The following is a 288,358-nucleotide window of genomic DNA, read 5'->3' as shown; positions in this document are numbered from 1 at the left end:
TAGCCTGGTCTATGTTGTGGACAGCACAGACAGCCAGCGGTTGGAAGAGTCAAAGAAAGAATTGGAGCTTCTTTTGAGGAATGAGAGGATTAAGAACGTGCCTGTGGTTGTGCTAGCAAACAAACAGGATCTTCCTGGAGCTCTGAGTGCTGAGGAAATAACCAGGAGGCTGAACGTGAAAAAGCACTGCCACGACCGAAACTGGTACGTACAACCCTGTTGTGCAATTACAGGTGAGGGCTTATCAGAAGGGTTTCGTAAAGTGACGTCCTTTGCAAAATCCTGCATGAAATCTAAACAAGAAGCTTTTGCTCTTTTCAAGCAAGATTAACATACTCTATTCTGCTGCAAGGGAGAACAGCCATGCAAAGCTGACTGGGACAGAAAGTCAGTCATTTAATGGAATATCTGGTGCTGCTTTTCGGACTTTTCTAAGATAGAACATATTTATCCCAAGCCAGTTTACTGTTTTCAGAGATACTATTTTGCTGCATTGTAATGAATAAATGCAATTCCCAACTTCATTGATGATGAAACGGCATAAAACTGGACTGGAATGTTCTTGAAATTTTAAATATTTGGTACCCATAATAAGAGTGGTATAACTGCCAAAGAAAACTATGCAACAGTTGACTGGAGAAAGTTTGAATGCAGTCAGAGTTCCCGCACCCGCATGTTTTTAGCCTTGTTTCAAAGTGTATATAGTTAACCTATTCTGCTTCCCAGTCAAACTCTTCCCTTAAATAAATCCTTAATATATTCACTTTCATATATATGAAAGGGTTATATTGGGAAGGGATAGCCTTCAAGTGTGAAGGGTGGATGAAGAGTAGTGATGTGAGGTGAGAATATTCTCCAGAGAATATTCTCCACAAACTGTAAATTCTAATGTAAGAACCAGTTTTACAACCCACATTAAAAAAAATCTAGTAAATAATAAGTCAAGCTGTGATATTGCCAGTGTAATGAATAATGATTTTTTTAAATCTAGTTAAATTACTGGGTATTGTGTCATTCACCATTGGCAGTTCTGAAATGTGAGCTACAGAAAACTTGTAAAAAAAACCAAAACACCATTCATTTAATTTGATGAACATTTGAATTCGTATGTATTTCAGCTATATGTAATAGCCTTTTTTCTGTTTTAGTGTGACCTTATTCTTAGCAATTCTATACCCTTTGCCATACAGTGTGGTGTTTTTTTTTTTAATACAGAAAGTAGCTTTGATGCTTTATACACTTAAAGTACCTAGGCCTATACAATTATGTGTAACAGCAGGTGAGGTAGCCTTGATTTAAACAGTTGACGTTTCTATATTTTTATTTAGTGCCAGTAACTGTTTTTTGCAGTGCCATTAAATGGTACAAGGTGCCATTTTCCAGAGATTGACAGATGATCAGTGTGGAACTGAAAGCTCTGTTACCAGTGGGAATGAAGATGGTGACTTATCCTCTTAAGATGTTTGAGAAGTCAATATAAATTTATAAACATTTGAGACTTGTTACTTAATGCCTATTTTTAAAATAAATTTCTTTCTTGTGCCAATTTATCAGTTATAATTTAAATATGTTGTGTGTTGCCTTACTTGTCTAAGCAGATAGTGATTTGCATTTCTGATGTTATGTAACTTGTCATTACTGATTATTTGTGTTTTATTTTCTGGAAATAGCATTTATTTTAAACTTTACATTGATTTTATTAGTGTTGCACTGAAAATACTGTACCATGCTGATATGCTTATTAAAGAACATACTCATGTAGCAGACCTGAGGGGTTTTTTATATTCCTTTTACTTTAAAAGCTACATTTCATACATGCATAACATCATTAGAATTCAAAGCTGATGGTAAATATACGGTTAGTGGCAGGCTTAGTGATTAACGTGAGTCAATTTCAAGTTTGGTGCAAAAATACAAATCAAAGAATGTGAATTACCCCATTGAATAAAAGTATCTGTACAGTTTTTGGTTGCCATCTGAACAAGTTTACCCATGAATAAACATATATATTAACTAATTATATAATTTTCAATGCATTAAAATAAATATTCTCCTATTTTAAATGAAAATTCTCTAATATTCTCATTATTCTCGAGAATTTAACATCACTAATGACGAGTACAGTGGTACCTCGGGTTACAGACACTTCAGGTTACAGATGCTTCAGGTTACAGACTCCGCTAACCCAGAAATAATACCTCGGGTTGAGAACTTTACCTCAGGATAAGAACAGAAATCACACAACGGTGGCGGGAGGCCCCATTAGCTAAAGTGGTGCCTCAGGTTAAGAACAGTTTCAGGTTAAGAACAGGCCTCCAGAACGAATTAAGTTCTTAACCCGAGGTACCACTGTATACATTATTTGCCTACTAGACCTATCACTCCCAGTCACAGTGAACTGGGAGTGAAGGACAATAGATTTGGGACTCTAGCAGCCTCCTCCTTGCCCATCCCACCTCATATATGAATCTAGATAATGTTCAAAAGGGCTTACAAAAATGTTGCCTCATTGACAGTTGTAAGAATGCCCCATTCACCTGTTATTAGAGATGGAGAGAAATATTGAAGTATATTAATTACTCATGCTCCTTGATATGTATCGCTGGAAAACAGCCTGCTCTGTCTTAAAATTATATTTATCTTTATGAAACATGTATGGCTTCAATGCATCTTATTAACAATCTGTATTTCAAGTTTCCCCACTGATGTCAACGGTTCTAGGCTGTGCCTTTAAGGTTGAAATCTTAACTCACTGCTTCATATTTTCCCCTCTAAGATTATGGAATATAGCCACGTTTTAAGGCATTATGGATGAATATAACAAAAGCAAGCATGCTGGATGGGTGAAGGTAAATCACAACAAATTTAAAATAAAATAAAATGTTAGAGGCAGGTTGAGAAAGCAATACGCATTGCCTAGAACTATAGAATTTCCCCCCGTTTATTTAATTTTAAATTGGATTCTAGATTACCTACATATTTATAGACATATTCTGTACATGTAAGCCTATTGATTTCATCCTTTGTTGATTGCCATCCTTTGAGACAACATGTACATAATAAACATTTTTTTAAAAAAAAACCACTGAGGTCTAAATCCCCAAATGTACAATGCAATTAAGCAAGACTTGACTTTAGTCATTTTCTGATTCAGAGCACAATTAAGAGTAACTGAAGCCTTCCTGAAGCTATAAAATAAACAGCTTCTGATGAAAACAATTTAATTGGTTTTTTTTCTTGCTCTTTGAAAACATACAATCATGGGCTTTTTATCACAAGCTCATAAAAACTGAATTACAATTATTGTTGTGAATTTGGCTGTGAGTTGGTCTTTCACTATGAGTTTACCTTTTGTGGCATCTGATTGGAAACAAAGATTTGACAAGAGAAGTGGGCAAAAGGTGCTGAATTATATTTCTAGCTGAATTATATTTCTATAATGGTTTGGGGTTAGACTAAATTATTTGAGGGGGGGTCCCCTTAAACTCTGTGATTTTATAGCTGTACGACAATATTCTGCAGAAAAAGGGGGCAGCTAACATGGTCAAACCAGTTTGTTAGGTAAATAGACAGGCCTGAAACTGACATCTAGAAGCTTACTCCACTTTCAGTTTTGATACATGCAACATAAGTGACTCTTTAAATTTTATAATTAAGTGTTTTAATTATACAAGCAACATAAGTGGCTCTTTAAATTTTATAATTAAGTGTTTTAAAGTGTTTTAAATTTGTTGTTAGTTGCCCTGAGCCCGGTTTTTGAACCGGGAAGGGCGGGGTATAAATAAAAATGTATTATTATTATTATTTATTAAAGAGGAGCTCACTTTTCTCTGCAGGCACTTCCAGACTGCCGCAAGTTTGTGGGTGGGATTCAAGAGTGCACAATTAATGCAATTTCAGCACTGTTGTGCAACAAACCCATTTCCCTGCCCTCTAGCCCCAAATTAGAATTGTGTTAAGAAACAAATCTGAAATGATGCCAAGTAAAAAGTCAACATCTTATAATCTCCACACAAACTTTGTGCAAACAAATGAGGGTGAATAAACAGGTCATTTCACGGATTATCAGTTCCCTTGGCTGGGATAAATCCTGCTTGTTTGCAACAGAACCCTCTTCCAAACTGGTGAATCTGCTGCATCCATATTTAGAAGAAGGGATCCATTCCAAGTAGCAGACTTTCGAAAACTGGGGGAAAAACATTTCTTAAGAAAGTAGTCCACAGAAACTAGATTTTGAGAGTCGATTTTCAAACTCTTGTGTAATTTGTATCATGTATATATGTTTGTTCTCTTAAATGGATTGGGAATATTTGCACATCCCGTTAGAACAGTTTTATTACTTGGAGAGTCATGAAATGGTTTGTTGGAAGCTTTTGTTTCAGGTCCTTGAGTTAATCACACTGGGTTCAATCCAGTCCGCTGTATATTTGGTATTCTTACACAGAAGGTTCCCCACAGGGCATAAAAAGGCCTACGTTTCTTCTCTTCAACCTGGCCGCCTGCCCCGCACTCCCGCCAAGAGAATAAATCTGGGAAGTACACAGAAGTTTGGGCCCAGAGAGAGGCAGAGTTGGAATTCCTCATTCAAGGGGGCCAATCCCTCTCATCTCATACTGGACTGGGAAAGCTGCCAGCAGATGCTAGGAGGAAGAGATTAACTGAAAGCTCAGGAATTTTAACTCTTGGTGGGAAGCCAAGGCAGAGGGGTGAAAGGAATTCTGATGTGACACATGTTGTAAACAAAAATCTGCCCTTTTTCCCCTTATGGGGTATCCAAGAGCCCATATAGAGTCCTTACGTGGGTTCCCTGTTGGTAGGAGAAAATAACAGAGGCCAACCAGAGAATAGGTAAAGGTAAAGGTACCCCTGCCCGTACGGGCCAGTCTTGACAGACTCTGGGGTTGTGCGCCCATCTCACTTAAGAGGCCAGGGGCCAGCGCTGTCCGGAGACACTTCCGGGTCACGTGGCCAGCGTGACATCGCTGCTCTGGCCAGAGCCAGAGCCAGAGCCGCACACGGAAACGCCGTTTACCTTCCCGCTGGTAAGCGGTCCCTATTTATCTACTTGCACCCGGAGGTGCTTTCGAACTGCTAGGTTGGTAGGCGCTGGGACCGAGCAGCGGGAGCGCACCCCGCCGCAGGGATTCGAACCGCCGACCTTTCGATCGGCAAGTCCTAGGCGCTGAGGCTTTAACCCACAGCGCCACCTGCGTCCCTTCCAGAGAATATTGAGAAGCAAAGCAGCTTACTAGCCTGATCTTTATTGATCTGTTGCAACAGGGTCCTCACTCACCACACGCAGGAGGGAGGAGGAACCCAGAACCAAGGCGTGCCTGCCCTTATATAGACATTTTAAATTCCCTGCCCTGGAGCTCAAGACCACCCCTCCATATATCATACATACATACATACATACCTACATACATACATCACAGAAGGGGTGTAACCCAAGACCACCACCCCCACAAACATCATACCTACATCACAGAAAAGGTGGTCTAAAACAGAAATTTGAATGTTGTTTATCTCCTCTGCCAGGTTACCTGTTTAATGGTCACTTGACTGAATTGCCTGGGGAGCCTGGCCAGTCTTTTGTAATGATAAATACTTCGTTCCTGAGCCAGGTCACAGGGTCACACCCTATTCATATCTTAAATGTGCCCTTAAGACAGGATTTGTGAAGGAAAAGACAATGAGGAGGATTTTCCATTTTCCTTTGACCTTGCAGAGAAAACATTTGGTCAGTTTGGGAATCAAAAATGGTTTCAGGTTGGTCTTCTTGTGCTGATCTATGTACGTGCTTGGTTGGTACACTTATGAACATTTAACATATATTTAAGACCTCAAAATTCCTATCACACACAGCACCTCCCCAAACCCGAAACAAAAACCCTGCCCAGAGAGGGCAATGGCAGTGTTCTGTTGAAGCAAGGAGGACCTCGCATTTTAGCACAAAACTTCATTTCATTTCATCGAAACAGAACAAAACCAACTTCCTTTGATGCATTCATTTTGTCCATAGCTTATTAAAGACAACAACACTATACTGTTGTTGAAGTTAAAAGGCCATTGTTCCTTGATTCCCAAAACCTCCACCCCGCCCTGTCGCTCCAACTGGTGCACAGTAACACAGTGGCTCGCTTGGAAACATCTTTGTGGAATGAGTCACATCTGTCCTGTAGCAGCAAGCTCTGGAATACAATGTCAATGTTTGCTGAGCAGTTTGTGCACATCCTAGGAAAAGGAGCACATAAAAGAGTACTGAACACTCCCAGCTCCAGCGCCACTGCCTAGGGATGGCCAATATGGTGCTCTTCATTCGACATTAAGACTGCAACTCCCATCATCCACAACCATAACCGATGGTAGAGCTTGATACACTGGCAGGTCTCTGGGTGATACACAGTAAATCAGCAAAAGTTTCTAACTCTTCGTTGTTTAATCATGACAGCGAAAATACTTTTTACACCCTACGTTACACTGCTGAAACAAAGGTAGTGTGATGGCCTGGAAATCAGATTCAGAGGCTGAACCTGAGGAATCCCAGCCTGCACAGGAGTCCCCGCTTCCAGGACCAGCTGAGCCGGGGTTGGGGCTTGAGCCTGAAGGGTCCTCACCTGTGCTGGATCCTCAGGAGCAGACACCAGCTGAGTCTGCTCTGACTCCTGAGGTGATGGAGGACCCATTGCCTGCAGGTGCTCCACTCTTAGCCCCGTCAGGGGAAGGTGAGGTTGCCTCTAGGTCTGGTAACCCTCCAGCCTCTCCTGAGCTGCAGAGGCTCAGGGCAGAGAGGTGGAGGGAACAAAGTTCTCGCAGGAGGAGTGCTTGCCTCCGGGCTAGGAGAGGCAAGTCACCTGTGGACCGGGACCACCCTATGCCTTGGGGCAGATAAAAGTCAGCCTGCCCAGTCCCAGGTTGCGGGAGCAACATTGTTGGTAACTGGTACCTGTCTGCACCCTGTCCTGCTCTTCTGCCAGAGTTCCTGACCTCGCCTGACTCCCTGTCTTGGACCCCGCTTCAGCTTTGACAGACAGCCTCCATACTGCACCCTCGACCTCGGACTGGACTCGGACTTCGCCGCACTGTAACCCCCCGGGACCAGCACAGGTAGCTTTGAGGAAAACCTGGAGTAGATCTTCCTATGAAAGGGAATACGAGCACAGGTCCAGTACAGTACTGAAAACAAAATCGTGGGCTGCAAATGCCTCATAGATACCTGGTTCCTTAATCCTACATGTGTTATCTCCTAAAAAATAAAATAAAAAAAAGCATGGACATTTTTGTATTTTATGACAAATACATATCATCTAGCTTCCTGATATATATTTTTTTAAATGTCTGAAAATGTACAGTAAAAGCTTAAGATATCACATAGGGCTTAAGGGTTTCCTGCATGTAGTAGGCACTGTATAATTGTCTCTGGGAGCACACGGAGCTATTGTCGCCAGCCTCACAACCTGGCCAGGACTTCATGGAAGCAGGCTGTATGAATCAGCACCTCTGCAGGGACAATCTTTATGCAGGACCTTTAAAAAACGTCATGGCCAGAATGGGAACTGGGGCAGTTGCTGATAAAACACTGTGTGGAAGTGCCTGATCATACAAATGACTTCAGGTAATGTCAGTCTGTGATCTTTGTGAATAGGCATAGGTGCTCCTGAGACTTAGACAGAAGTGGGCGCAGTCAGGAACTGGAACACATGAACTTTAGAACTTCCCTCTCTTGCTATCAATGCTCCTACATCTCTAGATCCTATCGTTAACATGCCTCTAATTGTCCTTGCTTTCTAATCAGCCTAATGCATTACAAGTCAGATCAAATTATTCAAATGAGCTAAGTTTTCACAAGGTCAGCCCCAGGCCAGTTAAGGTTAAGATATACAGCCAGAGAATAAATTTTAAAAATGGTATTTATCCTTAGTGCAATCTGCACTGGAACTGAAAGTGGAAAAGAGTTAAGATAAGTGAAAGTCAATCAAAAGGTCCATCTTTAAAAAAAATCAAGGGGGAAGGCAGCCTTCTCTCAAGTTAAGTAAGGCACCGTCACTTCCTTTGGATCTTCACCTGACCCCAAAGAAACAGGCATTGCAAAGTTGCATTAGAAAAAAGCTGACACAAATGGGACCTGCAACAAAATGTTCCAGTAGAAGAGTGTTCCAACCAGCCTTGCCCTTTTCCAGGAACTCCATTCCATTTCCTCCCCACCCACCCAGCAGTCAAAATTCCCTGGCCAGCTGATCATGCATAACCCTTACTAGGCTCTTTTGGGTCTGTATCTACTCCTCACCCCCAGCACCCTTTGGTATTTATGTTCCTGAAGATTTTTATGTACTCCTGCAAACCTTGGGGTTTTCCCAAACCTGCTTACGCCTTCCTCTTGGGCATGGATGGTGCCATTTTGGCTACACAAGGATCCTCATTCAAGGAATGAGTTCCTTATTAGCATAGGATACCACAAGGAGGCACTCTGTTGTAGTTAAGAGCTTTTCAAAAGTGAGCCATCTGTTGGTTTGTTACACCCGTTGCAATTAGAGGTACAGAAGGAGCCAGTGTGAAATGCTGTAACTTCATGTAAAACTAAGATTTAGCTAGGATCTTGCAAAACAAACACTGATAAATTGTCTCTATTAATCCAGACAGGCTTGATTCTTTCAAAACAAACAGCAAAGTTCATTGGTTATTTAGGAAAGCCTTTTTGTAGGTTCTAGTTTGAACATTTTGCATTTTCTTATGTAGCATTGATACATACCACTTAAACCTTCAATTTTAAATATATGTAAATAATCACAGATTTCAATTCTGATTCAATTATTTGAGGGCTGTCACGTATTTACGGTAACTTACAGCATTTTATACATGGCCCTTTAGTCAAAAAGACTCTCAGAGCAGCTTGTTGTTTGACCTACAATGTTTTGTCCCCTATGGGGATTGTTCTGAACTGGACCCTTCTCAGCTGCTAAGACACCTTTCTTCTTCTAAATTTAAGCACCAACTGTCTGGTTTCATCCCAGTTTAAGTGGAGTTTAATTAATCCAAAGCCATCCTCACATCGGCTCATTGAGACTACAGAGTTGTACCTGTCTAGCTGGCCCTTTGCGTGAAACCGGTAGCATTTCAGGGAACGCTACCTTGGAGGTCCTGGCTTTCAGTATTCTACCTGGCAACCTAAATTTTGCTCCGATTACCTCACATCTGCCATTGATGCCAGAATGCACCATGACAACTGACTCCTCTCCAGCACTATCTACCAAGCTATTTAGGCGACATCTGCAGCCTTCATGCCACACAGATAATTCACCATGTGGTCTGCAGAGCGAATTTGGAGTGATCCGTGTGGTGTTGTTGTTTTAGTCGTGACCCCATGGACCAGAGCACGCCAGGCACTCCTGTCTTCCACTGCCTCCTGCAGTTTGGTCAGACTCATGTTTGTGACTTCGAGAACACTGTCCAACCATCTCATCCTCTGTCGTCCCCTTCTCCTTGTGCCCTCAATCTTTCCCAACCTCAGGGTCTTTTCCAGGGAGTCTTCTCTTCTCATGAGGTGGCCAAAGTATTGGAGCCTGAGCTTCAGGATCTGTCCTTCCAGTGAGCACTCAGGGCTGATTCCTTAAGAATGGATAGATTTGATCTTCTTGCAGTCCATGGGACTCTCAAGAGTCTCCTCCAGCAAGTAGTCCCAATTGTTATAAACACAACCGCTAAAGGAAGGCTGTTTTTAGTGGTATCTCAGACACTGGCTAAGTCTACCATGTGTGTAGGCCCTCAATCCCAGATATGTGAAGTGTGCAGCCAGGAAACTAATTATCTGCCAACCATGGGTGTATTTCAAATCAATATAAATAGAGAGCTGAGGTTTTGTCCCCCCCCCCAAAAAAAAAGGCCTGCCCCCCCCCCAAGTCCTGGCTACACCCAGGCTGCCAACTTTTTCTCTCTTTCTGCCTTTGGACAGTGAAAAGACCTACAGTTCCATGGGGAAGAAAGGAGCATGTAGCCCGGCAGCAGACCACACAGCTGCCAGCAGCTGAAATGCCTCCTTTTACAGGAAGGTGAATGCAACTGTTCTCCCAGGCTGTTGATCAAGCTCCTGCAATTTGTTAATGGGCGCTTGCACGGCTGGATTTTCTTCCATGCTGTTTTATATTGTTTACAACATGCATATTATATTTATGGAGATTTTACACTTTTACACTGCTCCAGCGGCTCCATCCCTGAGATAGCAGTCATATTTTTTTTTTACATAAGTAAACCTTACATAAATAAGCAAACTGCTTAGAGGTTTCTTACTATCAAGCAGTATATAGTTTTTGTTAAATAAATAAAGCAAGCTCACTTGGGAATCTTTATGGCTTGAAAGATAGGGTGGCGGCAATAAAAAAAAGCAAATTGAATCAATTTGTGGGTCCTCGGTGGTGTAGAAGAGGCTCTCTTCCTGCAGAGCTGTTGTGGAAATACACTCCCCCCCCCCCCCCAAGAAAAATACGCCTACACAATCTGTTGTAGGATGGAACAAGAAATGGACAGGAGAGTATAAAGGAAAGAAGCAGGAGGAGTAGATAGAGCCCAGCTTAGAAGCAGTGCCCCATGAAACCCCCCCAGGCAGGGCTGTGGTTTGTGGCCCACAGAGCTTGCAGTGTAAGAATGAAAGGAGGCAGTAGGGGATGTAGGAAGCAATAAGCAGGCACAGTGTACCAGCAAATCATTCTTAAGTTCGGGGGGGGGGGGGGGCGGGGGGCGGGGACATTATTCACTGAGCTGAACATTGCTGTAACATTGGTGGAGTTCCAGAAAAAATTGCGAGATAAAAGAACTCCCATAAATTCTCAGCAATTGTTCCTAACTTTGAAAGAGACTTCCTTAACTAGGGCAAACTTGAAAAGAACAGTATTTACACAAACCATTAGTTTTTGCCTACTCTGGTTACTATTGCTGAAATTACATGTGCACAGCAAACAGGCTGTCTCCTTATCAATTCTTCTGTCTCAGCTTGCATTGGAGGCAAAATTCCAATCTTATCTGTGCCATGGCAGCCTGTGGCCAAAGAAATAACTTATTGTTGCATATGAAGTTCAAAACAAGCTGCACAATATAGAAAAGTGGAAATGTTTATTGGACAGATCATTGCAGAATTTCTGTTATTTTATTCTGTCAACGAGGTACTGCCTAGTTGTGCAACTTGGGGACTGCACTGAGTAACAAGTCTATAAGAGTCAATTAAAATAACAAAGAAACAGAACCAAGCATAAGAAGATATTTGAATAAAAATCCCAAGCACAGGTCCATTACTGAGCTTGGCTGTCAGGATTTAAGCCTGCTTCTCAACTCTGAACTGGGTGTGCATGTTAATCTGCGAGATGCCTGGCAGTGATTAAGACTGGGTGTCACCAGCCAGCTCTGGTCAAAGGAAAGTCAACAAAGAGGCTTCTTTTCACCTTTTACCAGAGCAGGTCTCCGTCTCCCATGAAAGTTTCTGGAGCTAGCTATTCAATGGTCTAAGCAATTAGAAAAACTTCTGCTGAGCCAGATTCACAGGCAAGCAATTGACTGGAAAACTTCCTGGGATGATGTGTCTGGGGGGCACATACCAAATTATGAATATTGTAAATTTTCCTCCTTTAATGTTAAATGACAAGAATATGTTCAAACTAATTGGCTTCCATTTCCCATTTTCCCATGTGAATATTCTAAGCTTGTCTTCAAACTACAGGGACTCTATACATGCGTGTTTACAGAAGTGAGTGTGGGTGTGTTTTGAATTAAGCTTATTGCAAAGCAGGTATGCACAGAATTACAACCTAAATTATTTCTTAATTTAGCAATGGCTTCAATAATCATTTCTATGGAACATAGGTAGGGGATATAAGCTTCTGATCATTACAGAACTGGGAAATATGAGATCTTGGATCCAGCACAAAGTCCTTAGCAATATACCCATTATGGTCTGCACTGATATTCCCAGGTAACAGGCAAGCAACAGGAACATATTTTAACAAACTTTATTGAATGTTGTAAGATAGTGACTATACATAATACCAGTAAATAACAATACAAATATATAATATGAGAAGATAGGGTGGTATTCAACTAAGTTTTACTCAGTGTTTTACTCAGAGTAAACTACCAAGATTGTTTCGGGGTATTTAGCAGAGATCTTTAAAACTAAATTGAAAGTTGCTTGATTTATTCAACGGTGGCTATCTAGTCTTTTATATATTGTATGTGTTTGGCAATGTATTTGGATGACTTTGTAGGATTTTATTGTTTAAACCTATGTGAACAAAGGCCAATAATAATAATAATACTCAGAGTAGTTGCATTGAAATGAATGGACTTAGTCATGTTCATTAACTTTTGCGGGTCTACTCTAAGTAAAAAACATATTTGAATTCCATGCATAAAGATCAGCTTTTATCAGTTGAAATGAAAATGTTTTAACTTACTCTTAAGAAAAAGATGTGAAGGTCCAGAAGAAAATGCAGGAAAAAGTTATCCTTGTTTTTTCAAAGGAACAACCCCCACCCCAAATTAATGCAATAGAAAACTTTAAAATTTGGTGAAACGTTGAAAAGATGCCTGTTCAAACTGTGTAGCATGTGGAATTTTATATAAGAGAAGCTAAAACATATGGGGATGATAATTCCTGCATATGATGTATATAAACAATATAGAACACTCAGATCCAAGAAGCATTTTTCGACCAGGCTGAAATGTGCTGAGGTCTTCATTAAAGTAGTGCAGAAGCTTCACTGGTTGCAAAATATTGTTTTTCTTCTTCTCGCGATTGTTTCTGTGATGTTTCGTCTTGCTGTAATACAGGATGCGCCCCTGGCTCTTTGAGTTTTCTGCTACATGTGACAGTGCAATCAAGGCATGGTGTTTTCTTTGCAATCATGATAAAGGAAGTATACAATGGTATATACTAGTTACCTTCCCTAACAAGAGGGAAATTTGTTCTCTCTTCCATGAGGACCAAAAGCTCTGGTTGGATACAAATCCATCTTATTTAGCAGCAGATGCCTTTTGTACATGACCAACACAGACACACTCTTGGCTGTTCATTAGCCAACACGAATTAAGGCACCTTTCCTTTCAACTAACATTATCTCTACCAGTAAAGTGATGAGTCGCTTGCATTTTTTAAGGTTAGGATATTTTATCCAAGGCTACATACAGAATACTTTTTTGCATTCAGTACTTTTACACTGATGCTTATGGTAAATATCAATCTGACTTAGAATCAGTATTCAATTTTGGACATAAAATTCAACTTTGTCCTGTAAGTCAGACCCTAAATGCCTCACAGCTCGAAACTTCCACTCTAGTATACAAACCCCTCATCTAGCCAGGTTCACAATTTCATTCACTTGTTTTATGTAACCCTTCCCCTCAGAAAACAAAACCTTTTAAGTCTGTTTGGTCTCTGTGGGATTCTCCAGCCCATGCCTTCTCCACAGGTTTATTCTTCCATTGGAACTACTCAGGACCCAAAAAAGAACATTAACGCCTTGCTTCTCTTTCAGGTACAGGCAATGACCAATTTACATGTTTGATATGCGTGTGATGGTGACTGCTCATGTACACATCAGAGGGACACAAAAGTGGCCAGAAAGGGGGCAGAACGGGCTTATGCGTGTTCCACCATCATGCACGATAACCTGGAAAACAACCAGAATCAGAGGATGCCTGTATTTGTTCTGCTTTCACCATTTTGAAAAGGTTCAAGGAGAACCCAGGTTGCTGGCTCAGGCACTGCACCATGCAGGGATCAGAGTGACCTGCTAACCCTTGCTTCCCTTCACTCTCCCATCATAAGCTTTTTCCTGTCTTAAGCCAATGGGAACTGGACTCCAGACTTTCTACTACAGGAACTGTTGGTTTTGGTTGTTGTTTTTTTAATGAACAAGTACAGCTACCTGCTATTTTTGTTGAAAAAGTAATCTAGTTTTGTAAGTTAGCAACAGAAGCTAATTCTGACTGGCACCAACTGGCTAGCACCCATTCCACCACCAAGATGTATTTTCTCTTCCCAATGCTCATTTCCTGATTCATTCCAAAAGCAGAGCATTGAATGGAATGGAACACATACTATGGTTTTACATGCAGTTAACAATTATGCAAGAGCAGCAGGTGGGGAGACAGTATGAATGTCACACTAGATACTTAAGAATTTTCAGCAGGAGAGAGTTCCCACCAATATTCAAAAAACCAAAGTAGAAAAGATTGCATCTCCTGTTTTGCTTTTTTTGTGTGTGTGTGCAAAATTATTAAAGTTCTTGCCCTAGATCAGTGGTTCCCAATTAGCTAATTATGGAGGACCCCCTATTTTTTAAAAGCCAAGCCACAGCCCCCTCTACTTTTGAAAGTTTTGATAACTCAGTGGTAGTTACCTCTGCAAAGCAATTTTTTGAACAAAATATGGGGTAGCCCCTAATCAGCAAAGGATTTTAGGTGTATTAAAAAAACAGGCTAGGGCTGAGCAATAGAGGTTTTCAACATCATGATATATCATCAGCTAAACATTACAATATTCCGATATATCACGATGTAGGCATGAGGGAAGAAGCAGATCAGATGAGTGGGGGGAGGAGAGGAAATGGAGTCACCTTGCATACATGGCTTGAGTGGGAGGGGATGGGGGGTACAGCTAGCGACAATGCACTCCCACTGTGGCTGCTGCTGCTTTCCTGTTGACTGTGAGAAGCTGCTCAGCCTTGGTGCCAAGGTGAAGGTTGTGCCACGGTACCTTGAAGTGAATTCGGTGCCTTGAAGTGAGGTCGGCTGCCCTGGTCGCCCTCAGCTCAGAAACGTCGTGCGATATCCATGGGGCCTTGAAATCAGCTGCCCTGCTCTTCCTCATGAGAGGAGCGATATATATTGCTGCGTATTGCTGGTCAGAATCGTTATTGCGGTATGACTTCAAAACCGATTTTGGCCAACATGTGGAAAAAGTGCACAGCACTAAAACAGACCATAACACCTGCAATATTACCATGCAAAATGACAAAAAATAAGTTGTTTTTTTTGGGGGGGGAAAGGGATGGAGCTGCGGACCCCCGAGTGCATCCCGCAGACCCCCAATAACTGGGAACCATAGTCTTAAGATAATTTTATCACGTGCACAATTTCTGCATAGGAAGGCCCCGTGCCCTCAGAGAAAAACCCAAGTCGAGAATAATACAATTATCACAACTGTTAACAAGAGTTCCTAAGTTTATTACAACCCTGGCAACTGCCAATGGAACCGCAGAGGACAGCAAAACGGGGACGGCGCCCGTGTCGCTTCTGTATTCGGTTCTCCCAGCAGGCGCAATAAAACCGCGCCGGTTCGTCTTTTCAAACGTTCAGATTAGGACGCGCCCGATTTCACGTCCTCTTCTTTCTTGGCAGTGGGCGAGGCTGAGTCCGCCTCTGCTCCGCAAGGGACCTTTCTGGCAGGAGCCGCCGGAGACGGGAAGAAGCGTTACCGTGCCTCCTCCCGGGACATGCCTGACCCCCGCGGCTTACCTGCTGACTCTGGCGACTCAAGTTTCCCAAAAAAGATACACACACACACACACAGGCTGCGATCCTACGCCGCGTTTTCCTGAGGGTTAACCTCGCACCACTGAACTCAACGCGACTTAGTGCGCAACTACTGAACCAGGGCTTTCCGCGAGCTTCTCCGGCTCTTCTCCGATACGACGCTGGGTGGGGGAGGAAAGAAACGAAGGAAGGGAGAAATCTGCCGAAAACAACCCAGGCGTGCCCTACTCCGGGGACGGCGCTCGCGAAGCCGCCTCACAGCCCCCAAAATGGCTGCCAGGGCCTCGCGCCTGGGCGTGTGCGCGCGTGAGGGGGCGGGGAAAGAGCCGCTTCCCCCCTGGCGGTTGGGGAAGGAAATGCGCTGCGAAACACGAGCTCGCGCCGTTCGCTCCCCTCACGGCCCCGCCTTCTTCTCCTCTCTTCCTCCTCCCCCCTCCCCCTCGAAAGCGTATTTTCCTCACACCCACCTCCACTCTTTCCAGTGTGCTGGCGAGCCTCCCCTTTGCCCATCAAGGAGAGCCAGCCAATCAGGGCAGCGCTTGTCGGAGGGGGATGGTGCCGGGAGGAGGGGTAGAGAGCGAGAGGGAGAGCGAGCGCGCGCGAGGGAGGGAGGGAGAGGTGGGCGTGGCCGTTGCCGTCCGTCTGAGAGCGAGGCTGTTGCCTCCTCCCCTGCCCCATGCCCGTCCCCTCCCCTCCCTCCCCCCTATCTTTCTCTCTCTCTCGCTCTCTCTTCCCTTCGCTACCGGCACATTCCGCCGCCCTGGGAAGGCCTAAGCCAGCGGGGAGCGACTTGAGGAGGAGGAGGAGGCCGCCCGGTTCGGCCCGCCAGCCCGCCACCAAGCCAGGCCAGCCAGGGAGACCCGCCGCGGCGCAGAAGGGAAGGCGAGCGAGCGAGCGAGGCGAAGGGGCGGAAGCGGCGCCGGGAAGAAGGGGCCCGGCTGGGTCCGGCCTGGGTGTCGACGGAGAAAGAGGAGGGAGGAGAGGCAAGAGGAGAGGCCGCGCTCCCTACCTCCCGCCATGGCCGACAACGAGAAGCTGGACAACCAACGGCTGAAGAACTTTAAGAACAAAGGCCGAGACCTGGAGGTAGCTCTTCTCCCTCCTTAGCCCGGGCCTAGCAGCCCGCTTCGCGCGAAGGGAGGGGCCGGCTGGGCCGGCAAGCGAGGTCGGGGATCAGTTCGGACAAGGCCTCCGCCGCAGAGGCGGTTGGCTGTGGCGTCTCTGCTAATCTCCCGTGGCGGGGCCTGCCTATCTCGAGGCGAGGCCGGAGCCGGACTCGGCCGCTCCGTCAGCGGAGAGACAGGGCAGGCCGGCCGGCGGGTGGGTGGGTGGGTGGGTGGGGTTGGCTGGCTTTTCCTCACGAGGGGACGCGTCGCCACTCCGTACCCGCGGGCTTTGGGAGGGCCCAGGCCTGGCCGCTTCTGCTCGCCGTGGCGAGGATGCTTCGCGAGCGGGGGCGCGTTGGAGGAGAGAGCGGGGCAGGCCTTTTCTGCCTCTCCTTTTCCGTCCTGGGCCTCGGACTTTCCCGGCAGGCGGGTGGGAAGGGGCAGGAGCTGGGGCCAGGGTTAGCAGAGCGGGAAATGGGAGGGGGGCAGCAGCCCTGCTGGAGCGGATGGAGGCGCCCCTCTCTACCCACCCACTCAGCTGCCTGACATGGAAACGGCCTGTCAGATGACATGTTTTCTCTTCTGTTTTCTCTCTCCGCTTCCCATGACACGCGTTTTCTCCGTAGGAACCAGACTTTGTGAGCTACACACCACGGCAAAAATAGCTTTTAGGGCGCTACATGTTTTATATATTTATATACACAGTGTGGTTGAGGCTAATTACATCGAGTACTGCCAGGTAACACGGTAGTATGTTTTATATATTTATATGTGTGTGTGTGTGTGTGTGTGTGTGTATATGTGTGTGTGTGTGTATATATATATATATACACACACACACACACACACACACACACACAAACTACCTTGTTACCTGGCAGTACTCGATGTAATTAGCCTCCTTAGCCGCACTGTCACAGTGCAAACAGGCAGAATACGCATGCAGCGTTTTAAAATATGTAAAACCCAGCCCCAAGTTGACCATATTAAAACCAAATTTTAATCAGCATTTCTTCAAAGTTAGCGACTGCTCCCAGAACCATTCACCTGTGTTCAGCAGAAACATGTTCACATGCATTTTATTTAAATGCTAGTTTAAACTTAAAGCAGTTAAATGGGAAATATTTCCAAGTATTTTTCACCAAGTTGACAGACTGTCTTCCCTGTGTTTAAAAATAAAATAAGAGTATGACTTCAAGTGTCTCGTCAAAGATCTGGCTTTGGATATAGTCAGCTGTGGAGAGCAAAAGCATGTAAACATAATTACCCCTCTTTTCAGTAGTGTAGAATATCAATACAGGTTGGAGCAGCTCAGGATTCTGTCCCAAGTTATACACAACCTTGTATAACAATGGTGGTCAGTCTGGTTGGTTAGCTGATTCCACAAGGCATGTCTGAGAGCCAGCGTGGTATAGTCTCTCAGCCTCACTCACCTCACAGTTTGTTGTGGGGATGGAAGGGAAAGGAGATTGTTAGCCGCTTTGAGACTCCTTAGGGTAGTGATAAAGCGGGATATCAAATCCAAACTCTTCTTCTTCTGAGCATGTGCCAATCTAGAGCCAAATGAATACATATGTAACCCCACCCCCTGGTGTGCCATGAGATAGTTTGTGCCCCTAGATGCTGAGCTATGGAACATGCAGTCACACAGTTCTGGTGAGCAGATACCCGCCAATTACATTGTCTGTGTCACAGATTGGCCACCCATGGCACTTAACATGTATTTGTTAAGTGCATGAAAGCAATATGTCCCAGTTTATATCTCTCTTGCCCCCAGAATTGCTGGCAGGTAAACAGTCCTTTAGCCTCAATCTCATCTTTAAATTGAGAAGATAGTCACAGTATAGCTATTATTCTTAAAACTACCATCCTATATATATACACTTGTCTGGAGTAAATCCCATTGAATTCAGTGGGACTTCTGAGTAAATATATATAAGATGTCACTTCATGTTTCATTTAGAGAGGCCTAAAAATCACAATTTTTCCTTACGTGAAAGTGGTTAATTGTGTGAGGTTGATGCATTTTTTTCAAGAGCCTTGATCTCTCTGAAAAAAACTGTAGTTCCAAGAAGAATCCATGACTTGTATACTGCTGCCCTCTGCTTTTCATTTTTTCATAGAAATATTGTGGATTTCTGAATAATCAGTTGGGAAAATACCCTGAATTTTTGTCCTTTACTAATTTACCTGCATACTTGCCAGCAGCTAGCATAACTTTTGAATTCTTCATAAATGTCATGTATTCTAGGCAGCAACTGCTGAACATTTTGCATCTGTTTTGTGATATGCTTATTTAAAGCTTTCATTCAAAACATGAAAAATACTGGAATTAGTCTGTCAGCTGTTGACATGGTAACTATACAGCTTTTTAAAAAGAGGGCTTTCCCACTTTGCTTTTCTGTAGAGTAGGATTGTACAGCACTCTATGGGGTGTGGAACTGAATATTTCATGGTAGCCCTAGGTTCCACTTCCCTGCTCTCCTGAAAACAGACCTTCTGCCTGAATCCTGTGCTCCCAGGACAAAGGGATCCCCTGTATTGAATCAAATTCCTTAGTCATCCAAAATCCATCTGTCTTTGTGACCATGATCTGGATTTACTTACTGTTCTGCTGTTTCTGAATCGGCATATTTAACATAAGCCTTTATAACACTGCATTTTACACTGGATCACTTTTAATTCTAATAAGCTTTACAGTTCAATCCCACGTGTGTTTATTACTTAGAATTAATTCTCATTGTATTGTGCTGGGCTTGATCTCCAATAAATTTGTTTAGAATTGCAATCCTAGTTTCCAAGGTGCAGTTGGAAAATCCAACATATGATTTAATTTTCAGGAGTTTGTAAAGCATCCATTTTTTTCAGAGATAAATTTTGAAGTAGTATTTTTACAGATAACATTTGATCATTGTGAGATAAAGTAATGAAAAGGACAGGGGGAAACATGATTTATGCCAGTGTACGAGATACCTTCTGTCATTTTGAAATTAGTGTCTCTGAGGCTCTGATCGCCAAAGTATTCATGCACTCTGATCCAATTATTTGCTGTGGGTGCAGGATATTTGATGTGCATTTAGAGTCCCCCTTCAAAAAACTGCATATCTTCCTTGAAAAAGCCTAGGATGCTCAGATCTACATTCTCTGGATTTCTTGGGGTAATTGAGCACACATAGAGTTATGTCACAGTAATAAGCCCATTAGGTTATACAAGATAACATATATCAGGGGAGCAAATCAATAACACAGTTCCACACTACTTAACGGTTAGTGGACTATGAGTAAACCTATTTTGTAAAGTCCAAACACAGGTTTTTAAACTAGCTTTGTGTTTTAAACAATTAGATGTGTTGTGGAGTTGAACAACCAGCTTGCTGTCTTTTTTTTTTAACTATTGGAGTAGTGGGGTTTGGGGTTAATGGAGGCAGGTCCAATTAAGTTAGCTGATGGTACCAAACTGGAATGGGTAGCTAATGTGGCAGAAGACAGAATGTGGATTCAAGATGACCATAACAGATTGGAGAACTGGGACCGAACTAACAAAATGAATTTCAGTTGGGATGAATGTAAGGTTCTACACTTAAGCAGGAAGAACCAGCTGCATAAATATAAGATGGGGACATCTGGCTTACCGGTAGTACATGTGAAAAAGACTGGTCTTACTAGATCACATGCTTAGCTAATGCTATTCTAGACTGCATCAACAGAGTATAATATCCTTATCAAGGAAAGTACTGCTTTAATCTGTCTTGATCAGACCACACCTGGAGTACTGTTGTCCCGTTCTGGGCACCACAACTTAAGGATATTGACAAACTGGAAGGTGATGTGCAGAGGAGAGCAACCAAGATGATCAAGGGTCTGGAAACCATGCTTTATGAGGAATGGTTTGAAGGAATTGGTTATATTTGGCCTGGAAAAGAAGAGACTGAGAGGAGATACGATAGCCATCTTAAGATAACTAAAGGCTGTCACATGGAGGATGGAGCAACCTTGTTTTCTCTTGCTCTGGAGGGTAGGACCCGCACCAATGGCTTCAAGTTCCAAGAAAGGAATTTCTGAGTAAACATTAGGAAGAACACTGACAGTAAGAGCTGTTTGACAGTGGTATGGACAGTGGAACTCCCTCAGGGGCTTGTGAACGCTTCTCCCATGGAGGTTTTTAAGCAGAGGTTGGATGGCCATGTCACTGATGCTTTAGCTGAGATTCCTGCATTGCAGGGGGTTGGGCTAGATGACCTTTGGGGTACAACTCTACAAATCGGTGTTTCTCTGACATTGACCTATAGTAAACCTTTGCTATAGTGCTCTCCTAATGCTTGTCATAGATGCATTTTGTAGTGTGATTTGAATTTTTTCAAGAGTCATTATGCTCAATGGTTCCTTCAGAAGTTGCTCTGCCCTGCTGTCATCAGCAAATCCTACTTTTATAATGTTGCAATTCTGTATTGATGCTGAAGCTCGGGGACATTACATTCTGAATGTTACACCTCTGAAATCTTCTAGTTTGTAGTTGGAGTGTGGGAAGATTTAGGACCTTCCTGAAATACTTTGCTACATAGTTCGAGTGCATATTGAGTGAGATGCATCACAGGATCCTCTACAATATTTCAGAGGATGATGACCCACATTTCTGATTACATGCCGTCATTGCGAGAGATCCTGAAACATAATCTCAGATCATGCACTGTTCTTATTGCTACATCTAAAAATACCGTCACCTAAAGGAACGTTTCCTGACCTGTGGACCCCCAAGAGCATAGCCTGGGGGGCAGCTGCCCCCCAAATAAGTAAAAATCAATACAAATCTGAGGTTCTGTCCCCCTAACAGAAATCTTGGCTACACCCATGCCTCCCTATCCTACTGGTAGAAAAGTAGTTATTTAAATGTTTTATTTATAATTTTTATAATTTATACAAAATACAATTACATAAAATGATAATGAAATATTGTTGAAGCTGAAAAACATAGAATCATGGAGCTGGAAGGGACCTCAAGGGTCATCTTTCTAGTGCATCCCCCTGCAATGTAGGAAACTCGGCTGAAGCATCCATGACAGATGGCCATCCAACCTCTGCTTAGAAACCTGCAAGGAAGGAGAGTCCAGAACCTCCCGAGGGAGATCCATGTTCTATGTATTATAAAAAGTAAACAACACTTATTTGACACGGGGGGGGGGGGGAACCTACAGATACAGTCCAAAAGGCGTACAGGGAGTTATGTGAAAATGGGAGAATTTTAAAAAGCAAGTGGTCCTCACTGACCTGGTGCAAAAAGATATTGTTGTCCAGAGGAGCCTTGGCTGCCCAGATAAAACACTATAGCCCCACAAACCCTTACCTCACTGAACTCAGTGTGGCTTTCTTTTGTGTAGACACTTAGTTATTTACTAGATGCAAATCAGCAGCACCAGACAACCCCGTTCAGCTAGGTGCTGGGGTGGATTGCACCCTATGCCGTGCAGAGCCAGGCCCAGGCTGCCACTGGTGGTAGCAACCTGCAGCTCTGACTCACACTGGCCTACCCATTGCCACCCCACCCCGCACTTATCTGACCTGGGAGTTCTGGATCATGGGCTCTACTGATCAAAACGAGAACCTCAACGATCGCCCTTTCCCACAGGAAACAAACCAGGACTGCTCTAAGAAAACACACATGGCAAAAAGAAGTGTTAGGCCCTCGTGGGCTGCCACCCCTATCCGCTTGCGATTGGCCAAGTGGATAGCCAACCAATCAGGAATATATATATATTTTTTACTGATTTCTTTTCTTCACTTCCCTCTGTGGCCCCCTAGCCTTGTGCTGTGGTGTCCCATTTACGCAATTTTCACCTGTGGTGCCCTTGGAATATCCTGGTGTTCCCATATGGCCCCCAGTTGGGAAACACTGACCTAAAGCAATCTCTTGGTTTACTTGTGCAGTTGGTGAGACCTGATCAGAGGGTTCCTAGATCTGTGCAGATAGCAGAAATTCATTCTTGATCCTGGAAGTGGAGTCACTTCTGCATTAAAATCAGATTTTGTACTTCAGAGGATACATATTGGCTTCGTGATATTAAGATTGCCTTTGGACTAGCAGCTCCAGTTTTTTAAACTGGATTTTCAGAAATATAAGTACAAACTGGAGAAGGTGGCAGGAGCAACTCAAAGCCATATTGCCAATCTTTATGGATGTGAGGCAAGATGTGAGATGAGCAGTACTGGACAGAGTCTCTAGCAATTCAGTGGACCATGGTATTGTTTTAAGTGGTCCCTGAGACCATAATAATATAGGAGAAAATTGAAGGACTGTGGTATCTTTAAGATTCATGCCACCTGCTGAAGAGGCAATTCACTTTGCTTTAAATTTAAACAAAGAACTAACTTGTCTCTGCTGCAATGGAGATGTCAAAGAATACAGGGCCAAAGCAGTTTAGCGCCTTAAAGTTCAGCACCAACACTTCAGATAGTGCTTGGAAACATACTTGGAGCCAATGTTGGTTTTTCAGTACCAGTGTTATGTGTTCTCAACTCCCAGTCACCAGCCTAGCTGTCGCATTCTGAATTAGTTGTAGTTTCCGAGTACGTATAATGAGTACAACAAACTTTAAGAACCAATGCTACAGGGGGTGCTTTAGTGATTTTCTGGTGTCCCTATTAATTTTGCTTGTGCAGTGGCTCTCAACATATTCTCAGATTTTATAAGCTACATTTTCATTCATGCTTGAACTATTGACCCTGTCTGAGTTTAATCAGATATTTTGTTGGCTCTATGTATGCCGATGGGTGTGTATTAGAAACGCCTTCCTATAGGAAATCCTTGGTGTGAAACCTCTGGCTGTCAATGTCAGTTTTGGACAATAGAACATGAATGGACGTGCCTGAAATACTTACTTTAAATATTGAGCAACAGTACTGTTGGTTAAGGGACGCAGGTGGCGCTGTGGGTTAAAGCCTCAGCGCCTAGGACTTGCCGATCGAAAGGTCGGCGGTTCGAATCCCTGCGGCGGGGTGCGCTCCCGCTGCTCGGTCCCAGCGCCTGCCAACCTAGCAGTTCGAAAGCACCTCCGGGTGCAAGTAGATAAATAGGGACCGCTTACCAGCGGGAAGGTAAACGGCGTTTCCGTGTGCGGCTCTGGCTCGCCAGAGCAGCGATGTCACGCTGGCCACGTGACCCGGAAGTGTCTCCGGACAGCGCTGGCCCCTGGCCTCTTAAGTGAGATGGGCGCACAACCCCAGAGTCTGTCAAGACTGGCCCGTACGGGCAGGGGTACCTTTACCTTTATCTTTACTGTTGGTTAGGTGTTGGACAGGGTTGTATTTTTAGATGTTTTCCTTCTCTATAATCTTTCTATCCATTGCTTATTTTTGTCACTGCTTTTAAAGTACTTTTTAAATTTGGCACAGATCTACGCTGATTTTTGAAAGCCATAGTATTGGTATGAAAATATGCTTCTTTAAAGCAATTGTCAATCTTCTATTTAGATCAATTGAAAGCTTTCCTAAAAATATTGGGACGGGGTGATACAGCTTCCTTAGCTGTTTCACCCCGTTCTTTAAAGTACCACAGTGATGGTAGACAAGGAACAGTGTAGGCAAGTTCCCTGAGCTAAGTAGCACCAGCAGAACGCACTCCACAATTCTCTAACTTTGAGAATTATGGGATGCATGTATACTCAGTCTGCTCAGGGACCTGGCTGAGTTTGGCTTTCCTAGTGAATATAGATGTAGATGCCAGCTGAAGAAAATAAGGGGGTGTGTGATTAGGTTTGAGAGGCTATGTCTCCTAATGTTTTAGAAATCACCCCCACTTCCTGTAATGTACAGGGATGTTTAAGGAAGGAAAGGAAAAGAGTGGTTTTCCTTTCTTGTTTTGGCCCCTCAAATGGCTCAGGTTTGACACCCAGCACTAGAGCTGATCCTTCTGGTGTTTTTATGTAGCACAGCAGAAGAAGGTCCAGGAGGCTTAGAAAACAACAAATATTGATTTTTTTTCTTCCCTTCTGTTCACACCCATGACCTGATCATGCTATCCTTTTTTTCAGGCCAGGTGGGCTACTGTTATTTATTTTGTTGCAGGTTTCACTGGTCTGTATACAATTAGTAAAAATGTCAACTGCCTAACAGTTAGTGTTTCTTTTCTGCAAGTACTCAAGTATACATAGTAACAGTGCCTTTTTTTCTAGAAGAAAAGCACTGCTAACATTAGGTAGTATTCAGATAGAGAGACTAAATCTGTATCTTCTGTATCAGATTTACTTTCATGAGAGAATGAGATTCGGCAATAGCTAGGTTACTTCATTTTGCCATAGTGGATGAGGGTATGATCTAAAAGCATCACCCATCTCCTTGGCTGAAGCTAAGCAGGTCTGTGTCTGGTCAGTGTCTAGATGGGTGATCCCTGCTTTGGGTTCTATGATGGAAGAAAAGTAAGATATAACTAAGAAAAATAAACATGAGAGCTATAAAAGAAAAACCATGTATTAAAATATGACCCCAGGCTTCCCCTTAACTAGTTACATTGGTTTCAGTAGTTGAATACTGTACCTACTTTTCTTTCATCAAATTTCTAATGCTAAATATTCATTTTTAAGGCTTGAGGCAGCCAATTCAGACAACCACAACAAAGGGTATGCAGTTTTCATGCTTCGAATAGTTAACCTATAATTTCATGTGGGGAATTGTTTGAACCCCACATTGACATTTAGGTCTCAAGACACTGTAGTTTGTGCCTTACTAAACAGTGGAAACTAGATGTAACTTTCTTGTGTAACTTTACAGACTATGAGAAGACAACGAAATGAAGTTGTTGTGGAATTAAGAAAGGTAAGATTTAATGCTATTTATCACCTAATTCAGTGTGGGCTTGATCCAATCCACTGCAGGTGCAGCAGTCCCCATAAAGCAGTGGTTCCCAAACTCTTTTCTCAGGGCCAGACTTTTAGAATAAAAATTGGTTCGTGCCACACCAAAAAAAATTATTGATAATAAATACATTGGAAAACAAAAAGAAACAACTCTGAGCAGTGATTGATTTTGAAAAAAATACCTATCCATATTCTGCAAATAAAAAAAATTACTAGACTATACTATTTAAATGTTCCTTTGACTGTCCTTGAATCTTCCCACCACACTTGCCATCCTCATCTGCCACACCAGTGTGGCGCACCATACCCTTTGTGAACCACTGCCATAAAGAATATAGAAATGTGCTCTGTTCCCTTTCCCTTTCCCCATGTTAAAAAATCCTCTGCCACCTCTGATCAGTCAAGGAACATGAGCCACAGAAGCTCTGCCATTTTAGACTGGATCAAGCCCATAATTTCTAGCAATTATCTCCTGAATTGCATTGTTCTAAAGTAATGTAACAGTCATGCCTTTTTATTGACAGCATTAAGAAATTGCGCAGTTTCTCTTTTCACTTAGTATGTTAGCATGATTTGACTCTCCCCCCCCCATGAATTCTGAAGTTCTTTTTTACCTTCAAGTGAATATATGACAAATAGCTTTAAGTTACAGGTGAGATTTTGACATTTACAGTAAAATCATTGCATTGATTAAGTCTGACTTTCTGTTGTGCCCTCCATTTTGTGTGCCCCTCAATTTTCAAGCAAGAAAAATGTTGCTGGAAGCTTGTAGGGATGCTAACCAGGAGACTGGTTTCTTTTCCAAAGCAGGATGCTACATGTGTGGTTTAGTAGCTTGGTAATGAACCTGATTAGTCTTATGTGTGATGTATTTGCTTCTGCTCATCATACTGTTGGCTGGAAGTGTGAAATAGGCAAACATCCTGACATTTCTTCTATAATCATTGAAGAAATGCTAATCTGTAGACTGGATGGGAAAGCTCCCTTATATTTTAGAAAGCATGGGAGAGCACTCATATATTAGAAGATCCTATAGTATGCCTATCCATAGAGGAAAACATGAAACTTTCTAATCTTTCTAAAAGCTGCCTAAACTAATGGCCATTACTGCATCTTTTAGTGGATTCCATTGGCTAATTATGAACTGTGTGAAGTACTATTTTTTAATTGCCCTAAATCTAATGCCAGTCAATTTTGTTTGGTGACTTCAGTTTATCATACAAAAGCATCTTGCATGAAGATTATGTTCCGGGGATGGCACATATATGAAAAAACTCGTATACCCAAATCACCCCAGCATAACCACTCTTGCTTACCATGCTCTGGGATGCTTTCGCGCTATCTTGCAGGGCTATCTGAGTTCCTGCAAGATTTTGTGAGAGCGTTTCAGAGCCCCAGTAAGCACGTCCGAGAGATAAAAAGCTCTTTCCATATCACATGCAAAAGGAAATTTTAAGCTCTCCATCGTGCATGCAATTTGCAGGATTTCAACTAGCCAGCTTTCAGCCATGCAATATTGAAATTGCACAAGTTAATTGCACGCAAGATGCGGTTGTGCTGTGCAAGGATGAAAACCTCCAGGCCTTGCTTTTCAGCCCTTGAAACTCTCCTAGTCCATATCCCTTGACCTGCTTTGTGTCCTTTTTGAATGCTTTTGTGTGACTGCAGTGTGTCCATAAGCTTCAGTTATACCTCTTGCTTGAGGGTGGTTGTAGAAATCTCTGGTTTCTGCACGTTTGGAATGTAGCCTGCTGTTGATTTGCCCTCTTTTGACTCTGCCTGCACTCAACACTGACATGCCACCCTCAGAAAGTTTCCTGTAAGGCAGTGCAGTTTTTAGAATGAAATAGGTTATCTGTGCTCTGGGTGAAAACTAGTGTTAGTCATACTTGCAGATTCCCATTGAAATCAGTTGACTTAGGTTTTAATGGTTCTCACTGAGTATGGCTAACATACAAAGTTCATAAATTTACAAACTTATGTTTCTTATTTGTTGATGGAAAACTCCAGATGCTTCATTCCTGAAATACTACTTTTCCCTGTCATTAGAAGTTTCCCAGCTATGGTCAATGTTTTAATTGGTAACTAGCTGCAGTGCTAAACTGCTTAAATTTTATTCGTCTCACCTCTGTTTGATTTCTCTTGAAGCATTCAGCTCTACTAATACTGCTGTTTAAATATGTGTTATTGTTTTCTATGTATAATTATGGATTTCTTTAAGCTTTGCACATTATAAAGTAATTATTTACCCAAGTTATTTCCTTGCTGTACAATTGACTTTTTTGTTTTGGTGTGTATCACTGATAATACTTATTTTCCTTATGTAGATACAAATTGCACTGAAGTTTAATTGGGCATGTGTAGCAAGGAAAATCCTTTTCAAAAATAATTGGGGTTATTTGTATTAAATTTATTAGGAGAATTTTGACTCTCACTTTGACTGCAGAAAAAGTTTTAAAATACGTTTGGGATGATACGTGCTCAGAATTTAGAGGCGGTCTACAGAGCTTCCGATGTTCGGGGATAGCTATTTGCTCTGCATACTCCTTTCTCTCTCATTGCTGCTGTTCCTTGACGATTGCCATGTAAGGCACATTTCTGCACAGACAACTTGCTTTTTGCTTGCATCACTCTGCTCCTCCCAAAAAGTCTGAAACTTTGGAGTGGGAAAAGAACAATATCAAGTAAATGCATATATAGGTATTAATGTAAGATCCATAATCCAATAGTAGAATGCCAGTTTCCTTGGCATATCTATAAGAATTTTGTTTGAGAGTAAATAGGTTGGCAACTATATATATAATTGGCCAAAAAAAATTGATTGGTTTTAGGCATTTTATTTATTTAGGTTGCTACCCAACAAACTCCTTGCATTAGTGTCAGGATTTCCTTTTACCCACCGCCCCATGCCTTCTCCAGATCTTCTCAAAAGATTTAGTTATATGCTGGGAGATGTGAGGGGGAAGTTCCTTTATGCAGCCAGACCTTTCACTAATGGAACTACTTTGTTGGGTACTGTTCTAAGTTAGCTTTTATGCTGCTTTTCAGAATTCTAGATATTTCTAAAGTGACTTACAGTAACCTTTCAACTGCATAGTTCTTTTTCATCCATGGCTGCCATTCCTCAACTGCTCCATGTAAAACTCCATGAATAGACCACTCTTATGTTCCGTTATTCTGTTCCTCCCCAAAAAGGTTATGTACTTGATCATTTAAAACTTTGGAACATGCAAGCTTTAGAATTACACAAAATTGTTACCAATATGAACATAAAATTTGGTTGGCAAATTATCAATAGTGAATGTAAATGTGTACTGTGTCAGGTTATGTAAATCATGTAACACATTTACTTTTTCTATACTGTAATATGAATTAAAAGCCTCTTATGGTATTTTTTACCGTTAATATTTTTTATTGCTTTGTACACTGCATTTTTCTTACATTACATATTTGCATTTTTAAAATTTTACAAATATTTAGAATACACTTTTAAAGCATTGGGGAAAGCAGATATCTGAATGTAATTTGTATTTTGTATTTAAAAGAACAAAAGAGATGAGCATCTGTTAAAGAGACGAAACGTACCTCATGAAGATATCTGTGAAGATTCTGATATAGATGGTGACTTCAGAGTGGTAAGAACTAATTGGTGATTAAATATTATATACGTATGTCTTTTTGAATGCATTTCTAATGCTTTGATATTTGTTTCAGCAAAACACGTCTCTAGAGGCAATAGTGCAGGTAAGTATCTTAACCACTTCTGTTTTTAAAATTCACTTATATTGTGAAAGTCCTGATTTTTAAATATATTTATTTCTTAGAATGCTTCAAGTGACAACCAAGGTATCCAGTTAAGTGCAGTGCAGGCTGCAAGGTAAGAGAATAATTTACTCAGATATGCTTTCTTCTATGGTAGTACAGTTTGTTAATGGAATCGGTAGCTGTACTGTGTTATGACTGAAAATGTTGGTTCTCTTAATGTGCTCTTAATGTGAACACTACTTTGATAATCTGTATTTGACATATTATAAAATGATTTGGAGCACAAGTTGATCAACAATTGAATTCCATTTTCCGCATGCAAATATTGATGAAATCAATATTTCACAAAATGCCAGAAGTAACTGGGCATAAAATTATATATATATTAAGGGAAATTGTTTGAGGGTATTTTTTTAAAATAGTGCACTTTTGATAGATGATAAAAGTTGGATGGTTGGTCAGATGTTTTGTTAGTTTGCCAAATATAACTTTCAAGAAGGTTATATAACATGTAATTGAATGACTCATGAAATAAGTGTTCTCCCTCTTTAACTTTTATCCTGGAATGCCAGGGCCATCTTAACAGTTAAATTAAGAGAGGAATTAAAAAAAGCCAAAGAAAGTAACCAGCTTTGGCTGGACAGGGACTATTTTGCCACAGCAGTCCATGCTCTTACAACTTCCATGAAGTTACAAGACTGCCTTGAAGACAAACTGGAAGCTTCAATAAGTGTAGAATGCAGCTGCCAGAATTTTAATGGGTACGGCCAGATAGAGTCGCTTAATGCCAATTTTCAGGGTTATATTGGCTGCTTATCTGCTTTTGAGCCCAGTTCAAGGTATTGGGTCACATACCTGAAGAAGTAGTTGCCAGAGGGGCTCTTCTCCTTGTTCCATTTTCAGGGAAAGTGAACAAACCTGCACCTGATACGTAAAATACCCTTCATTTAAAAGTGCTTCTGGTGCCAACATTGCTATCATGATGGTATTACCGTATTTTTCGCCCTATAAGACGCACTTTTTCCCCTCCAAAAATGAAGGAGAAATGTGTGTGCGTCCTATGGGGCGAATGCAGGCTTTCCCTGAAGCCTGCAGAGCGAGGGGGGTCGGTGCGCACCGACCCCTCTCGCTCTCCAGGCTTCAGGAAGCTATCCACTAGCCGTGGGAAACCCAGCTCTCCCAAGGCTAGCGGAGACCTTGCCGGCACCCAGAAGCTTGGGGCGCGCTGAGCTCCACACGCCCCAAGCTTCGGGATTAGCGCAGCGCTCCGCTAGCCCTGGGAGAGCCGCGCAGCTCTCCCACAGCTAGCGGAGACCTTGCCGGCACCCAGAAGCTTGGGGCGCACTGAGCTCCGCTCGCCCCAAGCTTCGGGATTAGCGCAGCGCTCCACTAGCCCTGGGAGAGCCGAGCGGCTCTCCCAGGGCTAGCAGAGACCTTGCCGGCACCCAGAAGCTTGGGGCGTACTGAACTCCGCTCACCCCAAGCTTCGGGATTAGCGCAGCGCTCCACTAGCCCTGGGAGAGCCGCGCAGCTCTCCCACAGCTAGCGGAGACCTTGCCGGCACCCAGAAGCTTGGGGCGTACTGAACTCCGCTCACCCCAAGCTTCGGGATTAGCGCAGCGCTCCGCTAGCCCTGGGAGAGCCGCGCGGCTCTCCCACGGCTTGCGGAGACCTTGCCGGCACCCAGAAGCTTGGGGCGCGCTGAGCTCAGTACGCCCCAAGCTTTGGGATTAGCGTAGCACTCCGCTAGCCCTGGGAGAGCCGCGTGGCTCTCCCAAGGCTAGCGGAGACCTTGCCGGCACCCAGAAGCTTGGGGCATTCTGAGCTCCGCACGCCCCAAGCTTCGGGATTAGCGCAGCGCTCCGCTAGCCCTGGGAGAGCCGCGCAGCTCTCCCACAGCTAGCGGAGACCTTGCCGGCACCCAGAAGCTTGGGGCGCGCTGAGCTCAGCACGCCCCAAGCTTCGGGCTTAGCGCAGCGCACCTGGGGGGGAAATAAAATTTTTTTCCTTTATTCCCCCCCCCCCCAAAAAAAACTAGGTGCATCCTATGGGGCGAAAAATACGGTAGATCAAGACTGATTTATTTGATGGGGTATTTTAAGAATTTCTAAATGAGTGATTATCCCAGGGTTATATTTATTCATAGCTTGGTTTCCTTGAGATGTTCTTGAATTCCCAACACCCATCATCCCCAATCATTGACTAGGCTGGATGGAGTTGATGGGACTTTATAGTCCAGCAATATCTGGATGGCACCATGTTGGCTACCCATGGTTTCAATATTTTGATGTCATAGTTTTAACTGCCTTCATAATTTTTTGCCTTTTTTGATTTATTTTCTGGACTCAGACCCAGTACCTGGATAGATAAAGTGTGGTCTATAAACATTTCATTAATATATTAAAATATTTAATGTCAGTTTTTAAAGGCAGCTCTCCCATATATCAGTGGCAACAGCTTGACCTGTTCTATCTTCATGCATTATCTAATGTATCATGGGTATGAACCTGACTGCTTCAAGATTAGGGGAAAAACAGTTCTCACTCCTTCTCTTGCTAACACATGGCTTGATAATGAAATAAACAGCAGTAGACTGTCACATGTGTAGTGTCATTCTTTGGCCTCATGAAATACTTGACCAGCCAGTTGTCCAGCTCTAAACTCTTCTCTCCAAGATATACAAGAAACCTTTGTTCTGTTTAAGGCAGGGGTGGTGCTTCAGGACTAGAGCCACCCTATACCCTTTTGCTCAAGATGCTTGGCACCTCACACTTCCGCTCACACATGTACCTCTTTATTTTATTTATAAAATTTATATACCATCATTCACAGGGTGGTTTACAATATAAAAACACAAGAATGCATAATGCAATAACAAATGAAAACAATAACCCACACCCTTCCCCCAGTTTAAAGGCCATAGATTGTTTAATTAGCCAAAGGCCTTGGAGAAGAGAAGTGATTTTGCCTGGCGCCTAAAGATTTGTAACAAAGGTACCAGGGAAACCTCCCTGGGGAAGAGCATTCCACATTTCTGCAGCCACCCATTCTCTCCATCCTGACAAGAACTTTACCCACTAAAAAGGAGAGAACCAGTCTTATTCAATTCTTTCAATCACCATCAATCTCTGTGTATGATGTTTTGTAGCAGGATAGTGAGCATCTTTTTGTACTGTGTAGCACTCTGGCCCAGGTGTCTTCTCTTTTAAAAAGAGGCAAATGGGCACATTTGCTTGCCTTTGATCTCCTTTCAGTTTAATTTTGATTTAATTTAAGACATTTTGGACTTCAAAATATATTTTACAAATGTCAAGAGGGTGGGGAAATAAGATAATGCATTCAGAATTACTGGTTTAAATTTAAATTGTATTTGATTGTTACTTATGAAATATCAGAATAATTACTACCATATTTTTTAATTTTTATGTTAAGATAGGAAATGGAGTATGCTGTGAAATCCCTGTTAGCTGCTCTTCATGTTTTTAGCTATAATAATCAATTGGAGCCATTTGAACTTTGCCCGAAAGTTTGATATTCTACTTTCCAAATATTTCTGAATAGAAAACTACTCTCCAGTGATCGCAACCCGCCTATTGATGACTTAATAAAATCTGGAATATTACCCATATTAGTGCACTGCCTTGAAAGAGATGACAAGTGAGTATGTGCCTTTAAAGGAACAGTTGTTTTCTCAAGCAGTTGATCAAAAGTATTGTAATAAACTGTTGTTTGTTTTTTATTATATTCTTAGTCCATCTTTACAGTTTGAAGCAGCATGGGCACTGACGAATATTGCATCCGGAACTTCTGAACAAACGCAAGCTGTCGTTCAATCCAGTAAGTTAATCAGTACTTAACTCCTGCAAAAATGCCTTGCTGATTGAGTAGAACTATGCACATGTTATATTTCTTATTTGGGTATTCATTCACATGTGCCAATGAGTTGGTTCTTTGATGCTGTAGCCAGGATGATTGAATTCTAAATGCTAATCAATGAATCATACACTGAAAAGGAAGATGTGCACATAATCTCTCACTAAATTGAAATTAAATTTGGATAGCACTGAAGGTGTTCCCGCTTTGTGATCAGAAATATGGGATTTAGTAAGCAACGAATTGATTTGGAGCTTGTGACCATAGTTTAGCATTACAATAACAAGCCTAGTTCCCGCCTTCCTTCTGGCACCACTATGAAGAGGCATCCATAAACTCTCTCTTCCTTTTTAGAACAACTTCAGCTTGTGACATCTGAACCTAGACAAACTGTGATTAGTGGGAAACAAGCCAACCAAGCTTTTAAACTATCTTATTTTCACTAATTGTAGCTAAGATTAACTGCTGTTTAGTGTTTGGACATTGTTTTGAATATGTGGAATTGCCTTTAAAATATATAATCTGAAGAATATCTCTGGAACTATCCACTGCTGATATATAACTGTTTTCAGTGTTTCTTGATCAGTATAAAAGACTTTTTATATTTTTTTTAAAAGAGTTACTTCTCTAGTTTTCTTTTATAATGGGTTGGATCCAGACTTGCCCTTACCAGAGTGAAAGGACTTCTTCAGTTCTCAGAGGGGATGAAGAACCAATGCGGGTTTCCTGCTGGAAAGGTGGTTTTCACCAATTTCCCTGCCGCCTCGGCAGATCCCAGTGACACCTCTCATGCTATTCCACAAGCTATCCCAACACTTCATAGCTGTTCAAGAGGCTGCAGGAAGTAGGAAAGATTGTCAGCAGTGTTCACAGGAGTTCTGGATCCAACCCAATGGCTGCTTAAAGATAAAAAAAATAGAAAATTGAAAATGTGCTGTCAGTGGGTTTTAGTGCCTTACATCCTTAGAAGTACCGTATTTTTTGCTCTATAAGACTCACTTTTTCCCTCCTAAAAAGTAAGGGGAAATGTGTGAGCGTCTTATGGAGCGAATGCAGGCTGTGCAGCTATCCCAGAAGCCAGAACAGCAAGAGGGATTGCTGCTTTCGCTGTGCAGAGATCCCTCTTGCTGTTCTGGCTTCTGGGATTCAGAATATTTTTTTTCTTGTTTTCCTCCTCCAAAAACTAGGTACGTCTTATGGTCTGATGCATCTTATAGAGCGAAAAATACGGTATTTCACAGGAGAAGGATACTCTTTGTAGAGCTTTGCAAAACTGAAGTGGCAATGACGGAGGCTTTATGCTACCTTCAGCCACAATGCAAAAGGAACATAAATAAGTGTGTGGTAATTCCACTTTTACACATCATTGTTCCGACTGCATACTGAGTGTGCTACATCTCATTGGGGAGATATGTTAAGTTCCAGACACAGTTGTGCATCTTGCCTGTTGGACAAAATTTGAAAGATTTATTTTGAACATTATAGTGCTTTGGAGGAAGAACTGGAGGTTCAGAAAGGCACTTCTTTTTTCTCAAGAGTTTCAGTTCCATGCACTAAGTCCCTGAAATTATGTATCAGTTGAGTGATAACTACACAAATTGTGACTATGCCTCATTTGCAATCTGAATATCTGTGAATCAGGAATGGCTGTTTATATATTGCATGGTTTAAAGTTTAAATCTTAGATCTTAGCCAAAGGGCTATGGAAACTTAAAAAAATGAGTCATAATGATATTTTTCCTTATTTTGCAGATGCTGTCCCACTTTTTTTGAGGTTGCTGCATTCGCCCCATCAAAATGTTTGTGAGCAGGCAGTATGGGCTTTAGGCAATATCATAGGTTTGTTGCATTTCTGTGTAGAAACTCCACTACTATGACAATGAGAACTGCTTAGAATTTTACTACTGAATGAAAGCTATTTTTCTCCAGCGATGCCTTGTACACAGTTCTGTGTGTTTGTGCGGGGGAGTGTTTTCCCAAAGCATATTTTAGTTAGGCACATGAAGGTTCAGACAAGTAAATCACATGGAAGGATATTACATGAGTTATTCAGGTCATGGTGCACTTATTGTCGGTATTCATCACACAGCAAGCAAAGCCCCCAAGTTGGTGGAATATCTGATACCTGTGCATAGCATATGCATTTCTAGTTCTCTGTATCAAGCTACATCCTTTAAACTACAACAGTTAAGAATCAGAAGTTTATAGCTTTTCTGCTGCTGAGCAGCAGCAATCCCCTCCCCCCAACAAAGCTCACAAGACAAAACTCCAGCCCAAGAGTCTGTTCAGCAGCCTCTGGTTTTTTGGCTGGAGTCAGTCAGCCCCTCCCCCAGGCCAGGTGGGAAAAGGCCTTCAAGACAGGGGGCAGGTCTTCTAGGACACTCAGCCAAGAAGGCTATGACTTTGTACTTGACTTTATGCATGTCCAAAAATGGGCAGGACAGGTTAAAGAAGCTATTATGCCAGCTTAATATATCTAGTCGTAGTGTATCCTGTGCATAGGTGCCAACATGATTTTCTAGACCTAGTGCATTATATATGGATTGGGCCCTCTGCAGCAAAAGAGGGCATATATTTGCATACCTTTTATGTCATACACCAATTTGTATTCTATTTTGGAGAACTCGCAAATAAATCAGGGGCCTCACTGGTGAAACATTTTCCCACAATTGCACTTCCATATTTCAAAAGGCTTAACCTCTTGAATGTCTACTTACAACATAGCTGTTAGTGACAAAAAAATAGTCCTGCTCCCCCCCCCCCCACCTCCCCAAACCATGCAAAGTATTCAAGTTTCCTGAATTTACTGTTGGCTTTTCATTGATTGGAAATACTACATTTCAGTGGACAACCTAGCATGGTATTTGGAGTATGTGGAGGGGAGAGTTCAGATGACGCATAAGATTTATGGCAGCCAAGATGCCCATACTTGGAAAAATTGAAGATTAAATTGTTAAAAAGCAGGCAGGGTATTCTAAGAGCATTTGTTGTAGTTATTTCTGTCTCATAATAGCTACAGCCATGTTAACAGAACATTGATAAGCACCCTTTTCTCTTTTTTGTAACAAAAAGGGATTTATAATGTTCATGCTTAGGGGTGGAGTGCGGAATCTCTCTCTCCCCCCCCCCCCCCCGCCAAAAAAAATCTGATTTACAGCTACACTAAAGTACTGGTTTTCTTAGTTATTTTCTCTCAGCAGCAACTGTTTTGCTTCTACTAGGTAAGAAGAAGAAGAAAGTTTGAAAATGAACATTCAGTTTCTTCTACAATTTTTTGGAGAAAGGACTTCCTGGGTTATTTAGGGGTCTTCTCTAAAATGTGTATTACTCTAAATTTCTCCATAGCACTTGTCAATCATAACTCTGACTTTACACATTGGCTAAAAATACTGAAATGTAGAAGCATTCTCATTTCTCACTATTTCAAATACTGCCCCAACAACACTATTCAAATGCCTGAAGGGCTGTTACAGAAAAAGGCAAGGGCTTGTTTTCTGCTTTCCCAAAAGGGGCAGGTTATAGAAGGTAGATTTTGGCTGAACCTTAGAAAAGAATTTCAACAGCAGTTTAAAAATGGATTCAGTTTTTGGGAGTGGCGTCTCTCTGTCCAGAGGTTTTCAAACAGATGCTAGACAGCCATCCTTTGTAGATTTTCTGCATCAAGGAGGAGGCTGGACTTAGATGACTTGCAAGCACCCTTTCCAACTCTTAATTGTACAAATCAACCATTCTAACAAACTGAGTCTATACCTGGAAGTTGCTTATTTCAGACTGTTCACATACAGAGAGAGCTATCCTAATGGGGAAAAGCAATTTTGATAGACCAGTGTTGATATTTCTTCTACCCACAAGCTCCTCCATGTTTATACAGGTGATGGACCCCAGTGTAGAGATTATGTCATTAGTCTTGGAGTGGTGAAGCCTCTGCTGTCATTCATCAGCCCATCTATTCCCATAACTTTCTTAAGAAATGTTACTTGGGTAATGGTCAACTTGTGTCGCCACAAAGACCCGCCTCCACCAATGGAAACGATCCAGGAGGTAAAACTACTTCTTTGTTGAAATTTTATCACTGTGAGCTTTCCTGCAGAATTTTGAATACCTTTTTCTCTTTCTCCTAGATCCTCCCAGCACTCTGTGTTTTAATTCATCACACAGATGTAAATGTGAGTATCTCAATATTGCACGGCCTGTTTACTTATCACAGCCTTGCCAGGTTACCCCTGAAAGCAATTTGTGCCTCTTTGGCTATATTGGTGGATACTTGTCAGTCTTATTAACGAAGCAAAAGTCTCTCAAAGGAGTAAAACATATTTCAGAAGTCAGTGCTCCCACAAAACTGAGGGGCAGTTTACAAATACAGACAACCTGCAGTTTACATGGGGGCTATGGTCCCGGTAACAGCAGAACAGTTACCGGTATGTGAACTGGCACAAATTTCATCTCCCACAGGGGTTGGTGAGACTTGCACAGACTTCCCACTGGTTCTCTATTTAACATATATCCATAGGCAAGCACTAAGTTGGTGGTGGACGGGATTATTCCCTTAAGATAAGAATACCTACCAGAACTGTCATTCTGGATCAGCTGAGTGGGACAATTCTATCCTTTTTGGAAGGGCTTAGCGTTTGAGGCACTTATCTGTTGTTCAGCCGTTCTCTGTATGCAACACCCATTCAGTTCAGGAATAAACCTGCAGAACCTGCTTCTCTGTACGTTCTCTTCTTCTCTGGGTTGGGACTTAACCTGCAACAAAATCAGAAGCCACTCTGCCAATACATAGGAGAGGCCAGAGGCCTTTTGATATAATGTATATGCTTGCTGGTGGAGTTGGCAGCATAACTTTTTTTAAGATTCAGCAGGAAATGTTTTTGAAAGCAAGTATGAAACAAAAATTTCCAAGGGATTTTGTCAGAAACCCTCTGTGATTTATTTTGTGGTATGTTGCAGAAACTTAAAATACTAAGTAGGCTGAGAACATCACTGTTTTCAATGGGAGATGCTTCTGTTTATATATGACTCATTGTGTCTTGCAGAACTTCCTTTGTATTACTCTAATGTGTCTTTGTTGATTTTTGAACAGATATTGGTAGATACAGTCTGGGCCCTCTCCTACTTAACAGATTCAGGCAATGAACAGATTCAGATGGTGATAGACTCGGGGATAGTTCCTCATTTGGTTCCTCTTCTCAGCCATCAGGAAGTTAAAGTGCAAGTGAGTCTTTTACCATTTCTCCTTTATTTGAAGCATTTTTGCTGACAGCATTGCATTAGAAATTTACAGTATGAAGCACATTGTATTCTTACTGTGTTCAGTCACTGTGTTTGTCAAGCTCAGAAATGTAAAAAAAAAATTCTGACTTGAATGTTTCTCATATTTTGTGGAATGTGGAATCGTGTTTTTGCCTTGAATAAACATTTTAAAAGCTGCTGTCCCCATAGGACAAAATAGATTCAAAAAATAAAAGGACAGTAGCTTTCTTTAGTTTCTGTTGAGTGCAAGCTTTTATTAACTAGCAGGTTTAATGCTCATTGTAAAAGAGAGGTGTTCTTTAATATTTCATTTTATCAGACTTAGGAATATGGGATATGCTAACAAATTAGAGTCAAAATGGTTGAAAATGGGTGCTAGGTCCTTCCACTTTAATTTTCCAGCTCTGGATACAAACTGCAAGTCGTTGTAGATTGGTTCAGATATAATGCAGTATATGGAGAGGTGGGACTAAGTTCTTTTTTGTACTGTGATTTGTAACCTTCCTTTTAGCAAGCCATTGCTTGTCATTCAATCTGACAAAACAAATCAGGCTTTGGACAAACCATTGTTTCTCAATTCAGATGCAATGGCCAACTGATTTGCTGAAAGCCAGGAAGTTACTAAGTGTGTGACCCTAAGGTTTATTTGTGTAATACCAGCTCAACCCATTACCATTATCACCATCAAATTTGGCTCATGAAAAAGATGAATCTGCTGCTCAACACAGTAGCTGTTTCAGAAATCCTAATTTCTCAAATCTTTCATTGTCAGATTTGTAAAGTTACAAGTTTTTATTTTTGCTGGGGGGTGGGGGAGAACCATGTCTTCTACCTGATTTAAGTGGTACAGTTGATCTATTAAAGCTGTGTTGTGCAATCCTATACATACTTACTCAGAAGTAAATGAATAGGATTTCAACCTCAGTCAAATCATGTAGTCTTAATACTATAATGCTTGATTTTAAAACATGCTGCTCAAGCCATCAGGTTTTAACTTTTGAAATGTTTTCTTTCAGACTGCTGCACTCAGAGCTGTAGGAAATATTGTTACTGGTACTGATGAACAGACCCAGGTAGTTCTGAATTGTGAAGCTCTTTCACACTTCCCTGCCCTATTGACTCACCCCAAAGAAAAAATTAATAAGGTATGAAAATGGGCATGTCGCTGCATGCATGAAAATTGATACCAGGGGACTGTGTGGCATATCTATCAAACAAAAGTACAGGATAATCGTCAATCTCTTTACTTGAACTTTTGTAGAAATTGTAATGTAGCAATTCCTTTGCAAGGAGCATATTTATTTGTTTGTGGTGCATCGGATATAACCCTTTCTAGTCCAGCATTGTTCTTGGTTATGGTTATTTTTTTTTTTTTTAAACGGGATTTTTATTGTACCCTGGCCTAAGATCAGTTATAATGAAGAGCAGGACCTAAAATAAATATTACAAATAATATCCTAGCAATTGGTGGCCTTTAAATATACGGTGGCTCATCAAAAATTGGTCAGTGGTTCTCCAGCCTGTCTTTTGCATACACCTGAATTATAAACTGACTCTTGGAAATGATGAAATGGAGGTAATAGGGAATAGGGAATAGTAAGGGGTGTGTACATTAGGGAAGGGGGGGCAAATTTTAGTCTGAAGTAAAAGGGGTTGGTTGTGTAAAAGTTATATAGTGATGTAAACTGTGGGCACTGATAAAGAAGCTGTTGATTTCGCAGTGCATCTGAGGCCTTGTTGCTAAATCATCTGGGTTTACTGCAACATTGCCAGTGATTAGAGCCCAAAATAAGCTCGCAGTTTGCATCTAGACATTTTAAACCTCTAACAGGTTCCTTTTGTTAGGCAAAAGGAATGTGATCTGATCCAAGAGTTCAGTTTAATGACACCTAAAACATATGATTTAGATTAGGAAATCATCATTTTTCCCATACTCGAAGAATAAGCAAGATTTAAATGGGAAACAAAAATTACACATTCTTTGGGTTCTACATTTATCAAAAAATAACTGCACTAGTAGCAACTTCATTTATACTTCTATAGGTAGTTTTTTTTAAAAAAAATAGTAAGTTTTATAGGCCACTTAACCACAGAACTCTCTAATATATAAAGTACATGATAAATACAGGTAAAATCCACCAAACTGTTAAACAAGTATAGATAAAATTGTCAACATATAGATAAACATAGTGCTACAGCTGGTACCTGTTATACTACAAAGTGTTCCATCTAATACTGATCTTCTAAACTGCAGTAGTGTTAAAGCCAATTTTTAAAAATGCATGCCATCCTTGGGTATTGTTACTTGAAACTGAATCCCAGTAAGAGACACTCCCTCTGAAGGAGCAGGCTCTTCAATTCCAAGCTGTCACTGTTGGACCACGTAGCTTCAGTGCCAAGAAGCCACTATGCCCCACTCCAACTAGTTTTCTAGCTACAGCTATTCCTGGAGTGAAACAACTTGTCCTCCATTATCTGTGCTCTAATAAACTTCTGTATAAACTATTCCAATGCAGGCTGCATCATGCTGCTTTTGAAGACAGTCCAGTAGCTGTAGCTGATGCAGAATTCCGCTGCCTGGGTGTGGTTAATCAAATTTAAATAGTTCTCAGTATTGCGCCATTAAAAGAAGTCTAGCTCTACAGAGATGGATGAATACTTTCGTTATTCAAAGTATTTCTTGTCGATATTTTTAAAATCACAGTTTTGTTGTTGCAGGAAGCTGTTTGGTTCCTATCTAACATCACTGCAGGAAATCAGCAGCAAGTCCAGGCGGTGATAGATGCTAACCTTGTGCCAATGATAATACACCTTTTAGATAAGGTTAGACAAAACCAATCTTTTGCTAAGCTTTTGTATTGTTCTATGTGTGTGTTGTACTGAAACAGCCGTGGAACGTAAAATGTGCTGGTTGGGTACCTATGCTGGTTGGGTATGTATGCTTGATGGAGGGTTCTAGGCCACTCTTCGCAGTAAGCTGGTTTTTCCAGCTAGACAGGTGCCTGCCCCCAAGAGACTCACAGTCTGAGTAATTCAAAGTAATTAAAGCAGCAGAGGCCTCCAGGTTGGATAGGAGGTGCTCAACTTTTCTTCCTATGCCCACCAATCCTCCCCTGAAGATCTCCACCCATCCATCACTTTTTCCTCTGCTGGGCTTTTTCCAGTCATAGAGATTTTCTTCAGTACTTTCCTCTTCTCCCTGTACTTCCATTTGATAGGCAGCAGGTAAGCTGTGCCTAGGTCCTTGTTTCAGATGAAAGGTCAGGTATTGTAGCATCTCTTCAGTCCTTGGTGCGTACACCCAACTTCATCAGCAACAGCCAGCATGGCCAACCATCAGGGATTTTGGAAGCTGCAGTCCAAAAACATCTGAAGGGTCCCAGCTCTTCCTGCTGGGGCTGACTTACACCTCAGATGCTGGCGTCCTAAAGCCAATTGTCTTAGCTTTGGGATATGGAGGCTCTGCTCATCCACTGTTTTTCTTCTGTGGTCACAAGACTGGTGCCTGAATCAGCTCATGTTACTTGCCTGAGTGTACTCCCTGTGTAGACAATAAAGATATTCCTCCAACTGTCTTCTCTTTAGGGTGACTTTGGTACACAGAAAGAAGCTGCTTGGGCTATAAGCAACCTGACAATCAGTGGAAGAAAAGATCAAGTAAGTAACCTAGTTTGACTGACTGACTGTTTTAAAACAGTAAAGGAACGTACAAAACAGGAAGCACAATTCAACCAAATGATAACATTTAGAAGTGTTACTTATTTCAGTGGGAGAGTTTTTAAGCAAACACTTAATTCTTCCCTTGACATCAATGGGACTTGAAAGTGTGTAACTTTCACTGGATTATGCTAGATCAAAGCCACAGATGGGTCCTCTTGCAAGAACCACCATTGTGCTCATTATTTGATACTTGCCTTTAAAATATCAGTTCATCCACTTAGAACCAATTCTGATCAATTTCGCACAGACCAGTGTAGAACTTTTCTGTTTGCAACCTCTACTTAAAAACCTCCAGTGATAGAGTCCACCACCTTCCAAAATAGTCCATTCCGCTGTCGAACAGCTCTTACCACCAGAAAGTTATTCCTGATGTTTAGTTGGAATCTCCTTTCTTGTAACCTGAAGCCATTGATATGGGTCCTATCCTTTGGATTTCTCTTGAGTGCGCACATGCATATAAAATGCCCCAGACGGGAGAGCTGCATTGTAAGCCTTGAATGTAGGGCTAGCAGTGCTGTTCTTTCTCAACTGGTGGAGGGTGGGGAGAGGAAGAAATCAATATTTTATGAGCATTTCTATTCTCAAGAGAAGCTTGTTTCACAGTAGATGCTCCTGCAATAGGGTTTGCCTGCCCTTCTCACTAAAGTCTCTTGCACCCCTCTGAAATATGTTTTTGAGGGACAGAGACCTTCCAGAATAGTATGGGATGTGGTGATGTGAAATCTGGAGTAATAGGGGAGAGTGCAGCAAAAATGAAGCGAAGTCGAGTTTTGCTTCTGTAATGCACCTTTGGATCCAAGGTTTGGTTTGGTTTATTTTGCTATCACTTGGTGTTCCTTGCAGATTTAAAAACGTAAATCAGTAGCCTCACAGGTGAGTCTTGCATGATGCTCTATTCTAAAAGCCAAGCCCCCTCGATATCTGGAGCTAGAATCCACCAATTTACAATAGTTTATTATGTCCAAATTCATCAAATACATATTTAATATGAGTTCACAAAAATATATTTGTTTGGTTTTAAAGTCAAAACCAATTATGAGTTATTAGATGACATAATGCTTTTTGAGTATAGTGAGAATCCTTTTACTTGAATTTCTGTAGTTTTGAAAATGTTTTAATTAACTCTCCTTTTTCTCCATACTCTTAACTTAGTATATTTATTATTATTTCATAATTTGTTTATGGCTTAATCATATAAACCTCCAAGCAGTTTATGTAAGTTGTATTGATCCTAATTGGCTTAATGTCTGTTTCTATTCCTTTTTTTAGGTGGCGTACCTAATTCAACAAAATGTAATTCCTCCCTTTTGCAACTTGTTAACAGTAAAAGATGCTCAGGTTGTACAAGTAGTGCTGGATGGGCTAAGTAATATATTAAAAATGGCTGAAGAGGAGGCAGAAACCATAGCCAACCTTATTGAAGAATGTGGAGGTACGATTAAAAATTTGCCTTTGTATACCAAGGTCTTAGATTTGATAAAGTGATCCTTCAGTTTTTTGTTTTTGTTTCTTTGTCACAGATCTTGAAATATTTTCATAGTTTCTATGGAGAAATATGATTTGTGGACATACTGGTTACCAGTGTGTTTTGAAAAAAACATTTGTTTTCATTTTTACATCTAGTCTGGGGTTCCTTCAACTTTTTTGTGTTAAACTTTACAGGGCTGGAAAAAATTGAACAACTACAAAATCATGAAAATGAAGACATCTACAAACTGGCCTATGAGATCATTGATCAGTTCTTCTCTTCAGATGATGTAAGTACATAATTCTGAAACTGAGTATTTTGAAGTAAAGTACTGAATGTTAAAAATCTGGTAGTGGACTTTGTTGGATTGGAATTACTATTTTTTTGTTAGTTTTCCAATATACCCCCAGTAATAGCCAAATTAGAACAATAACAATTAATTCCCAAATTATATAATTATGAAAATGTCAATCAACTTCCAATTAATACATTTTAGTTAAAGTGGCTCCCCGCATGGTGGTTTGGATGCATTTCCGATCTTATATCACTGCATTCCATAATCTTAATCAATGTCAGTTACATTTCAGTTATAATAATAATCCCTCAGTCAACAGATACATAATTAATGATTTCCATTCGTGATGTTACAATATATAAATATATAAAGCTTCAAGTGAGGAACTCAAACTTTATCTTTATTCTGCCCTGCATGTGAAAACTATTATGTCCATGGAGATTCCTTCTGTCCGTATATGGTGTTGTCTCTTTCACTTCCCAGCTGTTGTTTTTTCCCATTGTGGCTTGGGGTGGAACTGAATCTCAAAGTTTCTCAGAGGTCTTACCTCTCCGTCCCTTGCTTCAATGTCTCGGAACTGGCGACAGTCTGCTGGAAACCATTCTGTCTCACTAGTGAAACATTTTGCAGATCTTCGCCATTTTCCCCTCAGCCTAGGAAAAGGTGGGCAATTTTCGAACGTGCTGATGATTTAATACTCCTTTCCAACTCCCAGAATCTCTGCAGTGTTCTTATCACAACCCCCAAATTCTTTTCCTTCCAGCAAGAGATTTATGGCCCATTTAAACTTTATCTTAGATTACATTCCATCAGTAGCACACAAAAATCTCAGTCTTTTTCCTTGTCTGTTGTTTTTAAACAGAGTTGAGGGGAATTAATCTGTCTTAATCATGGGTAGACAAACTAAGGCCGGGGGGCCAGATCCAGCCCAATCGCCTTTAAATCCGACCTGCGGATGGTCCAGGATGAGTAGAAAGTGCCCTTTTATTTAAAATTCATCTCTGGGTTATTTGTGGGGCATAGGAATTCCTTCATTCCCCCCCCCCAAAAAAAAAAAATAGTTCGGCCCTCCACAAGGTCTGAGGGACAGTGCACCATCCCCCTGCTGAAAAAATTTGCTGACCCCCTGGTCTTAAAAATTCCAACATAGTCATACTTGAGCTTCCCCTCCCCCTCCGTTCATTTCAGATCAATCTGTTTCCATTTTTGCTTGTTAATATCACTATTACTCCAACGTCCCTTGCTCACTTGTAAATATCTTTTTATCTTATATTCTCGAGAGGGTTGCTGAATCATAAATATATAAAAGCTTAGAATAAACAAACTGTGGGGTTCCCTCTCCTCAACCAGCTCTCACGCCGAAGAAAATCTTATCTCAATTCAAACCTTTGACCCATGTAGCTGGTATATTCCACAGTATGTTGTTGCAACCTTTTTCCATCACATGCGAGTACAATTAAAGATCCAATTCAATGGAGAACCTCTCTTCTTAATGGCGGCATAGGAGGGTTTTCGCCAGGCAAAGTGCTTTTGCACTCAGCGCATTCCATGCCAGAGCAAGAGCCAAGTACCGAGACGAACTGCAAGTGACGCCCGTTCCCCCCATCCCTGGGGTGAATTTGCAATGATGATTTGCCCTCTGTCATTCTTGTTTTTCATTTGCCGATGATCACCTGCTATTGTGGGGGCTGCCTCCATTGAGGCAGGTGGGACTGGAAGCCTGGAAGATTCTTATTTCTGGTCTTTGTGGTTCATTTACAGATAGATGAAGATCCAAGCCTTGTTCCAGAGGCAATACAAGGTGGAACATTTGGTTTCAATTCATCTGCCAATGTACCTGCAGAAGGGTTCCAGTTCTAGAGTGGTATTTTGGAAGTTAGGTACAATGCAGCACTGAATAAAATAAGGTTTGATCCATCAAGCTTGGCTCATGGGATCCGCTGCTGCATTAAATCGGGGAAGAAAATGGTGAAGATTTCATTTGGAATCACAGAAAAGCCCGAATGAAGTCAAGATGGCGAGTGGGTGCGAGTGAGAGTGAGTGGCAAAATGTAATGAAAAACTTCACACTGAATGCTTATATAGGTTGTTCAAAGGAAAAGGGCTACAGGTCAAAGATCTTCAGTGCCTGAGGAGGAACATTGACTTAATTAGCGCAATTGTGGGGGGAAAATGCAGTACTATTCCATCATCAAGCCATGTAAGCATAAAGGAGAATAGGATGCCCATATAAGTCCAAGGAGAATGAGCCCAGGTCTTGCTAATGAAGCACCGTGTGAATGGACAACATTGAGTGAATGTCTGGACTCAGTGCTGTGGGGCCACGTGTGTGTTTCAAATCTGGGGCTCTTTGCTCATGAAGCAGACTCCTAGTCTTGGAGTGGGGTGTGTACGAGAGTATGGTTGTGATGCTGTATGTGAACGCATGCAAGCTTGATTTGCCTTCAGGGGGCTGATAATAACCCTAGTCAATCATCAAAAGGAGTGTATAAGTGTTAACACTGGACACAAAAACAGAGACCGGTTTAGCAGCAGACTATGGTTTTACTCCTGCAGCCTGTGTTTTGTTTTATTCCCCACCCCTTTGATTTTAGTTATTTTCTTTCCTGTATGGCTTATTACTAGTTGCTTGTAAAGTCAGAAAACTTTGAGGAAGGCTTCCCTGTGCATTTGCACCAGATGACTGTTCATTGTTTACAAAAAAAAAAAAAGCTTTCCATATCATCAAAACTAATTTGTGTAGATTTTTTTGCATGAAACTCATACAAACGTTTCCCTCTTCCAACTATTGTGTTGCAGTACACAAATTGCCATATAATACTAGAAAACAATAAAAAAAATAAGTTTAACACCATCCTTTTCATTTTCAGAGACGACATAAAGCTATTTTTGCATGTGGTAATTTACAGCATAGCTCATTTTTAGATTTTATTGAGTCCTGTAACCAGCTGTTTCTGTTGTGGTAGGATACTGTGCTGTGTTTCAATGTTATTTGTTTTCAAACTTTGTTTTCTATGAAAATGATATGGAAACCTCAAAATAAAATTTGGTGCATATGTACTGCTGAAAAGATTGGAGATGTGAATAGATGTACAAATCAAGTCATGGTTTGAACACCGTTAATAATACCACCTAATCTGTCCAATTGTTCTAGACTTTTTATCTTTAGATGTAGGCAGCCATGAACAATCTATTTTGAGCCACTTTAGAGAGAACTTTGTATTCTTAACTTGCATACCAAATGCAAGTGGTTTTTATAATTGGAATAATACCTCAGTTTTGAGGTTCTGCACACTAAATTAAAAGTGACATTGCAAATATGTACAAAAGGAGAACTCTTTATAAGGTGGCTCATTGTAGGAAATGCTGTGCCTTCCCCTTTGAGCACAAGTGTTGCATGAACAACAGTTTGCTATAAGAAAACATACCAGGTTAGCCACCATTAGCATCTATATCTACCTTGTGGTTGTTTTTTTTAAATCAGCTGGTAATTCTGAAACGCAGTAGAATGGATAAAGATTATTTTGTGATCATAACTCTTTGTTGGACTAGAGTATTTTTGCAGCATTCCTTGTCATCAGAAACATGGTTAAAAGTTTAAAACTAGATGCAGCAGAAAACTAGCTTGTGAAATTTATCCAAGTAGAATGCAGGCTAGGCTGTCTTGGGGAAAATAAACATTAAAACTTACAACAATGTTACATTGGTGTATGCATTTTTGTCTATACAAATATTTACAGAACCTGCTTTTGTGTGCCATTATTTGATTAAGCAAGTAGAACAAAATTATAATGCTTATTTGATAACCCCTTTCACCCTTTCTGAAATCATGCCTCTTAGCCTTCATCAATTGTAGGTTGCCACACACAAATTGACTACATTTGAATGTAGATCCTCTGTCCCATTCACTCAGCAGCATAGTTTCAATATGTTCTTTTCCTCTTTAGGCCTGAGACCATGCTTTCCACAAATTATTTAAAACAAGGGAAAAACATCTGCCATGAAATACCCTCCTTTCTACTCCTTTATTACTGAATCAATTGTAAAAATGCAGTCACATACATAGCCGTTGTCCCAGAACTTTCACAACTATCCCTTCCCACAGAATTCAATATACTGTAATCTACTTTAGCAGAATTGTTTTCCTATTAATAAGAAACTACTGAAATTGTTTGGGTTTCAAAGTGTTATTTCTACCAGAAGATAACAAATAGTAATTCTCATTTGACATGTCTTTCTCTAAGCTTCAGTTTTTCTTAAAACTATTCTTTGTGGAATGACCAGGTGTGAAATTGTATACGTTGCTGCTGCTGCTTGTGTTTAATGCATAGTAGGCAGGTTCCAGAAATAATTTATTGGTATTGTTCAAACATAATGCCAACACATGTGCCTGTGCATGGCAATTCCCTCTCCTTTTTTCAGTTTTAGGTAAATCACAGTCACTTTGGGTGGCGAGCTATGGTTTTTAAAGTCAGGAAAAGAGGGAGGGGAATTGGGACAGGAGCAGAGGGGAAGTGCATGAGTCCTGCTAATCTTCATGTACGAACTCCTTGGATACTGGGCAACTTAAGAAAAGATGGGAAACACTGCTAAGTTAGTTTCAGGCACTAGCAATTTTTGAAAGCAGAGAAAAAAGGGTTTGGGGGGGCGGGTGGAAATACCGCCACCCTTTTATAAATGTTTCTAGTTATACACAGATAAGCACAAATAACACTGTTCATCAAAATACCCATTTCAAAAACCAGTACAGTTCTGAAGTTGGGTATGATCAGTACCGTCCTGAATGCATTGAAGCTACATGTCACAAGTTCTGGATTTTAAGATACTGAATTGCAGAGAATTGTTTCCACTGCAAATTGTGGAGCATCCTGTTCATCTTAGTGGTGTTCTGTATTAAAGGAACAATTATGGTAGAAAGTATGCAAGGAGGCTAAAATAGCCAGGAGCAAATGTTGTGAAGAAAGTAAAAGATAGCAACAAACTTCAATTGGGAATATTGGTTGAAGGCTTGAGCACATAAGCAACCATGGATAAATGCTTTGCAAGAAATACAGAGGTTGAAAACAACAACATCAAGAATAGCTTGGTATATTCCTATTATGGCTTGGAAATGCTCTACACTAGTGAAGCTTTGGAATGTGTAGTTATCTAAAAGAACTTGTAGACCAGTCAATTGTTCCTATTCTAAGTTTTACATACAAGCTATAATATTTGAGAGGTAAGGATTTTTATTAAGGGTTTAGGAAAGAACTAGAATTTTTTTTGTTTTAAACTATACAGTAATATTGCTTCATCATGGAATTTACACATGGTTCTGTGGAAGTATGCATAGTAAGGTAAAGGTAAAGGTACCCCTGCCCGTATGGGCCAGTTGTGTCCGACTCTAGGGTTGTGCGCCCATCTCACTTAAGAGGCCGGGGGCCAGCGCTGTCCGGAGACACTTCCAGGTCACATGGCCAGCGTGACGAAGCTGCTCTGCACAGTAGCCACAATCTAATCTAAAAATGTAATTTGCATGTTAAACTGGCATGTGCATATCTAGAGTTTGGTTGCCATTTTAAATGGCTAAGTCCTTGCACATCTAGACTTGTTCAGCTGAAGCAACTGCACTAAATATATAAAAAACATTTTAAAATGTCCAAACTTTTTCAGCATTTTATAAAACAGGCCTATTTGGGGAATTTTGCATTTAGTTGTCCTTTGTCATTTTCACTAGAGATTTTCCCCAACCACCACCACACTTGTTTTAAGGCATGGGTGAATGTGTGGTTTTCCACATGTCTGACTACAGCTATCATCCTTGACCAGTGGTTATGCTACCTGTGCTTTTTAAGACTAGGATTCCAACATCAAGTGGCCCATGGGTTCCTTATCCCCTGTTTTTGAAGATGGTTTCTAATATGGAGGTCCTGAATATTGTTTCCCCCTTACATATATATATATTTCAGGTTTGAGAACAGATTGTGCTGAAACATTAAGGCATCCTAGTAGCAAGGTGAAGTGGTGGACCTTTCAGTGTACAGTAAGCCGCAAATAAAAAGCAATGTTATTTTATCATTCATTTCTGGGGTTACAGTTTGATTTCTATACGGAAATAAATGTTTTATGCAGGTTTTTCCTAGGTTAAACTAAGGATAATCCTTTAGTGAGAGGAAGGGGGATGACAGCTTCGAAAGAAATAAGGCAGTCACTCTTTTAACCTTTAGTATCACTCGTCATCTTTGAGTGCTCCTTTATTCGCACTAGCTCCATCTTTCTCAAGGAAATCGACAGGTAGTTTGCAACTATTTTCTTGTCGCCCTTTGCCGCTGGCGTTCATTCTCTCGCTGTGGTGGTATGTAGCTTCCCTAATAAAATGGGCTTGGGTGCTTCACCCTAGAAACAGAGTGTCTGCATGCGATTCGTCCTCCTTCGCGGTCCCCTGGCGTATGGCGCCCCGCGCGCTGGACACGGGCTCTCCCTCTTCACCGTTGCCCTTCTGCTCCCCTGAGCTGTGCCCATGCTCGGCTTGCTGCTGCTGCTGCCGCCGCCTCAGCTCCTCCCGGAAGATGGGCGGCAGCTGGTTGACGTACTCGCGCCACTGCACTTTGCCCGCGTGGCTGCGCTTCGGAACCGAGGGGAGGAATTCGTCGTGCAGCGGCGCCGCCGCCGCCGCCGGCAGGGAAGTGGCGGACGTGCCGTGGAAGGACTTGGCCCCGCCGACGTCCCACGACGAGTGCATCGGCTCCAGCCGGGCCGGCGACACGCAGCTGAATCCGGTGGCGGTGGAAGCCAAAGTGCACGACAGGAAAGCCAAGAAGAGGCTCTGCCCGGGGCTGGCCGACAAGCCTTGCAGCTCCGGCTGGGTTAGCAGCCGCTCGCGGATCAGCGCCAAGAGGCACGAGCCCAGCGCCGCCGTGCACGCGATCAGCATGGCGGTGACGCAGTGCAGGAGGGGCGCCAGCGAGCGGCACAGGCGCGCGCCGACGAAGTCCAGCGCCAGAGCCAGCGAGCCCGTCAGCACGCTGAAGAAGCAGCAGCAGGCGATGGCCAGCATGATCGGGCCCCCCGACGGGCCCAGCAGCGGCGTGCCCGGAGCCGGGTTGTCCTGCCGTATCGCCCACGACGCCCCCAGCACAATCGCCCTCCGCTTCTTGTCTTCCACCAGCACCCAGATGGGGTAGGCGGCTGCCGTGCCCAGCACCGCCAGCGCCATGCTCTGAGCCAGCGCCGCCGCCAGGCTCCCTTTGCGCCGGAGCCGGTTTCGCCTCAGCAGCATGAGCCGGACGATCTTCGACTCCCCGAGGCTGGCGGTCGCCTTCTCCATGGCGACAAACTTAGGAAACCGCGCCGAGGAGACGAAACTTCGGGAGCCGCGCCTAAGGCGGCCCGTGTCCTCAGGGGGCGGCTCCTGCCCTCGCTTGGCTCTGAGGGAACCGAGACCCGTTCGTCTCGTAAGGAGGGTCGTTGGCAGTTGGGGAGGGGGAGGGGGCGCGAGGCGCAAAAATGGCGCCCCGCTTTTCCCGCCTGATTTTTCTGAGGGCTCGAGCGATTCGTTAAAAGGTAAAACGCATGCCGTGGAGGTGTTTAAAATTAGGCACTGCGTATATATGGGATAACTTTTCCCCCCCTCAACGTCGTGTCGGAATCCGGAGTCATCCCGTTAGAAGAAATGAAGTAGTTTTTCACACAGCGCATACTTAAAGCTATAGGATTTGTTCTCAAAAAAGCTGTGGTGAAGGCCACCAGCTTTCAAAGGGGATTGGCTAAATTCATTAAAGATAAGGCTGTCAATAGCTACTAGTAGTCATCACGACTATGTGTTGCCTCCAGTGCCAGAGGCAGTTTTGGGGGTTTCTCTTCTTTTTAAAATTCAGTTTTTCGGCCTAAAATAGCTCCCGGGGCAGTTTATAACTAAAAACAAACTCAGGGCTGCCCTCGAACTTCAAATCTGAAAAGACACCATGCAAAACAAAAATGTATTGGGAGGGAGGAGAAAATGAGCAAACTCAGTTTTCCAGGACTCTCTTTCTTCCAGAACCTTTTTCCACTGCCAGAGTTCAATCAGGAACATGTTGAGAACATGTTCCAACACACATGTGCAGATTGTCCTACCATCCTTGACTAATGGTAGCTCACACATATAGGATGAAAAACTTAACTGCTTTCTAGGGACAGAATGTGATTTCTTGTCAGACATCAGATTTGGCATCCTGCCTTTTAGTAATTAAATACAGTTTAGAAATTTTTGTTCTTATATGCACATTACAGTTTTAAAAACAATAAACCATGAGAGCCACAATTAAAGATGAGACAATGTACTGACAACTACCAGAGTTAATTAGAAGGGGAAACTCCTTAAATTCCAGTAAGGACACCAGTGTCAAACACTCAGAAAATGAGTACTGTAGTATCCTATTGTAAATTTACAAAAGCAGATGTATTAAGTTACAGATTTTGTCACACATTAGTAAGTGCACTCTAACAGTACTGGGAGCCCTGTGCAATGTGGACAGTGGTGCTTATTCAAGACTATCTTTTAACACTCCCCGCCCCCCCCCCAATGGATTAAATAAAATGCTTTCTTTCACTGACAATGTATCATTCAAGTTTTCAATTCTCAGCTTACATCACACTATGTTTTCTGTATCTGTTTGTCTTAGCTGGTTCTTGGCAGTCTCAAATGTACTTTGTTTAAAATCATTTAAACCCACACCCCTTCAGCAGAAAGAGATTCAAACTTGTGATCATTCTTCAGCAGACATTGAACTATACAAGGTAAGGCTTTCTTTATTAAAGATCGCACCGTAGTTCTGTTTTAACAACTAGGGACACTGCATGTTGTAAATCACCCTGTGTTACTCAGATGAAGGGTGCTATAGACATTTAATTAATAAAAATAATACAAGCAGTGCACTTTTAGCTGGCCTGAACTTTGCAAGCAGCTCAGTTTGATAACTACGTTGTGCAATAACTAGTCCACAGCAAATGATAATAGCTAATACAAGGCTAATTCTATATTTGCTGAACTATAAAATTATAATCAAATGAATATACTTCCAGCCATGGCATGGTTTTACTTTTGTTTTTATTGGTAGCATTGCTATCCTGCTGCCCCAAGGTGAGCCGGATATTGAATACTTTACACATTAAAAGTGTATACATGGAAAAATATAACCGCACATGACTACCATATTTAGTATGACATAAAATGGAATGTGGAAAACAGTAATAAAAAGTTTAATCTGCTGTGTTCTCTCTTGTTAAGGTTTATTACAGAATGCTGAGGGAGCAGTTAATGTAACATTCTTCGATACTGTTGATAGGCCAAGTGGCTAATGGTACAAGCAGTAACTTGTGCCATTGCATTTTGGTCAGGTCTACCTCCCTGCAAAGCAAAAATCTGCTCCAGACCTTTGCACTCAAACTGTTACTAACTTTCAAAGAAGTGTGCTTAAGGCTCTGGTATTATTTTCACCAGTATTGCTGGAATCCAGGTTGGCACCTTTTTACAAATGCCAATTTGGATTCCAGCACAACAAGACCCTCATACCATGATCTAAAGTATTTAAACAAAACAAAAAGCAAGGGTTACACGTTTTCTGCACACAAGCTATCTGCCCCTGGATTATCCATGATTCATATGGATAACAAAACGTGAAACCACTGATTCCAATGATTGCAGTGGCTTTTAAAAATGCCACCATGATAATGGAAATTTGGCACCTGTGACTAGATTATTCATTTAAGGAATTTATGTAAAGTGGATGTACATACATGTCTAAAAATTAATAAGAATGGCTCCATTCCTGATTTTCTGTGAAATACATTCACTTTCATTCTGCTTGGCTTAAGTGGAACTATGGTGATGAGTCTGCTCACAGAAAACAAATTTAATGCATTTGGTTTCAAATAAAGTCACCTAAGGGGGAAAAAAACTGTTGGAAGCAACACAGATTAGAGGGAGGGAAGGCTTGTATTGTCAAAGCTTGCCTATTTAATTTAGGGAGGAAGGGAATGGGATTTTATCTTTCCAGACACAATTCCAGACATTTCCCAGATGTTTACACAAGAGGCTGTAAAATATAAATTTAATTTTATCAGGATAGACAGGTGTTTACGTCTTCTGGAAAGATAAGCATAACATTATTTATGACACAGTGGCAAATTTATATCATTATTTGCTTTTTCAAGCTTACTTTACCAGACATATCTCAGTATGTTTGCATTTTTACTTCAGCATGACTCAATAAATTATAAATACTCTAGTTCATAGAGAAAATATACATGAGCTCTTTCACTTATGAAGTCTTGAGGATTATCTGTGGAACAGATGGTAGATCACAATGTCAATCACTCAGTTCTATATAACATATCCACTTCATTGTTGAGATCAGTTTTTTCTAGTGTCCGAAAGAGGGAGCGCTTTGCATTCTTTTCTTTGGCTTTCTATCCAGGACAGTCTAGTGCAGATGTTGAACAGGGTTGCTTGTTTAGAAATCAGAGAATCTCCGCTGCCACCTGAAGAAAAGTGAAAAAGTGGTGAGAGTATGGTACTGACCTGGTTCAGGCATTCATTTCCAGACTTGCTAATTTAGCAGGCAGGACAAGCAGACGACACATGCTCCCCCTCCTTTTCTTTCTCGGGACTTAACATCCAAAATGGGGAGCTGTGTTTTAATGTCAGTTTACTAACCAGGACCTTAAATTATAGTTTGAAGTTTAAGGTCCTGGTTAGTAAACTGAAATTAAACCACAATTCCCTTTTCGGGGGCAGAACAACTAACTGTGATTCTATTAAACTATAGTCTCACACAGCTACATATCTTGTTAGGGTTTTTGGTCTAAACAACACAGCCACAGGATTCGGGATTTAATTCAGTACTGTCTGAGAAAAATGTCACTTTTGAAACCAACTCTATGCTACCTCCATACCTCTAGAAAGGTGTAAATCATTCTCAGTAAAAGCTAATGGGAAATTGAACTAGTTAGCTTTAAAATAGTAAGACCAAATCATGTTATATAGCCCATATGACATAATATTTCTTTGTTTTACGCGTAATGATATCACTATCTGCCAGTGGTCATTTGAAGCACTTTCCTTCCAGGCATTAGTTTGACACAGTTTGGCTGCAGGATTGTCCTCTCTTAACAGTGGCCAAAGTATGACTTCTGACACTTTGTGTTGGAGAAGTAGGTAAGCATTTTCTATTGACAAATGTACATTTTGAAAATGTGTGAGATTGGATTATAAACCAGCTAGCCCACTATATTAGATTAGCCCAGGTCATTAGTGAGACTTATCTACTTAGTCAAATCTTTTATCAGGTCAGGGTTTGTCTATTTGAAGATAACAAAAGTTATCTGTATCTTTGGGATCATATGACATCAGTATGCTGTTAATGCTCAGTTAACATATCTTTAACAAGGTGCTTGGAAACTTAGAATCATAAATCATAGAATTGTAGTTGGAAAGGATCCCAAGGGTCATTTAGTTCAACCTCCTGCAATGCAGGAATCTCAACTAGATAATTCATGACTGATGGCTTTCCAGCCTCTGCTTAAAAACCCCCAAGGAAGAAGAGTCCACAACTTCTTGTGGAAGTCTGTTCCACTGTCAAACAGCTCTTATTGTCAGAAAGTTCTTTCTGATGTTCAGTTGGAATCTCTGTTCTTGTAACTTGAATCCATTGGTTCATGCCCCACCCTGCAGAGCAGGAGGAAATAAGCATGCTCCATCCTCAGCATGACAGCCTTTCAGATATTTGAAGATTTCTATCATATCTCCTCTCAGTCTCCTCATTTCCAGGCTAAACAAACCCAGCTTCCTCAACCATTCCTCATAAGGCTTGGTTTCCAGACCATCATCTTGGTTGCCCTCATCTACACACATTCCTGCTTGTCAATATCCTTCTTAAATTGTGGCAACCAGAACTGGACACAGTACTCCAGGTGTGATCTGGCTAAGGTAGAATAGAGAGGTGCTTTGTCTTCCCTTGATCTGGACACTAAACTTCTGTTGATGCAGCCTAGAATAGCATTAGCTTTTTTTTTGCTGGTGCATCACACTGTTGACTCACGTTAAAGTTGTGGTCTGTCAAGACCTCTAGATCCTTTTCACATGTAGGTGTTCCGCATCTTATGGTTGTGCAACTGGTTCTTCCTAAGTGCTGAACCTTACATTTCTCCGTATTGAAATTCATTCTGTTAGTTTGGGCCTAGTTCTCCAATCTGTTAAGGTAATCCTGAATCTCGATTCTGTCTTCTGTGGCATTAGCTACCCCTCCTAGTTTTGGTGTCATCTGCAGACTGGATGAGCATTTCCTTAATTCTGTCATCCAAATTGTTTATAACACATTGAACAGCAGTGGACCCTGGACAGAACCCTACAGCACCCCACTTGTCACTTTTTTCCAGGATGGCGAGAAACTGTTAGCACTGTTTTAGTGCAAATGTTGAAGAGTGCTCACTTGCCTAAGAGCTTGTCCTTATTTTCCTACGTCGCTTATCTGGTGGAGATAAACCACAAGCCTGGATCCAGGTGTAGTGGTAAACTAACCCATGGCTTAGCAACTGGTAGTGTGGGAACAGTGGCTGAAATCTATGCTTTGGTAACCCACAGATAAGCTAGTTACAAGTAGGTAGCCGTGTTGGTCTGCCGTAGTCAAAACAAAATAAAAAAATTCCTTCCAGTAGCACCTTAGAGACCAAGTAAGTTTGTTATTGGTATGAGCTTTCGTGTGCATGCACACTTCTTCAGATAGTTTGACTTAGCATTATGAGCAAACACAGAGCCTGTGAACTTGCTAACTAATTAGTTGTGAATTAGCAAGCTAAGCCTATACTAGCATAGGGCTCATTTCTTGGTTATGTCGGACAATTCTGGAAGACTGAGATTCTACACTGACAACTGGTTGCATATGTGAATTTCTATATTTGTAGACAGATGGCACAAGTGCTTCTTTTCCCCTAAAGGTAAAGGTAAAGGTACCCCTGCCCGTACGGGCCAGTCTTGACAGACTCTGGGGTTGTGCGCCCATCTCACTCAAGAGGCCAGGGGCCAGCGCTGTCCGGAGACACTTCCGGGTCACGTGGCCAGCGTGACAAAGCTGCATCTGGCGAGCCAGAGCCGCACACGGAAACGCCGTTTACCTTCCCGCTGGTAAGCGGTCCCTATTTATCTACTTGCACCCGGAGGTGCTTTCGAACTGCTAGGTTGGCAGGCGCTGGGACCGAGCAGCGGGAGCGCACCCCGCCGCAGGGATTCGAACCGCCGACCTTTCGATCGGCAAGTCCTAGGCGCTGAGGCTTTAACCCACAGCGCCACCTGCGTCCTCTTTTCCCCTAATCAGGAGCTTTTGCTTTTAGGCACACCCAGACAAAGTTAGCTATTTTAAAATCTTAGTGCAATAATTCAGTTATTAGCACATACCTACTACTGAAATTGGGACGCGGGTGGCGCTGTGGGTTAAACCACAGAGCCTAGGACTTGCTGATCAGAAAGTCGGCGGTTCGAATCCCCGCGACGGTCCCTGCTCCCGTTCCTCGGTCCCTGCTTCTGCCAACCTAGCAGTTCGAAAGCACGTCAAGTGCAAGTAGATAAATAGGTACCGCTCTGGCGGGAAGGGAAACGGCGTTTCCGTGCACTGCTCTGGTTTGCCAGAAGCGGCTTAGTCATGCTGGCCACATGACCCGGAAGCTGTACGCTGGCTCCTTCAGCCAATAAAGCGAGATGAGCGCCGCAACCCCAGAGTCGGTCACGACTGCACCTAATGCTCAGGGGTCCCTTTACCTTTTTTACTACTGAAATCAATGGGGCCTAGCCCAGTTTAATTTGGGGTGGCTTGAGCCTGCATGGTTAGGTTGCCAATATTATGTTGACTTTCCCCCCTCTTAAAATCACATCATTTTAAAAAGTATGCCTGACTGGTAATGTTTTAACTTTTAATTTCTCCCTTTTAAAAAAAATAATCCACCGTTTATGGAAGAGAAATCCAAAGTTTCTTAGCGGGGGTGTGGATAAGAAAGAAACAGGGGCAAAAATACACAGAATATGTTCTAAAGCGCAGCCCGCTCCAGCAGCCGTTAACGGCTGACCTGAGGGAACTGTTGTACCGCGTTCATAAAATTCTCCTCCCTCGTCCGGCCGTTTACTTTTGAACTGATCCTTCCGAAGCGGTTGATTGGCTCGAGACTACCGGCTTGTCCAGGCGCGTGCGCAGTAGCGGGCTGCCGTGGCTGCTTCCCTTTCCTCCTTTCCGGCGATTCTGATTGGAGGAGGAGGGGAAGAAGGGTTTAGCAGCCCCCGGCGGGGATCCATTCAGGGGAAGCTGAGAGGAATTTGCGGGGAGCGAGGGATCTGCTGCCGCAGGTGGAGGTGAGCCTGTAATGCTGGATACGTGTATTACTTTGAAGGAGAATAAAAATGAGGGGGGGGGGGTAGGCTTTTATGGGCGTACTAGGTCGTTGCCATCGTGACTGCCCCGTCCCCGAAGTGTTTTGGGAGAAATTAAGGGAGTGGCGGAGAGAGCCTTGAAAAGTGCTCCGTTTCTGTAGGTAAAAAGAAGAGCAACAGTAAAGATAACTCCTTTTGGGAGGGGGAAAACAGTGTAACCACCAAGAACTTCGTGGCGTTTTCGTTAGTACCACTCTGCTCTGGCATTTGGATGCATATCGGAACAATACAGCTGTCCTAAGACCCTGAAAACTCAAAGGCAAGTATCGTTTGTAGTCAACTTCTTGCTATACTGATTTATCCCATAAGTTGTAAATGCCCCTTCTGGTGGCTGTTCTTGGGTCACGATCCTCCAGCTATTTGTATCTAAACAATACCATTACTCAAGAGTGGGGCTACTTGGCAAATAAATGACCGGAGGGGTCCAGATCTAAAGCATATACAGCTTGCCCTTATTTAAACTTCCTTAAATTTCAATCCCTTTATATTAATTTGTGATTAAGAATGTAAAATGTTAGTGGTTCACAGTGACTTGCATTAATAAATATTGAAAAACTCTCAGACTTTGTTTGCAAACTTGCGTTTAAAAAGAAACAAGTACCAGGGAACTGATCTTTCCTTTCCATCTTAAGCTCAGTTCAGATTCGATTTTGTATTTCTTCCATAAAGTATTTCACTTCTGTTCACCTACCTACTTTCCTACATTTGAACTTGTGGATGCTTGACACATGCCAGAATAATAAAAGCTTGAGTTAAATAAGCTTGCCTGTCTTTCAGTGACTTAAACCATTTTAAGCAGATACAGTGGTACCTCGGGTAACATACACTTCAGGTTAAATACACTTCAGGTTATAGACTCTGCTAACCCAGAAATAGTACCTCGGATTAAGAACTTTGCTTCAGGATGAGAACAGAAATCATGCTCCAGCGGCGTGGCGGCAACGGGAGGCCCCATTAGCTAAAGTAGTGCTTCAGGTTAAGAACAGTTTCAGATTAAGAACGGACCTCCGGAACGAATTAAGTACTTAACCCGAGGTACCACTGTATCTCATAATAATAATAACAACAATTTATTATTTATACCCCGCCCATCTGGCTGGGTTTCCCCAGCCACTCTGGGCAGCTTCCAATAAAACACTAAAATACAATAACCCATTAAACATTAAAAGCTTCCCTAAAGAGGGCTGCCTTCAGATGTCTTCTAAAAGTTTGGTAGTTATTTTATAGAATCATAAGAGTTGGAAGGGACCCCGAGGATCATTTATTCCATTCCCCTGCAATTCAAGAATATCCAGCTGTCTCTTACAGGCATTAAACCTGCAACCTTGGTACTGTCAGCCCCATGCAACCAACTGAACTTTTCACCTATATTGTGTTTGGTTTATAGTTACATTGTGTTTGGTTTATAGTCACATTTCTTGGTAAACTGGCATCAGTTTACCAAGAGCTTGCAGGGCAGCAGCTGAAGAAGGAGCAAAAAGGGTTTTCTTCTGTGTGTGTTTCTTTGTGGCTGATTAGCTGCTCTCCCTGTGCAAAGGTCAGAGGGGGCAAGGTTTCTGTTGAGGCAGGTGATTAGCTGTGGGAGGAGCTTATCAGAGCTTGCAGGGCAGTTTGATCCATCTTTTAGATTTAGGGGAGCTAGTCTCAAACGTTTGTTGGGGGAGACCTAGGTTTTTTTTTTGGGGGGGAGTTATTTGTCCTGTCTTCACGCTTTTTATGATGGAGGACCGCTGTAGCCACCCCCCAACGACACATTCTCAAGATGGAGGGTGAGGGAACAGCTGCAGTCGCCTGCGGTTCCTGCGCAATGTTTGCCATCTTGCCAAAGGTTGCAGGCAGCTTTACCTGCAGCAATTGCATGTTGATTGCCCTCTTAGAAGACAAAGTCCAGCAACTGGAGGAACGTGTAGCTACGCTCCAAAGAATTAGAAAGCTGGAGCTCTTCTTGGAAGCAACAGAGCACACCGTCTCCACCAAGGAGGAGACAGGGGACTCCCCTGAGAAGGAGGCTAGTTCACCAACACAGGAGCCAGATATATGGAGAAACGTGACTCAAAGAAGTAGGAGGCCCAGGGTTCGCTCTGCTTGTTTAGAAATACACAATCGCTTTGAGGTCCTCTCCCCTAGCATGGAAGACGAAGAGCAGACTCCATTTGAGGATCTCTCCCTCACTACAGTCGATCAGGTATATGAAGACGAGCAGCAAAGTCAGTCCTCAGGGAATGTGCGGGCGACCTTGGAACGGACAGCTCACGGAAGAACCCCGACCAGACCTAAGAGGAGGCGTGTAGTGGTGATAGGGGATTCCCTACTGAGGGGAACAGAAGCAGTGATCTGTGGGCCTGACAAGATGTCTCGGGAAGTGTGCTGTCTCCCCGGGGCTAAGATCCAAGATGTAACTGAACGACTGCAAGGAATCATAAAACCCACTGACAAATACCCCTTCCTCTTGGTTCATGTGGGAACCAATGACACTGCAAGCAATAGCCTCCAGAAGATCAAAAGAGACTATGAGGCTCTGGGCAGGAAATTGAAGCAATTAAATGCACAAATTGTCATCTCATCTGTCCTCCCAGTTGAACGACGTGGCCCAGGGAGAGAGGGAAAAATAGTGGAAGTGAACAGCTGGCTTCACAAATGGTGTAAACAGGAACGGTTTGGATTCTTAGATCACGGACTGCAGTTTCTTGAAGATGGACTTCTGGCAAGCGATGGGCTGCACCTCACAACGGTTGGGAGGAATGTTTTTGCCAAAAATCTCAGAAACCTCATCAGGAGGGCTTTAAACTGACTAATGTGGGGGTGGGAGACAGTGCTCCTGAAGGTAGGAGTCTATCAATTGATGAAGATGATCATCCAAATGTTATAGACCAAATGGAGAAAACAGCATGCAGACCTAGTGGTGGGAGGAAAAAAATCCTTAAATAAGAGACACGGGGGAATGATTAATGGACTTCAATGTCTGTACACTAATGCGCAAAGCATGGGAAATAAACAAGATGAGCTTGAGCTCTTGGTACAGCAAACTAAATATGACATAATAGGCATCACTGAAACCTGGTGGTATAAGTCCCATGACTGGAATGTAATAATGGAGGGATACAATCTATTTCAGAGAAACAGACCAGACAAGAAAGGAGGAGGAGTGGCGTTATATGTCAGGGATGTGTATACCTGTGAAGAGATCCAAGATTTAGAACCTCAAAGCCAAAGTGAGAGCATTTGGGTCAAAATTAAGGGAGAGAAGAATAACAGTGACCTCATTGTGGGAGTTTACTATAGATCCCCAAGCCAAACGGAGGACATAGATGATGCCTTCCTGGAACAGATGGCCAAGCATGCAAAAGGAAGGGAGATAGTAGTAATGGGGGACTTCAATTACCCGGATATTTGTTGGATGTCAAACTCAGCCAAGAGCATAAGGTCAAACAGATTCCTCACTGGCCTTGCAGACAACTTCATTGTCCAGAAAGTGGGAGAAGCAACAAGAGGAACAGCCATTTTAGATCTGGTCCTAACCAATGTTGATGACCTGGTTAGTGGGGTAGAAGTGGAAGGATCATTAGGCGTGAGTGATCATGCTCTTCTGAAGTTTACTATACAGCGGAAAGGAGCAGCCAAGCATACTAGGACTCAATTTATTGACTTTAAGAAAGCCGACTTCATAAAACTTAGGGAAGTGCTGGGTGAGATCCCATGGACAGTAATACTAAAAGGAAAGGGAGCTCATGATGGCTGGGAGTTTGTTAAGAGGGAGATAGTAAAAGCACAACTTCAGGCAATACCAATGAGACGGAAACATGGAAGGTGCCTAAAGAATCCAGGGTGGCTATCTTAAGAACTTTTAACTGAGTTAAGATTAAAAAAGGATGTGTACAAAAGATGGAAAAGGGGGGAAACCACCAAAGAGGAATTCAAACAAATAGCCAGCACGTGTAGACACAAAGTCAGAAAAGCTAAAGCACAGAATGAACTCAGGCTTGCTAGAGAGGTTAAAAGCAACAAAAAAGGCATTTATGGGTATGTTCGTAGCAAAAGGAAGAACAAAGAAACCGTGGGGTCACTCAGAGGAGAAGATGGTGAAATGCAAACAGGGGACACAGAAAGGGCTGAACTCCTCAATGCCTTCTTTGCCTCAGTCTTCTCCGATAAAGAAAACAATGCCTGACCTGAAGAATTTGGAGCAAATGATTCAGCAGAGGAAACACAGCCCAGAATAACTAAGGAGATAGTACAAGAATACTTGGCTAGTCTAGATGTATTCAAGTCTCCAGGGCCAGATGAACTGCATCCAAGAGTATTAAAAGAACTGGCAGATGTGATCTCAGAACCACTGGCAGTCATCTTTGAGAATTCCTGGAGAACAGGCGAAGTCCCGGCAGACTGGAGGAGGGCAAATGTTGTCCCTATTTTCAAAAAGGGGAAAAGAGAGGACCCAAATAATTACCGCCCAGTCAGTCTGACATCAATACAAGGGAAGATTCTGGAGCAGATCATTAAGCAAACAGTCTGTGAGCACCTAGAAAGGAATGCTGTGATCACCAATAGTCAGCATGGATTTCTGAAAAATAAGTCATGTCAGACTAACCTGATCTCGTTTTTTGACAGAATTACAAGCCTGGTAGATGAAGGGAACGCAGTGGATGTAGCCTACCTTGATTTCAGCAAGGCATTTGACAAGGTGCCCCATGATATTCTTGTAAAGAAGCTGGTAAAATGCGGTCTTGACTATGCTACCACTCAGTGGATTTGTAACTGGTTGACTGACCGAACCCAAAGGGTGCTCATCAACGGTTCCTCTTCATCCTGGAGAAGAGTGACTAGTGGGGTGCCACAGGGTTCTGTCTTGGGCCCGGTCTTATTCAACATCTTTATCAAGGACTTGGATGATGGACTCAAGGGCATCCTGATCAAATTTGCAGATAACACCAAACTGGGAGGGGTGGCTAACACCCCAGAGGACAGGATCACACTTCAAAACGACCTTGACAGATTAGAGAACTGGGCCAAAACAAACAAGATGAATTTTAACAGGGAGAAATGTAAAGTATTGCACTTGGGCAAAAAAACCGAGAGGCACAAATACAAGATGGTTGACACCTGGCTTGAGAGCAGTACATGTGAAAAGGATCTAGGAGTCTTGGTTGACCACAAACTTAACATGAGCCAACAGTGTGACGTGGCAGCTAAAAAAGCCAATGCAATTCTGGGCTGCATCAATAGGAGTATAGCATCTAGATCAAGGGAAGTAATAGTGCCACTGTATTCTGCTCTGGTCAGACCTCACCTGGAGTACTGTGTCCAGTTTTGGGCACCACAGTTCAAGAAGGACACTGACAAACTGGAACGTGTCCAGAGGAGGGCAACCAAAATGGTCAAAGGCTTGGAAATGATGCCTTATGAGGAACAGCTAAGGGAGCTGGGCATGTTTAGCCTGGAGAAGAGGAGGTTAAGAGGTGATATGATAGCCATGTTCAAATATATAAAAGGATGTCACATAGAGGAGGGAGAAAGGTTGTTTTCTGCTGCTCCAGGGAAGCGGACACGGAGCAATGGCTCCAAACTACAAGAAAGAAGATTCCCCCTAAACATTAGGAAGAACTTCCTGACAGTAAGAGCTGTTTGACAGTGGAATTTGCTGCCAAGGAGTGTGGTGGAGTCTCCTTCTTTGGAGGTCTTTAAGCAGAGGCTTGACAACCTTATGTCAGGAGTGCTCTGATGGTGTTTCCTGCTTGGCAGGGGGTTGGACTCGATGGCCCTTGTGGTCTCTTCCAACTCTATGATTCTATTCTATGATTTCCTAGATGGGTATCTGATAAGGGAACTATAATTTTTATACTTTTAAATTCAAATGACCATAGTAACAATTAACTAGGTATTTTTTTACACCTCTATGGCAATTCCTATGTGTTTCCAGGTGGGTTTCACAGGAGAATTCTCAGAAGCATAGGAAGGGCCTTCTGTGAAATATAGGCACAATATTAGATTTTTTTAGAAACATAAAACGGGACAAAGAAAAATCTGCTAGAAAAAAGATTGGCTCCAATCCCAGTGTCAGTATAATAAGAACATTGGAAACTACCTTATACCATGCTAGAGCATTAGTCCATTGGTAAAGGTAAAGGACCCCTGGACAACCAGTCAAATTCGACTATGGACTGCAGTGCTCATCTGCGCTTTCAGGTCGAGGGAGCCGGCATTTGTCCGCAACTTTCTGGGTCATGTGGCCAGCATGACTAAACTGCTTCTGGCGCAATGGGACACCATGATGAGTACCAGAACGCACAGAAAACCGTTTACCTTCCTGCAGCAGCAGTACCTATTTATCTACTTGTGCCAGTATGCTTTTGAACTGCTAGTTTGGCAGGAGCTGGGACAAAGCAATGGGAGTTCACCCCATCGCACGCGTTCCACTGTGATCAGAAAGCCCAAGAGGCTAAGTGGTTTAGTATTGTCTACACTGACTGGCAGTACCTTGTCAGGATTTCAAACGAGGCTTTTGCTGTTTAAACCTGGGAGCTTTTGCTTGGAAGAAATGTGCTCCACCACTGAGCCACGCCCCTTTCCTAATTTATGAAGAAATTGTACTATAGTCATTGGAAGACTACTTACGTATTATTTTGTGTGATGTGCAACAAAGTATCCATGCAATACATAGCATTTTCTTTTTAAAATAAGTTTCACTGATGCTGGAGTTATAGGTCATTGTGAAAGAAGTTCTTTGTTTTATTTGCTGAGAAACATCAGTGATGAGGCAATAAAATTTTGTAAGCAGGAGTGCATTTTTCCTTTCATATAATTACTAGTCATCAGAGTGGTAGAGAACTAAGGAATGGAGGTAAAGGTTTCCCTGCTGAGAACAAACTTTTTTGCCTTATTCTTAGACAGGTTCAGCCCATTGTGAATAAATTATAATTATAGGATTTCTGCATCACTACTTCAGCTCAGAAAATATGCCTTACTGCTTGTTATCACCCCTGAATGTCCAGCTTGGAAAACATAATTGCCAAATTCTTCACTTTTTATTCCAGATAAATAGAGAACTGTTATTTCTAGAATATACCAAACCCAGGGCTGACAAATACTACTTCACTATATCTTCTCGGTGAGTATTGAAAATTGTACTTTGCTGTTTGTTTTATTTATTATATTTTTCTGTAGTATCTAATGGAATTTTCTCAAAATACTCTGGGTTTTGTTTACATTTTTAAGGTACATTACTACTGTTTCCTTAGCCATGCAACCAGTGTAGATTGATTAAAACTGAGTCATATCAAGTCAGTTACTTAAATCAGAAAAAAATGCAAATTTAAAGCATCGATTTCAGTTGTGTCCTGCCGATACTACATCATATATTTCCTAAACAATAGCTGTGTTCACATGAATGACAAACCAAATTTTATGACCCGTGGCTTATTGTGAATGAGCAGCATGTTGGTACGCTCTGCCTGATTACTCCTGTTTTGCTCTTCCCCTTGCATATGTGGGATATGCAATGCAGGGACTCTAGTTTGTGGCTCCCCAACAAGCCATCATTTGCAAACCTTAAGCCAAATTGTTGGGGAGATGTAAATCATAGAACTGTAGAGTTGGAAAAGACATAGAGGGTCATCTAGTCCAACCCTCTGCATTGCAGGAATCTCAACTAAAGCACCCATGACAGATGGCCAAAATCTACAGCTGTCCCTCTTTGAAGCATAGTGTGACACTTCTTTGAAGCATAGTGTGGACAAAGGCAACTGTGTGTAAGAGAGCACAGTCATGAAAAGAACAACGGAAATAGCCTTTCTGGGGTGCTTTTCCACTGATGCTTAGTGGTCATGACAAGACACAAGACAGAATTTACCTAACCAGCCCCACTGGTGGAAGTCCTGTGCAAGGACTTCCACTTGTACCATGGAGCTCTACCCAGCTCTCTTCCCCCACTGTATGTCCCCTGAAATTTGCCTCCAGGAGGAGGTTTGGGAGAACCTTCAGAACAGTGCTCAGGTGGAAGTGGGGTGTTCGTGCATACGGAACAATTGGAAGAGTGCAGTGTTGAATTCTGCCTGCCGGATTCAGAAAATCCATGGTTGTATTCAACTAACGTTGACTCTTTTGACGTCCGTTGACTCATCCATGGAACTTCACGTACGTAGTTCCAGAGTGTTCTAAGGTCTGTGAAAGAAACAATATGCTTGACTGCATATAGATGCTGGTGAAGCATCATATTAAACAGAAGTCAAAAAGCTTTTTGTGACTATTTAAAGTCATTTTCTGACTATTGAAACTGAGGACGCAACCAATGTGTTCACCCGTATGGTAATTGCTCACCAATGGAATGGTTCAATGGATTCAAACTGAAGGAATACTATTGTTATAGCTGTGCGTTAGCAGCTGAAAGAAATGTACTGGGAGGAGACGTAACAAGCAGCAACTCTTTGTTCAGAGCTACAATGGGGCAATCAGAATTTGTGGGGAGCACATAGGAATGCAGAAGAGGATCCAGGACTTATATCCTACTGCCCAGTATGTTCATAGCTGTACCCTTCAAGTGAACTTGGTGATAAAACCAACAGCTTTACAAATCAAATAAATGATTTTCAGACCTTTTTTTGGTTTCCTGGCATCCTTTGCCAGCAGCACAAAAAGGAATGCAGTTTTGGAGGGTGTTGCAAGAAGAAGAATCCCCAGATTATTTTGGACATGCTGGAACTTTAACTTCTTAACAACGAATGTAGTATTTGGGTAGAGACTGACACTAATTTAATATTTTTGGAAGAAACATTTTGATAACAGCACAATCAGGTGCAAGTTCCTGTACCTTTTGTACCTTTTTTTTTTTTCAGAAAGATGACTCATGTGGATATCCACTTCAGTTAACGCCAGAGAACAGCTTGACTTTGTCAGATTTTATGAGCATCATCACGTCAAGTCAAAAGATTCCATTAAAAGCTTGTTCTCTGAGTTAATTCTGGCAATCTCAGCTTCCCAGAAGCAAAACAAAGGAGAATCTGGATCAAGACACCTTGGACATCATTGCACAAGCAAAATAATATCTGTATTTACTGATCATTTGGTGTAACACCTGTACAAGGGTGTTGTTTCTAGTACATAACTTGAGTTTCCTGCAACAGGCGCTTAATGAAGCTATTGAAGCCTGGACCATTACTGTGGGATGCAGGCTGGGCTTTCTATCTTGTGCAAGAGGCAAGAATTCTGCAGTCACAAAACTGTGTTTACATTCCTGCACAAGCTTTCAGAGAGCAAGCTGGAGACAACATTGCAGCAAATTATCCCATTGCCAAGATTCCTGATCACCGCTCAGATGACAATGGTAAATGTGCAATGGAGTTTCTCAGCAGTGAGGATTAAGCATTTCCTCTGGAACACCAGGAAAGAAGACAGACTCAGTGCTCCCTTGACTGTTTTGTTTCCTATTATTCAGTCTGCTGCACTGAGTACACTTGGACCACTCCATCACTCTTGATTCAGAAAGACAGCAGAACTACTTGCACTTGAAGGGGAGGGTGCTGTTGCATCTCGAGTCACTGCTCTAGGTTTGCCTCCTTACAAATTGGTGGCATATACGGGTCAGTAGCTCCTGCAGAGATACAAGAGGTGGGCTCCTCTAAGAGTGAGCAATCTTTATCCTAACATTCTCTAAAAGGAAGTCTTATTTGGGTCTGGGCGAACTATGTCTTCAGTTTTAATACAGATCAGATGCGGGAAAGTTATTTAAAACATACTGTTTCCTTTAAAGCTTGCAGCTTATCACCTTTTTATTATCCGTCCCTTCTAATCAGTTTAGTTGGGCATACAGCATCTCATCTTTATTTTATCCTTATAATTGAGCTAGGTAGGTTAGGCTGGGAATTGGTGACCAGCACAAGGCCACCCACTCAGCTTCATGGCTGAGTAGGGATTTGAACATGAGTAGGCAGCCCTAGTCTGACAAGAAAAGTCCTGCAATGATGAACAAGTGCATTTATGGCTTAATGTTGCTGATGACATAAATGAACCTCAAAATACTCTTTAGTTTACCTGTGATAATACATCCATTGCTTAAGAGGAAATGATTTCTAAGTGTCTTTTTGCATAGCTGATGTATACTTTTATTTAAGAACAGAAATGTACTTGAATAAAAAATATATAGAAAACCTATGACATTAGCCCCATATAAACTGTATATATGAGTGGTGGTTGGAGAAGGAACTGGCAAACCACTCCAGTATTTTGCCAAGAAAACTCCATGGACATAGATAAGGAGAAGCTTTGAGAAGAAAGTGAGTTTCCAAGGCATGCTCTGGCTCATGGGGTCACGGAGAGTTGAACATGACTAAGATGACTAAACAATGAGTGGTGGCATAATTTGGATATATACTTTATAGGTCATAAGCAGCATTGATTTCTTTGATCATATGGTCCATGTATGATGGTTTGACAGAAATGCATTTCTTGCTTCATTAGAGGGTTGTGCTAGTTATAGCTTGGCAACACATCATTTTATAGACTAAGTGGGAATCCGTAATATATAACTGATTAGTTTTTGGCCCATTCCACATTTTTAAAAAAAGAAAAAAACAATTTCTATATTAATTTCTTGAACTATGTTGAAAAACATGCAATAAAAACTGTAGCTTAATTAAACCAACAGAATGACTTAATTCTAATATACTTTACATATATATATATAATTTTAAAAACATTTCCCTCTTTATTTTTAGGAAATGCATCATTTTGAAGAGGAACTAACTTGTTCCATTTGCTATAGTATATTTGATGACCCTCGTGTACTGCCATGTTCACATACTTTTTGTAGAAACTGTTTGGAAAGTGTTCTTCAGTTATCAGGCAACTTTTCCATATGGAGACCCTTAAGACTTCCACTGAAGTGTCCCAACTGTAGAAGCATTGTGGAAATTCCACCGACTGGCACAGAATCTTTGCCTGTCAACTTTGTATTAAAGGCTATAATTGAAAAGTATCAGCAAGAGGACCATCCAGATGTTGCTACGTGTAGTGAACATTATAGACAACCTCTAAATGTTTATTGTCTTCAAGACAAAAAACTAGTATGTGGCCATTGTCTTACAATAGGAAAACACCATGGCCATCCCATAGACGACCTTCAAAGTGCCTACATGAAAGAAAAGGAAACTCCTGGCAAACTCCTTGAACAGCTGACAGATAAACACTGGAGTGAAGTGTGTTTACTTATTGAAAACCTGGAAGAACATAAAGCTCAATGTGAGAGCATTGTCCAGGAGGATAAAAAAACTGTGTTGCAATATTTCAAGAGACTCAGTGATTTACTTGATCATAAAAAACAAGCTTTGCTTGCAGCTTTGGAAGAAGTGAACATGCAAATTGAGACAGAATATGAACCTCTAATTGAAAATATGAAAGGCATACGGGAAGAACAACTTGAATTGATGTCACTGAATACAGCCATTCAGGAGGAGGAATCTCCCCTCTTATTTCTGGAGAAGGTTGATGATATTCGCCAGCGTGTTAAAGCTTTGAAGGAAAAGCCGTTACCAGATATAAAGCCTGTTGAAATCTACCCGCGAATAGGGCAGGTGCTGAAAGATGTGTGGTCCAAAAGTGAAATTAGTCAGGTCAACAAGATTCTCATTCCCAAAATAAAGCTAATTTCAAAAGAAAAAATATGTAGCCATGGCTGTGAAAAGAAGAACCCACGTAAAGAATTCTTCAGGTCCTTAAAGCCTCTGGCAGTTATACTCACTTCCCTAGTTGTGGCTACTATTATCTTTAGCCAACATCCCTTTCCATTTGTAAAGGAAGTAGCATTCCCCTTTGTTATGGAGTCCTTGGAAACATTCTATCAAGATTTTAGTAAGAGGTTTCAGATGGTGGTGGGAACCCTGTGGTATACCTCTAATTTTCTACTTGAATGCCTATACAGAATATTTCCTCCTTCCATGTGAATGTTTCAAGTAGCAACCTGTGCTATATTAAGGACCTCATGGATTATTTTAATTTTTAAAAACAGATTCTTATAGCCTGTTGTTAAACTTAGAATGGTAGCCATTAAGATCAGATGATTGAGCCTATTGGCTGATTTACCAGCAACAATTTATAGTAAGGGGATGGAAATTTTATTAAAATGAAACCAATGCATGGGAATTTCTGGTCTCAGAATATGTTCACAGACTGATATAAGTAAAGATTAAAGTGTAAATAATAAAAAAGAAGTAAAGATTAAAGGGTCCTGTAAAGGCAGTTTGGGAGCTATAGTAGACTTTCCCTTGAATTAGCATCCTCTGCTGTCACATCTTTGTGACCTTCAATTCTCATTTGTCATTACTTACACTTTTACAGATTTTATAAACGCTATTTCCAAAGTATTATTTAGTGCAAAAAGAGCTGGAATGAATGTCATAATATTTTATTGACACATTAATCTTAAGTACCCTATAACCTTCCACTAATTTTCTTAGTTGCCCCATCAGTGTTTAATGTTTTAAGTACCAAAGATTTCAAAATGCATTTCCCCCTGAAAAACAAAGTTAATTGTTAACTAGTATGAAAAATAAAGGTAAAAGGTAAAGATACCCCTGCCCGTACGGGCCAGTCTTGCCAGACTCCGGGGTTGCGCGCCCATCTTGCTTAAGAGGCCGGGAGCCAGCGCTGTCCGCAGACACTTCCAGGTCACATGGCCAGCGTGACAAGCTGCATCTGGTGAGCCAGCGCAGCACACGGAACGCCGTTTACCTTCCCACTGGTAAGCGGTCCCTATTTATCTACTTGCACCCGGGGGTGCTTTGGAACTGCTAGGTTGGCAGGCGCTGGGCCCGAACGACGGGAGCGTACCCCGCCGCGGGGATTCAAACCGTCGACCATACAATCAGCAAGTCCTAGGCGCTGAGGTTTTACCCACAGCGCCACCCACGCAGTATGAAAAATAGCTGCCAATAATTCCCAAAGCGACAAAACAGCATGTCTGGGAACATTAGAAGGTGTTTGCTTTACAGCTGTTGTAGGAAATCACAAAACCCTACAAACCAGAACTGTACCTGTATATGTAGTTTGGTGATTATGTTAGGGATATACGCAGAAGGCAATAGTATGCTGTAATTGAAACGAGTTTTAATGCTGGCATAAGATTTGGTGGATTCAATGTTTCTGTATGTTCACTGTACATTTTTGTATAAATGAATTACACAGTTTATCAAATTAGAGATGTAGACTTAAACTTTTCAACAGGCTAGGTTGCTTATCTCATGTTGTTGTTGTTGTTTAATCGTTTAGTCGTGTCCGACTCTTCGTGACCCCATGGACCAGAGCACGCCAGGCACTCCTGTCTTCCACTGCCTCCCGCAGTTTGGTCAGACTCATGTTTGTAGCTTCGAGAACACTGTCCAACCATCTCATCCTCTGTCGTCCCGTTCTCCTTGTGCACTCCATCTTTCCCAACATCAGGGTCTTTTCCAAGGAGTCTTCTCTTCTCATGAGGTGGCCAAAGTATTGGAGCCTCAGCTTCAGGATCTGTCCTTCCAGTGAGCACTCAGGGCTGATTTCCTTAAGAATGGATAGGTTTGATCTTCTTGCAGTCCATGGGACTCTCAAGAGTCTCCTCCAGCACCATAATTCAAAGGCATCAATTCTTCGGCGATCAGCCTTCTTTATGGTCCAGCTCTCACTTCCATGCATCACTACTGGGAAAACCATGGCTTTAATTATACGGACCTTTGTTGGCAAGGTGCTTATCTCATAATACACTACAATTCTTAATACTTCTGCTCAGAAATAGGTATCTTACTTTTTATGAAGCTTACTTCAGAGTGGGGTAAGGGTCTATTAGAAATCTCACAGGATTTCTACCTTTATGGCTCAACAGAGGTTTGAACTTGAGTCAGTTCTAAGAAGGGCGCTGGAACATTTTTCTTATAAATACCTTAGAAGTGCCTCCTGGAGAGATTCAAGAGTAGACATAACTCCCTGCAGGCGACAGCCCCATCTAAGTTCCAAGATGTCATGTCACTCTAAATGTGTGTTACAGGACATGAATGTTCCTTTGGACAAGTACATCACTGTTCTGGTGAATATGTGTGTCCCACACTGATCATCTGAAGTTTTCAGCACAGACCTGGATGTGGATTGTATGTTTAAATAGGCACTGCTGCATTTGGTAATAAGCTATTCCATATCTATGGGGTGTTAGGCAAGGGGTAGTACTTCTGGTGGGGGACGTCATGCTCCTGGAGTAGTTTGCTGCTCTCTGCACTGTCCCTGCATGCAAAGACAGGCTGCAGTGGATTGAGCGGGTGAGACCAATAGTGGGTCCAACGGTCAAGAAGGGTTTTTTGAGTTTTTTTGCATGTTGCTGTAGAGGGAGAATTGAGGGGCAAATGTGGCTCCTCAACCTGGGAAGGCAGCCCACCTGGGAGAAGGAAAACTAAACCCCTGCCTTGCAGAATACCGTATTGGCCTGAATATAAGCCTCACTTTCCCCCCAAATTCTAACCGTGAAAAAAAGTGCAGCTTAAATTCACCTTACAAAAACTGGCTTTTATGATACTTATATTCAGATATTGTCTCTCCCCCCCCAACCTTGAATTTTAAAGGTGCAGCTTATATTCAGGCCAATACGGTATCTGTGGGAGAAGGAACAACTCCTGCATCCACGTTGGTGCCAAATGTATTGCTCTACTTTCCTTTGGACCACATCACAAGAGCCAGATGGGAACTGAAAACTAAACTACTTAGTACTTAGTAGTTTAGTACATCATTTGCCAATCTTACCACTTACCATGTTTAGGACTTGGATATCTTGCCTAGTGGAGCAGTCCCTATGGGATTTATATTTTGGTTGTTCACCCACCACAGCCTTATGTAACTTGCACCTGTAATTTATTTCCTAAGAATTGTGGGGCTTTTTATTACGTATTCAGCTTCATGCTTTTAAAATGTAAAAAAAAAAAAAAAAGTATTGAAGCTATTTTTCCAGGTTTTCGGATTGCAGAATTTGTATTTTTCCATGTACTAATATCTTAATCTGCATTACAGCGAACAACTTTTGCTGACAGTTGTCACATCTCTATCACAAACCTACTTCTGAAGGTATTTTAAATAAAATTTGAAAAACTTAACTTTGCTGCCCTTGTGTACTATTCACATTATGGGGTGTGTGTGGAGGTGTTAAGGATTAAATTTTCCAGAAAGGATTCAGTCTTTTCAAAATCAGTTGTGCACATATAATGTAGTCAGGAAACATTCCACTTGGGAGACAGGCCTGTAAATTTCAGGTTCCCATAGACCAATGATCATATCCTTATCACTGGGTTGCAAAGGGTATACTTAGAGTAAAATGAACAAGTAGGAATCTATAAATGTTCTTGCCACTGGACATATATTGGTTACTTTGGGAATAAATCTCATTGAAATCAGTAGCACTTAATTGTACCATATGGGCTTGTATCTCAGATCTTTTAAGGTAAGAAAAAAATACATTCAGCAGAGGCTTAAATGTAATTAATACATCTCCCAGGAGGTGGAGGGTTGTCAATTATTCAGTGTCAACCAGGAGAACTGCACCACCTAGCTACAGCCTTGCACTACATGTGGTTTGCTGCATCTGCCTTCTTTCAAGAGTCATGTCTCCTTTCCCTGAGCCTCACCCATACGGCACAAGACCAGGGAAGAAAACATCTAGTGTTCAAAACAAAGTATCTTTTTATGGAACCTGTTTTGGTGGAGTTCATCCCATTCCCAACCAGAGGCAGAAAGGGTGGTGGTGTTAAGATATCCTCCAGCACCTCAACAATGGATTCTCATTGAGATTGAAGCCTGCAAGTAAATACACCTCATGGACCTGCAGGGTGTCATTAACAAAAGTCTTTGTTTCCGGCCTGCTCACTGACCAGCATGGTTATAGTGGAGGACCAAAAATTTTGAACTGCTTGCATACCTTCAGTTAACATTTTTATTAAAAAAAAGAAACTAGAAATCTCATCTTCATGTTTCAGATGTAGCCTCTGTACCCAGATAAACCTTCAGTTGCTCCAGGAGCAAATTGGTTTGGGTAGTGCAAAAGGGCTACACATTTATTTTGCTTTGGCAGAAGCTCCTTTTCCACTCTGTGTTAGATGAGGAAGCTAAGTGCAGGAAGGTATACCAGGAGAAAGGCCATCTCTCCTCAGGGATGCTCTTTCTGTCACACAACAAAAACGAGGCTTGAAATGGTGCCTCTGTTCCATAAGAGAAATAAGCTGAAGTAAAATTTAAACGGCATTTTAACTTTCAATTTGAGAAATACACCTAGTGTTGCTGGAAGCCCTCCTATCAACTAAGGCCAGCATTTCTCCAGAAGCAGACTGCTGCAGCACAAGAAACGCTGGAGAATACAAGCAACTTTGCAACCTTACAATGGTAAGGAGTTGAGGGCTTCTGCAACTGTATGTATATGTAATATGAACCTATAGTTTCCACACATTTCAGTTTTCTTTAGAAGTTGGTATATATGCAGGAATACAAGGAAATCACACCTCAGTCAATTTATGATTTTATTTTAACAAATAAAAACATTAAATGCTTTAAAAACAATTATAGGCTTTACCTCAAAAATAAAGTGTACTGGCATGGAATGGTGATTGCTAAGCACCACAGAGCAATGTACATCAAGTTGCAGTTTAGAACTTCCTTTTCTTTCTTTCTTTCAACATGCTAGTAGCTTTGAAAAAATTGCTAACGCATTTAAAAACAAACTGGGGAAAAATGTGTTTTAGGAAATGTTCATTAGAAAAGTCTACTGGTTAAATAGAAGTCATTTCTGTATTCAGGAGCACCCTACGGAACCAAGTTCAGCAAGTCCTTTCAATGCAATCACTTTGGGATTTGTTGCAACACTTTTTGTGGTATTGTAAGTCTTGTAAATCCCAATTAGTCTATCTGCAATTTCAAACATGTTGTTTCTCAGAGAGATGATGATGAATTGTGCATTTTTTGTTTGTTCCTAGAAATTGAAACATATTTTCAATTAGGATTTGTAATGATCCTGGCAAAAGTACCACAATAGTTTCCCAGTTTTTTTCAAGCAGTAGTGCTAGTAATTAACAACCACCAAGACTAGTTCAATCTCATCCATTAGAAATATATATATATAATTAAAAATTGTCCAGTAGCACCTTAGAGACCAACTAAGGTTCTTGGTATGAGCTTTCGTGTGTATGCATACTTCAGATACACTGAAACAGAAGTCACCAGACCTTTATATATAGTGAGAAGGTGGAGAGGGGTATTACTCAGAAGGGTGGTGGGAATGGGTGATTGGCTGATAGGTGTGGTAAACCTGTTGACGACTGTTAATGAGTGCAATTGGTCTTAGAGGAAAAAGCAAGGGATGAGATGGCCAAAAATAGCTTTATCATGTACAATGAGAAAAGAATCCAATGTCTCTATTCAGACCAGGTCTCTCCATGGTTTTAAGTTTGGTAATAAGTTGTAATTCAACAACTTCTCTTTCTGAAATTCTTTTGCAATATGACAGCTACTTTGAGATCTTGTATAGAATGTCCTGGGAGACTGAAGTGTTCTCCTACTGGTTTCTCTGTCTTGTGATTCCTGATGTCAGATTTATGTCCAGTAGGAGAACACTTCAGTCTCCCAGGACATTCTATATAAGATCTCAAAGACCAATTGCAGTTGTTAACAGTCGTCAACAGGTTTACCTGTTTGTGAAAAAAGCTGTTCTGGAGTAAAGGCAAGCGCAAACTGGGGAAGGCTCCAAGCAACTAAGATGTAAATTCAAAGACTTAATGACATTTTCCTTATTTTTGTGGACAGTACTGGTACTTAACCCTTTCCTTTTGGGTAACTTCACTTCAGTCAGAGAAACACTGTTCTTCACTGACATGCACCAGAAGCAGACATACCCAAGACCTTTTCTAATTATTTTACACAAAACTAGCATTAATTTGATACTACACAAAATGTAAAACTTGGATAATGGCTTCTGTACTACTTACGTATATGTAAAATGCTACGATGGATACATTTTTAAAATCAAGGGCTGCATCAATTTCATCCATGAAGTAAAGAGGAGTTGGTTTGTAATGATGTAAAGCAAACACCAAAGCCAGCGAGCTAAGTGTCTTCTCGCCACCTGACAAGTTGAAAATCTTCTTCCAGCTTTTCTTTGGTGGACGAACACTGAAAGAAAGAGGAATATATTTATGAGCTTACAATTTACAATCTCCACAACCAAGCTTTTAAGCAGTGCTAAGCAGGTTAGAAGTATATGCTATATACATTATCTTAGCAATTTTACAACAGTGCTGTTTGGTAGAGTGCTATTATGCCACTTAAGTATTTTGAATTAGGATCTGTTGGCTGCTCTATATACAAAAAACAAGTTTAGTGAATTTTGTCTTAGTTCAGTGGAGGGGGCTACAATCCTTCTAATGCTACTAAACTATAATTTAGCATTGCATGTGAGTCAGCCAAGTTTGGTTAATTCTGCAGTCAACATTTAATGAGCATAAATATACCACATATAAGTGGTAAAAGGACCATCAAAATACCTTCAAGATATTTACAGAAAATACCTACCTGAACATGATTCCTTCAGAGAAAGGATCCAGACTATCTACAAGCTCCAGTTCAGCATCTCCTCCCAATGTAAGCATTTGATAGTTTTCCTTTAGTTTATTTGTTATTACATTAAATCCTGCCATAAATTCATGAAGCCTTTGTTTTCTAAGATCTTCTTCAGCTTCCCTAAATTTGTCTCTCATATTGGTTATTTCATCCAACTCTGCCACACGTTTCAAGTACAGTTCCTCCTAAAAATTGAAAATAAGACAAATGTGCATATTCGATATGACTCCTAAGTATTTCTGTTAAGGATCAGATAGATTTAAGTACAAAATTCTATTTATCCAGAATTTTAATATACAAAAGGTAAGTTTCTGTTGCCATTGTGAACAGTGTTAGAAACTGAGATATGAAAGCTAGGAGCTAAATGGCACCTTAAACATAGGTTATGGGTGCAATAACGAAACGTCTAGGCTCACTTTTTTAATAACAAGAATACAAAGCTGAAAATGAACTGCAGTTAAAATATTAAGTTCATTTTTCACATGGTCTAGTCCTTCTCTGGCCTACCCCACCCCCTAATATTCTTAAGAGGGTCTCTCTTCAGAGGGTCCAGTCTTCAGATTGTAGTTGGAAGTGGGGAGGCAGAAAAAGGTCCTCCTTTCCTTCCACTCTGCAGTTTTAATCTGAAATCTCAGGCACAGTACTGCACCCAGAACTCAGAAACTGCTCATGCTAATGAAATTCCCTGTCACAAATGTGTCTAGAACAATGGGAGTTTCAAACATTGATTATGAAGTAACTGACTTGTATGTTTGGCACCTGTGCAAAGGAAGGACATAAGAAGGCTGTCTTAGCATTCCCCTTCCATCAATTAATGCTCCATACAAAAAGTGAGAAAGAAGAGACTTTCTGAGAAGGTATCTAGAAGTTGGGCTATACCAGGCATAGGCAAACTCAGCCCTCCAGATGTTTTTGGGACTACAATTCCCATCATCCCTGACCACTGGTCCTGTTAGCTAGGAATCATGGGAGTTGTAGGCCAAAAAAACATCTGGACGGCCGAGTTTGCCTATGCCTGGGCTATACACACAGGTCCTGCTTACCAAACACAATGCACTCTCTTGGAAATCGTAGGTAAGCATTCACATAACAAGCCCACAATTTCCTTTGGAAATATTTCTGGTATGGGATTCATCCAATCTCTTCCTGCTAAAGCATGCAAGCTGAAGTGAGCACTTGTAAGGAATCTATAAACTTTATAATTTCCTCAGGAAGTAATGCCACTTAGCTCTTTATAAGGAGAGGTTCTCTCAATGACAAACAAGAAATACTAGTAGAACAAGCATTTCAGGTAACAGTCTTGCCACAGATCTGTAACTGCTTGTACGAATTCAAGATACTGGTTTTAAAAAAGTATGATTACCTTTTTGTTATATTCAGCAATGGCACCCAAGTTTGGTTTCATTTCATGACATTGTGCTTCTAAAAGAGCTATCTGATTGGTTACAATATCCGGGTTTCTTATAGCCTCAAGTTCTTCCTGGCTGAGCACTGCAAGTTCTTCTACTTGTTCATCTTCCAGAGAATGTAGTGATATTTTTGATATCTAAAATACATTTTAAGTAATTAATGAACAAGTCATATTCACATTTCTACACCTACACTTTAAGGGACTTTCTTGTACCTTAACTGTATGTTAATAGAACAAGTTTGCATTCTTACGTCACACACCCATCTAGAAATTGTGCATTTTTATTTGATATTTTAAGATTTATATATGCAGTCACTTTAAAGGTCTTCTGATGAAAAAGCAGCCTATTGGTAAGAAATAACTAAACAACTTTATGATTTAACAAACTTGATTTAGGCACTATCTGAGTGTGATCCAAATAAGAATAATGATCCATTTCAAGCTAGAAAACAAGACAAAAAAATCTTGGATAGTATGGAGTTTTAACTATATCAAACAGACATTGTAGCAATGCAAGGCATGTGCTCCCTATTTTACAGGACACTGCAGAAATTAAATTGTTTCTTTAAAAAAGTAAGCCAGGCTCATGCTTTGCAGACAGCAAAGTGGCTCTAGATAATAAAGAGACTGGGTGGGATATGAAAATAGTATACTCTTCCATGAGGCATAGTCTGTGACTTTTATAGTTTTTTCAGGATCTTGGTAGTTTGCTGTATGATAGATAACATGCAATATAAAAAACAAAAAATCAAAGAACCCATTCCTGCTATATTACAGGATTGGGAAAAGCAGTAAAAAAAAGTTTTTCCCCAAAACATAATATTATTTCTTAAAATAGTAAGGTATTATAAAGTGTTTACCTCTTTTTGCCAATATTTAATCTTTGATTGATGCTCCGCAATGTGACTGTCTAGCTGTTCAATTTTAAGCCTAATATTAAGAGCCTCTTTTTGAAGCAAATGCTCTTCATCTTGGATAGCTTTAATTTTCTGAAGCATAGAGTGGTGTTCCGCTTGAATCTCTGGCAAAGACTCCTAAATAAAGATCATAGGTGGAAGTTTATTTTTTATTATTCAGTTACCGGAAAGGGTTTACATTTCTAGAGCTCCAATTTGTTCTAGATGCTAATGTCTCTTTAAAATGTGAAAAAACACAGGTAATACCCATCGTCAAAATAATTGTCCAACATAACCGTTTGGAAGGTCAAATGCTGCAGGGAATGTTTTAGCATAGTGGCAGCAGGTGTTAACAAAGGGGCAGGGAGGGAGGGGGCCTCTCTGTGCAGCCTTGTGTTGAGTAGCATCAACTCAGTGACATGTGGAACACCAGCTTTTCTCACCACCTCTGAGCTGTGCAAAGGAGTGGTAGTACACTAATGCCTGGAGAATGAGGGAAAAGTCAGCTTTTTTTGTACACCCCTTACAAACACGTTTTTCTACACCGAAGTGATGCATATAGAATTATTACCTGGAACAGGAAGAGTAATGCTTTTAAGTGTTAATAGTAAATTCTCTGGAGTGAACAGCGCCTCATTTTTATGCAATATGAGCGTACCATTAAAATGATATAAATAAATTGAGCAACTGAATCATATTTTCTCTTAAATACAATTTTTGCTGGTGTTGAAGACTTGTAGTGGATTTTATTACCACATGCATTAAAACTCTACTTGTACATCACATACATTTTTAGTGTTAATACACTGTTCTGCATCTTTTAAAACACACCCTATTTAAATAATGTAAGTTAGTATCATACATACTTCAGCTTCTTTGCTGTCATTCATAACTTTAGCAGCTTTTTCTTCTAGTGTATTCAGCTGTTCTGTTAAGTCTTGGAGGGCTTTTTTATTCTCTTCAATTTCCTTCTCAGTGTGGAGAACAGCATCTTCTGATTTATTTAGGTTTCTATCAAATACAATACAATAATAAAGTAGGTAAGAAGCCTCTACTCTACTGACATTAAAACCTTGAGTATAAATCAAATTTAAAAATGGAATATAAAACAAAATATTGACATAAGAAGACTGTGATATGATGGCCATCTTTAATTATTCAAAGGGATGTAACATTTCCATTTCGAAAATCTGTTTTCATTATGAAAAATACACACCACAGATTTTAAATTTCTATAGAATGAAAGGACTGGAAATATAACTAACTTGCAACTTCTGTGCATTTAACTTGTGCAATTGCAGCGTTACGTGCTTGGCAGCTGGTCAGCTGAAATTGCACAAACTGAACACATGGAAGGCAGAGAATTAAAAGCTCTTTCTGCACAGGGTTCTCATGGCAGAGCTTCCCAGCTCTCAGACTTGCTTATCAGGCTCTGGGAAGAAGCTTCTCAAAGCCTGGTAAGCAAGGCAGAGAACGTAAAAGCTCGCTGCCTTGCGTGGGGTGCAAGGCCTGCTCAGTGTGCCTGCTTCAGAAAGGTAGGGATGGTCATGTGGGGCTGGTTCCAAAGTTGTTCTGACTATATGCAATTTCTGTACTCACCTACGTTTTCCTACTTTTCTATCATTTCCTGTGATACTTATTTCCTACCCTATTGTCCATGGATTTCCTGGCACACTATTTCAGTGGCTACATATAGTGGTACCTCAGATTAAGAATTTAATTCCTTCTGGAGGTCCGTTCTTAACCGGAGGCACCACTTTAGCTATAGGGGCCTCCCGCTGCCGCCAGAGAAAAATTTCTGTTCTCATCCTGAAGCAAAGTTCTTAACCCGAGGTACTATTTCTGGGTTAGCGGAGTCTGTAACCTGAGGTACCACTGTGTATGATAACACACAACACAAGCACAGAATCTATTAGCACACAAATTAACATTTTAAGAATAGAAGCCTTTAATTTAAAAAGAATCAGCTACTATGTTGCAAATTCATTACTTGATAATTTTGCTGCTTGTTTTCTTTAAACACTATAATGAAATGAGTGTCCTGTTTATTTTTTATGTTGGTTCCGAAGGATATAAAATCATTTCCATACCTATCTGCTGTCTTGATTGCCACCTGAGCTTTAGTAATAGCAGAAGAACATTGATCTATTTCCTTGTTTATCTTATCAAGATTGTCTTGATGACCTTTAAGCTTATTATTATTTATGTCAATTATGAGATTATGCAATCTCTTTATTTCTGTTTCCAATTTACCAGCCTTTACAGCAACCCTGTCATAATCTGTAAGACAAAAAAAGACCCAAAAAAACCCACAACTTGATTAATATTTCTAGTGCTAAATATATAAACAGTATGGTATGAGCAAACTACGTGTTCAAATGTTTATATGTTTACAAGATTTATTATTGTGCAAAATAAATGTATACTTAGCTATAATACAATGAGTGCATTACTTCAATTGTAATTTCCTAAACAGCATTTGTTAAATTATTTGCTTTGTAGATTGAATAGTTTTCTTACAAGGAAAATTATCTATAACTACTAGCATCAGGCTTGTTGACTAACTGGAAAGGATAGCTTTACTGAATAGAAATACAATAGACTCCAAATTATTGAATCTCTTATTTGATTTCTAGCAGATAGGAGTGAGGGGCACAAAGAGGTAGGTTCAGAAAAGTGAAGTTTTATATAGTGAGCAGACTAAAAGCTGGATCTGCGTATACAGGTTCCCTCCCCCCACAAATGTGCCCATGGGCCAAAAAAGTGGGTGACCCCTAAAACACATCAATTATGATTCACCCTTAATTATATTTTACTGCAATGTTGACATACCTTCTTTGAAACAATGACATTTTCTCTCCATTTCTTTCTGCTTGATTTTGTCTGGAGCTGCAGCAATTACATTTCTTTCAAGTTCTTTAATCTGGATTTTTAAGTGAGCCTCTTGCTCTGACAAACTCTAAAGAACACAATTATTAATTACTATTAATTTCATTTGTGACACTATTCCTTATGAGGTATCTAGCAGTGATTTACAACACAAGAAAAACATATATAAAACATTTGCATACATAAAAATAGCTAAAACAGCCCACACCAACTAACAATTATTTCAGGGGGTTTTTTAGACTGAATGACTAACTCCAAGAAAGATCCTAACCTTGGACTTGGGAGACAGACCTTAACAAATAACTCTTAGATGAGAGCCTGTGCTGGCTCAGAATATAGGCAAAAGACCCCCCAAGATAATTGTTGCCCACAGGCTTACCAGAAAACATTAGGTGCATTAAGAACATTTTAATATGGTGTACAACTTGCCTTTTGCCTTTTCTTTTTGGAGACAATTTCTCTTCCCTATCTTAAACTAGTTTGTCTGGCCTGCCTTTTCTAAAATCTGTGGGGGGGTTTTTTAACATTCTCTCTGGCTCAAACACTCTTTTCAAAATAACTGCTCATAACATTCTTCCATACAATGCAGGAACAAGTATCAACAGCCAAAGCTAAACAGCCCACTTTTCTATTGCCTGTGTTTTGAACAAGTTTTAAAATACCTGAAATCCTTCATATAAGATAGTATATTTAAAGGATAATCTCCATCAGAAGACATGACTGGTGTATCCAGAGCTAAGAGAAAAAGCAGTAAGGTATCTTTAGCCGAACTTATGATTACCTGAATGTTTGCACTGTACTTTCCTAACGTGTTCCTCATTTCTCGGATGCTCTGGTGCAATTTTGATATTGCTTCTTCAAGTTGCACTTTTTGTTCCTGAAACTGTGTTGCTTTTTGGAGATCCTTTTGCAGCTGAGATTCCATTTTATTTACCTAGGGGCAAGTTATAAAATGTAAAAAAAGTAATGTATATAACATGCAAATAAACCAGGGATGGGGAACCTATGCCCCTCCAGATGTTATTGGACTTCAGCTGTCAACAGCCTCAGCTAGTGAATGAACGTGGATGATGAGAGGGTTGTGTTTCAACATCTGGAGAGCCAACTGTTCTCAATACCAGACTAAAAAAGCCCCCAATTCATCAAAATATATTTCAGTGTTTATATGTCTAGACTTAATATAAGAAAAGCAGAGCTTTCAGAACCAACATAGCCCCTGCTAAAGGTTGGCTGGGGGTGTTACTATAGAAGTGCATCTCTGCTACCAAGCAAGCACACCAGTCCCAGAGGTCGCAGGGGCCAAAATAGGGCATTCCATGAGCGATGTTCGATCTGCCAGATTGAAAAGTTCCTTCATTCCCCATCATATCCACAGATTGTGCCCCTGACCACCCGCCACCCTGGCACTAGATGGGTATTTTCTGTCCCACTGATTTCACTTGGCAGGTAACCAGTAAAAGATTCTTCCCACTCCTCATTAGGAATCCAGAAGGTGTTAGAGAAAGCATACTAACCTCATCTTCTGATGTTTCAACTACAACAGAGGATCCCATTCTACCCTTCATTACTTTTCCTCCACCGCCAGTCATTGTACCTATGGAAGGACCAAGAACAAATTAGCAATTCTTTATTTCCCATTCAAATAAAACTTTAACCACAACTTAAAAAAATTTAAATACCTGATTGTTCTATGATTTGTCCTTGTAAAGTTACAACTCTCCATCTCTTGTTTTTCTGGAACGCAACCCTTGTAGCCTGGTCCAGGTTATTAGCTACCAAAGTGTCACGTAATGCAAAATAAAAAGCATTGCGAACCTTCTCATCTTTAACTTTTACCATATCGAACAAACGAGGAATGTTTTCAGGAGTCTGGATTTTTCCCATGCTTTTCTCCCATACTGTCATCTGGAAGGATTAAAACCACCACAAAACCAGTAAACTAACCATCAAGAACTGCACAGGTCCTTGATATACCTCTTTAGTTTACTTACATAGATCTTTGTTCATATTTTAATTGTTTTCAAATACTTTATTACAACAGTGCAATCATATACAGGCTTATTCAAATAAAGCTCCCTGAGCTCCATAGGGTTTACTCTCTAATACGTGTTTGAACCTGAAGCACCATTTTTCCCTTACGTAAATCTATGTTATGCAGATATATAACTCCTAGTATGTATTTACTCATATTAAAAACTGAGACTTTGTTATGTTTATTACAAACATGAGCTGTCACTAGTAAGACTATTTTAACAGGCTATAATAAGATACTATTTATACAAGTATCCTTACAGTATTTGTACCAATCATATATAAAACAGTTTTACTATTATAAGCCATTTTAAAATCTAAAAAAGGACACTGTAAAAACCAGCTGAACATAGTAATGTAAAAACAAATCTATATGCAACTTCGACTTATTCAACTTAAAAAGTTATCTATTAAAAAAAGTTATTACAAACCTTGTCAAGCCCTATAAATGTTGCCACTCCAATGTTTTCCTTCTTCAAAAATTTAACACATTCTTGAGCGGTATCCATGGTGTCGACTACAATGTGATCTAACGCTCCACATGATGATGAAATTGCAACATCATACTTCTCATCTATGGCTCCCAAGTCACCCTAGTAGCAATAAAAGAAAGCACTTAGGTTAGTAAAATGAGTACCAGACATCCAGTCTTAAGCATAATTGCATGTAAGTCCCATTGGTTTTAATGGATCTCATCCCTTAACATAAAGGAACTTCTCACGTTGTCGTTTTAATGTCCTTTCACACTGCTCCCATGATTTAGGGTAGAATTTAAGCAGAACTCTCTCCTGAAAGCTATGGGGAAAAAGATGTTAACTAAGATATGATGGCTCAGAACAAATGCAATGGGGTACTATCTCAAAAGGCAGTTGCTCAAATTTGCATACTGTTCTGGCTAATCTCTTCTTAAAGTAGCTACACTTGGGCAGAATGCATAATGGGTTCACAGGGCACTTTGGCAATCAGCTTCCAGACTGAAGAGACAATGAAATATTACTGTATTGGCCCGAATATAAGCCACACTTTAATTTTTCACGATTGGAATTTGGAGAAAAAATGTGCAGCTTATATTTGCGACCTTATGCCACTGGCAAAGCGGTACAGCTCCCCCACCCCACCCAGAGAGCAACGCAGCCCGGGAGCATGGAGCAACAGCGCTCAGCCCTCCTGCCGCTTCCAACCCTCCCCCGAGCTGTCGGGGGGAAGGCCGCCGGCAAAGCGGCATGACTGCCCCCCAGGAAGCAGCCTGGGAGTGTGAGGGAATGGTACCCGTAGTCAGGTATTGTCTTTTTCCCCTCTCTCCTCCCCATGAATTTTATGTTGGAAGTCATTCTGCAAAGAAACAGTAAAGATGTTTGTACCTTTAAGAACTGTTTCTGTGAGCTTTGGGCAGATTGGGTACAGCTGGTCATGACTACAAAAGGAGGAAAAGTTGCAGTTTGAACTTTGCCTGCAAGGAAAAAGACCCACAAGCTTTGCTGTTTTGTAATAAAACCTTTATTTGTTTGGTTTTACACCGGTCTCGAGGTGTCATAGTTTCTGTCATCTGCCACCAGAGGAAAAAACCCCTCTAACATTTTAAAGGTGCAGCTTATTTGCAGCTGTGGCTTATATTCGGGCCAATACTGTAATGTAGGTGAATACAGACAAAAAGGTAGCTTGGTTACATCCAGAGATGCCAGACAAATGCTGCTGCCCAGTATTTTTGCATGTTTCCTTGAAGACTCAGAGAGGCTGAGTAACCTTTTATTTAATTTGGAAATCAAATTTTGTCTTGGAGAGATGATTTGTGCATGCAGTCCTCTCAAAAGCTGCCTCAGCGTCTTGGGTTTACCAAGTACGACAACTTCCCCTGCTAAATATTCTCACTAACCAAGTTAGCCTACTCAGATAAAGAGAAGTACCACTGTGAATCTATCTGAAGGTTAGCTTTACATTGCCAGTGCAAGATCAGGTTGGGTAAACCTTGTAGCCCAAAGCAGAAACAGATCTTGGAGGAAGAAGGTACCTCCCATAATTAAGTCTGCATATTCACCAAGCTCAAACAGGCCATACATTATTAATATATAAGGTGATTGAAGAGAAAAAACTCCTACTTCCCTAACTATAGATCTAAGAGAAGCTGAGTGGAATGACAAACTGCCAGAAAACTTTGGTCCTATTTATGTAAACCTTCATGGCCCTTCAGGCAGCTAGAGTCCTAGGCCTGCTCCAAAGGGTGGCAAGGATCTGGACAGCTGGTTGCGACAACCAATTATTGTTGTCTATGGAACCTTGATAGGACTGGGTATGAAAGCTGGGTCTGTCCTCAACACTACCCTATTCTTATGAAAAACACACAAATGTTTTACAGTGGAGACTGGAGAAAGCATTCAGCTCAGATACCCTGCAGGAAGAGGTGATAGGTACTTGGAAATGGATTTTAAACACTCTTAGGGGCACTGTCATAAATGATTCAAAGGCGGTCTCTGGAGAGCTGAGAAAACCCTGTACAGTGGTACCTTGGTTCTCAAACTTAATCCATTCCGGAAGTCCGTTCCAAAACCAAGGCGCGCTTTACCATAGAAAGCAATGCAAAACGAATTCATCTGGTCCAGACTTTTAAAAGCAATCTCTAAAACAGCAATTTAACATGAATTTTACTATCTAACGAGACCACTGAGCCATAAAATGAAAGCAATAATCAATGTACTGTACTATAAAATAATTAAGACAGTATTGTAGACGATAAAAATTAAAATTACTTTTTTTCTCTTACCTGAGCTGCTGATAGTCATTGTTTGGATGGGGGGCTTTTATCCATTTCTGCAGTCACACAATCAATCAATCAATCAATCAATAGCTGAACTGAGTTCCACACAGTCACAAAAACAAATTAACCCAAAAAGCCTCAAAAACAAAAATACAAAATAAATAGCAAAAACAAAAGCACCAAACTTAACCCATTCCGGAAGTCCATTTGACTTCTGAAATGTTCGAAAACCAAGGCGCAGCTTCTGATTGCTTCAGGCGCCCCGGAAACAATAGCCGACAGCCACATCTGATGCTCGGCTTCCAAAAAACATTTGAAAACCGGAACACTTCCGGGTTTTCAGTTTTGAGAACCAAGGTACCAGTGTACAGCTCTGCATTTCAGCATAGCTCTATGAAGGAAATGTTTCAGCGACAGATATGAAATTGTAGATGAGGCCAACTAAAAAGGGATAGAAGATATAGTTGCTATGTATGTGTCTTTTGAGAGTGTTTACAAAAATCTTCCTGAAGGAAGAGAATGTCCCTAACTTTTGCTATCCAGAAATTGATCCCATTAGAACACCATACAATTCCATTAGAAGAACACCATGCAATAAAACACCTGAAGGAGACAAATTGCTAAGCTGTACTAAAGGGAAGAGGGGATGTCTGCAAACAACACATATGCTGCAACAGGTGAATGAGAAATACAATAAAACGCACAACAAAGGCTGGCCTGAGAAGAATGGGAGCTTGAGAATGATGTGACTACTTCAAACAAGGCAGAATGCAAACTAAATTATGGGAGCTGCCTACTTCCCTCTAGTTCTATTCCTACCTTCAACCACAAAGTGGAGACATTACCCAATCTGACAACCTTTCACTGGCAATGGGAAAAAGAACAATACAGAAATGGCCAGAAAAATAAGAACTTACTAGTCTTCCATAAATTCCAGGGATTTTCCCAGACTTCATCTGTTGAAGTAAAACTTCAAGAACTCTTCCTCGACTTTTATTTATTGCCAATGAGCTTCTTGCTTCTTCTACTTTCTGACGCAGATCTTGAACATAATTCTTGATGTTTGCTTCATCTTTTACAAGTTTATTAAGATCATTCTCTTTCTTAAACGAAAAAGGCATTAAATTATTTTGTTTTTGAAAATTCCAGAAGTAGTTCATTACAGAATTGAGATTTTCTAAAGAAGTGGTATTCTTCTAGTAACAAACTCCACTATAGAGGAACTAAGCTGGGGTTCCCAGACTTTCTGAGTTAACAGGCGCATTTGAACTTTTAATGTCTAGATGACACCATAATTATCACTTCTAGATGTCCTGGTGCAGGAGTTCCCTTATTCAGCTAGATCATGAAATATATCATTAAATAAAACTTTTTCACACTCAATATCTGTTTCCACGTTTTTGGCCTGTATGAATATTTTAACAGTTCAATAGCAACTCTTTTCCACCTCCGTATCTTCCTGTTAGCATCACATACCACCTTGGAAAGTGGATACAAAGGATGTGTCAACAGCATACAAGGATTTTGTAGTTAGATGAAGAAACTGAATAGGCCTCAAAGAGATTTACAAAAATATTTTATTTGAAGAAAAAACTGGTGACATCCCAACCTATTAACACCCACTGTAGAAATTGCACTGAGATGAGCATCTAAACCCTACTCAAACTCTAGGATTAATGCCCATGTAAAAGGCATTTAATTGAAGCCATATCTTAAGGGACAGAACTAAATGGAGAAGGTGAGTGAATTATAACTTGGGTGCAGGCCCTCAAGATGGAACCTATGAACTGCCTATCCAGCCTAGTGGGAGAAGTTATCCTATTCAATGAGTGTCCTCCACTCCACTCTATCAAACTAGTTTAATGTTAACAAGCGCAGGGTACTGATGCATGCTGCTCAACAATCCCCAATTCCTTCACTTGTGTTGTTACTGCATTGGAGTGGGGGAATAAGCCAGAAGCTGGCTTCATGTTACGTGTGAAACAGCACTTGTAGTTTGTTTTCCCCTAACAAACCATGTGTGCTGGTTTGCACAGAATGCAAAACTACCCTCTGGCTTGTTTCCTTCCTAGAGTAGCAACAGCAGAAGCGTGGGGGTGGGGGTGGGGCTCCATCTAAGAAAGTACCGTATTTTTCGCTCTATAACACACACCCGACCATAACATGCACGTAGTTTTTAGAGGAGGAAAATCCGTAGGCATGCCACCCGTAGGCATTCCCTCCATAACACGCACAGACATTTCCCCTTACTTTCTAGGAGGAAAAAAGTGAGTGTTATGGTGCAAAAAATACGGTAATTGTAGAGGAACTATGCAGGGTGTCTTTACAGGTTTTAATACTATTGATAGTAATAGTTCAGACAGTCTTAACACCAAACATTTCTGGGAAAAGTAGTAACACTTAAATTGCAATATGAAGTTAAGCATTTCAGGAATATAAACAAATCTTCAGTAACGTCTAACCTTCTTTAGATCATGCTCAGCTTGAGGCAGTTTTGACTCCAGTTCTTTGATAGTGGCTAACCTTTCTTTAAGTGTTCCTGAAGCAGTCTGAAGAGCTTCTTCTGCTGTTTTAAACTGAGATACTGCAGTATTATGGTGACTAAGGTAGAGATCAAGTTCTGACTGTGCCACCTCCAAATTTGAACGTGCTTCATTAACTGTTTTGCTGAATTCCATGAGTTCTTTTTCTTTGTCCTATGAAAATGAAATTTGTAAAGGTCATATTAAAAAAACCAAAGTGGTAATGCACAGATCCTGGCAATTCTGCCAGAATAGTTTTTCTCAGCTGCAATGCCACTCCTGAAAAGTCGAGATAAGCCAGCGACCCCCCCAAAAATCAGCTTCAGTGAAATGCTGATTGTCTCCTCCCCATCTAGAACTACCTATCTATCAGCAGTCATTCCACCTTGGTGAATGTTGAAGTCGTCGGTGTGTGTAAAATGTATTTTCCTATTGGTTTTGCAGATCGATTCAATTCAGTTTTTAGTACTGCTTTTGTAAATAACCACAATATTTTCAAATATTTAAGTAAGAAGCCCTCTCCATTGGTTCAGCTGGGACTGTTTAGCTCCTTTCATCCCCAAACCATCTCCTACAATGAGCATTTTGGGCTAATGGTCTGAAAGTCTATATCTGAATTTGCTTTCTTTTTCACTCACACCTTATTGTTTCATCCCTTTTGCACCTGGTCTAGATTGGAAGGCATTATTTTAAACTGTAAACCACTTTGACAAAAATGCAAAATATAAAATACACTGCATAAATGACACAGATTAACTCAGATAGTTTCAGTTTATAGATACGTAGCAAGGGATTTAATCCAGCCATACAAATAAATGATCATGCAGCCCTTGCTTTGCTCACCCATAATCAATACTGTTCTTCCTTTTGCTAACAAGCACTACATTTCCCTTACTGGAGAATAAAAATAGCATTATGCACAAAGACGCACAAGCAGATCTGGTTATCTGAAAAACCAACCAGACAGACAGCCAGATTATGTCAACTGCCATTTTCCTCTATATTCTGGTGTTAATACAAGAAAGCGAAAATCAACCTCATATGCATGCATGTATGCATGGTTCATAGCTCCGTATTAGTTAAGCAAGAGATAAAAGCAGTGTTGAATCCACTTAGCATAGTGCAGCCAATGAATGTCCTTAGTAAGAAACACTGGCCTTCAAAAGGGGAAATGCTATAAGACAGTAATAATGCTCATATTTATTTCCAGGATGTTTAGTACAGTGCAATGGCAATGCCACGAGTGTAAGCAGGTGTCAGCTGCTTGCAGGGAAGTAATTGCTACTCGGCTGGCTGCTTAGTTTATTCTGCAATATACTTCTGTTCTGACCGAGAAGAGATAAAGAGAGCCTATTACTTGGTTAATTATGCTGATTTGCTTCTAGACTCCAGGGGAGATAGCTGAATGCATCAAGGGTACAAACCTCTTTTTCATTCTGCAATCCTTGAGTTTCCTGCTTAAGACTGTCCATAACTTCTTTTAGTTTTTCCTCTACCCTTTTCTTTTCTTTTTCTAGAACCTCTCTCTTAGCTGTTGCTTCACCAATAGCAGATTCACTACGGGCAGGAACACTTCTCAAGTCTTCAACCTATGAAAAAGGTAATGTTATTTTTTTCAGTTTGGGGAACAGTCTCTCCAACAGGGAAACCGGTTTCACCAAACAAACTGCACTTCACTGGCAGATCTATTAAGCACAATTGTTCATAGCACAGGTGGCTTAGAAGAATTATTTCATATTTATTTATTTCATAAAATTTATACACTGCTTGATCATAAAAACTCAAAGCTGTTTACAAAAGATAAAACTATAAAATTAGGAAAAAAATCACAACATATTAAAACAGATAAGAGCTACAGGAGTTAAAATAGTATAACAGATTAAAATTCGTATCAGCATTTCTAAGTATCTGGGAAGGCTTGTCTAAACAATTATGTTATTATCAGGCACCAAAAATACAGTGAAGGTGTCTGCTTGATATCTATAGGCAGCAAGTTTCAAAGTATAGGTGCTGCCACACTAAACAATTGGGTTTTTACAAATGCAGAATAGGTATTACGTAGCACCTTGTAGTAGCACCAATTAAATATATTTGTTACACTTTATAAATTTAGATTGACAATAACAACATGAAGGTGTAACATGAAAAGTATCCTATTATTTTTCAGGAAGATTCAGGCAATAAGATACACACTAAAGCCTCTTTTGCAATTTTTTCCTTGACACATTTGCTCATGACGAATTCATTTCCTTTCTTACTCAGGAAAAGATCACTTACCAATAACTGGTTCACTAGAGACCAATTTCAGCTACTTTGGGAGTTATCCAACTAACACATTCCATCTGCACAATAATTTCTGCTTGTGTGAAAGATCTCCACCCCCCTTCCTGCACACACCCTCACCATCCCCCAAATCTGCTCTGGAGGCTTGGTGGAACCCCTAGAACAGATTTTAGGGGGCAAGGAAGGAAAGTTCAGTTACACTTGCAAAAATCCTTGTGCTGGCAGAACACATTAGTCAGATACCAACAAGAGAGCTGCCAGAATTGTATAACCTTTTGCAAAGCACCTGCACTTATGTGGTAGCCCATGTCTATTGCAAAATATGCCTGTCTAAGTAGAAAAGTACAGGCTACAGAGGCAGCAATCATCATAAGCTTCTGTGGTTCAAAAATGTGGGGGCACACTGACCCCATATGAAGAAAACTGCATTGGGTAGGCACAGCCATTCTGGAATAACTGGCCAGTATCACCCTGCCATGAGGCAAAGAATGTGGAAAAGTGGCTTCCTTATAGAGGCAACCCAGATTGTGGAATTCCTCATCCTAGGAGATCCACCTGGCTGTTCTTCCTCCCCCCCCCCCCACTTTAGTGTGTTGTTTTATTTTGTTTTTGCCTTCAGACCTTATTGGTTAGGCAGACATTATAGTTGGCTAGATGACAAGGTGTGTCATTTTTGGATTGGTAATATGCACCTATCTTTCAACTTTTTGTCCTACGATAATGGTTGTTAAAAGGGTTTCGTGTTTAATCTGTTTTGGGTGTTATATACAAGCAAGGCAGATATAAACTTTTCAATAAATAAAGTTAAAAATGATTTTATTGCACAAGAGATTATACAGGAATCCCTCCACTTACACAAGGGTTACATTCCAGGGCCCTGTGCCCATAAGTGAAATTGTGTAAAGTGGGGAACACTGTCTCGATGCCTATTTTCCACTGCTCTCCAGCTCCCCCTATCCCAATTCTCTCTCCAATCCAGACCAAAATATAGAGTTCATGCTCTGGGGCTGGCTGGAGGACACAAGGGAAAGCGGCTGCTGCACTACCTCACTTGGCACTGTGCTACCTCACTTGGCAGTGCAGTTGCTGTTGGGAGCTGTGTGAATGAACTGGTGGAGTCAATCCAGCACTCCCACCAGTGTGCTTTGTGCACCCCCAATCTCCCTGCTGCACCCCTCCCAGTAAGCAGCAGTAATTCCACTAGGAAGCATCCCACTGAAATATAAAAGTCTTACTTCAGAGTATAAAATATTTTAGGCTTGGGCTCCAGATTTTATTCTTAAATTTTTAATAGCACATTGAGAAAACGCTTTCAGATAGATAGCATAATGAAGCAAACACTGACCTTTTGAAGTCAGTTTTCAATGGTATTTTGCCTAAACATATCAGAATGAAGTTTACAGGCGTACCTTTTCTTTATCCTTCTGAAGCTGCTTCTCTAGTTTTTTTGACTTGCTTTTTGCATGTTTTAGTTTTTCCCTTACTTGAACATCCTCCAAATCGAGCTGTTTAAATGTATTTTTATTTTCTTCTATGAATGCTGTGATTTTATTCAGTTTTCTAGAAAAAGAGGAAACATACCAATTACCTTTTCAATCAGTTAAAGACGGTATGATCATACTAAGCTAGTTTTTTTTTTAAAAAAAAAACTTTTACAAAGTATATATATATATATATATATATATATATGGGGTGTTAGGGGATGGGTAGTATCTCTGGTGGACACATTGTGCTCCTTCTGGGGAGGTCACCTCAGTGGTCTGACTCCTGGAGGTACACTCCACTGTCTCCTGAGACAGATGGATGACAACAACAAAGGAAGCAAAGTGTCATGCTCATTGCACAAAATGCACCAAAACAGCAACATGAATGCAAATTTCAAATATTGTTAACGCCTGCAAAGTAATAGAATTATTAATGTTTACTTTTCAATTTCTTTCAGAGCTTTATTCTTATCTTTCTTTTCTTCTGACAGTTTACTGCTTTTCTCATTAACTTCTTTAGTATCTTCATGTATTTCTTCTTTCTGGGTCTCCAGTCCAGTTATCTGCTTCTGCAACTCATAACTTTAAAAAAGAAAGATAGGTTTCACACGTCTGATAATGCAGACAATTGTTCTCATCGTAATAAAGATACTAAAATAGTTGGGAGAGATCCAACATTGTGCCAGCACACACAGCAACTTCTTTGTCCTCTTCACCCATTGAAAATCCCTTCCAAGGCAGATTTTCTCTTGGCCCTCCATGTTGGATGAAGAACTTCAACTCACAACTCCACTTCTGCCAAAGGCTTCAATTTTTAGATCAAATCATAGGTAAGGAAAGTTACAGGGTACAGAAATCAGCTAGTACATGAGAAGTTAACTACATGGCGAAGCATGAGCTAAGACACTGATCCAACAAGTGACACTCCCTCTGCACCTGAGTGGGTTGGCTCTCCACAGTTTGTTTGTGCTGGCAGAGCAGAGGGTATTGATGTAGTTGGGGTGGGCCACTCTTCCAACAACTCACTTGGTCATTCCCCTGATCCAGATCTCCACCACACAAGCTGAAGAATACCTCCCCAGGATCAGACATTTCTTGGGGTCCTAATTCCACCTCCATCGTTCTGCTAGGACCCTCCCCAGAGTCCTCTAGTTTTAACGCTCCAATCTCCTTCCTCTCCTCCTCTGGAACTGACCAAACACTCTAGGACATTCACAGGACTCATGACAGCAAAAAGTTTGCTATGCAAGCACTGTATCACCTATTCGCATTTATCAACCAAAAAATTAGCAATATTAAGGAGGAGGATTTATTTCCCCAAAATTTAGAGCAACTGAAGTTAGTCAAGGTGAATACTCTTTTTAAGAGTATTTTACACCACTAAAAGCCCACAATACAGTCACTACTCATATTGTGGAAAACTCCCATGTAGCGCCAGAGTTTTATACAAAGAAATTCCAGACTAAATGATAGAACTTGTGAGACCTAGATAGAGCCTTGAACGAAGACCCATCACACCCAAGTGCTAGCCAAAGTGTACCAAGGTGGTAGAATAGGTATTTAAGAGGAAGATGGAGCCAAGTCAGTATTCCACCCAACTTGTTTGTGCTTCAGCTGCTCTGGCATTAGCAGTGCCACAACACTTGTTGTCATGCACAGGTTCTCACTGCTCAAGGTATTCAAATATACATTTTAATTACCGGTAAATAATAAGAGCCTCACCCCAGTTTTCCAAAGTAGCAACTACCACCAATCCTTCTAAATTAATTCGCTGAAGAGATGACCTGGCAACATACATTTTAAATCTTTCATGTCCCCAGTAAATAAATCACTTTGGGATGTCTATGCCATACTATTCCCCTCAAATAAAATGTATTTAAGAGTAGCAGCATACCAATTGAATCTAAAAGCAATGTGTTAAATCAAGACTTAAGTTAGGTACAGTTATGTTCCACTTATTTCAGTGGGGACTAAATGCAACTACCTTTAGAGCCAACACATTGTATTTACTATGACGTAGAGCAGGGGTTGTCAACCTGGTCCCTACCGCCCACTAGTGGGTGTTTCAGGATTCTAGGTGGGTGGTAGGGGGTTCTATGGCACAAGCCGAATCCTCCTTCCATTGAGAACTGGTGGGCGGTAAGGAAATTTTACCATCAAGAAAGATGCATTAGTGGGTGGTAGGTATAAAAAGGTTGACTACCCCTGCTGTGGAGAAACAGCAGCACAACTAGCCCAAATCTTCCACTTCCCTCTGATCTAATTTGAGGGTGTAAAGAACACACATTAAATCATATCAAATGATGCTACTTACATGTAGTACTGACAAATCTTATTCTTTTCTCTGAACATTTTGTTTTCCAGAGAAAGAAATTCAAGTGCTTTGTTCCGTTCTCCTTCCAAGGCATCTTTCTCTTTTTCCACCATTTTAACTCTGTTCAACTAGACAGAATATTTCATAAATAATGGTTGGTTTAATGCTCGGATATGCACACCATAAAAACACTTTATATGAAACAGGAAAGACGAGAGCTTTACAGCACGTAACACACTATGGGCACAAACCAGTAGAATGACAGGAATTGTGTTTTTCTACTGCAATCACCCAGCTCACTCTGGTCCAGGAAATATCAGTTCCCTCCCTCCCACAGTATATGCAAAATGTAATCCTGAAACTTGCAAAGGCTTATCAAAAAGATAATGCTAAATACTATCCTATATATATTATTTCAAATCCTCAGAGAAAGCATTATTGCTTACATAGTGGAAGCAGTACCAACCACATACAAGAGGGTGGGTGTTAGGAGATTTGAGAGGAACCTTAACAAGGTTTCCAAAAGTATACAATATCTTTAGAGTAAAAACCCAACTCTCCCAAAAGCCCCATGACAATCGAACATACTCAGTGGCCCTAGAAATCCAACTTTAAAATGCACAAACGGGAAACTAGAGGTAAGGAGGAGTGAAGTGGAGTATCTGGGAAGACACATCTAGATATATAAAAAAATACATAGAAAGAACCATGTCATTGTCTCAATTGGCTACTTCTTGGGTTCACATTGAGACGTCATTTGTGCGGCCTTTTCTGACTCAATACCCCAAAGGGGAGGGGGAGAAAACAGGGAATAGATAGTTACAGATAGGTAGCCGTGTTGGTCTGCCATAGTCAAAACAAAATAAAATAATTCCTTCCAGTAGCACCTTAAAGACCAACTAAGTTAGTTCTTGGTATGAGATAGGGAATAGATAGGTAAGTCCCAAGAAAAAACTGACAGTGCTCTGCCAGCACAGACTCTAGAACACAGTCAGGACTAGAATTGGTTCTCTCTCATGCAAGAACACTTTCCTCCACTGTAGGAAAAGCTGTATTTTTAAATGACCCCAAGGATGGAAGATTGACTAGGCTATCGGAATCAATGGGCAATCCAGAATTTTAATGTAGCTTGAATTGTGTCTCTCGTTCTTCCCACAAAGAAACACAGCCTAATGAGGACTGAGCACATTCAGTGGCCACAGAATACTGAATGCTGGTGAGTAAGAGCTGAAGAGGGGAGTAAAATGGAATGGATGGAATCCTGAAGAGCAGCACTCCACACAATACTTATTTTATTCTATACTTTAAAAACAACAATTAGTAATCCAAAGTCTTACCTTCTCACCCCTCTGTTCATTTAATATTTCAACTTTTCGACATAATATTTGAATGGGCTCTTTTAATCGTTCTGATCCTATTATGTCTTCTAAATATTCAAGCATGCCTTCATCATGTACATTCTGCCCTTTTGGTTTCATCATTGCTATTTGTTCAACTTCCCCCTAAAAGATGATTCGGTAACAATTTTGTAAGACCTCTATTCAAAACCACAAATGTAGTTGCTCCTAGCTACAAGTGTGACAACAATAAGGAATTGGTTCAATTAATATGTTTGTAATTTGAGATCTTAAATAGGGAAAATTCACAAAACTCTGAGTTAATGGCATTTTCACTGAAGCATGTGATTTTTTTCTGCAGGCTGAGATCCCTATTTATTTTTATCCAACCCACAGGTGCCTCAGGCAGCAAACAATATATACCTACAATTACAGTATCATAACAGAGGTATAATAAATTATGAGGAGGCAACCCATACAACTGTTTTAGATTTCACATAAACTGAATTTCTTCTACAAGGGTGGACAACTGACCAGGCTTTTCCATTTGGCCCTCATTTGCACAAAACACTAGAAGCGAAGTAGACGGCACAGCTGAGCTTTAACAAAGTGGACCAAAACATTTAGCTTTCACATGTACTCCTATGGCTGAGGCCTTTGACAGAATTTAGTTTCACTTTAAAGAAAAATCAGGACTTACCATTATGTTTAAACCAGGGGTAATGGTTTAAAGCAAACTGGTTAATTTTATAATGTTGTGTGTCATGAAACTGACTTGTTAAACTAACTGAAATTTATTTTAGGGCAGAAACCCTACTTCAAACATAAATTATAAGGCAAGATTCACAAAAAATGAAATTTGGAGAGGGGAATAACTGGGACTCTGCTTAGGCTTGTCTACACAGCACTAAACCATGTTTCAGCTTTGCATGCAAATACAGCCAATTTGTGTAACCAGTACCCCACACAGGGGTGGTAATGTTAAGGCCTGTACAGTGGTGCCCCGCAAGACGAATGCCTCGCAAGACGGAAAACTCGCTAGACGAAAGAGTTTTCCGTTTTGGAGGTGCTTCGCAAAACGAATTTCCTATGGGCTTGCTTCGCAAGACGAAAATGTCTTGCGAGTTCCTGCGTTTTCCCCCCTCCCCCCCTTTTTCTAAGCCGCTAATCCGCTAATAGCGCTAATCCGTCAAGGGCTTGCTTTGCAAGATGAAAAAACCGCTAGACGAAGAGACTCGCGGAATGGATTATTTTCGTCTTGCGGGGCACCACTGTACTTGTACACATCTCTCAAAGACAGGCTCACAATGGACTACTTCAGGTCAAATGAGTACAAAGGTGGTGAGAGAGAAATAAATAAATAAATAAATAAATAAGGTCAATCTATGGCTTTGGAGAATAGACTTTATTGTCTAGCCTATGGATCAGAAAGAGTGTTTGCTTTAATACAAATATTTAATCACTCTTGGAAACCATAATATCTCGCCAACATGTAGGGAACACTGAGCATGCTATTTGTTTATGCACACCTATATTCACGACTATCTACATGTTAAAAAAATATTATTATCAAGTACATATAATATTCGTAAGATATTATGCAATAGTTTCTAATCTGCCTTTTAAAAAAGGCAGTAATAATTTGAATTACTGCAATTACATTTAGGTTATGGAGGGGAATGTCAACAAGGTATGTACTTTTCAGTGATAGGCACCGAACAGGAAGACTCACGCCAAGTAAGTTTTTGATACTATAAGGTTTAAGGAAAGATTGCATATTGATTGATTATATACATAAAATAACGCCAATTACTTTAGAACCTGAGCCAGTTATCTGTCATGGGCCCCTTGGCTCTAAGCAGGACCTGGCATGAATAGGCAGCCCAGACTCAAGAGGAGGAAGCTGCAGCAAATGGGGACTGGAAAGGGGCCCACAAGGATTAAGGGAAAAAAGAGGTCCTTTCCTTCTCTTTCTAGATGTCAGAGAGAAGAAAGCATATCTGCCAACCCCCTCTCCTAATGTGGAGTGCAGAACCTAATGTCGAGGGAAAAGACTTCAACCAGTCAGAGGGTGCGGGCTGAACAGGAGGAGCGCTGGATCTGGAGAAAGTAGGTGGTCTTGTCACCATCCCTTTCTGGGTGGGATCAGATGCACCTGCCTAGTTGAAGAATGCATGTTATGCACAACAGATTCTGAGAGTGAGTATCTCACAGCCAATCTCCTACTGTCTTGTCTTTAATAGCTTGGCAGGAGAGATGTGCCAACTGTTGGGACATCTTTGTAGTTTCTGTTCAGTTATGAACTTTTCACCTTTCTTATGTACCACAAAATGACTTCTGGCTCTTGTGCTTGCTGTTGAGCCTATATTACTATTAACCCGAATAAATATATTTTCCTTCCATTCGTTCTGTTTGAAGATGGGAGCCTGAAAATATCTGGCTAACAAAGATAAAGTGGGCAAACTGTTTAATGCCTAAGGCCATGCTAAACCTTTATCATCACTGGTCAGGCCACATGTAACAGCCACTCCTTACACAACAGTAACAGTTTGCAATTTGATATTACTCTAGTTCAGTCTGATGTTAGACTAGAATTAGTAACTATTACAATGGTTGGTTAAAAAATAATTGGGTAAGTAATTTCAGCAATGAAACTGGGCATATGCAACGAAAGTGGAACAAAAAAGAAAGAAAAAGGAAGTGAAGTGCAAGTTGAACCAAGTTGCATATTTTAGTCTGTCCAAAGGCTAGTACAATTCCAGGAGAGAAGATTCTGTTCTATAACCTTTTAGTACTGAAAATCAGTCAACCCATCTAGGAACTGTAGTTCAGAATTCTCAGAGAACAGCAAAATAGCAGTGGACATCATTTCTCCATCAGCTTCATTCACATGCCAAGGAAGGGTGGATAAAGTCTTTTAGCTTTTAAAATTCATTGTAACATAGTGTTTTAAACTTGGAGCTTTATTTTTTTTAAAAGGCCATCTGAACATAGCATGAACATATGAACTACACTTACAATATATTGAGCTTGTATCAAACAGAGGTTCTCTTATATAAAAATAAAAATGGTAGAATATCCACCTTTTTAAAAAGGAAAAATATTCTAAATATAGCCCAACAGCACACTTACGTTTATTATTGTGGGGTTGAACTGAGACACTAAGCTTCAGGAAAAATCATCTAATAACTCATCAGAATCAAGAGTCTACCTGGGAAATGACAAAAGTACCTGAGCTCTACAACCTGTTCTCTACTGAAACCATGAGTATTAGCTATTACCAACCAACAAGTTTTATAAAAATTGAAAGACACTGAATCCAGCACTTTTTTAAATAAAATTCTGGGCACTTGAATACAAAGTATAGTCAAAGAAAAGATCCAGATTTTAAAATAAAATACACTTACGTATGCAATTCATTTCCAGCCACTCTCTCAGTGCAGCTCAAGTCATACACAAACAGTAATTTATTTATTAAAACATATGATGTACAATTTTCTAAAATAATAAATACACTATTATTTATGCAATACATAAATGTGGGCCCAACTTAGCTGAAAATCAGTATTTTAATTATTATATAAAGAAATCCGTATGGATTTTAGATATGTTATATTAGAAGTGCAAACAGAAAACCCTGATAAAAATTATCCACACTTGGGACTTTCACTTGACATTATTTTAATATTTCATTAAGTGTTAAATAGCCTTTTTTCACTACTCTTCTGACAAGGACTTGTTGATTTCAGCTGGCAAAGCTATTTGCATTTTTGCATTATAAAAACAAATTACTGCATACATAACACTGTTATAATCACCTCAAACATTGATATAATCATTAAAATAAAGAACTGCCATTTACACAATGGATTTTACTAATATGGATACTACTTCTAGTTTTTTAAAAATAAAATTATGTTTTATTAAAAAAGGAAACAATGACTAAAGAATAATTTAATAAACCATACATGACTGTATTTTTGCATGGATTTTATTTTTTAACTTCTATACTTTATTTTGATTTGGTATACGTGTGTGTGCATGTACGCGCGCGCGCGCACACACACACACACACACACAAACAACAACAACAGAGTGAGCAAAGAAATCCTTAATACTCACTTTCACTATTTTTAAAATACAGAGAGAAAGGGAGGGGGGAACCATGACACAACCCTCAGATTCAACAGAAAAACGCTTCTCTGGGTAACCAATACACACCAAATAAGTTTTACTGAAATATTACTGAATACTGCTTTTTAACATTCTGGATATTATGTTCTATGAAATGCAAATCAAACAGGTTTGTTTTTAAAATCATTATTTTTGCTATTTTATTAGTCACTTTACTCAAGTGATTCAAAGAAACTTACAGATACAATAAAAATACTAAAACCAGTTACAATATATTTTAAAATGTGTAGAGACTCCACAGTGCAGTATTTTCGGCTGCAAACCTATACCCAGTTTCCTCAGAATAAGCCTCAACTGAATTAAGTAGGACTTGCTTTTGAGTAGCCATGTATAGAATTGCACTGTTAAAAATATATTTGCTTTCACTGGGAGAGACTTAAGAAAGTGCTCAATACTTTCATTGAAAAAAGCATGTTAGTATGACTTGACTATGCTTAAACTGCACAAGCTCCAATATGCCTTTATAGTAGAGAAGGAAACAATGAAAGCAACCACTATCCCACATAAATGATTAAGAGATCTGTTGATAGACTTGTAAGAGCTATCCATTACAGTCTCTGTACTACATGTTCAAAAAATAAATGAAAGTGTAATAGTTGACAGGAACAATATTTTACTGCTTGTGTAATTTTTTTAAATGAGGCATACAAGCTACTTGTAAATTGTCAGGAAAACTCAAGTTTTTGTTGTTGCTGCAATTATTGAACTGTGGCAGATTTTTCTTAAGTTTTGTTTGGTTTCAGTAATAGATGTTAGCATACATCATACAAAATAAAAACTCACCACATGCAAAACCAAAAATCCTCTACTTTTAAATTATACCATAAACATGCAATATTTTTGAAATTGATCTGAGTACACCCTGACATACTTCAGAATTTTATCTTTTACCAGTTTTAAGAAATTAGGTTGTTGTTAAAAGCTGCATTGTGTACATAGTAAATTCAATTTGTGATGTGCAGATTTAGGAACCTGTGTGATTTTAAAGCAAGAATAATGGCAAATTTTTAACAAAAATCATAGCAGAGTAATACTACAAATAACTGGTATAAGTATACATTGAAGCTAAACTTATAAAATTGTGTGGTGGTGTTTAGCAAATACATTTGAACCTCATCCAGTTAAATGTTAAGCATTTTTTTTAGGTGTCACTGATTTTTATGGGGGAAAGTTTAACTAACTATAAGAACCAGGGAATTAAAATGATGAATTTGGTCGAATCATGCAACTTTAAAGTTGTTCTTTCTATTAAAATGCAGACAAGTAAATTTCCCCCCCAAAGGTTTCAAACCTAAGATGATTTTCAAGAAAAAATGCATTTAAAATGTAATCAAAATATTTTAAAATTATTTTTTGAATTTACTACACATTTTAAAATTGATTATTTGTAGCTGAGCAAGGATGTTACAGAATAACTGCTAACTTAACATTTTTCCTTCAAGTATCATGGATAGTAGACAACTAAAATAAAATATAACTTTAGTTATAAGATTATCGTTTAATATAAACTGGGAAAGAAAAGATGAATATAATACAAGTATCTTAAAACAAACCTAAAATTATAATAAAACTGACAGTTGCATCCAAGACTCACTGAAGTAAATGAAACCAAGTTACCTATAAGCTAGAGTCCGGAACCCTCTCCATATAGATCATCTGACACAGTATCAAACAGTTTGTGTATAAAGCTGCTATTCTATGTGAAGTAAGAACCACGAGAAAAAACAACTAGCTGCTGAGGTCAAGAACTATAATTACATCTTTACATTCACATATTTTGGCTGGGATAATAATAATAATAATAATAATAATAATAATAATAATAAATTTTATTTATATCCCGCCCTCCCCAGCCGAAGCTGGGCTCAGGGCGGCTAACAACAATCAAAATAATCCAACGATTCTAAAAACATTTCATTATAAAAATTAATTAAAATCAAATTGATGGCAACCATTAAGCAAAATTCTGTGCAGATTGCCAGAGGAGGGGGGTCAGGCTGCGCCCTGACCAAAGGCCTGGTGGAACAGCTCTGTCTTGCAGGCCCTGCGGAAAGATGTCAAGTCCCGCAGGGCCCTAGTCTCTTGTGACAGAGCGTTCCACCAGATTGGAGCCACGGCCGAGAAGGCCCTGGCTCTAGTTGAGGCCAGCCTAACCTCTCTGTGGCCTGGGATCTTCAAGATGTTTTCATTTGCAGACCGTAAGTTTCTCTGTGGGACATACCAGGAGATCCAAAGGATTGCTTGCAGATTTTTTTTCAGGCACACCTAAACTCTGATATACTTCACACCCGCTGAACATGGAGGGGGCAGTTAACAGTGAGCTTCAACATTAAGTGAAGAGCTGCACATGGTAGAAGAATAGGCAATCCTTCTCTCAGTGGAAGCCCTTTCCACTTATGCATGGGGATCTCTGGATTCCAGCTAAAATTTATTATGAGTCCAAAACTGGTAGCCAAAGACTAGCAAGTCATAGCAGATGCCATACCCACAGGGGTCATCTTGTGCATTAAACTTATGCTGCTTGTTTAAGAACAGGTATTCATAGAGTCATTTCTGTGGCTCACCACTTGTGCAACATGGTCAGCCTCCACCCTTTACTGCCCCATACAAAAAAGTCCCTTGGGGTCCTCTGGAGCATCAGTCCACAGCTGGGAAAGCAAGTTAGCTAGAAAGTAAAGTTAGTGATACCCACCCCACATGCAGGAACAGAAACCTCCATTGATCTCTCTTGGGTTCTGTCATCTGCAATGAATGTTCATGTAGAACCAGCCCAATTTAGTTTGCTGCCTGAAGTGGAGTCCAAATGGGCTAAGTATCCTGATAGGCCAACACATTAAAAACAGTCCCTTTTTATATCTCTACCTACCAACCACACATGAAAATTAGTTTTGCATGAGATGGACAAATACTATTCGACTATAAACCCATCCTTCTGAGCCACATTGCCATTTAGTACCATTTAACCTGCAAGTAAAGGTTCTTGCTCAGTTTCTTCGAAGGTATACAGAATGGCACTGAGGGGAAAAATCCATAGTTTAAAATAAAAAATACTAACCAATTCTTTGGTATATTGTGCACCATTAACTTCTTGTTACCACACTACTACAGAGAGGCACAAAATTTTGAGAAAAGAGTAAGTTATTAGTTATATGCTTCATATAACTTTTTTCTAAGAGATAGGCCCTGCAATCCTATGACCCCTGAAGAAGAATCCCAGAGACTATAGCAGTGGTGTCCAAACTTTTTTCAAAGAGGGCCAGATTTGATGAAGTGAAGGGCCGTGAGGGCGGACCAAAGGGCCAACCACAGTTGTTGACCTTTTTTTAGATTGCTGAGCCACTGAAATGGACTTTGGACATGCCTGGGCTATAGGCGCCATTGAAACTCCTACACTAAGTGAGAGGTACAACCTCAGAGAGGGAGCTCTGACTGGAAACTTGTGGCCTTGCCCTACCAATGTTAGAGCTCCAACATCAGTAAAGCAGAAAAGGGGGAGTGCCAGAGATAGAGGGAAGGGAAGGCATGGATGTAAAGTCTTCCTAGTCCCTGACATGCCCCCAAATCAGGAAGAAAACTACACTAGACCTAGAGTTAGTGTTGTCAATTTTGTTTCAACTGTTTCCAATACAGTGGTACCTCTGGTTGCGTACTTAATTCATTCCGGAGGTCCGTTCTTAACCTAAAACTGTTCTTAACCTGAAGCACCACTTTAGCTAATGGGGCCTCCCACTGCTGCCGCGCCACCTCTGCACGATTTCTGTTCTCATCCTGAAGCAAAGTTCTTAACCCGAGGTACTATTTCTGGGTTAGCGGAGTCCGTAACCTGAAGCGTATGTAACCCGAGGTACCACTGTAGAAGAAAACTGTAAAAAAGCCAAAATCCAACACAAAACTGAAGATGTATAAGCACAAGAGCGCTGCTCTGCTCTTACTTCTGCCCTGGCAGTGTGAGACCTGAGAGGGTGAGCAGGGCACTGGGTAAACAAGCTTGACTGCCTTCCGTTCTGCCAAACCACTACCTAAATATTTATTAATAATGGTACTATCTTCCAGATAAATATATTAGTTCTACATAGAGGTTAAAATAAGTTAGCCTATAGTTAGGTCCTTAGTGTGTAGATTGGTCTAATAAGTATCTAAACTACAAATGGAAACTTGATTTAAGATTAGGAATTTTCTTAATTAAATTGTCTAGATTTAAATCCAAACCACTTGCCTTCAAATGTTCTAGAAATTACTATACAAAAAGCTTCAGAAAATTAACTTAGTTTAGATTTGCATTTAAGTTATATCCCATTTTTGAACTTGAGAGATAGAAGGAAAGAAACTAGAACAGAAATAGTACATATTATCGCTTACCAAATCAAATATAAGCAACATTTCAATTACTCAGTTGCCCAATGAAAACAATAATACCATTCAAGGATGTAGCTTGCCAACCAATCTTACAGGTTATCATAAGTTATAAAGGTATGGGTGCTTAGAAAATAAGGCCTCTTTATATAATACAAATGATTCAAAGAGCTGGAATAGGGTAATAAATCTGTACATTATTTAACCTGGGGCATTAAAAAATAGGGTCTTTTAGCATATTATGTAACTAATTGTGAAAACAAGTATTTATTATTTTTTGAAGGAAGTAACTATTATTAATCTTATAAAATGTGCATGTTGATGACACTCATTCATTGATTTTAACAATTCTGAGAAGCATACCTTCCCATTATGACGCATTCCCATTATGACACAATGAATAAGTAACCAATTAAATGAAGTACATTAAAAAAAAAGAATGCTAAATGAAAGTTGTGCAAATATTGGAAGAATGAGCATTCATTTATCCAGCTACTCTAATTCCACACAAGGTTACGGTTTCTTATTCTTAACTATAAAACCAGTCTGATTTCTTCAAAGTTCAATGAAATTAAAATCTGATCCTGTCTGAATATGGTAAAAAAGGAAGCAACAAACAAATCTAAACAAATTCTTGTATCCAGTGCTAGAAATCCCCCAGGTGCCAGATGTGTCTGTGACTGGCGCAAATCCAATTACAACTATAGAGAGATCTCTGGATGCCAGGTTGGCGACTGACATTACCTTCTGGCTTCAGCTTTCTTAAGCAGGTAAGCAGAAGAGCTTATTTACTGCATTTATATCCCACCTTTTTCTTCAAGCAGTACATGGTTCACCCTCCTCTAAAATTAATCCCTACAACGACCCTGGGAGGTAGGCTAAGAGGCTGTGACTGGCCCAAGGTCACCCAGTGAGCTTCATGACCGAGTGGGGATTTGAACCCTGATCTCTCAGGTCCTAGTCAAACACTCTAACCACTCTACCACACTGGCTTTCTTCAGTACTTCTGCTATGGGGCAGATATATAAATTAAACAGGTGAATAAATACAAGGAAAGCAAAAGGTCCCTTAGAAAAGGATCTGAAATATTTTCTTTCAACCTTGAATTTGTTTTATTCTGGGTTGTTTTATTTGATGTTCTAATGTGCTGTAAACCACACTGAGAAATTTTCTTTAGAAGAGAAAGCAGTATAGAAATGAAATTAATAATAACAAACTTCACGGGGGGTGGGGTGGAGGATGGCACCTAGACTTTCTGTTGTGGCAATCGTAACCAAGGTTTAAGGTGCCATCTAGCGATTAGCTTATATGAGTTTTTAACACTGCTTGTATCCATACATATATGAGACCAAACCCTTTAAGCATACAGTACATGTTTACATCAGAGTGCTTGTAGGCAAAGCCATTCTTCAAATGGCACACAGGCCACACAACATATATGTCAAAGAACATTCCCAACGCTTGCTGGCATTGTACAGAAGACCAACCCTTCCCCTGCAACCTTTATAACTTCTGGTGCTTGCCCTTCTATAGTATCCTGACATTTTCTGAATGAATTCCAAATAAAATCTGTACTTTGTACTTTTCTTAAAATTCCATGCTATCACAATAAGTTATCATTGAAGAAAAAGGTTTTGTGTCAGTACTTGTACATTTAACTGAACTTAAATTTTACTTATACTTTATATTACTATATATATAATTGTAACAAAAAGCTAGGTTTCTTACAAAAGTCTTTCCCTGGTGATTAGTGTGGGAATTCAGCCATAATCATGAAACAGAAAGTGGAAATTAGAAAATATCAAGTTACACCAATTTTCTCCCAGAAGAGGAATTGTTTGTGTCACATATGAAACTTTTATTTAAGTAGCATGAGTAGTGAATATTTGTTGTTAAATCCAGTTATAAATGGTCCCATCATGCAATATTGTGAAAATTTAAACTATTTGTAAATGATGAAATTTGATCTTTCAGAGTGCATGATTTGGTTAATTTTGTATCTATTCATGCAATAGATGTCAAAGGAATGTCAAGATGTCAAAGGAAAATGGCAATGTTCATTTCAACCATATACTGTAGTTAATATCTATACATTTCAGTACTGAATTAACATGGCATGTAGGACAGAAAGAAACAACAATGTTGCTTAATCCCTGCTACGCTTAAGCAGCACAATAATATTGGGGTTAAGATTATCTTCACTACACCAATATTTACGTGCTGCTAGGGCGGAACAAGTATAACAATTGTTCTACTCACTTGTCTGCCTACAACGCAAAAAAAAAAAACCCATAATACCAGAAAAGATTATTTTCCTTAAAATTCTAAAGCAGCATATAATGACTTGCATATTTACTATGACATACAAATCATGATGTGCTGCTAGAGTACTGTAAGGTTTCTGGAACACAAGACTTACTCCGATATACCTAAACTAATGCGGTTAGAAAAACAATAATTTAGTAACAATATTATTCAAAGAATTACCTGTAAAATCAAGAACCTATTATGATCTAGGTCAATTCCATGACTTCGAAGTAGAAACCCAACATCTTTAAATGTTGATTTCTTCCCACTGATATGGTACACAGAAGAATTATCTTTGTAGGCTGTTCTGGAGACATAGAAATTGCTGTTGGGAATGACTTCATAATCATCCCCTTCCTGTTTTGAAGGAAAACAAACCCAGAAAAACAATTGTTAGTTTTAAGCCACAGGTCTACCTAAGATTTCAAAATTAAATAATTTATTTTCAAAAATCTGTTATACCCTAGCTAACTCTGACATTAAAACTCGTAATAAATCTTATAACATATGCACTTTATTAGTCATGCCAGCATTTTTGTTGTCAGATAATGTCTTGGAAACACAGAACTTCTCCATTTTTTCTAAATTTAGTAGGATATGATTTCAACAACTTAATGTGCAGACTAATATTTACTTCTGAAAAAACATGCAATCACAACAGTTTTGTGGGATAATCCAAAATATCTGTGAATAGAATTGTAGCCTTAGTCTTTTGCCTACCACCATATTGTAGAACAGATACCCTTCTCCTATCTTCTTCCTGTCAACTTGCAAAGCAGTTTCCTATCAGTTCAAAGAAGTTTCTCCCAGTTTTCAGCAAAGAAAACCTTCAGTACCCAAGGTTAACCATTTTAAAGAGGCAGTTTTAAAACACTGGGAATACAGCATCTTTTTTATTAAAAAAAATATCCTAAAAATATACACAAATTATTAAGCATGGACTTAAGCAGATCTTTGACAAGCCACACATACAATGTTTTAATCCATATTCAAAAAATGCAAAAATATTTTTCTATGAAATTTTATCCCACAAAATATTTTTTTAAATTGTTTGTCCTCCTAGCCTAATTCCTTGAGAGCTTAAATTTGTTCCAATGAAAATCCACAGAAAAATTACTTATGGAAAAGTGATTTATTATTTAAAAAAGCATAAATGGAAGATTAGATATGACTGTATGTGGCTGGCTTTAATGGAGTATTATTTCTATTTTAGATGTGTATTAATTTAGAAGGATAGTGTTTCAATATATATTTTAAAATATTATTTTTCAGCTCATTACACCACCAATGCTGACAATTAAAAAAAACACCACACACAGCCACAACAGCATCCCCAGTTGTGTACAAAGAATCCCCCTCCTGGTTTTACTATTTGGACAGTTAACCTGGTAATGTTTTATTGAGCTAATTGGGGTTATTTTTTAAAATGCACATGGATGTGCATTTTTGTCCAATATTAACATATTACCCACACACAAATTTGAAAAGTAAGAGAAATGATTTGAATTTAGTTTAACACTAACCCTTGTATAAGGGTCTAGTGACTTCTGTTGCAGTGTATCTGAAGAAGTGTGCATGCACACAAAAGCTTATACCCAGAACGAACTTAGTTGGTTCTCTAAGGTGCTACTGGACATTTTTTTAAATTTTTAAATTTATTTCACTTGTGAAAGGGGAAATATAAAAAATTTGCAAATCATGTAATTTTAAACAGATATGTAGTGTCTACAGGTTTGTAATTTATAATAAACCATACCAAAAATTAATTTAAAATTTTATTTTAAGTCAGTGTATGTTGATATTGGAAGGATGATGACTTTAAGGTGGTCTTTCAGAGTACATTTATAGTTTACATATACACCACACACAACCCTGTATCTAGCCTGAAACATATAAAACCTTTTCAGTTCTACAGCAGTTCCTGTAATATGCTTATCTAGCTTAAACATACTTTAAACTGAAAGCAGAATAAGCTTTACATTGCCGTAAGTAATATGTGCAGACAAGAATACTTTTCAAGTTAAATATACTTATGAAGCAGAAATGGAACTCCACTGCTGCAGTCCTATGCACACTTATTTGGGACTAAGCCCCAATACACAGTGGCACCTACTTCTGAGTAAACATGCACAGAATTGGATTTTAAGTATATCAAATACCTTTCAGAACTCTAACACAGAGAGCTAGAAAGCACAATGTTTCAATAAAATGATATAGGACATTATATGATAAACCTTCCCCAACTTTAACAAAAGTAAAACATACCTTGTCAATGATCTTTTGAAAATGAACTTCTACTGTGCAACTTTGAATATCACTATGCTCATCAGAATTATGGATCAGAACTGAAAGTTTTTTGGATCTTATTTTTTGTGCTCGATAACCAAAAACAAAGAGCATAGAATCAATCACATTGGACTTTCCACTGCCATTTGGTCCAATAATGCAAGAAAAACGCTGCATAATAGAAAAAAGAAAGCACTCCACTTTAATAACCACTAGCAATTATGCTTCTTTGCGTTGTAGACAGTTTAAAATATCATTACACCTAGTGCAGGAAATTGTGAACTACTGGAAAGCTTAGTTTTTACAGCCAACGGTAAAAAGTACAACCTATTCAAAGACACCTCCTATTAGCTCAAATTTCTGAAGTTTTATCCTGTGAACTCTGCAAAATGAGCTGCATTCAGCAAGCAAAATGTTACAAAGAAACATGTTTATAATTAGCTACTTGAAGGGTATCGATATGTTTTCAAATTAACATGATCTCATATTGTATAAGTGAATTATTGATAATTATTCATAACAGAAAAAGATGCATCCTTTTCTAGCTGAATTCCACAGAAAGCAAGATCTTGAAAACAGAAGTACAGACAATAGTAATTCACATTCTTTCATTTAAAGTGCCCCCATGTTACTTAGCAATCTGTAATTTTCACTTTATTATGACCAGCTAAGTCAAAAGAGGCTTACCTCAACTTAGAAGTCACTTAAAAAAGAAAGATACCTTATGAAACGGTCCTAGAATTTTCTCCCCAGCATAAGATTTGAAGTTCTGGTTTACAATGTGAGTTATCATGAGACGAGGAGCTCCAGCTTCATTGGTCATTGCTGGAGGTGGGGGAGGAGAGATGCTACTCAAAATCTCTTCTAAACTGCGATTGTCAACTACTCCGTCTGAGACTGCTAGAAATTTCCAAACAAAAGCAGAAAGACACACAAACTTAATGACTACATACACCTACAAATATTTCATCTCTGTAGTAAAAACAGAAGAATCCCCCCTTCCAGTAACACCGTTACTATACAAGAATCAACACATTTCTATCCACAGGCTGAATTACTAGGAAAAGGATCTAGAACGTTGCTTCCATTTACAAGCGAACTTATTCTACCACTAGAACTGTACTTTAAAGCCACTACATTTTCAAAGTAATATGCTGGCACTAAGAGTCTTTCATCCATACAAATCCAAAGAAAACAACTTTTTCTACAGACTTGCATTTTCAGGCATGCTCAGAGCTTACGTACACTGTAAAGGAGGTGGTTTGAGGATCTCTGCACAATGCCCTGCAAGCTGTAATGACAGCAACAGCACTATTCCTCAAAGACAGGAAGTTTGTCACACACAGAGAAAACTGGCCACTTAGATTTCAAGAAGACGTAGAACAAATTTTTAACTCATTGAGGCAACGTTTTCTTTGAATAATTTGTTGGTGTCACTTTTCAGTTATTAACCCATTCACCAATAAAATCCTAAATGTCTGATGACCAATGTACTGTATTATGTGGCCTACTGCTTCGTTTCAATGCAGACATTCTCAATACAAGATGCAAAGCTCAAGCATGTTTAAAATATACACAGTACTTGCCTAAGGACACACAAGATGCAAACAACTACTCTCACACCACCTCAAAATTTTATCTGTTTAAATCATTTCTTGCTTTTCTGGCACAATATAAGGAGTACAGGCTAAACACTAGGAATAAGAAGACAGATACTGCCTCTAACACCACATTAACCTGAAACATTTATAACTAATGTGGAAAACATCACAGAGTTAAAGGCAAAATTGGACTTGTCCTAGCTTCTAAGCAGGACACCTCCACGGCCAAGTTTATGAGCCAAATATATAAAGATGAAGAGAAACTGACCTTGCTGAGGTACTTCAGGGGTGTGCATATTGGCTTCTTTTTCAGGTTCCCCATCACTGAAGGAGTCATCCAAGGGTTCATTGCCTTTGTGATGGGCTGCTGTAGATATTTTAGCTCTTTTTCTTGGCATGATTTCAGTTAGCTGTTCCGATTCCAAACAACCAAACTACAGAAGCCCTGTTATCGTCTTTGTTAATGCAAATGAAAAAAATCCCAATGACCTAAATATTACATTAAAAAATGATAAAGTTGTGTGTCCAGTGTCTAATATTAATCTAAAATGTGGGTTAATTTTGCAATTTGGCAAGCTATTATGGCAAGTATGTAGTACCTCTCCTCCCATTCTCCACTGTAAGTGACAATTTACAACTGTCATATTAACTCAATATATTAAAAAGTTAACTAATTTAATAGAAAACAAAAATATTGCCTATTTTATTAACCAGAATTAACAGGTGTAATCTCCTTAAATGCAGAAATCACTTTACAATAAAGAGGTGTAATCTCCAGCCCTTTATTTGAATTATTTTTAAAGGATTCTGTTCAGGTTCAAGACTCAAGAATTAGTCTAGTATTGCTTAAATAATTTAATAGAGTCCTTAACAAGATGTGTTCTCATTCTTTTATTCCAATGAAGATAACTGTAAAACTTGAAATGAGGACAACCTTTTTTTACTGGTACCTGACTAGAGAGTAATTCAAGAAAGCCCATATTTAAGTATATAGCATAAGGGGGGGGGGGACGACTGAAAGGGGAGATGTTAATTTGCTTCTCATAATCAAGGTTTATTAAAATCATGTTCAAAAGACCTCTTCAAATAACTGACATTAAATAAAAAATCTCAGCCCATGCATATAGGATGCGGACTGTTTTGTATTAATTTTACCCACACCCAATAATTAAATAGGCTTATTAACGTTCTCTTTAAGCCAATAGCATACTCAGGAAAGATACTGTAATAGTTACACTTCACTGACATTTATAGCCTCCAGGAGTCCAAAGGAATCCGACTGAAAGAAGTGACGTTGGCTTTCAAACGTTAATAGGTTTGCAAAGCAACGGCTGTTTTAATTTATGCACGTTATCTCACAAGTATTGTGGGAAATTAAGCGCCCTAATAAATGAATCGGGCTTTTTACCCTTCATAAATCCATCACCTCCTCCCCGCACCCCACCCCTTCGTAGCTTGCTTCCAATCAAGGGGGTCTAATTAGTGGTGCTTTACTAAAAGCACTTACAGACCTACTACTGCCAAATATCACTCATCAGGTCAGGGCCGCGAAATGAAAATTAAAAAAAAAAACTTGGCTGTGAACCGAACGCAGAAGTTTTAAAAAATAAATAGTTTGGCATGCATGCTCTTTAAGAATGCATTGGAATCATCCAGCCTTCCCTCCCCTTAGACTCCGATGCGTACGTGCCTTTTTACCGAGAGCAACCAGTTGAAGTCATTTTTTTCGCGGGAGGGGGGAAGGGGAAATATCTACTTCACCACTCCAACGGCTAAGAATTAAATCCTTCAGGCGACTATAAAAATCACGGGGGGGGGGGAAGAATCTATTTTTAAAAGAAAATTATGATTATAAATCGTCTCTGACAGCCTATACCAAAATCAGCAAAAAAAAAAAAAATCAAAAAAATGCAAGGAGCGAATGGAAGGGGACTAACTTGCTTGTACCGATAGCAACGGAAATCGCCAGCAAATATAGCTTTTCACCCCACCCCCACGGAGGCGGGTAGGGGGGAAAGCGGGGGAGAAGGAAAAAGCGGCCGGTTTGGGGAGGGGAGGGAGATAGAGAAGGCTGCCGCCTTTTTCTTCATAGAATAGTTTGTGGGCGTTTTGCTTTTAATATTTAAGAAAAAAAAATTTTTTTAAAGCGAACAAGTTTCCCAAGTACCAGTAAGCACCAGCCAAGTCCATGAACCTTACTGAAAGTTTCACCCTCCATTCTAACCGCAGGGAGGGAAGCTTCTCAAAACTCTCTTCCCGCAAAAACCTAAAAGCAAGAACAGTTCCTCCCCCCAAAAAGGTCTTCTTACCAGGCAGAGTCAGAGTACTTCGTCCCCATCCACGGCCCAGAACAGGCAACCTGGAGCGAGGGCCGACGGCGCTCCCAACGTAGCTGCGGCGCGAGCTGCAGAAAGCTCCCTTTTCCTGCCTGCAGCCTTGGCGGCTTCTACACTCGAAAATGGCGCCCAAACGGCAAACTCGTAACGAAATTCGTTAGAAACGCGCAAAGCACGCTGGGGAATGAAAAAAGGGGCCGGCTTCCCACAGGTTTGAAAGGAGGGGAAAAAAAACGAAGAGAGGAAAAAGGAGGGGGGGAAAACCCTCTCGCGCCGCCATCTTGTTTTCCGTTAGTTAGCGGAAAGGGGGGGGGGTTGAATGTTGTCACGTCATGCTTTCCTCAGCATTCCTCCCCTCCAAAATATAGAGAAGTATATACAGTATACCGTATATGTGTGCGTGCGTAGAGAATGCTTTTGAACATAGGATTAAAATATAAAATATCCAGATGTAACGAAAAGGGGAAAGGAGCCGAGCCCCTCCCGCGAATAATCGGACAGGCGGAATCGGTCACCTAGCAACAAGATCCAATAGAGCATACAGTAACAGCGGAGGAATAACGAGAAACTGATTTTTAGACGTATATAGATATAGATATATTAAAATATTGAAGCATTTAATACAAATTTGACAGGTCAGCCCCCTGACGTCACGGCCGGCGTCACACGCTCTGGGAGGGTCTGAGGTGGGAAGGAGAGTGTAACGAAACCTCGCGGGCGGGGGGTGGGGGGGAGTGAGAAATCTCGCGGGAAGTCGCTATAGAGACCGAACGGCTTCCCGCTCACGGTTGGCATCAACAGTGCTGAGGAGGGAGGGAGTACTTTTGGCCAGAAAGGCGAACTTCTGAGGGCTCTTGGAGCGGGAATACCTGACTGGCAAGCGGGCGCGGAGACAAGGAGCAGAGACTTCAGCGCTGCGAGTTCCTCTCAGAGGTACGGCGCTGTGCGCTTGGACTAGGTGCTCACCTTGCGCAGGTAAAAAAGGAAGGAGCAGGTGTGAGGCGGGCGGGCGAGGGAATGGGAAATGGTCAGGTCCAGAGACCTGAGCGAGTGACTGGCCGCCGAAACCTCCGGGGTCTTTAGTATGCCCAGGTTTTGCAAAAATGTGTTATAGCCAGGTACGCAAGGGTGCCTTTCTTTCTCGTATTACTTTCCAGGCTCCCAGGTTGCAGTCCTTTCTCTCGCTTCTTTGGGGTGACCCCACTGAAGCTCTCGGGAGTTATGAACCCGGGGATAGAAAGCAACAGTGGACTTTACGGGGGGGGGGTGAAGGGAGGCCTGCCTACAGCCTGACATGCAGCTTTCCCCTTCATTTTTATTCCCGTTTTACTCGGATCAGCTTTCAAAGCCCTGAAAAGAAAAGGGGTTCGGAAGATGCTGCTGCTGCTGCTGCTGCTGTACAGATGTAGCCTTCGAAACAAAATCTCCTGGTTCCCATACTGCAGTGATTGATTGGTTGGTTGGTTGGTTGATTGCAGAGGTTACTTTGTCGATGAAATGGTCCTAGAATCATAGGCAAAGCCATCTTTATGCATGGCCATTTCTGCTCATATTTGGAGCATCAGCATCAATAAGAGAAAGTAAAGTATTTCATAGAAGCCAATGGAAGATGTTAACTAAAGCAGGTTGTCCCCCTGTTTCAGCACATGCTTTAAAAAAAAAAAAAGGAATGAGGATTTTATTCTACATTGGTGCTTTGGGATTATGGAAGGTACTTAGAGGCTTTTTCTGCACTAAAAATATCATGAAAGAACTGTTTCCCCCATTCTTTTCAAATTCCCAAGGGGAAAAAATCCATATGTCCATTATAATTTGAACCCTATATTTCACTCTGAGGCTACAATTCATTGCACACTTATATCAGAGTAAGCCACAATAAGGTCAATAGGCCTTACTTCTAAGTAAACAAGCATTGGATTGTGTTGCCTAGGTGTTACTTTGTCTGGTCAGTTAATATCAGTTAAAGCTTTGCCAATGATTGAGAACAAAATCAGTAACAATAAAGCACAATAAGCTCAAAACCAATATTGTGTAGTCAACTGCCAGGAACCAAAAGACTGCAAATCATTGCAAGGCCTGCTTCTGTTGCTAAATCCTTGCATAGTAACTCCTTGGTGGGTTGTAGTATCTATGTTGCTGGAATCCCAAGAGGTTAGAGGGCATATGTTGTGCATAATGGCATTCTCTTGTGAATAAGAAAGTGTCCATTAATTTACATTAATGGGAGTTATGGCAATTGAAGAAGTTCTCTAAAGTCCATTATTTCTGCAGAACCTTTTGTAAACATTTTTTTGTTCCAACAGTTCTTTGTAACTTGGCATTTTATTGCCAGGAATGGGTCCAGAGCTTTCCCAAAGTATCTGACTATATTGCAAAGTTAATACAAACACTTCGTCATCTTTATGCATAAATCTGTAGCACATTGCATTACCACTTTGGGCCAGAGAAGGTAATGATTGATTAAAATGTGAGGATTAATATTTTAGTACAGGTTACTTTTTTGTATGTGTTTTACAGGTATTAACTGTGCAACCAAGAAGATTTTTTTATCAGTGTAGCAACTGGATGATCAATAACAGAAATCATAATGAGATTAAAGACATCTCTGTTGAAGGAACCAAAACATATCCTTTGTTCATCTCAAACCTATGTCATAGGCATAGCTGACAATGTTCTGATATTTCTCAGTGCTTGTAACAATGTGGTTTTTTAAAAAATCACAAATGTATCAAAATAAAATTTTGTATCTCTCAGAGCTCAAACCCTGTTAGAAAGACACAACATTTTTGACAATACACTTTGTCCTACAATGGTCCAGTTTACATATTGTGGTAAACTGCCTTTGATCCCTTAGTGTGAATGCGAGCAGCAAACCACAATCCCTGGCTTAGTGTTAAGTCTAAACCTGGTATCAGTGTGATTTGTTTATAATAATATAATAATAATTTTTTATTTATACCCCGCCCATCTGGCTGGGTTTCCCTAGCCACTCTGGGAAGCTTCCAACAGAAGCCACTCTGGGAAGCTTCCAACAGAATATTAAAATACAATAGTCTTAAACATTAAAAGTTTCCCTAAACAAGGCTGCCTTCAGATGTCTTCTAAAAGTCTGGTAGTTGTTTTTCTCTTTGACATCTGCTGGGAGGGCGTTCCACAGGGCAGGTGCCACCACTGAGAAGGCCCTCTGCCTGGTTCCCTGTAACTTGGCTTCTCGCAGTGAGGGAACTAATCCGCATTCTGGATTAGTTGTAGTTTCCGGGTCACCTTCAAAGGTAGCCCCACGTAGAGCGCATTGCAGTAGTCCAAGCGGGAGATAACCAGAGCATGCACCACTCTGGCGAGACAGTCTGCAGGCAGATAGGGTCTCAGCCTATGTACCAGATGGAGCTGGTAAACAGCTGCCCTGGATACAGAATTGACCTGTTCCTTTATGGACAGCTGTGAGTCCAAAATGACCCCCAGGCTGCGCACCTAGTCATTCAGGGACATAGTTACCCCATTCAGGACCAGGGAGTCCCCCAAACCTGCCAGCCTCCTATCCCCCCAAAACAGTACTACTGTCTTGTCAGGATTCAACCTCAATCTGTTAGCCGCCATCCAACCGCCTCCAGACACTCACACAGGACCTTCACCAACTTCACGTTAGTTCCAAACAAACCGTGATTGTCAGCCAAGGGTTGTAAGGAAAGCAAATTATGATACCTGATTCAGATAGCACTCAGCTATCTGTGTTGCTCTTGCTTGTCCTAGGAGAAGAGTTAAACAGGGTTTGCACATTCTCAAAAACCCATTAACTGTCATTTACTGTGACATGAAAACCGGTCCAGTTTCAGGCAGTAACATCAGACCTACTGTTTTTGAGCAAATGGATATTGATATTGTTGTGCAGCCAGGGAAGATAGAAGACTTATCATTGAACAGCATCTTAAGGGCTGTTAGAATAATCCCATCTGTGTAATAGAATTAAAAAAAAGAAAGATATCAGGAACTGTGGCACCCCACTTGTAAAATACAAATTACTGTTAACATGTTCACAACTAAAGTGAATGTTCTCAATTGAGCTGGTCAGTCTAATCATCTTGTTGCTTTCCCAGATGCATCTGGTTGGCCACTTTGTGAAATCGGATGGCTGACTAGATAGGCTTTTGGTCTTATCCAACAGAACTCTCACATTCCTTGAGAAAATAGCACAGTTTTTGAGGAGGGGCAATAATCCTTCTGCCCATGTATTTGCTTCTGCTTGAGTTAGGAAAATTATGCAGAGTTTAACAGCATCTGTTGCATTGAAGTGTGGAAGAAAAGGAAGTGCCCATATAGAATCTAGTTCCTGTTCATGCACTGATGTTATCATGGAACTTTTAAATTTGTGAGGAAAAGTCACTGATGCTCAGACATGCAAATGGTTATTGGTTGATAAGGTATTGTAAATAGTTTTAGTGCTAGCTATTTGATTTTACTTCTGTATCCCCATATTCAAGTTCCTTGTACTACACATATGATCCATGCAGCACAAGAGTGGCACACCATTGGCTCACAAAGCACAGATAGCTTTGCACTAGACATCAAGGGTTGAATTAAAATATATTTTAAGCCTCCAAACCACCCAGAACATACAATGGGCTCACATATCCACTGCTCTCTTTTCTGGTTAATTAGTACAGTGGTACCTCGGGTTACAGACCCTTCAGGTTACGCAATTTCAGGTTGCGCGCCGAACCCAGAAGTACCGGAACAGGTTACTTCCAGTTTTTGGTGCATGCGCAGAAGCACTAAATGGCACTATGCGCAGAAGCGCCGAATCGCAACCCACGCGTGCGCAGACACAGCACTGTGGGTTGCGAACGTGCCTCCCACACGGATCACATTCACAACCTGAGGTTCCACTTTATACTACTTTATGTAAACGATTTTATTCCTTTTTTAATTAAGCAGTCTATAAATCTTGTAAAATAAAAAATATTGTTTGCTGTGTCTTGAGTTGGGCAAACCAATAAGCACTAAATTGGATTACCTACAAAACATAGTTTCAAATAATGGTTTGCATGTAATTCCTGGTTAGTGCTAATCATAATGGACCTTTTCAAACTAAGGGAAAACAAAGAGGAAAGCGGCAGCGGGAGGCCCCATTAGCTAAAGTGGTACCTCAGGTTAAGAACAGTTTCAGGTTAAGAACAGACCTCCGGAACAAATTAAGTTCGTAACCAGAGGTACCACTGTATTTCTAAGTCCTAAGAGCCAGCATCATATTTTTAAGCCAGCTTTAAATGGACCACAAAGATATTCCAGGTTTCTTACTGCTTGGACAACCAGCAGATGCAACTTTTCTAATCCTTTATGAACTTGATCCAGTTGTTGGTTTTTAAGAGCACTTGTAAAGAAGGTCAAAATCTATCCCTTTGCATATTTCATGCCTGAAAGTCCTGGACTGGTGTATTAAGGCCAGGTACACCTCTCCTATTGCTATCAGCATACTACCCTTCCTTTTTAGGAAGATTTTCTGTAGGAGATGTTAAAGCTTGGTGCCCAAAAAGCCTTAATCATTTTCATGATTTGTATGAGTCTAATAGTATAATAACTAAAGAGGCCTTGCAAAACCAGTTACAACCTATAAGTGCACACTATAGACCAGTGTTTCTCAAACTGCTGCTGCTAGCTGGAGATGATGGGAGTTGTAGTCCAACAACAGCTGGAGACCCAATTTTCAGAAACACTGCTATAGACGTTTTGAGTTCTTCCTTCATCTCAAAACCCTTTAAAGAAAAATACTGTAAAGAAGATATAAGTAAGAAATAAAGTATTATCGGTATGTATAATTGTTGAGCTCTCTTTACCAACCCCTTGCATCTTTTTTGTTTAAATAATTTTATGGTAATTCATGTTTTCAAAAAAGTTTAATGAAGAAAAAATAATCTATTTGCTAATATGTATAAGGATTTAACTGTACCAATATTCTTAAATTCCTTAATTCTGTTAAAACATAAGGAATTGGTTAGTTGTGTAGGCTGGACAACAGCAGACGATCTTTATTCATGCAGTGATGATCACCAAATTATTAAATGGAACTTGTTAAATGGTGAGACAACACAAGTAGCGAAGCTTCCTGATGATATCTATCCCATCGATCTTCACTGGTTTCCCAAAAGTTTTGGTGGAAAGAGACAAACTCACACTGAGAACTTTGTACTTACAAGTTCTGATGGTAAGTCACCATGGAGATGTATATAGCTTATTTTAGAGTACAATGCTTTTGAAAGTATTTCATTTTGTCAATATGCAAAGTTGTAGTCAAATGAATTAGAGCAGTTCCTTTAAAATTAATGGACCTAAATTAGCAATGTCCAGTCATTTAAATGGCACTGCTCTTGAGTCTACAGTTTCTGCTGAGATTATCATGCAATATGATGCACCATCTTTAATCACTAACTTTATGACTCCTTTCAAGTGTCACCTTCTCTGATCCTTGATTTTGTACAACTTTACAGTATTTTGTACTCTGGGTGCATGCTTTCCCTTGCATTGAAACATTGGGCTCTAACCTTATGCTGTAAATACACTGGTCAGACATAAGCAAGTATTTGGGATTTGTTTTCACTCTAGAGGAAAACAGTAGTTTAATTACAGTAGCAGTTGAAAGAACATATCAAAGTTTTGGGATGTTGCAAGCAATTCAAGTAAGAATGCTACAGCTTTGTAACTGGTGTATCTTTTAAGAACAAAATCTTATCTGGTCCAATCCAGAAATTGCCTTGAGCACACCATAGGTGTAGATCAGCAGTAGCATGGATGTGGGGGAAAGGGTAAATTTAGATCTACATGCAGAGTAGCTCTGGTAAGCTGAATCGGCTCTGCCTAGATGCACATACATACTATGTTACGTGCAATCCCTGTTGTCCTGGTGTGGTTTGTATTAAATGGTTCCTTTCCACTTGCTTTTAGTGCAAATAAGAATAATGGCAATCATGGGCTATATTGAATACTGCACACATTTTTCCTTGTGACACTCATGGACAATTGTCTATATCAGAGACTTTGATGTCAAGACTAGTAGAAGAGATTTTTTTCTTCTGGTATCTATTGTAACTGTAAATCAGGTATCTGTCTTGATAAGCAATTTATTTTATTTATAATACTAAGTTGCCTTTTGGCCACAAAGAACGACTGAGACTATCCACAATTTGAAAAAAGTTAGCTTCAAAACTTTGAAACAATACCATGGCAGATTAGTATGATTTAAATTTTTAAAAATGTGGAAGCAATTTCACTTAAAACCAGCCAAAGTCATGCAGAGCAAAAAGTCCCATAGACAATGTACTACCACAGCAACAGCCCTGTCCTATGTTTCCACCAATCTAGCTTTCTTGCTGGTACAACAAATAGCGAAGCCGCCAAAGGTGATCTTAAATTAAAGGTAGATGGCCTTTCAGATACTCTGGCAACAAACCATTTAGGTCTTTAGAGTTAAGAACCAGCACATTGAATGGTTCCCAGAAACAAATTGTAAACCAGTGCAGTTGTTACAAAACCTAGTGTAATATGGTCAACAAACTGCATGCCAGAAAGCAATCTGGCTTTCTTTTTGGAACATGCTTTGCGGTAGCCCCACATAGTGTGTTGTACTAGAACATAGCTTATTTTGTACCCCCAACTTCAGTTTAATTTCCTTCTTTCACTTTGCATTAATGTAACTGATTAGTTTGACACTTTAATCCAATTAATCCATATTTGTTTACTTTTTCTCAAAGGGATCTTTTTTAAGGAGAAAGCATTTATAGTCAGCAAACCTATTAGCCATTTTTTCTTGATTTTGCATCCATTGTGACATTAATAAGACTGCTAAATGGGTAATTCAGAAGAGTTGTATCCAACTAACTCATACTCGGTATAGATCCATTGAAATCAATGCACATACATTAGCCCAATTCATTGATTTCAGTAGGTCTACTTTGACTATAAGCTGGATACAACCCTTGGAAAATAAGCAATAATTTTCTATCTGTTCGCTTTGGAGAAGTGCACAACAGCAAGCTACTTTTGTGTAGTAGAAAAAGTGAATGCTTTAAGACAGTTGGCTGAAAATGGACATAATGACAGCAGACCAGCTGTTTGATACCTGCCGGTGTTTTGTTGGCATCCATCTGTCTTGAAAGACAATGGAGTGGGCCTCTGGGGGTGAAGTCAAATTGCTGTGTTAACAGTACCGAAGTGACTTCTCTGGGACGCAAGCCTGGACAGTGTTTATGGAAATCCTGGGCTGCCCAGACAACAAGTCCCTCCTCTTGACCTTGCTGATGTGGTCCAAGGGAAAGCAGAGCAATCTGTTTGGAACCAACTTGGCTGCTGTAGTTGCCATCTAACTGTCTTAGGGACTCCACTCCAGATATGTGTAGAGTTTACTCCTTAGCCCTTTCTTTAGAATCAAGAGTTTTCCTTCTCCTAGATGGACTACCATCCCAGGCTCATGAGCCCCATCTGCCCCTCACTTCCCCCTATAGCATGTGCAGAAACCGCCTTCTTGACCATTGGACTCACTATTGGTCACATCCTCTCAATCCAGAGCCTGTCTTCACATGTTTTACCCTAATGATATTTCTCCTTGAGGGTCTCCAAAGCTAGCAGGAAGCACCCCAAGAGAAAAATCAAATGTGCAGGTATGTTGGAGGTCCAGCTGTTCCCTCCCACTGACATATGTTGCACCTTAAATCATCTGCCCACCCACACTTTATAAGGGATAAAAAATTGGGTCCTGCACTGTCTCATATCTCATTGCACCCAAATAATAATAATAATAATAATAATAATAATAATAATAATACCACCCAACCCATCTGGCTGGGTTTCCCCAGCCATTCTGGGTGGCTTACAGAATATATCAAACATAATAAAGCATCAGACATTAAAAACTTCCCTATACAGGAGTGCCTTCAGATGTCTGATAGTTGTTTATTTCCTTTACATCTGAAGGGAGAGTGTTCCATAGGGACGGCATCACTACTGAGAAAGCCCTCTGCCTGCTTCCCTGTAACTTCACTTCTCACAGTGAGGGAACCAGCAGAAGACCCTCTGAGGAGGACTTCAGTGTCTGGGCTGAGGCCAATGAAGATCCTTTAGAACCAGTGTTATATGGTCCCAGTGGCCACTCCAGGTCACCAGTCTAGCTGCCGCATTCTGAATTAGTTGTAGTTTCTGAATCACCTTCAAAGGCAGCCCCACACAGAGCGCATTGCAGTAGTCCAAGTGGAGATAAGCAGAGCATGCACCACTCTGGCGAGACAGTCTGCAGGCAGGTATGGTCTGAGCCGGCGTACCAGTTGGAGCTGGTAGACAGCTACCCTGGACATAGAATTGACCTGCACCTCCATAGACAGCTGAGAGTCCAAAATGACTCCCAGGTTGTGCATCTGGTCCTTCAGGGGCACAGTTACCCCATTCAGGACCAGGGCGTCCACCACACCCGCCCGCCCAAAAACAGTACTTCTATCTTGTCAGGGTTCAACCTCAATCTGTTATCTGCCATCCGTCCTCCATCTGCCTCTAGATGGAGGACCTTCACCGCCTTCACTGGTTCTGATGTGGAGAGGTAGAAGATGCATTCATGTGGACATTTATTGAAGTAAATTGACTTATTTCCAAGCAAACAGTGGACGTTGTTGTTTATGGCAAATGACAACAAGTTTTTCTCTAATGTAAGTAGCTGTATATGCTTGTGTATACTTTAAAATAGAATGTATTATACATACAACAATCTGTTTGATATAATTATGGCTGAAGATTTAAAAATGCACACTTACAGTATTTTTTAAAAAATCCTGACAATATCAAAGGCATAAGGGGGAAATGTACTCAACTTGCAAAACTCAAAAGATAAAACATCTCTTTAAAGCCAAATAGTTTTATTTTGTTATCCTAACACACACACACATTTAGACAGCAAATGAACCAAATGGTCAAAGGCCTGGAAACGATGCCTTATGAGGAACGGCTAAGGGAGCTGGGCATGTTTAGCCTGGAGAAGAGGAGGTTAAGGGGTGATATGATAGCCATGTTCAAATATATAAAAGGATGTCACATAGAGGAGGGAGAAAGGTTGTTTTCTGCTGCTCCAGAGAAGCGGACACGGAGCAATGGATCCAAACTACAAGAAAGAAGATTCCACCTAAACATTAGGAAGAACTTCCTGACAGTAAGAGCTGTTCGACAGTGGAATTTGCTGCCAAGGAGTGTGGTGGAGTCTCCTTCTTTGGAGGTCTTTAAGCAGAGGCTTGACAACCATATGTCAGGAGTGCTCTGATGGTGTTTCCTGCTTCGCAGGGGGTTGGACTCGATGGCCCTTGTGGTCTCTTCCAACTCTATGATTCTATAAATGAACAAGCTACCATTGTTGTCATCCTGAGCCTAAGTTGTTTTAAGTTATTACACTGACAGGACAGGGCTTTTTTCATGTTCCTTTGCATCTACAACATGAAGATTGATAAAGACATTTTTAAAGAAACATATTATGTCCACTGAAAAGAGAACAATGCAACTGTTATGTATATATAGACATTATATTCCACTAATGTGTTTCTCAGAGCATTCCTGTGCCATCAATCAAAATCCTACAAATTGGTTCTGTATGAATGTAACCAAGAGAATCCTTCTTACAAGATAGTACACCAATTTTAATCTTATTTATGGTATTAATATTGCAAACCAGAATTCCCCCGAGTTCCCTGTGTTTTATGAATGCATCTTAGATTTTTTAATAGCAGTGTAAAAAGTAGAAAGTGCCCACTGAGACCTTTATTTTACCACATATGTAATAGAGGGACCATTATGTCTTGAAGTATATCTAACTAGACAGCTGCTATAATTCATAGATTAACAGGAGTAACACATCTTCTGAAAAACAAAGCTGTAGTATAGAATTCCTAGATTTGCTGAGTTAATCATCTGTGATTGTCACATTTAAGACCAACCACACTGGTAACCTATACATGATATAGGATTTCATAGAAAGGCTTTTATGGTGCTTGGCACCATAATAGCCCAATATCTTACATATGTGAACTATTCTTGGAAAACATTGCTACAAAATGGGAAATATCCATATTTATTTTTTATCCCATTATATTTTGAGGAGACAGGTGATAAAATAACAAGCATAAAAATGTAAACACAAAACAAAACAAAGTGAGGATCTTCACTTTATCCTGCTCTATCTCAGAGGCTCAGTGTGGGTTACATTTTCCCTCTGGTTTTTCATTAAAGAGAAAAAAAGCTGTTTCCTTGCTGAAATGTTTACAGTTGCCCAGCTCCCACATAATGTTAAGCCAAACCATGACTTACTACAAACGTGGGGTTCCAAAGAGGAGATTGTAGCACTTTGCTCCTCCCTGGATGTTTTCTGCTACACTGAGCTGAGCTGTGGTTTGGCTTATTGTCCAGACCCGAGCTTGTAGTTTAGCTCTCTGCAGACAAACCACAAGCTGGAACCAAGGTTTATCCTATGGTTTACAACTTGTGTATTGTCTGGGAGAGATAAACCCTGAGCCCTGCTTCAGACAGTTAGCTGAGCCAAACTGCAGTTTAACTCAAGCACAGAGCAGTAGCAAAAGAAAAAAGGGGAGGAGCAAAGTAGCCACAATCTCCTCTCTAGCAGCCCATGTGTTTGCTCATTTGCAGTAAGCCATAGTCAGCATTACATGGGAGTTTCGTTATCATTTATAAGATACAGTAAGAATATGGTAAACAAGAAAACAAATACCGAATGGGCCACTTCAAAGGAGATTTGGCTCATGATGCTTCTCTACAACTAACTTCCCGTACAGAGGGCATTTGTCAGTGCAAAGATTTCCACTTGCACAATGGGACTTGCTCTCCTCTCACCACATGCCCAAATATGTAGGGTTTTAAGAACCTCTAGAGCAGATTTAGGACAAAGGAGATAGGGAGAATGCTGCATTGCACAATCAGAAATCCTTGCACTGATTGAAGGATTGCCTTAGTGCTATGTTGGGTGTCTGGGAAAGCATATACAAATGGCTCAATGCAAGTTACTGAAACACTTTTACATACTTGGCACCATTCTCACTAGGAGGAGAAGAAGAACTAATTAGCATTAGTTCTCTGACATGCTAATATCCGTTTCATAAGGGGGTATGAGAGAATAGTGATAATTTCCCCTTCCACACAAAAAGTCCAAAAGGTTTTCTCTTATCAAAAGTCACTCAGGTTTCTAAATGGGACTTTAGGTTTGTGGTCCAGACCATTCCCTAATTTTGTCAGAGTCACTGTTCATTGACAAAGCACTAGTTGTGACAATAAAGGAACAGGGTTCCAAGATTTGACACATGCAAGATTGTACTAAGTAAGGTTAAACCAAAACCAAAAGAAAGACTCTAAAATCCTTATGGATTACAATAAAAGTTCCCTTTTTACCCTGCCAACTAGCAACTAGTCTTATTTCATAACATTCAGAATCTAAAATTAGTATTTATACATAAGCATTGGCAAATCATTTATGCAACGGGAGTGTGTGAGACCTGAACTTTGAATGTCCCCCTGATGATTGTGCCTCCTTGTGTATGCCTGTAAGATGAGCCAGAATAGCAGATTTTCCATTTTAGTATGTTCCCAGATCTCTTTTTTCAAAGTCAACACTGCTGTTGGCATCATTCCATGAAGGGGGTTCAGTAACACATAGGTGAGGTAGTGAAAGTGAAAAGCCCTTTTAAACAGGCTGTTATAAATATGGGATAGTCCTGAAGCTTTCTCTCTTTTGCCCCTCCATAAGGGTGCAAACTGGATCCCAGGTGAGGATGGGCTCAGTGCTTCTCTACAATCCCAGCAGCATATTCAAGGATACTTGAGCAGCGTAGTTTTTTAAAATGTCATCATGCTCCTTTTAGCTGGTTCAGCAAGTCTCAATAGATATATTTTGAGCAGCAGATGTTGTCCACCATTTTGTATGAAAGGATCTTCTACCACTCAACCAAAGTGCTATGAAAACCCCTTTGGTTAGTTTATAAGAATGCCCATAGAACTTGGAATTCAGATTCTAAAATCCCAGGAGCTAAGCCAAAGGTAGTCAGAGGGGTCACCCACAGTAATGATGACCTTATTACACAGGACTACTATGCCCTCAAAGGGAATTGCTGCCAACAAGAAATGCCTGATAGGCAGGATTATAAGAACTGACATTTATAACAGGTATCTGCTAGCATCTTTATAATTCTTCAGCTTTCTAAAATTCTGTTTAGAACTATGATCTCTATCTAGAATCCAGCACTTACATATTCTAGTACATATAACGCCATACGTTAAAAGCTGAGCTTCAGTTATCTGCTATACACAATAACCTTTCTCCTTTTTGTTTATAGCATGTTTTCTTCCTGATTAATAACTTTTTGTTTGTTTAGTTTGTATGTAAAGATCTATTTGGTGGAATTACAATCTGCCTTCCCATATGAAATATGTTTATGTTACCACTTTAATTATTCATCTAATACAATCTGTAATGGTTCCTTAAAAATTATGTTGGCTCTTTTTCTACTAGTTTTCGTTATACTGATGACTAATCATTAAAATCAGAGCAGAATATTTAAGAGGTCTGTGGTAGCAAATGAATATAACAGACATGGTTCTGTACATGCTGTACTTGAATAGGCCTCTAATCTCTTATTTGAATGCCTTCCAGAACTGCAAAACAGCTTTAACTTTGAGAACAGTTTATGGTTTCATTAAATAATAAAAACAGGAAGAAAGGAGCAGTATTTTATAAAACTGAGAATTAATGTAAGGCTGAAACTGAGTCCCTTCACATTCTGTTCCAAACTATATTATGAATAAAGCATATGGTCAAAGCTTTCACTTTTCTATGCAGCCTATAACAGTAAAGTTTTTCAAAAAATCTTGATATGTCCACTCATGCCAACAGACACCAAATGAGTTTTTGAGCATCTGATTTTATTTTATTTTAAAATTGTCTTCATGGCCAGTGTCACCCATCAAGTGACTCCTAAACTGTATGAGGCTGCAAGATAACTCTCTGCTTATGATCTGTTCGCTGGCAGTGGATTTGTGAGAAGATCAGTTAGCTGTCTTTCACAAAACAAAATAAAAAATTCCTTCCAGTAGCACCTTAAAGACCAACTAAGTTAGTTCTTGGTATGAGCTTTCGTGTGCATGCACACTTCTTCAGATACGTGTGCATGCACACGAAAGCTCATACCAAGAACTAACTTAGTTGGTCTTTAAGGTGCTACTGGAAGGAATTTTTTATTTTGTTTTGACTATGGCAGACCAACACGGCTACCTATCTGTAACTGTCTTTCACAGTTTGAATGTCTCTGCTCTGAATCCATCTTTTCAGTCTTGGTCACTTGCCCAACATGTTTTTTACCTTCAAATCTTAAGGCACTGTTCCATAATAGAATGCTGTAACTTCAGTCTTTCAGGTTCACGAAATAAAGTTTTTCATGTACGAACATTTTCCACCAGGATAGATTTCTGTATCTGATATATGCCACAAACAACAATTAATGACTATCTTATATTTATCCCCACTCTACTGGAATTCAGAATGACTATAAGATGTCATTCAAATGTGCCACAACTAACCTTTCTCTAGATCTGGCTTCCACAACCTGATACCCTGTATGTTTTGGCCTATAATTCCCATCATCTGGGACTGTAGACCATGGTGGCTGGGACTGATGAAAGTTGTAGTCCAAAACATCTGATGGGAGACAGATTGGAGAAAGCTGCTATAGATGTAGATGATGATGATGATGATGATGATGATGATAGCATGTGAGCATATTCCATCTTTAGTTTGGCTGAAAAGTGCTGCTCTCAGTGGAAGATGAGAGGTTTTCCCAGAAACTCACATATCACAATGAGGTGGAAGCGTTGGTGTGGCTGCATTTTGCCTCCGCCCGATTGGATGGCTGCCAGGGGGTGCGGCGCAGGGACAGCAAAGCAGGGGGCATTACGCCCCCTGCTAAACATGGGAAATGCCTCCTGCTCACAACTCCTCTCCTATGGGAGGAGGAGAGGCTTTATTGATGAGAGGTGATCTGTTCTTTAGCTTGAGGGGCAAGGCTCTCCAGCAAAACTGGGAGTGAGTGCCATGACATCACAGATGGTAGCTGTGACCTGATCAATTTGATCAGGGAGAGGCCAGCACTGCAGGATTTTCTTAAAACAACTAATATTTAATTTTCTAAAAATACTTTCTTGTTAGGATCGAATTATCACAGGCCTATCATTGCATTCAGGATTATATCTGCTTTTGCAAAACTAAGAAAAACTAGCCTATACAAAGGATGAAGAAATAATGGGGAAAGGGTTCCTTGAAGTTGGGTAATGTATAGGAAGATACATAACTGTTTACCAATATAGAGGTACTAATCCAGCTAACGTTAACTGTTGTTAGTGGGACTTAAGTTGTTGTCCCATTGATTTCAGTGGGATGTAAATGTCTAATTCTAGAAAAAGTTTTCACTTCTGGTATATATGAGATTAATAGGAAGGATTATTAACTGAAGAATTTGCTTATTTGTTGGGCTATGGGATGATCACTAATTGGCTAGTCAAGGAATTAGAAAAAGGTTTAGAAGAATCAAGTGACGTTTGTCAGATAATTGTTTATTTTAACCAATGTCACAGCTATGATAAGAACCTTCTTGTATATATTTGATTTCTAACATTACAACGTCAAATTTGTGTAGGCAAGTTCCATTTGATTTCCAAGACTGGAAGAGTTGAAAAAAGTGTAGAAGCCCACTGTGGAGCTGTACTTGCAGGGAGATGGAATTATGAGGGAACAGCACTTGTTACAGGTAAGAGGATATTTTTGTAAAAATGTGATGAAGGAGAACTGTCTTCAAAAGTATGTCTTCAAAAGTGAAGTATAACATTCATAGAAAAGAACATGTACTTTCCTGAAACCTAGTGACAAAATTAACATGACTGAAAACATACTAAATGTCTACTGAATATTGAGAGGGGTTAGATTGAGATTTTCTCTCATTGAACACAAGAAGATTAAAGCATTTCTAGATCAGACCAAATGACCATCTTGTTCAGCCTCCTGGTCTCATAGTGGCCAACCAAATGACTATGGAAAGCCAGCAAGCACAACATCACTCTCCCCACTTTAGATTCCTAGCAACTATTATTCAGAGGCACATTGTCCTCTCCATCCACAGTCCTAGGATTGCAAAAGTAATAAATGATGGTTAATCAAAATCTCCTGGCCAAGGGTCAGTACCCACTGTTCAACTAGCCAAAGGCTGCATCACATGTGAGTAGTTTCAACTCCTATAAAGTTCAATAAGTTGTTAAGCAAGCTTTTGAAGCAACAGCATGATAAATGCACAGCAACTGCTTGTCATTTAATTCTTGTGTTTATATAAGTGAAAATAAGGCAGAGTTAGGAGTAAGGAGAGAGATAGTCAAGTTTGCTGATACTAAATTGTTGAGGCTGGTTAAAACAGTAAGTAGCTATAGGGCTGGCCCAAGCATACCAGCAACAGAAGCAATTGCACAGAGTGACAAAATTCCAGGATCATTTATTTTTGTATTGTATCCCACCTTTCTCCCAGTGCAGGACTCAAGGCAGCTCGCAGCATGAATTAAAATAGATACAACTAAAAACACTATATATATATATATATATATATATATATATATATAATGTTACCCTATTAAAAATAACACCAAAAACAATTAAACACATGTAAAAGCACAGGACACCTGCTGTTTGAAGACCCTGTCACAGCGCAACACACAGAACACAATAATCTTTGCTTGCTAGTAAAAGCAAAGAGGGGGCCACCCCACCCTCCTGTGGCAAGGAGATGCACCATAACTGTGCAAAGAGGAAGGCAGATATCAACAGCTTAGGAGCTTATTTGTGGGGTGTTATCTCCTACTCTGACAGTGGAATGGGAGGTTGTAGACTCTCCTTCCTTGGAGGTTTTAAGCAGAGGTTGGATGGCCATCTGTCTTGGATGCTTTAGTTGAGATTCCTGCATTGCAGACCCTTCATAGGATGTTATATTTGCAAATGGTTAACATTTACATGTCTAGCTTTAATCACTTTTGAATGCTTGCAAATAGGTGCGATGAGGATTCTAATCTGTTAATGATGGGACCCAGGAATCAGGATAGTATTTAGTATAGATGAACTAATATGTAGCACAACACTGTGACCAATCATTTTAGAAAAAATAAGGAATAGTATCCTGCTCTATTCTTGGTCATTTATTGTGTAGACAATAAGACACAAAGAAGCATATAGGCAAAATTATAATTTTTGTGATGTAACAAAACACTTTGGGCCAGCCATGAATAGCTGTTGTCTGTTCACTGTCAAATATTTGCCTATAACAATGAAATACTTTAATGCCAATATACAGTAATAGCAGGTAGTCTTGTTAGTCCATTAGAAAAAACAACCCAAAAGTAGCAGTAGAGTAATATCTTTCTTAGGTCCAACCAAAAAAATAAACTAATTAATGATCAATGTTTATCTCAGTATAAATTCTTACCTGATGCTTCCATTTCTTTATGCATCTGGATGTCTTGTTACATCCCCTCCTATTTTGCATGTTCTGCCCTCACTTGGAGGAAGAGGGAGAACAGGCTAACCTCCCTGTTCCCCAGCCTTACTTATTGCAATGTTAGCAGATTTAGAAAACCTTTGGGCCCACACCACCTGTGTCATTTAATCTCAGTGCCCTGAAATAGCCACCCTCCGAGGAAGCATAAACGTAGAGTGTGCATCTGTTCCCATTCTATATATTTCCAAGTTCTTGGGGACAAACAGGGTCATGCTCATTCTATCACCTCCTACATGAAAATCATTGGCTATTACATCACTTCTTCCAGTCAATTGAAGCCTCCTGTTATGACCCACCCCCAACCACTGACATACTGCATTGGAGCATGATTTATTATGGTTATTTTGGAGTGGCATAGGAATTCCAGATGAATGAGATGATGTGGCATGTGATTCCTCAGAAAATGTTAGGAAATTTTTATTGTACTGTATGCTAAATTTGTTTTTTCAGTGTAGTTAACTTAATACAGTGTTTAAAATTCTGAGTGTTAAAATTGAGAATTTTAATTCAGTCAGTTGCAAGGTCATTGCTAAATGTTCCTTTGTTCTAGTTGGTGAAGATGGACAAGTCAAAATATGGTCTAAGAGTGGAATGCTGAGATCAACTTTAGCACAACAAGGTAAGGTGTTTTATATCTTATGTAACTGCAATATATGTATATATTCCTACATTCCCAGAATAATTAGTTGGTTCTTCAATAGCCCTGTACCACAAATTGTTGTTCGCATCTGTCTGTCTCACAAGACAATGGAGGAGTGTGCCTTTGGGGGTGATGTGAAATTGTGAGGTCAGGACCACCCTGCTTGCCCACCCAGATCTTGGTAATACACACAAGATGTCAAGTTGTGGATGAGCCAAGTTTTATTATGGACTGACGTGACTTTTTATTTGACTGACATGTGGGAGGACTAATGAGCATGGCTACCCAGGTCCCATTAGGATTTAGTGGCATAGGTGCCAACTCCCTGGGGCCCTGGGTGCCCAACACCCACAAAATTCCCCATTAAGGGGCTGGGCACCCACAACCCCAGGCACCCACAGTCGCGGGGCCAAGCTGGCACTCCTGGAAGTTAGAATGGAGGTGGTGACAAGCATCATCTGCTTGTCCCTCCTTTAATGATGGTACTGTAATAGACTCCATTTTCCAGTGCGTTATCTCTCCATTCCCAGGACATGGCAAATTGCTGCACCCCTTGCTGCTTCTCCCCATTCACCATGCCCAATAAGAGGTGTTCCTATGCTGGCTACCACTTGTAGGAACACAACAGTGGTAGCTTTCCAGCCAGACAAATCCATGGAGTGTAAGACTGCACTGGCTTCTAGCCCCGATGGCTATGTTCCACCACTACTGTCAGAGGCAGCATGCCCCTGTATATCAGTTGTTGGGAATTACAAGTGGGGAGACTGCTATTGCACACATCTAGCTGACCACGGGACTAAATGGGCCTTTGGTCTGATCTAGCAGGATTCTTCCTATATTCTTATGTAAAGGGAACATTTATTGATTAATCATCTGCCTCTTAGTAGATGAACCAATTAAGAAGGCTTTCATGCATGAATCACTTGCATTAATTTAAAATGATACCCACAAATCAGATGTGCATCCATATATGCATTGGAATATGCGTATCTGAGTGTGGAGCATTACTCTCACTGGAATGTGCATCCTCATCCACATTCCAGCACATCTGTTCATACCTCTCTCTTTTTGTTAAGCACAAGTTATACTGAGCTTAGAATGTTTAAAAAACCTCTTTAGCTGCTTTTATTTTGATCTGTATTTACTTAACTGTTGCGTTTTCATTCATTGTTTCTGCTGTTTATAAAAGGTCTGTAGCGTGGTTTAATCTGTGATTTATATGGTCTATTTTGCTAATGTAATTTTGTACACCACCTTGTGAGTGCAGTGTACTCTGAAAGGCAGTTTTATTATTTTTATAAACAAATAGAATAAAACATAACAGGATATTTCATTGTGATTTGGAGCTAATATATTTTAAATATGCACTTTTCAGTACTTTTCAGCAAAATATTTTGTGTTCATTTTCTGTTTCATTCAAAACACCCAACTCTTCTTTACCTTTGTACATTTAGATCTTGCACTCTCTTGACATTAAGAAGTCACATGCAGCTGGGTTTGGTGAAATGTCAGACCTTTATCTCTTCCTTTCTCAAACAAAATCTCTAAATTCTCTTAGCCTATGAAAGACATTTCTAACCACAAAAATAAAAGACAAAGAGATTTCAACTGTTTGAAGGAAGTTTCTATCACAAATGCAGCATGTTTTCTCATTTGCTGTGAAAAACCCCCAAGATGAGCCAACAGTACATGTTGACATTTAGTTTTCTATCAACACAGTTAATAGAATGTTTGTGCCTTATTCCTGGCAGGGTCTTGCTTTCTTCTGAAAGTTTCATGTGTTCAAGCAAGCTAGCAATACTGGATATTATTCTTACCTGATATTTTTAACATTTTAGATGCATTTGTGTATTTTTGAAATGCATTATAAAAATAATTTTAGCAGAAGTTAGTGAATGTATTCAGAAGTATTTTAATTTCAAACACAGTTTTTCTGATTTCTTATTAAAATGCTCATCACTTACCGTAAATATGAGACTTAGGCCTAATGGACAAATGGACTGAGAGAGCAAAGAAGGATAGGATAGGCAAGAACGGAAGGAAAGGCAACTTTTTTAAAAAAGGTTTTATTTAATTTCATAGGCTTATACAAAGTAACATGGATTGTGCTCACTAATTGATTCAGTTACTCTTCAGAGCACTTCATGTTGACTGGATCATATACACAGGGTTAGCACAATTTAGAATTGCCCCAGGTAATGAAGCAGATTTGTCCGCCCCGCCCCCCGGCATACTAGAAGATAAGCTAGTAAAAACTAATAAATTAGTTTACCTTTCAGATAATAACATATTATGCTATTTTAGTAATCTATTTGCCCAACTCTTAAATCTAAAGGATAAAGAAAGTCAGTTGAGAGTATTAAATCTAGCTTGAGTCCTGATTCTTGTCTTCTGACTCCTCACAGCCTTTGCATGCTCTCATCCCAATACAGTGGTACCTCTGGTTACGTACTTAATTCGTTCCAGAGGTCCGTTCTTAACCTGAAACTGTTCTTAATCTGAAGCACCACTTTAGCTAATGGGGCCTCTCGCTGCTGATGCGCCGCCGCATGATTTCTGTTGTCATCCTGAAGCAAAGTTCTTAACCCAAGGTACTATTTCTGGGTTAGCGGAGTCTGTAACCTGAAGCGTATGTAACCTGAAGCGTATGTAACCCGAGGTACCATTGTACATAAATTTGTGACCAGTCAAAATGCTGTCACTCATTACACGTCCCCAATCCTCCATCATGCTGAAGATGTTTCTTTCCAGCTTCTGTGTGAGGACCATAACATTCGAATTTTCCCCTACCATTGCCTCCCAAATATTGTGTTTCTGGCTGTTTCATCGGTTTCTCTTATTGGGTATCTTGCTGGAATATAGTGAAAAATAAGCTCCCAATCTTTCCCACTCAAAATTCCTCCCACATAGATACAGTACTATCATCTCTGCTTTTAAAATTCATTTTTTTTTCTTGCCTTATTGTTAATTTGCTACTTCTGTTTTTAGTAGAATTTGTACTGTTGTTTTTTTTAAAAATTATTTGGTCCAGACTCCCACTTATAGAAATGTACAATTTCCTTATATCCCACCTTCTTGCCCTTTCTCCACTGCCTCTTTTCCAGTTGCCTTGTCCTCCCCACCTGCTTCTTCTGCCTACTACCGCAGTCCTGTTTCTGCTACAGTGGTACCTCGGGTTAAGTACTTAATTCGTTCCGGAGGTCCATTCTTAACCTGAAACTGTTATTAACTTGAAGCACCACTTTAGCTAATGGGGCCTCCTGCTGCTGCCGTGCCACCGGAGCACAATTTCTGTTCTCATCCTGAAGCAAAGTTCTTAACCCGAGGTACTATTTCTGGGTTAGCGGAGTCTGCAACCTAAAGCGTCTGTAATCTGAAGTGTATGTAACCCGAGGTACCACTGTACTAGACAGATCATTGTGGAGCTACTCCAGCTTCCTTGTTCAGCCCTGAAATTTATGTTACCCCTGTTGTGCCCTTTCAGGTCTGCAGAACAGCGCTCTGTATTTGTTCCTCAGGCTGGAAAGAGCTGTGAGAGGATAAGTTAAAAGACAGCACAAAGGGAGAATCATAGTCAAAATCTCATCAGCACATTTGGAGGTTCTTTAAAACCACTGTAATAGAAGCTTGTGTAGAATATATATCACATATTACAAAAGAGAAGAAGTTGAAGCTTAGATAACAAAGGAGGGTAAAAAAAGGGCAAGAAAACTTATTTTACATTTCGTTTTCAAAACTCAACCTTTCACTTATTTACTAGGGCCTAATTCAGAAAATACTGTTTGAATATGGGTTCATGGGAACTAGCCATAGCAACCAAAGCACCTTTGCCAATAAAAATAAAATAAACCAAAGCAATCTAATATTCATTGGCATCTTAATTTATTGATTGAGGTGGTAATGATATCTGAAATCTGCACTCCATTGTTATAAAACCCTATATATCTGTAAATATACATGTAGCTTTCAAGCAGTGCAGATTTTACTGTTGGAATGCAGATAAGGCACATGCTAGTATCTTTTACTTTTAATCAGGCAAGTCTCACAGTATTGAAAAATATGTCAGTGCTGTCTGTTTTTAATGCGTGTGAAAGGAAGCAAAGTTTCACGGGTAGCATCTGCGGTGCACATTAAAACCCCATTACATCAAAAGGATTATTCCCTGCTTTTGCTTACGGTATATATTTTTAATTAAGTAATTTAATTAGTTTAATTAGACCTAGGCATACCAACAGACCTTTTAATCCAAATCTGTAATGATAGCTAATACTGTATATGTCAAGCCCAGACCTTCTAAGCATGTGGAATGCAGCTATGTTAACTCATATAGCCAATCTCCATTCTTTATCTTTTCCTGTCTCTCTCAGTGGCAGCAGCAACCTCTACTGTACCTCTCTTAATCTTCAACACCCTTGGCTGTTGTTTGAATCATGTTTTTTAGAGCAGTCTTCTGCTAGAACTTTGCTGTTTTATAGCTTTGCTAGTGGTGGAATCAGAAACAGCCTGCTGCTAATCCCTGTTATTTGCTCAGCTCCTCCTTCCTGCCCTTCCTGCTCTGCTTCGATCCTGTACAGACATAAACTTTGACATACATCAACACTGAGTTTGGTTATTCCCCTCCAGGTACTCTGGATTAGTCTGATGTGCTGTCTTTTTAAGGACTGAAATTGCTGCCAGCTGGAGCCAGACTCTTTTTGTTTGAACTCATTAGCCCACTGGTGATAAATACGTAACAATAACTAAAGACCTAAAATCTAAAGACGACATCTAATTCTGCTCACCTGCTTTCAGAAAGGACCTCTGCTCACACAACATGACTTCCTCTGCTCCCCTCCTTCTGCACATGTGGAGGAGTGCAGGAGGGAGGAGAGAAAAGTGAAATCCTCTAGCACAACATTGGATTTCTCTTTAGTACTCCATTGAAAACCCTAACCATTTCCACAAGAAGCCAGCCCAGATAGAAACACCTTCCAATAGAGGCTTATGCTTTGTAAAGTCTTCAGGAAAAGAGAATTCCCTGTGTATCATTGCTTTCTTAACCTATTGGCCTGCTAACCTCCAAGTGCCTTTTGGCAAGCAGGAACGCATCTCACTAGTTGGTGCCCATGGGCCTGTCCCTCCCAGGTAGTGGTTTGTAAGTTTACAACAACAGTTGGGGTTATTGGTTTGTTATGTTCTTGTTTTTATTATGTATCTTGTGTTTTTATCTTGTATTTTTATTCTGTGAACCTCCCGGTTCAACAAATAAATAATAGTTGCATGCCACAGTAGCTGACCTTGGTTACAACTTCCATCCATTTTTAACAGTCCAGTCTCTGTAAATTTGCCTTTTTAAAACAGATCAGATATCAGTGCTAGAAAATATGGGGCCTTACTCAGCAAGTTAGCAGGATTTCTTACTAATAGACAGTATTTTTTCCTTTAAAAAAATTTTTTTAGGGGTACTCTCATTTACCTTGTTGTTGTTTAGTCGTTTTAGTCATGTTCAACTCTCCGTGACCCCATGAACCAGAGCATGCCTTGGAAACTCTCACTTTCTTCTCAAAGCTTCTCCTTTTTATGTCCATGGAGTTTTCTTGGCAATATGCTGGAGTGGTTTGCCAGTTCCTTCTCCAGGTGGATCACATTTAGTCTAAACTCTTGGCTATGACCTGTCCATCTTGGGTGGCACTGCACGGCATAGCTCATTAGCTTCAAGACCCTTCACCACGACAAGGCAGTGATCCATGAAGGGGATTTACCTACTCATATTCAAATACTGCCCTTCAATGAGGCCAAACTTAGATTCACAAAATATTTAGGGGTATGCGTACCCCTGTGTCCCCCCAGAAAAAAAGCACTGCTAATATATCCTTACTTCTTTTCTTTCTCCCTTTCTCGGGCTTTTCTACAGGGACACCAATATATTCAGTAGCATGGGGTCCTGATTCTGAAAAGATTCTTTATACATCAGGAAAGCAGTTGATTATCAAACCACTTCAACCAAATGCTAAAGTTCTGCAGGTAACCATTACTGTAATGTGAAATGGGATTTAGCCTTTCATACTGCTTCAGGATATTTATATTTATATATATTTATATAAAATATTTATATAATAAAAAACTGTGTGTTCATCAGAAGTGGTTGGGGAACCCCAGCCAGATGGTTGGGGTATAAATAATAAAATTATTATTATGTTATTATTTTAGCAGGAACATTGTCATTCACAACAGTGTTAAGGACTAACTCACCAGTGTTGGTATAGAGAATACAGTACTTTCATATATGCAAGTTCATGTGTGGAACAGAGCCTCAGTATCCACATTACAACTATTATTAGGATTATTATTTATTCAGTTTACATACCACCCTTTATCAGAAGATCCCAGGGCAGTATACAATATAAAAAGCACATTACAGAAGATAAAAACATAATAAAAACATACTGACAGACAGCATAATAATGACATAGTCATCGTAATAACTGTCCACTCCCCCACAGGATTATTTAATAGCCATAAGCCAGGGTAAAGAGGAATGTTTTTGCCTGGCACCAGACAGTTCAAGGCAGTTGTTGTAATCCTGTGAAATAAATGGGCATTCTCTTCACATGGTGCTATTATTCTAATTACGCTTCTTAAAAGGTAGTGCAACTGTTTGTATGTACACATAACACTTCTACTTTCCTTAACAGAGGTTGCACAATCACTCATTAAAACCACAGTTAAGCATTACAGGGGATCAATATTAACTGCAATTAAGTCTAACCAGACTTAGCCAGAATTTGAAATAAGTTTAGAAACTGTGGTTGAAAGTGGTGCTGATGTAATGCTTAATCATGATTGAGGAGGCTGGGGAGAAAGGGATTTGCACTCACTCAAGTAGGGAACCACTGGGAAGAAAGAGCACAAAATCTTGCAACCCAGTCCTGATTGTTTAAGCACAGTTAATCAGTCATGAATATTAAGTGTGCACCAGCACAGCATTTTAACAGGACTGACACCTAAAAGTGCATATAGTCCTAAACATTGGAACACATGTGGATTGATAACTATTCACCCTACATTGCAGAACTTAGGCCATTTTTTAAAAAAAATTATCCAAAAAGTACACAGTGGGTGAACATTTAACTTTTATCTATCCAAATGTTTTTATATGGATTGTGCAACCTAACTTAGAGAGAGCTCTGTTGCAAAAGTAATATATGGCTATATCAGTTTATTGTATATATAGTTAGTTTATTTGATCTTAGCTGTCCTCACATGACATGACCTTTAAAAGCTTTGTTTTTAAAACAACTTATCAATTATGCTGCTGTCCTCCCCCCCCCCAATATGGTTGAAATGGCTTGCCAGCCTAAAACTGCAACCTGTTAATATTTAGAATTGTATGCAGTATAGTGTTAAGTTAGGTCACTTAGTGGTCTGCTTGTTCTGCTGGCAAAATGTTTTACACCAGCAGAAAGTTGTTGTGAAAGAGAATGGATAAGCAGGTTGCTTTGTTGTACAATAGATTATGTAATCATTGTACATTGATTTTCTAATAGAGTAATGGTTGCATTGGTTTCCCTTGTTGCGCTATATTAAAACTCACTTGTCCTCCAGCACAAGAGCCCTTGTGCTAGCAGACAGAGGACACTGGATATGTTGCTGGGCCAGTGTTAGATTTTCTGGATCCATTTCAACTGGGGTTTAGGCCCTGTTTTGGTGCAGGAACTGCTTTGGAATGCTCTCCCCAGGGAGGTGTTCCTGGTGCTTTCATTACGTATCTTTAGGCACAAGGGGAAAATGTTTCTCTTTAACCTCGCCTGTGGTGATTAACTTTCTATGGGCTTTTAAATGTGTTTGTGGGAGTGAGGGTTATTGGTTTGTTCTTGTTTCTATTATGTATTTTGTGTTCTCATTTTGTATTTTTGTATTTTGATCTTTAGATGAAGGGCAGTATACAAATTTAATGAATGATAATAGAATTTACATCTTGCAATTGTAGCTCTTTGTAATATACAAATAATAACATCCTCCTGATTTGTTTTTTAAAAAGTTTATTTCAATTCTATTTTCTTCTACAGTGGAAAGCTCATGATGGAATTATTCTAAAAGTTGATTGGAACGCTGTCAATGATCTTATTCTGTCAGCTGGTGAAGATTGCAAATACAAGGTATGTATTATTTTCAACAACAAAAATGCAGTGAAGTAAAAGAGTTTGTTATTCAGAACACATTCCTTTAAATGTCTTTTATTCTTCAGAATAAATATATCAGCCAACCTTATTTATGGCTAAATATTTTTAAAGTACTGCTTATGCCTGCCCACACTAGAACAAAAATTATTTTCATAGAAGAACAGCGAGGTAAGAGTGATTGCATCATAAAAAACTAAATAGACTGGTAAATCAAAACTGTAATATAGATATAGATATTACTAAATTAGATCCATTAATTCTAATCAGTCTATTATGAGTAGAACTTAGTTGGATATAACCCATATTACCTCAGTCTGCCCATACTGAGCAAGCCAAATGACCTTTTTACTTGGATCACATAGTGTTCCAAGGATCTCATGCTGTGTAACTGGTCCAAAGAAGGAAATGCCTGTGCACATACTCTAAATAAGGTGTGGGGTAAGGTGACTATTTGAAGGAATGAACTTCAGAATATCAAACTGGGGGCACGGAATACGGATGATGAGATACATAAAACATCTGAGCAGACCTGGTACTACTCTTGGTTTCCCCCATGTCAATTACTTCAGTAGTACCCCCAGCCACACATATCCAAGGTATCCCATTATTTATGAACCTTAATCCATTGTAGCATGTAGAGCAAAGGGAAAGATCTGGACAGATCCTCCACTTGGAGAGTGGATATAAAGGGTGGGAGTGGAGAAAGGACTGGAAATAGCCATTGCTCCCACTTTGGGTAATATACAAGAAATGTTATGTAGTTCTGAAACATGATTTGTATTTGGAAAACAAGTAAGACTCCTTTGAAATATGATGTCATTAACAATGATCTTTTAATGGTTTTATAGGTGTGGGATAGCTATGGTCGTCTATTGTATAGTTCACAGTCGCATGAGTATCCTATCACTTCTGTTGCTTGGGCTCTGGATGGGGAGTTATTTGCTGTGGGGTCCTTTCACACCTTACGACTTTGCGATAAAACTGGGGTAAGTAACTGATGATTTGAGAATAACTCTTGTTTTGGGGTGTCTGTCCAGTGGGGTATCTTTATAAATTATTTCCTGGTGTGCTTAGTGGATTCACTTTTAGAAAAGAATGCTGTATACATTAAAAATTTAAACTTTATAAAATTGGACCATAACTTAGAATTTTTAATGTATACACTGTATATTTGTTTACATAGTAGTAAAGAAAAATAGTAAAGAAATTTCACTGGTACATCTTACATTTCCAATTTAAAGTTTTACATTCAAAGGCTTTTCAACTTTTCATTATGCTATGTGATTAATAAGCAGTCTTATTCCCCTGTCAACATACAACACTTCCAAGAGATCTGCACTGGTTACTTATTTGCTACTGGGCCATGTTTGAGGTATTACTATTGGTATAGAAAGCCTTAGCCACTTGGAATCAGTTTACTTGAGGCATCACTTTACCCCATCTGTGCCCACTTGACTGCTTCAGTATGCACAACTGGCCCTGTTTCAGGTGCCACATAATACCCATTCTGCACTTCGAAGAAATCAGTCTTTTAGTGTAGCAGAAATTACAATTAAAAGGTCCCTTCCTATTGACATCAGGCAAGTGCCTTCACTGTACCCTTTCTGGTGCCTGCTTAGAGCAAATTTATTTAGGCAAGTCTATCCAGGCATGTAGAAGTTACAAGTGTGCTATTTATTTTTAGCTACTGTTGATTTTAATAATCATTTGAATATTTTAATAGCTGCTTTTAAGTTATGGTTTTAATGTTTTGTTGTATATTTATCTCTTAAATTTGATGGATCATTTCAGAGCAGGTTTTGAGTGTGCTTTGTGGTGGAGAAGGACACCTCTTTTCAAGCAGGAACGAGGAACTGATCAAAATACCTATTAGACTGAGTAGTGGATGAAATGCCCACAAATGAAATGTGCCTATTCAGGATTCTGGCTGATAAGCGGGAATATGCTGGTAGTGATTGCCCATGTGGCGAGGTGGGAGCAGGCTTCCGTTCTTAATGGAGTTGTCATATCCCAGAGGCTAATATAGCATTGAGAGGAATTTGAGTTCCTTGCGGGCAGGGATCACTTTATAGCACTACATAAACTGCTACCAGCTTCTTTTCAGCCTCTGGTAATCTGATTACTCCACTAGGATTGCCACCCTCCCTGTGGGCCATGAATGACATGGGTCTGAGGTGTAATTGCACACATGTGCTCCTTGACTCTGCACAGAAGTGCTGAATTAGGCTTCAGATTTCTGTTCATGTATGCATGTTTCACTCACGTTTCTAGAACTGTTTTGAACAATGTTACTCTCTTTCCTCTTGCTACTCATGCCCAAGAGTTCAAAATGTGTCCAAGTTGATATTTAAATCAAAAGGAAAAAATGTGCTGCAAATGATCAATTCACATCACTTCAAATTAGAAACAGATATTAAATGTAGTTAATAAGGAAGTTCAGAAATTATCATTTTCTTCTGAATCTGAAAATCTATTATAAATCATAGCTTCAAGGTCTATTCATCACTAATTTATTTTTACTTCTAAAATACTTCTTAGTCAACTAAGAAGGTGGGATATTTAGTTTTAAATTTTTAAACTTTCATCTCTTTAATAGTTGTTTTTGCTTTATTTCTGGCTAGAAAAAAAAGGATAAATGGCTATTTCTGATTTAGGTTGACTAAGGTTCTCTGACAAAATAGTATTGTTTGGAGCTTTTCAATCATAATCTTTTCAGACCAGAAAGTATGCTGTTCATAAAATAAGCTGCAATTTTGTGCCAAAATAATTGATCTTCCAAAGACAGTGTTTGCAGCTGAAGCATTAAAGTAGATAAATTGCTAATCAATCATGAAGACTAGTTCTTGTTACGGTGATTCACATCTGCCATAGTATATTCTATTTGATAATAGTTAAATATAATTATAAAGAGTGAAATAGAGTTTCCTCAGGGTACTGGCATGAGAGTGAGCTAAGTTTGTAACAGTAGGGTTACCATCCCTTTCAACACCTTACCACTCCATGAAAGGGTCTTATGCTAGTGTAACTTTAGTATGCAGTAGTCTGGTATTAAAGTGTTTTATACTGAAATATTAAAAATGCTACATAAATTTTTGTGTTGGCTTTTAAAAAGAAAACTTTCTAACACATAACAATTTTGATACGATTTACATCTCCCAGTTTCATACATTTCTCTCTTGTCCTCTCACTCCATTCCACACTCACTTGTCCTTTAATACTTCCTTCCTCTCCTGCTTCCTCTCAGTCTTTGTCTCCTACTACTCTGTTCTGCATACACTATTCATGGTGAGGATTCACAGCCACAAAACAAAAACAATATAGGTGCTTTACATCTCAATTATGAACATTATTAGCAGACAATAAATCACGTTGCACTAGTATTTTACAGTCCAGAAGTTTACTTTCATTTCACAACAGCTTGTGACTTCTAGTCCTTCCTCAAACAACTGTTATCATATTGGCACCTGTTGTACAGCTGTAATATTTTGAGTGGTGCCTTAATTTTCCTTGACAAAGCAGTGTGCCCCCACCTATTACCTAGCCTGACTCAGATTATGAATATTGGAATCCATGATTCATCAATCACTTAGAAATAATAATGACAATTGTAGAATAAGATGAAGAGCTTAGGGTAGGATAGTGGATTACCATGTAAAATAGAGCTAGTCTCTGGGCCAGTCACTGTCTCTTTTCCTAACCTACTTCATAAGATTTGTGTGAGATAAGAGGGGGGATGCATATATACCACATTGAGCTCCTTGAAGGAAGGGTGGGAGGTATACTTGTAACACATACATTGTTGATAATGCAATAGATATTTGAAGAATATGTTTGAAAGTAACACTAGCCCAGTTAGAACATAATGCTAAACCATGGTTTGCACAACATCAGTGACAAGGAATGAACATGAGCAAAGCTTTAAAATAAATCATTCCCAGAGATGTGAAGGCCTGGAAAGAAACTGGAAAAATCAACCCACCCAATTGAAAGAATGGGAAAATGGGGGGAGTTTGGGTACCTCCTCCATTTTTCCTGTTTTTTCCTGGGCTTTCACATCTCTGATTCTCTCCTCCCATGCAGCTGTGAGAACGACTTTGCCAGTGTTTAGTTTCATGTTCCCCTAATCTTGACTTGTTGCATAGGAACCAGGGATCATGGTTTATTTCAAACTAGTCAGTTTCAAAATAAGCAAACTTCAAACCATGAGTTATGAAGCTAGCTTGTTTAACTAACCAGAGTTTCTGATAAACCACAATATCTGGTTTATATGCAACAACAAGTCAAGATTAGGGGAAAGTGAAGCTAAATGCTGGCAAAATCCTTATCCAGTCTGCTCAGGAGGTGGAAAAGGTAGGGGGAGTGTGTGAGCCCAAGGCTGTGCTTGGGCTCATTCCAGCTCATGCATGTAGTGCTAAATAGTGGTTTAGTGGTATGTGAGAACATGGCAAATGAGTCAGAAACTTTTCCCCAAAATCTGTCACAACAAAGCCATAATCTGAATAACTTCTTTGTATGCATTGTTCACATTCGTAGGCTTACTAATTTCAGACTGCAATCTTATTCATATTTACTTGGGAGTGAGCCATATTGAAAACAGCAGCATTTACTCCTAGTAGAGCTTAATAGGATTTCAAATTACTAAATTTTCAAATTGTCAATTATTTGCAACTCAAGATGTGGCCTACTGAATTCAGTTACACTTCTTAGAATTCAGCTACAGCCTAGAAGAGTGTTCTTTAAATTAAACATTATTTCTTCTTTAATTGAGGTGCCCACCCTGTGGAACACCCTCCCAGCAGATGTCAAAGAGATAAACAACTACCTGACATTTAGAAGACATCTGAAGGCAGCCCTGTTTAAGGAAGTTTTTAATGTATTTTTAATCTTTGTTGGAAGCCGCCCAGAGTGGCTGGGGTACAAATAATAAATTATTATTATTATTATTATTATTATTATTAACTCCTTCATTGAAAATCTGAGAGAATACTTTGTAATACAACAGTATAGAGTTTATGCTGGATTTCAGGAACCTCTTCACACATGAAAATTTCATTCAAGGGGGGTGGAGAATGGGGGGGAGCTGCACACCTGTACTTGTTAATAACCTAACCTAGCAGCTGTGAAGTAATGGGCTAGGAGCTGATCAACCAGTCAGCTTCTGGTTTATTGCAGCATCACTGCCTCATGAAGAAAGACCAACATCTTGGGTCAGGGCATTACCAGCACTCCACGCATCAGCATTGGTGGCCACATGCTTGAGGTGGTGGACTATTCTGTCTACCTGGGCTCCACCATAACCAGCATACTTTCCATGGACACTGAGCTGGAAAAGTGTAGGTAAGGCAGCTATGGCAATAGCTCTCTCCAAAAGGGTATGGGAGAATGCTATACCTGTCAGGAATGACATCGAAATCCATATGTGCTGTGTCCAGAAGATTTTGGGCATCACGTGGCAGGTTAGAGTTTCAAAAAAAAGATGTGCTCTATCATGCCCACATTCCCAGTATGTTGGCACTTCTCTCTCAGCGATATCTACGTTGGCTTAGTCATGTCCACAGAATGGAAGATGGCAGGATCCCCAAGGATGTGCTCTACAGGGAGCTGGCTTCAGGCATCAGACCTATTGGCAAACCAACTCTGCATTACAAAGATGTCTGCAAACATGGCATGAAGACTGGCAACATGAACCCTGCTGTGTGGAAACCCTTGCAGACGACCTCAGTGCTTGGAGACAGTCTGGTTGTGTATCCACAACAGTGACCAGAGGAGGAATGATCACTGGGAGGGAGTGCAGAGAGAAGAAATACCATGGTGCATCTGTAACAGTGAAACCAGATGCCTTCATCTGCCCAGCTGCAACAATCCCATATTGGTTTCTACAGCCACAACAGGCGCTGTAACTCCAACAGTTTGACCTCAGTGGCACACTCTTTCATAGTCTTTTGAGACTGATGAATAACAACAACTGGATTAGCTTGGAAGGGGCAGAGGCTGGTGGTTGCAGCAGTGCTACCAGTTGGAGCAGGGGCATGTGGTAGAGGGTGCTTGGAGGAGGGCATTTGGAAATAGCAGCACTGGTGGACCCTGTTGCAGTTTATGGGTGCTGGCAAATGTTTCATAATGTCGGGTGTTGATTCTGGATTGAAAGGAAGCCGAATCTGGTCCACTTGAAGGATTTCAAAATCCATTGTTGGTCATTGCCTTTATACGGATCCACCAAAATAGTACAAAACAATAAGCAAGCTTTCAGGTTCCCAGAGCTGTTCATTAATCAATTAGGCTGGATATTCAGCTTTCCTCCACTCCGCTCCCATTTTGCTACCTTAATGGTGAAACCCCAAATTCTGCATTTAGTCATAGCCTTAAGATAGACTCTGAGGAGGAGACTGCATACTAAGTAAAAGCATCACTTGTTGCAAACCCTGATGTTAGTTACTCCCAAACATTTTTCAACCACTGTGTCATACATTCAAGCTATTAATGGAAAAAATCCCCTACTCCACTCTTTCAACAATTATAGGCAAAGTGAGAATTCTAATCCATGGTATTGTTTATGAGTCTGGCATCGGTATGAATTATTTTTGATTTATAAACACAAAATATATAGGTGGTGTATTTGTTTCGAAGCATAAGAAGAATGAGAGAAGAAACACAAACTTTACAGAGACTTTTCTTATTCATTTGTAAGTTCATCTATTACAGAACACACAACATAAAATATTGAAGTTAAGTCTGTTTACAGAAAAATACTTTAAAATGGGACTTTCTTCCTACAGAGGAATGGGGAGGGGATTAACAGTAGCTAAAGCCAGATACTATCTATTCCTTTACAGCTGGCAGGAATAATTTATGAGGCTTGCCTCCTTCGTTTTTGCTGCTTCATGCAATTTTTTTCCTTGACTTAAATATAAATAGCTCCTAAAGAATTAGCCAATGCTGGTGCTGAGAGAGAAGAGAGAATGAGTCACATAACCATTGTGATAGTGTTTGAAGAGAACCAGACCTGGCTTTCTGGTCAACACAGACATTTTTATTGTGTCTGATGTAATGGAGCTGAATCAGCGAATTGCTCCCTCGAGAGCCATCAGGAGATATACATATCATTAACCCTTCTACAGCATATGCAACTAGTTACAAAGCATAATTTAATTAAATACGCTAACAAATACTCTTTTGCTTCCATCTCTTTTTTGCTTTTCATCTGTTCCTTTATATGTGTGTGTGTGTGTGTGTGTGTGTGTATGCGTGCCACTTTTACAGTAGTACTGCTTAGAAACAGACTTCAGTTAAAATGTCATGCAATTTCATGAAAAGCAACAATACCCAGTATTAGAATTAACTTTGGTAGGTGCTCTTAACATTTGTGCCAGGCATAGATTATGTTCAAAGCCAAACACACTTCTACATATAATACAAAAAACAGTTGCATTTTCTTTGTCCCTGATTTTTAAAATGCTAAGTGTCTGAAGAAAAGACCAGTGCCTGACGCCTGTGACTATTCATACATACCTTGTGGGTGACTTCCTGTGGGTTTGTATGCCTGCTTTGACACTGTTGGTCATGTCGCATTACTCTTACACAGAAATAGAAATCAGGAAGGACTGAGGCCTTCTAATATTCCCCCACCCCCGCAGTTACAGAAAATGAATCACAAGAGAGGACCCCTTTCTCAGTGCCCCAGAGAATGAAAGAAACATTTATATAAAGCATAAAGAACATTATAAGCCACAGTCAGTACGAGTGCACACACACATATACATGATTTTTTGTTGTTACAATCATTTAGTCAATCTGGTCCTTCATATAAAGGAATGTTACTTTTCTGCTTTCTTTACAAGAGGTTAATTGAGCCCCATTAGACAATGGTTAGTGCCATTTTTATTATAGTTTTGAATTCTTTTGCAGATTTTAAGGGATTTTTTTTAACCTGTGCACTATTGTACAAAAATAAAACTCTACTACAGTTGTTTAGTTTAGTCTAAGTATTGGAACATCATCTGTATTTTTTAGACTTGCGGGCAACACATTTTCCTACTGAATATTTTGTTATATTGTGAATGCCTCTGCATACTAACTTTTAATTATATTATTGATCTCTACTCTATGCAATAGGACATCTCCCATATGTCTCATCATTCAAATGCATGAGCATAGCTTTTTAAAATGAGTAGTCATTATAGTAGCTGTGCCCTTTCTTGAAGATGTGGTTGAGGTGGAGCAGTGGTCAGAAAATATTTTTACCTTCAGAGGGATTTTTGGTAGTAGAGACTGTACCACCACTTCCTTGACTGTGAAGATAATGAAACTTGGGCACAATAATGGGATGGAATTTAAACCTGTATCTTGCCCTGGCCTCAGGTATCTAGAGGAAGAGTTTACACTCTGTGTTGTTTCCTGCTCGCATTTCAGAATAGATTGATGGGAATGAGTTTTTATAAAGCTTGACAACATTATATAAATCTGAAACAAGAATTGTGTAAAAAGCATTATTTGCAAGTTTCTATAATCTCCTTGCTGTTTTCTTTGCCCTCCTGTAAATGAAGGTAGGTAGCAATGATAATAAAGAGAACCAGTTGACAAAGACTACAATGGCATTTTGTTTCTTCACTTCAGAATGTGTTGAGATATTTTCTAGATGATTTAAACTGCATGGTGAAGGGTTGTTAAACTCTGTAGAGTGCATGAAAGCCATTTTATTTTCAGTCACTTTTGGTTGGTTACTTTTACTGCCACTTCTCTCATCATAACAAAGCAGTTAAAAGGACTACTTCTTATGATCGTTGTACTGTGGCATTGGACTAGAGTATAAAATACGTATGATACGTATTTGTTCTTCATACTTGCATGATACTTTGTACTCAGAAAAAAAGCAGTCTTAAGATTTCCTTTATAATATAGAATCATAGAGTTGGGAGGGACCCTGAGGATCATCTAGTCCAACCCCCTGCAGTGCAGGAATCTGCAGCTGTCCCATACAGGGATCGAACCTGCAACCTACAAGACCTAGCACCATGCTCTAATCAATTGAGGTATCCAGGACGGAACTCTGTACCACTCTTTGCAGTACCTTCCTCCCGAAGGCTGCATCTGCAAATATGTATTTGTATTCTGTATTTGTAATATGTGTTTGTCAGCAAATATTTGTAGATATATTTTTAAAGTTTTCTATTGGGATTAAACTCCATGATCAGTATCAATTTGAAATGAAAAAAAGCACCATGAATTATTTTATCCCATAATTAAAACTGTTGCTTTTGATTCTGTAAAAAAAAAATGTAATTGATAGGCTACTCTTTCAAAAGTAGCTACTATGCATGGAATAAATGCATTACTACATTAAAGATGATATTTCCATTCAATAACTGTAGACCTAGCAAATTTGTTTCCCTTAATGCTGTTCAGGGATTGCATCCCAGTTTTCCCTAGTATGACCTATATATTTGAATGTATTTATTTTTTACCAAATTCAGTTCTTTAAATAAATTACACTGGAATATCATGGTTTCCCTTGTGGTCTCCCATTGATTTCTTTGGAATATACTGACAATGACTGAGTAGAATTCTACTGAAATTTGACAGTGCACTGTAACCAGAATTTAAAAAGAGGTTTTTGGCAGCAATTCTTTTCCAAAACAGCACATTTTGATATGATACAATTCACTAGATGAGATAATGATCCTAATATTTGAAAGTAGGTTATGCATTTAATCCATATCTTAGATTAGTAAAGAGCCAAATCATTGACTAAATTCCAAGATTAAGAATGAGAGGAGGACTGAAATTATTTTAAAAGGTAGCAGTGGTTTCAGTTCTTAATCACCGTTGTAGTACAGTGGTACCTCGGGTTACAGACGCTTCAGGTTACAGACTGCGCTAACCCAGAAATAGTACCTCAGGTTAAGAACTTCAGGATGAGAACAGAAATCGCACGGTGGCTGTGGGAGGCCCCATTAGCTAAAGTGGTACCTCAGGTTAAGAATGGACCTCCAGAATGAATTAAGTTCTTAACCCGAGGTACCACTGTACATTAGTTCACTATTAGTCTATTAGCTTTGTATACAACAGTGACTATAAACCTTGGTTTCATGGGTAATACAAAACCTTTGTATTACAGCTGTTTCTGCCCAGAAGCAAATACTAAAGTTGATTTAATGTTAATTTTGTGCAGATGCACATGCAAGTAATGCTTATGGCACTGTGCTTCTGGTTTGTTAATTATATACACTAGCAAGCCACCTTGGAGGGTTTACACATCAAACAAATAGGGCTGGCCCAACTGAAGAAGCAAACTGGACAACCACTTTGGGATGCCAGTCTGAGGTATTCAGATGGCTTGGAGAGAGCAAAAGCTGCTGCATATGCTTTTGTAGGGGGCAAATAGGTGGCTTAGCAATTCATTGACTGGGTTGTTTCCTACATTCCAGGTATTTCTGCACCTTCCCCACTATTTGGCTAAAGATCAGTGACTGTCAGGGTTTCAAAGAGCTTTCAGTTCCCAATTATCAGCATATCATTGGTGCTTTAAAGAGTCCTGCATGGCACTTTGAAACTACAACAGTCAGCTGATTGTCAGGGCTTCAAAGCACTGCATCACATGATGTCATTGTGGTATCAGGTGATTGACAGATAGGCAGCTCACCTGTCAAATTTGGCTGGCAAGAGTTAGGGTAGATGAGGATCTGGCCCACCAGCCTGATCCAGTTCTTCACCCCTGATGTAAAAGTACAACCTTGTACAACCAAATGTGAGGGGTCAAACCAGACAATCTAACAGAGCAGGATGGGCCAAGCAAAGGGAAGCTGTGGCTGGGCTAACGAAGGAAAGCAGGTCAAAACATGGGGGATTGAAAAGGGGATAGCAGCAAAGAAAGGCAACAGTGGATAAAGAAGTTCAAGTTATAGCCATTTGGAGGAAACAAGGAATCTAAGCAAAAACCGCTGGAGGAAAAAGCAATACCAGTATGGAGCAAAGCCAGCTAGGAACACAAAAGATACTGGGTCTGGTACTTGCCTGTCCACTTGACTACAGGTTACATTTCTAGCCATGTATACATACATGTTCCCATCATCCAGTGAGCATCTCGTCAGTGATGCAGTTTCCACTGTGTTTGTTTGTAGGAATAAAATATATTCTGCATTTTATGTGTTTATGGAATACCTTTTTATGGATCCTTTTTTGCAGCCATAAGGTGGAACACACAGAAAAAAATGTGCAACGCTGCTCAAATGTCACTGAAGTTTGGCTGTAATAATATTCTACAAGTTACCCATTTTAAAATGTATTTATTTTCCCCCATAGCTTTCAATAACCTATTATAGTGCATTGTTTCCCATCAGTTACAAAGGCGCTGACAGCATCTTCTAATTACAAGAAATATGTATGCTGCTGCTTTTGGTTCTCACAAAACTTTTTAATCTCTAGAGAGAAACCCAAAGACCCAAACACAGATTTTTGTAGAAGTGTGTTTATACTTAATTTTAACACAGTCGTAATTTTATCGTTGGTGTTTTTAATATGCTCCTGAGAAATCAAGTGTACACTTTAATGTTTTGCAAATATCCCAAAACCAATCTTAGGTTGGTGAATTCATATATACTGATTTAGAACTCTTGTAATAAGATCTGATTTTTGGCTTCCTTTCCCTTGAAAATGAAGTGGGCCTTTTTAACAATCTTTTAACAATCAAGTGGGCTGAAACAATCTTTCTACAAGAGAAGTAAGAGTAACCTTGTGCCAGGCTTAATACCATGTTAAACTTTTCCATTTGACACATGTATCTAGATCTCTCAATATGTGCTATTTTTACTTATAAAACTTTTACTCTGTATTGTTCTTCTGTTTAGGTTTGACTGTTCTGAGTTTCAGAAACTTGAATTTATTTTTCTTTTGTAGTGAAAACCAAATTTCTAAATAGGAAAGGTTGCCTTGGTGTCTTCAGAATCTTCAGTTTGAGCAGTGCTGTCTTATAGTCTTCAAAACACAGGTCTTAGGACTTGCTGCTTTATTATGCTACAATAAGTCCTAAAAGCTTATTTATGTTAATAATATGCCTTGTACAGTATACAATGAATGCAAATGTGATATTCCCAATTTCTAAACTATAGTTAAACATTCAGGAGAAGGCTTATTTTCATGACTTGACAACTGGTTAACCTGGTTCAGATGTAACACGGAACTCTGGCTTAATACAAGCAACAACAAAAAAGCTCCAAAGTAGTACATCAGGGGAGGGAGGGACTAGGGAGGAGAACCCAACCCAACACTAATTCCTGAGATGGTCCATAAGTAAAGGTAAAGGGACCCCCTGACCGTTAGGTCCAGTCGTGGCCGACTCTGGGGTTGCGGCGCTCATCTCGCTTTATTGGCTGAGGGAGCCGGTGTACAGCTTCCAGGTCATGTGGCCAGCATGACTAAGCCCCTTCTGGTGAACCAGAGCAGCGCACGGAAACACCGTTTACCTTCCCACCTGAGCGGTACCTATTTATCTACTTGCATTTTGATGTACTTTCAAACTGCTAGGTTGGCAGGAGCAGGGACCGAGCAATGGGAGCTTACCCCATCGCGGGGATTCGAACCACCGACCTTCTGATCGGCAAACTCTAGGCTCTGTAGTTTAACCCACAGTGCCACCCACGTCCCTTGAGATGGTCCATACTGGACCATTAATTGCAATTAGTACTAACCAGGGTTCCCACTTCACCCATACTAAAACCATAAATTGAAGTCTGGATATACAGGAGCCATTGATAGTTATAGCCACAGTTAACATTACTGGAAATACAATTGTTTCCACAGGTAGACCTGCCAAGTTTCTGTGGCCTCACAGTTGCTTAATTATTAGATCAGGAACTCATACATGACTCCCCTCCCTCAGGTGTGTCACCTTCTGCAACATATGCAGACTGAGAAAATCACAAATACATGAAGGTATACTTGGAAAAGATTCAGGTCACCTTGTACTACTAAGGTATCTGCATTGCTCTATCATCTTTTAGGTGAAATAGATTTTGTGAAGCTGTAACTTATTTCAAATATTATTACTTTTTGCACTATGGCCTGGAAGTACATCTGCTTAGTATTTGTATCAGATTCTTTGGTAGGACAATTTAATGAGCATTTGGCCCTCAGTATTATTTTCATGCATTGTATTGCATGAAATGACCTTAGATCATTTTCATTAGAAAATGATGTTAAGAGCTTCCTGCTTTCCCCTGATTGTTCAGGCCCATATTACAAAAACTGATTATTAAACCTGAAATAGACACAAAATGAGATGCAAGAAAATATGCCACCATCATAATATCGTTGAAGATTTTTCCATCATTTACCATATTAATCCATTGCTCTGGAAAGCAACCACAAAGTCATTCCCATCTGAAGAAACTACTATGAGGAAAGCATATCCTCAAATCAGTGTCATTTTTCTGATTTAAGTTCTACTGTATAACAATTTACAAGTGCTTTTGTAACAATTTACAAGAGCCAGTATGGTGTAGTGGTTAAGAGCGGTAGACTTGTAATCTGGTGAACCGGGTTCACGCCCCCGCTCCTCCACATGCAGCTGCTGAGTGACCTTGGGCTAGTCACACTTCTCCGAAGTCTCTCAGCCTCACTCACCTCACAGAGTTTTTCTTGTGGGGGAGGAAGGGAAAGGAGATTGTTAGCCACTTTGAGACTCCCTAGAGTAGTGATAAAGCAGGATATCAAATCCAAACTTCTCTTCTCCTCTGCTTTTGACAGACCACGGCTTACCGTATTTAAATAATGTATATTGCAGTGTTAACTTTTGGTGGATGAACAGGTTTCAAGTCATGAGAAGTGCTCATTCTGCATCAGTCAGACTTTTGCTGGAGTTCTTTGCCTTAGCGCTGGGTGCTGTGCTTTCAGAAGGATGTAGACAAACTGGAATGGGTTCAGATGAGGTCAATGAAGATGGTCAAGAGTATAGAAGACAAGTCCTATGACAAAAGTACATTTAGCCTGGAGAAAAGAAGCCGTGGCAGGGTTGGGATGGGCATAACAGCACTCTTCAAATACTTGAAGGGATATTACAGCAGAAGAAGCAAATACCGGTATTTTATATCTGCTGCCTTGGAAGGCAGGAATACATCTAATGGTCTTTAGGTACAGGATAGTAGTTTTGGATTGAACATTAGGAAAAACTTATTAATGTTAAAAAAAGGTTAACAATGGAACCAGTTAACCTTAAACCAGTGAGGATGTTGCCATTGGACATTAGGGTAGATTGGCCTTGTTGTAATAATAATGGACACAACTGATTGCAAAGTACACCATGATATGGAACTGTTTCGCAAACACAATGGGCCTTGATAAGGCATAGTAGCAACAGGACAAACCAAAAGTTTATCATTCTTTTCTGTTCATAACACTGCTGTGTAATATATTAGAGTAAAATGTAGTAATCGCCCCAAACCCTAGTAAGCTTTAATGGCTGAGCAAGGTTTTAAACCTGAATCTCCCTGACTCAAGTCCAACACTTTGCATACTATTCTGCATTTGTCTTCTAATGTAGCCAGAATATGACTTGAGGGGCAATTGTGTAGGGTGCATGGAAGCTCATGCCACAGTAAATCGACTGGTCCCTAAAATGTCTCATCATGTTAAGACTCTCCTCCCTGGAAGAGAGGGGAGTGGTTGTGGGCGGGAGCCCGAGCTCCGCCCCTAGCAGGGGGCGTTAGCCCCCTGCCTCCCCCACTCACCTGGCTGGCGCCCACGCCCGTCGGCAGGCACCCAACCAGGTGCCTCCGAGGGGGCGTTTACAGCAACCTTTATGCTGCGGCGCCAGCCCCTCCTCGGCCTCATTCTTCTCTCCGTTGTCTCGTCGCAAGTCACCCACCCTCCACTCCCTTCAAGCTCAGGGTCTTAGTTCCTTGGCCTTGCTATGGACCTTAGGTTGGTCGCCCTGGTTGTCCAGGGGGCCTGGTAGGAATTTTTCCATTTGGCATTAGGCTTTTTGGTTTTTTCACCTACCTCGTAGCAATCGCCACAACTTTTGTGGTATCGGTGGGTAGGTTAGGCATTGGAATAATGTGTTGTGGTGTGTCGAAGGGCTAGGTGTGGCCATCGCCTATGCCTTCAATTTTTGGGTATTCCGTTAAAGGAATCTGGAGGTCGTGTACTCTGTCTGATGCCTGCTTGGCGGGAGGCCATGGCACGACCCTTGGTGACATCAGGGGAGAGCCTATAGTTGGATTAGCATCAACAGGCTCCACCTACTGGTGAATAAACCCCCTTGTTTGAGACATCCAATGCCTAAGCCAATACCTTTTCACTGCTGTAATCAATAAAGTTGTGGCCTTTTCTTGCCCATTAACCTTATATCACGTGTCCTTGCGTATTCATTCCACATTGCGGGGGTTGGGTCCTCGAGCCACAATATATCTTTGCTGCAAGACTTAATACAGCTGCTCCTTTGACTTTGGAAGGAGGAGCTTTCAACAACAACAACAAAACATCTACAATAGATAAAGTGTTACTTTCTCTGCCCTTTGTTCAAATAAGATTTATGAAGTTTGAATCAACCTCTGTCCCATTTTGTGTCTGTATATGTGCTGTTTTAGTTGTTTTTTAGCATTCTCTAGACGGAGGCACCTGCAAGGGAACCACAAAGAGACCTCTTCCCCTCTATACTTCCCCACCCACAGATACCTATTAAAACTGTTTCACAAAAATCGTCTGCTCCACATAACAAGTGTTCACTGTTGTTTAGCGATTTAGACTTTTATGTGAAATTATCCCAGACATACCAACTTTTTTCCTTTTATTTTGCACTCAGTTCATCTAATAAAAAGCTGGAATAGCATTGCCTTACTGTTAGCTAATTAGGTTCATGCCTTTGCTTCAGAAACCATTTAACATTTATTTAGTGTCCTCACTGTTCTGGATGCTGAACAGAAAACTAAGTAATCCTATCACTGTCCAAAGACAAATAATTTAAGAGTGATAGACAAAGATGTTGTATGCGCACACATACACAGAGCATTATTACTGCTTTGTTGTAATATATGCATTGTGTACTGTAGAAGTAATTACAAGTGGAAGTATGCACTTTTTTTTTTATTTGCAGTGGTCCTATGCCTTAGAGAAACCAAACACCGGCAGCATATTTAATATTGCTTGGTCTACTGATGGCACGCAAATAGCGGGGGCTTGTGGAAATGGACACGTGATTTTTGCTCATGTTGTGGAACAGCGCTGGGTGTGGAAAAACTTTGGAATAACATTAACTAAAAGAAGAACAATGGAGGTATGTGTTGGATGTTTCAAGCTTTGTGAGTGGCTCACAAATGTGGTGAGCACAAAATGTTGGCAGAAATGAGTGAATGAGTGACATTCGTCTCTATGGCCAGCTAACTATCCCCGGGAGATCTGTTCATCAGACAGCTGGATTGAGCAGCTTTCAGGATGCTCCTGGTGATAATAGCATGTTGACCAATATGTTTATGAACTGAGGTCAATTCTCACAATCCAATGTGAGCTTGTTGATGTTAGGAAGGCTACTCTGGAGTAAATTGACTGTAGAGTATACCTCTGGTTACTGCAGTGGATGGAAATTCAGAATTAAAAAAACACACATTTATGCTAGAAATTATTTTGCAGCTGGCAACAAAGTCACAGCTGCAGAAGCAATAGCATAATAGTCCATGCACAGATAGCCTTGGTTTACTGGTTTTGGAAAAAACCTGTACATGTACACAGCTGTGGTTTACCATTATAGCAGCTGCAGCATTGTTGGTTTTTTGTTTTTTTTTTTACTATAGTGCAGGTTTTTTCTGCTAAGAGCAGGGATAGCGCTAAATGTGTCTGCTTTCTTTGATCACAAAATCAGTACATTAGCCAAGCACTCACCCCCCCCAACCTAATAGTGCTTCTTGATGAAACTTTGCCCAGAATATTTCAGCCCCAGGTTAAAATAGTTTTCAGCTAGGTAAAACATCTACTATGACTTATTTTTACTACTAGTTGTCCAGCCTAGAGAAACCATAAGCTTTTCATACCTAAAATCTGCTTGCTTACAGAATATTTTAAAGAGCCTTTTATTAGACCCAATTAAAGATTTTCAGGCAACTTTCTATTTTATGGTTACCTTATTGTAAGTGAAGCCTAAAAGAATTGTGAATGTAGGTTCTTTTAAAGACACATGGTCCTAAATTTAAAATGTGAGTCTAAGTATCTGAAAGCAAATGCATTAATTTTTTACCTGCTAAATGTTCTGTCCTCGCTGACCAGACACTGACTCATAACATCCCACCCAGAGGACAGGGAGATAATATACAATTTCTGTTGTTACAAGTTTTCTCAATTACACATTCAGTATTAGAGTTCAGGCCAAGCTTTTCAGCCCTGGGTGCCCAGTGTTAGGCTCCCAAATCTATAATTAGGCACCTAAATATCTTTTGGCCTGAAGTGAAGTTGTCTTTGATGCTGAATATATAATTGGGAAAACTTGCAACAACAGAAATTCTATATTACCCATCTGTCCACTGGGTGGGATGTTATGAGTCAGTGTCTGGGAATATGGAAGACAAATTGGCAGGTAAAAATCATATTTTTGGTATTCATTCCCAGACAGCGAATCGTAATGAATGACTCTGTCTAGTAATCCCTGAAGCTTTAGTTATATTTAGCTTGTACAGCTTCGTGGGAAAGGTATACAAAGGAGTCTTCGCTAGCAGTGTATGCAAATGACTTGCACATAATTTAAATTCTTGTTTTGGGGTTGTCTCAAGAAAAGTTTCCAGCCCAGCTTCTACCATGTTGTTTAGAAATAAGAATAAATGCACAATTAACATATCATTCTCAATCTTATATAAAAGCTTTAGTTCACTTTTGTTATAAGATTCTGGAAACCAGAACTGACTAGATCTCCACTGGTCCTGTCCTGGTTTACTGCTTATAAATAGTTAAGTGACATTAATTGTGAATTATCATTGTATTTCCATGTTCAGGATGGGAGGAGCTATTCCCTTTTAACAACTTTCACTTTCCAAATGTCAGCTTTCTGTGAAGCCTTTTCAGATACCAGTATCTAATGATACCAGTATGTAATGAACAAAGCCCTGAACAACTTAGGCACAGGATGCCTTTCTCTTTATGTCCCAAGTCTGTTGCTGCAATAATCTGGGAAAGCACTATTAGTACTACCCCATGGCCAAGGAAAATGAGTCTTATTTATTAGGAGTCATGTGTTCAGTCTTTGACCTCAAAGAAGGCTGCAGCCCTACACTACTGATCTGAATAAAGATACATAGGAGCACACTGCATGTTGCTAGGTCTCACTCAATACATTAACAATCTTCAGCTCAATAGTTTCTAAATTATGGGCCCTAGATTCTTTAAAATAAATACAAAAATGGGAGTTTTAAAGCTTGAATTTGAGAAATATAAACACTTAAATATTCATTATTAATCTTCATTTCCTGACATTCTGTACTGTTCTTAGAGCTAAGAATAAGGCTACTTCTTTGCTTTTGCTTTCAAAATTATTTAAATTTTATTTAACCATTGGCTTCTGTTCCCACTAGGTTCGTAATGTACTTAATGACGCAGTGGATTTACTGGAATTTCGAGACAGAGTCATTAAAGCCTCTTTGAACTATGGGCATTTAGTAGTTTCAACATCTCTTCAGTGTTACATATTCTCGTAAGCAGCCTGAATTAATGAGATACAGCCATCTGATCAATTAAAAACCTTGAATTTTTCACAGCTACATGATTCGATTTGGGAAGCATCCTAAGCTAAATGACATAAACTTCTCATAACTGTGAATGGAATTAGCTATGTTCATTTTCCCATGAGTGAGACCTTCCCAGTGAAGCCACATGTTACTGCTTATTGGCATCCTGTTTCCCAGTTCAACTGTGCACTATTTTGGTCTGTAACCTTTTAATCACTACTCGTGCCAACTTTCTAAATTACTTTTTAAAGTTTGAAGTCCTCTAACAAAGTTTAGGGGTACAGTTCGAAGTTCTGTTTCAAGGGAATATGGCAAAGCTCTAGTGGGCATTAAGCTGATGTCCATGTACATTGTACTGGTGCATAAAAGCTGTAACTAATGTTTAAAACAAGGCTGTCCCACCCATGGGGCAAGATGAGACGACCACCTCAGACAATATAGATCTTTTTATCTCCCTTGCTCCTGGTGTAGATCTTCACTCACCCCTCCTCCGAAACCCAGCCAGATGGGCAGGGTATAAATAATAAAGTTATTATTAAAATTATTCTTATCATTCTTCCCTGGTGGCTAGGGAGGCTCCATTTCGTGGTTCTCCTCAGTTGCCAAAATGTCTTAGTCTGGCCCTAGTTTAAAATCATATTGGAAAAATGTGAAATAGGTTCTTGTTATATAAACGGAATGATAAATACTTATCTGTCCTATGATTCTTTTGAAATCTTACCACAATGTTTTCAAGCTGATATATCTGTGAAAATCGCACTATATAACTAAAGTATGTACACTATCTCTTTTTTTGTTGTTTCTTAATGTATATTGTCTTGCTCTTTGTTTTAGGACTAAAAACTGGAATACACCATTAATCTTTGACCTTAAAGAAGGAACTGTCAGTTTAATTTTACAGGCAGAAAGGTAACTTGCTGATTGCATGACTTAAAACAATGTTTACTTGAATAGGGTGAGATAGTGGGATCATAGGGATGCAGGTGGTGCTGTGGGTTAAACCACAGAGCCTAGGACTTGCTGACCAGAAGTCGGCGGTTTGAATCCCCACGACGGGGTGAGCTCCTGTTGCTCGGTCCCAGCTCCTGCCAACCTAGCAGTTCGAAAGCACGTCAAAAGTGCAAGTAGATAAATAGGTACCGCTCCGGCAGGAAGGTAAACAGCGTTTCTGTGCGCTGCTCTGGTTCACCAGAAGCAGCTTAGTCATGCTGGCCACATGACCCGGAAGCTGTACACCAGCTCCCTCAGCCAATAAAGCAAGATGAGCGCTGCAACCCCCGAGTCGGCCAAGACTGGACCTAATGGTCAGGGGTCCCTTTACCTTTACTAGTGGGATCATATTTGGAAGAAATATATGTGTTGACTTTGATGATACTGTTTGGGAAGCAGTTTCCCAGCTAGATCTGACTCTTGACCTTGTTTGAATAATCTAGAGCTATATGCTCTGCTTGCCCTGTTATATGCTCATGAATGTGACACTCAGCAATCTTGACTCTGTGAGTGAATCTGTGTACAGTAGTACCTCTGTGTGGTTAAACTTGCTTTGGACTTGATAATAATTTCCCCTCCAAGTAAGTGTTTGTAGGTTTTGAATTTCTATCATTAACACTTGCCTTTTAAACCAGTTAGCCAAAAAACCCTCACTTTCCAAATAAAGTGTATGTATCATTATGCAAATATTACCATGAATGCGTGCCAAGTCATTTCAGTATCAGATTGATGTAATATTAGATGTCCTAAGCAGAGGAGAAATTAGAGAACTTTAAAGTCTAGAGGGGCTGGGAGCTGGGGGCACTGTTATACGGTGGTTCCGCTCCTTTCTCCTGGGCCATGTTCAGAAAGTGGTGGTGGGGGATGAGTGTTCAGACCCCTGGGCTCTCACGTGTGGGGTGCCTCAGGGTTCCGTCCTCTCCCCCATGCTTTTTAATATCTATATGAAGCCGCTGGGAGAGATCATCAGGGGATTTGGGCTGGGTGTTCATCAGTATGCAGATGACACCCAGCTCTACCTCTCCTTTAAATCAGAACCAGTGAAGGCGGTGAAGGTCCTGTGTGAGTGCCTGGAGGCGGATGGCGGCTAACAGATTGAGGTTGAATCCTGACAAGACAGAAGTACTGTTTTGGGGGGGCAGGGGGCGAGTGGGTGTGGGGGATTCCCTGGTCCTGAATGGGGTAACTGTGCCCCTGAAGGACCAGGTGCGCAGCCTGGGAGTCATTTTGGACTCACAGCTGTCCATGGAGGTGCAGGTTAATTCTGTGTCCAAGGCAGCTGTCTACCAGCTCCACCTGGTACGCAGGCTAAGACCCTATCTGCCCGCGGACAGTCTCACCAGAGTGGTGCATGCTCTAGTTATCTCCCGCTTGGACTACTGCAATGCGCTGTACGTGGGGCTACCTTTGAAGGTAACCCGGAAACTGCAATTAATCCAGAATGCGGCAGCTAGACTGGTGACTGGGAGTGGCCGCCGGGACCACATAACACCGTTTCTGAGATATCTGCATTGGCTCCCAGTATGTTTCCGAGCACAATTCAAAGTGTTGGTGCTGACCTTTAAAGCCCTAAACAGCCTCGGTCCTGTATACCTAAAGGAGCGTCTCCAACCCCATCGTTCAGCCCGGACACTGAGATCCAGCGCTGAGGGCCTTCTGGCGGTTCCCTCATTGCAAGAAGTAAGGTTACAGGGAACCAGACAGAGGGCCTTCTCGGTAGTGGCGCCCACCCTGTGGAACACCCTCCCTTCAGATGTGAAGGAAATAAGTAGCTATCCTATCTTTAAAAGACATCTGAAGGCAGCCCTGTTCAGGGAAGTTTTTAATATTTAACGCTGTATTGTTTTTAATATTTGATTGGGAGCCGCCCAGAGTGGCTGGGGAAACTCAGCCAGATGGGCAGAGTATAAATAAATTATTATTATTATTATTATTATTATTATTATTATTATTATTATTGAAATACATTTGATTACAAATGCCTGTGCATTGATATATTATTTGAAAATACTTACTTGAATCAATGCATTTTTAAATTATGCAAGAAATAATAATACAGTATATAGACAATTACGTTAATGGTATTGTGTGAAAATAGTTAATCAGTATTTTCTCCTCTGCTTCTTATTTATAGGCATTTTCTTCTTGTAGATGGTGGAGGGCTATATTTATATTCTTATGAAGGACGTTTAATTTCCTCTCCGAAGGTTCCAGGAATGAGAACAGATATACTAAATGTTCAGACCATTTCTTTGAGTAATGATACCCTAGCAATAAGAGATAAATCTGATGAAAAAGGTATGTTGTACAGACATTAAAATTGTTATTTTTGCATAAAACGTTTCTTCTGAGCAAATAGAAGTAAATATAGGGTTGTCAATATATCACTTTTGGGTGCACTTGCACCTGCCAAGCCTTTTCTTGATGTCTTCAGCATCCTCTCTCTCCTACTTAAGTTAGGCTTCAAAGAATCTATTGCAGCATATAGAAGGTTTCTTTCAAACCTAAATGTGAAATGGAGTGAGGGTTCAATAGTTCACAGCTTAACTCTTCCCTCCTCAACTGATTACTCCACCTCACAAATGCCCCCCATTAGATTTGAAAGAATTCTTCTGCTGTAGCCAAAATAAGTCATTTTCCAAGCCTAATTTCAATAGGGAGTGGCATATCACAGATAAGAAGGGTCAACCCGTCTTTCCTTGGTTGCAGTTCAAAATTGTCCTTGCTCCATGTCAATGTATCCTGTTTGAAAATGATGCTTATTGTTACAATAGTGAGGTCTTCTTGGAAAGCGGTATATAAATTTATTAGATAAACAAGCAAACATGTACAGTAGACGCTCGGGTTGCAAATGTGATCTGTGAGGGAGGCACATTCGCAACCCACAGCGTTCGCAACCTGTAGCACCGCGTCTGTGCATGCACGGGTTGCGATTCAACACTTGTGCGCATGCACGAGCGCTAAAACCTGGAAGTAACCTGTTCCGGTACTTCCAGGTTCGGCGCGGTGCACAACCCGAAAACATGCAACCTGAAGCGTCTGTAACTCGAGGTATGACTGTATTTGAAATTAGAGTAACTTTTCCTCATTTATTCTTAATGAAGCAGTGCTGACCCACCCATGAGGAAAGGTGAGGTGACTACCTCAGGCTGCAGGATCCACAGGGGCAGTGGATCCCACTGTTGATCTTTCTTCATGCCTTGTTCCTGCTTCCCTCACCCCTTATTCCTTGGTGGGGAGGGGGCTGTTATTTGGGGGTTCGCCTCGGGTGCTAAAATGTCTTTAGCCAACCCTCCATTGAGGGAAGCATAACTGAAAATCACATGGAGATTTCATCTTCCTCCTTATCCCCCTGTGCTATATCCGAGGCCTTTCCTGAGGATCTCTTGACTTTTAGTAGAGGCTTTTGAGGGGCTAAAGTGGGGATAAGGGAGGGGAGAACTCCATGGTATAAGCAAACTTTTACTTACATAAATTTGGTTATAGCCAATGTATTTCTGTTATGTGTGCAGCAACAATAGTTTCTTTTTGTGTGCGTTTCTTTTTTGCAGGCTTATTGATAGTTCTGGATTTATGCTTATCTTTGGCTTGTTGAGGTTTGTCAAGTAAACAGTCAATAGTTCTCCAGGAGAGATAGCAGGAATAAATGACACCAGAGAGGAAATATGTTTCAGTAACTAGTCAAGAAAATCCCAGAATTGGTGGGAAATAATTTGCTATTTGTTAGCACACGTAGATTTAATCAAAATCCCAGAAGTTATTAAATCATCTCAGTAAAATATTAGGTGTATTCCACTTTCCTTCCAAAAGTAAGACATCAGAATACATAATTTCCCTTGCAAGAGGTTGCGTATTTCATTGCCCCTTGTTTTCTAAGGACCTCCACTTGCCCACTGATGTTGAAGGGTGAAATTCTTTTTCTCTGAAGAGGCATTTCCTTGTGCTACATCTAAAGAAGTTTATCCAGGAAAACTGGATGTCTTAGGGCTTGTTTCCATCTGTAACCTCTGTACAAAATAGCCTGTAGTTGACATTCTTCTTCTTTGGTGATCACTTATAGCTGAGTAAGATTGTCTTCCATGAACACGGTCTTAGTGGTGTGTCCATAGGTGACTCTGGAGGCCAATTCTGGATCCATACGCTGTTCCACAGTGGGGACATAGGTTTCTGGGCAGTAGTTGAGGGTTTGCCAAATGTGCCTTCCTTTTAGCTTGTTTATCCCTTTCGTCCTGAGTTCGAGTGCCTTCAAAGTCCACAACATCTTTGGTAAAAAAGATGAAAAGGTTAAGTAGGTGCACATAGCTAGCTTCATAAAACAGAGTTTTATCCTATGTACACCATTAAAGGTAAAGGTAAAGGTACCCCTGCCCGTACGGGCCAGTCTTGACAGACTCTGGGGTTGTGCGCCCATCTCACTTAAGAGGCCAGGGGCCAGCGCTGTCCGGAGACACTTCCGGGTCACGTGGCCAGCGTGACATCGCTGCTCTGGCCAGAGCCAGAGCCAGAGCCGCACACGGAAACGCCGTTTACCTTCCCGCTGGTAAGCGGTCCCTATTTATCTACTTGCACCCGGAGGTGCTTTCGAACTGCTAGGTTGGCAGGCGCTGGGACCGAGCAGCGGGAGCGCACCCCGCCGCAGGGATTCGAACCGCCGACCTTTCGATCGGCAAGTCCTAGGCGCTGCGGCTTTAACCCACAGCGCCACCTGCGTCCCACGATGTACACCATTACAGGGGAGTAAATCCTATTGAACTCAGTGGCACTTACTTCTGAGTAGACAAGCATGAGATTTGTGAGTTAATATATTAATTTACTTTATACAAAGTCACATTTTATACAAGGATTAATCCCATGTTTACTGTTCTCAAGACAGGAACGTTAGAAAAACTAGCACATGTACAATCTGAAATAAATGTTGAATAATTCAGCAAATGCAAGGAAGGGAGTGATTAATTCCAAACAGATTTTAAGCATTGACATCACAAGCCAAATCCAGCTGATAATATGTCATCTATATTCCATGTGGCATGCACGTTTAACTTTAAAAGACTCTTCCATTTGCATTTTAGCATAGTGTCATGAGTTTCTTTTAGAAGGATACAGGATATTGGTTTGCGGTCACTGGTTATATTGGCAGGAAAAAACGATGTTATGAGAACAGGTGCTGTTCTGATGTTGATGGTTGCATATGAAAAGGAAAAAGAAGGGTTACATCCAGTGCTAGTTTGAGCCAGCTGTGTAAACACAGGAAAATAACTTGTGACTTGAGACAGTGCTGTGCTCTTTTTGATGTAAGGTTTCCCTTGTCATAGACACTGTTTGTGTTTTTATCAAAACCAAAAGTTTTACTAACTATCATGATGTTCTTTTTTATATATGAAGTGTATGTATTACAAACCCCATAATTTCTCAAAAAAGGAAGAGGAAGACCAGAAAATAGATGGAAAACACAAAATATTGTCATCTTTTGGATTCAATAATTACTGAAGTGGATAAAGGTGGAAAAGGGATAGTTAAGAAAAGGCAAAGCACATGACCTATCAACTCCCATGTCACACTCACAATAGCCGATTCCCAGCAGAGTATATAAATATTGTTTAGTGCTTTTTTAAAAAGTGAAATTAAACCCCTCTGTTAGGTTTTAGAAATTGCCTATGTCACCAGCAATTGGGAAACACTGGTCTGCAAGTGCTCCAGTTGGAGAACAGCCTTTTTTAACAGTAGCACTTTACCATACAAACTGTAGATCCTGCATTGTATTGTTAATATCCTTTATTTTTCAATATTTCATGTTATATTCCTGTAAGTCTAATTGAAAGATTTAATCATTTTATGACAAAATGTAGTGAGCAGGGATAAAAATAATCACATTTTAATTTTTCTGTCATGTGCAGGTTTTTGTTTACAAAACTTCCTATTTTGGCCCAAGGAGTTAGCAGCTTGCAAAAGGACACAACTTTGTCCAGTTGTTAAATTTCAGTTATAAGTCTTTCAGGTTTCTAGCACAAATCAAGCTCTCAAGCAAATTACTAACAATAATAACAATTCAAAGCATTCCGATGAAAAGTTCCTGGGGGTTTTCCTCCTTACAGTCGTCATAAGAGTGTACAGTATAGATTTTCCATTTGCAGTAATCAAGCAGCTATTCTTTGCTTTGTGGTTATATTGTTAAAATGGTCAGAAATCACGAGAACTGGGATTCAGAGTGGCCTTTGCATATGAAACCCTGGCTCACACCCCAGCTCTACCATGATTTTTTTTCAGTCTTATGTTATCAAGGTTATGGAAAAGGTAAATGAAGTAAAGGTTGTAAACTATTGTGTACCCTGAAAAACAAAGGACCAGCTAAGAGATGCATGGCACAAAATTTGAACTATAGTAAATGAAGAATAAAACATACCATGTTCCCATGCCATCCTTCTACCCTCATTACAAAAACACTTAAAAATAAATAGAGTATAACAGTCAAATTATTTATTGATAATATCTCTCTCTCTCTCTCTCTCTCTCTCTCTCTCTCTCTCTCTCTCTCAAGTTATTTACCTGTTTGAGCCTTTAGCTGGAAAGCCCTTAGGTGATGGGAAGCCCCTTACTCATAAGGTAATGTATGTAGTATCATTTAATATTTTGGGGTAATATCAATAGTCATTATCAGAGCAGACCAACACTGGAAATCATCCTCTGTAATTTAGGTTGGAGAGGCAGGTGTAATGTTGCTGAAAACCTCTGTGAGCTCAGATTGTTGAAAGAGAGGTTGCATGAATAACTTTCTGCTTTGTAGCTTGGCTATGTTCCCAGTTTCGAGTTCCAAGTATCCCAGCATGTTATCAGTTAGAAATCAGCCAGTGTTGATTGAAACTGAGAGAAATCTTAATTCAGTGATCATTGAGATTAATATAGCTGTTTCAGCAGTTAGCTAATGGGAGTTTAGAAATTACGCACATCTAATTAATGAAATACAGGTTTCAGTTTTAAAAGTCAGAAAAAATATTTTGCCAGTTTGGCCAGATGTTTGATATATTTGGGTTTTTTAAAATAACTGTGCTTGTGCTTTGTTTTTTAAAGCAATAAGATACAGGTCAGAGTAAGATAATTCATTTGTAGAAATGAACATTTATTGTTGTTTTTGTTGTTTATATACCACCCTATATCCAAAGATCTGAGGCTGGTGTACAACATTAAGAACATAATTCACAGAGCATAATAACAAACATCATACAGAACACAATAATAGACAGCACGATGATAAAATAATCATAATAACATTCCCCTCCACACCCCCATATTTAAAAGGCCATACACATTTTGTTCATAACTTTCTTTATTGGAGAGCTAGAGACTTAATTTTTAAATGAATGAAACTCAAAGTCTGGGCCTCAGGGGTGCCAGTGAAGGTCTTCATGGGCACTAGGTTCGTGACCCCTGCACTAAATAGCAAATGTCTCTTTCCTACGTTTTCTTATTCCCATTCCCACGTGCTCCTTGACCTGTCTCCTTTCATTTCTTGATTCATTCTCCTTTCATATTCAACCTCCACCCTATCACTACCCCCAGCTGCTCATTTCTTTCATCCCTACTTCCTGGTTCTTTTACATTCACTTAACTTCTTCCTCCTAGAACAGCTTTCCTCTTGTATTCCCTGTTTCTTTGTTGTTGTTAATAAAAATAAATAAATAAATAAATAAATAAATGTATGTCTAGTAGCACCTTTAAAAAGGTAAAGGACTCCAGTCGCGAACAACTCTGGGGTTATGGAGCTCATCTCGCTTTACTGGCCGAGGGAGCTGACGTTTGTCTGCAAACAGGTTTTCCGGGTCATGTGGCCAGCATGACTAAGCCGCTTTTGGTGAAACTAGAGCAGTGCACGGAAATTCCATTTACCTTCCCACCAGAGCAGTACCTATTTATCTACTTGCACTTTGACAAGCTTTCGAACTGCTAAGTTGGCAGGAGCAGGGACCGAACAATGGGAGCTCACCCCGTCATGGGGATTCAAACTGCTGACCTCTTCAAATGCCACGAAATGCACATGAAAGCTTATACCCAGAACAAACTTACTTGGTCTCTAAGGTGCTATTATTACTATTTCGACTGCGTCAGACCAACACGGCTACCTACCTGAATCTAATAATAATAAATATTATTTTTTTATCTCTCAGTCTCCTTCAACACTTCCTTTGGCCCTTTCCCCTCAAATGAGGGAGACCTCTCCCCCCACCAACTCTTTGTCTCCTGGCCAATTTTACTCACAGTTGTTAGTGCTGGGATTGGTCCAACCAAAATGCTTTGGCATGGCTAGGGACTGGAGCAGGCAATTTAAGGAGATCACCTGAAAGTGACCCATGGCCTACTGATGTGTCCCAGCCCAAACATGGCTCTAAAGGAAAGTGGTCTGTGACTTAAGATATTAATGTAATATTGCCCACTTTTAGACTTCACACTATTCTGATTAAAAAATAATTCAGCCTATTTATTACAAGAGGATTCAAGACCTGGTATAAGTTATACCTTTGACTTTGCATAGTGTGAGCTTGTGTGGTATAGTAGATAAAAGTGCAGGATCTGAAAGTGGAACACCCAGGTTCCAATCACCCAATCCCACCACCCTTCTGAGTAATACCCCTCCCCACCTTCTCACTATATAGAAGGGTCTGGTGACTTCTGTTTCAGTGTATCTGAAGAAGTGTGCATGCACACGAAAGCTCATACCAAGAACTAACTTAGTTGGTCTTTAAGGTGCTACTGGAAGGAATTTTTTTATTTTGTTTTGACCCAGGTTCCTGTTTTCTTCTTGGACCAACTCACTGTCCTTCAGTGTACAATGTGCAAAATGTTTATTCCTATAATTCATTCTTGTTTGTTTTTTAAATAAAGCATTTAATTCCTAACTCCATGAAATATGACTGATTTATAATATAGACAGAAATCATGGAAATTGCCTTAGACCGAAAAGGACATACAAATGAAAGGAAGATTGCTTTTATTGACAAAAATAGAGACCTTTATATAACATCAGTGAAGAGATTTGGTAAAGAACAGAAGGTTATCAAAATAGGTAAGAATTAACTTTATGCAACAGATTTTTATCCCTTTCTTTCTAGCCCATTACTACTGACAAAATAAAAAAAATTTCTTGAAAGCCCTCCATTTTCCTGAAGCCCTCCACCCCACCCCACCCAAATGGTTCTTTCCCATGGAATCAAAATTTCTGGAAATTATATTTCTAAATAGAAGCATCCCTTAGGGGTGGGTGGACAATATTCCAGGAGTTAATTCCCATAATTGGCTTGCAACCATGGATTAAGTCATGCCAATGGTATTTTCAGTTTCTAATATCTGCGCATAATTTTAATTTTACGGTGTCCAGTAAGTAAGCTAAAATACTGTACATGAAGCAATCAACAGTAATTTGTGATATTAAAAATTATATGCTCAGTACTTCTTTGTGTTCTCGGTGCAGTCATACATACAGGTTCTGCACCTAAGTAGACCAGCACATGTTCACTTCCTTTTTAAGAGGTGGGGGAAGCCCAGCTGATGTTAGAGAGGGCATACTGCAGACACTGAGAGATAAAACCCCAGTAGGAGGACTGAGCCACAATCCTGTGTGCTGCAAGGGGGAAACAAGACACCCATGCCTGCTATTCTACAGTGAGAGGAAGTTTCAGAGCACACACAAGGAACACCAAGAAAAGGGGTTAAAAAAACTACCCATGAATTCTCGCAGGCTTGTGCTTGTTTGTTCTGCGATAATCTTTCAGGGTACAAATTCTAATTTATGGGAAGTAAAACATAAACATTATTTTACACAGAAGACAAAACTGTTACTTAGAGTCATATTCACTGGCAGAGAAGAGTTGAAGATACTGATGTTTATACTGTAGTGTCATGTGCTTGAGCAGATACTTGATTCTGCTTACTTTCTGTTAAGGAACAATGGTGCATACTTTGGCGTGGAATGACACATGCAACATACTCTGTGGACTTCAAGATACACGCTTCACAGTCTGGTACTATCCCAATGTGGTATACGTAGACAAAGATCTCTTACCAAAAACCCTTTATGAAAGGGATGCAAGGTATTATATACTTTTACGTCTAGTGTTTAATTAATAGTACCCCCATCAATAAAATACTTGCCATTAGAACCATTGGGAGTAAGATTCCACAGTGTGAAAAACATGGGTGCAATTACAGGCGAAAACAAGTATGAGTTGCCATCGTTTAATTTGGATCAGGGGCTAAATTTGAGCTACTAAGTTTGCAATTTCAAATTATCAGTTTCCATCTCTCCACCTGAAGCATCTATCTGTTCTGGTTATTTACTTTCATTTTTAGGGCGGTAAATAGACCTAGCTGCTATGTGCTAATCTATAAGCTCCCCTGTATAGTTAATGGTGGCACACCGCCATTGATTGTGGGCTCATCTGGCAATGGCATTAATGTACTGTTTATTCTCTCATGCTTTTTAAACATCATTTTGTATTTATTTAACTGTAGTTATTGCCACTTGATGATTGATTTTTAGCTCCTATGAGGTGTGTTTACCTCTTTGGCTGAGTTAAATCTCTTGTTTTCTATGGTTGACATTTTGCTTTGATGCTGTTTGAATTCAGTGTTTAATTCATTTTAATGTGTGTGTTTTTTGAACTTGTTTTATACTCTGTTTTCTGTATATCGTCTAGATAAATTATTTTATGAGGTGTGACTGATACAAAAAATTAAAATAATGTGATGTCACAAAAGACCAGACGAGAAATTGAGGTATATAGACGTGAAGAATATGGCCATATTTCCACTGATAGGCAATGAATACTAAGAGAATGCTATTCTGAGTGCTTCCTCAGTCTCTCCTACATTGAGCACAGACCCTTAAACATGCCCACATTTCATTGGATGGCAGGATTGCACACCCATAGTCCTTTTCATTATGGAGAGATGCAAGGAGCTTCTCTCTAAGTGGTTTATGTAAGTGCCTTTCCACCATTGATGGGAGCAATTGATACTGGAGGCTTGCTTACACTACTTTGTAGTCTTGTCTCTTTTCTTGGTTTTTTTAGATGTGGCAGCCATTTTGTGTTATTCCACACCTTCGTGTCAGCCATTTTGTGAGTGGCACCCACATCAGCTTCTCAAATTGTCAGATATGCCCACCGGCCCAGAAACTTTGAAATCCCTGCTTTAGACAAAACTATTCAACATTCAAATAATTTTATGATATTTTTTATCTCAACAGCGAATTTAGTAAAAATCCCCAGATTGTGAGTTTTGCTGGAAGTCAAGTAACGGTCAGGAGAGCCGATGGCTCACTTATTCACATCAGTATTTCACCTTATCCAGCCATACTCCATGAATATGTCAACAATTTAAAATGGGAAGATGCTGTCAGATTATGTCGCTTTGTTAAGGTAAATATAAAATTCTGCAGCAGAGTAAGTTTTTTGTAGTTTTTATATACCCATTACTACTTCAACTTTTGAAAAATGGACTTTGAAATATGAACTTTGTCAGGCTTTTGGGTCTGCCCTCAGCCATGCAAAGAGTTCTCTCTATGTCCCATCATAAAGTGTTTCTGAAACTCCCCTAGCTTTTAAAAACTAGCTTATGATGCACTAAAGAGTTCCACACCGCTCTGCTTCAGAGCCAGTGAGAATTCTAAAATTATTTACATTCTGGTAAAGCCACCTTTCTTTTCTTTATTATGAAGTTGCAGACATGTTCTTATCTCTCTTTTTAATTCAAACTATCATAAATTATAACTGGCATTTTATCTGCCAAAAAAGTTGAAATAGAGCATGCAGGTTTGTAGGATTGAATTCCCCCCAAAATTCTTAAAATGCTTTTTAAAATGCAGTTGATCCTCATTGATGCAGCTGGTCATTTGCCTGAGCTGAGTAGCAAACTGCTCATCCTTCCTTCTGACTGGCTGCCATTTGGCTCACACCTGCTTCCAGAGTGCTGTCATATGTGCCTGTCCAGGCTGTTTAAATGTAGGCATTGGCAGCCACCATTACAGTGTTTACATTCTATGTTTTTTGCACATACGCATAAGGGTTAGTAGCCTTTTAAGGGCAGAAGAGAAAAGGGAACATGCAACACTGTGTTCTGACTCTTTTCTGTCTTCTGAAACAAGAACAGGCTCATTAGTATAGTTTACTGCTATGGTGGCTGTCTCTCCTGGCAACAGATACCCTTGCTGCAGGTGGGAATGGAAGCATAGGGCAGCAAGGCAAGCAGATAAATGAGTTGCTAACTCACTTCTACTTGTTTGCATGGCAGGGTTATGCAGTCATTTACAAAAACCCTAACCCCATTTACCTGGGGAAATGCCTCCTTGAATCCGGTAGTAGTTACTTCTGAGTGGACTTGGTTAGGATTGCACTATCAGATAGCTTTGGTTTCTACACTAATTTTTGTATAATGCATTTGCCCCTCTTGCATGCAAATAGAAATACAGTGGTACCTTGGGTTAAGAACTTAATTCATTCTGGAGGTCTGTTCTTAACCTGAAACTGTTCTTAACCTGAAGCACCACTTTAGCTAATGGGGCCTCCCACTGCCGCCGTGCCGCTGCTGCACGATTTCTGTTCTCATCCTGAAGCAAAGTTCTTAACCCGAGGTACTATTTCTGGGTTAGCGGAGTCTGTAACCTGAAGCGTCTGTAACCCGAGGTACCACTGTGTCATTCATATCTGGTAGCTTTAACAATATGGTTACAAACAGTTTTACCCAGATCGGAATATATTTACTATAATTAACAATGAAGTTTCATCAAGTAATTTTGCTATAATATGTATGGAATTTGTAACTTTCTGATTTATTCGCATGCACTTGAAATTGTCATGATAAAATAAATATATCAGTTGTCTCTTGTAGCATAGTTTAAAAGCAGAATCTGACATTTTTATCGTCCATTATTTTGGTTCTTTTCTGTTACCTCTGGCTTTTGCTTACATTTCAGTGTCAGTAGTGAACAAATGTTCTTCTTCAAATAGAAAATTTAATTGTAGAGTACCCCCTCTTCGTGGAGAAAGAATATCTACTGGCAAATCTGTTTGCAGCCCATATTTAGTACTACTACTACTACTAATAATAATAAATTTTATTATTTGTACCCTGCCTATCTGGCTGGGTTTCCCCAGCCACTCTGGGCAGCTTCCAACAGAACACTAAAAACAGAATAACACTTCAAACATTAAAAACCTCCCTAAACAAGGCTGCCTTCAGATGTCTTCTGAAAGTCAGATAGTTGTTTATTTCCTTGACATCTAATAGTAGAAATGAATAAATGTGGGGTAGGTTGATGGGGGACGACAGTGACACTTTAACAGCTTGACATAGACTTTAACTTCTGCTCATTTTTCTTTGGCTGAAAACAAATGATTGTCTTAAACTTCTTCTCTTTCACTTTAAGGATCAAACATTGTGGGCATGTTTAGCTGCCATGGCAGTAGCCAGTAAAGATATGAATACAGCAGAAGTAGCCTATGCATCAATAGGTGAAGTAAGTAGATTTGCCTTAATAGTTTGGCTTCTTAGTTTCTTGCAACGTAACTTTAAATGCGCTAATTTTATTATAACTGTTGCATTTTTTAAAATAAAAAAACAGATCGACAAAGTTCAGTATATCAGTTCTATTAAAGATCTTCCATCAAAGGAATCAAGATTGGCTCATATCCTGCTTTTCAGTGGAAATGTACACGATGCTGAAACACTGCTTCTTCAAGCTGGCCTTATTTATCAAGCTATTCAAGTCAACATTAACCTTTACAACTGGGAAAGGTAATATGTTTCTTATGGATGTAGCATGTGCCTTACAGATTCAACTAATGCTATTGTGAGATACTTGTAAGTCAGTTCCATTATTTTATTAGTCATTGTTCCCTGACATTTAACTAAAATTGTTTTGAACACTAAATATTTGGGAGAAAAAAGAATATTTAATCCTATTATTCTGCCCTGAAGGCAATATATTTTCTTATGAATGTAAAAGAAGGGCCGGATTCAGCTAACAGGTCCCACTAGCTGAAGCCTGCATGAACATGTATACTAGCACAATGGGGCTTTCTTCCTCCCCTCACCCTATTTGCTCCCAAATTGGTTTGGAGGGGGGGCAGGAGACCCCCCCAAAAAAATCATCATGTGTGGGAAGAGTGCTTGCCATCAGGCAAGCACTGACAGAGCAATCTCCCATAATATTTAAGAAAACCCATAATATTTATTATGCTGTTTTTGTTGGTGGTGGTTCGTTTTAACTGTAGAAGTGAGTCACCAATGTAGCACCTCCCACGGAGAAGAGAGTGTGCTTGCTCTTCCATTCTACTTTAAACATGCTTTAGTTGAGATATTTCTAGTCACTGATGCTTTAGTTGAGATTCCAGCATTGCAGGGGGTTGGACTAGATGACCCTCGGGGTCCCTTCCAAATCTAAAGTTCTTCGATTGCTCCTTACTTATGTATAATATTTATGATTTTCCTTAAGTATAATAGCTGGGATCCCTCAAGCCTATTTTAGGTGAGCCAGGGGGTTCTCCTGTTGATAAACCCCAAAGGTCTCTTGTAGAAATCCCTGGAGTCACAGATTTTTAACTCCAGCAATACAGGGATCACAGAGTGGCATTATTTGTGTTTAGAGTCTCTCCAATAGTTATATGAATCATTGTTTACTCTTGAAAGCAGCAATGTTGCTTTAAATACATTCTAAACTTTTTGAGCAAAGTATATTATATGGGGAAGATACGTTTCAGTTTCTTAATAGCACTGTAAGGACAATAGAAATATGACTGCTTCTCATAACATACTTCATAAAATTCGTCTAGTGCCTAGACATCATTGCCAGCACTAATGCTAGGTTTCTTCTTGCTTTATGTCAAGAAAACTTTCCACCAGTGTAGTCACTGTACAGCATGTATTTTTTATAAAAACCAAAGCATTTGTAATTAGGCCAGTTTCTGAGTTCAGCCTGATGAGCTCATTATTGTTTTCTTCTAGGGCACTAGAACTTGCAGTGAAACACAAGACACACGTTGACACGGTTCTGGCTTACCGACAAAAGTTCTTGGATGACTTTGGTAAAAAAGAAACAAATCAGAGGTTTTTGCAGTATGCAGAAGGGGCAAGTATTTGTGGAAGCTGTGCTATACATTGTCAGAAAGTCAGCATTATAGCTGTGAAACAATTTGAAACTATAGTCTAATATGAGATTAGTAATACTTTGTGCTTGTGCTTTTACAGTAGCCGATAAAACTAACTGTTTATTATCTTTAGATTTCAGGGTCTGCATTTTGTGGCTTAATTTTTAATGTCTACAGAGCTGGGCCCAAAGTATGTCAGGGGGTGTCCCATGACAATTTTGACAGTCACACTGTGTAAATATTACACAGCTGAGTAATATAGGTGGAACTTAGTCATGCTGACCACATGACCCGGAAGCTTTACGCTGGCTCCCTCAGCCAATAAAGCGAGATGAGCACCACAACCCCAGAGTCGTCCGCGACTGGACCTAATGGTCAGGAGTCCCTTTACCTTTCCCTTAGAAACATTAAGGTTGGGGGGCAGTTTCTGTTTCTGAAGCTTTCAATTTTGAGGTTCCACCAGTGCAAGCTGGTTCAGTAACAGATGCGGTCATAGCCTATTCTTGGGTTGACATCCTGTGGGGCTGCTACAGCAAAAGCCCCAGTGCTGTTTTGCTTAGCATAGCTTTTAGTAAGGTATAATAAATATTATCTGAAAATCATATGCAGCTTTTGGCAATCTGCATCATAGCCTTCACGCTCCTCCTGTGTAAGAGAGGGATAGAGATTTAGCAAAGCAGCATGTGGGACTTAACTTGGCCAGCAATATTTGGCAAGTTTTGATTGTACTATAACAGATCTCAGTAGCAGCCTTCTGAAACAACATAAAATAGTTGTGGTAAAAGGAGGCCTCATTTGGCTCTTAAGTCACCACTGTTATTTGTGCCATCTTTGATGGAAGTGGAGACATAATATACAATAAGGGGGAATACAGGTTGAAATCCAAACAGCTAATGCAAGGGGCTTCTGCAAGGGGCCAGTTGCCTTTTTAATTTTAACAGCTGAATTCTTTAACAGATCACAAGCTGCTTTTGAAACTCCCATCAATTTCAAAATCTGTTTCTATGTGACATGGGGTCATGTTTGATAAAAACAAGCATAACTCTTTGGGTCTAGAGAACATATTTCTTACTTCTTTAGATCCTAGACATTTATTAATTCTAATAAAATTAACAGGTTGTGTTTTTTTTTGTATTTGCTGTGAAGCTGTGGTACAAACTGCAGCAAATATGGCAAAAGATGGATATCATTCTCTTGCGCGCGCGCGCGCGCACACACACACACACACTTTCCTTGAAAATATTTAGGAGTCATTGTTTTCTAAAGGTTCTAAAATATGCACAAATTCCATTTCTTAAATGTAGGATTACAGTACACATACATGTTCATTTCGCAGCTGCAACATTAAGTGTTGATTTGCCTTTATGAATGTGCCATTACAGATACAAAACCTTAGCTAGGGCTTTTATATATACCCACATCACCTCAAACAGTACTTTAAGTGGTCAGGACACACATTCAGCAGCCAGTCAACAGGTTTAGAGAAAACAAGCAATGCCAGATCCATCAGAGCCCACTTTATGCATATCCTAGAGCCATTAAAAGAGATATCAAAATCAGTGAAAAGGTTAAAGTCATAACTGAGATGCACAATGCCTCTAGATGTTTGGATGATGTATTTTAATATTTTGGGTGAGGATCTGAAGTACAGCTTTTGCACATACTTTTGCACATACAATTTTCAGTTCCCCTCCAGCAGCAACAAACCCCACCCTGCAATCAAGTTTGCCTCTAAAGTCAGAGGACTTTCCAGAGTGACAACCCATGAGCTGCAAGGGGCTGCCAACAGAAGGAAAAATTGGCAATCCATTTGCATGCAGAAGCATTTGCTGCACCCACATGGGCTTGTCTGGATCGCTGCCATAGGACCAAGATTTAGTTTCTTAATCTTGCTAACACATTGCAGAAAGCTGCCCAGCCACAAAAGGCCAACAAGCAGAAAGTTATGAAGAAATCTGTAGCAGATGTAACATATAAAGTAAAGACTTGTCAGGTTAATTTATATGCATCTACTATAATTATGATTAATGGATACTTTCTCTCCCCCTCGCCCCCTGGCTTCTGCAGCTTGAAGTCAACTGGGATAAAATCAAAGCCAAAATAGAATTGGAAATTGCTAAAGAGAGAGAACGAGCTGCAGCTACACCAGCAGTCAGAGCAAGCGTAACCATACAGCGCTAAGTGGCATGCTGATTATATTAAGTAGTGGTTTTATCACTCTGCTACTTCAGCATACTGGTAAGCCTTGGTATTTTGGGATGGACAGTAGAGCCTGACTCCCATATCCTGGACTTTCTATAGCTATTGCTTTATTGTTAATGCAAATGAATTTGTATGTATGTCATCTTATGCTACGAACGACAATCCTATTCTGGTTATGGTAATATGAAAAGTTTGGAGTGAGCATGGCATATGTTACCAGAATCAGGTTCTCTGACTTGGTTTCTCAAAAGAAAATTGTTGGTTTTGGTAGCAGAGCTGAGGCAGTGGAAACTATCACATAAATAAATGGTCAACTATTAAGATTAGAATAGACAAGCATGGAATTTATTTTCAAAGCAGACCGCTTACCTAAACATATTTATGCCTAAGGAAGCTCTTTTTGTATACAAGTTTATGGGTCAGAAGTATAATCTGCCTGAAAACTGAGGAAGCATTATACCATGAGCACAGACTGAAGTCCTGAAACTGCTGGATAATGAATATTTCTAAGGAATTTAATAAAGTTTCTGATTTGTTTTTCTTTTGTAAATGATTTTGAGATTGCAGGGTTAACTTTAGCAGAAGCAGCATAATGAACCCTGCTAACATGAAACAAATTTTGTTGATATAGACAGTGGCATACAAGATGGTTGATGTAATGGGTAGTCCTTAATTGAACTAACTTCTGTTGACACTGAAGTATACAAAACATAAACTCTGTACAATGAATTCCAGCATATACAAACACCAAACTGGAGATACTTTTTAAAAACTAATTTTCTCCCAAGTTCAACATAGCAAGTAATCCATCTAACACTGTGCATATGTTGTAAAACGTATTTGTTTAAAATGACACTTATTTTTTCTAGAAATAGTTAATGCTAAGTGATAAGGCTTTTCTATTTTGAAAAGGTTCAGATATCCCCATCCTTTAAAAGCATTTTGTGATGGTAAGCTGTCCCATGTCCCTTATTTATATATGGTATTTCACCAGTGCACTGGGGATTTAGAAAAACCTCAAGCCACTTTATTGGTGTAGCCTCATTACTTGTCCAAAATATCTCCATTGCCAATGATTTCAAGAATACAGCACTAATGTCCTGATTGTTTAATAGGCAAAACACAATATTTTGTGGTGATATCAGTAGTAAAATATTTTTGTACAGTAAATCATTACTTGGAATCCTTTTGTAACTGGTGTTAATGGAAATGCTGTGCCTTTCATAATAAATGCATAAATTATTACGTGTTTTGGTTTGTTAATGAACTTGCTAAATGAAACCATTCTCTCCTTAAGCATTTGCAATACTTTGAAATATTACAAATCCACCACAGGCTTTGTTCCTGTTAGCCAGGAAAGCAGCCTTACATATCACTTAGTGCCGTGTCAAACGTACATAAGAAACATGGACAGCCAAATGGCAGGAGACTCACATTTTTACCATAATGTCCAAAGTCAGATCATGGAGCCCTTCAATGAAATGTGAGAGCTTTACCTTGAATTTCAGAGCAGAAGTGAGGATTTTTGAAGCACAAGTCTTTGTCTTGTTTGTCATTATGGCCTAATTGGACTCAATTGAGCTCTAATAAATTATATTACATAGAAGCCGTTATCATCCATTGTAAACAATATTATCCATAACAACTATATGAATATAATACGAATATGAAGCTGAAGAGAGAAAAAATGTAGATTTCACATTCATTTATAAAACTTTAAAATTCATTTAAAACATATTAACAAGAAAGCCCTCTTCAAGCCAGGGTTCCTGTTGCTGAGGAGGGAGCTATACACACATGATTCCCAGAGCGCTATGGGGTTTTAAGGTGACTGTTCAGACAAATGAACCCTAATCTTGAAGCATTGTCAGAAAGAAGGGTGTTTATGCAATACAATGCCTTTTGGTCTGGAACATGTGTCATTTCTGAACATTATTCCAAATTGATCAAGGAAGCTGCTGTATTTATTCACTGAGCAACAATATCTACCCTCTCTTAATTGCAGAGAAGTCACCTTTACGTGGTCAGGTCAACGAAACAATGAAAATAAATCTAATGTTTTTGCCAGGATAGTAATAATAATAATAATAATTTATTATTTGTACCCCGCCCATCTGGCTGGGTTTCCCCAGCCACTATGGGCGGCTTCCAACAAAGATGAAAAATACACTAAAATGTCACATATTAAAAACTTCCCTGAACAGGGCTGCCTTCAGATGTCTTCTGAATGTCAGGTAGTTGTTTATCGCTTTGACATCTGATAGGAGGGCGTTCCACAGGGCGGGCGCCACTACCAAGAAGGCCCTCTGCCTGGTTCCCTGTAACTTGGCCTCTCGCAGTGAGGGAACTGCCAGAAGGCCCTCGGAGCTCTGACCTCAGTGTCCGGGCAGAACGGTGGCGGAGGAGATGCTCCTTCAGATATACTGGACCGAGGCCATTTAGGGCTTTAAAGGTCAGCACCAACACTTTGAATTGTGCTCAGAAACGTACTGGGAGCCAATGTAGGTCTTTCAAGACCTGTTTTATATGGTCTCGGTGGCTGCTCCCAGTCACCAGTCTAGCTGCCGCATTCTGGATTAGTTGTAGTTTCCGGGTCACCTTCAAAGGTAGCCCCATGTAGAGCGCATTGCAGTAGTCCAAGCGGGAGATAACCAGAGCATGCACCACTCTGGCGAGACAGTCCGCGGGCAGGTAGGGTCTCAGCCTGTGTACCAGATGGAGCTGGTAAACAGCTGCCCTGGATACAGATTTGACCTGTGCCTCCATGGACAGCTGTGAGTCCAAAATGACTCCCAGGCTGCGCACCTGGTCCTTCAGGGGCACAGTTACCCCATTCAGGACCAGGGAATCCTCCACACCTGCCCGCCTCCTGTCCCCCCAAAACAGTACTTCTGTCTTGTCAGGATTCAACCTCAATCTGTTAGCCGTCATCCATCCTCCAACCGCCTCCAGACACTCACACAGGACCTTCACCGCCTTCACTGGTTCTGATTTAAAGCAGAGGTAGAGCTGGGTATCATCCGCATACTGATGAACACCCAGCCCAAACCTCCTGATGATCTCTCCCAGTGGCTGCATGTAAATGTTGAAAAGCATGGGGGAGAGGACAGAACCCTGAGGCACCCCACAAGTGAGAGCCCAGGGGTCTGAACACTCATCCCCCACACCACTTTCTGAACACAGCCCAGGAGGAAGGAGCGGAACCACTGTAGGACAGTGCCCTCAGCTCCCAGCCCCTCAAGACGGTCCAGAAGGATGTTATGGTCGATGGTATCAAACGCCGCTGAGAGATCCAGCAGAACTAGGAAACGGCTCTCACCTTTGTCCCTAGCCCGCCGGATATCATCAACCAGTGCGACCAAGGCAGTTTCAGTCCCATGATGAGGCCTGAATCCCGACTGGAAGGGATCCAAATGGTTTCAGTCCCATGACGAGGCCTGAATCCCGACTGGAAGGGATCCAAATGGTTTCAGTCCCATGACGAGGCCTGAATCCCGACTGGAAGGGATCCAAATGGTCCGCTTCTTCCAGGCGTGCCTGTAGTTGTTCAGCAACCACTTGCTCAATCACCTTGCCCAAGAATGGAAGATTTGAGACTGGGTGATAATTGGCCATCGTGGCCGCATCTAAAGATGGTTTTTTAAGAAGCGGTTTAATAACTGCCTCTTTCAGCGGGTCTGGGAAGGCTCCCTCACGGAGGGAAGCATTCACCACCCCACGAAGCCCATCACCCAGTCCTTCCCGGCTAGCTTTTATAAGCCAGGATGGGCAAGGATCCAGGAGACAGGTGGTTGGCTTCACTCGTCCAAGCAGCCTGTCCACATCCTTGGAGGTAACAGATTGGAATTGATCCCACACAACTTGACTAGACAGGACTCTAGCACTCTCCCGCCCTGGCCCTGCTCCCACAGTGGAGTCTACTTCTTCCCGAATCTGAGCGATTTTATCTTCAAAAAACTTTGCAAAATCATTGCAGGAGATCATGTGGCCCATACTGGGCCCCGATGTTGCAGGTGGTTCCGCTAAATTGTGAACCACCTGAAAAAGTCTCCTGCTGCTGTTTTCTGCAGATGCAATAGAGGCGGCAAAGAAAGTCTTCTTCGCCGTCGCTATCGCCACTTGGTAGGCTCGACGTTGAGCTCTAACCTGTGTCCGGTCAGATTCGGAATGAGTTATCCGCCACCGGCGCTCTAGCCGTCTCAACGATTGTTAATGAAACAATGGAAAACCACGGGGCTGTCCGGGCTCCATGCAATCAGAGAGGGCGCTTCGGAGCCAAACAGTCAATAGCCCTGGTTAACTCCACATTCCAGCGGGCCACCAGGGAATCGGCTGAAAGGCCATCAACATGGGATAAAGCCTCCCCTACCACTCTCTGGAAACCATTTGGATCCATTAAGTGGCGGGGGCGGACCATCCGAATCGGTCCCACCTCCCTGCAGAGGGGATGGGTCGCAGTGAAGTCCAGTTGCACCAGGAAGTGATCTGACCATGGCACTTCTTTCGTTTCGCTTTTACTTAGTGTCAGATCACCAACATCCATAGAGGTAAACACCAGGTCCAAGGCATGTCCGCGGCTATGGGTTGGGCCAGACTTATTCAGGGACAGCCCCATGGAGGCCATGCTTTCCACGAAGTCCCGAGCAGCCCCTTGTAAGGTCGTGTCGGCATGGATGTTAAAATCCCCTAGGACAACCAAGCTAGGTGTCTCCAGGAGAACATCTGCCACAACCTGAAGCAGCTCGGGCAGGGAATCCTTGGTGCAGCGGGGAGGTCGGTACACCAAAAGGAATCCTGTACTGCCCCTATTGCCCAACTTCCAGAACATGCACTCGGAAAACTGGGTCTTCCCAATAGGATGCCTGGTGCAAACTAATGACTTCCTAAAAATCACTGCAAACCCCCTCCCTGCCCACATGACCTGGGCTGCTGTGCGTAAGAGAAACCTGGTGGACAAGCAGCGGCAAGGACAGGCCCATCTGCTTCATCCAACCAAGTCTCTGTTACACATGCCAGGTCAAGTCCTCCATCCATGATCAAGTCATGGATGGCAGTGGTCTTATGAATCATTGACCTGGCATTGCACAGCAGCACCTTCAGGTCATGTGGGTATCCCTTGCTGATTCTAGTATCCATCCGGTCAGGACCAGACCCGGAGGCAGGGATAGTCCTCAGACAACGACTAAACCTGCCTCCTCTGTAATGACATGGTCTGGTCTTAGCATAACTCCTCCTCCTACCCGTCACCACTGAGATCGGTTGTCCCAGTGCATCCCCCCCTGTGGAACATGCCCCAGCCATTTTGTTGGCTGGGACCTACTCCCCGGCAGCCCTGACCCCTCCCCTTAAGAACAAAATAACACCTTAAAAAAAACAACAAACCAATAAAACAATACAAACAAAAAACAGTAAAAATTACAAAAACGTAAAATCAAATTCTCAGGCCCAATAAACATCCATCCCACCCCCACCCCCCACATACAAAAAATTCAAAATAAAATTTATTAAAATATTTTAAAAGCACTCTGCACCCCTCCAGCAGTAATAGCAACTGTCCTAGTGAGGCCTGTCAGGCCCTGCCCTGGACCAGGTGGTAAGTGGCAGGAAGGAGCAGGGCCCTCACACACTCACACAGGAGAGTGTGATGGCAATAATCAGAAATGATGTCATTTGCGTCATCTATTGAAAAAGTTTTATGGTTTTCTTTGAAACAGAGAGTTCTAGCAATGTGGGAAAAAGTACTAGGATGCTTTTTTTTTTTTTTTTTGCATTCCTGGCAACCTTAGCTTAACTGGTTTATCTTTCCAATGACTTTCAGAAAAATCTGTCTTTGTCAATGATGAAAGAGCAACCTATAGTGAAAGAGGTTACTGAAAATATTGATTTATTATGGATCAGGCAGTTATAATGGTTTATTAGACTTACAATTTATTAGGGTCCATCATTTTCTAAGCTGTAGACTTTAATATACAGTAAGTGGGGGGGGGGGGAGAGAGAGAGCAAAATTAATCCCTAGCATTTTGTTAGACATTTGTATATCTTTACTTAAAATTCACAGAAGCCTGATATCTGTCCACTTAATAAGTTAATAATTGAAATACAGAATCATTTAGATTGGAAACCGCAGGTTTGAAAATAGTGGGGAACATTTTCTGCCAGATCTTGAGTTCCCCCACCCCCAGTGGGTCATAGGCCCACCTAGTGTGTATGATTTCAGGTGACCAATTTTTCCTTTGCAATGTGGCCTGAGCTCCAGCTCCTCATCTGACCCCCTTCCTGCGGAAAAGGGTGCCTCGCTGGCTGCGGAAAGGAGGAGGAAGAGGAGCCGCCACACAGGCCACCACAACAGGCCTGTGTGTGTGTGTGTGTGTGTGTGTGTGTGTGTGTGTGATGTCACACATCCGCATTCCAGCGGCAGTCTCTCACAATTCTGGGAGGGAGATGACAACCCTGTTTTGGAGTGCAAATCCATTGAGCAGGCCCTAACCATGTCAGCACTGATGTTAACTACAGTTCGGAGTATTAAGGGTTCCTGCTTCCAGCATCAACAGCCAGCTTTAAACCGTTGTTTCAGATACTGAATCAAACAGGAACCCTGACAACCTCCAAAGATGGTTAACATAAATGCCAATATAAAAATTGTCTGTGATTAATCTCAGCAAGAGACATCTGCACTCCAAAAAAGAGGTGGCACGATTTCAGCAAACCAGTTGATGGCCATGTCTAATCATTCAGTAGTGTTATATCTGCACTGGCATCATGAGAATTCTCACTGTAGCTGTGCTAGCAAATGATGTGAGCAAGAGTGAATTTCTCAAAACAGACCCTCTCAAATGCTGTTTTAACTTCATATTTTATTTTATCCAATTAGTTATTATAGAGCTCAAGTTCGGTATGTTGAGTTGATGACAGAACCCCTAGTTAACATTCCAACACATTTAAGAAACATTCCACGAGGGAATGAACGTCTCCCAATGGACACGCGTCCCCAGGTTTTGGACACACAGGGCTTGTACTTGTGCACTTAATACATTTATAAATGCTCTGGTTGCACTAGGTAGTAGTTGCTGCTATGGCATACTTTTTAGCCACAGCGGAAATGCATAACTTTGCAATACAACTTTTCTTTAATTTCTTCTGTTATTTTTATTCTGTGATACTCTTGGAAAAAAAGTAATTGTAGCATGCTCGTAACTGATAGAGAGAAGCAATTCTGTGATAAGCAATAAAAATTGCACTGCTTGCATTTTTTTATAAATCCAGAAGAAGCAAAATCTGAACCAAAAATGTATGTCCCACTGACAAGAGCCTCAAGGATATGCCAAGCTATTACACACCCCAGTAAGGTTTTTAAAGTACTAAAACACTCCAGGCCCGGTTTCAAATGGGCCTCATGCCAAGTTAAAATGCTTTTTCAAAGCATAAGACAAATCTGAAAAGTAATAGGATCCTGGCATATTTGCTTTGGCTTCCCTCACAGAAATGTTAAATGATTCCCATAATATAATTTGCAGTACTGGAGTAATTTGGGCTTGTATTAAATATAAATGAGAAATGTACCATTTTTATCAAAATTTGAGATAAACTAGAACAATGCACCTCCCTTTCTCTCCTGTGAGGATTTTGTGGGCAAATAAAAAGCACTTGGATCTTCATCTTCAAATGCTCTAAGGGGAAGAACACAAGGAGTGCCCTCCTGGGTCACACCAAAGGCACATCCAGTCCTGCACTCCGAGAGTAACCAGCCACATGCTCCCGAGAAGCTCCTAAGTAGGGCATGAAGCTGAAAATCATTCCCTGTTGTTCATTCACTGCATCTGGTAGCCAAATAATTATCATCATCATCATTATCATATTTTATTATTTATACCCCGCCCATCTGGCTGGGCTTCCCCAGCCACTCTATATATAATGCTTCTGGATATACAGGCTCCCCTTTTAGCTACCATGGCTCAAGCCACTGGTGGATAGATGGATAAATTTGTCTTGATACATTTAAAGCCCCCCTCCTATGGCAGTGGGCATCACACCATGTGGTACCAGTGATTAGGGCAGTAGTCCTATGTACACTAAGTATTTAAAACCTGTGAAACTTCTGAGTAAACATGCATAGGATTGGGCTGTAAATTTATTATGTGCTGTGTAAGAACACCACAGGGTAAGATCCAACTGGGCTATACTCGGAGTAGACCCAGTGAACATAGCATATGAATGTAGCAAGCTGTCTTGAACTGAATCAGATCACTGGTCTTTCTAGCTCAGTGCCATCTACAATAACTGGCAGAAGCTCTCCATGGTTTCAGACAAGGAGTATCTCGCAGCCTGACATACACTTGCCTGTGATTAAAGTTCTGCATGGATAGCAAAGTTAGCCATGTCCATTAATTTCAGAGTATATCCTCTGAGTATGACTTAGTTGGATCATACCCTGATGTTTAATTAAAAGCATAGTTACATCTGTATCCTGATTTGCCCAAACTCCATTTAACTGGTTAGACAACAACAACCTGATGGTTTGGTGGTCCTATTTCCCCTGCATAACTGAAAAATTGAGAAGCTGAAGACCTATTAATGTGCATTTGTAGCTCTGAATGGCTAACATAGCGCATGGCAGAGGTGGAGAACCTGTGGCTGGACTATTGGAAGTTGAAGCCTAACAACATCTGGAGGACCACAGAAACTTGAAAAGGGTTGGAAGTCCCACACATTCCGTTCCTACCATTAAATGTAAACCCTCTCTACAAATCAAAGAGAAGAAAGTGAAAAGGATGGTGGGTTTTTCTTAAGAGTGTGTGCCACAAGATGAAGCAGAAGACAGGTTGATTTGGAAGGGACTTGCGGTTCATTTTTAAGCCCCACCTCCATCTGCAAAAGAGGCTACAAATGTGCATGTGAATTAAGGTATATGCAAATTTGATGCAAATTTGTCATCTTTGGAAAATGCAGCAGAGGCTCAATCTACATTCAGTATACTGGGCCCCTTAAAACCTCGCTGGTACCCCCAGCCTTCGTCCATGTTTGTATTTTGAACCATGTATGAAGATTTCCCAATTATTTTGGCTTATTATGAGATGTGAAAATAACTGCAACATAGACTCATAAAAGGCATTCATTTTTTATTTTTGCAGTTTAATTCTGAATATAGTGGAAAAGGAAGCTTTCATATTGTGCCGCGTCACAAAACCTGATTTGCTTCTCAGCGAAACCTGCAATCCGCCCACTCCTCAGCTTCTTTTTAGTCCATATTCAGTTCCCCCTGCCCTCATAAGCTAAACACATCAAAATGGAGCATTCTGTAGAAGCAATCAAATTCCCTACTAAAAACAAAATCCCATAATTTGAAAAATGATCTCAGCCACAACTTGATTCAGCCATATTTTCATCTTAAGGGCTGGGACCTTTTGGCCAGAAACTTTTAGATCAGCTTCCCCCAGATTGTTCCCAATTTGTTTTGGGGGAGGGGCAATGCTGACGCATTCTCATTATCATCATTATTGTCACATCTTTCCTGATTGTTCCCAAGGGTTTTGTTTTGTTTTGGAGAGGGGCATTTCAGAGGCATCATTATCATCACCTTTTCCTCCTGCCTGATCCACAGCAGTGATTCTTCCCAAGTTGTGTTGAGAAAGATGAGCACAGTGCAAAGGAAGAAACATTATTATCTCCTCATACACTCCTGATTTTGACATAGTCACATTAGAAGAGAAGAGAAGTTTGGATTTGATATCCTGCTTTATCACTACCCTAAGGAGTCTCAAAGCGGCTAACAATCTCCTTTTCCCTTCCTCCCCCACAACAAACACTCTGTCAGGTGAGTGAGGCTGAGAGACTTCAGAGAAGTGTGACTAGCCCAAGGTCACCCAGCAGCTGCATGTGGAGGAGCAGGGAATCAAACCCGGTTCACCAGATTACGAGTCCACTGCTCTTAACCACTACACCACACTGGCTCTAGGTGAACAAATGCTGCCCCCTGCTTCCCCAAAAGGCTGCACACAGGGCCTCACAGACCATAAATCTACACTGCCTGGAGGGCCACATTTTGTCCCCCATCCCTGCCTTAATGTAGTTTTCATGTGCATGCAGCATACCAATGGCAAAATAAATATCAGTTCAAGCCTCAAAACCAAAACAGCTTTTGAAATATTGGCAGAAACTCAGATGGAGCCATTGTGCTGCAGGCACTCAAGTTAATTACACAATGTGCTCCGTTTTAGGTTGTCAAACAGTGTTTAGCATTACAGCCAATGCTACCACTCTGAAAGGAAGGAGGGAGACCAAAGAAAAATGCCAAGGATGCAGATGCAGAATGAAATCAAGGAGGCATCCACAGGAGGAACTGTTGTACTGATGCCAGACTTCAGGTGGCCCCACATAGACTTGAATACATTTGTGTTCCAGTCAAACAAAGCGGCACAGTCTCTAAATACCCTCAGTGATGGTGATCTAAATAGGTTGGCCACAACACCAACTACAAAGCATGATTTTAACTTTGTTAAACCAGCTGGTAACAGGGACCATAGTACTATCAAATTGAGCGTGTATGTAAGTTGAGAATTGCCAAGTAAGTCCAAAGGTCACATGTGGCTTCAAAAGAAGAAACTTATCAAAAAGGAGGAGAATGATAAAAAGTTTAAAGGTAAAGTGAAGGTGGTTAAATCTCTCCAGATTGCTTGGAGGTTGTGCAAAACTGCCATAATAGAAGCTCACCGGCAATGTATACTATCAGTCACAAAAGTTACCAACAGAAAATACCAGCATGCGTAGCAGAGTGAAGGAAGCTATTAGAGACAAGGAGTCTTCTTTTGGAAAATGAAAGTCTTGTCTAAATGAGAACATAAAGGAACACAAACTTTGGGGAAAAGAAATGCAAGGAATGCAGAAAAAGATCTAAAGCAGCACATTGCTAAAAGCAAAGACTACAATCACCAGAGAAATAGATTGGTACCTCTGGTTATGAACTTAATTTGTTCCGGAGGTCCGTTCTTAACCTGAAACCGTTCTTAACCTGAGGTACCACTTTAGCCAATGGGGCCTCCCGCTGCCGCTGTGCCGCCAGCACACAATTTTTGTTCTCATCCTGAGGTAAAGTTCTTAACCCGAGGTACTACTTCAGGGTTAGCAGGGTCTGTAACCCGAAGTGTTTGTAACATGAGGTGTTTGTAACCCGAGGTACCACTGTAATTAGAAGCAGGAAACTAGTTAGGTAGAGAGTTTGACTTTTGGATGACAAGGATGTCAAAGGCGTGCTAAAGGAGGAAAAGGTGATTACAGAATAGCTGAATGATTTTTGTGCATCAGCCTCCACAGTAGAAGTGCAGGGAGACTGCTGTTGCACTCAGATCCTTATTTTTTTTGCTTTCCGTAGGCATCTGGTTGGACTACTAGATGAACCGTTGGCCTGATCCAGCAGGGCTCTTATGTTATTGCAGTGGCTCTGCTCCTAACTTGCAGGGTTGCTGCCAAAAAGTAGAACTAGGAGACTGTTGCTCAGCTTCATGGCTTTGGGGCTGTGTGGGATCCCACAAGCATCTTTCCTATCACCTATATGCTATATGAAACCTGTTACAAGCGATCATCTGGGGATTTGGAGCATCGTGTCATCAGTTCGTGCACAGTGCTATCTCTCCATTCCATTAGAATTGGGATGCTGTGAAGGTCATGGACTACAGGCAGTGATGAACTTGATGGGGACCAATAAACTGAAGCTGTAAGTGGCTAGTTCCTGTGTCCAGGAATTAGATAGATGACCTGTTCTGGGAGGGGACATGTATCCCCCCTGAAGGAACAGGTTAATATTCCTGGATTTCAACTTGTCAATGAAGTCCATAGCTGTCAACTTTCAGATTTGAAAATAAGGGATCAGCAGCCTTGAAAATAAGGGATCAGCAGCCTCACCTGTCCCAGGGACAGTCTACAGGATATCTAACAATCCAGGATAGCACCTGGAAGCAGCGGGAAACGGCGCTGGAATAAGGGAATTTCCCTCAAAAAAAGGGAAGGTTGACAGCTATGATGAAGTCTCAAGTTGCTTCTGTGGTTAAGAGCGCTTATGCCCAGCTTAGGCTGCTCAGCCAGCTGTAGCCATCCCTTGATCAGGTTAGCATGACCTCAGTTGATCATGCTTCAGTTACCTCCCACTTGGACTACTGTAATGCCCTTTATGTGGAGCTGCCCTTGAAGTTGGTCTGGAGGCTGCAGAATACAGCTGCTAGATGGGCAAGTAGGACAGCCTGGTGGAACTGGTCCTTTCACTGCACTGGCTGCCAGTGAGCTACCAGGCGCTATATACACCATAATATAAAGCCCTAAATGGCTTGCGACCCAAGTAGCTAAAAAAAGAGGAGGGGAAAGGCTTCCCTAGTATTAACCATCTTGGACCCTACAATCTGCAGGTGAAGCATTGGTGGTGGTGCTACCAAAAAGGGCTACCCAGCTGGCGTTGTATCCATTCAAGGATGTTTCCAGTAGTGGTTCCCCACTCATATAATGCCCTTTCTCGTAAGCTGGATCTGTCCCCATCCTTACTAACTTTCAGGAGGAATTTGAAAAACGGAAATAAGAGAAATATGGGGAGGGGGAGCTTGACAGAAGACTGAGTAGCAGGCGCTCCTCCTACACCTAATAATCTCATGCACGCATAACACAACCACCGCACTGCTTTCCCTCCATCCAAGCTCACTTTCAATTTTATAAACCCTCCTGGGGGGAAGAGAACTACCTGGGGAGAATTGGTAGCTGCATTAATGGTTAAGAACCCCTGCCTACCAGTAGAGGCACCTGCCTTCAGCCAGCCCTCAATTGCTTGCCTTCTTTTGGTACCACTGGCTGTCAGCTGCCTCCTCCTTAGTCCCACTAGGCTTAGTCTTGGATTAAATCAGTTTTAGAACTTGCAGGAAGGAGGATGGGGATGAAACGAGAAGAGGTTGGCGCTGCCTGTCATTGTCTCTGACCACCCCGCCAGCTGTTGTCCTCTTTCCCTTCTGCCTTACCAATCCCAAAGGTACCAGCTACACTGCCTTCTGCTAAGGTAGCCAGTTACCCGTTGCCAAAAAAAGAGGGCCAATTTGCATATGCTGATTGGTGCAAATTTGGAATTTATTGCTATACTTTAAACAGAAATGCAACGCAGCTCACCAGAGTGGATGGCTGCAACCAGGTGACCTGTATGCCTGTAGTGCAGGTGTGAACATTTGATGGGCAACTTCCATGACTCTGCGTTCCACTCATATGGTTCTTTTACTTTAAACTGTGCTAGGACTGGACAACTGAACAAACAGAGAATGCTTTCAAATAGAGACATACACCTTTCCTCCTGCCTGCTGACTTTCCTGCGAATGCTTCCTTAAATCTCACATTAGCATTATGAGGCAAAAATTAAGTTGGAGAAACAGTACCGCTGACTGTTTCACTGGTTTGGTGTTACTTACAGGAATCTGCATCTTGGGGAAGAACTGGGTGAAAAGGGGCAGGGTGGCAATGTTTTTTCCCCCCCTGGTTCGCATCCCCATATTTTCATAGATGATCAGAAGAATATTCCTTTAGCAATGATCAAGTCATTGGCTCCACCTCTGGTGCATTTCAATAGCAGGAAAGTGACTAATAATGGAGGCCATTTAAGGTTTCTTTGTTGTGCTTCCCCCCCTCCATGGCCGTACATTACAGTTTGTTTCGGATGCCACAGATTTTCATTTGCAAAGTGCATAGCTCTCCTAAAACACTTCCATCTAATAAACACAACAATTAGCACACAAAACATGCTGCTGCTGTTTGAGATACGAAAATGTATCAAATGTATCGCTGTCTCTTAACCACGAGCTGTAGGAGACACCTGCAAAGCTTACATCCGAAACAACAGCACTGCAGCAGATGGAATGGAAGCTAAAGGTCAATTGTAATCTAAAAAAAAAAAAGCCCATAAAATATTGATCAGATTTAAGCTACAGAAATAGGACAAACCTTCCCCAATCTGGTGCCCTCCATCACCCAGCTGGGAATAATAGCTCCTAAAGGGTACTAGGTTGGGGAAGGGTGTTTCAAAATTACTACACATAATAGAATTGTGGAATTGGAAGGGACCACGAGGGCCATCGACTTCAACCTTCTGCAATCCAGGAATCTTTTGCTCAACGTGGGGCTTGAAACCCCAAGAGACTGAGCTAGCGGGACCATGTAACTTTTAAAGTGCAGTCAAACTACAGGTTATTCACCTGCAGCTTACTCCTGGGTAACTAAGCAAAGGCTTGCAATCATCCTGATCCTAATGAATTAGGTATTTGTTATCTAGTGTTGCTCTTTCATCTGTGTTCATGCCTGTCAGTCTGTCAATACATCATGCAGCTGCCTGCGTTTCTGAACTCTCCTTGAGGGCCTGCACTTCAAAAATATAAATTTATTCTTCACCTTACAAAAATAAAGTTTACAAACATTTTTAAAAGCAGTTGCAAGACTGTTCTAGAGGTTGTGTGTCTATATATTGGTGACGACATGGGCACTGGTCAATAGGTGCCCATCAGTGTCTAGCTTCAAACTGAACTAAGCTGAAAACCTGCAAAATCTGCCCCCCCCCCCCAATAACCACACACCCTTTTGGAAAGAAACATGCACATTTGTTTAGAAGGCACTGACAGCACTTTCAACCACTTTTGCCACTTTAAAAAGGTTGTGATTGTCTTCATCTTTAGACAGGACAAAGGAAATCTTTTGACACTGAGTAAAAGCTGTCGTCCTCACCTCCTCATGTAATATCTCTGGCTTCAAGGGGGATAGGGAGTCTCAAGGTGAGTTCCTGGCACAGAGGCCTTACTTTTAATGACTTGGGCATTGCCAGTATTAGCTGCTTCTTTTCAATAAAGTAGGTCCATGCTGATTTGAAGCACCTATAATGCACATCTGACTGACTGAATTCCCTGTTTACATACGGTGCACCTGCTAAGAGTCAGTAAACACATGCACACACGAAACACTTTCTATAGTCTTGGTGTTAAGTGCACTTCTTTACACTCACCTAATGTTCTAAATTGCAGGACTGAAGTTGGACTGTTGAGGAACATGGGATGCATACATAGAAGTAAAAAGTGTAAAAGGTAAAGGTAAAGGTACCCCTGCCCGTACGGGCCAGTCTTGACAGACTCTAGGGTTGTGCGCTCATCTCACTCTAGAGGCCGGGAGCCAGCGCTGTCTGCAGACACTTCCGGGTCACGTGGCCAGCGTGACGAAGCTGCTCTGGCGAGCCAGCACCAGCGCAGCACACAGAAACGCCGTTTACCTTCCCGCTGGTAAGCGGTCCCTATTTATCTACTTGCACTTAGGGGTGCTTTCGAACTGCTAGGTGGGCAGGAGCTGGGACCGAACGATGGGAGCTCACCCCGCCGCAAGGATTTGAACCGCCGACCATACGATCGGCAAGTCCTAGGCGCTGAGGTTTTACCCACAGCGCCACCCGCGTCCCACATGTACAGTGTACTGTACATTAATAAACTACCCAGACTGGGTCCGAGTATAACAAGCACAGAGCTTGCAGGAGCAACAGACTTGTACAGACTACCTAAAATCAGTAACTGAATTTGTGCCCAAACCCTTTGCACTGTAACCAACAAGGCAAACTTAGCTCCACATGGGCTTAGAAGTGACTTTTAAGTTTTACTGCAGCTGGTCCACAATACAGCCGCTAGGGTTGTGACTGGTGCTGATGCTTGGGAGCCAGTGGTACCCATCTTACATCACCTTATCTGGTTTTTGTTCACTTTTGGCTATGTTTCCATTGCTGCTTTGTACTTGAAAATCCTTCCCTGCCTTAGGACCAGCATGACACCTAATGGACCATCTATTTCCATGTGAGCCTGTTAATCTATTAAAGGGTTGCCAACCTTTGGGGGCTTGTGGGTACATTTGCCAACTGGAGAAACCGTTGTGTGCAACACACACTCAGCAACCAAGCACAAACCACAACCTAATCTACTGGCTACCATAGAATGCTTTTGCGCCTAGTTTTGGCAGGGAAATGGAACCCTGTGGACTCCTGGGAAGACTTCTGCAGATGCAGGTGGGATGGGTGAATCTTGTCAATTTTTGTTTCTCCCAGTTTCTCTTTCTTCTATGTGTAAATTCAGATCTCCACATTTCCACATTTAGTTGAATAGAGCCCCAAGTTACAAGGAAACTCTGTGCCTGGCTGCAAATTTGATTTTACCTTTATTATTTTATTTGTTTGATTGTTTATCACCATTATGCCAGAACCTCATGGTGACATACTATAACAAATGATTAAACTATCCAATACACTTCCTCTAAGAATCTAATGTGTTTGTTTGTTTGTTTGTTTGTTTGTTTGTTTGTTTGAAAAAGCTGCCTGGGTGGCTCAGGCAATGATGAATCCCCGCAGGCATTATCAGCTGCACGTGCCACAGCATTTACCTGATCTTATTGTGCAGTAGCACCAAGCCTGCTCAGCCCTATGTGTGTTTACTTGGAAATAAGCCACATATAGCTCTCTGGGACTTACTCTTATGTAGGTGTTGCAGCCGCAGGGTAGTAAATCCAACACTTAAGTGTAGTGAATCAAAAGTTAGTTGGACTGATGTAAATGGGACTGTGTGGTTCTGGCAAGCAATGGGATCACAAAGTCTGCTGGAAACTGCTACAGGAGCTCACTTCTTGCCTGCAACCAACTGGTCATGGGCAGCCATCAAAACCAAGGTTTATATATGTTCCATGGCACCATCAATGATCCAAAATGGAATTTTATTTCCTGCAGCACTGCATGACTCCCAGGCCCCGGGTGGGGACCCAGCATGTGCAATGATCTTAAATGTTTGTGTCGATCAGAGCAAAATATGAAGTAGTGGGGGAAAGAGTAAATGGTTTATTAATCTAAGGTCATTTACCTAATCTTCATACTTTGCACTTATGCTGAGTGTTTCAGGTGTGGTACTTGCTTCGCAAACATTATTTCAGCCATGTTGGTAACAGCCTTCCAAGGAAATACAGTGGTACCTCGGGCTAAGTACTTAATTCATTCCAGAGGTCCGTTCTTAACCTGAAGCTGTTCTTAACCTGAAGCACCACTTTAGCAAATGGGGTCTCCCGCTGCCGCCGGAGCACGATTTCTGTTCTCATCCTGAAGCAAAGTTCTTAACCCAAGGTACTATTTCTGGGTTAGTGGAGTCTGTAACCTGAAGCGTCTGTAACCCGAGGTACCACTGTATCATCCTTATGCTGAAGCTTGGTCGGGGTGGGGGTCGGGATCCAGCAAGGCCTCCTGGGCAACATTTGAACTCGCCTTAACTGTGCTACATTAATTGCATACGGAACAGTTGAGGGTCCCAACTAACAGAAGTGAACAAAGCTTCTGAGTTCATCAAAAATCTTTTATCAGCCCTGCCCAATGACAAAAACCACAAACCAAACAAGAAGTGGGTGGAGATAAGAGATAAAGATGTTGCAAGGTGGAGAAGTTTGCAATTGTCTGGCAGTGCAATCCTCTTATGTGTGTCTATGTTGTAAACGGCTTTTGGATGCCCCACGGGAAGTGATTCATAAATGATTAGGATGATAATAATACTCAGAAATGCCCCCTTAATTTTAAATGGAGTTCACTCTCAGGTTAAGAATGTACAGGATTGCAGTCTTAAAATATTAAGGCAGAGGTTAGGCTATATGTAATCTTAACATACAGTATACTAATCTATAACCCATCTGTTATAAAAGAAAAAAAAGTGTGCAGTTACAAAGGGCGGGCATGAATCTTTAGCAAGCCCTAGCCAGAAGTGGGAGCTGCATCACCGGAGCACACATCTCCCCAACAGAGACTCCCCCCTAAAGAAGTGGGGTGCTTTCTCTGCTCTTGCGGCAAGTCTGCCTGCACCTGCACCTGCACCCCCACCCATGTCTACAACTGTATGGGGATGAGATTGCACGGCACCAGTACTCAGTCAGGGCCAACACTAATGATAAAATCCAAATTATCAGAAAAGCCATAAAACTGTGACTATTTATCACTTCCATCCCTGTAGCAATCAGTGGAAGGATCAACAGCAGTTTATACTCTGCTTCAAAGAAAGTTTTTCGATGAGTTTCCCAACCACCATAAAAAAATCAATCAGTAGCTGTGTGGGGAGAGGGCTAGCAGGGTTTTTTTGCCCCATGAAGCCTCCAAATGGGCGTCATTGAAGCCCCCAGCCTATGTGTGTGTGTGTACGCAAATGTGTGGGGTGCATGTGTGTGCCAAATTGGGTCTTTGACCTGGGTGAAATAAAGCCTAGTTTTGCGCCTGCAAAAATAAAGATAACTCCCCCCCAATCTTTCGGAAGAGAATTGTGGCAAACTCCTTAAAAACAAAATAAAAAAATTCCTTCCAGTAGCACCTTAAAGACCAACTAGTTGGTCTTTAAGGTGCTACTGGAAGGATTTTTTTTATTTTGTTTTGACTATGGCAGACCAACACGGCTACCTATCTGTTCCTTAAAAACAGGGAAACCAAAGAAGCAATGAATGAAAGTCCCAAAACGGGGACTATGTCTTCTGACACCCCCACCTCAGCCTTCAAAGGAAGCTTTGCAAGACACAGATTCTAAATCAGCTGGAGGTCGTCCCCCCCCCTGCTTTTTTAAGACTGCAATCCTATGCGTGTCTACTCGGAAGTAAACAGCACTGCATTTCATGGGAGTTTAATTCTAGGTAACTGGGCTCAGGGTTGCAGCCGGAAGAAAATTCCCGTAGGGAGACAGAAATAAAATTCCAAAACAACTTGAGCTGCATTTGCCGCATATTAAAACAGAAATAAAAAAATCACATCCATCGACCCCTTCCAGGATTTTAATCTGCGGCGAGAAGAGAGGTTCGTTAACACAATGGAACAAGAAGAAAAAGAGAGGAGGAAAATAATAATAAAAAAATCTTGCTTTCTCCTAGTTCCGAACGTGTCCAACTCGAATGCATGGCACAGGCACTTAATGAACATCTTAACAAAAAAAAATTAATCGATGTATCTCCGAAATCCCAGACGTGGAAGGCCGGCGGGGCCGTCGGGCGGACAGGAGGAGGCAAAGGCGTTTTGAGTCCCTCACGGCGGGTCGGTTGCCCTCCGTTGCCAATACCGTTTGAGCTCCTGGAGCGCGGAACCCCCCTCGGGGCGACCCCCTGCCTCCCCGCCCGCCCCCTCCACGGAAAGGGGCAGCTCCGTCGGGCCACGCGCGCCGCCGCCCCCTCGTGTTGGGGAGGGGGGCCCTAGGGGAAAGCGGGTCCTCAGCTGCCCGCCCCGGCGAGGCCTCTCCCCGCGCCCGTGGCCAGGCTGGTGACGGGGAGGACGAGGGGCTGCTGCTGGAGGCGCATGGACTCCTCGTAGGTGGGCAAATACTTCACCTCCTCGTAGCTGGGCAGCTGCAAGAAGACGGGCGACACGACGGGCAGGAGGGGGGGCGGCGGCGGCGGCGGCGGCGGCGCCTGGCTGCTCCGTCCGCTGTGGAGCAGCGAGTCCTGCGAGGTGGCGGCCGTGGCGTTGAGCGGGGTGCCTCCCCGGGCCAGCGAGTCCCCGTCGCCCTCGTCGCCATCGTCGTCGTCGTCGTCGTCCTCGTCGCGGCGGCGGCGGCGTCCCGGGCGCCGACGGCTGTTCCTGCGCGGACTCGGGCAGATGACGCGCTGCAGGAAGTAGCCGATGGCGAAGAGCACCAGCAAGATGAGCAGCCCCGAGAGCTTCCTCACGAACCAGCCCACGTTGTCCAGGAACGTGTGAAAGGGCAGCCGGCAGCACTTGACCTCCGGGTAGCTGGCGTTGCCGTAGCTGCAGCAGCTCTCCTGCTCGCCGCACTTCAGCTCCGCGCAGCTGCCCTGGCAGGGCGGCGGGCACAGCAAAGCCGCCCCCAGCGCCAGCAGCCCCGGGGGGAGGCCGGCCCCCATCCTCCTCCTGACCCCCTCTCGCCCTCCTTCCTCCCTCGGGCACCGGATCACTCGAGGGGAGGAGGAGGAGGAGGAGGGGACGGGGACCTCACGGGCCCCTCCACCCTCGCCCCGTCCAGCATGCGCTCTCAGGCGACGGGGCCGGGGAGCTGCCGCCGAAGGAGCCTCTCTCCCAGGCTGCTGGAAGGCGGCCCCGCAGAGCCGCGGGATGGATCTCCCTTTAGCCCATTGGACCAGCTGCAGAGTGCGGAGATGCCGTGCAAGATCCAGCTTTTTGCAAAAGCTGCCCGCGCGGCTGGGTCCTGCAGGCGAGAGGCGGGAAAATCTGGCACCGGCTGTGTGCTGGTGTGTGTGTGTTTGGTTGCGCGCGCGGGGCGCCACAGAGAGAGGGCGGCCTAGGAAGGGGTTAATGGGTCCGAGGGATCGGCTGGCTTTTTTCTTTTTTCTTTTTTGCAGCGCTTCGATCTCCACTAACATAGCTGCCTGTCGCCTTCTCCTTTGGAGTAGCGGCGCGCACCCCTCTGCTCCCCCATTGTTGCTCGAGTTCCTGCGCTTAAGTGATTGGATTCCCCTATTGGCGTTATTTAAATTTACTTGCTGCTGGGAGCTGCTGCTTACCATATTTCTGGTCTTATTTCTGATTAAAAATTGATGATAACCATTTGGCGGATGTTAATGGGCTTAATGCAGCTCCTCTTCCATTAGGGAGTGGCGAGGCTGCGATTTTCCTGGCCGGGTGCCTCCCTTACGCTTCCCAGCCCGGGAGAAAGGTCGGTGTCTTCCTTTCCCTGGAGAATGTGGAGGACGACCCAGAAGGCTGTCTAGCAAGGAGGGTGTTAAACGACTTGAGACATGTGGGCAGAATTACCTTTCCATAGAATTGTATAGTTGGGAGGGACCCCGAGGGCCATGCAAGAAGCTCAACTATGACTGATGGCCTTTCAACCTCTGCTTAAAAACCTCCAAGGAAGGAGTGTCCACAACCTCCTGAGAGAGTCCATTCCACTGTCAAAACAGCTTTTGCTGTCAGAAAGTTCTTCCTGGTGTTTCCTTTTGGTCACATACCAGTGGCCATGATATTCACAAAAATAAGTAATGCCTTGCTGAACGCTTTTATTGTGGAAACGGAACTTTTTTTTTTTTTTAAAAGACAGAAACAGATAACCACAGGACAGGTCCCTGCCTGGAGGAGTGTACAATCAGAATTTATTTCTAAAAGGGTAGCCATGTCCATCTGTTGCAGGAAAAAACAAGAAGGAGTCTTGTAGCAGCACCTTGAAGTTAGAGAAGTTTATTTTATTGCATTTTTTCATGCATTTAACCCCCATCTTTCTACAATAAAATCAAACACAGGCTTACAAAACAGAAACATAAGTAACACCATTAAACACAGCCCAAGCAATCACAGGGATAGAATGTCGATGGATGAATTCAGAGAGGAGGAAATTACCTCCCTTTCCATCACAGATTCTTGCTTACCTCTACTTTTAACTTATTAGGCCTTATAGTTGTCTCTTAGTAGCAAAAGAACTGATGGGCAAACTTTAATGAGTGCACAAGCCCTTAAAATGTTTGCATTCTGCATCAGTCCTCACAAGATCCCCAGGGTGAGTTAAATGGCATTTCAGGCAAAAAAACCCAAAACAGTAATAACCTTGAATGTAAGGGGATATTTGTAAGAAAAAATCAATGCACTTTGCCAATCGCTTGTTGTATCACAATCACAACAGCAAACTGAGATAAGCACAAATTTATGGCAGCTACAAAAGACTGAACAAAAATTAACCAATGTAGAAATTACTCCCAGTCATTAGCAGCGGAGGTGATCTGGATTTTATTTACTTCCGTGATGCGTTTTGTCTTGGAAAATGCTGATGAGCGTTCAGATGGTTACAGCATCCAAGCTTCCTGTACTCTTTGTAAGGCAAGGTTTAGAAGAACTGAGCTGTGTTCACCAGGGGAAAAGAATCTGCACAAATCTCTAGTCACACCCCGGGTCCATTTTATTCATTACCTTTTATCGTTATTATTCATTATCGAAGGAGCACAGGCTCATTCAATGTATTATTTCATGCACCTCATGAAGACTTGGTTTTTTAATAAAGCCTTTGGCTCATTAAATAACTTTTCTACTAGCTTAGGTTGTGTTTATTTTCATGGTGACCAGATTTGTTAATTTGTTTTTCATTGTATTGGGTTTAGTTTGGAATAATACTACTTATTAATCCGTTAGCTTCCTTGAATTTCTTTGGGAAATAAGACAGGCAAGTAACATTTTCTTAAAGCTCAGGGTGATGTATAGGGTCCCCCTGCCCATTTTATCTCCTAACAACAACCCTGTGAGGTAGGCCAGCTGACTGACATAGTGAGCTGCATGGTGGAGAAAACATTTAAACCCAGTTCTTTCCACTTCTAGTCTGACACTATAATTACATGCACCCGACACCTTAAGATAGCCTGAAGATTTTGGGGCTTTAATATCATACCCTACTGTTTTCCTTGCTTGTTTTCGCTAGCATCTAGCTTAAAGGAGAGTTTTGGAGAATGCAAAAAAAAACTTCTTGTGGCTTTGTGGCATTTTGTTTGGTCCTTATAAAGATAATATCCCACTGCTGTGTTTGGATTCCACCCTGCACCGTATGGCAATGATTTCTTATTAGACCAAATCTGGTTCTTGGCCAGCACAGCTTTGACATTAGGGCAGAAGAATTCAGAAGCACTGAAACATTCTGCTCTGTCCCTGAAACCAGGGGGCTGAGTTTCTTACAGTGCCATCTTATACATATCTGCCCAGAAATAGGTGTGTTTAATTCAGCTTATTCCCAACTGACTGTGCATTGAATTGCAGATCTGTTTAACGATCATGGTCTTCTGCTGATAGAATCTTAGAAACCAATGCTCTAACTGATTCCACGTCCCCCACCCCAAAATTGGAATCAATAGGACTAAGCATGTCCTGAACCTCTAAAACATACAGAGTGTTTGGGTGTCCCAGACCATAGTCTGTTCCGATTAAAATTTGGCAGAGACCGTCACTAGGCTGTGTGCCTGTAAGTGGTGAGAGAATAGCAAGCTTGTTGATGACTAAGCCCAACCCCAATCAGTCCGAACTCCTCCATTAACGGGGAAGAAAACCCTTTGAAGAAGGAGTGATTCTTTTGAAGTGCCTGACTAACAACAGAAAGCTTACACTTTGAAGATGTCCCCGGGTGTGAAGATAAAATTACAATGGGAGGAATGCAGTTACATAATCGCTTGTGCTGCCACTGCAAGTCGGAGTAGCACACGCTTTCTATGATTTAAGACAGGCTGAAATCTGTGGGACTTTCTTCTGAACAAACATGTACAGGACCAAGATGTTAAAACAACAGGGCTTCGGATATGTTCACTTTACAGGTTACTCAGGCTCCAGCTCGCTTCCACTGCTGGTGTTTGAAGCTGAGTACGCATGATGTTAGCCACAATCCATCTGTATTCTGTAGTTTCTTGAGATAATGTGGTTTCCCTCAAACCAGCTTCCATCCAATTTGAAAACAGAAGCTGCAGTTTACAGGTGAAACCCGGAAAATTAGAACATCCTGAAAAAGTTCATTTATTTCAATAATTCAACTTAAAAGGTGAAACTAATATATGACATAGACTCATGACATGCAAATCTCTTTTCTGATGAGAGCAGCTTTTGTATCTCATTTGGAAACCAAGGATCCAGAGTCTGGAGGAAGAATGGGGAGGCACACAATGCCAGATGCTTGAAGTCCAGTGTGAAGTTTCCACAGTCTGTGTTGATTTGGGGAGCCATGTCATCAGCTGGTGTTGGTCCACTGTGCTTCATTAAGTCCAGGATCAATGCAGCCGTCTACCAGGAGATTTTGGAGCACTTCATGCTTCCTTCCACAGACGAGCTTTATGGAAATGCTGACTTAATTTTCCAGCAGGACTTTGGCACCTGCCCACACTGCCAAAAGTACCAAAACCTGGTTCAATGCCTTTGGGATTACTGTGCTTGATTGGCCAGCAAACTTGCCTGATCTGAACCCCATAGAGAATCTATGGGGCATTGCCAAGAGAAAGATGATAGACATGAGTCCGAGCAATGCAGAAGAGCTGAAGGCGGCTATTGAAGCATCCTGGTCTTCCATAACACCTCAGCAGTGCCACAGGCTGATAGCATCCATGCCACGCCGCATTGAGGCAGTAATTGATGCAAAAGGGGCCCAAACCAAGTACTGAGTACATATGCTTGCTTCTACTTCTCAGAGGTCTAGTATTGCTCTATTTGCAGTCCTTGTTTTGCTGATTTCATTTAATATTCTAATTTTCTGAGATTGTTAATTTGGGGTTTTCATCAGCTGTACGCCATGATCCTCACAATTATAACAAATAAAGGCTTGACATATCTCGCTTTGCATGTCATGAGTCTATCTCATATATTAGTTTCACCTTTTAAGTTGAATTAGTGAAATAAATGAACTTTTTCATGATATTCTAATTTTCCGAGTTTCACCTGTAGCTGAGGTGTGTGCATCAGCTGTTGCGCAGATGATATCATAGGAACATAAAAACATAAGAAGATCTTGCAGGATCAGGCCAGTGGCCCATCTAGTCCAGCATCCTCTTCTTGCAACTAGATGCCTGTGGGAAACTTGTGAGCAGGTTCCAAGCATTTGAGTCCTCTTCCCCTCCTGTGGTCTCTGGGGAACACAGGAAGCATTTCTGCCTCCTGCTGTGGAGGTAGAATATAGTAATTGGAATCGTTGATAACTGAATCCTCCATGAATTTGCCTGGTCCTCTTTTAAAGCCATCTAAGTTGGTAACCATCACTGCCTCCTGTGGAATGAGTTCCATGTATAGCCATGTGCTGCTTGAAGGAATATTAGCACATGTGCAGACGACAACTTCAGTGGAAGTGGAGTTCTACATGGGGAAACAAGTAATGGGAATCAGGTAATGGACACTGGGTGGAGATTTCATAGCCCCCATTTTGATATTTTATATTATATGTACTGTGGCTTGCTGTTGTTTTCTTGATTATAGTTTAGAAATTATTTATTGTAACTGTTGAGTGGATTTCTCTTTAACTTTTATATGTTGATATTATTATTTTGTACTATTCTAATAATTGTTGAGTGTTACTTTATTTGATGTAGGTTGCTTATTTTAAAATTTTGTTTTATTACATTTTTGTATTGCATTAGATTGTTATAAGATGTACATTTTTTGTTTCTTCACCTTGTAAACCACCTTGAGTATTATAAGATAGAAAGACTGTATACAAATAAAAAATGACGATGATGATGATGATGATGATATGTACAGCAACATAAGAAAGTGGCATGAAGCACAATAAGCTTTTGCTGGATCGTGTCCAACACATTTACAGCGTTAATACATGGTGCATTTATTTATTTTTACATCTTGCCTTTCTTACACTCAAGTCAAATGTCAAAATCCAACATGCAGCTTAATCTGCTTATGCCCAATGATTTCCATGGGTTTAGGTATGCCTGTATTAGTTTTGGACCCTGGCCAAGGTGGCTAAGAACAAAAATATCAAAATAATGTTGCTGTTGTCAATAAACCCACCTCATTAAAAACACGTAACAGTTCAAGAGCAGATCATAAAATGGTTGAGGCAGCAGATAAAAACCCAAACCTGCTCATATTCCTTTCGCAGTAACCAGCCGTCAATCTCAGCTATGCAGATGTTACAGATAATCAAGCTTTCTTGGCTTTTGTTATCCTTGATGGAATTGCTCTTTTCCCAGACCCAAGGGAATACTTGACTTCTTGCTCCAGGAAAGGAGGACTGTACTTATGCACAAAACATGAAGAGCTTCCAGGATTATATCTAGCTCGTATTACTATGCCAATAACGATTTCCCTGGCGGAATACATTCAGGATAGTTGAATTTAATATATAAATTTTGTTATGCATACTCTAGCTAGTCTGATTTGAAAAGAAAAAGAAAGTAAAAGAAAAGGGTGGGTGGGAGATCATCTTACAAGTCCTCCTTCAATAGCCTTGAAGTCACGCCAAAATTATTATCTGGTGTTGAAATTTATACCAGACCTACAGGGCCAAATTCACTCTTAACTCTGTAGAAGTCGCTCACTATGCCAAGAGGTTGCTTTTGGCGCAACTGTATCCAGTATTATATACTCTCCTGATCTTATCTAAGGTCTCGTTGATTATTTGGAATTGCTTGTGCCATTGCTTATATAACATGGTAGTTGCTACTTTCAAACAAGTTGCCTCTTATATGGAATAAATATGAAGTTAAGCACAAATCTGGCCCCTTTATATATTGCTACATGCCACCCCATCTCTGAGCGGTGTGAGGTTCCAGGCACTTACCCAAAAATTTTCCTCCAGAAATTGGGCACAGCAGAGACTGTGATGTCTTTATGATATATGGTTTATTGACACATATATACAACCTGCACCTAGGTGGAGGGATTGTGGAGCATTGACTACCTATGAGGGTCTATCCAGGCTCAGCAGAAAGCCGTTCTCTGTGTCTCTTTGTTTCAGCCTGCCATTCTCAGCTCACATGGAGGTTTTCCCCTTCCTTTCCTCCTGGCTGCTAACCGACTCCAAGGAACTCCCCCGAGCCTACGTCATTCAAAGTTGAAACCCTAAACTGGGCCTTTGCCTCTGCCCACTAGGGCCCAGCAAAGAAGGAGCACTCTGTTGCACTGGAAACCTCCCTCTGCCGTCAAGTCTTCTGCCCTTGGTGACAGTTTCCATTGATGAGCCATTTACTCTGTTTTATTCCTTCATGGCTTGCACTCAGCTGGCCCTGCCAAGCCAACCTGGTTCGTTTGCATAAACTGAGCCCAGGAGTTTCTATGTTTGCCGCAGTTTAATCAAAGCTTGCTTAATTCGAACTTTTACATTCCCTTTTGGACAACTGGCCAGGGACCTCCTGCCTGAGATGGGTGAAGAGGCAAATGTGGATAGGGGCAATGGATGTGACTGTCTTCTATCCCTGTGTGTGTGGTCTCTTTCCCAGTGAGCTTACCACCTAAAATTTGACACAGGAAACAAAGGGAAGCGAATGGAAGCAGTTAACCAATGCAAAAATGTTCATTTCTGTTGCACATACTGGTACTTAGGTTTTGTTACGGTAGAGCAGGGGTGGCCCTCCAGATGTTGCTGAACTGCAGCTCCCATCATCCTTTACCATTGTCCATGCTTACTAGGAGTTCATCAACATCTGGAGGGCCAAAGGTTTCCCATTACTTCCGTAGGGCAAATAAGGGGTTGTGCCTAAGGCTTCTGGGAGGAAGTGAATTTCCAGGAAACATAATGGTAATCTACTTGAAGGTTCTCCTTGAGGGGACCTGGTCCCTGGGATGGAAAATGTGCTCTAATGTAAAGTGCTAACTGTTACCTGCAGTACCTCAATGGTAGAGCTACCCTTCAAGATTCAGGTTTGATTCCTCCAGTTAAAAGAGTTCCAGGGTTGGGAAAGACCTTGGAATGCTTCTATGAGTCAGAGCAGGCAGCATCAGGCTAGATAGATCAATGTTCTCAATCAGGTTAAGGCAGTTTCATAAATATTGTTACAAATTGTCTGTGATTCTGAGTAAAATTGGGATACTGTAATTTGTTTTCTGGAAGCATGTCTTGAGAGCGAACCTTTAGAAACATCACTCTTCCTTCTTAGTTAGGGGTCTCGGGCTATGGGAAAGGATGTCTATTTATGTTTTCTTCTTTGTGTATCACACCATATTCATAAACCTTGAACTGTGTGAGTGTGGAACAGATTACTCTTGTTTATTGCATGGCTAAATTGGCCGCAGAACATCCTGCGAGAAAAGAAAAACCTCTGTAGGCAAATCAATAAAGGTTTTATTAAAATCTGGACTGTGTGGATCATGGAAAAGGTTATTCATGAAAGATGGCAAAATAAGGAATATCTCCATGTCTGGGTTCATTGTTCTGAACGTGCCAAATCTGATACCAAGCAACTAAACTGCATTTGTTACTGTCATTTGCATTCTGCTTACATGGCCTGCAATGAAAACTTGAATGTAAATTTTCTGTAACCGATATTCCTGTTGTTAGGAGAACCAGCATATGACATTTCTTCATTTTGCTTACTTTGAATCTCGGAGACCAAAATTAAATTTGAAGCCATGTTGGGAAGCGCCACATATATATGTATGCATGTATGTTTTGTTCATGTGCACACTGCCAATCTAGTTAGTAAGTTCAGGCCAAGACAGACAGAAGAAAGTATGCCTTCACACAGCACATAACTAAACTCATGAAGTTCTCCATAACGAAAGAGAAGGAGGGGTGACCACTAATTTAGATGGCCTCCTAAAAGGATGGAGACAAAATTGTGGTGGCTAGGTATATCATGGAACTTCCAAATGAGCAAACAGATTGCCATATCTGCATCTTGGATCCTTCCTCCCTCCCTTTGGCTGTGGATAAACAGAACAAAGCAAAAATAGTCTCCTACCAGTTAAATATTTTTTTAATAATCACAGCGAAAGAACAAACACTCCATTCTCAGAGGAAAGGCGCTCCCAATTAAGGTTTCCACCCACTTCCCCCCGAGCCACCCCTGTCACTTCCTCGTCTGGCAACCTGATCTCGAAACCATTTGGCATTCCACCTTATCTGCTCTCCTTGACCTTGGACTGATCAGTTGGACACTTTCCAGCGAAAGGGAGTCTGTTAATTCTCTCTCTCCCCCCCCTCCCTGTTCTTCTCCTAGCTGTTCCCCACTCAGTTCTTCCCAGCTGTTGTCTTCCGGACTATGTCCCTCTTCAAACCACTGCTCCAAGTCTATACTGCTCCACTGCTCCTGGGCAGCTTCAGGATCCTGGTCAGGAGCAAAGGGAGGGGGAGGCCCCCCACCATTCCTCATCAGAGTAGCTCTCATCAGCCTGGTCTCTGACACTGGGCCTCCAACAGCAGGGAAGGTCCATAGCTCAGTGGCCAAGCATCTTCTTTGCATGCACAGTATCCCAGGTTCAATCCCTTGGACCTCTAGGGAGGACTGAGAGAGAAGGCTGCTGCCAATCAGCACAGACAGTACTGAACTAGATGGATCAGTAGTAGTTCCCTGGGTCCTGTGACCCTGAGCTGCTGGAGGATGCTGTGTTCTGATGTCATGTCAGACTCTCACCTGATCTGGATACCTTGAATAATGTGCTTACATTCTATACGTTTGCTGTACGCCACACCAGAGACTGGTTTCTTAATATGCCAAGGGAATTAAAAAGCTTTCTTCACTGTGGGGAAAGATATGGCTAGTTTGAGACACACACACACACACACACACACACACACACACAAGTTTCAAGGAATAAGCATCTAGAAAATAACCCCCGCCCCCGGGGATTATGCTGTATCATCAGTAGTTAATACAAAACAGGGCAATTTCCATATTTGGATTAACTTTCACACATGGAATACATTCTCATTTTCAGCCAACTGCTACAGTGCGCATTGTGATGACTCACACAGCATGTAATGGACCTGTGGCACAACGGCAAAAAGACCTGCATGTAAATACCATCCCTAAGCTAGGACTGTGTTTTCATCCTGACTGTTTTTGAACTAAATCAGGCTTTCACATTGAGGGGGTGGAGAGGCAATTAATGGACGCATCCATTTAAAATCAGGAATTGCAGAAGTACTGAGCAGATACCATGAAATTGCCTACTAATAAGGGCGCTGTTTATGCTCCATTACTGGCAACATAAATAATCATTTTTATCAGCAGTGCTTATTTAGAATGGCTAAAACCTCTCTCTCTCTCTCTCTCTCTCTCTCTCTCTCTCTCTCTCTGTGTGTGTGTGTGTGTGTCTGTGTATGCATTTGTGTGTCTCTGTGACACACACACAGTATAATTTTATGGGGTATACAGTGAAGAGCAAAGAAAAATGTTTCTCACTCACGTCACTCCTTTGCTGGATTTATAGTTCATTGCTGATCAGATTCCCACATGCCGCCCTGGGCCAAAGCCAGCGCCCAGCTTCCTCCAGCAGCTGCCAGTGCCTCAAAACCCAAAACAGATACCTGCCCTGGACCCTGCTTGAAAAAGCAATGAAACTCTGGTGCCCGCCATTTTTCCTGTAAAGAAAGCCACATTTGGCACGCTTGGCAATCTGTTAGTATCATTGACCTATTAGCCAATGTTAATAATTCATACAGTTGAAGATGTGGAAGAAACCTCTTTAGTGTGGCAAAGTTAATCACAGGCAAATGTATCGGAACCAAGTGCCTAAGTGTTTGCAAAATGTGCCAATAAATCCAAATAATGCATTAGAGTTCTCAGCTACAGCAGAGCCCGATTCTATGGAGATTTATCCAGAGGTAAGGTCCAAAGCAAGGGATTTACTCTCAAGAAAGTGTGCACAGGATCGTGATCTTAGTCACAACTGATTTTTAAATGGGTTTGGACCAAAGTGTTATTGTGGTGTTAAAATGAATTATATCAAGAATGGTTTTTCCAGAATATTGACTACTTGTTAGAAACAAACAAAGGAGTCTTTCTCAGCCCTGGAAAAGTATTTGCATGCAGAAAATGTGTGCTACCACTGAGTTGCAACCCTCCTCATAAAGGTAAAGGACCCCTGACAGTTACTGGTAAGTCCAGTCGCAAACGACTCTGGGATTGTGGAGCTCAACTCGCTTTACCGGCCTCATATGACCCACCAATTGCAAAGCTATCCCTCATTAAGAGTGCAATTTTATGCACAGTTACTGAGTTCAGTGGGGTTTCCTTCTGAAAATGCATGCATAGATTGGGCTCATTTAGCAAAAGTAGTTATTCCATGTCACATGACATGTCGGGAATGTTAGAAAGCTAATGGGCGATCGGAAGTTACTCATACCTCATGGTGAGCATGCCTTTCAAAGAGGGTCATTTTCCAAAATGCATTGTAGTAGCTGATAATTCTTACTGAGTGTAGCACACAAGAGAGTATGTTCTTCATTATACAGTGTCAGTCCAGGGGAACATGGAGTTTTAATCACAAATCATATCGTAAGATGTGTTTGTAAGTATATTTTTAAAAAGTCATTCCTTCTGCATTTTAAGTAGAAAATAATTGATAAGTCACGTCGGCATCTTTGGAGTCTTAAATTCAACACACATGCATGCAATAAACTGTTCTGTCAAGACATCAGCATATCCATCACAAGCATTCATCATTGTCATTTAAATGAGCTCATTACGAATCTTTTGAGTGGGCGCCGTGTTGCAATATGTACCATTGTTCTCTAAAGCAGGAGTGGGAACCTGTGGGCCTTCAGATGTTGCTGGACTCCAACTCCCATCAGCCCCAACCAGCATTGCCAATGGTCAGAGATGACTGGAGTTGTCCAACAACATCTGGAGTACTACAGGTTTCCCATCCCTGCATTACACAGAGATACAGTGGTACCTCTGGATGCGAACAGGATCCATTCTGGAGCCCCATTCGCATCTTGAAGTGAACACAACCCGCGTCCACGCGTCTGTGCGTGCACTGGTCGCAATTTGCCGCTTCCGTGCATGCACGTGAAGTCATTTTGAGCGTCTGTGCATGCGCGAGCAGCGAAACCCGGAAGTAACGTGCTCCGTTACTTCCGGGTCGCCGTGGAGCACAACCCGAAAATGCTTAACCCGAAGCTACTTCAACCCAAGGTATGACTGTACCACAAATCAACAATGCTAGCAGAGAAACAATAAGTGCACTGTAAACAATCTTTGCATATTGTTTACTTCAGTGGGTGACACTGGCCTGATTTAAGATGTTTGCTGAGTGGAGTCAGATTTCCTTATAACTGTTCTATTCTTGTCTCTGACCACGGCAGAGTGGTTTGCTGACCAGAGCCAGCCCTACCATTAGGCAGACAGTGGCAGCTGCCTCAGGTGGTTGATTTTAGGCAATCATGAAAGGGCAGTAAAATGTAAGTTGTTCGTTTATTATTGTTGTGCAAACAAGAAAATATCCTTGTGTGATTTTCTGTCTTGGGTGCCAAAATAAACCAGCTAATCAAGTTGCTATTACATGCCTTTACATGGGGAGATGGGGTCCAATTGCTAGTCCACCTCAGTCAGCAAAATGTCTTGTTTTGGTCTTGTCGGTTTGCTGCCTGTTAAAACGAATAGAGTAGCACAGGCTTGAACAACTCATGACTCACCAAGTTGAGCGCAGCCCGGCAGCCATGTTCAGAGGCCTGCTAGAGGCTTAGTAAGCTTTCTCTTATTGCCACCTGCAGGACTGCAAAGATGGTTGGGGTTGTCCTAACACCTGCAAGAGCCGCAAAACAAAGCTGGTGCGCAGCTTTTGATTTCACGGGTCATATGCCTGCCTGAGCCAGCCGTATATTAAATTGCTGTCCGGATGCTATGTTTTCAGCTTGAAGTGTCTATGGCAGTCAACTTGACTCCTACAATAGGGGGATGCGTAGAATTATCTCTTATAATGAGAAGAATTGATACTTTCTGAGTCCTCCGGGAGCAATGTTCTAAGGCATTTCCTCAGGAAACAGAATACACAATGTTGTGATTTTTACTGAGTCAGTGTAGCAAGTATCATATTACTCCATTTGTATTTACTGGAGGTCCCAGCAGGTCTCTCAGAGGGACACAGAGAGTATGGAGTCTGAGGCTGAATGAAACTGGTGACACACAAGCACACTGATGTTAACCTATTCTAGAAACGAGAAGAAGGTTTCCAATTGCAAAAGTTTATGACGGCAGAATATATTTTAACAACCGAGCAGCTAACTCTTTTTGAAAATATACACATTGCAATCTGTTGCCTAATGAATAAGTTATGGAAGCCAAGAGAATGTGTTTTGTCCGTCTCCTACTAATCTCTCCTCTCCCCAAAGATGACTCAGGTAACTTATCCACTTTACAAATTTATTTTGCTTTTATACCAGTTGACCTTCCACTCCAAAGAATCCTAGCAACGGTGGTCTGTGATGGTGTGCGCTAACAGTTCTCTGTTAGTGATCCCTGGTACCTTGCAGATTTGCCATTCTCTGGGATCCCACGAACTGCTTCCAGAACCAGCTGCACCACTGGGCAGATTGAGGCAACTTTGGGGTGCGGGGGATGACTATTTAATTAACTTGTCTCATAGATATTCCAAAACAGTGCAATTTCCACCCATGGAAATACATCTGCAAATAGGGACGAGGGAGAAATTCTATGAAACTCGTATTTAAGGATGAACCTACCAAATCTACACTTTCTGAAACAGTATGTAAACTGAAGCACAGCCTCCCTTTGAAAGTCACACTTCTCTGAATTTTGCAAAACGGTTCTTCAGCCAATTAATGTGGACAAAAGCACAGCTACTGAGGTCAAGTGTGCACAGAAGTGCATTTATTAGTCAAAACGACATACAGAGATGCATTATATTAGGGGGAATTGATTTGCAAAAATGTGTACATTAGGGGAAATTGCATACATAAAAATGTGTTTATTAGGGGAAAATATGCACTAAAACACTACTGGATGTTCACAAATTATTATTTTTTAACTCACAAATTGGTGCAGATGTGTGGAGAACTGAATTTAAGATTGGAAAAATGAGAAAATGAAGGGAACAAAATTGACAGCTCCACCCACCTCTATACACAAGTAACTGGCATCAGCAATTCAATATTGCAAGAAGTTATGCCTGTGTGTCTTGTGCATTAAAGCACCTGTGCTTTAAAAGGATTATGGCATTTGGGAACCACTACCCATGGCTTCTTTGTCCATGGATTTTTCTTGGCAGGAATACTGGAGTGGCTTGCCGGTTCCTCCTCCAGGTGGATCACGTTTGGTCAAAACTCTCCACTATGACCTGTCCATCTTGGATGCCCTGCTCGGCATAGTTCGTAGCTTCTCTGAGTTATTCAAGCCCCTTCGCCACGGCAAGGCAGTGATCCATGAAGGGGATCCATGAAGTAGTGATGTATGGAAGTGAGAGCTGGACCATAAAGAAGGCTGATCGCTGAAGAATTGATGTTTTTGAATTATGGTGCTGGAGGAGACTCTTGAGAGTCCAATGGACTGCAAGAAGATCAAACCTATCCATTCTTAAGGAAATCAGCCCTGAGTGCTCACTGGAAGGACAGATCCTGAAGCTGAGACTCCAATACTTTGGCCACCTCATGAGAAGAGAAGACTCCCTGGAAAATACCTTGATGTTGTGAAAGATGGAGGTCACAAGGAGAAGGGGACGGCAGAGGACGAGATGGTTGGACAGTGTTCTCGAAGCTACCAGCATGAGTTTGACCAAACTGCAGGAGGCAGTGGAAGACAGGAGTGCCTGGTGTGCTCTGGTCCATGGGGTCACGAAGAGTCGGACACGACTAAAGGACTAAACAACAACAACAACAACCCATGGCTTCAAAAAAGTTGTCATTTGGATTCATTTTTCTTTCTGCGGTATAGGGTTCTTTGATATGTCTACAGATTGTGCTTGAATTTGATGGCACTTTGCTTTGTTTGCCTGCCCACTCTGTACCTACCAGTCCCAGTGAGCACAAGACAGCACTGGGTTCCCTTCCCACACTGAAAATAGGCTTTAAATAAGCATTCTGTTGTAGCCTATAGAATATGTCATGGTGTGGGCTGGATGCCCACAACAGTTTCTCTAGTTTTCAAATGTGCCCATGGACCCTGCAGTACACACACACAGAGAGACATGGAAGATCCAGTTGTGTATCTTCTGCATAACAACATGCAGTTGACCCTGATTAACACTCATTAATTACAAGTACATTAAAGTCCAAATTGAATCCAGCCATTTCTGCCTACATAAATGAGCATCAATAAAACTGAAAGCTTTTTGCAAATTGATTGAAGAGGCTAACCAGGTCTGACATACAGTAATATCCATAGTATGCTCTATGAAGGCTCCAGTTACATTGTGTTCTTAAGAACAACCCCCCCTCCAATCTACTTCAATTTCTTTTTAAAACAGGATGTCATAAGCATTTCCACTCAGATAACTCCTTCAGGTACTTTTGACAGGTGCGCTAATAAGACGGTGGAGGAAACAGTTATTTGTAGCAACCTTCTTTTTTGCTGGCTGCAAAAACATTCTGCTTTGGTAATGTTTGATAAAGATGAGACTGGACAGCATAGTAAAGATTAGACCAGGTCTGTATGACTTGCCCATCAGCCATGTCAGTTCATCAGGGTGTTGATACCTGCACTGCCTGTCTGGAACTGTAAAGTTTTTTTAAAAGGGCAATTATCAAGAACCTGCAAAGCCACAATAATCATTGCTATCTATCCATTATTAAAGAAAAAAATATTTGTTAAAAAAAATGTCCTTACAAAATAAAATGAGCGAGAACAACCACATGTTTTTAGTCTGCAACAGCATGTGTGTTGAAGATCTATAACCAGTGTGGTGTAGTGGTTAAGAGCAGTGGACTCATAATCTGGTGAACCAGGTTCGCTTCCCTGCTCCTCCACATGCAGCTGCTGGGTGACCTTAGGCTAGCCACACTTCTTTGAAGTCTCTCAGCCTCACTCACCTCACAGAGTGTTTGTTGTGGGGGAGGAAGGGAAAGGAGATTGTTAGCCGCTTTGAGACTCCTTAGGGTAGTGATAAAGCAGGATATCAAATCCAAACTCTTCTTTTTCCCCTTCTTCTTCTTCTTCTTCTTCTTCTTCTTCTTCTTCTTCTTCTTCTCCTTCTCCTTCTCCTTCTCCTTCTCCTTCTCCTTCTCCTTCTCCTTCTCCTTCTCCTCCTCCTCCTCCTCCTCCTCCTCCTTCCTCTTCCTCTTCCTCTTCTTCTTCTTCTTCTGTGTCTGGATTTGGATGTACAAAACAAAAAATGGCATGGGAAAGGAACAGATTATTAGGGCTCATTATTTCCCCCCTCCCCAAAATTTGCCTTCATTTGACTCAACTGGGGTGCTCATGCCATTCCGCTTGGGCTGCAATAATCCTAATAAATACTTACTGCAAAAAAAGTCCTATTGAACTCAAAGGGGCTTCTGTATAGACATGTAATGGATTGCACTGCAAGTCTGTGGTCTGAAGTCACACACACACACACACACACACACACACAATGCACTTCAAATCACCCCTTACTATTGACCATGTTGACTATGGCGAATGGGAGGTGGAATCCAACAACTGTTGGGCCACGGGTTCTCCATCCCTTAATGTGGGCAGAAAGTAAAGATGGGACTACAGCAGTCTCAGTGGGGTAAGGCACATGCATTGTGTATATAAGGTTCCAGGTTCAATCCTCAGCATCTCCAGGTAAGGGAGAGACCTCTTCCTGAATCCTTGGGAAGCCACGGCCAGCTAGTGTTGACAATCGTGGGATACATGAACCACCATAAGGCAGCTTCCTATGTTCCACCTACAAGCTATTTTGGCTTCCACAGTGCTAACGATACAGTTTTTGCTTTCCTTATTAGACTTTACGTTGCAAAACTGGCAGGCACTACAACAGGGACAACTGAGCCCCCATATGCTAAGCACAGAATGTTACTGAAGCTATGTTGGTACAGACAAACCACTCTGTGTGCCATTATAAGTACACACAAAAAAAACAGCAGCAGCAGCAGCAGCAAGGATGTCCATTCCAGAGAGCAACTGTAGTAAATGACTGTGCCAAAAATTCTCAGACAGTGCATCAGCATAAATGAATTAATATTAGTCACTCCACCTTAACATCTTTCACCACAAAATCTCCTGTTTGGAGATTATTGTGTGTTTTTTTTAAAAAAGAAGTCATTTTTGTGGCCACTAAAAAACTTTCATTTATAAACTCTGAGGCCTTGATGGGTGCTTTACGGGAATGTATTTTTAGTAGTCCAGACTTCTATAGGTGATGTGCAATAATCAATATTGAAAGCAAACACTAAAGAAATACATTGATTCTTCTGAAGCACAAAATCATTAGATACTTGACTTTCAGACTTTTTGCCACGGTTTCATTTTGCAGAAAACTTTCTGTTTGTTTTATATTGCTCTGAATTTTGCAGTGAAGCATTAAATGCTACCACACGCAGAAAGATGCTGCTAAAAATATGGTTAAAAACTTTGGGCCCTTTAATCATAATCCTGCTAAAGCAGATGGGGAACTTTGTGATTTTTGTTCCTATTATAAGAGATTTGTACTTTTTCAGGCTAGTAGGGGAAATAGTTTATCAACCAAAATCTGTTTCAGAAGCAGTGTAAAGGCACTTAACTTTATAAGTCAGCATTTTGTCTTGCTACAAGCCCTATAAACAATAACACTGTCTTGCTAGATTCATGGAGAATCTACCTAATGATCATATGCTGATTTCATGAGGGCTTTCATGAGAGCCAGTGTGGTGTAGTGATTAAGAGGGGTAGTCTTGTAATCTGGGGAACCGGGTTCGCGTCTCCGCTCCTCCACGTGCAGCTGCTGGGTGACCTTGGGCTAGTCACACTTCTCTGAAGTCTCTCAGCATCACTCAACTCACAGAGTGTTTGTTGTGGGGGAGGAAGGGAAAGGAGAATGTTAGCCGCTTTGAGACTCCTTAAAGGGAGTGAAAGGCGGGATATCAAATCCAAACTCCTCCTCTTCTTCTTCTTCTTCTTCTTCTTCTTCTTCTTCTTCTTCTTCTTTGGCTTCCCAATACAATATATCAGTATGAGAAGAAGAAGAAGAAGAAGAAGAAGAAGAAGAAGAAGAAGAAGAAGAAGAAGACTGCCCATCTAGCCCAGTGTTATGATAGCTGGCTGTAGTTAATAGCTGTAACCTTCCCTTTTTTTGCAGGAAATTCCCTTATTCCAGTGCCGTTTCCCGCTGCTTCCTGCTGCTATCCTGGATTGTTAGATATCCCATAGACTGTCCCTGGGACAGGCAAGGCTGCTGATTCCTTATTTTCAAATCTGAAAGTTGACAGCTATGCTGTAGTTCTTCATGATCTCAGACAGAAGTTTTTCCCATCCCTACCAGGAATTGAACCTGAGATTTTCTGGGGCCTCTGGATGAAGGGAGGCATACAAATTTAATAAATAATAATGATACTCTTTAAAAAGCGGAGCAAGCAAAAGCATGGCTGACACTCTTTGCAAAGTTGTCTCTTCAGTAAGGTTACTCTCCTGTTATGTACTGAAGTTTTCACCCTGGGCCAGCAGGGGGATACTGTAGATAGTTATGCAAATAAGGGATCGAAAGTGACGTTCAGTGATTGGATAGTTTTATAAAATTGTTACAGTTACATTGTACTGGAGCTCTATATAAGCAGGCTGACTGAACCCTTCAGTTCAGTTCTGTCCTGGCCTGTGAATAAACAAGAGCTGTATGAAGAATCGCTGTGTCGTCTGATATGTTCACCCACAACTTAACACTCCCTGCTCATACGTCTATTATATGCAGAGAGAATTTCTTGTCCTCCCAAAATGGGATTTGGAGTACAGTGGTACCTAGGTTTACGAACTTAATCTGTTCTGGAAGTCCGTTCTTAAACCAAAACCATTCTTAAACCGAGGGTAACTTTCCCTAATGAGGCCTCCTGCCGGCGGTGCCCTTCCACTGTTCAGCTTCTGTTCTTAGACCAAGGTAAAGTTCACAAACTGGGACACTACTTCCGGTTTTGTGGAGTTCGTAAACCAAATAGTTCATAAACAGGGCTGTATTACACAATAACTAAAAAGCATTTGCAGTCATGTGTTGACTGGTTATATGGAAATATCTAAAACAGCCCACAGATTGGAAATATCTAAAACAGCCCACAGATTGTCCCTGGGTTGCCATCAGGATGCTGTTCCATTTAAGGAATCATTCCTAGTGTTTGAAATTGCTAAGGAACTAGTTATTTCCTCAACACTTTTTCAAGTACACCTCCAGAGTCATCCGTAACTGGAAAACGAATGAAGAAACAAGACAACAACTCTGCACATGCAAAAAGTCAGTTTGCTCATCGTGCAAAAATCTTCAGTTCCAATAACTACATTCATGAAGCCTATAAAAATTAGGAGGGCTCGAAAATGTTCCTCTGTGACTGTGATTCCTTTCCACAGTAGGTCATTCCTTTTGCTTAACATATTTGGGCGCTCTCCAGAAACATAATGCTTTTTTTAGTCAAATAAAGTAAAAGTGGAAATAATTTTACAAATATTTGTCAAGGCTGCTGAGCACATTGTTAGAGTTTTCAGCATTCCAGCAAGCCAGACACCCTTGCCCCCCTCTGCTCTTGCTCATTTATAATAATCTGAAAAACCTGAATCAGTTTTCCTTTAGTCATGATGATCTTTCAGGTAACCCAAATAATCGAACAATTAGCAATTCACTTGGGGCAGAACCCTCACAAACCCCACAGCTGTTACTTACACACACTTTCTAATATCCTCATAAGGGGACCTGCTCTGGACTTCATTGGCTTGTGAAATCAGACAGGAGTTCAGTGTTGGGGCTTCTCTTTGTGACACCCTGATAACAGAACTCTTTCCCTAGAAAAAATTGAGCACAGATCTTCTTTGCATTCATTTGGAAGGAAAGCAAAAAGTGTTAGGATCACCCCATGCACAAGAAGCTGTTGTAAAACAAACCAGTGTAAATTAAGCCAATATACAGTTACATCAGATCCAAACCCTGCTGCTGTTACTCTGCCTAAGTTTGGCAAAGAGAAAAGTAAGCCTTTAAGATAAACGTTCAGTGTGCAGGCAGGTCATGCAAATGAGCTGAAAGGGCTTAGAGTCCAGCCTAAATTTCTAGAATCACAGCCTAAATCAGGGGTCAGCAAACTTTTTCCCCACTGTCCCTCAGACCTTGTGGGGAGGCCGGACTATATTTTGAAGAAAAAAATAATGAACGAATTCCTATGACCCACAAATAATCCAGAGATGCATTTTAAATAAAAGGACACATTCTACTCGTGTAAAAACAAGCTGATTTAGAAGGCGAAATTAGAAGGCAATTGGACTGGATCCGGGCCCCGGTCCTTAGTTTGCCTACCCATGGCCAAAATAATCAAATCACAGAATTGTAGAGTTGGGAGGGACTCTGAGGGTCAGCTAGTCCCATCCCCTGCAGTGCAGGAATCTCAGCACAAGGTCCCCATCCAATCTGAAACCCTACTGGACCTTGCTTAGCTTTGCAAATGTGCTTGCAGTTCTATTACTCCACCACTAAGAGGGTGCATTGGTGGAGGCTGGTTCATTAAGGTAAATGGGACACTGCCCAACAAGCCTCAGTCTGTCCTTCTGCAGAATGGAGCAGGGAGGAGGATGGGGGCAAAATTAGAATGAGTTGGTTCTGCCAGCCATTGGTTCTGGCTCCACTTACTGTTCATCTGCTTGCCTTTCCAGTGCAATGGGAACCAGCCACCCCTGCTATGCATTCATTCTTTCAGTCAGTGGGCATAGTCCTGCAGCATCACAGGGCAGAAAGAGTTGGATTTTGATTTTTAAAAGCCATTTAGGGTCGCTTCCAGAGGACCTGTTTGCTGAGCATTCATCCTGATTTGTTTGCGCGAAGTCTGCAGAGAGCTTGGACAACACGGACTATTTACTGGGCATCCATTCTGATTTATCTGCAGGGAGGTTATATGATGTTGTGTCAAGTTCTTGTTGGCCAACTCTTTCAAGATGATTTTCCTGACACTTCCCTTATCACGAAAGGTCCGTTTCTTTTTTGGCAGGGGGAGTGGGTCTGTTGCCAAAGAGAGCCAAATCAGCTATAATTACCCAACCTGAACGTACCGGTTCATGATTTAAGCCCATCCCAAAATAGCGACAGTCTGGAAGCCACTTTCACTGCAGCGGCAAAAGTACGAGGGAAGAAAATGCAGTGGGCTTAAATGTGGTTTAGCAAGCCAGAAGACTTGAAGTATTGTTGCAGAACTACATCGAGCAGAAAAAGAACATACACTTCCATTTAGAAAGGCCATTGCCATGATATTGCGTAATGTAGAAGCTGTGCTGCATATTGGGGTGGGGGTGGGGGTGGGTCAGAGTTTTTCCAAGCCACAATCTTCATTACTCATGCATTTTCTCAGCAGGCTATAATGATAGAGTCATGAATGTCTAAAAAGTGATTTCATTTTACTGTTATTTACAACTCAACTCAATAGCCGAACCTCTTCCTATTATCCGTAGTTAAATATAGCAAGAGATTCTTTCCCATTCCCATTCCCTTTTCTCTACTTCTCTCTCTCCCCCCCCCCGCCACACACCCACGCAACACACATGAGTCAGAAGCTGTAAGAATGAGTGGCTCCCATCTGGCCGAGCTGTTCCTTGGCAGCTCTGTTGACTTTGCTGATTGTATTCACACTCCTCAAGGTCACCTCAAACATAAGGAGGTGAAATAATGTCTGTCTGGAAAAAAAAAAACAGTTTTGTGCCAGAATCTCAGTTTTAGTGATATACAGTGGTGCCTCGCAAGACGAAATTAATCCATTCCGCGAGTCTCTTCGTCTAGCGGTTTTATTGTCTTGCGAAGCAAGCCCATTGACGGCTTAGCAGATTAGTGCTATTAGTGGCTTTTAGCGGCTTTTAGCGGCTTTTAGCGGCTTTTAGCGGCTTTTAGCGGCTTAGCGGCTTAGACAAAGGGGGGGGGAGGAAAAAACCCCCACAGGAACTCGCAAGACATTTTCGTCTTGCGAAGCAAGCCCATAGCAAATTTGTTTTGCGAAGCACCTCCAAAACGGAAAACCCTTTCGTCTAGCGGGTTTTCCGTCTTGCGAGGCATTCGTCTTGCGGGACACCACTGTATATGTGTGTCCTTCTACACGCACGTAAGACAAGAAGGCAATGCTGGGCACATGCCGACAAGTACCGTATTTTTTGCTCTATAAGACTCACTTTTCCCCTCCTAAAAAAAAAAAGGGGAGATGTGTGTGCGTCTTATGCAGGCTGAGCAGCTACCCCAGAAGCCAGAACAGCAAGAGGGATTGCTGCTTTCACTGCGCAGTGATCCCTCTTGCTGCTCTGGCTTCTGAGATTCAGAATATTCTTTTTCTTGTTTTCCTCCTCCAAAAACTAGGTGCGTCTTGTGGTCTGGTGTATCTTATAGAGCGAAAAATACGGTATTTTCCCCCAACCCCACATGACTTTTCTTTCAAACCTCATATTCATTCATTTTGCTCAGAACTGATTCAGACACAATGTTTCAGCACCAGCCCGCTCTTCCTAATCTGTATTCAGATTGTGTAGATTATGAGTCACTGAAAGATGGAGTTGTTCATGGTCAAATGCATGTGTGCCAGCAATTTATATCAGCAGTTGGATCTGATCGCAGGTGAGGTCAGCGTTCCTGAGATTTATCTGAAGATTAGATACCCGTGAGCAAGCATTACATGTTAGGCTCAAGTGTTGTGTCCGATAGCCCCCAGATGATAACGCATGGAAATGCACAGGGCTGCTAACTGCCTTGTTTAAATGGGAACATCGGTAGCTGCTTTAACTAATATTAGAAAGCATCTAGCTCAGTATCATTTACTCTGACACCACGGTTGCAGCTAGGAGTCGTTTCCGAGCTCTGTTAGGGGATACTGAAAATTGAACCTGGCATACCCTCCAACATTCCTCAGATGAAAACAGGGACATTTCTCACTCTCAAACCGTCCTGAGAAAACCCATTAATCCCAGATTTATTTTCTTCTTTGGTAGGGCTGCCATACGTCTGGGTTTCCCCAGACACATCCAGGAATCGGACTGTCAAAATAGCGTCTGGGCAGATTTTCACCGAATCAGCAAAATGCCCGGGGAAACCCAGACATATGGCAACTACAATGATTTTTTAAGAAAAATGCTGTAAAAAATAAAGACTTGTTTTTTTTTTTGGAGGGGGGAGGAGATGTTCCCAAAGCTCAACAACTTTGCTCCCCTCCCCCAATAACTTTGTCTGGATTTTCACATTTGGGAATATGGCAACCCTGTCTTTGGTAGATTTATGAAAAGAAAAACACACACGGATAAATAAATTTTAGAAAGGGGCAAGATTAAACGTGGACACACAAAGCTTGCTTTTAAAAAAAATCAAGACTCCTTGCCCTCCGCTCTGCCTTTCTTCTTGACCAGAGTGGCCCTGCCCCCTGCCTGACCCTCAAAGCTGTCACATCATGTGGGGCAGGGCCTTGGCAGCAGTAGCCTTTCTTCCTTGCCCGCTCTCCAGCAGCTGCTATGAGCTGCTTAAGATCATCAACTGAAGCTTTTCTTTATGTGACTCCTCCCTGAGAGGACCAGAGTGCAGCAACGCAGGAGCAGGCCTTTGCTGTGGTGGTTCCTCACTTGTGGAATGCTCTGCCCAGGGAGGCTTGCCTGGCGCCTTCATTACATTAGCCTTCATTAGCGTCTCCACCCCCATCGTTCTGCCCAGACACTGAGGTCCAGCGCCGAGGGCCTTCTGGCGGTTCCCTCGCTGCGAGAAGCCAAGTTACAGGGAACCAGGCAGAGGGCCTTCTGGGTAGTGGTGCCCGCCCTGTGGAATGCCGTCACACCAGATGTCAAAGAGAAAAACAACTACCAGACTTTTAGAAGACATCTGAAGGCAGCCCTGTTTAGGGAAGCTTTTAATGTTTAATGGACTTGTTCTTTAGTCGTGTCCAACTCTTCGTGACCCTATGGACCAGAGCATGCCAGGCACTCCTGTCTTCCACTGCCTTCCGCAGTTTGGTCAAACTCATGCTGGTAGCTTCGAGAACACTGTCCAACCATCTCGTCCTGTCGTCTCCTTCTCCTTGTGCCCTCAATCTTTCCAAACATCAGGGTCATTTCTAGGGAGTCTTCTCTTCTCATGAGGTGGCCAAAGTATTGGAGCCTCAGCTTCAGGATCTGTCCTTCCAGTGAGCACTCAGGGCTGATTTCCTTAAGAATGGATAGGTTTGATCTTCTTGCAGTCCATGGGACTCTCAAGAGTCTCCTCCAGCACCATAATTCAAAAGCATCAGTTCTTCGGCGATGAGCCTTCTTCTTGATGGACTACTGTATTTTAATCTTTTGTTGGAAGCCGCCCAGAGTGGCTGGGGAAACCCAGCCAGATGGGTGGGGTATTAATAATAATAATAATAATAATAATAATAATAATAATGGCACCAGGTAAAAACATCCCTCTTCTCCCAGGCCTTCAGCTAATTAAACAATATACGACTTTTTAATTTGTGTGTGCGTGTGGTGTGGGTATTGTTTTTGTTTTTGTTTGTTGTTATGGCATGTATTTTGTGTTTCTATATTGCACACTGCCCTGTGATCTTTGGATGAAGGGCAGTATAAAAATTTAATAAATCAAGAAATAAAAATTCTTATTCTACCAATATTTTTGAGCAGCTGAAAAGGAGGGGGATGTACTGAAATCCTAGCACTGTCATTCATTTCAAAGCTGCGTACTGTCTGAAGCCTTTCCCACTGAAATAAGCAGGGTTGAAAAATTCTTAACTTTGCCTGGATTGTACATTGACTTTACAAGGGCTATTTTGACTTCCGGGTCGGCGCCATCGCCGAATGGTGGACTCCCTCTGAACTCTGGAGGGAGCCTGCTGGGTAGGGGTTGGGTCCTGCTGCGCCGGCGACGCGGGGACCCTCAAAAACCATGGGCGGTGATGCCCATGGACTTGGTGACTCAGCGGGCACCGTTTGCGCCCCCCGACCCGCGAAGGAGCCTTTTTAAAGGCTGCGGAGCGGGTGACAGAGGGGTGTGGTGCTATGAGTCCACTGCTCCCATGCCTAGCGAAGCCGCATGCCATTCGACGGAGAGCAACAACTTCTTCTTTTGAAAATTTTGGATTAAAAAGAACAACCCGTGAGTAAATTTATCGGACTTAAAAGGAAAAATTTGATTTATGAATTCGGAGCGAGCGGGGGAGGTGCAAAAAGGAAGTCCGCCCCCCCCCCCCGTTGTAGATGTTTTAACGCAAGGATTTGACAACTAAGATCAAGAGATGAACTTGTTTATTTGAAAAAAGTTAATTTCACGAAGGGAAATTACAAGTAATTGTGCTGGAGGAGAAGATTGGTTTGTGAGAACTAAAATGCAACCCCCCGGGAAGGAGGGAGCGATCCGTCATGAGAGACTGGTGAAGAGACACAGAAACTTTGACAGCTGTCAAAGTAGCTGTCAAAGCAGGAAAATTAAAGAGAACTTTGTTACGATGGCTTTGCTGGTTAGATTTGTTACAATTTGGACATAAATTATTGGAAATAAAGGCAACAAGTTATTTGACTTTTGGGTCTGATCTGGAAAGAATCTAAGTTACCATATTCCCTCTAGAGGGAGTTCGGGACATTGCAACAGTGGCAGCAAGTGGAAAAATACTAGGAAACTGAGCAGGATTTGTTATCTCTTGGGAAAGCTGCAAAAACGAAGCATTATTTTGTCTACAGAGGTTTCTACACTAAAGGAGACAATGGATTTATCTATTGAAGAAAGGAAGGGACTTGACGTAAGTTTATGTTCCTGAATAAATAAAGCCTCTGTAGAGGAACCAGAAGTTTTTGAATTAGAAGGTTTTTGCAGCAGAACAGGAAAAGAAATCTGAGGAATAAGAGCTGGACTAAATTCGAAGTTAGAACATTTGGGCCACCCAGACTTTAAAAGGATCAAGAAACAGAATTTGAGTTATACTCTTAAACACAGAGGTCTGGATGGAAGAAGAATGATCTTTTCTGAGAGTTTCTCCGAGATTGGACTTTCTGAAATTAAAAGCTACCAAAAAGACGGCAAAGTGGAACTGAGAGAGATTTAGACATGGACGTGGGTTCTCCAGGCTGGCAGTAGACAGATGGATGAACTTTGGGGATCGAAACCGGGAAAGGGGGGACGGAGATTTGGAACCCAAAGGCTGTAAAATTATATATATTTTTTTCTTTTTTTTCTTTTCATTTTTTCTTGTTTTATAAAAATAGGGGAATCCGTGGAAGGGAACTGGGGTTGATCTTAGGGAAGTATAAAAAATATAAAGAGAAATGGTTAAATAAGATAAATTAATTTTGAATAAACAGGCTAATTATAATTATAATAAGGCTTTAAAATTTGGGGTAAGAATTTGTGGAATTAATTTAATGAAAATGGAATACAAGAGGGGGAGGGGGTGGAAGTCCTGGAAAGATGTCAATGAAATTAAGTGTAAAATGTATCCTTTTCTTTTTTCTTTCTTTCCTTTTTTATTCTGGAAATTTTAATAAATATTATTAAAAAAAAATACAAGGGCTATTTTGCTGCCCCTTCCCAGTCTAATTTATTTACCCCCCCCTTTTCACCAATCCTTTGCTTTAGCCAAGGGACACAGGCTTCACCTGTCAGATATGAAAATCTGATTGATTTCATTGGGAATTCTGTGTGTGAACCATAAAAGTCACAAAGTGCTGAGAAATGAAAGGAGAGGAAATTGGATATTTACTCATAAGCCCACAGTGGAAATGCAGTCTGGGTAAACGTTTGAAAAAATATCATTTGGCAAGTCAAGGCTGGCTTACAGGACCATCGGCTTCAATTTATTCATAGGTAAACTTTAGCCCTGGAACTCAAAAAGAGAGAGGTTTGAAAGAAAACCATTTTAGGCAAGTTTGGAGCAATGAAAGAGATATATAATTTTCTACGCCGTCTTTCTTTCAACTTCATTCACCTGGATATAAAACGATAAAAAGTAAAATTACCAATCAGTCATGACTCAAAGCTTTAGCATGCACACTTTCAAGAATGAGGGTAACGAACAAGGCAATCGCAGTAAAAACAATTTAAAAGTTTAAAAGATTTTTAAAAACAACAATAGACTAAAAACCCAGCAGCATTCTAAATATTCTGCAGGCGAAACAACTGCTCTACCACTGAGCCATGCCTCTTCCCCTCGAAGGAGTCCCTGTGACTCTGTGAATTATAGGCCTCACTATATGTCTTTCTATCAAAGTACAAGAGTCAGCAAAATCTGGGATGCAGCACAGTTGTGGTCTGAAAAACCTAGACCGTGTGTCTGGATTTAGACCAGTTGCACTTTCCGAAACAGAATGAGAACCAAAACACAGTCACACTACAGGATCCATACGTATCCAAATCCTGCAACACAGTTATCTAGTCCAACAATATCCACAAAAACTGGGGGGGGGGGGGGGGGGGGAATTGCTTGCAACAATTTTACACATTTACTTGCAAAATGAAATTTGCACTGGAACGCTGATGAAGTTTGCTGAGTATTAAATAAATAAATTGCAAATTGCAGCAGCAGCAGCAGCAGCCTGGAGGATGGAAGTTAAGACTGGAAAATGAGAGAACCAAAACTGACGGATGCTAGCATCCCTGGTCACTACCTTCTGCCTTGGCCTGTGTGGTCTGGCAGGACTTAAGAATGTCCTGCTCAATCTCCTGTTCTTCTCTGCTGCTCCCCAGGCAGGGCTAGGATTGCTCTGTTTTTCAAGTGTGTTTTTGCAATACATTTCGGCCGATTGTATTGCATTTTACCCTTTGAGTTGTTCTGTGCATGTTTCTTGCTGTAATGACCTTTTTAATCTTCTCTCTACTGTGAGCAGTTCCCCACCCCAAACTGGAAAAAGGAAGGTTAAAAGGAATTGGAAATAAAGAATAAATGTTCATTCTATCTGCATCATGTCTGCCCTTAAGGTGTAAAAAATTCTTTCTTATAAAAGCAACTAATACTGTAACCCTACGTGAACTTAACCCTGTGTGAACTTTCTCAAGCATAAATCCTATTGAAGTCACTAGGGGATTGTGTCTGAGTAAACACGCTTAAAACGGACAGCTAAGTTTAGAACAGAATAAAATAAAAAGGGGAGCCTGTGGAAGCAATTACTCCTTATCAGGCCATTTTCAAAGCAGGTCCCAATAACCACATGTTGGTGTAGGAGTCAAACGCCCTGTAAAAAAACACATTGGGGAAAAATTAAGGGTGAGAGAATTCTAGGGCATGAAGAAAATTGAGAGGACCGGAAGGGAGAGAAGGTTTCAAAAGTTCTATTTTCGTCTCAGCGTCTATTTGCTCAAAATAGACCCAAGCCCCCGGACTTGGAGTTTATTCAGCCCCCGACATGGTTGTAACCTCGTAAACAGGAAGCACTCTCCAGTTATGCTCGCAATAACAAGCTTCTTGCTTTGTTTCAATGCTTTATCACCTCAGCCGGTCAAAACAAATTGCTCAACATTGTCTGGGTTTCATTAAGTATTCCCAGGATTAGTCACACCTGTGCAAATACGTGCACCTAGGCCAAACACGTGTGACGTGCACAGCAGCCGCCTTCCTTTCCTCAGTCCAGTGCCAATGCTTGCAAGAGGAAAACATTGTTGTGGTTTGGCGGCGGCTGACATCTTTGCCCAGGACCCTCATCAGAAGCTGCCTGGGTGGGTGCATCTGGGTAAGATCGGCAGACATTGCTTAACTTTCAGAAGAAGGGTTGCCAAGCCTGAAGTCTCTCATCCGGAATCCCTTCTGTTTCACTCCTGATGTATGAATATGTTGTAGCATCACCCTGCCATTCCACTAAAATAATAATAATAATAATAATAATAATAATAATAATAATAATAATATTTTTTATTTATACCCCGCCCTCCCCAGCCAAGGCCGGGCTCAGGGCGGCTAACAAGCAATAATAAAAATAAGTTGAATGAATACAACTTAAAAACAAAATTAAAATACATTAAAATACTGAAACATTAAAATATTAAAATGTAGCCTCATCGCAGGAGGAGAAAGGAAAAGAAAAAAGAAAGAGGGGGAGGGGATCAAATTGGCTTCAAGCCAAAGGCCCTATGGAAAGAAATCAGATCCTGCAGGGCCCTGGTCTCATGAGGCAGAGCGTTCCACCAGGCTGGAGCCAGTGTTGAGAAGGCCCTGGCTCTGGTTGAGGCTAATCTAACTTCCTTAGGGCCCGGGACCACTAGGGTGTTGCTATTTATGGACCTTGAGGCTCTCCGTGGGGCATACCGGGAGAGGCGGTCCCATAGGTAATGATGATGATGCGCAATGTGGCTAACCAGATTTATAAAATACACACACATGGGCACATTTAACAGTTCATGTAAATAGACTTCTTGTGTTGGTGTGATACTACATGAGGAAACACAGATCAATCTCTCAGTCGTCTTAAGTGCATAATGAAAGATGTGTGGAGTGAGAGAAAATCCCCCTGTGTACTTTGGAACACGCTAAGAAAATTGCTGTCTGTCTTTGTGATCCGACAGATTTGTTTTTAACATTCACCTTATTCTTTGTTAATTGATGTTCAATTAAGCACTCTGAGTTTCAGCAGGATATTCAAGTGTCGATTATATACACCCTACAAATGTTTTTGCTAGCTGCACATTTATAGTAGAGGATTAGAGAAGCAATGGATTTGTATCATCTACGATATGATAGCTATTACAAGACTTGACAGTCATCAATACAAGCAATATTTTTTCAAATGGAATAGCATTTTAATGGATTATGCATCCTGCTCATCCTGCTATTCCATTCATTTCATAATTAACTCATTGCATTTTAAACCTATGATTTAATTGCTTTAAAATTGATCTGCAACCATACTTCAGTTCAGGATCTATTTTCTTGTGAGCTTTTCCGCTACTCATAGATACACTGTGCTGTGCTTAATTGCAATACACAAGGTCGCTTTAGTAGCATCTAATGCAAGGCACTGCAGCTGAATTTCCACCAATCACCTACATAGAAACAAAAGTACAAAGCTACACAGATGTCTGTGAAGGGTTTCTGGGATTTAGAAACTATAATCCAGTGTTCTAAGTGCTACTCTATATACACATAGCTATATAGTAGAGAGCTTAATTCTGATGATGAGTACAGACTCACATTCAGAAGCTGCATATTTAGGTACACTAACCTGGGTATGAGCTCCACTGAACTCGGTGGACTTGCGTCTGAGTGAATTGGTCTGTAAATTTTTAGGACTGAGCTGTAATAACTTAATGTTGGAGGTGGGAAAACAGTGCATGTACAGAATCATGCTTTCATATTCAATTAAGGTCTGTTTTGGTACATTGTGGCTTCCCAATAAGGGTTGCCACACCAAAACAGGCACTCACACAACTGACAGAGTTCATTCTTGGTTCTCTGTGATCTTTACTTGCACTATTTTATGCAAGTTTAAACCACAGAGCCTAGGACTTGTCGATCAGAAGTTCGGCGGTTCAAATCCCTGCGGCGGGGTGAGCTCCCGTTGCTTGGTCCCTGCTCCTGCCAACCTAGCAGTTTGAAAGCACATCAAAGTGCAAGTAGATAAATAGGTACCGCTCTGGCGGGAAGGTAAACGGAGTTTCCGTGTGCTGCACTGGTTCGCCAGAAGCGGCTTAGTCATGCTGGCCACATGACCCAGAAGCTGTCTGCGGACAAATGCCGGCTCCCTCGGACAATAAAGTGAGATGAGCACCGCAACCCCAGAGTCGGTCACGACTGGACCTAATGGTCAGGGGTCCCTTTACCTTTAACCCTCATTAAGTTCAATGATGCATACTCTGTGGTAAGTGAGTCTAGGAATGCAACTGGGCCGAGCAATCCTAAAACCTGGTCAGGGGCAGAGCAGGATTTTGGCTACAGTGTCTGTAATCCTCCTGGTTTTTGTCCACTGTGGGAGAACAGGGGTGAGCAGTTTCTCCATCACTTTTTGTTGCACCTGCTCCAGGATCTCTGTGGAATGGACTGGCTTAGGATCCAGGGGGCCCATGGCTGCTTTCGTTCTGCTCACACCTCTGTAATATCCCATGTCATGGTCCTATGACCATGTAGTAGTATTTGATCTGTGGTGGTGGAGGCCAGTGGATAAGCATGTGCTCTACATCCTAAGTCACTCTGCTGAGTTCAACTCCCACCCAGAAACCAATGTCCACACTGTGGAAGGATGTGTGGATCCAGAATTGGCCTCCACAGTCACTTACAGACTCATTGTTAAAACTGTGTTTATGGATGACAATCTTACTTGGCTACGAGTGATCGCCAAAGAAGAAGAAGGAGTCATTCTAGCAGCAATGATCAGTCATGTAGGATTGTAGCCTTGGCGGTCCAATTTGCTTTAAGAAAGTAAAATACAAATTGTAAGAGAATTTGAATCTCAGTGCCAGAATATATTCAGCAACATAAGTGAAGGTGGGCAAATATCTGATTTCTAATGGGTCTCTCTCTCTCTCTCTCTCTCTCTCTCTCGTTGCAATGTGTTTACATAGTCAGTCTGTTATCTAGGATAACTGTGGTTTGAATGGTCAATTTTCCTGAGGAAAATGACTCCTTAACTCACTTCAGGATCTAATTTATTGCACATTGTGAATATATAAACAGATTGCTGATGAGTTCAGAGAAAGTCAAGGGGGGAATTTAGCAACAGCACCAAGAATAAAGTAATATTATAAGATGGCTGGAATGTACCTGTTATTCAGAAGTGGGTCTATATACATAGCAAACTGAATAATGCAGGGTGGTGAGCAACAAAATGTAGCCCAGTGTGGAACTTTATAGTACTGCTTCTTGTACTGAAAAACAGTTTTGAGAGGGGACAATATGGAGAATCCACAACTTCCCAAAGGAGACAGTTCCACTGTCGAACAGCTCTTACCGTCAGAAAGTTCTTCCTGATGTTTAGCTGAAATCTTCTAGTTTCCAGAGCAGGAGAGAACAAGCTTGCTCCATCTTCCATGTGACAGTCCTTGAGATATTTGAAGATAGCTATCATATCTCCTCTCTGTCTCCTCTTTTCCAAGCTAAACATACCCAACTCCTTCAACCATTCCGCATAAGGCTTGGCTTCTAGAAGCTTGATCATCTTCATTTCCCTCCTTTGCACACATTCCAGGTTGTCAACATCCTTCCTAAAGTGCGGTGCCCAAAATTGGACACAGTATACCAGGTGTGGTCTGACCAAGGCAGAATAGATACCTTTACCTTTAGAGTTGTACTGTAACATGTAGTTCTCACAATCTGCTTATTGAGCATTAATTCTGATTCTGACATACAATGCCATTTCAAACAATTATTATCCCACACTTTCTAATGCATTTTCCTGTCACTGTCCTTACCGCAAAAGCCCAGGTTTTCGGGGGGGGGGGTGTTTGTTGCAGAAGACCGCTGAATCTGCTTTAATTGTGCAACTTGAATTTCCTGGTACCCCAGACCTCCCAAGTGTCCCTATTTTCCAGGGGTGGTCCTGGATTTCCAGTTAGGGGTACTTGAGCAATTGTTGTGGCTTGTCAGAATCAGAAGATAGAAAACTACTGCCTTCAGTTTTTAGGAGTCTGGGTTGCCTTCTAAACTCCAAAATGGTGATGAACAGCGGAATTTGATTGGTCGAGTTGGTGTGCTATCACTGAATGTTCACAAACAAAACAAAATAAAAAAAATTCCTTCCAGTAGCACCTTAAAGACCAACTAAGTTAGTTCTTGGTATGAGCTTTCGTGTGCATGCAGCCTATCTTCTCTGGGGGGTACGCAAAGCTATCACTATGTCTATAATTACAATATCATAAAAGTTGTCTTAAAAAAATTCTACTGGTTATAAATTCTACTGTCATGGCCACATTGTGGCATGGTAACCTAAAGAGGGAGGGACGCAGGTGGCGCTGTGGGTTAAAGCCTCAGCGCCTAGGACTTGCCGATCGGAAGGTCGGCGGTTCGAATCCCTGCGGCGGGGTGCGCTCCCGCTGCTCGGTCCCAGCGCCTGCCAACCTAGCAGTTCGAAAGCACCTCCGGGTGCAAGTAGATAAATAGGGACCGCTTACCAGCGGGAAGGTAAACGGCGTTTCCGTGTGCGGCTCTGGCTCGCCAGAGCAGCGATGTCATGCTGGCCACGTGACCCGGAAGTGTCTCCGGACAGCGCTGGCCCCTGGCCTCTTGAGTGAGATGGGCGCACAACCCCAGAGTCTGTCAAGACTGGCCCGTACGGGCAGGGGTACCTTTACCTTTAACCTAAAGAGGACAACAGTTACCATGAAAAGGAAGGCAATTTCCAGTTTTTGGCCTCAGGCTTTGCATAAAGAACTATTTGGGTGGCAGCAGCGACACCATAATCTGACCTCTAGGCTAAATACCTGTGAAGAACTGGGACATCTGTACCTATCAAAGGGTTGAGCCAGGCTATGGTTGCTCAAGATATGACGAGGTTCTTGAAAAAATATTGTTAATGATTTCAGTTTCCTACACTAGTAAGACTTTGGCATATGGAATCCTATTTGAAGAGAAATGGGATGTTTGGACTATTTTTAGCTATTCCAATGCTCAGATGCTTCAATGTGGTGTGTATGTGTGTGAAAGTAACACAAACCAATAGATTCTGTAAGGAGGGTGAGTAATGTTGGACCTCTTGGAAATATTTGGCTCACATTTAAGTATGTGGGAGTTTTCTGGAAGCAATTATGACAAAAGTAATGAACTGACCACCCTCTAATAAATATTTTGTCTGTGAGAAAAATCTTAGACATTTTAAAACATTTCATAAGATTGTTTTTTAAAAATGGATTTTCTCTCCCATATACTATTAAAATAACTTTACTATCATAGCAAACACTGCTTAAGATAGGGATACTGAAATCTGCATGAATGCTAATCTCCTGGAAGGGCCTTCTTTCACATCCTGCCATTAGGCTTGCTAGTTTATAACTTAATAATGCTGTGTAATAATGTTGTGATGCTTTCACCGGTGTACAGTATATTTACAGGCTGGCGCAGAAATTTGCTGGCCTGCTCCCCAACCTTCTGCTCTGGTGGGCATAAGCTGAAGAACATTAGACAAGCCTGCTGGATCAGGCCAATGGCCAATCTAATTCAGCATCCTGTTTTCAGAATGGCTGACCAGATGAAAATTCAGTGAGCTAGGCATGAGCACTCTGCGCACCTGTAATTTCAGCAGCTGGTGCTGCGAGGCAGTGGAGGTAGAACGTAGCCATTATGGGTTGTAAAAAGCCATAATGACCATTAGGTCCAGTCATGGCTGACTCTGGGGTTGCAGTGCTCATCTCACTTTATTGGCTGAGGGAGCCAGCGTACAGCTTCCGGGTCATGTGGCCAGCATGACTAAGCCACTTCTGGCGAACCAGAGCAGCATATTGAAACGCTGTTTACCTTCCCGCCGGAGCGGTACCTATTTATCTACTTGCACTTTGATGTGTTTTCGAACTGCTAGGTTGGCAGGAGCAGGGACCAAGCAATGGGAGCTCACCCCGTCGCGGGGATTCGAACCGCCGACCTTCTAATTGGCAAGTCCTAGGCTCTGTGGTTTAACCCACAGTGCCACCCGCGTCCCGATTATGGCTTGTGGTAGTGTTTATAGCCTTGCCCTCCATGAGTCCTCTTTTAAAGCCATCCATGTAGGAGGCCATCATTGTGGGAGCGGGTTCCATACTTTTAACTATGCATTGCATGAAAACATACCTTCTTTTATCAGTCCTGGGTCTTCACTGGATGACCAGCAGCAGGGCTAAAGCTACAAGCCAGAGCTTAGATCGCACCCTTAGTCATACTTTGGTTCCATTGAAATAAATGAGAAGTGAATCATGGCTACTAAGTTGTCCCCCTTTTTTCATTGTGAATAGTTTGGAGCCAACCCATTCTAAGAATTCTACTATCATTCTCCAGCAAATGAGAGTGGGCACATTGATTAATCATTGTACAGCAATCGTACTTGATCGTTGCTACAAACAAGTACTGACAACTCATAGGGGAAAGCATAATTATTCCGCTGTTTATGCTTTGAATCTATGCCAGTGCGATCATTAAAAGTGAGAGTGCTTTATGTAAATAGTATGTTCTGACTGGAGATTGCTGATGGGGGTTAATATGTACAGTCATCGGTGTTCGTGGTAAATGTTTGAGGTGCCTCATCCCATTCATTCAAACACTCCAGACAGATGTGCTGATATGAAGAAGAGGCTGCATCTAATTCAAATCTATGATGCTGTGCAGTCCCACAACTAGGAACTGGGGCAGAAAGAAGCAAGACTGAACTGCCGCAGTGTTCCCGGTCTTCAGAGTTTTTTGACCCATGTAAAGAAAATGGCGAGTGCTGTCAGAATATTTTTTAAAGCAGTAGATCTCACTTAATTGTTTGATATAACTAATACTAGACAATCAGATTTAAAATAACAACAACAACTTCTCTGAGCAGCAGGAAACATTTTATTTACAGTTATACAATCTCTTCTGAATTTGACACACTCCCTCTCCTCTGCATTTTATTTTCAGGTCAGGTGAATTTGGCCTTTGCTATCATTCTTGCCATTTCCTGGTTCCTGAAGGCAACACTTCCTGTTTGTGGTTGCTTAAAGCTGCCGTTCCTACAGGTCAAACTAATTTTTTTGGTCTGTTTCTTTCCCTCTATATCTACTAACCACTGTCAGTTTTCTTCTTGACCTTTCCCCGTATAACTCCCCCACTTCAATTTCTGTTTTCAGACTATTATTGGGTGCTTCTTTGTTTTCATAGCAGATAGATCCAGGAATTATCTGACAATTTTTTATTTTAAAAACAAACAAATGTAAGAGTTTTAAGCAACTGAACATGACATTTAAATGCTACTCACTTACTGTGGGGGCTGTCTGTATTTTATGACATTTCTGGGTCAGCATGTGTTGGTTGTCCCAGTTAGCTCATTGAGAAATAAAGTGCCTACACATTATTTCTTTTAATGTAATTGCCACAAACTAGCACATATGTGTGTTTTAAATCCCTGTTGGTTTATATGGGACTCGTGTGCGTTCGTAACAGTGTGGGGGATTGTGGCCAATATTTTCACTACATAAAAATGGGGAATTAAATGTCAGCAGCAGCATCGACTAAGAGATAAGATAGAGTCTAGTTTACAGTCAAGTATGGACAGCATCTTAAAAAGCAGAGACATCACCTTGCCAACAAAGGTCTGTATAGTTAAAGCTATGATTTTCCCAGTAGTGATGTATGGAAGTAAGAGCTGGACCATAAAGAAGGCTGACTGCCGAAGAATTGATGCTTTTGAATTATGGTGCTGGAGGAGACTCTTGAGAGTCCCATGGACTGCAAGAAGATCAAACCTCTCCATTCTTAAGGAAATCAGCCCTGAGTGCTCACTGGAAGGACAGATCCTGAAGCTGAGGCTCCAATACTTTGGCCACCTCATAAGAAGAGAAGACTCCCTGGAAAAGACCCTGATGTTGGGAAAGATTGAGGGCACAAGGAGAAGGGGACGACAGAAGATGAGATGGTTGGACAGTGTTCTCGAAGCTACCAGCATGAGTTTGACCAAACTGCAGGAGGCAGTGGAAGACAGGAGTGCCTGGTATGCTCTGGTCCATGGGGTCACGAAGCGTTGGACACGACTAAACAACTAAACAACAACATGGACACTTCCAGACAACTGAAAAGAACAAGGAAAAAAGAAAGCCTCCCTCTTTCATAGAACATCAGGGTTGGACGGGGCCTCCGTTGAAATCTAGTCTAGTCATCATCCAAAGAAGGAAATCCGATCTTCCAGTCTTCTGCAGTGAGCCACATGGTAGGGCTGCTTGCTCACCAGACCTCTGACTGAACCACAGCAATGGACCAGGGTGTAGAGGAGAGGGACATGGTGTCAACACAGTGCAAATGGGTTGGCACAGCCAATCCCCTGCTGCTGCTGGTGTGTTTGCACCATGCCAACCATCTCAGCATGCAACAGCGAGTCAGCCGACTGGAGATCCGGGAAGTGGCACAGCCTCACTCTGTTGCATGCTGCCACCACTACAGCACTATCCATGACAGATGAACATCCAGCCTCTGCTTCAGAAACTCAGGTAAAGGAGAGGCCCATCACCATCCAAGGAAGTCAAGAAGCTAATGCAGAACACTTTGTCACAAGGTACGTGTGGCAAATCTACGGGTATGCTAAGGTCTTGATTAAAACATTGCCAGTGTGGTGTAGTGGTTCAGAGCAGTAGTCTTGTAATCTGGTGAACTGGGTTCGTGTCTCTGCTCCTCCACATGCAGCTGCTGGGTGACTTTGGGCTAGTCACACTTCTTTGAAGTCTCTCAGCCCCACTCACCTCACAGAGTGTTTGTTGTGGGGGAGGAAGGGAAAGGAGAATGTTAGCCGCTTTGAGACTCCTTCGGGTAGTGATAAAGCGGGATATCAAATCCAAACTCTTCTTCTTCTACTAGTTTTAATAGAACTTTGGTTTGTAACAAAAAAACGGAACATTGATTTTGACATCAAAACGCACGAAAGCGACGCTCCACTGTGTTCCTTGTTAAAAGGTAAGTTTAAATGCCACCCTGCTTAAAGTAAAATCTCTATTTCCTCACAAATAAACAGAGCATGTTAATAATTTATGATGTGCCAACAAAATGGGGTGTTTCTCTTCTCTATTTCCCTCCCGCCTTAATGTGGTTCCGCATCAGCCAGATCATACAAATATGAAAGTGAAGCTCACTAAATGTTTTTGAGAGTCACTTTAGTGGAGCTGCAGCTCGTTCTGATCTCCTGATGGAGAGAAAAGTGGTGCATAATAACAGCGTTGACCTTGTTGCCCGTTCTGATGGAAGTGAAATCAATTATTAGCTCACCATTGATAGCAGTTGCTCACAGGATGTCCTTTCCCTCGCCCCGAGCAATGAATTGTAACTTACAATTTAATAAGCAGAATCCATCCAATGATGAAATTATAACACCTAAAAAATGCACCCGTACTGAGCTGGTTGATGATATGCAAAGTTATTTAAATTAAACTGATTGAAAATCAACCGCTTAACGAGGAGACATGTTGTGTCAATCAGCCCTTAGATTGCATCTTCGCCACGAACAGTGGGAATAATATTTGCACAGTAACATCAACCAAAATCTGGAAGAGAAGTCATGTAGGAAACTAGATAACTGTTGGCTAGTTACACAACAAAAGTGCTAACATGGCCAAGGCTCTGGGTTTAAAGCCTGCTGGAGGTAGATGGGAGCCTGCATGTCTCCTTTCTTAAAAAGAAAGAAAGATGGCTACAGCTCAGATGGTAGAGCATCTGCTTTGAATTCAGAAGATGAAAGTTTCAGTTCTTGGCATCTTTAGGTAGGACTGGGAAAGACCAGGCTGAACCCCTGGGAAGAGACTGCAAGTCAGTGTTGACTCAGCACAAGACAGCTTCCTTTATAAAGCCCCACTTGAACAGTGTGGTTGCTGTGGTGTTATGATTAATCTCATGCCAGCCTGGGACCATGGAAAGGCTTGCATCTACATAGTTCGTCAGATGGCATGTTTAGCTTCCCATGCAAGTAGGAATGGGAGAATTTGTCATTTCTGGGTTCTCTCCCTTTCTCATTTCCCCAGCATTAAGTTCAGGTCTCCATATTTCCAGATCAGGTTGTGATAGAGATATTTTTTGCCACACCAAGACTGAAACTCAGAAGTATCTCTTAGCTTTGTCCCTAAAGCATCCCAGCCACAGTCCCCGCACCTCTTCATTGTTTCTACCCTGCTCAGCGTTGCCTGTTCACATTGAGACAGGATGTTGCACTTGATGAAGTCAGCTTTTTGAATTTTTTTTATTACAAGGATATGCAATCAAAAGCATCTGTAATGAAATTTCACGTTCTGCTATCAGAAGGTAGAAGAGCTGCTGATTATGATTTTCAGGACTAGCAGAATAATTCAGATATTTAAAAAAATCAAGCAAACCTGCATAATGTATATAGGCCACATAGTTCTGTTTTTCTACCCTGGTGCAGAACTTTTTTTTTTTTTTAAGCAAATGTAGCCCCGGAGATACTATTTGTGTGTGTGTGTGTGTGTGTGTGTGTGTGTGTGTGTCAGAAACACATGTGAAAATGTGCATTTTAGAAGTTTATATATTCACCACCATTTTAGTGCAACTTCTAAAATTCACATTTTCGCATGACTTTCTGCTTAATATACACATTGCTGAAAAGCAATTCCCCTTGATATAATGCATTTTTGTACATGTTACTGGGCCGGAGGACTTCTTTGCAAAATTTGGAAAAGTGCTAATTTTGAAGGAGGGCTATGTTTCGGTTTGTGAATTGTTTTCAGAAGTATCCTGCTTGAGGTTTCCCCACAGCCTCTTCCTATGTTCTTAAGTGTGATCAATTTGGTACGTTAACCTTTAATTGCAAACTTACCATATTTTTCTGTGTATAAGACGCCCCCTATTTTGGGGGCCTCAAAATTGAGAAAAGGGGGGGGAGATTGCCCCCGTGTATAAGACTACCCCCCATTTAAAACATTTTTTAGTAAAAAAACAAACCCTAGTCTTATACATGGAAAAGTACGGTAATTCGAACCCAGCTCCTAACACACACGCAAGTGGCATCCCTCTCACAGAGTTGGTAGATACTAAGTAGGATAGAATACCATCAGAAGAACCCTGTGGATGGAATGCTTTACATGCTTAACCATGGAGAGACCATAGCAGTCAAGCCTGCTGGTTTATGTGTAAAGAACCATCTTTAAAATAACCATCTTTAAAACAAGCGTACCTCCTGCTTAATATGGGGCCCTTTCGTCTGGCAAACCTGTAAATTCAAATGCAATTCCTTGTGAAAATATCCTTTAATAGAGGAGGGGAAAGGAATATCTGCCTGCATGTTTTTCCCTGCGACTCTGTTGTCCGTGCATTTGGCTGTAAATATTGTTATGGCTTTCCTGTTAGATTTCTATGAGCAGAGCTAACAGTGTGGATTGCCTTCATGCAATATCTGGACTTGACAAAGGAGTGTTGATAGTCTTCAGTGTTCCCATGGCAGTTCAGAAGGCTCGGAGATGGTCACAAGAGATTCATCCATATACTCAGACCCTTCTAACCAGGGGGCAGAGCCATGGTGTCTGTGCAGTTTGAGACAGAGACAAGTGAGGTACAGAGGGCTCAGATTAGGCTTCATAAGCATCTTAGGGGGTGGCTGTCTCACCCTGAAGATCTGATGGGGACGTGGACTTTGGCAGTCTGTTGGGGTGCTTAAGTTGTACCTCCACCCCTGCACAACCTGTCTGTCGGCAAAATACTCTTGCAAGTAAGCATTGCACACCTGGAGGTTTCGAAGCTGTGTGTGTTTCAGGCTACCTGTGATGTCTATGAGTAATTGGGTGGCTTGGAGAGGATCCAGAAATGATGGATCAGCATAAAACCCAACATTCTTTCCCCACTTTTGTTTGAACTGTTTCACTTTACTGAACAGATACCATAACTTAATTGCAAGAGTTTTATCAACCAGCATTCCAAGTTGCTATGAGAGAGCTCCATCTGCTGGACATAGTTAGAAATTGTATCTCAGGCAGTCTGCAGCAGAAGTCCTTTGCATTTATTTAACTTATGCTAGCAACGAATCCCAACATTTGGAACTGGAAGGAACCTATTGGATTTATTTAGTTCAAACTTCAAGATAAGATATATGCTGCCTAAAGTATTATCTTCGCACCGGGGCTTTCAAATGATACTGTTCACTTCCCTAAAAATAAATTATTTACCTAGCATCAAACCAACTGGGTTGCAGTTTACATGAATATAGGCCAGAGGTTCTCAGTCCCCAAGGCACAACTTGGGAGAGTTCTTCATCACGCAAAAGCTATGATTATTCTGCGGTTGCACTAGAGCCTTGCATTTTCAGGTCCTGCTCTGGGCTTAGGCGTTCTCTGGTGTGACAGTCAGCCATAGTGGGCTTCTGTAGCTGTGTTGGCAGCAATCCAAGCAGTTCTGGGTCAAGCCACACTTGAAATTTCCCACTGTGTAACTTCCCACAATGTCCCAGGATGATGCAGAGTCGGGAGCATCATGAGAAGTTTAAAAGGGTGGTTGGATCCAGTGGTTTGGCACTGCTCATAGGCCAAGCAGCAGCAGCAGCAGCAGCAGCAGCAGCAGCCCCCCAGCCCGGGAACTGAGCTCCTCGCCTCTGCTCAGTGGTGCCAGATGCTGGTTCTGTCCCTGCTCAGTTTCAAAATAATGCCCTACTCATATGACTGTTGGTGCATTGACCAGCAAGGCAACCCTGTGAAGGAGGAGGAGCAGGAGGAGCAGCAGGAGCAGGAGGAGGAGGAGCATCTTATCCACCCTTCCTACTTGTCCAGTGGCAAGGCTCTGCCAGCTGCCAGCTTACTCAATGACATGATTTTTGGGATGCGTCCGGGGAGACGGGGGCATTTGGCAGCCCCCCAGCTGGCTCCAGCCACCGGCCGGCAGCTGGGCGGACTCCGATTCTCGGAACAGGATCAATCAGCGACACAAGCCTCAGAGACCTTTAGAGACTTGGCATGCTCTAATCAGCAGAGTGAATAAATTCTCACGATGGAAGTGGCGGACAGAAACATGTGTAAGCATTATCTACAGACGTTTATTCAGCATCAGGAAACAAAGGAAAAACATGTCTGCTTCCCTTCATGTCCAAGCAAAACAGCAGTATAGCAAAAGCACTATACAAACGGAAGTTCCCAGCAAGCTGTGCTGGAATGTAAACAGACATGTGACATACAACTATCCGCACATCTGTTCTAAAGGTGGAATGGAACTATATCCCAACAGTGATGACCTTGTGATGGCTATGGTCTGCCTACACCACTGGAAGCAGTCGTGGTGGCTGGGAACCACGGGGGGGACAGTTGCCCTCCTGCTTGAGCCTTGCTTGCTAGTTTCCCACCAGCATCTAGTTGGCCACTGTAAGAACAGGATGCTGGACTAGACGGGCAGGCTCTTCTTCTTATGTACTTCTGTTTATTTCTTCCCCTCCCAGGAGTGGGTCTTGCCAACATGGCTCTCTGTCTCCTTGCCAACTGGTACAGGAATTATTATGTTTGCTCACAGAAAGCTCATTGCTTACTTGGGTGGTGCCTCAAGTGGCTTCATAGAGTCACAGAATCGTAGAGTTGGAAGGGACCCAAAGTGTCATCAAGTCCAAGCCCCTGCAATACAGGAATTCAGCTAGAGCATCCATGACAGATGGCCATCCAACCTCTGCTTTGAAAAACCTCCAAGGAAGGAGAGTCCACCACCTCTTGTAGGAGACCATTCCACTGTTGAACAGCTCTTACTGCCTGAAAGTTCTTCCTGATGGTTAGTAGGAATCTTCCTTCTTGTAACTTGAAGACATTGATTCGAGTGCTACCCTCCAGAGCAGGAAAAAACAAGCTTGTTCCTTCTTCCTTGTGACAGCCCTTATATGTGAAGATGGCCATCATATCTCTTCTCACTCTCCTCTAAACATACCCAGCTCCTTCAACTGTTCCTCATAAGGCTTCGTTTGCAGTCCCTTGATCTTCACATGGTGACTCAGTTGAACTTTGCTGCCCTGAGACTCTCCCAGCCTCTCTTGTTCTGTGTGTCTGTTGGCCAGACAGCCAATAAACTACTGCCACCTCCATGGGAGAGAAGCGATTGAACCTGCCAGTCAGGATGACTAGAGCATGGCCACAGTGTACCCTCTTTTCCCAAAAGGCTGGGAGTGATAAAGTCTCAGTTTCCCCCCATGTTTTGTTTTGTTGGAGCTTCCAGAACATCTTGCCCTGAAGACTAATGGTGCTTCCAGGCAACCAAAAGTAAACTGTTTCTTAATGTATGGGGCCAAAGTCAAGGGTGATGGACCTGGGATCCTCCAGATGTTGTTGGACACCATTTCTGACCATTGGCCATGCTGGCTGGGACTTGTGAGAGCTGGAATCCAGCAGTTTCTGAAAGGCCACAGTCCATCCATCCTGGACAAGCTCACTGCTAGTGAACATTAAAGAACCATACTTGAAACCCTCCTCACCTATTTGGAACCCTGGACTTATGAGTAAGCTAATATGATGTCAGGGGCTGGATTGAGGAGGAATGATGGGAACCCACCGCCTTTCCTGCACCTTCCCGAGAACAGTGGTTTGCAGAAGGTCATAGTTCAGAGGCTGCAGAGGGGAGAAGCTGGATAATATTGGGAGAGGAGCAGGAGGGGGAAGAAGCACCAGTGGAGAGACAGCCGACAGACTCAGTGTCTCTTGAAAGCATTCCTGATCCCCCCCTCTCAGAACCAGACGGCCCTTGAGAGTAGTAGAACAGAAAACTCAAAGGCAGAAAGCACAGATTAGCTGTGCTGGTCCGGGGGGGGGGGTTTACCTTGGGGCGAGGTCCAGGACCTGAGTTGAGGGTCGGCAGACAGTCCTCCTCGGGTGAAGCGGGGTCCACAGAGTGAAGCCGGGCAAGGACAGGAACTCTGGGGGAAACAGGACTGGATGCTGGCCGAAACAGCTCATCAACGACGTTGCTCCCGCAACCTGGGACTGGGCTGACTGGCCTTTATCTTCTCTGAGGCTAGGGGTGGTCCCGGCCCCCAGGAGACCTGCCTCTCCTGGCCTTAAGGCAAGCACTCCTCCTGGGAGAAACCAGTTCCCTTCACCTCTCTGCCCTGAGCCTCTGCAGTTCAGGAGAGGCTGAAGGGTTACTGGGCCCAGGGGGAGACTCACCTGTAGGCACTGAGTCCTCAACCACCTCCGGAGCCAGAGTGGATTCACCTGGTGCCTGCTCCTGAGGATCCAGCACAGGTGCTGGCGCTTCAGAATCAAGGCTCTGCCCCAGTTCAGCCGGCCCTGGAGGCGGGGACTCCTGTGCAGGCTGGGATTCCTCCGGTTCAGCCTCTGAATCGGATTCCCAGGCCATCACATTAGCCAGCGCAGGGGTGACGTAGAATAGGAGGGACTGAGGGGTGGGACTTTACTTGGAGCGATGCCATTATCTAAGAGAAACTGCATTCCTTCATCTCTCTGTGTGAATATTGAATATACTACTTGATAAGAACTCTTCTTGGGTTTTGTTTTTTTTTTTTTTTGCTTATTCTCACCATGAGGGATAGGGATAGGATTCCCTGAAGCCTTGACACCACCACAGAACCTTGGGTGTGGAGGAAGATAGATGCCCCTTGTTACTTCTATCCAGGGCTCTTTTAGCCAGAACTCAATGAAAATCAGTTCTAACACCTCTCAGCTGGACGCCATTGCCATTATAAGGGAACAAGGGAGGCGTTCATAGTGACCTCCTTTTCTAGGAAAAATAGCACTATGTCTGCATGATCTTGTTAATGTTGTTATTAATTCCTATGCAGAATTTTATTATCCAGATAGCCAGTCTGATTGTATACCTTATGAACAACTTCACCTTTTTAGGTTAAAATGTGTTTTTTGTTTTTGTTTTCAAAAAAGATGGTCAATCCCTGCAGAGGAGTCTGTGGCGATCACAGTTCAAAGATAAAAAGAAGGTAACTTCTTAAGATTACCACACATTAAACAACAGACTAATACAGTAGAGGGCTTACTTGCTTCGGAGTTATGATACTGGAAACAAAGGGTAGGGAAGAAAAGTATTGTTTTAAAAAGTGTATAAGCTGCTAATACAGCAGGATATGAGTAAAGCCAAGGGCCTAAAACACCTGCAGGAAATAGACTGGGGAATAGAAATTGGGGGTTGGGTGAGGAGAGAATGGATTTGGATTTGGGAGAAATTCTCATGTCAGCTAAGATTAAAGAGATAATGCAAAAACTTCTGTACATTCACAAAAACATTTTGGCATTATTATGCCAGCAAGACTGTAATGATAGGGGTAGTTATAGCCATATGTAGTGAAAGCATCAACATTCTGGGATTGGAAAAATGAGGAAATTGGCAAAATCACGTGTCAGCAAGTTATGAAAACCCCAGAGCTGGCACTGTTAAACTTACTTACAAATGAAAATCCGGGCTTGACTGACAAACCTTTCATTGGAGTCCTTCTGGTGACAGCACATGTGGTCATTGCCCACTTCTGGAGAGGCCTTCAAGGGGCTACTTTAAAATCTTTTTATAGAATAGTGTGGCGTGTAGCCGTTACTGGAAAGCTAACACACCAATTATGCCTGGCGAGAGCAGCAAAACCCAAGGGTACTTTTGCTGGAGAGTCGTGGAACTTTATTTTCTTTACAAATACTCTAGAAAGTGGAAGGCCCGTCCCTGGGGTTTGCACTAATATATGGATTTCATGATAACTGCCCCTCATTTATATGAATGCCTGCCACTATTATGCGAGAATAGCGATTATTACAAGGGTGAAGATATTTCCAAAGTTGGGAGCTGTACTTCTTTGGTTTTAATGACTTTGATGATGTAACACAGCTGCAAAATGACAATAAAAAAGTTGTGATTAATTGATGCAATATGTTTTGCGTTGTACATTGTCATCGCTTTTTTCTCATGAAGCAAAATAAAAATATTTAATAAAAGAATGCGTTTGTCTCGATTAATTTAGATCAATCTTCCAATGAGTGGGAGCAAGGAATAATGGCCATTCCCATCACCAGGCTGGGCAGTGTAGATGATGAGAATGACAACAGTGAGGATGAACATTGCTCCATCTCTGCAGGTGCTCTGCACATTTTTCACACACACCTCAATTTGTGGGGAGCAGGCAGTGGCAGGGTATTGGGGAAGGCTTGGAGGGCTAGTTTAGGCTTGCAGGCCACCAGTTCACCACTCTTCAACTAGAAATATTTGCACTCTGAAACATCCTTTCTCCACCTTGGGTCACCAGATGTTGTTGGACTACAACTCCCATCATCCCTGATCACTGCTAGCTAGGGATGATGGGAATTGTAGTCTAGCAACTTTGGGGAATCCAAGGGTGAGAAAGACTGCTCTAAAGGCTGAAGTGTGTATTTTGTGGAAAATACAGGTCTCTGGGTTTTTATTTATTTATTTGGTGTTGTACCGGTTTAAACAGTCATGGCTTCCCCCAAAGAATTCTGGGAAGTGTAGTTTGTTAAGGGTGTTGAGAGTTGTTCAGAGGCCCTGTTCCCCTCCCAGAGCTACAATTCCCAGAATTCGCTTGTGAGGAGGACTTGATTGCTAAACCACTCTGGGAACTGTAGCTCTGGGAGGGAAATCAAACTGGTCTTCTAACAACTCTCAGCACCCTTAAGAGACTGCAGTTCCTAGGACTGGGGGAAGCCATGACTGTTGGTATGATAATACCAAGGTATGATAATACCTTAAATGTATAGCTTTCATGCAGGTGTATAGTTCCACCCAAAGCGGTGGTTTCAGGGGAACTTACTGTCCACCTAGTTCAGGACACTATAGAATGGAAAAGTAGAAAGAAAACAGGAGGGGGGGAAAGTTCAGTTAATTTTTCTATATCAGGATTGTTTCGCCCCCAGCATTCATGCTTGAAGTATAATAATAATAATAATAATAATAATAATAATAATAATAATTTATTATTTATATCCCGCCCATCTGGCTGGGCCTTCCCAGCCACTCTGGGCGGCTTCCATAAAAACCAAAAATACAGTAAAATCACACGTTAAAAACTTCCCTGAACAGGGCTGCCTTAAGATGTCTTCTGAATGTCAGGTAGTTGTTTATTGCTTTGACATCTGCTGGAAGGGCGTTCCACAGGGTGGGCGCCACTACCGAGAAGGCCCTCTGCCTGGTTCCCTGTAGCTTTGCTTCTTGCAATGAGGGAACCGCCAGAAGGCCCTCGGCGCTGGACCTCAGCGTCCGGGCAGAATGATGGGGGTGGAGACGCTCCTTTAGGTATACTGGACCGAGGCCGTTTAGGGCTTTAAAGGTCAGCACCAACACTTTGAATTGTGCTCGGAAACATACTGGGAGCCAATGTAGGTCTTTCAAGACCGGTGTTATATGGTCTCGGCGGCTGCTCCCAGTCACCAGTCTAGCTGCCGCATTCTGGATTAGTTGTAGTTTCCGAGTCACCTTCAAAGGTAGCCCCACATAGAGTGCATTGCAGTAGTCCAAGCGGGAGATAACCAGAGCATGCACCACTCTGGCGAGACAGTCCGCAGGCAGATAGGGTCTCAGCCTACGTACCAGATGGAGCTGGTAAACAGCTGCCCTGGACACAGATTTGACCTGTGCCTCCATGGACAGCTGTGAGTCCAAAATGACTCCCAGGCTGCGCACCTGGTCCTTCAGGGGCACAGTTACCCCATTCAGGACCAGGGAATCCTCCACACCTGCCCGCCTCCTGTCCTCCAGAAACAGTACTTCTGTCTTGTCAGGATTCAACCTCAATCTGTTAGCCGCCATCCATCCTCCAACCGCCTCCAGACACTCACACAGGACCTTCACTGCCCTCACTGGTTCTGATTTAAAAGAGAGGTAGAGCTGGGTATCATCTGCATACTGATGAACACCCAGTCCAAACCTCCTGATGATCTCTCCCAGCGGCTGCATGTAGATGTTGAAAAGCATGGGGGAGAGGACAGAACCCTGAGGCACCCCACAAATGAGAGCCCAGGGGTCTGAACACTCATCCCCCACCACCACTTTCTGAACACGGCCCAGGAGGAAGGAGCGGAACCACTGTAGGACAGTGCCCCCAGCTCCCAGCCCCTCAAGACGGTCCAGAAGGATGTTATGGTCGATGGTATCAAACGCCGCTGAGAGATCCAGCAGAACTAGGAAACAGCTCTCACCTTTGTCCCTAGCCCGCCGGAGATCATCAACCAGTGCGACCAAGGCAGTTTCAGTCCCATGATGAGGCCTGAATCCCGACTGGAAGGGATCCAAATGGTCCGCTTCTTCCAGGCGTGCCTGGAGTTGTTCGGCAACCGCTCGCTCTATCACCTTGCCCAAGAATGGAAGATTTGAGACTGGGTGATAGTACAGGTGGGTTCAATTTGGGTGCCATCCTGCTGCAGAATGCCCCTCTGCAGACAACCTGTCCTCTGCTACAGCAGTATTTCAGCTCACACCCTTGTTATATGTATAAGCAAATGGTAACCTAGCAGTCTCATTAGCTCAGCTCTCTTTGTGACCTTTCCATTGTCTGCAACACTTTACTCTATATAACACACTCAGCAGTTTCTGCCGTTCTGTGATATTCTCAAAGGGAGAGGAGATTAGAGCTTTCCTGAGAATTTGCATTGTACGGCAAAAAATTAAAAATAAATAAATAAAAGATCAAGAAACTTTGAAGAGCGGGAAGGACAGAAAGGAAGAAAGCCAAGACAGAATGAAAGAGGAGGTTTTTTTTTTTTTAAAAAAAAGTCTGAAATAAGTAGTAAAATAAAAAAGCAGAGTGCAGAGTTATTAGGTTAGGCTTTTACTCTAAAGCTTAAAGCCCCAGGAAGCTATCTGGATGTTATGAAAAATAATGAATAAATATTATATTCCCAAATCTGCTACCTTTAAAAAATTATATAAGAAAGGGCGTAATTTTAAATCCAGTTTTGAAAAGCTGGCTGCTGTACTGAGTCAGGTTAAAGAACTTCAGGTCAGGGTGATGGTGGAATGTGGCCCTCCAAGCCTCTCTTTGTGGCCCTTGGGATAGTTAAAAGCATGTGACCTGCATAGCCGTGGCAACTCATGATGTCAGTGTGTCCCCTCTAATTGTAAATGCTTCAAAGCCCATTCTGCCATGTGGCTCTCACTGTGGCCAATGGTTCCTTATAGTATTCAAAGCTTCCTTCGGACAAGGCAGCACAATGACCTTGAAAGATTGGCTTCCTGATGTCTGCAAAGGCTTATCCCTTTGCCCCAACACCTGGGTGCTTAAGGAGTCCAGGCTGCTGCTGCTGGCTAACTCAGGTTTTATGGTGATGTGCACAAGAGGGCCTCATTGAGTACATGGGATGTGGGTGGTGCTGTGGTCTCAACCACTGAGCCTCTTGGGCTTGCCAAACGTCAGTGGTTCAAATCCCCACAGTGGGGTGAGCTCCCATTGCTCTGTCCCAGCTCCTGCCAACGTAGCAGTTTGAAAGCACACCAAGTGCAAGTAGATAAATAGGTACAGCTGTGGCAGGAAGGTAAACGGCATTTCTGTGAGCTCTGGTTTCCATTGCAATAGAAGTGGTTTAGTCATGCTGGCCACATGACCTAGAAAGCAGTCTGTGGACAAACGCCGACTCCCTTGGCCTAAGTGCCACAACCCCATAGTCGCCTTTGACTGGGCTTAACTGCCCAGGGGTCCTTTACCTTTTTATCTTTTACCACTGAGGGTACTACATGAAGGCTGGTTGTTGCTGCTTCTGTGCTTTCCAAGTTCACGCAATGCATGGAACAGCTTTATCATTAAAAGTAGCTTTCCACTTTGCTTGTTTACCACGTTCCTTTCTTTGAAGATAAAAGTCCATGCATGCCAACTAGAATTCAGTTTTGGGGATGCAACATCATTTTTATGGACCTATGAGCATGTGGGAATCAACCTTGGCTTAGGTAATAGCATCTGGATCAACTGAGCCTACTTCTTGCCTGCAGATGTGCTTGGTAGGCACATAAGTGTCATCCAGATGATATAATGATTAATTCCTGGTGGGAAAGATGAGTCACAATTGTCAGGCTTTGAACTGATAATTCTCTCCAAATGTGAACCATAGAATGCTATGTAGTGTTCAGATAATTTGGTCCAAAGTGCTGTTGTGCAAGACATGACAGGCAACTGTCTATCCGAGTCTGATGGGGTTAACATTGCTGATGAAGCCAGGTGTAAGAATGTTATGTACTGAGTTGAATAGGATTCAGAATGCAGCAGTCTTATTGGTCCACAGGAGCCATCCAATCCAGCTCCAGGTGGAAGTGAATCTGCGACCTGATTGGCCTACAGCAGAATCCTGGAATTAGCCAATCATGTGGGGCCCATTGTGTAAATAATGTATATAAAGCAGATATTCCGGGGGAACTTCCATTCCTCCTCACCACTATGAGCTGAATAAAGAGCATGAAATCCACTCTCGACTCCGAGTATATTTCAAAGAAGCAGGAGAATGATCTATAATTTTGCCTCATCATTATTATTTATGGAGGATGGGGTCCACCTTTTAACACAGCTATCTACAAAATTAGATGATTTGGGGTGATTTCCCCCTTTTCTAGCAGCCATTTGTACCCTGCTGGTTCAGGTTCTCTGGCTCTGGGTATAGCCTTGGGGGGGGGGGGGGGAGGTGCAGGAAAAAGAAGAGAGGAAACTTTCCTTCCATGAACTTCCTCTCATTCGCTTATCTTAGGCTCCAGACAATTGTCTTTCAATGATGGATGGCTGCCAGCAACTGCATGAGAGCACAAGCAAAAAACCCGACTGTGGTTAAAAAATTACTGCTGTAGAATCAGTCAGCATATAGTTTCAGGTACATACTGAGTGTGAATCACACTTCTGTAAATAAACATGCTGTGTAATTGCCTTAAGATCCTGATAATTTAAAAGATAAGAATTTTGAAAAGCTTCTCTGTAAGAGAGCACAAGCAATAGGGTTATAGCTTCTTGCTAGTCCTTCAGCTCAATTAAGATACATGCTGGTTTGAACAGATTTCAAACCTGTGTTAGAAGATGGGGGGCCAAGCAGCCTTGCCTTGGACCTCTTTCCTATAAAGAGCGGTGTGAAACAGGGTTGTGTTCTCACCCTAACTCTTTTTGGTCTGTTGTTCTCCCTGTTGCTCTCCCATGCCTTCAGCTTGACTGAAGATGGCGTTTGCATCCATCCAAGAAGTGACCTGGCACATCTCCATGCCAAAGAAAAAGTTTGGTGAGTCCTTATGCAAGAGATGTTGTTTGCAGAGGTGTAGCTGGGGGCACTGGGCACCACACTGCGGGGGGCAGCACTGCAGCGCGCCTGAGCCACACATCTCTCCTGGGAGTGGCTCAGGTGCCTGCAGGCTCTGTGCTGCCTGAAATGGCAGCGTGGGGCTGCATCTGTCCGCCACCTCTCCCTCAGTCACTCTACAGCTGGGGGTGGGGTGGGCAGTGAGGCTCCTGCCCCAGCTTTCCCCGCCCCCACGGGTGGCTTGCCCCGCCCCTGGGCACAGGGCACACACACCGCCCTGGGCGCCCAAGCAGCTAGCTATGTCACTGATCATTTGCAGATGACATGGCACGCTCCGAGGAAGGTCTACAGAGACTCATCAATCATTCTGGCCAATATGGGAGTTTGGCCTTAACATTACCCTGACAAAGACCAACATCTTGGGTCAGGATGTTGTCAGCACTCCACGCATCAGCATTGACGACTGCATGCTTGAGGTGGTAGATGATTTTGTCTACCTGGGCTCCACCAGGACCAGCAAGCTTGGGCTCACTGATGTTGAGCTGGACAAGCGTCATGGTAAGGCAGCTATGGCAATGACTCGCCTCTCCAAAAGGCTATGGGAGAATGTGATCCTAAAGTCCAATATCAAGATGAGGGTCTACCAGTCTTGTATGTTGAGCGTGCTGTTTTATGGTAGTGAGTCATGGGAGACTTAAAGCCTTAAAGCCTCAGGAGCAATGCCTCAATGTCTTCCACGTGCAATGTGTCAGGAAGATTTTGAGCAGGACAGAATCTCAAACAAAGATGTGTTCTCCCAAGCTCACATTCCCAATATGTTCGTACTCCTGTCTCAGCGACGTCTACGCTGGCTTGGTCATGTCCACAGAATGGAAGAGTGCAGGATCCCCAAGGATGTGTTCTACAGGGAGCAGGCACCAGACCTGTTGGCAGACCAATTCTACATTACAATGATGTCTACAAAGTGTGACATGAAGGCTGGCAACGTTAACCCCGCCATGTGGGAATCAAATTTGCAGGCTATTTCAGACAGTCCCTGTTTATAACAAGAACAACAACAAAAAGGAAGTGGGAGTGAATCAGAATTAGTTTCAACGGAAAGTGTTTATGAGCAAATCTGTTCATATCACGGAAGACTTTTCTTCTTTTTTAAAAAGGCTCACCTTTTAAAATGACTTTGGTGCAAAAACAAACATACAAAAGTGAATATCCTACAAAAATGAAAATGGGATTGACAGGAGAGAATGGGCAACATTCAAAGAGGCAAATGAAGTTCAAAAGGGAAAGTTGAATGAATCACCAATTTCATGTTTGGTTTCTCAGTGTGTCTATTATGCTGCTAGGGGAAAACCCTCTTGAGCAGGTGGCCTGACTAACATTGTAAATAAAAGGCAGGAGCAAAACACAGAATCCTCAAGTTTAGAGATCCAGGCAGTTGCTGCTTTTGTTATAGCTTCCTGCAATTGAAAATAGCATAGTTATAGAACCCTGGGAAAGTAAATATTTGAAACCAAAAGAGAAGGAGTAAACAAGAAGTAGAAGCACATACAGTGGTACCTCGGGTTACAGACGCTTTAACCCAGAAATAGTACCTCGGGTTAAGAATTTTGCTTCAGGATGATAACAGAAATCGGGCGGTGGTGGCACGGCGGCAGCGGGAGGCCACATTAGCTAAAGTGGTGCCTCAGGTTAAGAACAGTTTCAGGTTAAGAATGGACCTCCAGAACTCATTAAGTTCTTAACCCAAGGTACCACTGTATGGGTAATATATCTGCATTCTGTTACAGAGATAGCTAACTGGTGATCCATGGGCCAAATATAGCCCCAACTAATATTGCCCAGCAATATTATTGTGGAAAATTGCACAATTTTGTGGATGCTACAACAAATTTTAATCAAATCTTGGTTAAGCAATTTCTCCGCAGTATCCCTTCTGAGGTAAAGCAAAATGTTTTCACAATTAAAGCAATAGAGAGATTAGGGACACAGAAAGATGCATTATGTATTCTAGCTCTCCATTATTGGCACTGAGAGTGGCTTTCCAGGATTTCAGACAGGGTTCTTTCCCAGTCCTACCTGGGAATTAAATCTGGGTCCTTCTGCAAAGCAGATCCCCCACCTCTGAGCTAAACCTTTCTCTTTTGAATTGTGTATGCTAGGTGGGTTTAATAGGATGTAAATGTATATGTATGTATGTATGTATGTATGTATGTATATGTCGGAAAAATGAGATAAAACAGCTAACTAGCAGATAAACTAAAACATGACAACTTTAAAATGCCTTGCAAAAGGATGTTAAGTGCTCCTGGGAACATAGGAATCTGCCTTATATAGAATCAGACCATTGGTCTCTCTATCTCAGTCTTGTCTGCACTGACTGACAGCAGCTCTCCAGGGTGTCGGATGAAGCTTTCTCCCAGTCCTACCTGGAGATGCTGAGGATCTTCTGGGAACTTCTGCATGCAATGCAAATGCTGTACCTAACAGGAAGGGCCATAACTTAGTAGAAGAGCATCTGCTTTGCATGCAGAAGGTCTTGTGTTGGCAGAAAAGAACAGTGTTTAAGAAACGTGCACCAGGACTTATTTCTGGGCAGAAATTCATTGCACAATCGCAGAATGCACAAAAATTATGCATTTCCTACAAAAGAGACACAAAGCTTTTGGATCTTGTGTGTATGAGTGCACATATATGTCTTCGTGTAACTCATTCACACTTCCATTTCCCCTGCTGCTTTTGCCCAGGAGATCCAATTCTTTAGTGCTGAATCAGAGCAAATGTCAGTTGGGTTTTCTCCGAATTGATATTTGATCTGATTTAGTGCTAAAGAGTTTTCTGGGGGAAAGGAGTGGGGCAAAGGGAAAACCGCTCAGCCTGGAAAGCACAGAACAAGTGGAAGTGTCGGTGAGCTTTGTCTCTATGGAACTTACGTCTCTGGAGGTTTACCAAGTGCATGCAACGGTGCCAGTGTCTTTTTTTCTTTTTAAGGAGAAAGGTAATTTCTGGGAAGAGAGCCAGTGGCTCTTACGCAACAGGGCAGTTTACAGACTTGTTGGCATTTGAGACAGTAACGTTTTCATGCAGGTATAAACAAAGAAGAAGCAATGCAACATGGATGCAACATATTCCTTTGCAAACTTGTACAGACAATAACATCATCTTTCTTCAAACTTCCTGGTGGGAGTTGAAGAAAGCCTTGTAGGCAATTTAGTTCAGCTCCCCGGGTTAATATAGGAAACCCAGATGTTCTTGTGAACAGAAGCTGGTGCATGTTCTTATACTGTGGAATAAACACTCTCCATGACTGCTTTCACTGTGCACACATTTACAGCCTCCAAATTGAAGGTGTACTTCTTTTTCCTCTTCGTTCATGGAGATGTAGAGGGGAAAGGGACCCTGAGGAGTCCAGCTTCCTGCAATGCAGGAAAATGCAGCTGTCCCATACAGGGATCGAACCTGCAACCTTGGCGTTATCAGGCCAAGCTCTAACCAACTGATCTATCCAGCTAATCTATCAAGCAAGCTGTCCACTTTGCTGTTTCCCCAAACATTTCTAGCATGTTTACTCACAGAAACATTTGTTCAGTGATATCCCCACCCCCAGTTCATCTATCTGTGTTCTTCTTGTTTTACTGTTGTTCTACTGTGACTGACACAATCAGTACTTAGCACAGTCCCACCAGTCACAAATAGGAAGAGCAGGTTTCCCCTGAACTCCGTCTGTGTGCAAAGAGGGTACCTGTGTCCACTGAGCATCTCTTTTTGCTAAGCTTCCTGCAAATAACCACAAAAACAGGCAGTAAAATGCAAAGGAAACCGATCACTAGGCATATCTTGCAGCTGTTTCATACATAAGGTTATTTCCCCCCCAATAGTTTGCTGTAAGTTAAAACAGGCAAAGAGGAACAGGATCCTATTATCTATCTCGTTATCTCTTTACATTATTCAAATATTCACTTGCTGTAGCTTTTGTGTGCAAACCAAGGACAAATAATTGCACCAGGAAAAGGAAGGACAAAGTTTCCCTTGCAGCAGGAGAATAAACAGTCCTGTTTGTTTTAGCCATTGCTACTTGTACATGCAGACAAATGCACCGAAGGTAAGCTTTGTAGAATGCAGTGGTCAGGTAGCAATGATCTTTTCCCTATGGAAACCCTAGTCTCTTCTTGCCCCCAGCCCCAGAGCCACCTTGTTTCCCATTACAGCCAGCAGATATCACAATGTTCATCAGGAAGGAGTGCTTTTCCTCCCCGATATGAGTTTCATCCCTTGCCTCCTGGGCAGCAGCTGCTGTTAAAAAAAATGAGAGGCAGAACGTGGAGCTGGGATAGGCTTTTTTCTCCAGCCCAAGGGCCACTTACTCTGATGAACAACCTTCCAGGGGCCACATCCCCAGTGAGGGGCACAGGCAAAAGCATGTGGGGCAATGGATGCATGACTGTGTGAAGATGAATTCCATCCACACAAGAGTCACTGATGTCTCTATCAAGGCAGGCAAGCAAGATCCGCTATCACAGGTCAAAGGGATTCCATCCAGGCAAAGAAGAAGGCATGGAGCAGGGCCGAAGGGGCACATTTGGCTCATGTGGATTCCCCACCCCTAGTGTAGGGCAAAGGCATAGGCCTGGTCCGTGCACACACTCTCTGTTTCATGTGGTGGTAGAGCAAGAGAACAAAGCCCTGCCTCTAACTAAGCACGCAGAGGCAACATGTGAAATATACACTGCCTGCCCATAGATGCAGTGGTTTAATTCATGACATCTTCCCACCTCATTTATTGGAGGGGAAAGAATCATTTGAAACAGGTCACTGTCCACATGGGCCTCTTTGCGCCCTGTGGTGAGCAGTGTGTGCTGCTTCTCTGCCACCCAAATTGTAGCCCTGACCTGGTGAATATGTATGAGTCAGGCCGTAGAATTGCAACTTCCTCGGAATGTCATTTCAAAGGTCGATGAATGAGTTTATTCATTCTTGGAATCTGAATTATTGGGGGGCTTTCTTAAAAACCTATTTGAGATTGCATTAATTCGTTGTGTATTCAGCTATGCTCTTTTCCAGAACCAGTGTGCTACTGCTCACGTTCCAATTGACCTCATGTGCAGTTGACTAAAGCTGAAAAGTATTTATGTTTATGTACTTCTCAGTCCCATTGATTTCAATGACAGAAGGAAAGGACATACTAAAATCATCTCTTGAAATTAATGAGACTTAAAGCGGACTGTGCACCTTGTAATAAAAGGTTGGATGGCCATCGGTCATAGATGATCTAATTGAGCTTCCTGCATTGCATGGCGTTGTTAAGGACAGGAGAGCGCTGCAGGCAAAAACAAGCAAGATGCATTAACAGTCATGAGATTCCTGCATTGCAGGGGGTTGGGCTAGATGACCCTTGGATGTCCCTTCCAACTCTATAATTCTGTGTTCACTCTACAGCTGTGCGGTTTGCTTTTGTGGTGTGGAGAAACACCCTCTCCTCGCACTCAGGGACGTTCTCCTCTTCACTGTGGATTCACTGTGGTAACAACAACTAAGAGCCTAGCTCAATCGGGTCGAGAAGCCCACATGGTGGGCTTGAAGAAGGAAAAGGACTGCCCTCATTTCATATCTGAACTGACGAGGACCACCCAACACCTTTCGGAGCTAAGCGCGGAGTAAACCGCGCCCGGCTTCCCTGCCCTCTCGGGATTTCGCGCCTTTTCGATAATTGCCTCTCGGTTGCCAAGCCAACGCGCGGGGCTGGGCTTCGACCTGCTTGGGCTGCTGCTGCTGCTGCTGCTGCAGCCGCCGCCACTACTTCCCCTCCGGATGCGTCCTCGCCCGCCCCCCACCCTCCGGCCGCGCTGCCTCGCAGCTCATCCTCCTCCTCCTCCTCCTCCGCGCGAGGGACGTTTCCCCCCAGCGCCTCGCCTCCGTGCACAATGACCAGCGGCCAGGAGTGCGGGCAGGTGCAGGCCAGGTGAGCCCGGGGCCCAGCGCGCGGGAAGCGGGCGGCGAGGCGAGGGTACCTCGGCGGGGCTCGAGTGGCACCAGCGCCGAGCCCTCGCTCGCTCGTTTCGGCGCCAAAGGTCGCCGACCCCGCGCGCGAGGAGAGCGCTGCTTGGAGCGCGCGCGCGCTTCCTCACGTCTCCGGCGCCTGGACGCGGCGGCGGAGGGAGCACGCGGCGCGATAACAACAACAACAACAACAACAACAATGAAGGGCGCCATTGCATAAGCCGAGGAGGATAAGAAGTCCTGGCACTGAGGGGAAGGGAGGATGGCGGGAACGTTTCCACACCGTCGCCAAGGATGGGGGAAATGAGACGTGGGGGGCATGACTCGATCCCTTCGCTCGAGGGGCGGTGTTCTGTGGTTCTTTGTGCCTTTCCCTCTTCTTCATGGAGGCAGGGGAAGTCTCTCCCCCCCCCCCGACCCCATGCTCGGCTCCCCTCTCCCCACAGCCGCTGGGCGCGTCTCTTTCTCCTGAGGGAAGGCGCTGGCGGGGCGCGGGCGCCTTTGAAGCGCCTTTGGGAGAGGCAGAGTGGAAGATGGCGACGAAGGCTGCGCGCAATGATCGACCCCGGGGCCGGGGATTTCGCCTTGCTCCTCTGTGATCCGGAGGCAGGGCTGGGCACGGGGAGAGGGCCGCGTTTGCTGACTGGTAGGTAGTCAAAGCGAGGGTAGGGTAGTCAAACCGAAACGGAATACCGAAGAGCTCGCCGGGGGAATGGAGAGTGACATGATAAACCAGAGTCTGGATAGCTCAGGTGGTTAGAGCGTGGTGCTGAGAACAGCAAGGTTGTGGGTTCGATCCCTTGCAGATTCCTGAAGTTGCACGGACTAGAGGATCCTCCGGGACCCTTCCAACTCTATGATTGTATGGTACTACTCACCTATGATTCTAAGTGTGTTGTGGTGTAAGTAGGTTTCAAGGGACCTGCACAGAGACAAAGAAATATCCACATCACCTATTTGCACTCTCTATCTGTGGGAAAAGTGAAATGACGGTTGGCGATCCTTTAGGAAAAGGGATCAGAAGCAAAGTTTGCATAGTGCCACTTAACAAATCCAGGATGTGACCCCTACCTGCCGGAATGGTAGGTGCCATTCTGATCCACTGCACCTCAAAATGGATATTGTAGACAGAAAAAGTTACCCAAGATGATCTCTCTGCAGAAAGGTTGCAAAGTTTGGGCGCCTAGGGGTTATAAAAAAGGCAAGAAAGGTGGGAGCATGATAGAGGTGCATAAAATTATGCATTGTGTAGGGAAATTGGATGGGGAGAAGTTTCTGTCTTTCATGATACTAGAACCCTGGGCCATCCGCTGAAGAAGCCAATTAGTGGGAGATTCAGGATAAACAAATGGAAGTACAGTGGTCCCTCGGGTTAAGAACTTAATTCGTTCTGGAGGTCTGTTCTTAACCTGAAACTGTTCTTAACCTGAAGCACCACTTTAGCTAATGGGGCCTCCCGCTGCTGCCGTGCCGCTGGAGCACGATTCCTGTTCTCATCCTGAAGCAAAGTTCTTAACTTGAGGTAATATTTGTGGGTTAGTGGAGTCTGTAACCTTAACGGTATGTAACCTGAAGTGTATGTAACCTGAGGTACCACTGTACTCATTTGCACAGTATTTGCATAGCTGGGATGTTAGAGGAGGGGTAGTACTTCTGGTGGGGGACATGTCATTTTCCTTCTTGGGTAGTTAGTCCACCTGCACAGGAAAAACTTTAAGAACTTGAAATGTGCTACTTAAATACTAAGTATTATCCACTATAATCTCCAATAATAATCTCCAATAATCTCCATCAGCAGTAAAGGTAAAGGTTTTTTCTTTACCTAATAGGAGAATATTGGAATACTGTAGTGCCTTCCTTTAGAGAAATCCTTTAGACAGCTTCAGACTCAGCACTTAAGGTGCAAGTAAAGAAATAGGGACGCGGGTGGTGCTGTGGGTAAAACCTCAGTGCCTAGGACTTGCTGATCGTATGGTCGGCAGTTCTAATCCCCGCGGCGGGGTGAGCTCCCGTCTTCGGTCCCAGCTCCTGCCCACCTAGCAGTTCAAAAGCACAATTAAGTGCAAGTAGATAAATAGGTACCGCTTTATAGCGGGAAGGTAAACGGCGTTTCCGTGTGCTGCACTGGTGCTGGCTCGCCAGAGCAGCTTCGTCACGCTGGCCACGTGACCCGGAAGTGTCTGCGGACAGCGCTGGCTCCCGGCCTATAGAGTGAGATGAGCGCACAACCCTAGAGTCGGACACGGCTGGCCCGTACGGGCAGGGGTACCTTTACCTTTACTTTAAAGAAATAGTTCCTTACCAGCAGTCAGGATGCTTTTCAGCTCTTTACTGAAATGCCTGAAGGCAACATCTCTTTCCCTGCTCCCCACAAAATAACCATACACTGTTTCTTAGGCTAGACCTCTGTTCTAGGTCTGTAAATTTTTTGACCCACATATTCTGCAACTTTTAATTCAATCAGCTGAGATGTATTGCTTGAGAAGAGTGATACTTTCAATATTACTAATAAGCAGAACAGAAGAAATATAAGTACTAGCAAATGGTGGGTATGAGACAGGAAATACTCTTAAATACTGTATGGCACTATTATATCCTTTGTTCTGCTGCTATATTTCAGAGAAAGGGTGAGTAAGGCTGGATCTAGACACATCAAAGAAGCGATTCAGTTAAATGAATTGTAAACTTCATACAGTGGTACCTCGGGTTACAAATGCTTCAGGTTACAGACGCATCAAGTTACAGACTCTGCTAACCCAGAAATAGTACCTCGGGTTAAGAACTTTGCTTCAGGCTGAGAACAGAAATCGTGCGGCGGCGGCGCAGTGGCAGTGGGAGGCCCCATTAGCTAAAGTGGTACCTCAGGTTAAGAACAGTTTCAGGTTAAGAACGGACCTCCGGAACGAATTAAGCTCTTAACCCGAGGTACCACTGTACAGGAAAATCCCATTGGTGAAAAACGGGACTCCACAGCACCATCTGGTGTCACAGTGTTATAACGCATATAAAGTGCTTTATATTTATGAATGTAGCTGAGTCCTAAGACAGAAGTGTGTAAAATTATGCATGGCATGGAGGAAGTGATAAGGTGTTAAGTGGTACATCAGTTGCTGAAATAAAAATATAAATAAAACAAGCCATAATAAAATCTGTTAGTGTTTAATGCACCACTTCCCTCTTCTCATCCCTGATCACCTGATGTGCCACTATTTCAAATCTTACATTCTTTGCTGGTGCACTTGAACACAGGAAACAATGGTTTGCAATTAAACAAGGATCCCAAACCATGGTTTGAGCCAAGCTTAAAAGCAAATGTAATTTGGTCAAGCATGTGGTTTTGGACTGGATTTGCTGGGAATCTTGAATTATGGTGCATGGGGCAAAGGAAGGAGCCTGAGGATTGTTTATGCAAGGATTGCTAAATATATGGCTCAAGGTTACATCTGAATGCACCTAGTTATAGGCATGGTTCACACCCTGTTTTGTCTCACAGAGTGATCACTTTTTGCTACCTTGTCAGAGAGAGAAACTTCTAGAGACAAGATATAAAAACACTGAGAAAATGACGGCCACATCCATCTCACACAAGGCTGCTCAGCCAAGTACCCATTCAGAGAGAATTGCTTTTAGAGAAAAGTCTGAGGAGATTATGCAAAAACATATACCTCATTGCCCCTGACAAAGATTCTTGTCAAAAACACATTGAGCTTTTCCTGGCCTCATAAATTGGTTTTACTGGGTGATGCTTTCTGTATATACAGCCATACCTCGGGCTGAAGTTGCTTCAGGTTGAGCGCTTTTGGGTTGCGCTCCGCGGCGACCCGGAAGTAACGGAATGCATTACTTCCGGGTTTTGCCTCATGTGCAGACGGTCAAAATGACGTCATGTGTGGAAGTGGCGAATTGCGAGACGCATGGACGCGGCTTGTGTTCACTTCAGGATGCGAACAGGGCTCCGGAACGGATCCTGTTCGTATCCAAAGGTACCACTGTATAGTATATATATTTTAAACTTTTCCAATTTTTGAATGATAAGCAAGTGTTTTAATTGTGGAGAAAGAAGTTGTTCCTTAGCAATTAAAAAAAGCATGAATAGGTTTGTCCTCTGAAGCTACACCCCCTGCCCCCAGTAATTTGGGGCCTATTCTTTTTTGTGTGTGTTTTACGCCTCTAGTTTTTCCTCTCCAACTGGAAAGATTAAAAGCTTACTGTTTCTTTTACATTTATGATCCTCATAAAATCATTAGATACTGCCATGAGTCAGAGTTAGGTCATTGTCAAGCATGTCATTCTGTGTATCTCTTTATAATACACAGAGGGATGACAACTCAGGTTTCAAAGTACATACTTCAGTATTATCTCACTTTGGAAGCAATCCTATGCACAAGAAGCTGGTGAAAAGCAAGCAGACATAAAGCCATCGCAGAGCTAAACCCGGTTCAGCAGTAGTGCTGCTGCTGCTGCTGCTCCTCTGCCTAAGCCTGGCAGAGGCAAGAAAATAGTGTTCTCCACCAGGTTGCCAGGTCCTGTGACTGGGCTGAATGGGCCTAGGAACATTTATGGTCCTACCTCCACCATGCTGCTGGAATGCCTCTCTTTTGGGACTTATATCAAGCTCAGCTCAGCCAGCTTCAGCATATCACTAGCTGAGCCAAAGAACGCCAGCTGAGCTGGAGATCTGCTCACCCTGGCAGACATTGCCACCTTATCTGCCAGTTTTTGACCCTGCTCTTGTAGCCTCTTCTGTTCATTTGATACAGAGGTTTTGTGCAAGAGCAGTCTTGATGGACACTTCCATATTGACAATAAAGTTTATTCATTATCATTTTTGTTTATTAAATTACTTACGTAGTTGTAGATTGTGCTGGCTTCCCATACGTAGGATAGATCCCTTAAGATTGTATTCAACTGAGGCTTACTCAGAGTATACTCATTAGAACTAATGCACCTAATGTAATCGGGTCCATTAATTTCAGTGGGTCTTCTCTGATGAAAACATAGTTGAACACTGCTATATTCAATAGAAAAATGAACAACAATCAACGGCATCCTTTTCTTTTTGTAAGTGTGCTTTTATTATTTCTGGATTAATTTGTAGACAGATCTGTGGTCTGAGAAACACTGTTGTTGAAGTGGATAAATAATTTAAATAAATATTTTGCAGTGCTGTAAAATGGTGTTATTTTATAATGAATTAAAAAATTATGTGTGTGTGTGGGGGGGGGGAGAAATGAAATTCAAACACAATGTAACCATAATTCCGGTGCACACATACCCTTTCATTTGTTATCTCATGCAAGCAGTCACATAAACAGTTAACTGGCATAGAAGGAAAACAAAAGCGTGCAAGGCACTCCTAAGTTTGTATCATTATTTGCAGATGGAAAGCTTAGTCATAAGTCTCAAATGGTTCATAGAGTTGACTGTCAGACTTTTAGGTCAGTGTGATCAGCTATCAGTTTTTCTGAAGCTTATTGTTTCCCTAGCAGTGTTAGGAAACTGAGATATGAAAGATAGGAGCTAAATAGCACCTTACTCCTAGGTTATGGGCGCAACAGCAGAACATCTAGATGCGCTTTTTAAATAACAAGAATACAAAGCTGAAAATGAAAGAAAAGCCAACAAAGATGCCTATGGGAAACCAGCAAGCAGGTCCCATTCACAAGAGCACTATCCCTTTCCACAGTTTCTAGCAATGGGCATTCAGAAACATACTTGTCTCTGACCATGGAGGCAGAGTATAGCCATCATGAGTAGTAGCCACTGAGAATTATACCCTTCATGAATCTGTCTAATCCTCTTGAAAAGCCAGTATATCTGAATATAATTTATACTATATTCAGATGTATCTGAACAGCAATTTAGCTGAATATCGTAGCTGAATATATGTCTTAAACATTCTCTGATTGTCAGCTCTTAACTTTGTTCTTCTGAGGCTGTGACTGTGTATTTTTATATCCAACACTTTTATTTAATGGATGGTTCACAATGCCAGTATGCAATGGATTGATATTTTGTAATCTGCCCCCCCCCGAATAAGTATCAGCAGGAAACCATGCACAGAACTACAAAACTAGATATACCTTTAGTTTAAAATCGTCGCCTGCATGAACATAATGCATGAAATGGCAACATTTAATATTAGTGACAACGCATTTTGAGAGAATTACATTTAAGCTAAGACAAAGGTTTCGTTGTTTCATTTTTAATCAGTGCTATAATGCTTATTGATGTTTTGGAGAAAACAAACAAGGCACTTAAAATGTCATGTCTTCTTCTGCCCTACCCTTCACTACTGTTTTCTTCTTTGGTTTCCTAGGAAAGAAAATACCATTTCTCAGTGTCTGTTTTGTGGCTAGATAGCTTTATTTTTTCAGTTGCAGTGGCTGTTTTGTTGCAAAACCCAAAATGACTTGGTGATAAAACTTCAGGCACGAGCAACAGAAACCCAAGATGCAGTGCGTGTTTAAATGTGTAGAGATGTGGAAGAAAAGGCACACTGAAATAAAAATAGCAATTTTTAAAAAGCCACAATTAACAGGATTAAGCAGCATATTAAGGAAGTAATTTTAAGAATGGGAACCTGGCTTAAAGTACATACGGCATATCGAGACTCCGTTCAGGAGCGGGGCTACAGCTGGCTAAGCTGGTCTATGCCTGGCAGAGGGAAAGCAAGCCTTTAAAATAGAGTTTGATCTACAGCACACTTTTTGTGTTATGCTGGGCTGCCAGGTCATGTGACAGAGCTAAACAGAGTTAGCCCTTGCCTGATCTTGTCCCCGCCACTTCCTTAGAACACCCATATTTGAGGGCTTATGCTGGTGTAAATTGACCCTTTTCCTTAAAAAAATAAAATACAGGTTTGCTGAAGGAATAGGATGCATGTGGCCATTCAGGAAGGTGTGGGGGGGTAATGTTTACACTGTGGCTCAGAGTATATCTACATCAGCATTTTTGCCAGGGGCATCTGCACCATGAAAGCTGAACCAGAATATTCAAGTAGCATCCCAGTACAGTCACAATCCTGGTTTAGATGATTACAGAGATCTTATAAATTTGGCGTTATTTATTCCTACTCATTTGGAGGAGGGTGAAGTGGCTGTAAGCTTAGAGAGAGTTGGTAGGGTGAAATAGAGAGAGAGAGAGAGAGAGACTTGCTTTGTTGGAGGCAGAGTCCTGGGTGTTATGTACTGAAGTTCTCACCCTGGGCCAGCAGGGGGATACTGTAGGTAGTTTTCACTCAGGTCCACATATGCAAATAAGGGATTGAAAGTGACGTTCAGTGATTGGATAGTTACAGAAAGTGGTTACTCTTGCGTTGTAGTGGAGCTCTATATAAGCAGGCTGGCTGAACCCTTCAGTTCAGTTCTGTTCTGGCCTGTGAATAAACAGGAGCTGTTTGAAGAATCGCTGTGTCGTCTGATATGTTCACCCACAACTTAACACTGGGCACCTGAGGTGGACCCCAAAATGGCGCCTCCTTCCCCATCAGGAACGAAGGATCGTTGGGGAAGAGCTATAGTGGAACTCAGGGAGAGGGAGAAAGAAAGATCAACACTGGGATCTGCTACCCCAGTGGACCCTCTTGCCTGAGGCTTCACTTCACCAGGCCTCAAGGGCAGGCCCTTGTCACACACTGATTCCTCAATCAGCAGGATTGATGTACAAAGCCTTGTATTGATGCTGCTGAGCTTTGACTCTCTGTTCTAGACATGCTAGCGTAGAAACAGGACTGTGGAGGGGATAAGGGGTAGTAAATATAAGAATCCTGCACATTCACTCTCCTAAACAGACAACTTATTCATAGACTTCTCTGGTTAATCTGGTTGTTACAGTATAGCTTTATGTGATGGACAACACAGAAATGGTTAATGAATGAATGTATTCACTATTATGTTTGTGACTCAGTTGAACAATTATTTAATGCTTCAAAAATGCTATAGGAGAGCTCATATTTTAGTTCTGCAGTAACCAAAAATAAAAAATAAAAAATGGTTACATGTTCTTTATTTTCCAGTGAATCTGAAGTTTCAGCTTTGGATGATAAAGGTACGGTAACTAATTTTTGAAAGCCTATCATTTCCCCCCCAGTAGATTTGTTTCAAAGAATCATTAATTCTGTTGAAATAGATGTGGATCGTGTTTGTATGCATGGTTGTATTAAATGCTGCACCAATGTTAGGTCTCTGAAACGGTTTATTTTGTTTTTCTAATGTTTTATCACTGTTCTTCCTGCAGAGCTTTGTTATGTAATCTTATAAATGTATTTGAAATTAAGTAGTAATTTTTGAGACATCGTATTCTGTAGTAATCCTGAAGTAATACTTCTGAAGTTAATGGTCCCATGATGGCAGACAGTGGATTTGTGGTCAACATTTTACATTGATGCTTCACTGGAACTTTAAAAAGTCAACACTGCCTTTTAAACAAGAAACATTTATGTTTGTTGTGGGTTGATTTTCATGGAGGAAGGGCTGTAGCTCAGTGGCACAACATCTGCTTTGCATGCAGAAGGTCACAGGTTCAGTGCCCAGCACGCCTGTGAATATTCCCTGTCTGAAACCATGGCTTACAGTGCAATTCTATACATGACTATTCTGAATCCCATTTCCCTGGAATTGACTCCTAGGTAAATAGATATAGGATTGAAGCCCAATCTTATGCATGCTTTCTCAGAAGTAAGTGTCCATTTAGATAAGTTTAATTCCAGTTCATGGCAATTTTTGCAGCTTCCGTTTTTAATATTTCCCATCCCGTACTATTTCCAAAGTAATATGTGAATGTTTAAAGAGAATTATGCACAAAATACTGAAACTCCGCTTTAAAAAAAAGCAATTACTTACTTTTAAGATGTAGTCTTGGGGCTGCCTTAAAAATGTTTTTCTTCTTTGTTAGAACAGTTAATATATGCATACATGCATGAAGCTGCCATAAATTACAGTTGCTGCAGCAGAAGTCTGAAAAGTATGGCAGCTAAAATACACCTGGGTTGTGACTGGAGCTAACAACATATGTTGTCCCATTGTAATGCTGCCTCGTTGCTCTTCTATTGTTTTCTGATTACGTGTGCTGCTCTGGAAAAAAAATAATGACAGGGTGGCATGTACACTTTTGAAACAAGCAAGCAAGCAAACAAACAAATTAAAAATATTGATTGCCCTTTTACTTTATGTAGACAAAGATTACAAGGATTTAGCAAGGATTAAGACCCTAGTTTAATATGTACTAAACTAAAAGATGAGCTAATCACATATCAAGTTACTACTGTGCATTGCAGAATAATAGCCAAGTTGACTTCCTCCTGAAAACACTAAGGATATGTCTTGAGGCTAATTACTCAGGCCCAGGCTCTTCCCCTTCAACTTTATTTTGAATGTTGCCTTGAGCAGCAGAATTATTCCCAGGGCAGGGTTGGGAGTAGCCAACTTTTTGCTAAAAAAGCAAAGAGGAACGATGCCTTGATCAGCTAATTCTTATGAATGGAAGGTACTTGCTTAGAGGTCTGCGACTGCAATTATTTTGGGGATGGGGCAAAACGTTGAGCTGGAATCATTCCCAGTGTTACACAACTGGCCCATGAGTCTGTGGAATAAACTTCATTTATTTCCTCGTGTTTGGGAAAAGGTGGGGAAAGACACTGAGTGCTGAATTCCCAACTGATATTTTATCTCCTCAAAACAGATAGTAGCAGTTCTAAAGATGAAGATTCTGCTCAGGAAAACAACTTGGGTAAATATGCTCGTAATGATATACCAAATACATGTGTGTTTTAACAGAAGTTGGAAAATGCTACCAATAATCTAAAAAGCTGAACAAACACAGAATAAATTCAATATTACAAAACAACAACAACAACAACCCAACAGTCTAGATTTAAGTACATAAATACAAAGCAAAGCAAGAGTTAACTGACACTGATACTGGGCTTCCTGCACTCCGAGGAGCCTGGCTTAAAGACAGGTCAGAGCGGAGGTGGTCCTCTCACCAGGCTAGATGACATAACAGCTGCCGCTAGTATCCTTGCTTGCAGCAGCAAAAATGTTGGAGAGGCCAATGATAGTCTTTTCCCCAGCCTTCTCGAAGTACAGTGGTGCCTCGCAAGACGAAAAGAATCCGTTCCGCAATTCTCTTCGTCTTGCGAAGCAAGCCCATTGACGGATTAGCGGATTAGCGCTATTAGCGGCTTTTAGTGGCTTTTAGTGGCGGGTGGCGCTGTGGGTAAAAGCCTCAGCGCCTAGGGCTTGCCGATCGAAAGGTCGGCGGTTCGAATCCCCGCGGCGGGGTGCGCTCCCGCTGCTCGGTCCCAGCGCCTGCCAACCTAGCAGTTCGAAAGCACCTCCGGGTGCAAGTAGATAAATAGGGACCGCTTACCAGCGGGAAGGTAAACGGCGTTTCCGTGTGCTGCGCTGGCTCGCCAGATGCAGCTTTGTCACGCTGGCCACGTGACCCGGAAGTGTCTCCGGACAGCGCTGGCCCCCGGCCTCTTGAGTGAGATGGGCGCACAACCCCAGAGTCTGTCAAGACTGGCCCGTATGGGCAGGGGTACCTTTACCTTTACCTAGTGGCTTTTAGCGGCTTATCAGCTTAGCGGATCAGCTGATAATTGGCTTAGCAGTTTAGAAAAAGGGGGGGGGAAGGGGAAAAAAGTCGGAAAAACTCGCAAGACATTTCGTCTTGCGAAGCAAGCCCATAGGGAAATTCGTTTTGCGAAGCACCTCCAAAACGGAAAACCCTTTCGTCTAGCGGGTTTTCCGTCTTGCGGGGCACCACTGTACCAGCTGCTGGTGCAGGTCTTATTCTACAACCTCTTTCAGAAGAGCTGGTAGAATACTTTTTGTAGAGTGGTACTACAGTGTATTGGGGTTGTGTTACAGTATAACAGGGGTGCCCAAACTTTTTTCAAAGAGGGCCAGATGTGATGAAGTGAATGTGCATGGGGGGCGACCAAAGTTTTTGACCTTTTTTTAGGGTTGAAGTTGTTGAACTTTTTTAACGGTTTTACCCCAAAGTTGCTGAGTTATTTCTAGGATTGAACTTGTTGACCTTTTTTTAGGGTTTGAGCCCAATAAATAAACTGCCCCAGGGGGGCTGGATTAGACCCCCAAAACAGACTTTGGACATGCCTGCAGATCAAACTACTACTACTACTACTACTGTTATTATTATTATTATTATTATTATTATGTGTTATCAGTATTAGTATTAGTATGTGTTGTGGTCTTAACTGCACCATTTAAAAAGTAAAGCTTAATGTTAAATCATTGTTTCAAAATTGCCAAGGCTAAATAGATTTTCATTTTGTCAAGGTAACGACAGTTCCCAAAGCGACTCGGAAAGCAGCTCTGAAAGCAAATCTGGTCAGTAATTGAATCATACCTATTCTATATATTAACAATGAATTTATTTTCTAGTGTGAATCTTTATATAACTGAAACAGCACCATTCACATATGAGAGGAACGTATTAAAGGTCGGAGGGAACCCCCCCCGGGAAGAACACTCTCCCCCACAATTGTTCAGTGGCATCCCTGCCACACCATCCCCTACTGGATGGGGGGGGGGGAGAGAAATGGAATGGATGATACCAGACAACAGCAGCTACCTGGCTGGCTGGAACCTTGGTGGGAGCACCCCATGCTGCAACACTTTGTTGTAGATCACACTTGTTTATATTCCCTTAATGTCTCTTTAAAATACATCTTAAATTATTGAAATGACAGCCACCAGGTATGAATTTAAGCCACCTGCTTGCCTTTCACTGGGCATTCCTTTTGCTGCATTTTGTGCGTGTGTGGCTATTTATCAGTAAAGAGAAAAAGGGGGAAGAAGGCAAACATGACATTGTATTTGTTAAATATTGGTATTTAGCAGGTAGTCACAGCAACAGCAGGCCATAAATATGCTTAGAAGTTGACAACAAATGTGGCAAAACAGGATGACCAGGAAAACAATGGGAGGAAGTGGCTCCTCACAGTAACTGGCAAATGTATTTTGTTGTTAATATCCCTGCACTTATTTATATTTTAAACAAATGGACACTGCAGTTTATGTTTAATGAGGCCTTTTCATTTACAGATACAGATGAGGCAGATCTAAATGAACCAAGTGAGTGCTTTTTAAATTTTTATCCTTACTTTGAGAAAGATCTATAAGAGGATTCTTGCAAGGTAGTAAAAGCCATGTGCATAGATGGGAGTGAGTGACTTTTGAGTGTTCATGTTAAGCGGGACATGAAGTAGTTTAAGGACGATTCTTATTGAAAATTTAGCTGAGACCATTGTATATGGCCATTATTGAATGTACAAAAAAATTGAAGAATACCCTTTCATAAAGCACTGTGGCCCTACAGGTAAATACATGACAAGATTAAGGAAAAATGGAGGACCTCAGTGCTACTAGCCATGGTGTCTAAACAGAACCTCTATATTCAGGTCTGGATAATTATCAGGCATGGGGGATCATGCATCTTATTTCTTAAATATACAAATACAAACAAAGCTTTCATACAAATATGTGTTGCAAATATTTATGTATGCAGGCATTACAAATAATAACGTTTTACCTGAGGTAAGAATGAGGGGTGCTAGTTTTTTGCATGTATTTACACATTCTTTTCAGTGATGCCACAACACACTGAAATTTAGTCCAATAAAGACCTTAGAAGGACAGCTGCTAATTCCATCAAAAATCCATAAATCTTTTCTGTTCTCATTTGTTTTTGTTTCAGTTTGAAATTGATTATTTGATTTCTCACTTGCTCTGCACCAAAAGGTCCTACAGCAGTTTACAGCATTTTTTAAAAAATAAATAAAAACAGTTTAGAACAAATTACAGTTACAAGCATAGGGTGGGTCCTGAACTAGCTATTGTTGCTGTGAATTGTAATGTACCTTGCTGGGTATGAGTAGCACTGAGTATGAGTAGTGCTTACTACACTGTTAAAACTGATCGTGGGGAGCAGGTGGCACTGTGGTCTCAACCACTGAGCCTCTTGGGCTTGCTGATTGGAAGGTCGGCGGTTCGAATCCCTGTGACGGGGTGAGCTCCCGTTGCTCGGTCCCTGCTCCTGCCAACCTAGCAGTTCGAAAGCATGCCAGTGCAAGTAGATAAATAGGTACTGCTTTAGCAGGAAGGTAAACGGCGTTTCCATGCATCCTGGTTTCCATCACTGTGTTCCATTGTGCTAGAAGTGGTTTAGTCATGCTGACCACATGACCCAAAAAGCTGTCTATGGACAAATGCTGGCTCCCTTGGCCTGAAAGCAAGATGAGTGCCACAAGCCCACAGTCGCCTTTGACTGGACTTAACTGTCCAGGGGTCCTTTACCTTTTTTTACCTTTTTTAATTAAACTGATCAGTAAAGAATTATAGAATGGCAGTCATGATATATTTCTAAGGCTGTGTGGGATACCAGTAGAGGAAGGTATACAAACAATTCTGCACACTTTTTTTTTGTAGTACAGGACTCAGAATTTCCCATAATATGATATGTGACCTCTAAGAAATCACCAAAATGGAGGGTTATAGACATAGGCTCTGTTACTTCTTCATCATCATCATCATCATCATTTCATTTCATTTCTATATTGCTTTTTATTTTTAAGGGGGGGACTCAAAGCAGTTTACAACCCACATTAAAACATCAAAAAAAAAACACCCCAGAATAAAGCATTACTGAAGAAATTCAAATATAAAGTATACATTTAAAGACAATTAACGTTCATTCAAACATAATTAACAGGAAACTAAAATATCATAAACATTTTTTTAAAAAACACCATAGAGGATGTCAGTTGCAGAATGCACATTTAGCAGAGCAAAGTTAACAAAAAAAAAATCTTAAACATTTTAAAAGAAAGCATTACTAAATGAAGTCAAATATAAAAGGCACATTTGAAACAGCATAACTAGCAAAAGAATAAAATATTCTCGTAAGTATAGAACATATCTACTGCTGTAGCTGCAAATCCTGCCAATAGTGGTTCATGGCAGGGGCTGTGGATGCTCATGTTCAGTGAGCTGGGTCTCCACAAAAAGACAACCAAGAGCAGGCTTCCTCAGCCTCGGCCCTCCAGAGGTTTTGAGACTACAATTCCTGTCAGGGAACTGACATCAGAGCGAGAGGTGGAGGCAAGGCTCCCGAGCGATGCAGGAGAGGGGACCAGCAGAGGGGAAGGAATTCAGCGCAACACCAGTAGAGAAGGGAGGGAGATGGAGGATTTGGAGAGGGGTCTCCAAGACTCTTCGCCCGAAACTAGTGGAGAGAGCACGGGCACACCTTTGCCCACCCCTTCCTTGCGCAGAAGAGTTCCGTGCAGGGAGAGTAGGTGGAGACTTGGCGTCAAACAACTTCTATGCTGGAAGAGGTTCAAGAAACGCCCACTGACGGATTCTGCAAGCGACTGAACGGCCACGGAGTGAAGGGCTGTCAGCCGAGGCATGGTTAGCCAGGCAATCTAGCCGAAAGTAACGACAACTTATGCACAAGTAACCCCTTATAACCATTACAATTCCCATCATCCCTGACCACTGGTCCTGCTAGCTAGGGATCATGGGAGTTGTAGGCCAAAAACATCTGGACTGCTGAGGTTGAGGAAGCCTGACTAAGAAAGTCTCTGGCCTCTTCAGCAGCATCAGCTTTTGTAGCTGGAGTCAGTCTAGGCCCTGCCCTCCCAGGCCAGGTTGAAAAAGGCCTGCAAGGCAGGAGCAGGTCTTCCAGGACTCACAGCCAGCTTAGATGAGCAGAAGCACTTTAGCCTGGTGAGGTGTAATTAATGATGCCAGGTTCCACTGTTGGGGAATAGATAACATATACTAATAGTAATGCTGCAAGAATAAGCACTATACAGTATTATCAAATATGAATAGTGAAGCTTCATCCCTGTGGCACAAGCAGATTTGAACAGATTTTTGTCCAGAATGTTGAAAGATATATGATGAATAAAAAGTGTAATATGATAAAATGCAAATTTTAAAACCAAAGGAGCCTTCAAATAGCCACGGTGTCATTCAGAATGTCATCTTTAGATATCTGCGGAGAAGTCTTGCTTCAGTTTATGATTCATTCCAAATAATAATGTACAGAAACAAATCAAAGATGCAGGATTTTTTGTTTGTTTTATAGATGAGGATCTGAAAATGAAAGAAGAACCGCCGTTGCATTGTGTTGAATCAGGTATAATACTTTTCTTTAAAAAATAACATATATCTGACAGGAGGAAGGCTTCTGGTTTCCCTCTGAATGTGATTTTAAGCATTCTTTTCCATTCATCGTAGACAGAGTTCCAATTTTTTTAAATTTTGTTGCACCCCCACCACATATGTAACATCATTCCTTCCTCATTGTTATGCCTCCACATTTGTTCGATTTCGATTTGCAAATTTTTCCAGTTTACTAGGGGTCATATACAACCTATATAACATTTTTAAATAATTTTCTTTAATTGTGTAACATGCCGTGAACTTGATATCCTTTTGCCAGAACCTTTTCCAGTGTTCCATCTGTATTGGGTAACCAAAATCCATTGCTCATTTTACCATTGCCTCTTTTATCTCCTCATCTTTTAACTCCCAATCCAATAATACTTTGTAAGTCTTTGATAACAATTTCCTATTATTTTGTAGTAATTCTTTTTCTATTTCTGAGATTTCTTTTTTGAACCCGATTTTAATGTCTGATTTGAACACCTCATTCAACTGATGGTACTGAAACCAATCTGTGTATAACTGTCTAATTTCCTCGAACTTTTTAAAATTTAAGTTGACCCCTTTCTTCCTCCTGGGAATTATGAATATCAACATCCCCAAGCGGAAAAAAGAAAGTATTTTTATACGGCACAATGGTGGCAAGAATGCTAATAGCAAAGAGGAAGAGTGGCAACTCACAAATTTTGTGAATATTTATAATAATAATAATCATCATCATCATACCCCACGAAGCCCATCGCCCAGTCCTTCCCGGCTAGCTTTTATAAGCCAGGATGGGCAAGGATCCAGGAGACAGGTGGTTGGCTTCACTCGTCCAAGCAGCCTGTCCACATCCTCGGAGGTAACAGATTGGAATTGATCCCACACAACTTGACTAGACAGGACTCTAGCACTCTCCCGCCCTGGCCCTGCTCCCACGGTGGAGTCTACTTCTTCCCGAATCTGAGCGATTTTATCTGCAAAAAACTTTGCGAAATCATTGCAGGAGATCATGTGGGCCGTACTGGGCCCCGATGTCGCAGGTGGTTCCGCTAAATTGTGAACCACCTGAAAAAGTCTCCTGCTGCTGTTTTCTGCAGATGCAATAGAGGCGGCGAAGAAAGTCTTCGCTGTCGCTATCGCCACTTGGTAGGCTCGACGTTGAGCTCTAACCTGTGTCCGGTCAGATTCGGAATGAGTTATCCGCCACCGGCGCTCTAGCCGTCTCAACGATTGTTTCATTGCCCTCAGATCCGTGGAAAACCACGGGGCTGTCCGGGCTCCATGCAATCGGAGAGGGCGCTTCGGAGCCAAACAGTCAATAGCCCTGGTTAACTCCACATTTCAGCGGGCCACCAGGGAATCGGCTGAAAGGCCATCAACATGGGATAAAGCCTCCCCTACCACTCTCTGGAAACCATTTGGATCCATTAAGTGGCGGGGGCGGACCATCCGAATCGGTCCCACCTCCCTGCAGAGGTGATGGGTTGTAGAGAAGTCCAGTTGCACCAGGAAGTGATCTGACCATGGCACTTCTTTCATTTTGCTTTTACTTAGTGTCAGATCACCAACATCCATAGAGGTAAACACCAGGTCCAAGGCATGTTCGCGGCTATGGGTTGGGCCAGACTTATTCAGGGACAGCCCCATGGAGGCCATGCTTTCCATGAAGTCCCGAGCAGCCCCTTGTAAGGTCGTGTCAGCATGGATGTTAAAATCCCCTAGGACAACCAAGCTAGGTGTCTCCAGGAGAACATCCGCCACGACCTGAAGCAGCTCGGGCAGGGAATCCTTGGTGCAGCGGGGAGGTCAGTACACCAAAAGGAATCCTGTACTGCCCCTATTGCCCAACTTCCAGAACATGCACTCGGAAAACTGGGTCTTCCCAATAGGACGCCTGGTGCAAACTAATGACTTCCTAAAAATCACTGCAACCCCCCCTCCCCACCCACATGACCTGGGTTGCTGTGCGTAAGAGAAACCTGGTGGACAAGCGGCAAGGACAGGCCCATCTGCTTCATCCAACCAAGTCTCTGTTACACATGCCAGGTCAAGTCCTCCATCCATTAGATGTTAGATAATGAAGCTTAATTGGTTTACGACCCCAATTAGCTGCAATTTATAGCGGTCCGGCACGCTCCTCAGCCAAGCTGCGCCGATCTGCTTCTCTCCGGTTTCGCCTTGCAGAGTAAAAACACAGCGGAAAAAACTGTTGCTTGCTTAGATCCAGGCAAACACACGAAACGTTTGTGTGTCCATTTTATCAGTCTTTTATTACAGCAGAATATTTACAACTCAGCATTTCTCAGATAAACTCTCCCGGACTTCTAGCACTCATGGCTAATGGCTTCTGTCTCTCTCGAAAACACAGAGACAAGTAAGGCAAAACTCCTCCCACCTTCCAAATTACACGTCAGAATGTGAGGCGTCACAGAACATCTTAACCCTGTAAGTTCTGAATCCCAACAGATCAAGTCATGGATGGCAGTGGTTTTATGAATCATTGACCTGGCATTGCACAGCAGCACCTTCAGGTCATGTGGGTATCCCTTGCTGATTCTAGTATCCATCCGGTCAGGACCAGACCCGGAGGCAGGGATAGTCCTCAGACAACGACTAAACCTGCCTCCTCTGTAATGACATGGTCACTGAGATGGGTTGTCCCAGTGCATCCCCCCCTGTGGAACATGCCCCAGCCATTTTGTGGGCTGGGGCCCACTCCCCGGAAGCCCTGACCCCTCCCCTTAAGAACAAAATAATACCTTAAAAAACAACAACAAAAACCAATAAAACAATACAAACAAAAAACAGTAAAAATTACAAAAACATAAAATCAAACAAATTCCCAGGCCCAATAAACATCCACCCCACCCCCACCCCCCCACATACAAAAAATTCAAAAGAAAAATTTTAAAACATTTTAAAAGCAGTCTGCACCCCTCCAGCAGTAACAGCAACTGTCCTAGTGAGGCCCGTCAGGCCCTGCCCTGGGCCAGGTGGTGAGTGGCAGGAAGGAGCAGGGCCCCCAGACACTCACACAGGAGAGTCCTCCTGGGCAGCAGAGCACAGCAGTCCCTGTGAGGCTTCAGGCCCCGCCCCAGGCCAGATGGTGAGTGGCAGGAAGGAGTTAGCAAGAATGACAGAGATAATTAGAGGCCAACCTAGCCAAAAAGGATTGGTTATGTGTAAGAGATTACATGAAAAAAATATTGTTCTCAAGCTATATCCTGGTTATGTTTTGACTAAATCTTGTAAAGAGTATAATGGAAAGAGAAAGAATTGGGAGAATTAAATGAAATAAAGAGTAAATAACACACTAAGAAAAAGATTTGTAAAAGGAAAACTGCAGTGAAATCACAGATGGAAAAAGATTTGTATGGGAAGATGTATAATGTATTAAGTTAAGAATTTATGCTGTAGAGAAATCAAGAATATATGTATATGTACAATTTATACTCAATAAAAATCATAACAGGAAAAACATGTATCTGACAATTTAAACTATTTTCAGTTTAAGAAACTTCTCTCTCTTTCCATTTAGGGGTTAATACCCATCGACACTGTGAACGCTGTAAGATCCCACAAGTAGGTGTTTTTTTTTAATCCAGATATGGACTAGTGTTAAAAGTCGTTTCATAAATCCAATACTAATATCCTACTAATTCACTTTTCCCATTTTTATTTTTATTTTAATATAAAGAACCAACATGAACAAGTAGCTCCCAGAAAGCTTTCTAGAGGACGATTCTGGTAAGTTTTGGTCAATATAATTGAAAATTACATCCTAAAAAATGTCTTTGTATTATTATTATTATTATTTTGCATGATTACACAGTACACAGACATATATTTGGCAAATCTGAATGCGCACTTGTCTACTATTGTGCAGTAAAGGAAGTGGAAGAGCAGAATGGGACCTACAGGGTGGAAATAAATGTTGCATTCTTCCAGTCGTTCTGTCTCTGCAAGCACAACAGCTTTCCAAACGAAGCAGTCCTCCTTTCTCCCCGTGCCTGTGTGCTGTTCTGGGGGTACCCCTGACCTCCTCCGCAGAGCAAATTTTGGAGGGTACACGAAAAGAGGAAGGGGAGCATGACATCATTTTGAGAATCTGCGCATGCGCGAGCAGTGAAACCCAAAAGTAACGTGCTCCGTTACTTCTGGGTTGCCACGGAGCGCAACTTGAACGCGCTCAACCCAAAGCACATTCAACCCGAGGTATGACTGTATATAAATGTATTTTTCACATGTCCTTGGAAGGACAAGAAAATGCAGAGGAAGCACATGCATATATTATCCCCGTTTGTCAGAGTCGTCCGCGACTGGGTTCCCTTTACCTTTATGCTGTATCACGTACTGAAAACTACACTTTATGTATCACATACGCAGGTTGAAGTTGGACGACGAAGGAATTTATCAGTGTACAATCACTGGGTTGATCTTCGAAGTAACCAAAGCCACAGTCATTGAGTATTCCCTTTTGTCTTGGACCAAGTATGCTGTTTACCTTAAAGATCCCTGGATTGTCGTGGGCCCCATATTTGACGTCAAGTGCAAATCACCCTCTGTTCTTACTTCCATTCAGTTTCCACACGCCCTCTGCCTGAATGGTAAGACTTGCTCAGTGAATTTAAACATATTTGTCTATCTGCTGGGGCACTTACTCTGCTTTTAGGAAGCGTTAAAAAGCGTTCGATGTTTCTCTGCAGATCATTCCTCTGACATGACCTTCAACGTGTTCCATTTCAAAAGCAACGGCCCAGAATTTGAGCGTTCTGCTGATCACTCAACCACACATGTCAAATGGCGTGTGAGCTCCCTGTCCCCTGTGGGCCCAGTTATTGAGAAATACGATCCAGTGTGTTACCATGGGGTTGTTATTTTATACAAAGTTGTCAATGACCACCCTTCCTTGAAATTCCATGTGTATGTAGCTGGCAACAACAGCTCATTTATAAAGGTAAGATCAACTTTTGGGTGATGTCTAAATCAGTTTCTTTGCTGCCAGCATGGCATTTTCCTGTACAGTGGACGCTCGGGTTGCAGATGTGATCCATGCGGATGCACGTTCGCAACCCGCGGAGTTCGCAACCCGCAGCTGCGCGTCTGCTCACACGCAGGTTGCGATTCGGCGCTTCTGCGCATGCACGACTGTCAAAACCCGGAAGTAACCCGTTCCGGTACTTCCGGGTTTCGGTGGTCCGTAACCTGAAAAAACACAACCTGAAGCGTCTGTAACCCGAGGTATGACTGTATTCCAGTGCCCACTGGAGCTGTCAACTCATGAAATAAAAAGTTCTAGCAAGTAAGAAGGACCTGGTGGCCGTTCAGGAGGCGAAGTAGGTCAAGGTGGAACTTGCAGGGGAAGAGCCTATAGGAACACTGGATTCAATTGGACACTGGATGAGGAAAGAAGGCTGTCATTCAACCCCTCCTGTCTGGCAGCTAGAGCCCCAGATCTCAAAAACCCGCTTTCCCTCCCAGTGAGTTGGGGGTGTGTGTGCAGCCAGGAGAACCATTAGGGTTCCAGTTGCTACAACAGGATATTCAGCTGAGTACTGCAGAAATTGCTTGGTGAATCATCCTAGTAATTGTCGTAAGAATCACATGATTGTTGTATTTCATTTGTTAGAAAGCGAGGGAGGGAACCGCAATTTCTCAGTAGATGAAAGACGTTTAATATATAGACAAAATCTCCAACAAGTCTAAGTAGGTCTTTGATTTCTTGACTTAGGCAATCATGATTTTAAAAAAAGATCTGTTTTAATTTTAGGATGTGTCAAAAACCATACAGCGCTCTTCCAATAGATTCATTAAAATTGAGAAACCCCCTTGTCATAAATTACTCCAAGTTGGGAAGAAATACAAATTAACTAGTGTCCCAGAAGCTGACATAAACCCTGAGGTATGTTCTTTATTCTTCTATAATCGGATTGTCAAGATGCATGTCCTTGTCTAAAAGATGATGATAATTGTCATTTGTGCAGTGTTCCTGACACGTTGTGACATTGTATACATGCATTATATAAAAGCTTAGCTAGGAAAACAAACTTTTTGCTTTGACAAATGGGTTTTCAGTATTCTGATATTCACTTTCTAGGAAATGGAGTTTGTTGATGACTCTACGCTAGCACAGAAACATTTCTTTGAGGTATATTTAGAACAACCAACAGAACTTGTGTTATCTTTGATGGATGTGGAGTCAGAAGAAACGGTGTGGAAAGCAAAGCTACGAGAATGTGAGTTTTCCTTAGACACAATTCAGTACACAGTATGTGCACTTAACAGTGTTTGATTTATTTGGGACTTCACTGATGTTTACATCTGTTTCATTTTTTGTACAGTATATTGCATGTTGTTGTTTTTCTTATTTGCATTTTTCAGATGTGGTAGAAAGCAGGGTATAAATTTTAAAAGTGAACAAATAACCTGATTTACAGTTCAGTCTCATGTTACACTCCCAAGTAAATGTACATAGAGCCTCAATAATGAATTGCAGCCAACATATTTGGCCGCAATCCAAATGAGACTATGCATATTCTGGTCACGGTCCCACTCACAAACATAGAGGTTCTTTTTCCTTCTTCTGATAAGAAAGCTGCCCTCCAAAACATTGCAGAACTAGAGAAATTGGGTTGTGTGAAACAGCAGATTCAAGAAAAAAGAATATCGGGCAAAAATATGGCATGTGATGAAAGTACGCTGACGTTAATGCAGTCTACTTTCTCCCCCAATCACCAAACTTGGGAAGAGTTTAGAGACTAGTCTGAAGTATGAGTTTAAGGGAGCAACTCTGCAAAAAAGAAAAGTGGAAGCATATATTGTTATTTCTGTTTTCTATCAACAACAAATAAAAATATCAGTGGGAGGATATTATTTTGAATAGGCAAATGCTTTAGATATACAATATTTTTAAAGCATTGTTTAATTTGTTTCCTCCTGCATTGTGTACATTTCCCCATCTTTCTAAATTATATAACCAATACAGCAGTACCTTAGTACTCAAACAGCTTGGCTCCCAAACAAATAGGCTCCCGAACGCCACAAACCCAGAAGTGTTTCAGTTTGCAAACGTTTTTCGGAAGCCAAAGTCCAATGCGGCTTCCGCTTGAGTGCAGAAAGTTCCTGCAGCCAATCGGAAGCTGTGCCTTGGTTGTCAAACGGTTTCAGGGGTTGAACAGACGCCCAGAACAGATTAAGTTCGAGAACAAGGTACCAGTGTATACAAATTTAAATGAATCTATGCAATTATTGGCCATATTGACACTCATGCCCCAGCATTCTGTTTACTCCTTCAGTAGTTGAAAGATGTAGCGCGTGTGGAACCAAAAGCACATGTCAGGGGCAGCTCTGACAGCACATTACTCTCATTTTACTGTCATTTGGTTCTCATGCAGTGGCAGTTATTACCACATCATTTAATTCCCCAAACAGAATCCAGTTTCAGTCAAAAGCAAGCTTCCAGGTCCCTATTTTTCTGTAATCGCTACTATCCAAAGCAGGCACCCCCAACCTTCCGCCCCTCCAGATGTTTTGGACTGCAGTTCCCATCATCCCTGACCACTGGTCCTGCTAGCTAGGGTTCATGGGAGTTGTAGGCAAAAACATCTGGAGGGCCGCAGGCTGGGGATGCCTGATCCAAAGCTATCAAAACAGTTCACCATGAATAGTATGGACTCGCACATGAGCCAGTATGGTGTAGTGGTTAAGAGCGGTGGACTCGTAATCTGGTGAACCAGGTTTGCGTCTCCGTTCCTCCACATGCAGCTGCGGTGGCTAGTCACACTTCTCTGAAGTCTCTCAGCCTCACTCACCTCACATAGTGTTTGTTGTTGGGGAGGAAGGGAGAGGAGATTGTTAGCTGCTTTGAGACTCCTTAGTGTAGTGATAAAGCGGAATATCAAATCCAAACTCTTCTTCTTCTATGGATGATGCATTTTCAAATTACTGAATTTACACGTATGATGATGCTTCTCTCCAAATCCAAATTTCCAGGTGATAGGTCCCACCAGCTTCATATGTTAATTAGCTGTCTGTTCAGGATGGACAGCTCCTATGGTTCTCAACAGAAACCCTCCCATAATTACTTGCATGCTATGCTAAGCATAACAAGCTGCACAAGGCAGTCTCTAGGTGTAGGGGCACTGACCACCTGATTTTTTTCCTGATTCCATGTGATCAAATGGTTTTGAATGTCCTCCAAAAGCCCTACACGACCTTCTGTTTGGGTTTGCAGAGAGTGTTACTTTTAAGGTTGGGCATTCTTTTTTTTTTTTAACTTGTCACTTACTTATAATACAGTCAGTGAGATGCAGCTTCTTTTGTGGCTAAAAGCCATAGAGCAAAGATAATTGTAAAAAGTCCTTTGATTTATTTTATTTGTGCTTTACTGAGAAGCGGGGGGAACAGATTAATACTTCTTCTTTGTGAGAATTGTGGCATATTCATTTGCACTGCCAATTACGCGATACAGCAGGCCTTAATTTTCTTTTGAAAACATTTCTATTTAACAGGTGACTGGATCCTACATAACCAGAATAACAATAAGCAGAAAAGATCCACTAACAGTAAGTTATTATAAAGCAGTATGTATGAAACAATCAGCTGGGAACTTCTCCTGTACAATGTACAGCTCCCAATTGACTTATGACTTGTTTAGAAGTTTCCAGTGGGGCTGTTAAATATATTTGCTTAGTTCTTCAGGATTCCACTCTTGTTAGTGCACAAGTTGCTTGATTTCCCTCTCCTCCATCTGTGGCTTAGATTCAAGCCCACATATCCTTATTTAGAAAGCACAACAACTTACTTATTTTGAAACTATGTCTTTTGCCATGTATTCCTTAGGCACGAGACGACGAAAATCCAGCACCAGTCTTTCAGAAGATGAGCTTTGTAACAAACGGCTAAAAGCCATCAACACTTCAGGTAAAGGATTTTGTGAAATTAAAGAAGATTAGCATCAAGCTGTGTTCTAAGCCTTTCATACTGCAAGGTATTAATGTTACATTTTTCTAAACCTGAATGCAACTACAATTTTAGCGGGAAAACCCATGCATTTGTATTTGCACAAAGATTCTGAACACCTAATTTGAATGCAGCTATCTATATGAAAGCATAAATTTAACCTGTATATTACCGTGTCTTTAGGAATCCACTAGAGGGAGTTCTTCAATCATTTCAATACATTTTAACAAACCATATTTTTAAAAAAATTACGTTGATCATTATACCGAGGTTTGAACTAGATAAAGAACTAGTTGTCACAGGAACAAAATCAACCCTTTAACTCCAGTAGAAAATTGCTCATGATGCCAAAGGTGGTAAGAAACTGTTGCCATCATAATAGGGTTCTCCATAGATAGGATGTACCTATTTTTGTGGATTTGTGGTATCAAAAAGCCTTGAAAAAGAGCCTATAGGAAAATGGAATGCTAGAAAAGGGGGTGATGAGAGAGATGGCTTATTTTGAACACAATGTGACCACACTTGGAATACTTGTAAAGGTAAAGGTAAAGGGATCCCTGACCATTAGGTCCATTCGTGGCCGACTCTGGGGTTGCGGCGCTCATCTCGCTTTAATTGGCCAAGGGAGCCGGCGTACAGCTTCTGGGTCATGTGGCCAGCATGACTAAGCCACTTCTGGTGAACCAGAGCAGCACACGGAAACACCGTTTACCTTCCCGCCGGAGTGGTACCTATTTATCTACTTGCACTTTGGCGTTCTTTGGAACTGCTAGGTTGGCAGGAGCAGGGACCGAGCAACGAGAGCTTACTCCGTCACGGGGATTCGAAGCGCTGACCTTCTGATTGGCAAGTCCTAGGCTCTGTGGTTTAACCCACACCTCCACCCACGTCCCTGGAATACTGTTACCTCAAAAAGGATATTGTAGACCAGGAGAAGGTCCAGAAAAGCCCAACAAAAATTATGGAGGTTACAACATTTGGGGCTTTTTAGTTTAGAGAAAACTGACAGCAAGTGAGATAAAGTGTACAAAATTACACACAGTGTAGAGAAAGTGGGTACAGAAAGGTTTTTCTTCCTGTCTTGTAATACTAAAACTTGGGGACATCCAAAGATGCTGAATGTTGGAAGAGTCAGGCCAGACAAAAGATTTCTTCACACAAGTACTTCTTTACATGGTTCAACTAAGGAATGTGCTCCCACAAGCAGCAGTGATGGCCACCAATGTCACTTAAAAGAGGATTAGACAAATTTATTGAGAATAAGGATATAAATGATTACCAGCCATGATGGCTATGTTGTACCGCAGGTGGCGCTGTGGTCTAAACTACTGAGCCTCTTGGGCTTGCCGATCAGAAGGTCAGAGGTTCCAATCCCTTTGACGGGGTGAGCTCCCATTGCTCTGTCCCAGCTCCTGCCAGCCTAGCAGTTTGAAAGCACACTAGTGCAAGTAGATAGATAGGTACCGCTGTGGCAGGAAGGTAAACAGTGTTTCTGTGTGCTCTGGTTTCCGTCACGGTGTTCCATTGCACCAGAAGCGATTTAGTCATGCTGGCCACATGACCTGGAAAGCCATCTGTGGACAAACACCAGCTCCCTCGGCCTGAAAGTGAGATGAGCGTCACACCCCATAGTTGCCTTTGACTGGACTTAACCATCCAGGGGTGCTTTACCTTTTACCTTTACCTGTTGTACCTCTATGGTGGGAAGCAGTATGTTTCTGGAAATGCAGGACAGTGCTGTTGCAGTCAGGCCCTGCTTGTAAGCTTCTCATTGACTTGTCCACTATGAGAACAGAAGGCTGACCTAGATGGGTTCTTGCCTTATCCAACAGGCTTTTCTCACGTTATTGTGCAACATGTGTCTAAATAACCAGAGAAATTGAAAAGGGGGAAAGAAGGCAAACTCATTATCCTAAACACATTGTGACACTGAAAATTACCAAAAAGTTATACAAGTCTAAATGATGATGATGTTGTAAGCCACTTTGAACAGTGTGAAGGTGGCATACAAATCAAATTATGTATGTGTATGTTGCAGGCCTGGCATGTTCATTCTCTTTGTGTTTCCTGATCTGATAATTGTGTGTGTGCGTGTGTGTGTGTGTGTGTGTGTGTGTGTGTAAGTCTCTTCCAAACAAAAGTCAATGATTAGCTGCCCCTTCCTAGGATGGGAAGGAACACCCCATGTTATATTTGAATGCTCTCCTTTCTTCTTCAAGAATAGAAATAGATGGTAATTTTAAAATATCCATTCCTCCCCCCTCAGGCCAAGTAAAAACAATAACAACATAACATATTTGTATTCTTCTGCTTTTAGATGGAACGAAAGCTTCAGCAGTACTAACTGATCAGCAGCTGATGATTCTTGCAAAGAGGATGGGCAAAAACTGGAAAGTAATTGGCATTGAATGCCTTAGCTTATCCATCGAAGACATCCAGCAGATTGAGGCAAAGGAAGAAGATGTGAATATGTATAAATGCATGATGTTGCGGAAATGGAGGGATTCAGAACAGAATAATGGAACTGCCCGCAGTTTATATGACTGTCTTAATGGCCAGGCATCCCATGATGTGCTAGAAATTCTGACAGGTAAATATCAACACTCTTTATACTTTGCGTATGATGTTTCAGATATTTAGGGTGAAGCAGAATATTTTTAGGATAGCAGAAGTGGTTTCTAAGGCTGGATATAGACACATCAAAAAAACATTTCAGAAAAAAGGTGTTGTAAACCTCAGAGTGGGAAATCACATTGGCAAAAGATGGGACTCCACAGTGCCATCTGGCGTCACAATGTAATAACACATATAAAGCACTTTTTCTTTACTAATGTAGCTGAGTCCATAGTGCCTTCACTTTATGGAAAACGCATCACATATATTTTAATGGCCTGGGGCAAGCTGTGGGAGTGGTAGATCCTGCAAATTTCCAGCATGTTAAGAGAACAGATGTTTACGGCAGTTACTTGGGGAGTGTCTCTTCCATAACCACCATCCCTTCAACTTCCGGAGCAGTTTTGCAATTGATTTTAAATAAATGTATTTATGATATGGCGAAGGATGGACACACATGGATACAGATGCCTATGCCACATGTGGACCTGAACTTTGTTACTACTGTAAGAGGTAATAACTGTCTGTTACGCCACACTTAAATTCTAAGCAATTCCTTAATTCTCATTTATTTTTGTTTTACAGGTTTTTTAAGAGCAGATGCAAAGTCATGAGGAAACAGCTTGAAAAAGAAGAAACATCAGGAATGTTCTTCCATGTACATTTTCCAAAAGAAGATGAAAAGGAACTTCATCGTTCTCTGCAAACTGTTTTAATCTCTGGAGGATTTCCATGAAGTGACAAAGATAGGCCAGTTGTGGAAACTTTGGAGCAGAAGAAAGAAAGAAGAAAAGCATGTGGAACTGTGAACTCATGCAAATGCTTAGCTACTTGTTGCTTTTTTACACATGACTTCCCAGCCTGCCCTGCTGTTGGAGATTCGGCCTTCATGCGTGTTTGACCCGTGCAAGGAGAATGAATGCCTTCCAAAACCCTCTCAGGTCTTCTTGGGTTGCACTGCCTGGATTAACTGGGATCTTCGCTATCTTGTCTTCCATGTTCATACCAGAGTTCAGGGACGGACTGTGGTCTTTCACATTTCAGCGGTCAAATTTCACTGCCCTCTACCTGTCACCTGCCATTCTGCTCAATTCACTGCGTCATAGTTGCGATGCCCTGTGACTCCCCCAGGCTTGGAATTCTCCTGCGGCAGAACTGGTTGTGCTGCCCTAAATCCATCTCTGCAGCGTTATGCATCAGACACACACCTGAGAAGGGATTTTTCTACACCCCCTTTGTGAAGATACAAACAGGTTTGTCTTTTCACTCCCCATGGGTGCAATTGCACACACTGTGGTTCTTCATGCTTTCCCTCTGCAGCATTCCTGCTATAGACTTTCAAGGTCCCTTGCTGAAGGGAATGAGAAGAGACTGAAAGCTTCCACTTAGACATATTATGTACAGTGGTACCTCAGGTTAAGGGACACAGGTGGTGCTGTGGGTTAAACCGCAGAGCCTAGGACTTGCCGATCAGAAGGTCGGCGGTTCGAATCCCCGCGATGGGGTGAGCTCCCGTTGCTTGGTCCCTGCTCCTGCCAACCTAGCAGTTCGAAAGCACCTCAAAGTGCAAGTAGATAAATAGGTACCACTCTGGTGGGAAGGTAAATGGCGTTTCTGTGTGCTGCTCTGGCTCGCCAGAAGCGGCTTAGTCATGCTGGCCACATGACCTGGCAGCTGTACACTGGCTCTCTTGGCCAGTAAAGCGAGATGAGCGCCACAACCCCAGAGTCAGTCACGACTGGATCTAATGGTCAGGGGTCCCTTTACCTTACCTTACCTTGGGTTAAGAACTTAATTCGTTCTGGAGGTCCGTTCTTAACCTGAAACTGTTCTTAACCTGAGGTACCACTTTAGCTAATGGGGCCTCCCGCTGCCGCCTCGCGATTTCTGTTCTCATCCTGAAGCAAAGTTCTTAACCCAAGGTACTATTTCTGGGTTAGTGGAGTCTGTAACCTGAAGCGTCGGTAACCCAAGGTACCACTGTATAATGCTTTGAGCCACATTGAAGTCATCAGGTGGTTTTGAAACTGCGCACCAAGCAAACATAGGGCACCTTAGCAGGAGTTGCTCAGTGACAAAAGTGTTAATGACAAAAAGCTCTCTGATGAGCAACTTGATTACAGTTTCTAGTTTCTGCAATGTGTAACTGTGGGGCATGCGGGGCACGCTTTCAGGTATATGTGGACTGACAGGCACAACAGACCTCACAGTCAGCTCCCGGTGTGTTTTTTGTTGTTGTTGAGGGGAGTAGGAAGTGCAGCTTGGCAAAATACATAGGCAACTCTCTTCCCCAACATGTCACACTATTGAAAAAATTATGTACCAAGAAAAGCTGGATTCTGAGACCTTTATACGTAATCAAACATAGCAAATTTGCTTACATTCTATTTAGCTGTTTTATATAAGCTGGTTTTATTAGCCATAGGGTGGTGATGGGTAAGCAAGCAGTGCAGGTCACTGAAGCTCTACCCTGAGAAAGACTTGAAATATCCAACCATTTCTCTGGCGTCGGACATTTTAGCAGTTGTTCCTTGCAAACTATATTTTTTATAGCAATGGGGACTAGAAACTTACCTTTCTGAAAAGAGTGAGACTCTCAGGAAGATGAGTATTCTGCATTCAACACCACACTTTGACTTTTTTTATTTAAAAAATGCTCGTTGAATGTACGTACAACCTTGCTCTTTGTCTAAGAGCTTTCTAATACCGTATTGGCCTGAACATAAGCCTCACTTTTTCCCCACATTCCGACCATGAAAAGTTAAAGTGCGGCTTATATTTGCGACCTTGCTGTGGGCAAAACAGCGGCAGAAGTGCGGCAAAACAGTGCCCGCCCCACGCATAGACCCCCATCCTCTCTCCCAAGGAGGGGAAGGGAGAGAGCAAGGAAGGGGAAAGGCGGCCGGCAACGCAGCGCGGCTCCCCCCCCCCCCGCCCAGTATGCAGCCAGGAGCTGCGAGGAATGGAGCGGCTTATATTCGGGTACTTTTTCTTTTCCCCTCCTCCAGTTTTAAAGGTGCAACTTATATTTTGGTGCAGCTTGTATCCGGGGCAATACGGTAATACTTGATAGTAGATTCAACATCCCCAGTAAAGTGGCAATACTGTTGTTGTTTTTAAAGGATGCAAAACGCTGTGAATCAAGTTTTAGATCCTCAAGGAGTCATGTAGTATCAAACTCTACTGCGCTTGGGACACATCATGTAGCATAAAACCAGCATCCACACACTGCCTGTGTCCTTTTAGAAGGGCAGAGTAGCTCTAAACATTGTAAAACCATTTTACAGTTCAGCATTGGCACTATGGGAAGATTTTGAATCTCTCTGGGAATGTAATTTACATGTCGCCCCCAAAGGTCACTCATTTCTTACGTGGTACATTTCTGTGTTGTACATATTTCCTTGGAAACAGACATGACTGTATGTTGTGTTAATCCTTTTTTAAAAAATAAAATTAAAATTGTGTCAATCCTTTATTTAATGGAAATGAAATGGTGAAACCAGTTTTGCCTTATTAATGACCTTGGGCCAATTAGGCTGAAATCTAAGTACTGTAATTGTTCAATTAGAGCTGTCATAAAAAACATCTTTAGCAACAACAAATGGCTGGCTGGTTTTTCCATCCAACCTGCTGAAATAATGTTATTTGATAGTAAGAGTGTTGAAAACCACACTTGTGCTTTCAATAAATGTCTCGCTGCCAAATCCCTGTTATGGAAAATGGCGGTTTGCAGGCCATAATTAGCTGGCGCGGGCCTTCTCACAGTTCCTGGTAGTGTCGTAGAATCATGGAATTGTAGAGTTGGAAGGGAACCTGAGGCTCATCTAGCCTGAACCCCCTGCAATGCAGGAATATGCAGCTGTCCTGTACGGGGATCAAACCTGCAACCTTGGTGTTGTTAGGACCATGTTGTAACCAACTGACCTTTTAAACCAACTACCACCCTCAGAAGAGACGTGGGTGGCGCTGTGGTCTAAACCACAGAGCCTAGGGCTTGCCGATCAGAAGGTCAGCGGTTCGAATCCCCGCGACGGGGTGAGCTCCCGTTGCTCGGTCTCAGCTCCTGCCAACCTAGCAGTTTGAAAGCACATCAAAAGGCAAGTAGATAAATAGGTACCACTCCAGCAGGAAGGTAAACAGCACTTCCGTGTGTTGATCTGGTTTGCCAGAAGTGGCTTAATCATGCTGGCCACAAGACCCAGAAGCTGTACGCCGGCTCCCTCAGCCAATAAAGCAAGATGAGCGCCGCAACCCCAGAGTCGTCTGTGACTGGACCTAATGGTCCACCCTCAGAAGTTTATAAAGTGGTTGCCAGGGAGGAGGCTTTCTTAGTAGCAGTCCCTAAGTTGTGGAACTCCCTCGCTCCACAGATTCGAACCTAGGATCTTCATTGCACAGAGTTTGCTGCATACTGGAAACACAACCCTTTATCCCGCCCTTTGACAGCATAAAGTTTTGTTTCCTTCCTTGCTGAAATGAAATCATAATGAAAAGGAAAAATAAAACCAATGAATAACATTGCTCCAATATAATTTAAACAATAATTTATTTGGCCATAAATATAAATAAGTTTTTAAATACATTATATAAATTACTCATAAATTAATTATAAAGATAGCTTATTGATAAATACGGCTACATGCTGCTTCCACCACGGGAGGCTGCAATACTTCCGAATGCCAGTTGCTGGAATCCACAGGACAGCAGAGTGCTCATGTGCTTGAATACTGCTTGCTGGTTTTTCCCACAGGCATCTTGTTGGCCACTGTGAGAACAGGATGCTAGACTAGATGGGTCACTGGCCTGATCCAGCAGGCTCTTTTTAACTGGACAGCACCATAAGTGTGCAGAATATTAGCAAAAACAAACAAACAAAAAACCCCACCCAAAAACTAACAGACCTTTGTGTCCTGAATTTCTAACTTCTAAAGAAAGTAGTTTAAGGTGCAATAAGACCAGATTTTTAACCCAGGAGGGGACAAAGAAAAAAAGTGGAATTGTTCGTAAGTATTTTGGTTTTCTGCAACATATTTTCCCTACACAGACTTATGAAAGCAAGGCTGAAATCCTAGACCATTTACTTGCGAGAGTCCAACCAAACTCAGTGGTTTAAGAAGGCACTTGGTTGTAATCTACACAGCAGGTAGCCACCTGACTGGCAAAGGAATGCATGTAGATTCTCAGCCTGCTGCTGAATTATGAGGATTTCATTTGGGAAGGGGTTTTTCTACAAAAAAAAAAAAATTGCCAATTGATTCTGGGGCATTTCCCTACTTCCTCTAGCATATGTGATGCAGCACACTGGTTTCAGCATGCAGATCTCTTAAAATGCACACATGTCGTGGTGGATTTTACTCTCTACTTGTGGTGCATCATAAACCAGATTATGCATGATAATCTGTTATGGGTGCTGCTAATCCTGTTTCATTGCACTGTTTTGGAATAGATGAAGTGTATTTGAGCTGTTTCTATTTATGATTCTATCTTCCCCACCACCTCCCTTTAAAAAAATTAAATATTTGAGGATCAGTATTACATTTGCATTTCTAGAAACTTCCCATAGAGGTGGCTCAAGGTTCTGTCTATGGTCTGAGTGAGCTGCTGCAAAGTTAGAAGAATTTCGCATTCCTTCATCTCCATTTCAAATGTTTTCCTGGAAGGCTGTTGTGGTGAAGGTGGTGGCTGCTCAGTGATGTTCTGGCTGGCTTTCAAAGCCTATAAAAGATGCACAATCAAAATAAAAGATGAATGGAAGGGCACACATTCACACATAACTTTTTCTTCTTCTTCTTCTTCTTCTTCTTCTTCTTCTTCTTCTTCTTCTTCTTCTTCTTAATAATAATAATAATAATAATATTTATACCCCGCCCATCTGGGTGGCTTCCAACAAAACACTAAAATACAATAACCTAATGCAGTACCTAATTGTTTTAAACAGTATAACGATGCCTCACATTTATGAAATGGAAACAGAAAAGCATGCTACCATGAGGGGGAATGGAATAGAAGAGTAAGAGTAAGAGTCTAAGTTATGTTACGATCTAGAAAGCCACAGGTTCTCCATTGCTGTTTGTAACTGCTTAGAATATCAGACATGCTAATTGCAATGAATCATCAGTGTTTGTTGACATCATAATCCATCCTTCTGGATACATACACACACACGCCCATGAAAAGTAAAGATTTGAGTTTAATGCAACTATAGGTATTTTCTGTCTGATTAAATCAGTTGGTCTGACTATTACATCTTTCATGAAGTTTATGAAAGAGTTACGGAATTCAGTAATATTACAGGATTCAAAGAAGGCAAAGCAATATTATTAATAGTTCAAATATATATATCTACCTGCATCATAATGCTGACAGCATGAAAAAGATCTGAAGAATTAAAATCCCTGATTTCCGCCATATAGCGTTTCAGAATTTTATAGATGGTGTCCATGCATGCAGTCTGCAAGAAAAAGCAACAATAAAGATATAAGCAAAGGTTCTGGAAGATTCCTTTACACAAGACAAATAAACTTGCTGCCATCTGAGGATGGAAATTTACCTGATCAACAGCATCATTTTCTCCTGAGGGACAGAGTCCAGGCTGAAATCAAAGATGCAAGATGAGAAGCATTAATTTCACTGCAACCATGAATTTGGCTAACCCATTGCATTTATTAGAAAGTACTTATTGTAATACCTTCAGTGAACTTCCTCCCATACAGGCCTTCTGGATCTTCTCTTCATTCTTTGGATTTTCAGGAACGTTATATTCCACTGTACAATTAAATTGCTTCTATAAAAGTGAAGAGAATATTAATTGAATCAGTACAGTTACTGGGTGCAATGGGAATTGTGTTGAAGACCTTGCATCACTGCTTGGTCATGGCTACTGACAAATATCCAGAGAGCACAGGGTGGCCTAGGCTTTCAAAGAAAAGGAAGTGCATTTGAGTTGTAATTCTGTTTACCATGCTTGTTTGCTTAGAGGTTCAGCCTGCAACATCTCCCCCACCCCCTTTGGGGGCATGATAGTTTTCACATCTGTAATATGCACTATGAAGAGTGACATATGAGCTATGCTGTACACCTTGTAAACAAGTGTGGGAACCTCTGTCTGAACCTCTGAAACTGCTCACAAAGAAAATGCTGCCCTGACTTTCAAACTGAGTTGGTTCTAACAGTGTAACCCTACGTATGTCCCACCGTGAGGCATACTAGTGATTGGGTTTAGGATTGCAGCCATTCTTTTTTCTTTCTATGGAACTTTCAGAGAAATTATTCCAACTCACTGTGCTTTCTATTAAGTATTTAGCATAAAAATGCACGAGAGAATGTTACAAATAGCACTCAAGAATATGAACCTGCTGCGGTACAGCAGGTTGACCCAGATATTCCAGCAGTTGCCATCATCACCAGATTGGCATGGCAATGACTCATTCTGTTGCATGGTTCAGAAATCAGGGAGGGAACATAGTAGGTATTTGTTTCTGAATGTGAGAGAGAAGCAAGGAGTCTATACTTATATCTCTGCTAACACTGCAGATGATTCATTGATCCCCACCACTGTCTCTTATTTCCGGAGTTCAGAGGTGAGTGCCAGTCCTTCAGGCAGCTAAAAACAACCCAAGGAGGACTGAGAATGTTCAGAAGGTATGGAGCACTGACTAACTGTTGGGTGCAGGAACTGTTATGGAAAGCTGGAAGACAATATGGCTGGAACTCAACATTTTGTAGCATTTTGTTGCACGTTCCACTTGTAATATTCCACAGTCTTTTCACCTATTGCACTGTTTGGTCCTTCCACCTTTTCTGAGACAGGAGATGCTCTTTCACAGGTTCAGTTCCCATAAGGAGGAAAAAACTGAAGGCATAACAGTGTTTGAGCAATAAGTATTTACAAATATTTTAAGTGCAGCGGGACAAAGAACATGCAGGTCCCTAGACAGAGAGTGCTTCAAATCAGCTGCAAGGATTTGCTAGATTCAAAACTGCAGGATGGGTTTTGCTGCTCCCACCCTGGCAGGTAGGTGTGGTCTGTATTCTGAACTCCAGGAACAAGTCAGGGTCAAGGCA

General features: G+C 41.6%; 7 protein-coding genes and 2 long non-coding RNA genes across 15 annotated transcripts in view; 5 read left to right on the top strand and 4 right to left on the bottom strand.

Annotated features, from left to right (window-relative positions):
• Window positions 1–541, top strand: part of ARL14 (ARF like GTPase 14) — a gene marked incomplete at its 5' end in the record, with an annotated part of 783 nt that extends 242 nt beyond the window's left edge. Inside the window, one exon of the mRNA XM_079978333.1 lies at window positions 1–541. This exon is cut by the window's left edge and continues 242 nt beyond it. Coding sequence (XP_079834459.1) covers window positions 1–331 — 331 coding nt within the window. The 3' untranslated portion in view covers window positions 332–541.
• A 15,653-nt stretch (window positions 542–16,194) lies between these two features.
• On the top strand, window positions 16,195–47,546 carry KPNA4 (karyopherin subunit alpha 4). The gene is made up of 17 exons (XM_079978004.1): window positions 16,195–16,605; window positions 25,386–25,430; window positions 29,017–29,106; window positions 29,186–29,215; window positions 29,296–29,348; window positions 32,798–32,893; window positions 32,988–33,073; window positions 34,862–34,948; window positions 36,981–37,150; window positions 37,231–37,275; window positions 38,193–38,324; window positions 39,379–39,507; window positions 41,081–41,185; window positions 41,948–42,019; window positions 43,352–43,514; window positions 43,745–43,839; window positions 45,607–47,546. Exons 1-17 carry the CDS (start codon window positions 16,537–16,539, stop codon window positions 45,703–45,705), a joined length of 1,566 nt encoding a protein of 521 aa, XP_079834130.1. The 5' UTR covers window positions 16,195–16,536; the 3' UTR covers window positions 45,706–47,546.
• A 5,042-nt stretch (window positions 47,547–52,588) lies between these two features.
• Window positions 52,589–56,791, bottom strand: LOC307217230. The gene is made up of 2 exons (XR_013839464.1): window positions 55,905–56,791; window positions 52,589–54,345 (listed from the first exon to the last, which is right to left on the bottom strand). It is a non-coding gene; the product is annotated as an uncharacterized lncRNA (long non-coding RNA).
• On the top strand, window positions 55,002–70,209 carry TRIM59 (tripartite motif containing 59; the record flags this gene model as incomplete). 3 transcript variants are annotated; one of them, XM_079978157.1, is made up of 4 exons in its annotated part: window positions 58,057–58,201; window positions 65,311–65,384; window positions 67,707–67,879; window positions 68,986–70,209. In XM_079978157.1, exon 4 carries the CDS (start codon window positions 68,989–68,991, stop codon window positions 70,207–70,209), a length of 1,221 nt encoding a protein of 406 aa, XP_079834283.1. In that variant the 5' UTR covers window positions 58,057–58,201; window positions 65,311–65,384; window positions 67,707–67,879; window positions 68,986–68,988. The 3 variants fall into 3 exon arrangements, with proteins under 3 accessions (XP_079834282.1, XP_079834283.1, XP_079834281.1); XM_079978156.1 differs by lacking the exons at window positions 58,057–58,201; window positions 67,707–67,879 and adding an exon at window positions 55,002–55,021; XM_079978155.1 differs by lacking the exon at window positions 67,707–67,879 and having other exon boundaries at window positions 58,058–58,201.
• A 4,565-nt stretch (window positions 70,210–74,774) lies between these two features.
• Window positions 74,775–113,990, bottom strand: SMC4 (structural maintenance of chromosomes 4). 2 transcript variants are annotated; one of them, XM_079977608.1, is made up of 24 exons: window positions 113,849–113,990; window positions 111,808–111,994; window positions 110,660–110,838; window positions 109,918–110,109; window positions 107,833–108,009; window positions 96,799–96,963; window positions 95,462–95,589; window positions 93,589–93,729; window positions 93,073–93,223; window positions 90,805–90,969; window positions 89,321–89,554; window positions 87,776–87,961; window positions 84,538–84,699; window positions 83,755–83,980; window positions 83,590–83,669; window positions 82,857–83,009; window positions 82,019–82,145; window positions 81,277–81,466; window positions 80,053–80,197; window positions 79,151–79,324; window positions 78,243–78,425; window positions 76,832–77,064; window positions 76,249–76,432; window positions 74,775–75,236 (listed from the first exon to the last, which is right to left on the bottom strand). In XM_079977608.1, exons 2-24 carry the CDS (start codon window positions 111,935–111,937, stop codon window positions 75,060–75,062), a joined length of 3,882 nt encoding a protein of 1,293 aa, XP_079833734.1. In that variant the 5' UTR covers window positions 111,938–111,994; window positions 113,849–113,990; the 3' UTR covers window positions 74,775–75,059. The 2 variants fall into 2 exon arrangements, with proteins under 2 accessions (XP_079833734.1, XP_079833735.1); XM_079977609.1 differs by having other exon boundaries at window positions 110,660–110,835.
• Window positions 113,991–114,656: 666 nt separating this feature from the next.
• On the top strand, window positions 114,657–178,552 carry IFT80 (intraflagellar transport 80). 2 transcript variants are annotated; one of them, XM_079977829.1, is made up of 20 exons: window positions 114,657–114,808; window positions 116,393–116,502; window positions 119,856–120,074; window positions 129,586–129,696; window positions 132,032–132,100; window positions 138,015–138,124; window positions 140,170–140,259; window positions 141,132–141,269; window positions 156,371–156,550; window positions 158,829–158,947; window positions 159,816–159,890; window positions 162,106–162,269; window positions 166,507–166,571; window positions 168,891–169,026; window positions 169,903–170,050; window positions 171,208–171,379; window positions 173,386–173,475; window positions 173,581–173,753; window positions 174,963–175,086; window positions 177,173–178,552. In XM_079977829.1, the coding sequence occupies exons 2-20, from the start codon at window positions 116,463–116,465 to the stop codon at window positions 177,284–177,286; spliced, it is 2,337 nt and encodes a 778-aa protein (XP_079833955.1). In that variant the 5' UTR covers window positions 114,657–114,808; window positions 116,393–116,462; the 3' UTR covers window positions 177,287–178,552. The 2 variants fall into 2 exon arrangements, with proteins under 2 accessions (XP_079833955.1, XP_079833954.1); XM_079977828.1 differs by having other exon boundaries at window positions 114,662–114,850.
• On the bottom strand, window positions 144,664–197,639 carry LOC307217156 (putative membrane protein C3orf80 homolog). Of its 3 annotated transcripts, XM_079978310.1 has the most exons (3): window positions 196,667–197,639; window positions 178,742–178,778; window positions 144,664–145,903 (listed from the first exon to the last, which is right to left on the bottom strand). In XM_079978310.1, exons 1-2 carry the CDS (start codon window positions 197,198–197,200, stop codon window positions 178,764–178,766), a joined length of 549 nt encoding a protein of 182 aa, XP_079834436.1. In that variant the 5' UTR covers window positions 197,201–197,639; the 3' UTR covers window positions 144,664–145,903; window positions 178,742–178,763. The 3 variants fall into 3 exon arrangements, with proteins under 3 accessions (XP_079834436.1, XP_079834437.1, XP_079834435.1); XM_079978311.1 differs by lacking the exon at window positions 178,742–178,778; XM_079978309.1 differs by lacking the exons at window positions 144,664–145,903; window positions 178,742–178,778 and having other exon boundaries at window positions 196,476–197,639.
• An 836-nt stretch (window positions 197,640–198,475) lies between these two features.
• On the bottom strand, window positions 198,476–212,817 carry LOC307217306. Its single transcript, XR_013839550.1, has 2 exons — window positions 212,704–212,817; window positions 198,476–202,115 (listed from the first exon to the last, which is right to left on the bottom strand). It is a non-coding gene; the product is annotated as an uncharacterized lncRNA (long non-coding RNA).
• Window positions 212,818–253,231: 40,414 nt separating this feature from the next.
• On the top strand, window positions 253,232–283,747 carry LOC307217035 (uncharacterized protein). The gene is made up of 16 exons (XM_079978043.1): window positions 253,232–253,494; window positions 261,550–261,581; window positions 263,214–263,261; window positions 264,839–264,889; window positions 265,607–265,636; window positions 268,656–268,706; window positions 272,259–272,302; window positions 272,418–272,467; window positions 273,107–273,327; window positions 273,427–273,677; window positions 274,491–274,622; window positions 274,818–274,956; window positions 277,231–277,284; window positions 277,562–277,642; window positions 279,999–280,271; window positions 280,880–283,747. The coding sequence occupies exons 1-16, from the start codon at window positions 253,457–253,459 to the stop codon at window positions 280,906–280,908; spliced, it is 1,524 nt and encodes a 507-aa protein (XP_079834169.1). The 5' UTR covers window positions 253,232–253,456; the 3' UTR covers window positions 280,909–283,747.
• Window positions 283,748–288,358: the final 4,611 nt, after the last annotated feature.

This window comes from Podarcis cretensis, assembly GCF_951804945.1.
Source record: "Podarcis cretensis genome assembly, chromosome: 5".
Classification (NCBI taxonomy): domain Eukaryota; kingdom Metazoa; phylum Chordata; class Lepidosauria; order Squamata; family Lacertidae; genus Podarcis; species Podarcis cretensis.
This window is presented reverse-complemented; position numbering and strand designations above follow the sequence as displayed.

Bases quoted from the DNA above. Each gene is read 5' to 3' on its own strand.
- KPNA4 (XM_079978004.1), top strand. From the start codon at position 16,537: ATGGCCGACAACGAGAAGCTGGACAACCAACGGCTGAAGAACTTTAAG. The intron at 29,107-29,185 runs GTAAGAACTAAT...TATTTGTTTCAG, and splicing joins TAGATGGTGACTTCAGAGTG to CAAAACACGTCTCTAGAGGC. The intron at 43,515-43,744 runs GTACGATTAAAA...TAAACTTTACAG, and splicing joins CCTTATTGAAGAATGTGGAG to GGCTGGAAAAAATTGAACAA.
- IFT80 (XM_079977829.1), top strand. From the start codon at position 116,463: ATGAGATTAAAGACATCTCTGTTGAAGGAACCAAAACATA. The intron at 129,697-132,031 runs GTAAGAGGATAT...CCTTTGTTCTAG, and splicing joins GGGAACAGCACTTGTTACAG to TTGGTGAAGATGGACAAGTC. The intron at 156,551-158,828 runs GTATGTGTTGGA...TGTTCCCACTAG, and splicing joins CTAAAAGAAGAACAATGGAG to GTTCGTAATGTACTTAATGA.
- LOC307217035 (XM_079978043.1), top strand. From the start codon at position 253,457: ATGACCAGCGGCCAGGAGTGCGGGCAGGTGCAGGCCAG. The intron at 272,468-273,106 runs GTAAGTTTTGGT...TCACATACGCAG, and splicing joins CTTTCTAGAGGACGATTCTG to GTTGAAGTTGGACGACGAAG. The intron at 273,678-274,490 runs GTAAGATCAACT...TTTTAATTTTAG, and splicing joins ACAACAGCTCATTTATAAAG to GATGTGTCAAAAACCATACA.
- SMC4 (XM_079977608.1), bottom strand. From the start codon at position 111,937: ATGCCAAGAAAAAGAGCTAAAATATCTACAGCAGCCCATCACAAAGGC. The intron at 89,555-90,804 runs GTTTGTACCCTT...TCATTTTCATAG, and splicing joins GATTGCAGAATGAAAAAGAG to GACAAAGAAAAAGAACTCAT. The intron at 76,433-76,831 runs GTAGGTATTTTC...TCTTTCTTTCAG, and splicing joins TCTGAAGGAATCATGTTCAG to TGTTCGTCCACCAAAGAAAA.
- LOC307217156 (XM_079978309.1), bottom strand. From the start codon at position 197,200: ATGGGGGCCGGCCTCCCCCCGGGGCTGCTGGCGCTGGGGGCGGCTTTG.